The sequence below is a fragment of the Myxine glutinosa genome, chromosome 1, assembly GCF_964187855.1.
Source record: "Myxine glutinosa chromosome 1, kmMyxGlut1.1, whole genome shotgun sequence".
In the NCBI taxonomy this organism is placed as follows: Eukaryota; Metazoa; Chordata; class Myxini; order Myxiniformes; family Myxinidae; genus Myxine; species Myxine glutinosa.
This window is the reverse complement of record NC_136261.1, coordinates 10,865,718-11,154,075: the sequence shown is the minus strand read 5'-3', so window position 1 is coordinate 11,154,075 and position 288,358 is coordinate 10,865,718.

Below are 288,358 nucleotides of genomic sequence, written 5' to 3'. Positions count from 1 at the left end.
ACTATGATATAAAACTGTAGTAATCTCACAAACCCTGACTATGATATGAAACTGTAGTAATCTCACAAACCCTGACTATGATATGAAACTGTAGCAATCCCACAAACCCTGACTATGATATGAAACTGTAGCAATCCCACAAACCCTGACTATGATATAAAACTGCAGCAATCCTACAAACCCTGACTATGATATAAAACTGTAGCAATCCCACAAACCCTGACTATGATATAAAACTGCAGCAATCCCACAAACCCTGACTATGATATAAAACTGTAGCAATCCCACAAACCCTGACTATGATATAAAACTGCAGCAATCCCACAAACCCTGACTATGATATGAAACTCCAGCAATCCCACAAACCCTGACTATGATATGAAACTGTAGTAATGTCACAAACCCTGACTATGATATGAAACTGTAGTAATCTCACAAACCCTGACTATGATATGAAACTGTAGTAATCTCACAAACCCTGACTATGATATGAAACTGTAGTAATCGCAGAAACCCTGAATATGATATGAAACTGTAGTAATCCCACAAACCCTGACTATGATATGAAACTCCAGCAATCCCACAAACCCTGACTATGATATGAAACTGTAGTAATCTCACAAACCCTGACTATGATATGAAACTGTAGTAATCTCACAAACCCTGACTATGATATGAAACTGTAGTAATCGCAGAAACCCTGACTATGATATAAAACTGTAGCAATCCCACAAACCCTGACTATGATATAAAACTGCAGCAATCCCACAAACCCTGACTATGATATAAAACTGCAGCAATCCCACAAACCCTGACTATGATATGAAACTGTAGTAATCTCACAAACCCTGACTATGATATGAAACTGTAGTAATCCCACAAACCCTGACTATGATATAAAACTGCAGCAATCCCACAAACCCTGACTATGATATGAAACTGTAGTAATCTCACAAACCCTGACTATGATATGAAACTGTAGTAATCCCACAAACCCTGACTATGATATAAAACTGCAGCAATCCCACAAACCCTGACTATGATATAAAACTGCAGCAATCCCACAAACCCTGATTATGATATAAAACTGCAGCAATCCCACAAACCCTGACAATGATATAAAACTGTAGCAATCCCACAAACCCTGACTATGATATAAAACTGCAGCAATCCCACAAACCCTGACTATGATATAAAACTGCAGCAATCCCACAAACCCTGACTATGATATAAAACTGCAGCAATCCCACAAACCCTGATTATGATATAAAACTGCAGCAATCCCACAAACCCTGACAATGATATAAAACTGTAGCAATCCCACAAACCCTGACAATGATATAAAACTGCAGCAATCCCACAAACCCTGACTATGATATAAAACTGCAGCAATCCCACAAACCCTGACTATGATATGAAACTGTAGCAATCCCACAAACCCTGATTATGATATAAAACTGCAGCAATCCCACAAACCCTGACTATGATATAAAACTGCAGCAATCCCACAAACCCTGACTATGATATAAAACTGCAGCAATCCCACAAACCCTGACTATGATATGAAACTGTAGCAATCCCACAAACCCTGACTATGATATAAAACTGCAGCAATCCCACAAACCCTGACTATGATATAAAACTGCAGCAATCCCACAAACCCTGATTATGATATAAAACTGCAGCAATCCCACAAACCCTGACTATGATATGAAACTGTAGCAATCCCACAAACCCTGACTATGATATGAAACTGCAGCAATCCCACAAACCCTGACAATGATATAAAACTGTAGCAATCCCACAAACCCTGACTATGATATAAAACTGCAGCAATCCCACAAACCCTGACTATGATATGAAACTGCAGCAATCCCACAAACCCTGACTATGATATGAAACTGTAGCAATCCCACAAACCCTGACTATGATATAAAACTGCAGCAATCCCACAAACCCTGACTATGATATAAAACTGTAGTAATCGCAGCAACCCTGACTATGATATAAAACTGCAGCAATCCCACAAACCCTGACAATGATATAAAACTGCAGCAATCCCACAAACCCTGACTATGATATAAAACTGTAGCAATCCCACAAACCCTGACTATGATATGAAACTGTAGTAATCTCAGAAACCCTGACTATGATATGAAACTGTAGTAATCCCACAAACCCTGACTATGATATAAAACTGCAGCAATCCCACAAACCCTGACTATGATATGAAACTGTAGTAATCTCACAAACCCTGACTATGATATGAAACTGTAGTAATCCCACAAACCCTGACTATGATATAAAACTGCAGCAATCCCACAAACCCTGACTATGATATGAAACTGTAGTAATCTCACAAACCCTGACTATGATATGAAACTGTAGTAATCCCACAAACCCTGACTATGATATAAAACTGCAGCAATCCCACAAACCCTGACTATGATATAAAACTGCAGCAATCCCACAAACCCTGATTATGATATAAAACTGCAGCAATCCCACAAACCCTGACAATGATATAAAACTGTAGCAATCCCACAAACCCTGACTATGATATAAAACTGCAGCAATCCCACAAACCCTGACTATGATATAAAACTGCAGCAATCCCACAAACCCTGACTATGATATGAAACTGTAGCAATCCCACAAACCCTGATTATGATATAAAACTGCAGCAATCCCACAAACCCTGACTATGATATAAAACTGCAGCAATCCCACAAACCCTGACTATGATATAAAACTGCAGCAATCCCACAAACCCTGACTATGATATGAAACTGTAGCAATCCCACAAACCCTGACTATGATATAAAACTGCAGCAATCCCACAAACCCTGACTATGATATAAAACTGCAGCAATCCCACAAACCCTGATTATGATATAAAACTGCAGCAATCCCACAAACCCTGACTATGATATGAAACTGTAGCAATCCCACAAACCCTGACTATGATATGAAACTGCAGCAATCCCACAAACCCTGACAATGATATAAAACTGTAGCAATCCCACAAACCCTGACTATGATATAAAACTGCAGCAATCCCACAAACCCTGACTATGATATGAAACTGCAGCAATCCCACAAACCCTGACTATGATATAAAACTGCAGCAATCCCACAAACCATGACTATGATATAAAACTGCAGCAATCCCACAAACCCTGACTATGATATGAAACTGCAGCAATCCCACAAACCCTGACTATGATATGAAACTGTAGCAATCCCACAAACCCTGACTATGATATAAAACTGCAGCAATCCCACAAACCCTGACTATGATATAAAACTGCAGCAATCCCACAAACCCTGACTATGATATAAAACTGTAGCAATCCCACAAACCCTGACTATGATATAAAACTGCAGCAATCCCACAAACCCTGACTATGATATAAAACTGCAGCAATCCCACAAACCCTGACTATGATATGAAACTGTAATAATCTCACAAACCTTGACTATGATATGAAACTGTAGTAATCGCAGAAACCCTGACTATGATATAAAACTGCAGCAATCCCACAAACCCTGACTATGATATAAAACTGCAGCAATCCCACAAACCCTGACTATGATATAAAACTGTAGTAATCCCACAAACCCTGACTATGATATAAAACTGCAGCAATCCCACAAACCCTGACTATGATATAAAACTGTAGTAATCCCACAAACCCTGACTATGATATAAAACTGCAGCAATCCCACAAACCATGACTATGATATAAAACTGCAGCAATCCCACAAACCCTGACTATGATATAAAACTGCAGCAATCCCACAAACCCTGACTATGATATGAAACTGTAATAATCTCACAAACCTTGACTATGATATAAAAGTGCAGCAATCCCACAAACCCTGACTATGATATGAAACTGTAGTAATCGCAGAAACCCTGACTATGATATAAAACTGCAGCAATCCCACAAACCCTGACTATTATATGAAACTGTAGTAATCCCACAAACCCTGACTATGATATAAAACTGCAGCAATCCCACAAACCCTGACTATGATATGAAACTGTAGTAATCCCACAAACCCTGACTATGATATAAAACTGTAGTAATCTCACAAACCCTGACTATGATATGAAACTGCAGCAATCCCACAAACCCTGACTATTATATGAAACTGTAGTAATCCCACAAACCCTGACTATGATATGAAACTGTAGTAATCTCACAAACCCTGACTATGATATGAAACTGCAGCAATCCCACAAACCCTGACTATGATATAAAACTGCAGCAATCCCACAAACCCTGACTATTATATGAAACTGTAGTAATCCCACAAACCCTGACTATGATATGAAACTGTAGTAATCCCACAAACCCTGACTATGATATGAAACTGCAGCAATCCCACAAACCCTGACTATTATATGAAACTGTAGTAATCCCACAAACCCTGACTATGATATGAAACTGTAGTAATCCCACAAACCCTGACTATGATATGAAACCGTAATAATCTCACAAACCCTGACTATGATATAAAACTGCAGCAATCCCTCAAACCCTGACTATGATATGAAACTGCAGCAATCCCACAAACCCTGACTATTATATGAAACTGTAGTAATCCCACAAACCCTGACTATGATATGAAACTGTAGTAATCCCACAAACCCTGACTATGATATGAAACCGTAATAATCTCACAAACCCTGACTATGATATGAAACTGTAGTAATCCCACAAACCCTGACTATGATATGAAACTGTAGTAATCGCAGAAACCCTGACTATGATATAAAACTGCAGCAATCCCACAAACCCTGACTATGATATGAAACTGTCACAATCCCACAAACCCTGACTATGATATGAAACTGTAGTAATCCCACAAACCCTGACTATGATATGAAACTGTAGTAATCTCACAAACCCTGACTATGATATAAAACTGTAGTAATCTCACAAACCCTGACTATGATATGAAACTGTAGTAATCGCAGAAACCCTGACTATGATATAAAACTGTAGTAATCTCACAAACCCTGACTATGATATGAAACTGTAGTAATCTCACAAACCCTGACTATGATATGAAACTGTAGTAATCGCAGAAACCCTGACTATGATATGAAACTGTAGTAATCTCACAAACCCTGACTATGATATGAAACTGTAGTAATCGCAGAAACCCTGACTATGATATAAAACTGTAGTAATCTCACAAACCCTGACTATGATATGAAACTGTAGTAATCGCAGAAACCCTGACTATGATATGAAACTGTAGTAATCGCAGAAACCCTGACTATGATATGAAACTGTAGTAATCTCACAAACCCTGACTATGATATGAAACTGTAGTAATCGCAGAAACCCTGACTATGATATAAAACTGTAGTAATCTCACAAACCCTGACTATGATATGAAACTGTAGTAATCTCACAAACCCTGACTATGATATGAAACTGTAGTAATCGCAGAAACCCTGACTATGATATGAAACTGTAGTAATCTCACAAACCCTGACTATGATATGAAACTGTAGTAATCGCAGAAACCCTGACTATGATATGAAACTGTAGTAATCGCACAAACCCTGACTATGATATGAAACTGTAGTAATCGCAGAAACCCTGACTATGATATGAAACTGTAGTAATCTCACAAACCCTGACTATGATATGAAACTGTAGTAATCGCAGAAACCCTGACTATGATATAAAACTGTAGCAATCCCACAAACCCTGACTATGATATGAAACTGTAGCAATCCCACAAACCCTGACTATGATATGAAACTGTTGCAATCCCACAAACCCTGACTATGATATGAAACTGTAGTAATCTCACAAACCCTGACTATGATATGAAACTGTAGTAATCGCAGAAACCCTGACTATGATATAAAACTGTAGTAATCTCACAAACCCTGACTATGATATGAAACTGTAGTAATCTCACAAACCCTGACTATGATATGAAACTGTAGCAATCCCACAAACCCTGACTATGATATGAAACTGTAGCAATCCCACAAACCCTGACTATGATATAAAACTGCAGCAATCCTACAAACCCTGACTATGATATAAAACTGTAGCAATCCCACAAACCCTGACTATGATATAAAACTGCAGCAATCCCACAAACCCTGACTATGATATAAAACTGTAGCAATCCCACAAACCCTGACTATGATATAAAACTGTAGTAATCCCACAAACCCTGACTATGATATGAAACTCCAGCAATCCCACAAACCCTGACTATGATATAAAACTGCAGCAATCCCACAAACCCTGACTATGATATGAAACTCCAGCAATCCCACAAACCCTGACTATGATATGAAACTGTAGTAATCTCACAAACCCTGACTATGATATGAAACTGTAGTAATCTCACAAACCCTGACTATGATATGAAACTGTAGTAATCTCACAAACCCTGACTATGATATGAAACTGTAGTAATCGCAGAAACCCTGAATATGATATGAAACTGTAGTAATCCCACAAACCCTGACTATGATATGAAACTCCAGCAATCCCACAAACCCTGACTATGATATGAAACTGTAGTAATCTCACAAACCCTGACTATGATATGAAACTGTAGTAATCTCACAAACCCTGACTATGATATGAAACTGTAGTAATCGCAGAAACCCTGACTATGATATAAAACTGTAGCAATCCCACAAACCCTGACTATGATATAAAACTGCAGCAATCCCACAAACCCTGACTATGATATAAAACTGCAGCAATCCCACAAACCCTGACTATGATATGAAACTGTAGTAATCTCACAAACCCTGACTATGATATGAAACTGTAGTAATCCCACAAACCCTGACTATGATATAAAACTGCAGCAATCCCACAAACCCTGACTATGATATGAAACTGTAGTAATCTCACAAACCCTGACTATGATATGAAACTGTAGTAATCCCACAAACCCTGACTATGATATAAAACTGCAGCAATCCCACAAACCCTGACTATGATATAAAACTGCAGCAATCCCACAAACCCTGATTATGATATAAAACTGCAGCAATCCCACAAACCCTGACAATGATATAAAACTGTAGCAATCCCACAAACCCTGACTATGATATAAAACTGCAGCAATCCCACAAACCCTGACTATGATATAAAACTGCAGCAATCCCACAAACCCTGACTATGATATAAAACTGCAGCAATCCCACAAACCCTGATTATGATATAAAACTGCAGCAATCCCACAAACCCTGACAATGATATAAAACTTTAGCAATCCCACAAACCCTGACAATGATATAAAACTGCAGCAATCCCACAAACCCTGACTATGATATAAAACTGCAGCAATCCCACAAACCCTGACTATGATATGAAACTGTAGCAATCCCACAAACCCTGATTATGATATAAAACTGCAGCAATCCCACAAACCCTGACTATGATATAAAACTGCAGCAATCCCACAAACCCTGACTATGATATAAAACTGCAGCAATCCCACAAACCCTGACTATGATATGAAACTGTAGCAATCCCACAAACCCTGACTATGATATAAAACTGCAGCAATCCCACAAACCCTGACTATGATATAAAACTGCAGCAATCCCACAAACCCTGATTATGATATAAAACTGCAGCAATCCCACAAACCCTGACTATGATATGAAACTGTAGCAATCCCACAAACCCTGACTATGATATGAAACTGCAGCAATCCCACAAACCCTGACAATGATATAAAACTGTAGCAATCCCACAAACCCTGACTATGATATAAAACTGCAGCAATCCCACAAACCCTGACTATGATATGAAACTGCAGCAATCCCACAAACCCTGACTATGATATGAAACTGTAGCAATCCCACAAACCCTGACTATGATATAAAACTGCAGCAATCCCACAAACCCTGACTATGATATAAAACTGTAGTAATCGCAGCAACCCTGACTATGATATAAAACTGCAGCAATCCCACAAACCCTGACTATGATATAAAACTGCAGCAATCCCACAAACCCTGACTATGATATAAAACTGTAGCAATCCCACAAACCCTGACTATGATATGAAACTGTAGTAATCTCAGAAACCCTGACTATGATATGAAACTGTAGTAATCCCACAAACCCTGACTATGATATAAAACTGCAACAAACCCTGACTATGATATAAAACTGCAGCAATCCCACAAACCCTGACTATGATATAAAACTGCAGCAATCCCACAAACCCTGACTATGATATGAAACTGTAGTAATCTCACAAACCCTGACTATGATATGAAACTGTAGTAATCCCACAAACCCTGACTATGATATAAAACTGCAGCAATCCCACAAACCCTGACTATGATATGAAACTGTAGTAATCTCACAAACCCTGACTATGATATGAAACTGTAGTAATCCCACAAACCCTGACTATGATATAAAACTGCAGCAATCCCACAAACCCTGACTATGATATAAAACTGCAGCAATCCCACAAACCCTGATTATGATATAAAACTGCAGCAATCCCACAAACCCTGACAATGATATAAAACTGTAGCAATCCCACAAACCCTGACTATGATATAAAACTGCAGCAATCCCACAAACCCTGACTATGATATAAAACTGCAGCAATCCCACAAACCCTGACTATGATATGAAACTGTAGCAATCCCACAAACCCTGATTATGATATAAAACTGCAGCAATCCCACAAACCCTGACTATGATATAAAACTGCAGCAATCCCACAAACCCTGACTATGATATAAAACTGCAGCAATCCCACAAACCCTGACTATGATATGAAACTGTAGCAATCCCACAAACCCTGACTATGATATAAAACTGCAGCAATCCCACAAACCCTGACTATGATATAAAACTGCAGCAATCCCACAAACCCTGATTATGATATAAAACTGCAGCAATCCCACAAACCCTGACTATGATATGAAACTGTAGCAATCCCACAAACCCTGACTATGATATGAAACTGCAGCAATCCCACAAACCCTGACAATGATATAAAACTGTAGCAATCCCACAAACCCTGACTATGATATAAAACTGCAGCAATCCCACAAACCCTGACTATGATATGAAACTGCAGCAATCCCACAAACCCTGACTATGATATAAAACTGCAGCAATCCCACAAACCATGACTATGATATAAAACTGCAGCAATCCCACAAACCCTGACTATGATATGAAACTGCAGCAATCCCACAAACCCTGACTATGATATGAAACTGTAGCAATCCCACAAACCCTGACTATGATATAAAACTGCAGCAATCCCACAAACCCTGACTATGATATAAAACTGTAGTAATCGCAGCAACCCTGACTATGATATAAAACTGCAGCAATCCCACAAACCCTGACTATGATATAAAACTGCAGCAATCCCACAAACCCTGACTATGATATAAAACTGTAGCAATCCCACAAACCCTGACTATGATATAAAACTGCAGCAATCCCACAAACCCTGACTATGATATAAAACTGCAGCAATCCCACAAACCCTGACTATGATATGAAACTGTAATAATCTCACAAACCTTGACTATGATATGAAACTGTAGTAATCGCAGAAACCCTGACTATGATATAAAACTGCAGCAATCCCACAAACCCTGACTATGATATAAAACTGCAGCAATCCCACAAACCCTGACTATGATATAAAACTGTAGTAATCCCACAAACCCTGACTATGATATAAAACTGCAGCAATCCCACAAACCCTGACTATGATATAAAACTGTAGTAATCCCACAAACCCTGACTATGATATAAAACTGCAGCAATCCCACAAACCCTGACTATGATATAAAACTGCAGCAATCCCCACAAACCCTGACTATGATATAAAACTGCAGCAATCCCACAAACCCTGACTATGATATGAAACTGTAATAATCTCACAAACCTTGACTATGATATAAAACTGCAGCAATCCCACAAACCCTGACTATGATATGAAACTGTAGTAATCGCAGAAACCCTGACTATGATATAAAACTGCAGCAATCCCACAAACCCTGACTATTATATGAAACTGTAGTAATCCCACAAACCCTGACTATGATATAAAACTGCAGCAATCCCACAAACCCTGACTATGATATGAAACTGTAGTAATCCCACAAACCCTGACTATGATATAAAACTGCAGCAATCCCACAAACCCTGACTATGATATAAAACTGTAGTAATCCCACAAACCCTGACTATGATATAAAACTGCAGCAATCCCACAAACCCTGACTATGATATAAAACTGCAGCAATCCCCACAAACCCTGACTATGATATAAAACTGCAGCAATCCCACAAACCCTGACTATGATATGAAACTGTAATAATCTCACAAACCTTGACTATGATATGAAACTGTAGTAATCGCAGAAACCCTGACTATGATATAAAACTGCAGCAATCCCACAAACCCTGACTATTATATGAAACTGTAGTAATCCCACAAACCCTGACTATGATATAAAACTGCAGCAATCCCACAAACCCTGACTATGATATGAAACTGTAGTAATCCCACAAACCCTGACTATGATATAAAACTGCAGCAATCCCACAAACCCTGACTATGATATAAAACTGTAGTAATCTCACAAACCGTGACTATGATATGAAACTGCAGCAATCCCACAAACCCTGACTATTATATGAAACTGTAGTAATCCCACAAACCCTGACTATGATATGAAACTGTAGTAATCTCACAAACCCTGACTATGATATGAAACTGCAGCAATCCCACAAACCCTGACTATGATATAAAACTGCAGCAATCCCACAAACCCTGACTATTATATGAAACTGTAGTAATCCCACAAACCCTGACTATGATATGAAACTGTAGTAATCCCACAAACCCTGACTATGATATGAAACTGCAGCAATCCCACAAACCCTGACTATTATATGAAACTGTAGTAATCCCACAAACCCTGACTATGATATGAAACTGTAGTAATCCCACAAACCCTGACTATGATATGAAACCGTAATAATCTCACAAACCCTGACTATGATATAAAACTGCAGCAATCCCTCAAACCCTGACTATGATATGAAACTGCAGCAATCCCACAAACCCTGACTATGATATGAAACTGTAGTAATCCCACAAACCCTGACTATGATATAAAACTGCAGCAATCCCACAAACCCTGACTATGATATAAAACTGCAGCAATCCCACAAACCCTGACTATGATATGAAACTGTAATAATCTCACAAACCCTGACTATGATATGAAACTGTAGTAATCGCAGAAACCCTGACTATGATATAAAACTGCAGCAATCCCACAAACCCTGACTATGATATGAAACTGTAGTAATCGCAGAAACCCTGACTATGATATGAAACCGTAATAATCTCACAAACCTTGACTATGATATAAAACTGCAGCAATCCCACAAACCCTGACTATGATATAAAACTGTAGTAATCTCACAAACCCTGACTATGATATGAAACTGTAATAATCTCACAAACCCTGACTATGATATAAAACTGTAGTAATCTCACAAACCCTGACTATGATATGAAACTGCAGCAATCCCACAAACCCTGACTATTATATGAAACTGTAGTAATCCCACAAACCCTGACTATGATATGAAACTGTAGTAATCTCACAAACCCTGACTATGATATAAAACTGCAGCAATCCCACAAACCCTGACTATGATATGAAACTGTAATAATCTCACAAACCCTGACTATGATATAAAACTGTAGTAATCTCACAAACCCTGACTATGATATGAAACTGCAGCAATCCCACAAACCCTGACTATGATATAAAACTGCAGCAATCCCACAAACCCTGACTATGATATAAAACTGCAGCAATCCCACAAACCCTGACTATTATATGAAACTGTAGTAATCCCACAAACCCTGACTATGATATAAAACTGCAGCAATCCCACAAACCCTGACTATGATATAAAACTGCAGCAATCCCACAAACCCTGACTATGATATAAAACTGCAGCAATCCCACAAACCCTGACTATGATATAAAACTGCAGCAATCCCACAAACCCTGACTATGATATAAAACTGCAGCAATCCCACAAACCCTGACTATGATATAAAACTGCAGCAATCCCACAAACCCTGACTATGATATAAAACTGCAGCAATCCCACAAACCCTGACTATTATATAAAACTGTAGTAATCCCACAAACCCTGACTATGATATGAAAGTGTAGTAATCTCACAAACCCTGACTATGATATGAAACTGCAGCAATCCCACAAACCCTGACTATGATATAAAACTGCAGCAATCCCACAAACCCTGACTATTATATGAAACTGTAGTAATCCCACAAACCCTGACTATGATATAAAACTGCAGCAATCCCACAAACCCTGACTATGATATAAAACTGCAGCAATCCCACAAACCCTGACTATGATATAAAACTGCAGCAATCCCACAAACCCTGACTATGATATAAAACTGCAGCAATCCCACAAACCCTGACTATGATATAAAACTGCAGCAATCCCACAAACCCTGACTATGATATAAAACTGTAGTAATCCCACAAACCCTGACTATGATATAAAACTGCAGCAATCCCACAAACCCTGACTATGATATAAAACTGTAGTAATCCCACAAACCCTGACTATGATATAAAACTGCAGCAATCCCACAAACCCTGACTATGATATAAAACTGCAGCAATCCCACAAACCCTGACTATGATATAAAACTGCAGCAATCCCACAAACCCTGACGATGATATGAAACTGTAATAATCTCACAAACCTTGACTATGATATAAAACTGCAGCAATCCCACAAACCCTGACTATGATATGAAACTGTAGTAATCGCAGAAACCCTGACTATGATATAAAACTGCAGCAATCCCACAAACCCTGACTATTATATGAAACTGTAGTAATCCCACAAACCCTGACTATGATATAAAACTGCAGCAATCCCACAAACCCTGACTATGATATGAAACTGTAGTAATCCCACAAACCCTGACTATGATATAAAACTGCAGCAATCCCACAAACCCTGACTATGATATGAAACTGTAATAATCTCACAAACCCTGACTATGATATAAAACTGTAGTAATCTCACAAACCCTGACTATGATATGAAACTGCAGCAATCCCACAAACCCTGACTATTATATGAAACTGTAGTAATCCCACAAACCCTGACTATGATATGAAACTGTAGTAATCTCACAAACCCTGACTATGATATGAAACTGCAGCAATCCCACAAACCCTGACTATGATATAAAACTGCAGCAATCCCACAAACCCTGACTATTATATGAAACTGTAGTAATCCCACAAACCCTGACTATGATATGAAACTGTAGTAATCCCACAAACCCTGACTATGATATGAAACTGCAGCAATCCCACAAACCCTGACTATTATATGAAACTGTAGTAATCCCACAAACCCTGACTATGATATGAAACTGTAGTAATCCCACAAACCCTGACTATGATATGAAACCGTAATAATCTCACAAACCCTGACTATGATATAAAACTGCAGCAATCCCTCAAACCCTGACTATGATATGAAACTGCAGCAATCCCACAAACCCTGACTATGATATGAAACTGTAGTAATCCCACAAACCCTGACTATGATATAAAACTGCAGCAATCCCACAAACCCTGACTATGATATAAAACTGCAGCAATCCCACAAACCCTGACTATGATATGAAACTGTAATAATCTCACAAACCCTGACTATGATATGAAACTGTAGTAATCGCAGAAACCCTGACTATGATATAAAACTGCAGCAATCCCACAAACCCTGACTATGATATGAAACTGTAGTAATCGCAGAAACCCTGACTATGATATGAAACCGTAATAATCTCACAAACCCTGACTATGATATAAAACTGCAGCAATCCCACAAACCCTGACTATGATATAAAACTGTAGTAATCTCACAAACCCTGACTATGATATAAAACTGTAGTAATCTCACAAACCCTGACTATGATATAAAACTGTAGTAATCGCAGAAACCCTGACTATGATATGAAACCGTAATAATCTCACAAACCCTGACTATGATATAAAACTGCAGCAATCCCACAAACCCTGACTATGATATGAAACTGTAATAATCTCACAAACCCTGACTATGATATAAAACTGTAGTAATCTCACAAACCCTGACTATGATATGAAACTGCAGCAATCCCACAAACCCTGACTATTATATGAAACTGTAGTAATCCCACAAACCCTGACTATGATATAAAACTGTAGTAATCGCAGAAACCCTGACTATGATATGAAACCGTAATAATCTCACAAACCCTGACTATGATATAAAACTGCAGCAATCCCACAAACCCTGACTATGATATGAAACTGTAATAATCTCACAAACCCTGACTATGATATAAAACTGTAGTAATCTCACAAACCCTGACTATGATATGAAACTGCAGCAATCCCACAAACCCTGACTATTATATGAAACTGTAGTAATCCCACAAACCCTGACTATGATATGAAACTGTAGTAATCTCACAAACCCTGACTATGATATGAAACTGCAGCAATCCCACAAACCCTGACTATGATATGAAACTGTAATAATCTCACAAACCCTGACTATGATATGAAACTGCAGCAATCCCACAAACCCTGACTATGATATAAAACTGCAGCAATCCCACAAACCCTGACTATGATATAAAACTGCAGCAATCCCACAAACCCTGACTATTATATGAAACTGTAGTAATCCCACAAACCCTGACTATGATATAAAACTGCAGCAATCCCACAAACCCTGACTATGATATAAAACTGCAGCAATCCCACAAACCCTGACTATGATATAAAACTGCAGCAATCCCACAAACCCTGACTATGATATAAAACTGCAGCAATCCCACAAACCCTGACTATGATATAAAACTGCAGCAATCCCACAAACCCTGACTATGATATAAAACTGCAGCAATCCCACAAACCCTGACTATTATATAAAACTGTAGTAATCCCACAAACCCTGACTATGATATGAAAGTGTAGTAATCTCACAAACCCTGACTATGATATGAAACTGTAGTAATCCCACAAACCCTGACTATGATATGAAACTGCAGCAATCCCACAAACCCTGACTATGATATAAAACTGCAGCAATCCCACAAACCCTGACTATGATATAAAACTGCAGCAATCCCACAAACCCTGACTATGATATAAAACTGCAGCAATCCCACAAACCCTGACTATGATATAAAACTGCAGCAATCCCACAAACCCTGACTATGATATAAAACTGCAGCAATCCCACAAACCCTGACTATGATATAAAACTGCAGCAATCCCACAAACCCTGACTATGATATAAAACTGCAGCAATCCCACAAACCCTGACTATTATATAAAACTGTAGTAATCCCACAAACCCTGACTATGATATGAAAGTGTAGTAATCTCACAAACCCTGACTATGATATGAAACTGTAGTAATCCCACAAACCCTGACTATGATATGAAACTGTAGTAATCCCACAAACCCTGACTATTATATGAAACTGCAGCAATCCCACAAACCCTGACTATGATATAAAACTGCAGCAATCCCACAAACCCTGACTATGATATAAAACTGCAGCAATCCCACAAACCCTGACTATGATATAAAACTGTAGCAATCCCACAAACCCTGACTATGATATAAAACTGTAGTAATCGCAGCAACCCTGACTATGATATAAAACTGCAGCAATCCCACAAACCCTGACTGTGATATAAAACTGTAGTAATCGCAGAAACCCTGACTATGATATGAAACTGTAGTAATCGCAGAAACCCTGACTATGATATGAAACTGTAGTAATCGCAGAAACCCTGACTATGATATAAAACTGTAGCAATCCCACAAACCCTGACTATGATATAAAACTGTAGTAATCCCACAAACCCTGACTATTATATAAAACTGTAGTAATCCCACAAACCCTGACTATGATATGAAAGTGTAGTAATCTCACAAACCCTGACTATGATATGAAACTGTAGTAATCTCACAAACCCTGACTATGATATAAAACTGTAGTAATCGCAGAAACCCTGACTATGATATGAAAGTGTAGTAATCTCACAAACCCTGACTATGATATAAAACTGCAGCAATCCCACAAACCCTGACTATGATATAAAACTGTAGTAATCGCAGAAACCCTGACTATGATATAAAACTGCAGCAATCCCACAAACCCTGACTATGATATGAAAGTGTAGTAATCTCACAAACCCTGACTATGATATAAAACTGCAGCAATCCCACAAACCCTGACTATGATATAAAACTGCAGCAATCCCACAAACCCTGACTATGATATGAAAGTGTAGTAATCTCACAAACCCTGACTATGATATAAAACTGCAGCAATCCCACAAACCCTGACTATGATATGAAACTGTAATAATCCCACAAACCCTGACTATGATATAAAACTGCAGCAATCCCACAAACCCTGACTGTGATATAAAACTGTAGTAATCTCACAAACCCTGACTATGATATAAAACTGCAGCAATCCCACAAACCCTGACTATGATATGAAAGTGTAGTAATCCCACAAACCCTGACTATGATATGAAACTGTAGTAATCGCAGAAACCCTGACTATGATATGAAACTGTAGTAATCGCACAAACCCTGACTATGATATGAAACTGTAGTAATCGCAGCAACCCTGACTATGATATAAAACTGCAGCAATCCCACAAACCCTGACTATGATATAAAACTGCAGCAATCCCACAAACCCTGACTATGATATGAAACTGTAGTAATCTCACAAACCCTGACTATGATATAAAACTGCAGCAATCCCACAAACCCTGACTATGATATGAAAGTGTAGTAATCTCACAAACCCTGACTATGATATAAAACTGCAGCAATCCCACAAACCCTGACTATGATATAAAACTGTAGTAATCGCAGAAACCCTGACTATGATATAAAACTGCAGCAATCCCACAAACCCTGACTATGATATAAAACTGCAGCAATCCCACAAACCCTGACTATGATATAAAACTGTAGTAATCTCACAAACCCTGACTATGATATAAAACTGCAGCAATCCCACAAACCCTGACTATGATATGAAAGTGTAGTAATCCCACAAACCCTGACTATGATATGAAACTGTAGTAATCTCACAAACCCTGACGATGATATAAAACTGTAGTAATCTCACAAACCCTGACTATGATATGAAACTGTAGTAATCCCACAAACCCTGACTATGATATGAAACTGTAGTAATCTCACAAACCCCGACGATGATATAAAACTGTAGTAATCGCAGAAACCCTGACTATGATATGAAACTGTAGCAATCCCACAAACCCTGACTATGATATGAAACTGTAGTAATCGCAGAAACCCTGACTATGATATAAAACTGTAGCAATCCCACAAACCCTGACTATGATATGAAACTGTAGTAATCTCACAAACCCTGACTATGATATAAAACTGCAGCAATCCCACAAACCCTGACTATGATATAAAACTGTAGTAATCGCAGAAACCCTGACTATGATATAAAACTGCAGCAATCCCACAAACCCTGACTATGATATGAAAGTGTAGTAATCTCACAAACCCTGACTATGATATAAAACTGCAGCAATCCCACAAACCCTGACTATGATATGAAACTGTAGTAATCCCACAAACCCTGACTATGATATGAAAGTGTAGTAATCCCACAAACCCTGACTATGATATGAAAGTGTAGTAATCCCACAAACCCTGACTATGATATGAAACTGTAGTAATCCCACAAACCCTGACTATGATATGAAACTGTAGTAATCCCACAAACCATGACTATGATATGAAAGTGTAGTAATCCCACAAACCCTGACTATGATATGAAACTGTAGTAATCCCACAAACCCTGACTATGATATGAAAGTGTAGTAATCCCACAAACCCTGACTATGATATGAAACTGTAGTAATCCCACAAACCCTGACTATGATATGAAACTGTAGCAATCCCACAAACCCTGACTATGATATGAAACTGTAGTAATCGCAGAAACCCTGACTATGATATGAAACTGTAGTAATCTCACAAACCCTGACTATGATATGAAACTGTAGTAATCTCACAAACCCTGACTATGATATGAAACTGTAGTAATCGCAGAAACCCTGACTATGATATAAAACTGTAGTAATCGCAGAAACCCTGACTATGATATGAAACTGTAGCAATCCCACAAACCCTGACTATGATATGAAACTGTAGTAATCTCACAAACCCTGACTATGATATGAAACTGTAGTAATCGCAGAAACCCTGACTATGATATAAAACTGTAGCAATCCCACAAACCCTGACTATGATATAAAACTGTAGTAATCTCACAAACCCTGACTATGATATAAAACTGTAGTAATCCCACAAACCCTGACTATGATATAAAACTGTAGCAATCCCACAAACCCTGACTATGATATAAAACTGTAGTAATCTCACAAACCCTGACTATGATATAAAACTGTAGCAATCCCACAAACCCTGACTATGATATAAAACTGTAGTAATCTCACAAACCCTGACTATGATATAAAACTGTAGTAATCCCACAAACCCTGACTATGATATGAAACTGTAGCAATCCCACAAACCCTGACTATGATATGAAACTGTAGTAATCTCACAAACCCTGACTATGATATGAAACTGTAGTAATCGCAGAAACCCTGACTATGATATAAAACTGTAGCAATCCCACAAACCCTGACTATGATATGAAACTGTAGTAATCGCAGCAACCCTGACTATGATATAAAACTGCAGCAATCCCACAAACCCTGACTATGATATAAAACTGTAGTAATCGCAGAAACCCTGACTATGATATAAAACTGCAGCAATCCCACAAACCCTGACAATGATATGAAAGTGTAGTAATCTCACAAACCCTGACTATGATATAAAACTGCAGCAATCCCACAAACCCTGACTATGATATGAAACTGTAGTAATCCCACAAACCCTGACTATGATATGAAAGTGTAGTAATCCCACAAACCCTGACTATGATATGAAACTGTAGTAATCCCACAAACCCTGACTATGATATGAAAGTGTAGTAATCCCACAAACCCTGACTATGATATGAAACTGTAGCAATCCCACAAACCCTGACTATGATATGAAACTGTAGTAATCGCAGAAACCCTGACTATGATATGAAACTGTAGTAATCTCACAAACCCTGACTATGATATGAAACTGTAGTAATCTCACAAACCCTGACGATGATATAAAACTGTAGTAATCGCAGAAACCCTGACTATGATATGAAACTGTAGTAATCTCACAAACCCTGACTATGATATGAAACTGTAGTAATCTCACAAACCCTGACTATGATATGAAACTGTAGTAATCGCAGAAACCCTGACTATGATATGAAACTGTAGTAATCGCAGAAACCCTGACTATGATATAAAACTGTAGCAATCCCACAAACCCTGACTATGATATGAAACTGTAGCAATCCCACAAACCCTGACTATGATATGAAACTGTAGCAATCCCACAAACCCTGACTATGATATGAAACTGTAGTAATCTCACAAACCCTGACTATGATATGAAACTGTAGCAATCCCACAAACCCTGACTATGATATGAAACTGTAGTAATCTCACAAACCCTGACTATGATATAAAACTGTAGCAATCCCACAAACCCTGACTATGATATGAAACTGTAGCAATCCCACAAACCCTGACTATGATATGAAACTGTAGCAATCCCACAAACCCTGACTATGATATAAAACTGCAGCAATCCTACAAACCCTGACTATGATATAAAACTGTAGCAATCCCACAAACCCTGACTATGATATAAAACTGCAGCAATCCCACAAACCCTGACTATGATATAAAACTGTAGCAATCCCACAAACCCTGACTATGATATAAAACTGCAGCAATCCCACAAACCCTGACTATGATATGAAACTCCAGCAATCCCACAAACCCTGACTATGATATGAAACTGTAGTAATCTCACAAACCCTGACTATGATATGAAACTGTAGTAATCTCACAAACCCTGACTATGATATGAAACTGTAGTAATCTCACAAACCCTGACTATGATATGAAACTGTAGTAATCCCACAAACCCTGACTATGATATGAAACTGTAGTAATCTCACAAACCCTGACTATGATATGAAACTGTAGTAATCTCACAAACCCTGACTATGATATGAAACTGTAGTAATCTCACAAACCCTGACTATGATATGAAACTGTAGTAATCTCACAAACCCTGACTATGATATGAAACTCCAGCAATCCCACAAACCCTGACTATGATATGAAACTCCAGCAATCTCACAAACCCTGACTATGATATGAAACTGTAGTAATCTCACAAACCCTGACTATGATATAAAACTGTAGTAATCCCACAAACCCTGACTATGATATGAAACTGTAGTAATCTCACAAACCCTGACTATGATATGAAACTGTAGTAATCTCACAAACCCTGACTATGATATGAAACTGTAGTAATCTCACAAACCCTGACTATGATATGAAACTGTAGTAATCCCACAAACCCTGACTATGATATGAAACTGCAGCAATCCCACAAACCCTGACTATGATATGAAACTGTAGTAATCTCACAAACCCTGACTATGATATGAAACTGTAGTAATCCCACAAACCCTGACTATGATATGAAACTCCAGCAATCCCACAAACCCTGACTATGATATGAAACTGTAGTAATCTCACAAACCCTGACTATGATATGAAACTCCAGCAATCCCACAAACCCTGACTATGATATGAAACTGTAGTAATCTCACAAACCCTGACTATGATATGAAACTGTAGTAATCTCACAAACCCTGACTATGATATGAAACTGTAGTAATCTCACAAACCCTGACTATGATATGAAACTGTAGTAATCGCAGAAACCCTGACTATGATATGAAACTGTAGTAATCCCACAAACCCTGACTCTGATATGAAACTGTCACAATCCCACAAACCCTGACTATGATATAAAACTGCAGCAATCCCACAAACCCTGACTATGATATGAAACTGTAGTAATCTCACAAACCCTGACTATGATATGAAACTGTAGTAATCCCACAAACCCTGACTATGATATAAAACTGCAGCAATCCCACAAACCCTGACTATGATATGAAACTGTAGTAATCGCAGAAACCCTGACTATGATATAAAACTGCAGCAATCCCACAAACCCTGACTATGATATGAAACTGTAGTAATCTCACAAACCCTGACTATGATATGAAACTGTAGTAATCGCAGAAACCCTGACTATGATATAAAACTGCAGCAATCCCACAAACCCTGACTATGATATAAAACTGTAGTAATCTCACAAACCCTGACTATGATATGAAACTGTAGTAATCTCACAAACCCTGACTATGATATGAAACTGTAGTAATCGCAGAAACCCTGACTATGATATAAAACTGCAGCAATCCCACAAACCCTGACTATGATATAAAACTGTAGTAATCTCACAAACCCTGACTATGATATGAAACTGTAGTAATCTCACAAACCCTGACTATGATATGAAACTGTAGTAATCCCACAAACCCTGACTATGATATAAAACTGCAGCAATCCCACAAACCGTGACTATGATATGAAACTGTAGTAATCCCACAAACCCTGACTATGATATAAAACTGCAGCAATCCCACAAACCCTGACTATGATATGAAACTGTAGTAATCTCACAAACCCTGACTATGATATGAAACTGTAGTAATCTCACAAACCCTGACTATGATATGAAACTGTAGTAATCGCAGAAACCCTGACTATGATATAAAACTGCAGCAATCCCACAAACCCTGACTATGATATAAAACTGTAGTAATCTCACAAACCCTGACTATGATATGAAACTGTAGTAATCTCACAAACCCTGACTATGATATGAAACTGTAGTAATCCCACAAACCCTGACTATGATATAAAACTGCAGCAATCCCACAAACCGTGACTATGATATGAAACTGTAGTAATCCCACAAACCCCGACTATGATATAAAACTGCAGCAATCCCACAAACCCTGACTATGATATAAAACTGCAGCAATCCCACAAACCCTGATTATGATATAAAACTGCAGCAATCCCACAAACCCTGACTATGATATAAAACTGTAGCAATCCCACAAACCCTGACTATGATATAAAACTGCAGCAATCCCACAAACCCTGACTATGATATAAAACTGCAGCAATCCCACAAACCCTGACTCTGATATGAAACTGTCACAATCCCACAAACCCTGACTATGATATAAAACTGCAGCAATCCCACAAACCCTGACTATGATATGAAACTGTAGTAATCCCACAAACCCTGACTATGATATGAAACTGTAGTAATCTCACAAACCCTGACTATGATATGAAACTGTAGTAATCTCACAAACCCTGACTATGATATGAAACTGTAGTAATCCCACAAACCCTGACTATGATATGAAACTGTAGTAATCTCACAAACCCTGACTATGATATGAAACTGTAGTAATCCCACAAACCCTGACTATGATATGAAACTGTAGCAATCTCACAAACCCTGACTATGATATGAAACTGTAGTAATCCCACAAACCCTGACTATGATATGAAACTGTAGTAATCTCACAAACCCTGACTATGATATGAAACTGTAGTAATCCCACAAACCCTGACTATGATATGAAACTGTAGTAATCTCACAAACCCTGACTATGATATGAAACTGTAGTAATCCCACAAACCCTGACTATGATATGAAACTGTAGCAATCTCACAAACCCTGACTATGATATGAAACTGTAGTAATCGCAGAAACCCTGACTATGATATAAAACTGCAGCAATCCCACAAACCCTGACTATGATATGAAACTGTAGTAATCTCACAAACCCTGACTATGATATGAAACTGTAGTAATCTCACAAACCCTGACTATGATATGAAACTGTAGTAATCGCAGAAACCCTGACTATGATATAAAACTGCAGGAATCCCACAAACCCTGACTATGATATGAAACTGTAGTAATCTCACAAACCCTGACTATGATATGAAACTGTAGTAATCTCACAAACCCTGACGATGATATAAAACTGTAGTAATCGCAGAAACCCTGACTATGATATGAAACTGTAGCAATCCCACAAACCCTGACTATGATATGAAACTGTAGTAATCTCACAAACCCTGACTATGATATGAAACTGTAGTAATCGCAGAAACCCTGACTATGATATGAAACTGTAGTAATCTCACAAACCCTGACTATGATATGAAACTGTAGTAATCTCACAAACCCTGACTATGATATGAAACTGTAGCAATCCCACAAACCCTGACTATGATATGAAACTGTAGTAATCTCACAAACCCTGACTATGATATGAAACTGTAGTAATCTCACAAACCCTGACTATGATATGAAACTGTAGTAATCGCAGAAACCCTGACTATGATATAAAACTGCAGCAATCCCACAAACCCTGACTATGATATGAAACTGTAGTAATCTCACAAACCCTGACTATGATATGAAACTGTAGTAATCGCAGAAACCCTGACTATGATATAAAACTGCAGCAATCCCACAAACCCTGACTATGATATAAAACTGTAGTAATCTCACAAACCCTGACTATGATATGAAACTGTAGTAATCTCACAAACCCTGACGATGATATAAAACTGTAGTAATCGCAGAAACCCTGACTATGATATGAAACTGTAGCAATCCCACAAACCCTGACTATGATATGAAACTGCAGCAATCCCACAAACCCTGACTATGATATGAAACTGTAGTAATCGCAGAAACCCTGACTATGATATAAAACTGTAGCAATCCCACAAACCCTGACTATGATATGAAACTGTAGTAATCTCACAAACCCTGACTATGATATAAAACTGCAGCAATCCCACAAACCCTGACTATGATATAAAACTGTAGTAATCCCACAAACCCTGACTATGATATAAAACTGTAGTAATCGCAGAAACCCTGACTATGATATAAAACTGCAGCAATCCCACAAACCCTGACTATGATATGAAAGTGTAGTAATCTCACAAACCCTGACTATGATATAAAACTGCAGCAATCCCACAAACCCTGACTATGATATGAAACTGTAGTAATCCCACAAACCCTGACTATGATATGAAAGTGTAGTAATCCCACAAACCCTGACTATGATATGAAAGTGTAGTAATCCCACAAACCCTGACTATGATATGAAACTGTAGTAATCCCACAAACCCTGACTATGATATGAAACTGTAGTAATCCCACAAACCCTGACTATGATATGAAACTGTAGCAATCCCACAAACCCTGACTATGATATGAAACTGTAGTAATCGCAGAAACCGTGACTATGATATGAAACTGTAGTAATCCCACAAACCCTGACTATGATATGAAACTGTAGTAATCGCAGAAACCCTGACTATGATATGAAACTGTAGTAATCTCACAAACCCTGACTATGATATGAAACTGTAGCAATCCCACAAACCCTGACTATGATATGAAACTGTAGTAATCGCAGAAACCCTGACTATGATATGAAACTGTAGTAATCTCACAAACCCTGACTATGATATGAAACTGTAGTAATCGCAGAAACCCTGACTATGATATAAAACTGTAGTAATCGCAGAAACCCTGACTATGATATGAAACTGTAGTAATCTCACAAACCCTGACTATGATATGAAACTGTAGTAATCGCAGAAACCCTGACTATGATATGAAACTGTAGTAATCTCACAAACCCTGACTATGATATGAAACTGTAGTAATCGCAGAAACCCTGACTATGATATAAAACTGTAGTAATCGCAGAAACCCTGACTATGATATGAAACTGTAGTAATCTCACAAACCCTGACTATGATATGAAACTGTAGTAATCGCAGAAACCCTGACTATGATATGAAACTGTAGTAATCGCAGAAACCCTGACTATGATATAAAACTGTAGTAATCTCACAAACCCTGACTATGATATAAAACTGTAGCAATCCCACAAACCCTGACTATGATATAAAACTGTAGTAATCTCACAAACCCTGACTATGATATAAAACTGTAGTAATCCCACAAACCCTGACTATGATATAAAACTGTAGCAATCCCACAAACCCTGACTATGATATAAAACTGTAGTAATCTCACAAACCCTGACTATGATATGAAACTGTAGTAATCGCAGCAACCCTGACTATGATATAAAACTGCAGCAATCCCACAAACCCTGACTATGATATAAAACTGTAGTAATCGCAGAAACCCTGACTATGATATAAAACTGCAGCAATCCCACAAACCCTGACTATGATATGAAAGTGTAGTAATCTCACAAACCCTGACTATGATATAAAACTGCAGCAATCCCACAAACCCTGACTATGATATGAAACTGTAGTAATCCCACAAACCCTGACTATGATATGAAAGTGTAGTAATCCCACAAACCCTGACTATGATATGAAACTGTAGTAATCTCACAAACCCTGACGATGATATAAAACTGTAGTAATCGCAGAAACCCTGACTATGATATGAAACTGTAGCAATCCCACAAACCCTGACTATGATATGAAACTGTAGTAATCGCAGAAACCCTGACTATGATATGAAACTGTAGTAATCTCACAAACCCTGACTATGATATGAAACTGTAGTAATCTCACAAACCCTGACGATGATATAAAACTGTAGTAATCGCAGAAACCCTGACTATGATATGAAACTGTAGTAATCTCACAAACCCTGACTATGATATGAAACTGTAGTAATCGCACAAACCCTGACTATGATATAAAACTGTAGTAATCTCACAAACCCTGACTATGATATGAAACTGTAGCAATCCCACAAACCCTGACTATGATATGAAACTGCAGCAATCCCACAAACCCTGACTATGATATGAAACTGTAGTAATCGCACAAACCCTGACTATGATATGAAACTGTAGTAATCTCACAAACCCTGACTATGATATGAAACTGTAGTAATCGCAGAAACCCTGACTATGATATGAAACTGTAGTAATCGCAGAAACCCTGACTATGATATAAAACTGTAGCAATCCCACAAACCCTGACTATGATATAAAACTGCAGCAATCCCACAAACCCTGACTATGATATGAAACTGTAGTAATCTCACAAACCCTGACTATGATATGAAACTGTAATAATCTCACAATCCCTGACTATGATATGAAACTGTAGTAATCTCACAAACCCTGACTATGATATGAAACTGTAGTAATCTCACAAACCCTGACTATGATATGAAACTGTAGTAATCTCACAAACCCTGACTATGATATGAAACTGTAGTAATCTCACAAACCCTGACTATGATATGAAACTGTAATAATCTCACAAACCCTGACTATGATATGAAACTGTAGTAATCTCACAAACCCTGACTATGATATGAAACTGTAGTAATCTCACAAACCCTGACTATGATATGAAACTGTAATAATCTCACAAACCCTGACTATGATATGAAACTGTAGTAATCTCACAAACCCTGACTATGATATGAAACTGTAATAATCTCACAAACCCTGACTATGATATGAAACTGTAGTAATCTCACAAACCCTGACGATGATATAAAACTGTAGTAATCGCAGAAACCCTGACTATGATATGAAACTGTAGTAATCTCACAAACCCTGACTATGATATGAAACTGTAGTAATCTCACAAACCCTGACTATGATATGAAACTGTAGCAATCCCACAAACCCTGACTATGATATGAAACTGTAGCAATCCCACAAACCCTGACTATGATATGAAACTGTAGCAATCCCACAAACCCTGACTATGATATGAAACTGTAGTAATCTCACAAACCCTGACTATGATATGAAACTGTAGTAATCGCAGAAACCCTGACTATGATATGAAACTGGAGCAATCCCACAAACCCTGACTATGATATGAAACTGTAGCAATCCCACAAACCCTGACTATGATATGAAACTGTAGTAATCTCACAAACCCTGACTATGATATAAAACTGTAGCAATCCCACAAACCCTGACTATGATATGAAACTGTAGCAATCCCACAAACCCTGACTATGATATGAAACTGTAGCAATCCCACAAACCCTGACTATGATATAAAACTGCAGCAATCCTACAAACCCTGACTATGATATAAAACTGTAGCAATCCCACAAACCCTGACTATGATATAAAACTGCAGCAATCCCACAAACCCTGACTATGATATAAAACTGTAGCAATCCCACAAACCCTGACTATGATATAAAACTGCAGCAATCCCACAAACCCTGACTATGATATGAAACTCCAGCAATCCCACAAACCCTGACTATGATATGAAACTGTAGTAATCTCACAAACCCTGACTATGATATGAAACTGTAGTAATCTCACAAACCCTGACTATGATATGAAACTGTAGTAATCTCACAAACCCTGACTATGATATGAAACTCCAGCAATCCCACAAACCCTGACTATGATATGAAACTGTAGTAATCTCACAAACCCTGACTATGATATGAAACTGTAGTAATCTCACAAACCCTGACTATGATATGAAACTGTAGTAATCTCACAAACCCTGACTATGATATGAAACTGTAGTAATCGCAGAAACCCTGACTATGATATGAAACTGTAGTAATCCCACAAACCCTGACTCTGATATGAAACTGTAGTAATCTCACAAACCCTGACTATGATATGAAACTGTAGTAATCCCACAAACCCTGACTATGATATGAAACTGTAGTAATCTCACAAACCCTGACTATGATATGAAACTGTAGTAATCCCACAAACCCTGACTATGATATAAAACTGCAGCAATCCCACAAACCCTGACTATGATATGAAACTCCAGCAATCCCACAAACCCTGACTATGATATGAAACTGTAGTAATCTCACAAACCCTGACTATGATATGAAACTGTAGTAATCGCAGAAACCCTGACTATGATATGAAACTGTAGTAATCCCACAAACCCTGACTCTGATATGAAACTGTCACAATCCCACAAACCCTGACTATGATATAAAACTGCAGCAATCCCACAAACCCTGACTATGATATGAAACTGTAGTAATCTCACAAACCCTGACTATGATATGAAACTGTAGTAATCGCAGAAACCCTGACTATGATATAAAACTGCAGCAATCCCACAAACCCTGACTATGATATGAAACTGTAGTAATCTCACAAACCCTGACTATGATATGAAACTGTAGTAATCGCAGAAACCCTGACTATGATATAAAACTGCAGCAATCCCACAAACCCTGACTATGATATAAAACTGTAGTAATCTCACAAACCCTGACTATGATATGAAACTGTAGTAATCTCACAAACCCTGACTATGATATGAAACTGTAGTAATCCCACAAACCCTGACTATGATATAAAACTGCAGCAATCCCACAAACCGTGACTATGATATGAAACTGTAGTAATCCCACAAACCCTGACTATGATATAAAACTGCAGCAATCCCACAAACCCTGATTATGATATAAAACTCCAGCAATCCCACAAACCCTGACAATGATATAAAACTGTAGCAATCCCACAAACCCTGACTATGATATAAAACTGCAGCAATCCCACAAACCCTGACTATGATATAAAACTGCAGCAATCCCACAAACCCTGATTATGATATAAAACTGCAGCAATCCCACAAACCCTGATTATGATATAAAACTGCAGCAATCCCACAAACCCTGACAATGATATAAAACTGTAGCAATCCCACAAACCCTGACTATGATATAAAACTGCAGCAATCCCACAAACCCTGACTATGATATGAAACTGTAGCAATCCCACAAACCCTGACAATGATATAAAACTGTAGCAATCCCACAAACCCTGACTATGATATAAAACTGCAGCAATCCCACAAACCCTGACTATGATATAAAACTGCAGCAATCCCACAAACCCTGACTATGATATAAAACTGCAGCAATCCCACAAACCCTGACTATGATATGAAACTGTAGCAATCCCACAAACCCTGACTATGATATAAAACTGCAGCAATCCCACAAACCCTGACTATGATATAAAACTGTAGTAATCGCAGCAACCCTGACTATGATATAAAACTGCAGCAATCCCACAAACCCTGACTATGATATAAAACTGCAGCAATCCCACAAACCCTGACTATGATATAAAACTGCAGCAATCCCACAAACCCTGACTATGATATAAAACTGTAGTAATCCCACAAACCCTGACTATGATATAAAACTGCAGCAATCCCACAAACCCTGACTATGATATGAAACTGTAGTAATCTCACAAACCCTGACTATGATATGAAACTGTAGTAATCTCACAAACCCTGACTATGATATGAAACTGTAGTAATCCCACAAACCCCGACTATGATATAAAACTGCAGCAATCCCACAAACCCTGATTATGATATAAAACTGCAGCAATCCCACAAACCCCGACTATGATATAAAACTGCAGCAATCCCACAAACCCTGATTATGATATAAAACTGCAGCAATCCCACAAACCCTGATTATGATATAAAACTGCAGCAATCCCACAAACCCTGACTATGATATAAAACTGCAGCAATCCCACAAACCCTGATTATGATATAAAACTGCAGCAATCCCACAAACCCTGACTATGATATAAAACTGTAGTAATCCCACAAACCCTGACTATGATATAAAACTGCAGCAATCCCACAAACCCTGACTATGATATAAAACTGCAGCAATCCCACAAACCCTGACTATGATATGAAACTGTAATAATCTCACAAACCTTGACTATGATATGAAACTGTAGTAATCGCAGAAACCCTGACTATGATATAAAACTGTAGCAATCCCACAAACCCTGACTATGATATAAAACTGCAGCAATCCCACAAACCCTGACTATGATATAAAACTGCAGCAATCCCACAAACCCTGACTCTGATATAAAACTGTAGCAATCCCACAAACCCTGACTATGATATAAAACTGCAGCAATCCCACAAACCCTGACTATGATATAAAACTGCAGCAATCCCACAAACCCTGACTCTGATATAAAACTGCAGCAATCCCACAAACCCCGACTATGATATAAAACTGCAGCAATCCCACAAACCCTGACTATGATATGAAACTGTAATAATCTCACAAACCCTGACTATGATATGAAACTGTAGTAATCGCAGAAACCCTGACTATGATATAAAACTGTAATAATCTCACAAACCCTGACTATGATATAAAACTGCAGCAATCCCACAAACCCTGACTATGATATGAAACTGTAATAATCTCACAAACCCTGACTATGATATGAAACTGTAGTAATCGCAGAAACCCTGACTATGATATAAAACTGTAATAATCTCACAAACCCTGACTATGATATAAAACTGCAGCAATCCCACAAACCCTGACTATGATATAAAACTGTAGCAATCCCACAAACCCTGACTATGATATAAAACTGTAATAAACTCACAAACCCTGACTATGATATGAAACTGTAGTAATCGCAGAAACCCTGACTATGATATGAAACCGTAATAATCTCACAAACCCTGACTATGATATAAAACTGCAGCAATCCCACAAACCCTGACTATGATATAAAACTGTAGCAATCCCACAAACCCTGACTATGATATAAAACTGCAGCAATCCCTCAAACCCTGACTATGATATAAAACTGCAGCAATCCCACAAACCCTGACTATGATATAAAACTGTAATAAACTCACAAACCCTGACTATGATATGAAACTGTAATAATCCCACAAACCCTGACTATGATATGAAACTGTAATAATCCCACAAACCCTGACTATGATATGAAACTGTAGTAATCGCAGAAACCCTGACTATGATATAAAACTGCAGCAATCCCACAAACCCTGACTATGATATAAAACTGTAGCAATCCCACAAACCCTGACTATGATATAAAACTGTAATAATCTCACAAACCCTGACTATGATATGAAACTGTAGTAATCGCAGAAACCCTGACTATGATATGAAACCGTAATAATCTCACAAACCCTGACTATGATATAAAACTGCAGCAATCCCTCAAACCCTGACTATGATATAAAACTGTAGCAATCCCACAAACCCTGACTATGATATAAAACTGCAGCAATCCCACAAACCCTGACTATGATATAAAACTGCAGCAATCCCACAAACCCTGACTGTAATATAAAACTGTAGTAATCGCAGAAACCCTGACTATGATATAAAACTGCAGCAATCCCTCAAACCCTGACTATGATATAAAACTGCAGCAATCCCTCAAACCCTGACTATGATATAAAACTGTAGCAATCCCACAAACCCTGACTATGATATAAAACTGCAGCAATCCCACAAACCCTGACTATGATATAAAACTGTAGCAATCCCACAAACCCTGACTATGATATAAAACTGCAGCAATCCCACAAACCCTGACTATGATATAAAACTGCAGCAATCCCACAAACCCTGACTATGATATAAAACTGTAGCAATCCCACAAACCCTGACTATGATATAAAACTGCAGCCATCCCACAAACCCTGACTATGATATAAAACTGTAGCAATCCCACAAACCCTGACTATGATATAAAACTGCAGCAATCCCACAAACCCTGACTATGATATAAAACTGCAGCAATCCCACAAACCCTGACTATAATATAAAACTGTAGTAATCGCAGAAACCCTGACTATGATATAAAACTGCAGCAATCCCACAAACCCTGACTATGATATAAAACTGCAGCAATCCCACAAACCCTGACTATGATATAAAACTGCAGCAATCCCACAAACCCTGACTATGATATAAAACTGCAGCAATCCCACAAACCCTGACTATGATATAAAACTGCAGCAATCCCACAAACCCTGACTATGATATAAAACTGCAGCAATCCCACAAACCCTGACTATGATATAAAACTGTAGTAATCGCAGCAACCCTGACTATGATATAAAACTGCAGCAATCCCACAAACCCTGACTATGATATAAAACTGCAGCAATCCCACAAACCCTGACTATGATATAAAACTGCAGCAATCCCACAAACCCTGACTATGATATAAAACTGCAGCAATCCCACAAACCCTGACTATGATATAAAACTGCAGCAATCCCACAAACCCTGACTATGATATGAAACTGTAGTAATCTCACAAACCCTGACTATGATATAAAACTGTAGTAATCTCACAAACCCTGACTATGATATGAAACTGTAGTAATCGCAGAAACCCTGACTATGATATAAAACTGTAGCAATCCCACAAACCCTGACTATGATATGAAACTGTAGTAATCCCACAAACCCTGACTATGATATAAAACTGCAGCAATCCCACAAACCCTGACTATGATATAAAACTGCAGCAATCCCACAAACCCTGACTATGATATAAAACTGCAGCAATCCCACAAACCCTGACTATGATATGAAACTGTAGTAATCTCACAAACCCTGACTATGATATAAAACTGTAGTAATCTCACAAACCCTGACTATGATATAAAACTGCAGCAATCCCACAAACCCTGACTATGATATGAAACTGTAGTAATCGCAGAAACCCTGACTATGATATAAAACTGCAGCAATCCCACAAACCCTGACTATTATATGAAACTGTAGCAATCCCACAAACCCTGACTATGATATAAAACTGCAGCAATCCCACAAACCCTGACTATGATATAAAACTGCAGCAATCCCACAAACCCTGACTATGATATAAAACTGTAGCAATCCCACAAACCCTGACTATGATATAAAACTGTAGTAATTCCACAAACCCTGACTATGATATAAAACTGCAGCAATCCCACAAACCCTGACTATGATATGAAACTGCAGCAATCCCACAAACCCTGACTATGATATAAAACTGCAGCAATCCCACAAACCCTGACTATGATATAAAACTGTAGTAATTCCACAAACCCTGACTATGATATAAAACTGCAGCAATCCCACAAACCCTGACTATGATATAAAACTGTAGCAATCCCACAAACCCTGACTATGATATGAAACTGCAGCAATCCCACAAACCCTGACTATGATATGAAACTGCAGCAATCCCACAAACCCTGACTATGATATAAAACTGCAGCAATCCCACAAACCCTGACTATGATATAAAACTGCAGCAATCCCACAAACCCTGACTATGATATAAAACTGCAGCAATCCCACAAACCCTGACTATGATATAAAACTGCAGCAATCCCACAAACCCTGACTATGATATGAAACTGTAGTAATCCCACAAACCCTGACTATGATATGAAACTGTAGTAATCCCACAAACCCTGACTATGATATGAAACTGTAGTAATCTCACAAACCCTGACTATGATATAAAACTGTAGTAATCTCACAAACCCTGACTATGATATAAAACTGTAGTAATCTCACAAACCCTGACTATGATATGAAACTGTAGTAATCTCACAAACCCTGACTATGATATAAAACTGTAGTAATCGCAGAAACCCTGACTATGATATGAAACTGTAGTAATCTCACAAACCCTGACTATGATATAAAACTGCAGCAATCCCACAAACCCTGACAATGATATAAAACTGTAGCAATCCCACAAACCCTGACTATGATATAAAACTGCAGCAATCCCACAAACCCTGACTATGATATAAAACTGCAGCAATCCCACAAACCCTGATTATGATATAAAACTGCAGCAATCCCACAAACCCTGATTATGATATAAAACTGCAGCAATCCCACAAACCCTGACAATGATATAAAACTGTAGCAATCCCACAAACCCTGACTATGATATAAAACTGCAGCAATCCCACAAACCCTGACTATGATATGAAACTGTAGCAATCCCACAAACCCTGACAATGATATAAAACTGTAGCAATCCCACAAACCCTGACTATGATATAAAACTGCAGCAATCCCACAAACCCTGACTATGATATAAAACTGCAGCAATCCCACAAACCCTGACTATGATATAAAACTGCAGCAATCCCACAAACCCTGACTATGATATGAAACTGTAGCAATCCCACAAACCCTGACTATGATATAAAACTGCAGCAATCCCACAAACCCTGACTATGATATAAAACTGTAGTAATCGCAGCAACCCTGACTATGATATAAAACTGCAGCAATCCCACAAACCCTGACTATGATATAAAACTGCAGCAATCCCACAAACCCTGACTATGATATAAAACTGCAGCAATCCCACAAACCCTGACTATGATATAAAACTGTAGTAATCCCACAAACCCTGACTATGATATAAAACTGCAGCAATCCCACAAACCCTGACTATGATATGAAACTGTAGTAATCTCACAAACCCTGACTATGATATGAAACTGTAGTAATCTCACAAACCCTGACTATGATATGAAACTGTAGTAATCCCACAAACCCCGACTATGATATAAAACTGCAGCAATCCCACAAACCCTGATTATGATATAAAACTGCAGCAATCCCACAAACCCCGACTATGATATAAAACTGCAGCAATCCCACAAACCCTGATTATGATATAAAACTGCAGCAATCCCACAAACCCTGATTATGATATAAAACTGCAGCAATCCCACAAACCCTGACTATGATATAAAACTGCAGCAATCCCACAAACCCTGATTATGATATAAAACTGCAGCAATCCCACAAACCCTGACTATGATATAAAACTGTAGTAATCCCACAAACCCTGACTATGATATAAAACTGCAGCAATCCCACAAACCCTGACTATGATATAAAACTGCAGCAATCCCACAAACCCTGACTATGATATGAAACTGTAATAATCTCACAAACCTTGACTATGATATGAAACTGTAGTAATCGCAGAAACCCTGACTATGATACAAAACTGTAGCAATCCCACAAACCCTGACTATGATATAAAACTGCAGCAATCCCACAAACCCTGACTATGATATAAAACTGCAGCAATCCCACAAACCCTGACTCTGATATAAAACTGTAGCAATCCCACAAACCCTGACTATGATATAAAACTGCAGCAATCCCACAAACCCTGACTATGATATAAAACTGCAGCAATCCCACAAACCCTGACTCTGATATAAAACTGCAGCAATCCCACAAACCCCGACTATGATATAAAACTGCAGCAATCCCACAAACCCTGACTATGATATGAAACTGTAATAATCTCACAAACCCTGACTATGATATGAAACTGTAGTAATCGCAGAAACCCTGACTATGATATAAAACTGTAATAATCTCACAAACCCTGACTATGATATAAAACTGCAGCAATCCCACAAACCCTGACTATGATATGAAACTGTAATAATCTCACAAACCCTGACTATGATATGAAACTGTAGTAATCGCAGAAACCCTGACTATGATATAAAACTGTAATAATCTCACAAACCCTGACTATGATATAAAACTGCAGCAATCCCACAAACCCTGACTATGATATAAAACTGTAGCAATCCCACAAACCCTGACTATGATATAAAACTGTAATAAACTCACAAACCCTGACTATGATATGAAACTGTAGTAATCGCAGAAACCCTGACTATGATATGAAACCGTAATAATCTCACAAACCCTGACTATGATATAAAACTGCAGCAATCCCACAAACCCTGACTATGATATAAAACTGTAGCAATCCCACAAACCCTGACTATGATATAAAACTGCAGCAATCCCTCAAACCCTGACTATGATATAAAACTGCAGCAATCCCACAAACCCTGACTATGATATAAAACTGTAATAAACTCACAAACCCTGACTATGATATGAAACTGTAATAATCTCACAAACCCTGACTATGATATGAAACTGTAGTAATCGCAGAAACCCTGACTATGATATAAAACTGCAGCAATCCCACAAACCCTGACTATGATATAAAACTGTAGCAATCCCACAAACCCTGACTATGATATAAAACTGTAATAATCTCACAAACCCTGACTATGATATGAAACTGTAGTAATCGCAGAAACCCTGACTATGATATGAAACCGTAATAATCTCACAAACCCTGACTATGATATAAAACTGCAGCAATCCCTCAAACCCTGACTATGATATAAAACTGTAGCAATCCCACAAACCCTGACTATGATATAAAACTGCAGCAATCCCACAAACCCTGACTATGATATAAAACTGCAGCAATCCCACAAACCCTGACTGTAATATAAAACTGTAGTAATCGCAGAAACCCTGACTATGATATAAAACTGCAGCAATCCCTCAAACCCTGACTATGATATAAAACTGCAGCAATCCCTCAAACCCTGACTATGATATAAAACTGTAGCAATCCCACAAACCCTGACTATGATATAAAACTGCAGCAATCCCACAAACCCTGACTATGATATAAAACTGTAGCAATCCCACAAACCCTGACTATGATATAAAACTGCAGCAATCCCACAAACCCTGACTATGATATAAAACTGCAGCAATCCCACAAACCCTGACTATGATATAAAACTGTAGCAATCCCACAAACCCTGACTATGATATAAAACTGCAGCCATCCCACAAACCCTGACTATGATATAAAACTGTAGCAATCCCACAAACCCTGACTATGATATAAAACTGCAGCAATCCCACAAACCCTGACTATGATATAAAACTGCAGCAATCCCACAAACCCTGACTATAATATAAAACTGTAGTAATCGCAGAAACCCTGACTATGATATAAAACTGCAGCAATCCCACAAACCCTGACTATGATATAAAACTGCAGCAATCCCACAAACCCTGACTATGATATAAAACTGCAGCAATCCCACAAACCCTGACTATGATATAAAACTGCAGCAATCCCACAAACCCTGACTATGATATAAAACTGCAGCAATCCCACAAACCCTGACTATGATATAAAACTGCAGCAATCCCACAAACCCTGACTATGATATAAAACTGTAGTAATCGCAGCAACCCTGACTATGATATAAAACTGCAGCAATCCCACAAACCCTGACTATGATATAAAACTGCAGCAATCCCACAAACCCTGACTATGATATAAAACTGCAGCAATCCCACAAACCCTGACTATGATATAAAACTGCAGCAATCCCACAAACCCTGACTATGATATAAAACTGCAGCAATCCCACAAACCCTGACTATGATATGAAACTGTAGTAATCTCACAAACCCTGACTATGATATAAAACTGTAGTAATCTCACAAACCCTGACTATGATATGAAACTGTAGTAATCGCAGAAACCCTGACTATGATATAAAACTGTAGCAATCCCACAAACCCTGACTATGATATGAAACTGTAGTAATCGCAGCAACCCTGACTATGATATAAAACTGCAGCAATCCCACAAACCCTGACTATGATATGAAACTGTAGTAATCTCACAAACCCTGACTATGATATAAAACTGTAGTAATCTCACAAACCCTGACTATGATATGAAACTGTAGTAATCCCACAAACCCTGACTATGATATAAAACTGCAGCAATCCCACAAACCCTGACTATGATATAAAACTGCAGCAATCCCACAAACCCTGACTATGATATAAAACTGCAGCAATCCCACAAACCCTGACTATGATATGAAACTGTAGTAATCTCACAAACCCTGACTATGATATAAAACTGTAGTAATCTCACAAACCCTGACTATGATATAAAACTGCAGCAATCCCACAAACCCTGACTATGATATGAAACTGTAGTAATCGCAGAAACCCTGACTATGATATAAAACTGCAGCAATCCCACAAACCCTGACTATTATATGAAACTGTAGCAATCCCACAAACCCTGACTATGATATAAAACTGCAGCAATCCCACAAACCCTGACTATGATATAAAACTGCAGCAATCCCACAAACCCTGACTATGATATAAAACTGTAGCAATCCCACAAACCCTGACTATGATATAAAACTGTAGTAATTCCACAAACCCTGACTATGATATAAAACTGCAGCAATCCCACAAACCCTGACTATGATATGAAACTGCAGCAATCCCACAAACCCTGACTATGATATAAAACTGCAGCAATCCCACAAACCCTGACTATGATATAAAACTGTAGTAATTCCACAAACCCTGACTATGATATAAAACTGCAGCAATCCCACAAACCCTGACTATGATATAAAACTGTAGCAATCCCACAAACCCTGACTATGATATGAAACTGCAGCAATCCCACAAACCCTGACTATGATATGAAACTGCAGCAATCCCACAAACCCTGACTATGATATAAAACTGCAGCAATCCCACAAACCCTGACTATGATATAAAACTGCAGCAATCCCACAAACCCTGACTATGATATAAAACTGCAGCAATCCCACAAACCCTGACTATGATATAAAACTGCAGCAATCCCACAAACCCTGACTATGATATGAAACTGTAGTAATCCCACAAACCCTGACTATGATATGAAACTGTAGTAATCCCACAAACCCTGACTATGATATGAAACTGTAGTAATCTCACAAACCCTGACTATGATATAAAACTGTAGTAATCTCACAAACCCTGACTATGATATAAAACTGTAGTAATCTCACAAACCCTGACTATGATATGAAACTGTAGTAATCTCACAAACCCTGACTATGATATAAAACTGTAGTAATCGCAGAAACCCTGACTATGATATGAAACTGTAGTTATCTCACAAACCCTGACTATTATATGAAACTGTAGTAATCCCACAAACCCTGACTATGATATGAAACTGTAGTAATCTCACAAACCCTGACTATGATATAAAACTGTAGTAATCTCACAAACCCTGACTATGATATAAAACTGTAGTAATCTCACAAACCCTGACTATGATATAAAACTGCAGCAATCTCACAAACCCTGACTATGATATGAAACTGTAGTAATCCCACAAACCCTGACTATGATATAAAACTGTAGTAATCTCACAAACCCTGACTATGATATGAAACTGTAGTAATCCCACAAACCCTGACTATGATATAAAACTGCAGCAATCTCACAAACCCTGACTATGATATGAAACTGTAGTAATCCCACAAACCCTGACTATGATATAAAACTGCAGCAATCCCACAAACCCTGACTATGATATAAAACTGCAGCAATCCCACAAACCCTGACTATGATATGAAACTGTAGTAATCCCACAAACCCTGACTATGATATAAAACTGCAGCAATCCCACAAACCCTGACTATGATATAAAACTGCAGCAATCTCACAAACCCTGACTATGATATAAAACTGCAGCAATCCCACAAACCCTGACTATGATATAAAACTGTAGTAATCTCACAAACCCTGACTATGATATAAAACTGCAGCAATCCCACAAACCCTGACTATGATATAAAACTGTAGTAATTCCACAAACCCTGACTATGATATGAAACTGTAGTAATCCCACAAACCCTGACTATGATATAAAACTGTAGTAATCTCACAAACCCTGACTATGATATAAAACTGCAGCAATCCCACAAACCCTGACTATGATATAAAACTGCAGCAATCTCACAAACCCTGACTATGATATAAAACTGCAGCAATCCCACAAACCCTGACTATGATATAAAACTGGAGTAATCTCACAAACCCTGACTATGATATAAAACTGCAGCAATCCCACAAACCCTGACTATGATATAAAACTGTAGTAATCTCACAAACCCTGACTATGATATGAAACTGTAGTAATCTCACAAACCCTGACTATGATATAAAACTGTAGTAATCTCACAAACCCTGACTATGATATAAAACTGTAGTAATCTCACAAACCCTGACTATGATATGAAACTGCAGCAATCCCACAAACCCTGACTATGATATGAAACTGCAGCAATCCCACAAACCCTGACTATGATATAAAACTGTAGTAATCTCACAAACCCTGACTATGATATAAAACTGTAGTAATCTCACAAACCCTGACTATGATATAAAACTGCAGCAATCCCACAAACCCTGACTATGATATAAAACTGTAGTAATCTCACAAACCCTGACTATGATATGAAACTGCAGCAATCCCACAAACCCTGACTATGATATGAAACTGCAGCAATCCCACAAACCCTGACTATGATATAAAACTGCAGCAATCCCACAAACCCTGACTATGATATAAAACTGCAGCAATCCCACAAACCCTGACTATGATATGAAACTGTAGTAATCCCACAAACCCTGACTATGATATGAAACTGTAGTAATCTCACAAACCCTGACTATGATATGAAACTGTAGTAATCTCACAAACCCTGACTATGATATAAAACTGTAGTAATCTCACAAACCCTGACTATGATATGAAACTGTAGTAATCTCACAAACCCTGACTATGATATAAAACTGTAGTAATCGCAGAAACCCTGACTATGATATGAAACTGTAGTAATCTCACAAACCCTGACTATGATATGAAACTGCAGCAATCCCACAAACCCTGACTATGATATAAAACTGTAGCAATCCCACAAACCCTGACTATGATATGAAACTGTAGTAATCTCACAAACCCTGACTATGATATAAAACTGTAGTAATCGCAGAAACCCTGACTATGATATGAAACTGTAGTAATCTCACAAACCCTGACTATGATATGAAACTGTAGTAATCTCACAAACCCTGACTATGATATAAAACTGCAGCAATCCCACAAACCCTGACTATGATATGAAACTGTAGTAATCTCACAAACCCTGACTATGATATGAAACTGTAGTAATCTCACAAACCCTGACTATGATATGAAACTGTAGTAATCGCAGAAACCCTGACTATGATATGAAACTGTAGTAATCTCACAAACCCTGACTATGATATAAAACTGTAGTAATCGCAGAAACCCTGACTATGATATGAAACTGTAGTAATCTCACAAACCCTGACTATGATATAAAACTGCAGCAATCCCACAAACCCTGACTATGATATGAAACTGTAGTAATCCCACAAACCCTGACTATGATATAAAACTGTAGTAATCTCACAAACCCTGACTATGATATAAAACTGTAGTAATCCCACAAACCCTGACTATGATATAAAACTGCAGCAATCCCACAAACCCTGACTATGATATAAAACTGTAGCAATCCCACAAACCCTGACTATGATATAAAACTGCAGCAATCCCACAAACCCTGACTATGATATAAAACTGCAGCAATCCCACAAACCCTGACTATGATATAAAACTGCAGCAATCCCACAAACCCTGATTATGATATAAAACTGTAGTAATCCCACAAACCCTGACTATGATATAAAACTGTAGTAATCTCACAAACCCTGACTATGATATAAAACTGTAGTAATCTCACAAACCCTGACTATGATATAAAACTGTAGTAATCTCACAAACCCTGACTATGATATAAAACTGTAGTAATCTCACAAACCCTGACTATGATATAAAACTGTAGCAATCCCACAAACCCTGTCTATGATATGAAACTGTAGTAATCTCACAAACCCTGACTATGATATGAAACTGTAGTAATCTCACAAACCCTGACTATGATATAAAACTGCAGCAATCCCACAAACCCTGACTATGATATGAAACTGTAGTAATCCCACAAACCCTGACTATGATATAAAACTGTAGTAATCTCACAAACCCTGACTATGATATGAAACTGTAGTAATCTCACAAACCCTGACTATGATATAAAACTGCAGCAATCCCACAAACCCTGACTATGATATAAAACTGCAGCAATCCCACAAACCCTGACTATGATATGAAACTGTAGTAATCTCACAAACCCTGACTATGATATAAAACTGCAGTAATCTCACAAACCCTGACTATGATATAAAACTGTAGTAATCTCACAAACCCTGACTATGATATAAAACTGTAGCAATCCCACAAACCCTGACTATGATATGAAACTGTAGCAATCCCACAAACCCTGACTATTATTTGAAACTGTAGTAATCGCAGAAACCCTGACTATGATATAAAACTGTAGCAATCCCACAAACCCTGACTATGATATAAAACTGCAGCAATCCCACAAACCCTGACAATGATATAAAACTGTAGCAATCCCACAAACCCTGACTATGATATAAAACTGTAGTAATCCCACAAACCCTGACTATGATATAAAACTGTAGTAATCCCACAAACCCTGACTATGATATGAAACTGTAGTAATCCCACAAACCCTGACTATGATATAAAACTGTAGTAATCCCACAAACCCTGACTATAATATAAAACTGCAGCAATCCCACAAACCCTTACAATGATATGAAACTGTAGCAATCCCACAAACCCTGACTATGATATAAAACTGTAGTAATCTCACAAACCCTGACTATGATATGAAACTGTAGCAATCCCACAAACCCTGACTATGATATAAAACTGTAGTAATCTCACAAACCCTGACTATGATATGAAACTGTAGCAATCCCACAAACCCTGACTATAATATAAAACTGCAGCAATCCCACAAACCCTTACAATGATATGAAACTGTAGCAATCCCACAAACCCTGACTATGATATAAAACTGTAGTAATCTCACAAACCCTGACTATGATATGAAACTGCAGGCATCCCACAAACCCTGACTATGATATAAAACTGTAGTAATCTCACAAACCCTGACTATGATATAAAACTGCAGCCATCCCACAAACCCTGACTATGATATGAAACTGCAGCCATCCCACAAACCCTGACTATGATATAAAACTGTAGTAATCCCACAAACCCTGACTATGATATAAAACTGTAGTAATCTCACAAACCCTGACTATGATATGAAACTGCAGCAATCCCACAAACCCTGACTATGATATGAAACTGCAGCAATCCCACAAACCCTGACTATGATATGAAACTGCAGCAATCCCACAAACCCTGACTATGATATGAAACTGCAGCCATCCCACAAACCCTGACTATGATATAAAACTGTAGCAATCCCACAAACCCTGACTATGATATGAAACTGTAGTAATCTCACAAACCCTGACTATGATATAAAACTGTAGTAATCCCACAAACCCTGACTATGATATAAAACTGTAGCAATCCCACAAACCCTGACTATGATATAAAACTGCAGCCATCCCACAAACCCTGACTATGATATGAAACTGTAGTAATCTCACAAACCCTGACTATGATATAAAACTGTAGTAATCCCACAAACCCTGACTATGATATGAAACTGCAGCAATCCCACAAACCCTGACTATGATATAAAACTGTAGTAATCTCACAAACCCTGACTATGATATAAAACTGCAGCAATCCCACAAACCCTGACTATGATATAAAACTGCAGCAATCCCACAAACCCTGACTATGATATGAAACTGTAGTAATCTCACAAACCCTGACTATGATATAAAACTGTAGTAATCTCACAAACCCTGACTATGATATAAAACTGTAGTAATCTCACAAACCCTGACTATGATATAAAACTGTAGCAATCCCACAAACCCTGACTATGATATGAAACTGTAGCAATCCCACAAACCCTGACTATTATTTGAAACTGTAGTAATCGCAGAAACCCTGACTATGATATAAAACTGTAGCAATCCCACAAACCCTGACTATGATATAAAACTGCAGCAATCCCACAAACCCTGACAATGATATAAAACTGTAGCAATCCCACAAACCCTGACTATGATATAAAACTGTAGTAATCTCACAAACCCTGACTATGATATAAAACTGTAGCAATCCCACAAACCCTGACTATGATATAAAACTGTTGTAATCTCACAAACCCTGACTATGATATGAAACTGTAGCAATCCCACAAACCCTGACTATGATATAAAACTGCAGCAATCCCACAAACCCTGACTATGATATAAAACTGCAGCAATCCCACAAACCCTGACTATGATATGAAACTGTAGCAATCCCACAAACCCTGACTATGATATGAAACTGCAGCAATCCCACAAACCCTGACTATGATATAAAACTGTAGCAATCCCACAAACCCTGACTATGATATAAAACTGCAGCAATCCCACAAACCCTGACTATGATATGAAACTGTAGCAATCCCACAAACCCTGACTATGATATGAAACTGCAGCAATCCCACAAACCCTGACTATGATATAAAACTGCAGCAATCCCACAAACCCTGACTATGATATAAAACTGCAGCAATCCCACAAACCCTGACTATGATATAAAACTGTAGCAATCCCACAAACCCTGACTATAATATGAAACTGCAGCAATCCCACAAACCCTGACTATGATATAAAACTGCAGCAATCCCACAAACCCTGACTATGATATAAAACTGCAGCAATCCCACAAACCCTGACTATGATATAAAACTGTAGTAATCTCACAAACCCTGACTATAATATGAAACTGTAGTAATCTCACAAACCCTGACTATGATATAAAACTGCAGCAATCCCGCAAACCCTGACTATGATATAAAACTGTAGCAATCCCACAAACCCTGACTATGATATGAAACTGCAGCAATCCCACAAACCCTGACTATGATATAAAACTGTAGCAATCCCACAAACCCTGACTATGATATAAAACTGCAGCAATCCCACAAACCCTGACTATGATATGAAACTGCAGCAATCCCACAAACCCTGACTATGATATAAAACTGCAGCAATCCCACAAACCCTGACTATGATATAAAACTGTAGCAATCCCACAAACCCTGACTATGATATGAAACTGCAGCAATCCCACAAACCCTGACTATGATATAAAACTGTAGCAATCCCACAAACCCTGACTATGATATGGAACTGCAGCAATCCCACAAACCCTGACTATGATATAAAACTGCAGCAATCCCACAAACCCTGACTATGATATAAAACTGCAGCAATCCCACAAACCCTGACTATGATATAAAACTGTAGCAATCCCACAAACCCTGACTATGATATAAAACTGCAGCAATCCCACAAACCCTGACTATGATATGAAACTGTCACAATCCCACAAACCCTGATGATGATATAAAACTGCAGCAATCCCACAAACCCTGATGATGATATAAAACTGTAGCAATCCCACAAACCCTGACTATTATATGAAACTGTAGTAATCCCACAAACCCTGACTATGATATAAAACTGTAGCAATCCCACAAACCCTGACTATGATATGAAACTGTAGCAATCCCACAAACCCTGACTATGATATGAAACTGCAGCAATCCCACAAACCCTGACTATGATATAAAACTGTAGCAATCCCACAAACCCTGACTATGATATGAAACTGCAGCAATCCCACAAACCCTGACTATGATATAAAACTGCAGCAATCCCACAAACCCTGACTATGATATAAAACTGTAGCAATCCCACAAACCCTGACTATGATATAAAACTGCAGCAATCCCACAAACCCTGACTATGATATGAAACTGTCACAATCCCACAAACCCTGACTATGATATGAAACTGTAGTAATCCCACAAACCCTGATGATGATATAAAACTGCAGCAATCCCACAAACCCTGACTATTATATGAAACTGTAGTAATCCCACAAACCCTGATGATGATATAAAACTGTCACAATCCCACAAACCCTGATGATGATATAAAACTGCAGCAATCCCACAAACCCTGACTATTATATGAAACTGTAGTAATCCCACAAACCCTGATGATGATATAAAACTGTCACAATCCCACAAACCCTGACTATTATATGAAACTGTAGTAATCCCACAAACCCTGACTATGATATGAAACTGTCACATTCCCACAAACCCTGACTATCTATCTATAATTCCAGTAATCTCTGTCTGTCTGTCTGTACGTTTGTTTGTCTGTGACCGCTGTTTCTCGGCAACCACGGGTCCGATATACTTTTAACTTGCCAGGTATATTGCTGGGGACCCGAGGATGTGCCTTTTCAAGGTTTCATATTAATCGGACAATTACTTACCGAGCTATGTCCAAAAAACGATTCAACCAATCAGAGAGCAGCGAACGATCGCGTGTGCCGAACGTGGCGGGCACACTCTGCCTCGGATGGCACATTTGAGAGCGTATTCATTTATTTCACGTTTGCAAACTATGTTGGCGTTAAACTATGTTTTACAACTAATAAAAACGAATTTGCGATTCATTCGCTTTCCTGCGCGTTTGTGCACGCGATGGCGATTTCTTTACCAAACTCCGGAAGCCGTTCGCTTTGGACCAAACCATTGCATGTAAATAGAGGGGGGGGATTGTCACCACTCGCAAGCCGTTCGCTTTGGACCAAACCATTTCATGTAAATAGAGGGGGGGGATATAATTTTAGATATAGATATAGTACGGGCATGCCCTAGTGATATGAAACTGAAGCAATCCCACAAACCCTGACTATGATATAAAACTGTCACAATCCCACAAACCCTGACTATGATATGAAACTGTCACAATCCCACAAACCCTGACTATGATATGAAACTGTAGTAATCCCACAAACCCTGACTATGATATGAAACTGTAGTAATCCCACAAACCCTGACTATGATATGAAACTGTAGCAATCCGACAAACCCTGACTAATATATGAAACTGTAGTAATCCCACAAACCCTGACTATGATATGAAACTGTCACAATCCAACAAACCCTGACTATGACATGAAACTGTAGCAATCCCACAAACTCTGACTATTATATGAAACTGTAGTAATCCCACAAACCCTGACTATGATATAAAACTGCAGCAATCCCACAAACCCTGACGATGATATGAAACTGTAGCAATCCCACAAACCCTGACTATGATATAAAACTGTAGTAATCCCACAAACCCTGTCTATGATATAAAACTGTAGCAATCCCACAAACCCTGACTATGATATAAAACTGTAGTAATCCCACAAACCCTGTCTATGATATAAAACTGTAGCAATCCCACAAACTCTGACTATTATATGAAACTGTAGTAATCCCACAAACCCTGACTATGATATAAAACTGCAGCAATCCCACAAACCCTGACGATGATATGAAACTGTAGCAATCCCACAAACCCTGACTATGATATGAAACTGTAGTAATCCCACAAACCCTGACTATGATATAAAACTGTAGTAATCTCACAAACCCTGTCTATGATATAAAACTGTAGCAATCCCACAAACCCTGACTATGATATAAAACTGCAGCAATCCCACAAACCCTGACTATGATATAAAACTGTAGTAATCTCACAAACCCTGTCTATGATATGAAACTGTAATAATCTCACAAACCCTGACTATGATATGAAACTGTAATAATCTCACAAACCCTGACTATGATATGAAACTCCAGCAATCCCACAAACCCTGACTATGATATGAAACTGTAGCAATCTCACAAACCCTGACTATGATATGAAACTGTAGTAATCGCAGAAACCCTGACTATGATATAAAACTGCAGCAATCCCACAAACCCTGACTATGATATAAAACTGCAGCAATCCCACAAACCCTGACTATAATATAAAACTGCAGCAATCCCACAAACCCTTACAATGATATGAAACTGTAGCAATCCCACAAACCCTGACTATGATATGAAACTGTAGTAATCTCACAAACCCTGACTATGATATGAAACTGTAGTAATCCCACAAACCCTGACTATGATATGAAAGTGTAGTAATCTCACAAACCCTGACTATGATATGAAACTGTAGTAATCTCACAAACCCTGACTATGATATAAAACTGTAGTAATCTCACAAACCCTGACTATGATATAAAACTGTAGTAATCTCACAAACCCTGACTATGATATAAAACTGCAGCAATCCCACAAACCCTGACTATGATATAAAACTGTAGTAATCCCACAAACCCTGACTATGATATGAAACTGCAGCAATCCCACAAACCCTGACTATGATATAAAACTGTAGTAATCTCACAAACCCTGACTATGATATAAAACTGTAGCAATCCCACAAACCCTGACTATGATATAAAACTGTAGTAATCTCACAAACCCTGACTATGATATAAAACTGTAGCAATCCCACAAACCCTGACTATGATATAAAACTGCAGCAATCCCACAAACCCTGACTATGATATAAAACTGCAGCAATCCCACAAACCCTGACTATGAAATAAAACTGTAACAATCCCACAAACCCTGACTATGATATAAAACTGCAGCAATCCCACAAACCCTGACTATGATATGAAACTGTAGTAATCTCACAAACCCTGACTATGATATAAAACTGCAGCAATCCCACAAACCCTGACTATGATATGAAACTGCAGCAATCCCACAAACCCTGACTATGATATGAAACTGCAGCAATCCCACAAACCCTGACTATGATATAAAACTGCAGCAATCCCACAAACCCTGACTATGATATAAAACTGTAGCAATCCCACAAACCCTGACTATGATATAAAACTGCAGCAATCCCACAAACCCTGACTATGATATAAAACTGCAGCAATCCCACAAACCCTGACTATGATATGAAACTGTAGCAATCCCACAAACCCTGACTATGATATAAAACTGCAGCAATCTCACAAACCCTGACTATGATATGAAACTGTCACAATCCCACAAACCCTGACTATGATATAAAACTGTAGCAATCCCACAAACCCTGACTATGATATAAAACTGCAGCAATCCCACAAACCCTGACTATGATATGAAACTGTCACAATCCCACAAACCCTGATGATGATATAAAACTGCAGCAATCCCACAAACCCTGACTATGATATGAAACTGTAGTAATCCCACAAACCCTGACTATGATATAAAACTGCAGCAATCCCACAAACCCTGACTATGATATGAAACTGTAGTAATCCCACAAACCCTGACTATGATATAAAACTGCAGCAATCCCACAAACCCTGACTATGATATAAAACTGTAGCAATCCCACAAACCCTGACTATGATATAAAACTGCAGCAATCCCACAAACCCTGACTATGATATGAAACTGTCACAATCCCACAAACCCTGATGATGATATAAAACTGCAGCAATCCCACAAACCCTGATGATGATATAAAACTGCAGCAATCCCACAAACCCTGACTATGATATGAAACTGTCACAATCCCACAAACCCTGATGATGATATAAAACTGCAGCAATCCCACAAACCCTGACTATGATATGAAACTGTAGTAATCCCACAAACCCTGACTATGATATAAAACTGCAGCAATCCCACAAACCCTGACTATGATATGAAACTGTAGTAATCCCACAAACCCTGACTATGATATAAAACTGCAGCAATCCCACAAACCCTGACTGTGATAAAAAACTGCAGCAATCCCACAAACCCTGACTATTATATGAAACTGTAATAATCCCACAAACCCTGACTATGATATGAAACTGTCACAATCCCACAAACCCTGATGATGATATAAAACTGCAGCAATCCCACAAACCCTGATGATGATATAAAACTGCAGCAATCCCACAAACCCTGACTATGATATGAAACTGTCACAATCCCACAAACCCTGATGATGATATAAAACTGCAGCAATCCCACAAACCCTGACTATGATATGAAACTGTAGTAATCCCACAAACCCTGACTATGATATAAAACTGCAGCAATCCCACAAACCCTGACTATGATATGAAACTGTAGTAATCCCACAAACCCTGACTATGATATAAAACTGCAGCAATCCCACAAACCCTGACTGTGATAAAAAACTGCAGCAATCCCACAAACCCTGACTATTATATGAAACTGTAATAATCCCACAAACCCTGACTGTGATATGAAACTGTCACAATCCCACAAACCCTGATGATGATATAAAACTGCAGCAATCCCACAAACCCTGATGATGATATAAAACTGCAGCAATCCCACAAACCCTGACTATGATATGAAACTGTCACAATCCCACAAACCCTGATGATGATATAAAACTGCAGCAATCCCACAAACCCTGACTATGATATGAAACTGTAGTAATCCCACAAACCCTGACTATGATATAAAACTGCAGCAATCCCACAAACCCTGACTGTGATAAAAAACTGCAGCAATCCCACAAACCCTGACTATTATATGAAACTGTAATAATCCCACAAACCCTGACTATGATATGAAACTGTCACAATCCCACAAACCCTGATGATGATATAAAACTGCAGCAATCCCACAAACCCTGACTATTATATGAAACTGTAGTAATCCCACAAACCCTGACTATGATATGAAACTGTCACATTCCCACAAACCCTGACTATGATATGAAACTGAAGCAATGCCACAAATCCTGACTATGATATAAAACTGTCACAATCCCACAAACCCTGACTATGATATGAAACTGTAGCAATCCCACAAACCCTGACGATGATATGAAACTGTAGCAATCCCACAAACCCTGACTATGATATAAAACTGTCACAATCCCACAAACCCTGACTATGATATGAAACTGTCACAATCCCACAAACCCTGACTATGATATGAAACTGTAGCAATCCGACAAACCCTGACTAATATATGAAACTGTAGTAATCCCACAAACCCTGACTATGATATGAAACTGTCACAATCCAACAAACCCTGACTATGATATGAAACTGTAGCAATCCCACAAACCCTGACTATTATATGAAACTGTAGTAATCCCAAAAACCCTGACTATGATATAAAACTGCAGCAATCCCACAAACCCTGACGATGATATGAAACTGTAGCAATCCCACAAACCCTGACTATGATATGAAACTGTAGCAATCCCACAAACCCTGACTATGATATAAAACTGTAGTAATCCCACAAACCCTGACTATGATATGAAACTCCAGCAATGCCACAAACCCTGACTATGATATAAAACTGCAGCAATCCCACAAACCCTGACTATGATATGAAACTGTAGCAATCCCACAAACCCTGACAATGATATGTAACAATAATTAAATTAAACAAGCGTTACACCTCGGTCCCCCGTCGGTGAAGTGATGTGAGTTGACAAAGTGGAAGACGCAGAAAACATGCTATGATATGATATTTCGCTCACAAGGTTCAGACATACATGGAGGCGGCCATCTTGGATTTTGACATGGCGACCCAATTTTAAACAGCGTTCTTCCGTGTGCGTAGATACACCCACACACCAGATTAGAAGTTGGTACTTCGCTTATTTTTCAAGATATTCCGCTCACAAGATTCAGACATACATGGCGGCGGCCATCTTGGATTTTGACGTGGCGACCCAATTTTAAACAGCGTTCTTCCGTGTGCCGAGATACACCCACACACTAGATTAGCAGTTGGTACTTCGCTTATTTTTCGAGATATTACGCTCACAAGGTTCAGACATATATATGGTGGCGGCCATCTTGGATTTTGACGTGGCGACCCAATTTTCAATGGCTTTCTTCCTTATGCCGAGCTACACCCACACAACAAATTAGAAGTTGGTACTTCGCTTATTTGTCAAGATATTCATCTCACAAGGTTCAGACATACATGGCGGCGGCCATCTTGGATTTTGACGTGGCGACCCAATTTTCAATAGCCTTCTTCCTTTTGCCGAGGTACACCCACACACCAGATTAGAAGTTGGTACTTCACTTATTTTTCAAGATATTCATCTCAGAAGGTTCAGGCATACATGGCGGCGGCCATCTTGGATTTTGACGTGGCGACCCAATTTTAAATTAGAATTACACTTTAGAATTACACTTTAGAATTACCCTTTAGAATTACACTTTAGAATTACACTTTAGAATTACTCTTTAGAATTACACTTTAGAATTACACTTTAGAATTACACTTTAGAATTACACTTTAGAATTACACTTTAGAATTACACTTTAGAATTACACTTTAGAATTACACTTTAGAATTACACTTTAGAATTACACTTTAGAATTACACTTTAGAATTACACTTTAGAATTACACTTTAGAATTACACTTTAGAATTACACTTTAGAATTACACTTTAGATTTACACTTTAGAATTACACTTTAGAATTATACTTTAGAATTACACTTTAGAATTACACTTTAGAATTACACTTTAGAATTACACTTTAGAATTACACTTTAGAATTACACTTTAGAATTACACTTTAGAATTACACTTTAGAATTACACTTTAGAATTACACTTTAGAATTACACTTTAGAATTATACTTTAGAATTACACTTTAGAATTACACTTTAGAATTACACCTTAGAATTACACTTTAGAATTATACTTTAGAATTATACTTTAGAATTACACATTAGAATTACACTTTAGAATTACACTTTGGAATTACACTTTAGAATTACCCTTTAGAATTACTCTTTAGAATTACACTTTAGAATTACACTTTAGAATTACACTTTAGAATTACACATTAGAATTACACTTTAGAATTACACTTTGGAATTACACTTTAGAATTACCCTTTAGAATTACTCTTTAGAATTACACTTTAGAATTACACTTTAGAATTATACTTTAGAATTACACATTAGAATTACACTTTAGAATTACACTTTGGAATTACACTTTAGAATTACACTTTAGAATTACACTTTAGAATTACACTTTAGAATTACACTTTAGAATTACACTTTAGAATTACACTTTAGAATTACACTTTAGAATTACACTTTAGAATTACACTTTAGAATTACACTTCAGAATTACACTTTAGAATTACACTTTAGAATTACACTTTAGAATTACACTTCAGAATTACACTTTAGAATTACACTTTAGAATTACACTTTAGAACTACACTTTAGAACTACACTTTAGAATTACACTTTAGAATTACACTTTAGAATTACACTTTAGAATTGCACTTTAGAATTACACTTTAGAATTACACTTTAGAATTACACTTTAGAATTACACTTTAGAATTACACTTTAGAATTACACTTTAGAATTACACTTTAGAATTACACTTTAGAATTAGACTTTAGAATTACACTTTAGAATTATCCTTTGGAATTACACTTTAGAATTACACTTTAGAATTACACTTTCGAATTACACTTTAGAATTACACTTTAGAATTACCATTCAGAATTACACTTTCGAATTAAACTTTAGAATTACACTTTAGAATTACACTTTAGAATTACACTTTAGAATTACACTTTGGAATTACACTTTGGAATTACACTTTAGAATTACCATTCAGAATTACACTTTAGAATTACACTTTAGAATTACACTTCAGAATTACACTTTAGAATTACACTTTAGAATTACACTTTAGAATTACACTTTAGAATTACACTTTAGAATTACACTTTAGAATTACCATTCAGAATTACACTTTGGAATTACACTTTAGAATTACACTTTAGAATTACACTTTAGAATTACACTTCAGAATTACACTTTAGAACTACACTTTAGAATTAAACTTTAGAATTACACTTCAGAATTACACTTTAGAATTACACTTTAGAATTACACTTTAGAATTACACTTTAGAATTACACTTTAGAATTACCATTCAGAATTACACTTTGGAATTACACTTTAGAATTACACTTTAGAATTACACTTTAGAATTACACTTCAGAATTACACTTCAGAATTACACTTTAGAATTACACTTCAGAATTACACTTTAGAATTGCCCTTTAGAATTACACTTTAGAATTACACTTTAGAATTACACTTCAGAATTACACTTTAGAATTACACTTTAGAATTACACTTTAGAATTACACTTTAGAATTACACTTTAGAATTACACTTCAGAATTACACTTTAGAATTACACTTTAGAATTACATTTCAGAATTACACTTTAGAATTACACTTTAGAATTACACTTTAGAATTACACTTTAGAATTACACTTTAGAATTACACTTTAGAATTACACTTTAGAATTACACTTTAGAATTACACTTTAGAATTACACTTTAGAATTACACTTCAGAATTACACTTTAGAATTACTCTTTAGGATTACACTTTAGGATTACACTTTAGGATTACACTTTAGAATTACACTTTAGAATTACACTTTAGAATTACACTTCAGAATTACACTTTAGAATTACACTTTAGAATTACATTTCAGAATTACACTTTAGAATTACACTTTAGAATTACACTTTAGAATTACACTTCAGAATTACACTTTAGAATTACTCTTTAGGATTACACTTTAGGATTACACTTTAGGATTACACGTTAGAATTACACTTTAGAATTACACTTTAGAATTACACTTCAGAACTACACTTTAGAATTGCACTTTAGAATTACACTTTAGAATTACACTTTAGAATTACACTTTAGAATTACACTTTAGAATTACACTTTAGAATTACACATTAGAATTACACTTTAGAATTACACTTTAGAATTACACTTTAGAATTACACTTTAGAATTACACTTTAGAATTACACTTTAGAATTACACTTTAGAACTACACTTTAGAATTACACTTTAGAATTACACTTTAGAATTACACTTTAGAATTACACTTTAGAATTACATTTTAAAATTACACTTTAGAACTACACTTTAGAATTACACTTTAGAATTACACTTTAGAATTACACTTTAGAATTACACTTTAGAATTACACTTTAGAATTACACTTTAGAATTACACTTTAGAATTACACTTTAGAATTACACTTTAGAACTACACTTTAGAATTACACTTTAGAATTACACTTTAGAATTACACTTTAGAATTACACTTTAGAATTACATTTTAAAATTACACTTTAGAACTACACTTTAGAATTACACTTTAGAATTACACTTTAGAATTACACTTTAGAATTACACTTTAGAATTACACTTTAGAATTACACTTTAGAATTACACTTTAGAATTACACTTTAGAATTACACTTTAGAACTACACTTTAGAATTACACTTTAGAACTACACTTTAGAATTACACTTTAGAATTACACTTTAGAATTACACTTTAGAATTACACTTTAGAATTACACTTTAGAATTACACTTTAGAACTACACTTTAGAATTACACTTTAGAATTACACTTTAGAATTACACTTTAGAACTACACTTTAGAATTACACTTTAGAATTACACTTTAGAATTACACTTTAGAACTACACTTTAGAATTACACTTTAGAACTACACTTTAGAATTACACTTTAGAATTACACTTTAGAATTACACTTTAGAATTACACTTTAGAATTACACTTTAGAATTACACTTTAGAACTACACTTTAGAATTACACTTCAGAATTACACTTTAGAATTACACTTTAGAATTACACTTTAGAATTACACTTTAGAATTACACTTTAGAATTACACTTTAGAATTACACTTTAGAATTACACTTTAGAACTACACTTTAGAATTGCACTTTAGAATTACACTTTAGAATTACACTTTAGAATTACACTTTAGAATTACACTTTAGAATTACCATTCAGAATTACACTTTGGAATTACACTTTAGAATTACACTTTAGAATTACACTTTAGAATTACACTTCAGAATTACACTTTAGAACTACACTTTAGAATTACACTTTAGAATTACACTTTAGAATTACACTTTAGAATTACACTTTAGAATTACACTTTAGAATTACACTTTAGAACTACACTTTAGAATTACACTTTAGAACTACACTTTAGAATTACACTTTAGAATTACACTTTAGAATTACACTTTAGAATTACACTTTAGAATTACACTTTAGAATTACACTTTAGAACTACACTTTAGAATTACACTTTAGAATTACACTTTAGAATTACACTTTAGAACTACACTTTAGAATTACACTTTAGAATTACACTTTAGAATTACACTTTAGAACTACACTTTAGAATTACACTTTAGAACTACACTTTAGAATTACACTTTAGAATTACACTTTAGAATTACACTTTAGAATTACACTTTAGAATTACACTTTAGAATTACACTTTAGAACTACACTTTAGAATTACACTTCAGAATTACACTTTAGAATTACACTTTAGAATTACACTTTAGAATTACACTTTAGAATTACACTTTAGAATTACACTTTAGAATTACACTTTAGAATTACACTTTAGAACTACACTTTAGAATTGCACTTTAGAATTACACTTTAGAATTACACTTTAGAATTACACTTTAGAATTACCATTCAGAATTACACTTTGGAATTACACTTTAGAATTACACTTTAGAATTACACTTTAGAATTACACTTCAGAATTACACTTTAGAACTACACTTTAGAATTACACTTTAGAATTACACTTTAGAATTACACTTTAGAATTACACTTTAGAATTACACTTTAGAATTGCACTTTAGAATTACACTTTAGAATTACACTTTAGAATTACACTTTAGAATTACACTTTAGAATTACACTTTAGAATTACACTTTAGAATTACACTTTAGAATTATACTTTAGAATTACACTTTAGAATTACACTTCAGAATTACACTTTAGAATTACACTTTAGAATTACACTTTAGAATTACACTTTAGAATTAGACTTTAGAATTACACTTCAGAATTACACTTTAGAATTACACTTTAGAATTACACTTTAGAATTACACTTTAGAATTACACTTTAGAATTACACTTTAGAATTACAATTTAGAATTACACTTTAGAATTACACTTTAGAATTACACTTTAGAATTACTCTTTAGAATTACACTTTAGAATTACACTTCAGAATTACACTTTAGAATTACACTTTAGAATTAGACTTTAGAATTACACTTCAGAATTACACTTTAGAACTACACTTTAGAATTACACTTTAGAATTACACTTTAGAATTACACTTTAGAATTACACTTTAGAATTATCCTTTGGAATCACCCTTTAGAATTACCATTCAGAATTACACCGTAGAATTACACTTTAGAATTACACTTTAGAATTACACTTTAGAATTATCCTTTTGAATCACCCTTTAGAATTACCATTCAGAATTACACCGTAGAATTACACTTTAGAATTACACTTTAGAATTACACTTTAGAATTACACTTTAGAATTACACTTTAGAATTACACCTTAGAATTACACCTTAGAATTACACTTTAGAATTACACTTTAGAATTACCATTCAGAATTACACTTTCGAATTAAACTTTAGAATTACCATTCAGAATTACACTTTAGGATTACACTTTGGAATTACACTTTAGAATTACACTTTGGAATTGCACTTTAGAATTACACTTTAGAATTACACTTTAGAATTACACTTCAGAATTACACTTTAGAATTACACTTTAGAATTACACTTCAGAATTATCCTTTGGAATTACACTTTAGAATTACCATTCAGAATTACACTTTCGAATTAAACTTTAGAATTACACTTTAGAATTACACTTTAGAATTATCCTTTGGAATCACCATTCAGAATTTTTTTTTTTTTTTTATACAGAGTCTAGGCTTGTGAAAGAGCTAACATTTAACAAACAAACAAATCAAACAAACAAGCAAACAAAGTATATAAAAAGGGGAGCGGTCGAGAAGATGGGGAGAGAAGGGGAGGAAGTACACAAACACAACATTTGAGAGCAGGGACATCGGGAGATGTGTGGGAGGCAGAGGGCCTGAGGGGAGGCAGGATAGGTATAAAACGTAAGGACACCAAGGACTTCCAGGAAAGAAGTCAAAAGTCACCTCAAAAAAGTGGATTTGGGGTGAAATTAGCGGGGGTAGAAAGATCAAGGTTTTGGATTGGGGAAGATAGGAGATGGTGGTGAACAGCCGTTTTAAAGACCTGGAGGGAGGAGTGGGATTGAAGAGAGTGAGGGAGTTTGTTCCAGGGGCGGGAGAAAAGAGGAATGAAGGAGTGAAGGTGAGCAGAGAGTCTTGATTTTGGCAGTTTAACCATAAGAGGGTTGCAAGCAGATCTTGTGCGACCTGTAGGAATATTTGGGGGACAGAGCCCATAGAGAGCTGGGGGAGCAAGGCTGGAGAGGAGTCGGTAGAAGACGGAAAGACCACCAACCTGCCTGCGGTGAGTAAGTGAAAGGCCCTCGGAGATAGCGTCATCGCGGGAGATTCCAATGATTCTGAACGCTTTGGTTTCAACAGCGTGAAGACGAGCTAGGTGTGAGGCAGGAGCACCAGCCCAGAGGGGAGAGCAGTACTCCATTGAGCTGCGGATGAAAGCCTTGTATGTGGTGAGGAGCTCATGTGTGCCAAGGAAGGACTTCGCACGATGGAGGATGCCCAGTCGGCGACTGGCTTTGAAGGCCAGCTTGGAAATGTGGTTTTCCCAGGAAAGATCATGGCAGATAGTGAGACCCAAAAGCTTGAGTGACAGAACTTCTTGGAGAGGATTATTCAGAAAGTAGATGGGAGGGTTGTCCAGTCGGTCTTTTCGGAGAGACATCGTAAGAGTGTGAGATTTGTCAGGATTGAAAGACATGTTCCACTTGTTTGCCCAGTCTGTGATTTTGTCCAGGTCTGCAGAGAGTGAAAAGGCTGCAAACTGCCGATCTTAGGGATGAGGAATGGAGCGGCAGAGGGTGGAGTCATCAGCAAAGAGATAGAGAGGATTTTCAAGAGAGTCAGAGAGATCATTGATGAAGACCAGAAAAAGCACAGGGCCCAGAACACTGCCTTGGGGAACTCCAGCCTGAACAGGAAGAGGAGATGAGAGAAACCCATTCAGGGCCACACATTGACTACGACTATAGAGGAAGTCCGCCAGCCATGCGTGGAGATTTCCATGGATACCAAAGGAGGAGAGTTTGGTGAGCAGAGCGGGGTGCCAGACCGTATCGAAGGCACGTGATATGTCAAGGGAGACAGCTCTGATTTCCTGTTTGGCATTGAGGACCTCCATCCATTGTTGAGACAGCAGAAGCAGCATGTCCAGAGTAGAGTGACCTGGTCTGAAACCAAATTGATGATCAGAGATCAAGCCATTGGAGAAGAGGAAAGATTTCATATCCGAAGCAATGATGGATTCCATGACTTTGCTGATAATTGGGAGAAGGCTGATTGGTCTGTAGTTGCTAGGATCTGTTTTTGCACCTTTTTTGTGCAAAGTGGTGATGTTGGCTGATTTCCAAGCAGATGGCAGTTGACCTTGAGCAAAAGAGAGGGTGAAGAGAACAGAGAGAGGGAGTGAAAGAGCGGAAGAACAGGATTTTAGGACCCGTGGGCTGATGCCGTCAGGTCCAGTTGCAGAATCAGAGTTGAGGATTATTTTTTTATTTTTTATTTTTTTTGTATACAAGATCGAGGCTCGTGAAAGAGCGAACATTAATCACACAGAAAGACAAACAGACACATAAAACAAATAACATCGGGAGCGGTAGACAAGATGGGGAGAGAGGGGGAAGGACACAAACACAACATTTGAGAGCAGGGACCGAGAGACATGGAGACATCGAGAGATCTGTGGGAGGGAGAGGGCTTTGGGGGGGAGGCATGTGAAGGGGGGGAGGCATGTGAAGGGGGGGAGGCATGTGAAGGGGGGGAGGCATGTGAAGGGGGGGGGGGGGGTGGGAGAGGTATAAACATATGGACACTGCCAGGATTTCCAGGAAATAAGTTGGAATTTCAAACAAGGTGGATCTGGGGTGAATTAGTGGGGGTAGAAAAGATCAAGGTTATGGATGGGGGAAGATAAGAGATGGTGGTGAACAGCTGTTTTAAAGACCTGGAGGGAGGAGAGGGATTGAAGGGAGTGTGGGAGTTTGTTCCACAGGCGGGAGAAAAGAGGAATGAAAGAGTGAAGGTGAGCAGAGAGCCGAGATTTCGGCAGTTTAACCATCAGAGGGTTGCTGGCAGATCTTGTGCGACCTGTAGGAATATTTGGGGGACAGAGCACAGAGAGAGCTGGGGGAGCAAGGCCGGAGAGGAGTCGGTAGAAGACAGAAAGACCACCTACCTGCCTGCGGTGAGTGAGTGAAAGGCCCTCAGAGATAGCTTCATCGCGGGAGATTCCAATGATTTTGAAAGCTTTGGATTCAACAGCGTGAAGCCGAGCCAGGTGTGAGGCAGGAGCACCAGCCCATAGGGGAGAACAGTATTCCATTGAGCTGCGGATGAAAGCCTTGTATGTGGTGAGGAGCTCAGGTGTGCCGAGGAAGGACTTCGCACGACGGAGGATGCCCAGTCGGCGACTGGCTTTGGAGGCCAGCTTGGAAATGTGGTTTTCCCAAGAAAGATCATGGCAGATAGTGAGACCCAAAAGCTTGAGTGACAGAACTTCTTGGAGAGGATTGTTGAGAAAGTAGATGGGAGGGTTGTCCAGTCGATCTTTTCGGAGAGACATAGTAAGAGAGTGAGATTTGGCAGGATTGAAAGACATGTTCCACTTGTTTGACCAGTCTGTGATTTTGTCCAGGTCTTCAGAGAGTGAGGAGGCTGCAGACTGCCGATCTGAGGGAAGAGGAATGGAGCGGCAGAGAGTGGAGTCATCAGCAAAGAGATAGAGAGGATTTTCCAGAGAGTCAGAGAGATCATTGATAAAGACCAGAAAAAGCACAGGGCCCAGCACACTTCCTTGGGGAACTCCAGCCTGAACAGGAAGGGGAGATGAGAGAAATCCATTCAGGGCCACACGTTGACTACGACCAGAGAGGAAGTCCGCAAGCCATGCATGGAGATTTCCATGGATACCATAGGAGGAGAGTTTGGTGAGCAGAGCTGGGTGCCAGACCGTATCAAAGGCCCTTGATATGTCAAGGGAGACAGCTCTGATTTCCTGTTTGGCATTGAGGACCTCCATCCATTGTTGAGACAGCAGAAGCAGCATGTCCAGAGTAGAGTGACCTGGTCTGAAACCAAATTGATGATCAGAGATCAAGCCATTGGAGAAGAGGAAAGATTTCATATCCGAAGCAATGATGGATTCCATGACTTTGCTGATAATTGGGAGCAGGCTGATTGGTCTGTAGTTGCAAGGATCTGTTTTTGCACCTTTTTTGTGTAAAGCGGTAATGTTAGCTGATTTCCAGGATGCTGGCAGATGACCTTGAGCAAAAGATAGGGTGAAAAGAACAGAGAGAGGGTGAGATAGAGCGGCAGAGCAGGATTTTAGGACCCGTGGGCTGATGCCGTCTGGTCCAGTTGCAGAATCAGAGTCGAGGTTTGACAAAAACTCCTCCACCTTGTCAGGAGAGAAGGACACAGAGTCCAGGAGCAGTTGGGTTCGACTGGGAGAGGTGGGAACAGAGAGAGATGGGTTTGGGACTAAGGATTTCGAGGCGAACACAGAGTTGAGGCATTCGGCTTTGTCACGTGCGATGTCAACTGTGTGGCCATTTGAGGTAAGGGAGGGGATGGAGGGGGAACAAACACCAGAAACGGATTTGACCAGACGCCACCAGGAGTTGGAGGAAGGAGACAGGTTTGAGAGTTCATTCTTGAGTGAGGAGAGATAGTGATTCCTGGCACTCCTGAGGGTAGACACACACTTGTTCCGAGCTTGGTGGAAGGAACTGAGATTTCCTTCAGTTGGATTAGCCTTCCAAGAGGCAAAGGCAAGTTGTTTCAGGGCAACTGCCTCACCACAAGATTCAGTGTACCATGGACGGGAGGAAGGGTAAGACAATTGAAGGCGAGATGGGATAAATCTGTGCATGAGAGAGATCAGTTTGCTTTGGAAGAATTCCCAGGAAGAATTGATGTCAGAGGCAGTGGAGATGGGAGACCAATCCAGACGATTGATGGCTGCTTGAAGACCGTCCCAGTCGGCCTGAGTGAAATGCCAGACTCGTCGACGCTGAGGAGGCTCTCTGAGAATGGCCAGAGAGATGTCCACTTTGACAAGCACATGATCAGAAGAACCGATTGGAGCAGAAGAAGAGCAGCAGACATTAGCAGGGAAGTTTGTCATAACCAAGTCTAGAAGAGAAGATACTCCATTGGCTGAGATCCGGGTCGGGAAATTGACAGATTGTGTCAATCCCAGTGAGTCACAGAAGTCCTTTGCTGAGGTGCCATGACTAGTGAGAGAGGAACCCACACCCAACCAGGTGGCATGATGACAGTTGAAGTCACCACATATGAGGAAGAGAGAGTTGGGATGAGTGGATAGAAGTTGGTCCATGTTGTCAGACATTGAAATGTAGATGGAGTCATCACTGTTTGGGGGACAGTACAGAACACATATGAACAAAAGGTGGGAGCGGAGAGGAAGCCGTAACCAGAGGTACTCCTGCGGGTGAGGAGGAAGGAGAGCAGTGCAAGGAGAGTGAGGAAGAGAGTTTTTGACAAAGATAGCCACCCCACCACCAGGCCGAGGCTCAGGTCTATCATACCGGAGGAGGGAGTAACCAGGAAGAGATATTAAGGAATCAGAGACATCTTGAAGGAGGAAAGTCTCTGTTAAGCAGATCAAGTCTGGATTGTCAGAAGCAACCTGTATGGAGAGATCAGTCAGGTTTGAGCGAAGGCCCCGGATGTTTGAGGTCCATACCGTTAATGAAGAGAGAGGGGGAGCATCGGGTACAGGACAGGGGAGGGGAGGAGTAGGGTAAGATGAAGGATGAGAGGGGGAGGTAGGGAGAGCAGTTGATAGTGTTTCAGATGTTGCAGAAGAGTTCCAAGAAAGGGAAGGATGAGGAGGATGAAAGGTTTGCTGGTGAAGGGATGCGGCACAGTGAGGGGTTGTTTGAGGGGGGGCAGAGGAAAGTAGAAGGTTTGGGGGGGTGGAGGTATGAGATAGAAGGGAGACGAAGTGGGGAGGAGGCAGCTTGGAGGAGGAGGGGGGAGGAGAGAGAATTGGAGAGGAATGGTATGGGGGGAGAATTGAATGGGAGGGATTGGGGGGGAGTTTTGAAGGGGAGGAGTGAGGGGGGAGTTTAGGAGGGGAGGGGCAAGGGGGGAGTTTTGGAGGGAAGGGGAAAGGGGGGGAGATCAGGAGTGGAGGGGCAAGGGGGGGGATTAGGAGGGGAGGGGCAAAGGGGAAGTTTAGGAGGGGAAGGGCAAGGGGGGAGTTCAGGAGTGGAGGGGCAAGGGGGGAGTTTAAGAGTGGTGGGGCAAGGGGGAAGTTTCGGAGTGTAGGTGCAAGGGGGGGGATTTGGATGGGAGGGGCAAGAGGGGAGTTTAGAAAGTGGATGATTAATGAAAGACGAACATTGATAACAAATTGGGTTTGTTGTGATTTTCAAGTTAGCAATCCGGTTCAGGATGATGGAGGAGGGATGGAATGAATGTGAATTTAGACCATGTAGTGAGGGAGACGTATAAGATATTGAATTTCTTTTTTTTGAAGTGGAATGAGTTGGAGAGGAAATTGAGAAAAGCCTTTTAAATAGGAAGAAAAACAGCGTGTTGTAATATACCACTGAATAAAAAACAGAAGGGGAAAGGTTAAACATATTTAAAAATATTTAAACAGAACTATGAACAATCTTATATGCACAAAAATACCAACGGGGGGAGAGCCGAGAGGGACCACCACGAGTCACGTGAACAGGGCAAACGGTGGATGGCAAGGAGATAATGGGGGTGGGGCGAACAGCACACCTGGACAGAAAATACAGGATGAGACAACAGTACACGTGGAGAAAATAAAATAAATGTTTTTGTTTTTTTTTGTTTTTTTGGGGGGGGGGGGGTGGGGATTTAGAACGTTAGACAGTATTATGTTCGGGGTAGAAGGGAAAAAACCAAGAGCCAAGCAAAACACACTTAAGTTAACAAAACACCGACGGGGGTACAACTACAAGGCCACACACGATGAGCAGAAAACGATTAATTAATTACGAGTTACAGGAAATTCAAACCAAAACTAACTATAATCAAACAATATCACATGGACGATAAAATAACGAATTGAAATTTGACAATCTATCTGGGGAAATGGGGGAGAAACACGTGGTCGAAGAACGAACGAACGAATAAGAATGAATAAACGAATGAGCACAGAGAAGGTAGTCTTTTTTTTTTGTTTTTTTGAGTTGAGATTTACATAAGGAAGTAGGCTTTGGGGTGGAAAGACTGCGAAAACAGAGAACGAAAGTTATTGGATCACAAACGACAGGCGCTGAGAGAAAAACAAAGCCTCAAGGTTGTACAGTGTACACTGTACAAGACCTCGAGACGACACGAATTAACGCGATTTTCAATACAGGTATGAAAGATTTGCACCGAAAATCTTTGACGGGACAATATACGTACATACACCATAAAAGAAATACAGTTATAACGAAAATACAAATTGGAACAATGACTTAACTTCGATTTCGATGGAGAGCGTGGAGACCTGCGAAAAAACGAACCGTCGCCAGCAAGACCGGAAACGGAAGTCCAATTTGACTGGCATTGACAGAAACTTTTCCACCTTGTCAGGAGGAAAGGACACAGAGTCCAGGAGCAGCTGGGTATGACTGGGTACGGTGGGTACAGAGAGGGATGGATTTGGGACACAAGATTTAGAGGCAAACACAGAGTTGAGGCATTCAGCTTTTTCACGTGCGGAGTCAGCTGTGTAGCCGTTTGAGGTAAGGGAGGGGATGGAGGGGGAATAAACACCAGAAACAGATTTGACCAGACGCCACCAGGATTTGGAAGAGGGAGACAGATAAGAGAGTTCGGTCTTGAGAACAGAGAGATATTTTTTCCTGGCTCTCCTGAGGGTGAACACACACTTGTTTCGGGCTTTGTGAAAGGAAATGAGATTTCCTTCCGTTGGATTTGCTTTCCAGGAGACGAAGGCAAGTTGTTTCTGGGCAACAGCCTCACCACAAGATTCCATGTACCATGGATGGGAGCAAGGGTATGACAACTGAAGACGAGATGGGATAAATCTGTGCATGAGAGAGAGCAATTTACTTTGGAAGAATTCCCAGGATGAGTTGATGACAGAGGTGGTAGAGATGGGAGACCAGTCCAGATGATTGATGGCTGCTTGAAGACCGTGCCAGTTGGCCTGAGTGAAATGCCAGACTCGTCGACGCTGAGGAGGCTCTCTGAGAATGGTCAGAGAGATGCCCACTTTAACAAGCACATGATCAGATGAGCCGATTGGAGCACAAGAAGAGCAGCAGACATTTTCAGGGAAGTTAGTCATAACCAAGTCCAGAAGAGAAGATGCTCCGTTGACTGAGATCCGGGTCGGGAAATTGACAGATTGTGTCATTCCCAGTGAGTCGCAGAACTCCTTTGCTGAGGAGCCATGGCTGGTGAGAGAGGTACCCACACCCAGCCAACTGGCATGGTGACAATTGAAATCACCACATATGAGGAAGAGAGAGTTGGGATGGGTAGATAGAAGTTGGTCCATATTATCAGACAGCGAGATGTAGATGGAGTCATCACTGTTTGGTGGACGGAACAACACACATATGAACAAAAGGTGGGAGCGAAGGGGAAGCCGTAGCCAAAGGTATTCCTGGGGGTGAGTTGGAGAGAGGGCAGTGCAGGGCGAGAGAGGAAGAGAGTTTTTGATAAAGATAGCAACCCCACTTCCAGGACGAGGCTCAGGTCTATCATACCGGAGGAGGGAGTAACCCGGGAGAGATACTAAGGAATCAGAGACATCATGAAGGAGGAAAGTTTCTGTTAAGCAGATCACGTCTGGTTTGACAGAAGCAACCTGTATGGAGAGATCAGTTAAGTTTGAACGAAGGCCCCAGATGTTTGAGGTCCATACCGTTAATGAAGAGGAAGGGGGGGCATCGGATACAGAACACGGGGGAGGAGGGGTAGGGTAAGATGTGGAAGAGGTGGAAGAGATAGGGAGAGCTGTTGAAGGTGTGTCAGACATTTCAGAATAGCTCGGAGAAAGGGAAGGATGGGGCTGACAAAAGGATTGATGGTGATTGGGTGAGGCACAATGAGGTGTTATTTGAGGAGGGGGAGAGAGCGAGGCAGAAGGTTTGGGGAGATGGAGGTGAGAGTTGGAAGGGGGAAGAAGCGGGGAGGACGCTTTCAGGAGGGGGAGTGAGAGGGGGGAAATTGAGAAGAAATGAGGGTGGGGAGATTTGAAGGGGAGGGGTGAGGGGGGAGTTTAGGAGGGAAGGGACAAGGGGAGGGATTTGAAAGGGATGGGATATGGGGGAGATTTGGAGGGGAGGGTGAGGGGGGAGTCTAGGAGGGGAGGGGTGAGGGGGAGTCTTGGAGGGGAGGGGTGTGGGTGGAGTTTAGGAGGGAAGGGGCAAGGGGGGAGATTTGAAAGGGATGGGTGATGGGGAGGATTAGGAGGGGAGGGGAAAGGGGGAAGATTTGAAAGGGATGGGTGATGGGGAAGATTTGGAGGGGAGGGGTGATGGGGAAGATTTGGAGCGGAGGGGTTATGGGGAAGATTTGGAGGGGAGGGGTGAGATTGGATTTTAGAAATTGAACGATTAATGGGAAACGAACATTTATTGCAAAATGAGTTTCTTGTGACCTTCGAGTCAAAAATACGTTTAAGGACGCTGGAGGGAGGATGGAATGCAGGAGAGTTTAGGGAATGTAGAAAAGAGGCACTGTAAGAGATGCAATTTTTTTGGGGATGAATAGATTTGGTGAGCAAGTCGAAAGCAGCCTTTTAAAGAAGAAGAAGAAAAAGGTGTTATAATATACGACGGAAAACAGAACTTGAGGGGAAAGTGTTAACATCTTAAGGTTAATAACAGTGAAAACTATCTGGGGAACTGGGGGAGATACACGTGGTCGAAGAACGAACGAACGAATAAGAACGAATAAACGAATGAGAACAAAGAATAAGAACAGAGAAGGAAATGTTTTTGTTTTTTGTTTTTTTTAGTTGAGATTTTAAACAACGAAGTGGGCTATGGGGTGAAAAGACTGGGAAAAGCAGAAAACGAAAGTTATTGGAGCACAAACGGCGGACCGCTGAGAGAAAAACAAAGCCTCAACTTCAAGGTTGGATACTTACAAGGCCTCAGAAGACACGATACGAATTAACACGATTTTCTATACAGCTATGAAAGATTTGCACTGAAAATCTTCCTCGGGACACAATATACGTACACACACCATAAAATAAATACAGTTATAACGAAAATACAATTGGGAACAATTACTTAACTTCGATTTCGATGGATAGCGTGGAGAGCTGCGAATAAACGAAACCTCGCCGGCAAGACCGGAAGCGATTCTTTGTAATTACACCTTAGAATTCAATTACACTTTAGAATTACACTTTAGAATTACACTTTAGAATTACACCTTAGAATTACACTTTAGAATTACACTTTAGAATTACACTTTAGAACTACACTTTAGAATTACACTTTAGAATTACACTTTAGAATTACACTTTAGAATTACACTTTAGAATTACACTTTAGAACTACACTTTAGAATTACACTTTAGAATTACACTTTAGAATTACACTTTAGAATTATACTTCAGAATTACACTTTAGAATTACACTTTAGAATTACACTTTAGAATTACACTTTAGAATTACACATTAGAATTACACTTTAGAATTACACATTAGAATTACACTTTAGAATTACACTTTAGAATTACACTTTAGAATTACACATTAGAATTACACTTTAGAATTACACTTTAGAATTACACTTTAGAATTACAATTTAGAATTACACTTTAGAACTACACTTTAGAATTACACTTTAGAATTACACTTTAGAATTACACTTTAGAATTACACTTTAGAATTACACTTTAGAACTCCACTTTAGAATTACACTTTAGAATTACACTTCAGAATTACACTTTAGAATTACACTTTAGAATTACACTTTAGAATTACACTTTAGAATTACACTTTAGAATTACACTTCAGAATTACACTTTAGAATTACACTTTAGAATTACACTTTAGAATTACACTTTAGAATTACACTTTAGAATTACACTTTAGAATTGTACTTTAGAATTACACTCCAGAACGACACTCTGCAATTACACTTTAGAACTACACTTTAGAATTACACTTTAGAACTACACTTTAGAATTACACTTTAGAATTACACTTTAGAATTACACTTTAGAATTACACTTTAGAATTACACTTTAGAATTACACTTTAGAACTACACTTTAGAATTACACTTTAGAATTACACTTTAGAATTACACTTTAGAACTACACTTTAGAATTACACTTTAGAATTACACTTTAGAATTACACTTTAGAACTACACTTTAGAATTACACTTTAGAACTACACTTTAGAATTACACTTTAGAATTACACTTTAGAATTACACTTTAGAATTACACTTTAGAATTACACTTTAGAATTACACTTTAGAACTACACTTTAGAATTACACTTCAGAATTACACTTTAGAATTACACTTTAGAATTACACTTTAGAATTACACTTTAGAATTACACTTTAGAATTACACTTTAGAATTACACTTTAGAATTACACTTTAGAACTACACTTTAGAATTGCACTTTAGAATTACACTTTAGAATTACACTTTAGAATTACACTTTAGAATTACACTTTAGAATTACCATTCAGAATTACACTTTGGAATTACACTTTAGAATTACACTTTAGAATTACACTTTAGAATTACACTTCAGAATTACACTTTAGAACTACACTTTAGAATTACACTTTAGAATTACACTTTAGAATTACACTTTAGAATTACACTTTAGAATTACACTTTAGAATTACACTTTAGAACTACACTTTAGAATTACACTTTAGAACTACACTTTAGAATTACACTTTAGAATTACACTTTAGAATTACACTTTAGAATTACACTTTAGAATTACACTTTAGAATTACACTTTAGAACTACACTTTAGAATTACACTTTAGAATTACACTTTAGAATTACACTTTAGAACTACACTTTAGAATTACACTTTAGAATTACACTTTAGAATTACACTTTAGAACTACACTTTAGAATTACACTTTAGAACTACACTTTAGAATTACACTTTAGAATTACACTTTAGAATTACACTTTAGAATTACACTTTAGAATTACACTTTAGAATTACACTTTAGAACTACACTTTAGAATTACACTTCAGAATTACACTTTAGAATTACACTTTAGAATTACACTTTAGAATTACACTTTAGAATTACACTTTAGAATTACACTTTAGAATTACACTTTAGAATTACACTTTAGAACTACACTTTAGAATTGCACTTTAGAATTACACTTTAGAATTACACTTTAGAATTACACTTTAGAATTACCATTCAGAATTACACTTTGGAATTACACTTTAGAATTACACTTTAGAATTACACTTTAGAATTACACTTCAGAATTACACTTTAGAACTACACTTTAGAATTACACTTTAGAATTACACTTTAGAATTACACTTTAGAATTACACTTTAGAATTACACTTTAGAATTGCACTTTAGAATTACACTTTAGAATTACACTTTAGAATTACACTTTAGAATTACACTTTAGAATTACACTTTAGAATTACACTTTAGAATTACACTTTAGAATTATACTTTAGAATTACACTTTAGAATTACACTTCAGAATTACACTTTAGAATTACACTTTAGAATTACACTTTAGAATTACACTTTAGAATTAGACTTTAGAATTACACTTCAGAATTACACTTTAGAATTACACTTTAGAATTACACTTTAGAATTACACTTTAGAATTACACTTTAGAATTACACTTTAGAATTACAATTTAGAATTACACTTTAGAATTACACTTTAGAATTACACTTTAGAATTACTCTTTAGAATTACACTTTAGAATTACACTTCAGAATTACACTTTAGAATTACACTTTAGAATTAGACTTTAGAATTACACTTCAGAATTACACTTTAGAACTACACTTTAGAATTACACTTTAGAATTACACTTTAGAATTACACTTTAGAATTACACTTTAGAATTATCCTTTGGAATCACCCTTTAGAATTACCATTCAGAATTACACCGTAGAATTACACTTTAGAATTACACTTTAGAATTACACTTTAGAATTATCCTTTTGAATCACCCTTTAGAATTACCATTCAGAATTACACCGTAGAATTACACTTTAGAATTACACTTTAGAATTACACTTTAGAATTACACTTTAGAATTACACTTTAGAATTACACCTTAGAATTACACCTTAGAATTACACTTTAGAATTACACTTTAGAATTACCATTCAGAATTACACTTTCGAATTAAACTTTAGAATTACCATTCAGAATTACACTTTAGGATTACACTTTGGAATTACACTTTAGAATTACACTTTGGAATTGCACTTTAGAATTACACTTTAGAATTACACTTTAGAATTACACTTCAGAATTACACTTTAGAATTACACTTTAGAATTACACTTCAGAATTATCCTTTGGAATTACACTTTAGAATTACCATTCAGAATTACACTTTCGAATTAAACTTTAGAATTACACTTTAGAATTACACTTTAGAATTATCCTTTGGAATCACCATTCAGAATTTTTTTTTTTTTTTTTATACAGAGTCTAGGCTTGTGAAAGAGCTAACATTTAACAAACAAACAAATCAAACAAACAAGCAAACAAAGTATATAAAAAGGGGAGCGGTCGAGAAGATGGGGAGAGAAGGGGAGGAAGTACACAAACACAACATTTGAGAGCAGGGACATCGGGAGATGTGTGGGAGGCAGAGGGCCTGAGGGGAGGCAGGATAGGTATAAAACGTAAGGACACCAAGGACTTCCAGGAAAGAAGTCAAAAGTCACCTCAAAAAAGTGGATTTGGGGTGAAATTAGCGGGGGTAGAAAGATCAAGGTTTTGGATTGGGGAAGATAGGAGATGGTGGTGAACAGCCGTTTTAAAGACCTGGAGGGAGGAGTGGGATTGAAGAGAGTGAGGGAGTTTGTTCCAGGGGCGGGAGAAAAGAGGAATGAAGGAGTGAAGGTGAGCAGAGAGTCTTGATTTTGGCAGTTTAACCATAAGAGGGTTGCAAGCAGATCTTGTGCGACCTGTAGGAATATTTGGGGGACAGAGCCCATAGAGAGCTGGGGGAGCAAGGCTGGAGAGGAGTCGGTAGAAGACGGAAAGACCACCAACCTGCCTGCGGTGAGTAAGTGAAAGGCCCTCGGAGATAGCGTCATCGCGGGAGATTCCAATGATTCTGAACGCTTTGGTTTCAACAGCGTGAAGACGAGCTAGGTGTGAGGCAGGAGCACCAGCCCAGAGGGGAGAGCAGTACTCCATTGAGCTGCGGATGAAAGCCTTGTATGTGGTGAGGAGCTCATGTGTGCCAAGGAAGGACTTCGCACGATGGAGGATGCCCAGTCGGCGACTGGCTTTGGAGGCCAGCTTGGAAATGTGGTTTTCCCAGGAAAGATCATGGCAGATAGTGAGACCCAAAAGCTTGAGTGACAGAACTTCTTGGAGAGGATTATTCAGAAAGTAGATGGGAGGGTTGTCCAGTCGGTCTTTTCGGAGAGACATCGTAAGAGTGTGAGATTTGTCAGGATTGAAAGACATGTTCCACTTGTTTGCCCAGTCTGTGATTTTGTCCAGGTCTGCAGAGAGTGAAAAGGCTGCAAACTGCCGATCTTAGGGATGAGGAATGGAGCGGCAGAGGGTGGAGTCATCAGCAAAGAGATAGAGAGGATTTTCAAGAGAGTCAGAGAGATCATTGATGAAGACCAGAAAAAGCACAGGGCCCAGAACACTGCCTTGGGGAACTCCAGCCTGAACAGGAAGAGGAGATGAGAGAAACCCATTCAGGGCCACACATTGACTACGACTATAGAGGAAGTCCGCCAGCCATGCGTGGAGATTTCCATGGATACCAAAGGAGGAGAGTTTGGTGAGCAGAGCGGGGTGCCAGACCGTATCGAAGGCACGTGATATGTCAAGGGAGACAGCTCTGATTTCCTGTTTGGCATTGAGGACCTCCATCCATTGTTGAGACAGCAGAAGCAGCATGTCCAGAGTAGAGTGACCTGGTCTGAAACCAAATTGATGATCAGAGATCAAGCCATTGGAGAAGAGGAAAGATTTCATATCCGAAGCAATGATGGATTCCATGACTTTGCTGATAATTGGGAGAAGGCTGATTGGTCTGTAGTTGCTAGGATCTGTTTTTGCACCTTTTTTGTGCAAAGTGGTGATGTTGGCTGATTTCCAAGCAGATGGCAGTTGACCTTGAGCAAAAGAGAGGGTGAAGAGAACAGAGAGAGGGAGTGAAAGAGCGGAAGAACAGGATTTTAGGACCCGTGGGCTGATGCCGTCAGGTCCAGTTGCAGAATCAGAGTTGAGGATTATTTTTTTTTTTTTTTTTTTTTTTGTATACAAGATCGAGGCTCGTGAAAGAGCGAACATTAATCACACAGAAAGACAAACAGACACATAAAACAAATAACATCGGGAGCGGTAGACAAGATGGGGAGAGAGGGGGAAGGACACAAACACAACATTTGAGAGCAGGGACCGAGAGACATGGAGACATCGAGAGATCTGTGGGAGGGAGAGGGCTTTGGGGGGGAGGCATGTGAAGGGGGGGAGGCATGTGAAGGGGGGGAGGCATGTGAAGGGGGGGGGGGGTGGGAGAGGTATAAACATATGGACACTGCCAGGATTTCCAGGAAATAAGTTGGAATTTCAAACAAGGTGGATCTGGGGTGAATTAGTGGGGGTAGAAAAGATCAAGGTTATGGATGGGGGAAGATAAGAGATGGTGGTGAACAGCTGTCTTAAAGACCTGGAGGGAGGAGAGGGATTGAAGGGAGTGTGGGAGTTTGTTCCACAGGCGGGAGAAAAGAGGAATGAAAGAGTGAAGGTGAGCAGAGAGCCGAGATTTCGGCAGTTTAACCATCAGAGGGTTGCTGGCAGATCTTGTGCGACCTGTAGGAATATTTGGGGGACAGAGCACAGAGAGAGCTGGGGGAGCAAGGCCGGAGAGGAGTCGGTAGAAGACAGAAAGACCACCTACCTGCCTGCGGTGAGTGAGTGAAAGGCCCTCAGAGATAGCTTCATCGCGGGAGATTCCAATGATTTTGAAAGCTTTGGATTCAACAGCGTGAAGCCGAGCCAGGTGTGAGGCAGGAGCACCAGCCCATAGGGGAGAACAGTATTCCATTGAGCTGCGGATGAAAGCCTTGTATGTGGTGAGGAGCTCAGGTGTGCCGAGGAAGGACTTCGCACGACGGAGGATGCCCAGTCGGCGACTGGCTTTGGAGGCCAGCTTGGAAATGTGGTTTTCCCAAGAAAGATCATGGCAGATAGTGAGACCCAAAAGCTTGAGTGACAGAACTTCTTGGAGAGGATTGTTGAGAAAGTAGATGGGAGGGTTGTCCAGTCGATCTTTTCGGAGAGACATAGTAAGAGAGTGAGATTTGGCAGGATTGAAAGACATGTTCCACTTGTTTGACCAGTCTGTGATTTTGTCCAGGTCTTCAGAGAGTGAGGAGGCTGCAGACTGCCGATCTGAGGGAAGAGGAATGGAGCGGCAGAGAGTGGTGTCATCAGCAAAGAGATAGAGAGGATTTTCCAGAGAGTCAGAGAGATCATTGATAAAGACCAGAAAAAGCACAGGGCCCAGCACACTTCCTTGGGGAACTCCAGCCTGAACAGGAAGGGGAGATGAGAGAAATCCATTCAGGGCCACACGTTGACTACGACCAGAGAGGAAGTCCGCAAGCCATGCATGGAGATTTCCATGGATACCATAGGAGGAGAGTTTGGTGAGCAGAGCTGGGTGCCAGACCGTATCAAAGGCCCTTGATATGTCAAGGGAGACAGCTCTGATTTCCTGTTTGGCATTGAGGACCTCCATCCATTGTTGAGACAGCAGAAGCAGCATGTCCAGAGTAGAGTGACCTGGTCTGAAACCAAATTGATGATCAGAGATCAAGCCATTGGAGAAGAGGAAAGATTTCATATCCGAAGCAATGATGGATTCCATGACTTTGCTGATAATTGGGAGCAGGCTGATTGGTCTGTAGTTGCAAGGATCTGTTTTTGCACCTTTTTTGTGTAAAGCGGTAATGTTAGCTGATTTCCAGGATGCTGGCAGATGACCTTGAGCAAAAGATAGGGTGAAAAGAACAGAGAGAGGGTGAGATAGAGCGGCAGAGCAGGATTTTAGGACCCGTGGGCTGATGCCGTCTGGTCCAGTTGCAGAATCAGAGTCGAGGTTTGACAAAAACTCCTCCACCTTGTCAGGAGAGAAGGACACAGAGTCCAGGAGCAGTTGGGTTCGACTGGGAGAGGTGGGAACAGAGAGAGATGGGTTTGGGACTAAGGATTTCGAGGCGAACACAGAGTTGAGGCATTCGGCTTTGTCACGTGCGATGTCAACTGTGTGGCCATTTGAGGTAAGGGAGGGGATGGAGGGGGAACAAACACCAGAAACGGATTTGACCAGACGCCACCAGGAGTTGGAGGAAGGAGACAGGTTTGAGAGTTCATTCTTGAGTGAGGAGAGATAGTGATTCCTGGCACTCCTGAGGGTAGACACACACTTGTTCCGAGCTTGGTGGAAGGAACTGAGATTTCCTTCAGTTGGATTAGCCTTCCAAGAGGCAAAGGCAAGTTGTTTCAGGGCAACTGCCTCACCACAAGATTCAGTGTACCATGGACGGGAGGAAGGGTAAGACAATTGAAGGCGAGATGGGATAAATCTGTGCATGAGAGAGATCAGTTTGCTTTGGAAGAATTCCCAGGAAGAATTGATGTCAGAGGCAGTGGAGATGGGAGACCAATCCAGACGATTGATGGCTGCTTGAAGACCGTCCCAGTCGGCCTGAGTGAAATGCCAGACTCGTCGACGCTGAGGAGGCTCTCTGAGAATGGCCAGAGAGATGTCCACTTTGACAAGCACATGATCAGAAGAACCGATTGGAGCAGAAGAAGAGCAGCAGACATTAGCAGGGAAGTTTGTCATAACCAAGTCTAGAAGAGAAGATACTCCATTGGCTGAGATCCGGGTCGGGAAATTGACAGATTGTGTCAATCCCAGTGAGTCACAGAAGTCCTTTGCTGAGGTGCCATGACTAGTGAGAGAGGAACCCACACCCAACCAGGTGGCATGATGACAGTTGAAGTCACCACATATGAGGAAGAGAGAGTTGGGATGAGTGGATAGAAGTTGGTCCATGTTGTCAGACATTGAAATGTAGATGGAGTCATCACTGTTTGGGGGACAGTACAGAACACATATGAACAAAAGGTGGGAGCGGAGAGGAAGCCGTAACCAGAGGTACTCCTGCGGGTGAGGAGGAAGGAGAGCAGTGCAAGGAGAGTGAGGAAGAGAGTTTTTGACAAAGATAGCCACCCCACCACCAGGCCGAGGCTCAGGTCTATCATACCGGAGGAGGGAGTAACCAGGAAGAGATATTAAGGAATCAGAGACATCTTGAAGGAGGAAAGTCTCTGTTAAGCAGATCAAGTCTGGATTGTCAGAAGCAACCTGTATGGAGAGATCAGTCAGGTTTGAGCGAAGGCCCCGGATGTTTGAGGTCCATACCGTTAATGAAGAGAGAGGGGGAGCATCGGGTACAGGACAGGGGAGGGGAGGAGTAGGGTAAGATGAAGGATGAGAGGGGGAGGTAGGGAGAGCAGTTGATAGTGTTTCAGATGTTGCAGAAGAGTTCCAAGAAAGGGAAGGATGAGGAGGATGAAAGGTTTGCTGGTGAAGGGATGCGGCACAGTGAGGGGTTGTTTGAGGGGGGGCAGAGGAAAGTAGAAGGTTTGGGGGGGTGGAGGTATGAGATAGAAGGGAGACGAAGTGGGGAGGAGGCAGCTTGGAGGAGGAGGGGGGAGGAGAGAGAATTGGAGAGGAATGGTATGGGGGGAGAATTGAATGGGAGGGATTGGGGGGGAGTTTTGAAGGGGAGGAGTGAGGGGGGAGTTTAGGAGGGGAGGGGCAAGGGGGGAGTTTTGGAGGGAAGGGGAAAGGGGGGGAGATCAGGAGTGGAGGGGCAAGGGGGGGGATTAGGAGGGGAGGGGCAAAGGGGAAGTTTAGGAGGGGAAGGGCAAGGGGGGAGTTCAGGAGTGGAGGGGCAAGGGGGGAGTTTAAGAGTGGTGGGGCAAGGGGGAAGTTTCGGAGTGTAGGTGCAAGGGGGGGGATTTGGATGGGAGGGGCAAGAGGGGAGTTTAGAAAGTGGATGATTAATGAAAGACGAACATTGATAACAAATTGGGTTTGTTGTGATTTTCAAGTTTGCAATCCGGTTCAGGATGATGGAGGAGGGATGGAATGAATGTGAATTTAGACCATGTAGTGAGGGAGACGTATAAGATATTGAATTTCTTTTTTTTGAAGTGGAATGAGTTGGAGAGGAAATTGAGAAAAGCCTTTTAAATAGGAAGAAAAACAGCGTGTTGTAATATACCACTGAATAAAAAACAGAAGGGGAAAGGTTAAACATATTTAAAAATATTTAAACAGAACTATGAACAATCTTATATGCACAAAAATACCAACGGGGGGAGAGCCGAGAGGGACCACCACGAGTCACGTGAACAGGGCAAACGGTGGATGGCAAGGAGATAATGGGGGTGGGGCGAACAGCACACCTGGACAGAAAATACAGGATGAGACAACAGTACACGTGGAGAAAATAAAATAAATGTTTTTGTTTTTTTTTGTTTTTTTTTGGGGGGGGGGGGGTGGGGATTTAGAACGTTAGACAGTATTATGTTCGGGGTAGAAGGGAAAAAACCAAGAGCCAAGCAAAACACACTTAAGTTAACAAAACACCGACGGGGGTACAACTACAAGGCCACACACGATGAGCAGAAAACGATTAATTAATTACGAGTTACAGGAAATTCAAACCAAAACTAACTATAATCAAACAATATCACATGGACGATAAAATAACGAATTGAAATTTGACAATCTATCTGGGGAAATGGGGGAGAAACACGTGGTCGAAGAACGAACGAACGAATAAGAATGAATAAACGAATGAGCACAGAGAAGGTAGTCTTTTTTTTTTGTTTTTTTGAGTTGAGATTTACATAAGGAAGTAGGCTTTGGGGTGGAAAGACTGCGAAAACAGAGAACGAAAGTTATTGGATCACAAACGACAGGCGCTGAGAGAAAAACAAAGCCTCAAGGTTGTACAGTGTACACTGTACAAGACCTCGAGACGACACGAATTAACGCGATTTTCAATACAGGTATGAAAGATTTGCACCGAAAATCTTTGACGGGACAATATACGTACATACACCATAAAAGAAATACAGTTATAACGAAAATACAAATTGGAACAATGACTTAACTTCGATTTCGATGGAGAGCGTGGAGACCTGCGAAAAAACGAACCGTCGCCAGCAAGACCGGAAACGGAAGTCCAATTTGACTGGCATTGACAGAAACTTTTCCACCTTGTCAGGAGGAAAGGACACAGAGTCCAGGAGCAGCTGGGTATGACTGGGTACGGTGGGTACAGAGAGGGATGGATTTGGGACACAAGATTTAGAGGCAAACACAGAGTTGAGGCATTCAGCTTTTTCACGTGCGGAGTCAGCTGTGTAGCCGTTTGAGGTAAGGGAGGGGATGGAGGGGGAATAAACACCAGAAACAGATTTGACCAGACGCCACCAGGATTTGGAAGAGGGAGACAGATAAGAGAGTTCGGTCTTGAGAACAGAGAGATATTTTTTCCTGGCTCTCCTGAGGGTGAACACACACTTGTTTCGGGCTTTGTGAAAGGAAATGAGATTTCCTTCCGTTGGATTTGCTTTCCAGGAGACGAAGGCAAGTTGTTTCTGGGCAACAGCCTCACCACAAGATTCCATGTACCATGGATGGGAGCAAGGGTATGACAACTGAAGACGAGATGGGATAAATCTGTGCATGAGAGAGAGCAATTTACTTTGGAAGAATTCCCAGGATGAGTTGATGACAGAGGTGGTAGAGATGGGAGACCAGTCCAGATGATTGATGGCTGCTTGAAGACCGTGCCAGTTGGCCTGAGTGAAATGCCAGACTCGTCGACGCTGAGGAGGCTCTCTGAGAATGGTCAGAGAGATGCCCACTTTAACAAGCACATGATCAGATGAGCCGATTGGAGCACAAGAAGAGCAGCAGACATTTTCAGGGAAGTTAGTCATAACCAAGTCCAGAAGAGAAGATGCTCCGTTGACTGAGATCCGGGTCGGGAAATTGACAGATTGTGTCATTCCCAGTGAGTCGCAGAACTCCTTTGCTGAGGAGCCATGGCTGGTGAGAGAGGTACCCACACCCAGCCAACTGGCATGGTGACAATTGAAATCACCACATATGAGGAAGAGAGAGTTGGGATGGGTAGATAGAAGTTGGTCCATATTATCAGACAGCGAGATGTAGATGGAGTCATCACTGTTTGGTGGACGGAACAACACACATATGAACAAAAGGTGGGAGCGAAGGGGAAGCCGTAGCCAAAGGTATTCCTGGGGGTGAGTTGGAGAGAGGGCAGTGCAGGGCGAGAGAGGAAGAGAGTTTTTGATAAAGATAGCAACCCCACTTCCAGGACGAGGCTCAGGTCTATCATACCGGAGGAGGGAGTAACCCGGGAGAGATACTAAGGAATCAGAGACATCATGAAGGAGGAAAGTTTCTGTTAAGCAGATCACGTCTGGTTTGACAGAAGCAACCTGTATGGAGAGATCAGTTAAGTTTGAACGAAGGCCCCAGATGTTTGAGGTCCATACCGTTAATGAAGAGGAAGGGGGGGCATCGGATACAGAACACGGGGGAGGAGGGGTAGGGTAAGATGTGGAAGAGGTGGAAGAGATAGGGAGAGCTGTTGAAGGTGTGTCAGACATTTCAGAATAGCTCGGAGAAAGGGAAGGATGGGGCTGACAAAAGGATTGATGGTGATTGGGTGAGGCACAATGAGGTGTTATTTGAGGAGGGGGAGAGAGCGAGGCAGAAGGTTTGGGGAGATGGAGGTGAGAGTTGGAAGGGGGAAGAAGCGGGGAGGACGCTTTCAGGAGGGGGAGTGAGAGGGGGGAAATTGAGAAGAAATGAGGGTGGGGAGATTTGAAGGGGAGGGGTGAGGGGGGAGTTTAGGAGGGAAGGGACAAGGGGAGGGATTTGAAAGGGATGGGATATGGGGGAGATTTGGAGGGGAGGGTGAGGGGGGAGTCTAGGAGGGGAGGGGTGAGGGGGAGTCTTGGAGGGGAGGGGTGTGGGTGGAGTTTAGGAGGGAAGGGGCAAGGGGGGAGATTTGAAAGGGATGGGTGATGGGGAGGATTAGGAGGGGAGGGGAAAGGGGGAAGATTTGAAAGGGATGGGTGATGGGGAAGATTTGGAGGGGAGGGGTGATGGGGAAGATTTGGAGCGGAGGGGTTATGGGGAAGATTTGGAGGGGAGGGGTGAGATTGGATTTTAGAAATTGAACGATTAATGGGAAACGAACATTTATTGCAAAATGAGTTTCTTGTGACCTTCGAGTCAAAAATACGTTTAAGGACGCTGGAGGGAGGATGGAATGCAGGAGAGTTTAGGGAATGTAGAAAAGAGGCACTGTAAGAGATGCAATTTTTTTGGGGATGAATAGATTTGGTGAGCAAGTCGAAAGCAGCCTTTTAAAGAAGAAGAAGAAAAAGGTGTTATAATATACGACGGAAAACAGAACTTGAGGGGAAAGTGTTAACATCTTAAGGTTAATAACAGTGAAAACTATCTGGGGAACTGGGGGAGATACACGTGGTCGAAGAACGAACGAACGAATAAGAACGAATAAACGAATGAGAACAAAGAATAAGAACAGAGAAGGAAATGTTTTTGTTTTTTGTTTTTTTTAGTTGAGATTTTAAACAACGAAGTGGGCTATGGGGTGAAAAGACTGGGAAAAGCAGAGAACGAAAGTTATTGGAGCACAAACGGCGGACCGCTGAGAGAAAAACAAAGCCTCAACTTCAAGGTTGGATACTTACAAGGCCTCAGAAGACACGATACGAATTAACACGATTTTCTATACAGCTATGAAAGATTTGCACTGAAAATCTTCCTCGGGACACAATATACGTACACACACCATAAAATAAATACAGTTATAACGAAAATACAATTGGGAACAATTACTTAACTTCGATTTCGATGGATAGCGTGGAGAGCTGCGAATAAACGAAACCTCGCCGGCAAGACCGGAAGCGATTCTTTGTAATTACACCTTAGAATTCAATTACACTTTAGAATTACACTTTAGAATTACACTTTAGAATTACACCTTAGAATTACACTTTAGAATTACACTTTAGAATTACACTTTAGAACTACACTTTAGAATTACACTTTAGAATTACACTTTAGAATTACACTTTAGAATTACACTTTAGAATTACACTTTAGAACTACACTTTAGAATTACACTTTAGAATTACACTTTAGAATTACACTTTAGAATTATACTTTAGAATTACACTTTAGAATTACACTTTAGAATTACACTTTAGAATTACACTTTAGAATTACACATTAGAATTACACTTTAGAATTACACATTAGAATTACACTTTAGAATTACACTTTAGAATTACGCTTTAGAATTACACATTAGAATTACACTTTAGAATTACACTTTAGAATTACACTTTAGAATTACAATTTAGAATTACACTTTAGAACTACACTTTAGAATTACACTTTAGAATTACACTTTAGAATTACACTTTAGAATTACACTTTAGAATTACACTTTAGAACTCCACTTTAGAATTACACTTTAGAATTACACTTCAGAATTACACTTTAGAATTACACTTTAGAATTACACTTTAGAATTACACTTTAGAATTACACTTTAGAATTACACTTCAGAATTACACTTTAGAATTACACTTTAGAATTACACTTTAGAATTACACTTTAGAATTACACTTTAGAATTACACTTTAGAATTGTACTTTAGAATTACACTCCAGAACGACACTCTGCAATTACACTTTAGAATTATCCTTAGGAATCACCCTTTAGAATTACCATTCAGAATTACACTCTAGAATTACACTCTAGAATTACACTTTAGAATTACACTTTAGAATTACACTTTAGAATTACACTTTAGAATTACACTTTAGAATTACACTTTAGAATTACACTTTATAATTACTGTTTAGAATTACACTTTAGAATTACACTTTAGAATTAACCTTTAGAATTACACTTTAGAATTACACTTTAAAATTACACTTTAGAATTACACTTTAGAATTACACTTTAGAATTACACTTTAGAATTTTGGACTTCTGTTTCCGGTCCCTCGAGCAAGGAAGCGACTTCGCCCTCTGCACTTCGACCTCTTTTATTGTGTATGTAGCCTGGTGTTGGCTTCGCGGTTAGGGTGCCGGCTTGGGATCCTCGGATCCTGGGTCCGAATCCCAGTCGACCCCTGAATTATCACCAGGGGCGTTGATTCAGCCTGTCATCTTTCCGAGGTCGGAAAATTGAGTACCAGTTCACTGGTAATTCCCTGTGTGTTGCAAGAGGTGACTAGCAGGGTTGGTGGCAGGAATGGCATCCGGCCATAAAACATTGCTTCAAAAAGGGGACCAAGGTGCCCGAAAAAGGCCAACCCCTGCCCTGCGGGGAAAAATGGCCTCTGAAGGTGGTTTTATTTTATTTTATTTTGTATGTGTTAGTGTGTTTCTCGTTGGTGTTAGTTTGCAATTCGTGCAAACTTGTGTATAATTAATTGTTTTCTGTTCGCGCCGCGTGCGCAGCCAGTTAACTTGAGGCTTCCCTCCCCCCCATCGGTGTTTTGTGAATTTAAGTTACTTCCTTTACTGTATTGCTTATTTCTTAATTTTTCTCTTCTCCCCATAACTTTCCCGAACATCTACCCTTTGTCTAACGTTTTAAATACAAATTAAAAAAAAAAATTATTTCCCTTTCTCCTCACGGGCCCCCACATGTGCTTGTTGTCTCGCCCTGCCCCCTTTATCTCCTTTTCTTCCACCTCTTCCTTCCATCTGCAGCCGAAACTCACCTTTCTAATTTTAGTTTCCTCCATCTCATTTAACCCTTTCTCCTTTCTCTGATCCACGCCCTAACTACAGGGAAATTCCCCAGATTGTTTTTCATGGTTTTATTTTAAACTTTCCTTTTCACGGTTATAAAACATATTTAAACTTTCCCCTGCAGTGTTTTATTCAATGGTTTATTACAACACGCTGTTTTCTTCCGATTTAAAAGGGTTTTTTGAATTACCTCATCAAATCATTCCATTTCAAAAAAAATATTCTATCTCTTACAGTCATTCCTTTCTACATTCGATGAACTCACATTCATTCCACCCCTCCTCTATCGTTTTCAAATGGATCTCTGACTTGAAAATCACAATAAACTGTTTGTTATAAATGTTCGTTTTTCATTTATCATCCACTTTCTAAACTCCCCCCTCACCCCTCCCTTACAAAACTCCCCCTACCCCTCCCTTTCAATTCTCCCCCCTCACCCCTCCCCTCCCCTCCTAAACTCCCCCCTCGCCCCTCCCCTCCTAAACTCGCCCCTCCCCTTTAAATCTCCCCACTCGCCCCTCCCCATCTAAAGTCCCCCCCACCCCTCCCCTTCTAATCCCCGCCCCCCCTACTATTTTTCTTCAATTCTCCCCCATTCCCCCTCCTCCTCAAAGCTGCTTCCTCCCCACTTCCTCTCCCTTCCATCAAATACCTCCACCTACTCCAACCTTCGACTTTGCTCTGCCTCCCTCAAACAACACCTTACTGTGCCTCTTCCAATCACGAGCTATCAATCCTTTTGTCCTCCTCATTCTTCCCTTTCTCCTAGCTCTTCTGAAATCTCCGACACACTATCAACAGCTTTCCCTACCTCCCCCTCTCACCCCTCATCTTAACCTACCCCTCCCTTCCCCTGTCCTGTACCCGATGCTCCCCCTCCCTCTTCCTTAACGGTATGGACCTCAAACATCCGGGGCCTTCGCTCAAACCTGATTGATCTCTCCATACAGGTTGCTTCTGACAAACCAGACATGATCTGCTTAATAGATATTTTCCTCCTTCAAGATGTCTCTGATTTCTTAATATCTCTTCCTGATTACTCCCTCTCCGGTATGATAGAACTGAGCCTCGTCCTGGTGGTGGGGTTGCTGTCTTTATCAAAAACTCTCTTCCTCACTCTCCTTGCACTGCCCTCTCTCCACCCCACCCCCAGCGGTACCTCTGGCTACGGCTTCCTCTCCACTCCCAACTTTTGTTCCTATGTGCTCTGTACCATCCTCCAACCAGTGATGACTCCATTTGCATCTCCCTGTCTGACCACATGGACAAACTTCTATCCACTCATCCCAACTCTCTCTTCCTCATATGTGGCGACTTCAACTGTCATCATGCCAGCTGGCTGGGTGTGGATTCCTCTCACACCAGCCAAGGCACCTCAGCAAAGGACTTTTGCAACTCACTGGGACTGACACAATCTGTCAATTTCCCGACCAGGATCTCAGTCAATGGAGTATCTTCTCTTCTAGACTTGGTTATGACAAACTTCCCTGCAAATGTCTGCTGCTCTTCTTCTGCTCTAATCGGTTCTTCTGATCATTTCCTTCTGGTCATTTCCTTGTTAAAGTGGACATCTGTCTGGCCATTCTCAGAGAGCCTCCTCAGCGCCGACGAGTCTGGCATTTCACTCAGGACAACTGGCACGGTCTTCAAGCAGCCATCAATCTATCCACTCATCCCAACTCATAAAAGGCTTTTTTCAATTTCCTCTTCAATTCATTCCACTTCAAAAAAATATTCAATCTCTTACAATTCTTCCTCACTACATGCTCTAAATTCACATTCATTCCACCCCTCCTCCATCGTTCTTAAACGGATCGCTAACTTGAAAATGACAATAAACCCAATTTGTTATGAATATTCGTATTTCATTAATCATCCACTTTCTAAGTGACATGTCCCCCCTTTCTAAAATGACAATAAACTCCCCCTTGCCCCTCCCCTCCAAATGTCCCCCCTTTCCCCTCCCCTCCTAAACTCCCCCCTTTCCACTCCCATCCGAAGCTCCCCCCTCACCCCTCCACTTCAAAAATCGCCCCTCACCCCTCCCCTTCAAATCTTCCCCACTACCATCCCTCTCCAATTCTCCCCCTCCCCCTCCTCCTTAAAGCTGCCTCCTCCCCACTTCATCTCCCTTCTATCTCATACCTCCTCCTCCCCCAACCTTCAACTTTCCTCTGCGCCCCCCCCCCCCTCAAACAACTCCTCACTGTGCCTCATCCCATCACAATCAAACCTTTCGTCCTCCTCATCCTTCCCTTTCTTGTAACTCTTCTGTAATCTATGACACACTATCAACTGCTCTCGCTACCTCCCCCTCTCATCCTTCATCTGACCCTACCCCTCCCATCCCCTGTCCTGCACCTGATGCTCCCCCTCGCTCCTCATTGACGGTATGGACCTCAAACATCCGGGGCCTTCACTCAAACCTGATAGATCTCTCCATTCAGGGTGCTTCTGACAATCCAGACTTGATCTGCTTCACAGAAACTTTCCTCCTTCAAGATGTCTCTGATTCCTTAATATCTCTTCCTCGTTACTCCCTCCTCCGGTATGATAGACTTGAGCCTCGTCTTGGTGGTGGGGTGGCTATCTTTATCAAAAACTCTTCCTCACTCTCCTTGCACTGTCCTCTCTCCACCCCACCCCCAGGAGTACTTCTGGCTACGGCTTCCTCTCCACTCCCACCTTTTGTTCATATGTGTTCTGTCCCGTCCTCCAAACAGTGATGACTCCATTAACATTTCGTTTTCTGACAATATGGACCAACTTCTATCAACTCATCCAAACTCTCTCTTCCTCATATGTGGCGACTTCAACTGTCATGCCAGCTGGCCGGGTTTGGGTTCCTCTCTTACCAGCCATGGCACCTCAGCAAAGACTTCTGTGACTCATTGGGACTGACACAATCTGTCAATTTCCCGACCCAGATCTCAGTCAATGGAGTATCTTCTCTTCTAGACTTGGTTATGACAAACTTCCCTGCAAATGTCTGCTGCTCTTCTTCTGCTCTAATCGGTTCTTCTGATCATTTCCTTCTGGTCATTTCCTTGTTAAAGTGGACATCTCTCTGGCCATTCTCAGAGAGCCTCCTCAGCACCGATGAGTCTGGCATTTCACTCAGGCTGAGTGGCACGGTCTGCAAGCAGCCATCAATCATCTGGACTGGTCTCCCATCTCTACTGCCTCTGACATAAATTCTTCATGGGAATTCTTCGAAAGCAAACTGCTCTCTCTCATGCACAGATTTATCCCATCTCGTCTTCCGTTGTCTGACCCTTCCTCCTGTCCATGGTGCACTGAAGCTTGTGATGAGGCAGTTGCCCTGAAACAACTTGCATTCATCTCATGGAAGGCTCATCCAACTGAAGGTAATCTCAGTTCCTTCCACCAAGCTCGGTACAAGTGTGTGTCTACCCTCAGGAGTGCCAGGAAGCACTATTTCTCCACATTCAAGAATGAAGTCTCAAACCTGTCTCCTTCCTCCAAGTCCTGGTGGCATCTGGTCAAATCTGTTTCTGGTGATTGTTCCCCTTCCATCCACACACCTGAGCTCCTCACCACACACAAGGCTTTCATCCGCAGCTCAATGGAATACTGCTCTCCCCTCTGGGCGGGTGCTCCTGTCTCACACTTTGTTCGTCTTCACGCTGTTGAAACCAAAGCTTTCAGAATCATTTGGAATCTTCCGCGATGAAGCTAACTCCGAGGGCCTTTCACTTTCACTCTCTCACCGCAGGCAGGTTGGTGGTATTTCTGTCTTCTACCGACACCTCTCTGGCCTTGCTCCCCCAGCTCTCTCTGTGCTCTGTCCCCCAAATATTCCTACAGGTCACACAAGATCTGCCAGCAACCCTCTTATGGTTATATTGCCAAAATCAAGACTCTCTCCTCACCTTCACTCTTTCAATCTGCTTTTCTCCCACCTCTGGAACAAACTCCCTCACTCTCTTCAATCCCACTCCTCCATCCAGGTCTTTAAAATAGCTGTTCACCACTATCTCTTATCTTCCCCCATCCAAAACGTTGATCTTTTCTACCCCCGTTAATTCACCCCAGATCCACTATTTTGAAATACCGACTTCTTTCCTGGAAGTTCCAGCTGTGTCCATGTGTGGTTTTTACCTCTCCCACCTGCCCCCCCCCCTTTCCCATGATTCCTCCCCGCAAGCATTCTCCCTCCCACAGATCTCCCGGTGGCCCTGCTCTCCATCTTGTCTCCCACTCCCTTTATCATATGATTTATATGTCAGTCTTTTAGTGATCAATGTTAGCTCTTACATGAGCCTAGATCTTGTATACAAATACAAAACAAAAAAAAACCCTTTCAAATTCCACTTTAGAATCATATTTTAGAATAACCCTTTAGAATGACCCTTTAGAATGACACTTTATAATTACACTTTAGAATTACACTTTAGAATTACACTTTAGAATTATCCTTTAGAATTACACTTTAGAATCACACTTTAGAATTAACCTTTAGAATTAACCTTTAGAATTACCCTTTAGAATTACCCTTTAGAATTACCCTTTAGAATTGACCTTTAGAATTACACTTTAGAATTACACTTTAGAATTACACTTTAGAATTACACTTCAGAATTACACTTTAGAATTACACTTTAGAATTACACTTTAGAATTACACTTTAGAATTACACTTTAGAATTACACTTTAGAATTACACTTTAGAATTACACTTTAGAATTACCCTTTAGAATGACACTTTAGAATTAGGCTTTCGAATTAACCTTTAGAATTACCCTTTAGAATTACACTTTAAATTAACCGTTAGAATTACCCTTTATAATTACCCTTTAGAATTACCCTTTAGAATTGACCTTTAGAATTACACTTTAGAATTACACTTTAGAATTACACTTTAGAATTACACTTTAGAATTACACTTTAGAATTACACTTTAGAATTACACTTTAGAATTACACTTTAGAATTACCCTTTAGAATTACACTTTAGAATTAGACTTTCGAATTAACCTTTAGAATTACCCTTTAGAATTACACTTTAGAATTATCCTTAAGAATTACCCTTTGGAATTACGCTTTATAATTACACTTTAGAATTACACTTTCGAATTACCCTTTAGAATTACACTTTTGAATTACACTTTAGTTTAGAATTACCCTTTTGTAATTAATGAAAATTAAATTACCCATTTCAAATCTGGCCTCCAATGCCAGTCGCCGACTGGGCATCCTCCATCATGTGAAGTCCTTCCTTGGCACACCTGAGCTCCTCACCACATACAAGGCTTTCATCCGCAGCTCAATGGAATACTGCTCTGCCCTCTGGGCTGGTGCTCCTGCCTCACACCTAGCTCGTCTTCACGCTGTTGAAACCAAAGCGTTCAGAATCATTGGAATCTCCCGCGATGAAGCTAACTCCAAGGGCCTTTCACTCACTCACCGCAGGTAGGTTGGTGGTCTTTCCGTCTTCTACCGACTCCTGTATGGCCTTGCCCCCCCAGCTCTCTCTGTGCTCTGTCCCCCAAATATTCCTACAGGTCGCACAAGATCTGCCGGCAACCCTCTTATGGTTAAACTGCCAAAATCAAGACTCTCTGCTCACCTTCACTCCTTCATTCCTCTTTTCTCCCACCTCTGGAACAAACTCCCTCACTCTCTTCAATCCCACTCCACCCTCCAGGTCTTTAAAACAGCTGTTCACCACCATCTCTTATCTTCCCCCACCCAAAACCTTGATCTTCTCTACCCCCAATAATTTCACCCCAAATCCACTTTTTTGAAATACCAACTTCTGTCCTGGAAGTCCTTGGTGTCCTTGTGTTTTATACTTCTCCCACCCCCCCCCCCTTTTCACGGCTCCTCCCCCCAAGCCCTCTCCCTCCCACACATCTCCCTGCTCTGAAATGTTGTGTTTGTGTGCTTCCCCTTCTCTCCCCATCTTGTCTTCCGCTCCCTCTTTTTACATATTTTGTTTGTCTGGTTGATTTGTTTGTGAAATAAATGTTAGCTCTTTCACGAGCCTCGATTCAGTACACAAAAAACAAAACAAAAAAACCCTTTGGAATTACACTTTAGAATTATCCTTTATAATTACACCTGTTACGTGTTCCTCCCCAAACCCCGGTCACGGTGTACCTCCGAGCCCCGAAAGGAGTCACGGCAGAAAGATGTGTTATTATGTGTGCCAATGCCCAATGGTGAAACCACGTCAATCAATCAATACCAAAACCAAGTATTGTATTAATGTCACACAAGAATAACAACTTGCACAAGTACAATATAAATTCAATTGCACAACAAAATACCATATAATACCTATGATGGTACCACCAGTTTCTTAACTCGATAACTCACGGTGTTCCACGTGAGCGAAATGTAACACCCCCAAAGTCACTGTCCCGAGTGTCCCGGCACCAGGTCAAAGTCGATCCACGCTCCGGTGATCACAAGAAAAAGGTCGTATTGAGACCAGAATCCAGGTCGGCTGACAGTCGACGTTGCCGAAGAGCCGCTGGGTGGGTATCGGGCCGACGTCTGTCAGGCAAAAGTTCACCCAAAAGGCGACTGGGAATTCAGACCTTCGGTTCACCAGACAATGACGCTGATATGAACAAGCAGTGGCTCCCCAAGCGGAAAACCACGAATTCCCAAACGAAATCCATGACACACACGCGAACCAGGTTAACGGCTGGTGCGCGGGGGAATGGCTGCAGCGAGGTGAAATGGCGGAGGGGCCCGTAATGGAGGCGTACCTGCTCTCCAACAACGATTCACTTCGGAACCATAAAACCCGTCACGCAGGTTTATCTGTCACAGCGATAACGACTCTGTCACAGGAATCCCTTTCCCGGGGAAACCAATATTCGCTCGTGACCAACGTTCGCCAGTGTCCGCTCGATACCTCCAAGCAGATCGGCATTTCTCTTCCGATCTCCCTTGTGCCGCTTTAGCCTCCTCCTCTTATTCCTCCGGTTTCTCCCGCTCCATTTCGTTTTTCTTTTAAAACACTAATTTTTCCTTTTGAAGACAGTTATCTCCATTTCACTCAAACTATAACAATAATAGTACATGGAACTAAAAATGCTTCCAGTGGATGAAAACCACAAATATGGAAGTGATGAATCCATAACACTCCCCACCCTCAAGAAAGAAAGTTTGAACATAGTGAAAACTTTCTTTTCATGCAAAAACCCTTTTTAACAAACAAAAGTAAAACTCACACCCACAAAATCAACTCACGTGAGCAACAATAATTAATATTCCCCAGAAGAAAGCAACAACACTTTCAAACAACCTACAGGAATTTTCAAAGTTAGCTCACTCTGGATAAAGCATCGGCAACGACATTGTCCCTGCCCTTTACATGCTCAATTTCCAAGTTGAACTCCTGCAAAGACAAACTCCATCTCATCAACCTCTGATTCATATTTTTCATTTTTTGAATGAAGGTTAAGGGGTTGTGATCAGTGAAGACTTTTAACTCTGGATTCTCTTGCACCCGGGCTATGGGCACGACAGGTGAGACAGGAACCATTTTTTTCACAGGCTTCCTCTCATAACATTTATTCAGTTGGTTGACATGACACAGCTGTCGTTTTTTCTGTCGGTCGGGAGTTGTCACCACGTAATCTGTTTCATTAACCCTCCTTTCGATTGCATAGCGACCAAAATACCTAGCCTGTAGTGGCTGACCTGGAACAGGAAGAAACACTAACACTCGGTCCTCCGGGCTGAAATTTCTTATCTGAGATTTCTTGTCATGTCTCACTTTCATTTTATCCTGTGTCACTTTCAAGTTTCTTCTTGCAACTTCACAAGCCTTTGCCAATCTGTGCCTAACCGTTGACACATACTCTACCACTGTTGACTGCGACTCCTCCAGCAGCCACTGTTCTTTCACCAATTTCAATGGTCCTCGAACAGTGTGTCCAAACACAAGTTCAAAAGGACTGAATCCCAATGACTCCTGAACAGATTCCCTCGTAGCAAACAACAATAAGGGTATTCTCTCATCCCAATCCTTGTCACATTCAAAACAGTACGTTCTGATCATATTCTTCAATGTCTGGTGAAACCTTTCCAAGGCCCCTTGGCTCTCGGGATGGTAAGTACTTGATCTTACTTGCTCCACTCCCAACAGGTGTACCACTTGCTGAAAAAGCGTTGACATGAAATTGGAACCCTCATCAGACTGGATGACCTTAGGTAGGCCAATCAAAGTGAAAAATTTAATCAAGGCCTTCGCAATAACTGCCGCAGTAATTTTTCTAAGAGGCACTGCTTCTGGGAACCTCGTGGAAGCACACATGATGGTCAGCAAATACTGATGTCCAGCCTTAGTTTTAGGTAAAGGGCCTACACAGTCAATAATGACACGGCTGAATGGCTCTTCAAAAGCGGGAATTGGTTTTAAAGGTGCGGATGGGACTTTATGATTAGGTTTTCCCACCAGCTGGCAAGAATGGCAAGATTTACAGAACTCCGCCACATCACGTCGCAATCCCGGCCAGAAGAAATGTACCAAAATTCTGTCACATGACTTGTTCACTCCATGGTGCCCGGCCAAAGGTGTCTCATGCGCCAAACTCAATATCTCCTTCCGGTACGGCGGTGGCACCACAATTTGGTAATGAACTTTCCACTCATCATTTGCTGGCACCTCGGGTGGTCTCCATTTTCTCATGAGTATTTCCCCTTTCATGAAGTAACCAACAGGTATCTTCATAGCCTCTTCCTCTGTAATGGCTTTACCAATCAAACTCCGGAGCTCCGAATCTCTGTGATGTTCTTCAACAAGTCTCTTTCGGACAAGCACCGTTTGTTCAGCCTCGGTCCCAGATGTCTCCGACGGACACTCCATTTTCTCTTTTGGTTCAGATGCCACCTTTTCCTTAGGTTCCTTGATGTCACTCCCTTTCCTATTTCCTCTTCCAGACTTTTCCTCCAATATCTCAAAGGAACCCAAATCCACATCACCTTCCTTCTCCTTCTCTTAAGAGTACTTCCTACCTATAGCACGAGTCACTGCACAGGATGAAAAGATACCCGGAATCTCCTGCTCTAACTGTGCTGTGATATTTTCCATACTGGGCTTTTCAACCAACATCGGATTACCAGAAACTCGACCCCCGGCCAAATCATTCCCGATAATAAAAGAGATTCCCTCTTCAGGAAAAGTGGCTTGTATCTCCACAGTGACTGGTCCTGACACCAATTCAGACTTTAAATGGATGACATGAAGAGGAGCTCTAACATAGCCACCAACCCCCTGTAAGAGAACACGAACCCCCATTGCCGTCTTCTCCGACAATGGCAAAATGCCCTCAAGCATCAAAGATTGGTGTGCTCCTGTGTCCCTCAATACCTTAACAGGTCTCTGGTTAGTTAAGTCCCCATCCAATGACACAAACCCCTCGGAAATTAAAGGTTTGTAACCCTCTTGGACATGGTAGTTCTGTGATGCCGTAACTTCGGCACGGAAACCTTCACAAGGCACTGTCCTCCAAGGACGATTTCTCGCATTGGCCAACGCATTCGGAGTTGCACTCGTCTGACTCCGCTCCTGATTTTTCCTTTTCAGGGCGTAATATTGGGACATCAAATGCGCAGGTTTCTTTAAAAAAGCGCAAGTAGGTCCGGAGGAAAAACTCGTGGTCTGCCTTGGGCCCCCTGGAAGATAGGTATGCCTTGGAACTGCAGTCTTCTGATCCCTAAAAGTCGTGGTATCAGATTTGTCCCCATAGTCCTCTCTAGGCCACCTCCATGAAAATTTGTTCTCCAATCCTGATTTACCGTAACTCCCCTGGCTAACTCTAGGTGGGATGTTAGGTTTGTGGAACCCCTTCCGGTGTGTCAAGGCATAGTCATCTGCCACTGTTGCTGTCTCATATAACTCCGGTACCTTTTTTTCATCCAGATGCACTTTAATGTCCACATGGACACACTGTTTGAATTCCTCCACCAAGATCAATTGTCGTAAAAGGTTGAAGTCTTTCCCAATCTCCTTCGAGTCACACCACCTATCAAACATAGTTTCCTTCATTCTGGCAAACTCCACATGGGTCTCACTCTCCCTCTTCCTGGCATTCATGATTTTTTTGTCGGTAAGCTTCAGGGACCAATTCATAGGCTTTGAGAATGGCTTTCTTCACTATCTCATAATCTGCACATTGGTCAATCGGTAAAGCCGAATAGATATCTTGAGCTTTACCCACCAGAACACTTTGTACTAACATAGTCCAGGACCCCACAGGCCATTTTAACATTTGAGCCACCTTCTCAAAGTGTAAAAAGAACTTTGCTACCTCCTTTTCATTAAAGGGTGGAACCAGCCTCACATGCTTACCAACATCCCGAGAGTTCTGACTGGTTGTCGAACTAGCCGGCATGGATACTACTTCTCTCCATTCCCCCAGTACTTCAAGCTCCTTGTGTTTAAGTTCCCTCTGACACTCCATGTCCCGTTCCTTTAACTCCCTTTCGGCTCTCCTTTCCTCTGCTCTTTCCTCTGCTCTTCTCTCCTCGAGTTCTCGTTCCCGTTCTGCTCTTTCCTTTTCAGCTCTTCTTTCCTCTGCTCTTTCCTCGGCTCTTCTCTCCTCGAGTTCTCGTTCCCGTTCTGCTCTTTCCTTTTCCGCTTTCCATTCCAACTCTTTTAACCTTTCCTGGCTCTGCAGTTGCATCTCCATTTTCCGGAGCTCCATATTTCCTTTTTCCTCTGGTAACCAATCCAAGGCTACCTCTTCCCATGTTCCTTGGCCCACTAGAGATTCGACCACCAATGTCTGAATCTCTGCTTTCTTCATACTAACTCGGACATCCAAGTTACAATATTTGGCCAATATCATGAGTTCCGATTTTTTTAACGTCTGGAACTGTGCCTTGTTAGGGGAGGTAGCAAACTTTTCTACGTCAAACACCATGGTGACTATTAGTTAGCACCTGTTAACCTTCACACAAAAAATTCTAAATTTTAACAAAAATTTGGGAATGTTAGAAAATTCCAAATTTGGGAATTTTGGGAATGTTAGGGAATTCTGTCCCGGACGAGCCCCCAATTTCTGTTACGTGCTCCTCCCCAAACCCCGGTCACGGTGTACCTCCGAGCCCCGAAAGGAGTCATGGCAGAAAGATGTGCTATTATGTGTGCCAATGCCCAATGGTGAAACCACACAAATCAATCAATACCAAAACCAAGTGTTGTATTAATGTCACACAAGAATAACAACTTGCACAAGTACAATATAAATTAAAATGCACAACAAAATACCATATAATACCTATGATGGTACCACCAGTTTCTTAACTCGATAACTCACGGTGCTCCACGTGAGCGAAATGTAACACCCACAAAGTCAATGTCCCGGCACCAGGCCAAAGTCGATCCACGCTCCGGTGATCACAAGAAAAAGGTCGTATTGAGACCAGAATCGAGGTCGGCTGACAGTTGACGCTGCCGAAGGGCCGCTGGGTGGGTGTCGGGCTGACGTCTGTCAGGCTAAAGTTCACCCAAAAGGCGACTGGGAATTCACACCTTCGGTTCACCAGACAATGACGCTGATATGAACAAGCAGCGGCTCCCCAAGCGGAAAACCACGAATTCCCAAACGAAATCCACGACACACACGCGAACCAGGTTAACGGCTGGTGTGCAGGGGAATGGCTGGAGCGAGGTGAAATGGCGGACGGGCCCGTAATGGAAGCGTACCTGCTCTCCAACAACGATTCACTTCGGAACCACATAACCCGTCATGCAGGTTTATCTGTCACAGGAATCCCTTTCCCGGGGAAACCAATATTCGCTTGTGACCAACGTTCGCCAGCGTCCGCTCGATACCTCCAAGCAGATCGGCCTTTCTCTTCCGATCTCCCTTGCTCCAAATTTAGCCTCCTCCTCTTCTTCTTCCGGTTTCTCCCGATCCATTTAGTTTTTCTTTTAAAACACGATTTTTTCCTTTTGAAGACAGTTATCTCCATTTCACTCAAACTATAACAATAATAGTACATGGAACTAAAAATGCTTCCAGTGGCTGAAAACAACAAAGACGGAAGTGACGAATCCGTAACACACTTTAGAGTTACACTTTAGAATTATCCTTTAGAATTACCCTTTAGAATTACACTTTAGAATTACCCTTTAGAATTACATTTTAGAATTATCCTTTAGAATTACCCTTTAGAATTACACTTTAGAATTACCCTTTGGAATTACCCTTTGGAATGACACTTTGGAATGACACTTTAGAATTACACTTTAGAATTACACTTTAGAATTACACTTTAGAATTACACTTTAGGATTACACTTTAGAATTACCCTTTAGAATTACCCTTTAGAATTACACTTTAGAATTACACTTTAGAATTACACTTTCGAATTACACTTTCGAATTACACTTTAGAATTACACTTTAGAATTACACTTTAGAATTACACTTTGGAATTACACTTTAGGATTACCCTTTGGAATTACACTTTAGAATTACACTTTAGAATTACACTTTAGAATTACACTTTAGAATTACACTTTAGAATTACACTTTAGAATTACACCTTAGAATTACACTTTAGAATTACACTTTAGAATTACACTTTAGAATTACACTTTAGAATTACACTTTAGAATTACACTTTAGAATTATCGTTTAGAATTACACTTTAGAATTACACTTTAGAATTACACTTTAGAATTACACTTTAGAATTACACTTTAGAATTACACTTTAGAATTACACTTTAGAATTACACTTTAGAATTACACTTTAGAATTACACTTTAGAATTACACTTTAGAATTATCGTTTAGAATTACACTTTAGAATTACACTTTAGAATTACACTTTAGAATTACACTTTAGAATTACACTTTAGAATTACACTTTAGAATTACACTTTAGAATTACACTTTAGAATTACCCTTTGGAATTACACTTTAGAATTACACTTTAGAATTACACTTTAGAATTACACTTTAGAATTACACTTTAGAATTACACTTTAGAATTACACTTTAGAATTACACCTTAGAATTACACTTTAGAATTACACTTTAGAATTACACTTTAGAATTACACTTTAGAATTACACTTTAGAATTACACTTTAGAATTACACTTTAGAATTACACTTTAGAATTACACTTTAGAATTACACTTTAGAATTACACTTTAGAATTACACTTTAGAATTACACTTTAGAATTACACTTTAGAATTACACTTTAGAATTACACTTTAGAATTACACTTTAGAATTACACCTTAGAATTACACCTTAGAATTACACTTTAGAATTACACTTTAGAATTACACTTTAGAATTACACTTTAGAATTACACTTTAGAATTACACTTTAGAATTATCGTTTAGAATTACACTTTAGAATTACACTTTAGAATTACACTTTAGAATTACACTTTAGAATTACACTTTAGAATTACACTTTAGAATTACACTTTAGAATTACACTTTAGAATTACACTTTAGAATTACACTTTAGAATTACACTTTAGAATTACACTTTAGAATTACACTTTAGAATTACACTTTAGAATTATCGTTTAGAATTACACTTTAGAATTACACTTTAGAATTACACTTTAGAATTACACTTTAGAATTACACTTTAGAATTACACTTTAGAATTACACTTTAGAATTACACTTTAGGATTACACTTTAGAATTACACTTTAGAATTACACTTTAGAATTACACTTTAGAATTACACTTTAGAATTACACTTTAGAATTACACTTTAGAATTACACTTTAGAATTACACTTTAGAATTACACTTTAGAATTACACTTTAGAATTACACTTTAGAATTACACTTTAGAATTACACTTTAGAATTACACATTAGAATTACACTTTAGAATTACACATTAGAATTACACTTTAGAATTACAATTTAGAATTACACTTTAGAACTACACTTTAGAATTACACTTTAGAATTACACTTTAGAATTACACTTTAGAATTACACTTTAGAATTACACTTTAGAATTACACTTTAGAATTACACATTAGAATTACACTTTAGAATTACACTTTAGAATTACACTTTAGAATTACAATTTAGAATTACACTTTAGAACTACACTTTAGAATTACACTTTAGAATTACACCTTAGAATTACACCTTAGAATTACACCTTAGAATTACACTTTAGAATTACACTTTAGAATTACACTTTAGAATTACACTTTAGAATTACACTTTAGAATTATCGTTTAGAATTACACTTTAGAATTACACTTTAGAATTACACTTTAGAATTACACTTTAGAATTACACTTTAGAATTACACTTTAGAATTACACTTTAGAATTACACTTTAGAATTACACTTTATAATTACACTTCAGAATTACACTTTAGAATTACACTTTAGAATTACACTTTAGAATTACACTTTAGAATTACACTTTCGAATTACACTTTAGAATTACACTTTGGAATTACACTATAGAATTACACTTTAGAATTACACTTTAGAATTACACTATAGAATTACACTTTAGAATTACACTTTAGAATTACCATTCAGAATTACACTTTAGAATTACACTTTAGAATTACACTTTCGAATTACACTTTAGAATTACACTTTAGAATTACACTTTAGGATTACCCTTTGGAATTACACTTTAGAATTACACTTTAGAATTACACTTCAGAATTACACTTCAGAATTACACTTTAGAATTACACTTTAGAATTACACTTTAGAATTACACTTTAGAATTAACCTTTAGAATTACACTTTAGAATTACACCTTAGAATTGCCCTTTAGAATTACACTTTAGAATTACACTTTAGAATTACACTTTAGAATTAACCTTTAGAATTACACTTTAGAATTACACCTTAGAATTGCCCTTTAGAATTACACTTTAGAATTACACTTTAGAATTACACTTTAGAATTACCCTTTAGAATTACACTTTAGAATTACACTTTAGAATTACACTTTAGAATTACACTTTAGAATTACACTTTAGAATTACACTTTAGAATTACACTTTAGAATTACACTTTAGAATTACACTTTAGAATTACACTTTAGAATTACACTTTAGAATTACACTTTAGAATTACACTTTAGAATTACACTTTAGAATTATCGTTTAGAATTACACTTTAGAATTACACTTTAGAATTACACTTTAGAATTACACTTTAGAATTACACTTTAGAATTACACTTTAGAATTACACTTTAGAATTACACTTTAGGATTACACTTTAGAATTACACTTTAGAATTACACTTTAGAATTACACTTTAGAATTACACTTTAGAATTACACTTTAGAATTACACTTTAGAATTACACTTTAGAATTACACTTTAGAATTACACTTTAGAATTACACTTTAGAATTACACTTTAGAATTACACTTTAGAATTACACTTTAGAATTACACATTAGAATTACACTTTAGAATTACACATTAGAATTACACTTTAGAATTACAATTTAGAATTACACTTTAGAACTACACTTTAGAATTACACTTTAGAATTACACTTTAGAATTACACTTTAGAATTACACTTTAGAATTACACTTTAGAATTACACTTTAGAATTACACATTAGAATTACACTTTAGAATTACACTTTAGAATTACACTTTAGAATTACAATTTAGAATTACACTTTAGAACTACACTTTAGAATTACACTTTAGAATTACACCTTAGAATTACACCTTAGAATTACACCTTAGAATTACACTTTAGAATTACACTTTAGAATTACACTTTAGAATTACACTTTAGAATTACACTTTAGAATTATCGTTTAGAATTACACTTTAGAATTACACTTTAGAATTACACTTTAGAATTACACTTTAGAATTACACTTTAGAATTACACTTTAGAATTACACTTTAGAATTACACTTTAGAATTACACTTTATAATTACACTTCAGAATTACACTTTAGAATTACACTTTAGAATTACACTTTAGAATTACACTTTAGAATTACACTTTCGAATTACACTTTAGAATTACACTTTGGAATTACACTATAGAATTACACTTTAGAATTACACTTTAGAATTACACTATAGAATTACACTTTAGAATTACACTTTAGAATTACCATTCAGAATTACACTTTAGAATTACACTTTAGAATTACACTTTCGAATTACACTTTAGAATTACACTTTAGAATTACACTTTAGGATTACCCTTTGGAATTACACTTTAGAATTACACTTTAGAATTACACTTCAGAATTACACTTCAGAATTACACTTTAGAATTACACTTTAGAATTACACTTTAGAATTACACTTTAGAATTAACCTTTAGAATTACACTTTAGAATTACACCTTAGAATTGCCCTTTAGAATTACACTTTAGAATTACACTTTAGAATTACACTTTAGAATTACACTTTAGAATTACACTTTAGAATTAACCTTTAGAATTACACTTTAGAATTACACCTTAGAATTGCCCTTTAGAATTACACTTTAGAATTACACTTTAGAATTACACTTTAGAATTACCCTTTAGAATTACACTTTAGAATTACACTTTAGAATTACACTTTAGAATTACACTTTAGAATTATCGTTTAGAATCACACTTTAGAATTATCCTTTATCATTACCCTTTGGAAATACCATTTAAAATTACCCTTTATAACCCTCTGGAATTACCCTTTAGATTTTTGAATAAACATGGTGGGTCAGAAAGGTTATTCTTCATTTTAGTGGGACAGACATAGCCATATATCGAAGTGGCTTCTCTGCTTAAAAATGATCTTGCTCCTCTTTGCGCATGTGGGATGATCTGGACAAATTCAGAGCCGAAATATTGCTAAACTAGAAGTTAGTTTTCCAATTCGTGTTCAAAATGTTACATTCAAATGAAATCAAGTTGTTACTCGATCATAAACTGGCGTTTGTAGACAGACAGGCAGACAGACAGATGTGAATCCATTGCCTAACCCTGCATGCTTTTCTCTTTGTGTCCATGGGGTTGTTCATCGTTTAATGCTCAAAGAAGCCACACGAACGAACAGGAAACCCGTCTCCGCAGTCCCCTGAATGTCCTGGTGGGGCTTACTTGGACATGTCGGGGTGTCCATTGTCCGCCTGTGACTCCGCGTCCCCCATGAGATGGACAAGCACTCGATGATTTGGATCCCGGGACTGACCGTCCAGCTCAGCATCCAAAACTCGAGTGTGGCTGAGGCTGGACCACAAGAGAAAGGATGGGAACACAGGTGGAGGTGGAAAGAGACATTTTGCGAGTAACTCTTTAAAATACGATAAGCCCTATTAATGGAGCATCAGCTTCGCATTGTTGGGTGAACTGGTAGAAAGAGCGGGAAGGAGAAGAGAGACAAACATGTCGTTTATTATATAGAGACTCACTGTAGATAGTTAATGAATTACAAAGGTAAATTAAAAAATCAATATGAAGACGCCATAAGTTAAAGACTATCCGTAAGAGACATTCGGCTGAGCGGCAGACGTGGAAAAACAAAGATGTCAAAAGTGAGCAGAGTTTAGCAATCAGGCCAAAAACAAAATCAGATCAACACATGTTTCAAAATCAGATCGACATCATATCGTTGTTGTTGTTGTTTATGTTGTTGTATAGGGCCGGACAGTTCTCTCAAACAAGCCCACAGCCTCTGATGGATCTCGCAGGAGCGACCCAGAGAATCCCCACCTCCTGTATGGTGTACCACGTCTTCAAGAAGTCAGGGCCGCGACATAGTTAGGGAAAGAGGGTGAGAGAGGGAGGGGGATGAGAAGGGGGAAGAGAGAGAGAGAGAGAGGGAGACAGAAAGAAACAGACAGGGGAAGATAGATAGAGAGGGAGGGAGAGAGAGAGAGAGAGGGAGAAACACAAACATGGGAAGATAGAGAGGGAGGGAGAGAGACAGACAGGGGAAGATAGAGAGGGAGGGAGAGAGGGAGGGAGAGAGACAGACAGGGGAAGAGGGAGAGAGGGAGGCAGAGAGGCAGACAGGGGAAGATAGAGAGGGAGAGAGCGAGACAGACAGGGGAAGATAGAGAGGCGGGGTGGGGAGAGACAGACAGACAGGGGAAGATAGAAAGGGAGAGAGAGAGAGAGACAGACAGAGGGGGAGATAGAGAGGGAGAGAGAGAGAGAGACAGAAAGGGGGAGAGAGGGAGAGAGACAGAAAGGGAGAGAGAGAGAGAGAGAGTTAGAGAGACAGACAGACAGGGAGGGAGAGAGAGATAGATAGAGAGAAAAAGAGAGAGGAGAGAGACAGAGAGAGGGACAGAGAGAGACAGAGAGAGACAGAGAGAGACCGAGAGAGACAGAGAAAATAGGGAAAAGGTCGGTCCATGGGGACCGTTTGGCACTCTGACTGTGACCGCGCTGCTCTGATGACTCTGGGCAGCAGGGAAGAATGGGGAAGAATGGAAAAGATTTCGACCTCGACTTGCGTTGGGGAGTTCAACCACCGCGAAGAGGCATCCCTGATAGTTGTACATCATTTAGTTACATTAACTTCAGAGCAAAATGAAATAACGTCTCTGGGACAACAGTGACAACACTGGTATATTCAGGTATCAATGAGGCTCTACCAGGGAACGTAACCAGAGAATGAACAACATCATTGACTCTAGACAAGGTACAGAACAAGCATCCCCGATGTCATGGAAACGAATTTAATTTATTCTGGGACATGTCCACACTGATGTAGGATGTAGAAAAAGCAATTATTCATTTGTAATGTTCATTTCGTTCGTTCGATCAATCAAGGCAGAGACGGGGTGTTTACCTGGCAGGTAGACAGCTGCCCCTCTGTGATGTGGCGAGAGCACACATGAGCAGGAAAGCATGAAGCCTCATAGTTGTGTCTCTGGGCAGGAGGAATAAGTAGTTATGAGGATACTAAATAAACTCTTGAGTACAAACTCTAAAGATAGGGGCAATACCCCTGGGCGCTCACCTTGTAGAATAAAGCAGGATACTACACCGACTAAAGGTATTTTAAACAGTATCACGATATTTAAAACCAATTTCAATGTTTGATAGGAGACAGGGCAGCATGTACTACGTAGAATCATACTAATGTAATCATAAAACTTTAAACTAAAAATTTAAAGCAACAGAAATATCATTAAATAAAATCATTCGCGGTTCCCGATCAGAAATATTTTTTGCACCTGAGAAAAACCGAAAACATGACCGAAAAGTACATATTTTGTGGGGTAACCCCTCCATGGACCCCGATTTTTGAATGTCGTGAACAAACTTTGGTACACCATAGGTGATGAAGGTTGTGGTCAAGTTTGACCGGAATTGCGTGTGTAGTTTGAGAAGAGAGCAAATATCTATTTTGGGGGGTCAAACCTGGACCCACTTTGACCCCCGTAGACACCCTTAGACCCCGACTTTTTTCATGCCATGAAGAAACTTGAGTTGCAACATAACAAATATCATTTGTGCAAAGTTTGGTCACAATCCCACCAAAAGTTTCTGAGAAGTAGTTGCAAGAAGTTCCCGATGTCCCTGCTCTCAAATGTTGTACTTGTGTGCTTCCCCTTCTCTCCCCATCTTGTCTCCCGCTCAGGGCCGGATTTAGACATGTGGAGGCCTCTAGGCAGCCTTCAGTAGTGGAGGCCCACCCTACCTTAGAATACTAAAAATGTGACAAGACATAGTTACAGTCATCCATAAAGTATATTTTTCAAGTACAAAGAATCTGAATAAAAATGTACATCTATAAACATCATGATCAATCTATATAAGAATCTAGTTCCTATGTTTCAAGCATAAAGAATTTGAATAAGCAAGCAGGCACATCTTTAAACATCATGATCAATCTATAAGAATCCACGAAGTTCCTATGTTTCAAGTAAAAATAATCTGAATAGTGAATAAGCAAGCAGGTCAATCATGATCAATCCGAAGAATCTAGTAAAGTACCTAATACCTATATTTACAGACCAGACACTTTACGAGACTTGACCCTTGCAAAGTCTTGGATCAATTTGTCGAAGTCAATCTCTCTGAGAATGTCACATTCAATACTCATCAAGGCCAGGTGACTGAGCCTATCATGACACATTGTAGTACGGAGTCTGTTCTTGATGAACTTCATGTTACTGAATGAACGTTCTCCAGAACAGTTTGTGACCATGAGCACCAAGTACATCCGTAGCATTATCTTGACATTGGAAATGTATCCGCAACTTTCTTGTCCATCAACAGTTTGTAAAGGAAATGTTCTCTCCCTATCTTATCATCTTCGTATTCCAGTAAATGAGTGAGAATGGCTGGAAAATGCACAAGTTCAACACCAAGTGTTTGATCTAGATCATCCTTGTACTCAGCAACCAATTTTGCTGCAGCTGCTTCGATTTCATCGCAGTCCAGTGATTCCAGTTTACGCAAGAAACCAAAAAGAAAACAGGTGTTCTCATCGGCTTCCAATCGTTGCTCCAATGAACTCAGAAATGATCAATTACTGGAAGAAAATTCTGAACTCGAAATTTTCAGACAGTGAGAGTGCAGCTTCTTCTGATCGTCCATGTGTGGAGGCCCCCTGGTTGTGGAGGCCCCTGTGCAACTGCCCAGCTTGCCCATTCCTAAATCCGGCCCAGCTCCCGCTCCATTTATTTCGTCTTGTGTGTCCGTTTGTTTTTTTTGTGATTGATGTTAACTCTTACACGAGCCTCGATCTTGTATGCAAAAAATAAAAATAAAGTGTTAATGGACTGACGGATGGACGGACGGACGGACGACGCACCATCGCGTAAGCTCGCCTGAACTATGCTCCAGGTGAGCTAAAAATGTAACAAACGTTTGTGAGCAAATGGGTACTTGGATCTCTGGCGAGGACGGTGCAGCACAAGGCCTGTGGCCTAGTGGATGGTTGCCTCTGTTTTTAACTGCCTCTTATCCGGTCTTGCTCCCTCTGCTTTGTCCTACAAACGTCCCCAGCTCCCCCGGTATGCACACACTCTTCCTGCAAGTTTCTGTAAATCCCTCCTCGTTAAACTTCCAAAATGTGTGTGTGCTGCACCCCTCAACTCTTTTACTCCTCACTTCTCCCTCATGTGGAAATACATTCTGAGGCTGTTCTATCCCATTCTTCCGTACAGGGCTTCAAACTAACGATGCACCATCATCTCCATCTCTCCCATGATTTTTTTCTACCCAATTAACCCCGGCTATTTGTAGCTTGGTGTGTTTCCTCATCTCCTCCTCCTCCTCCTCCACCACCCTCCCCACCTCCCCCTCCTGCTCTTCCACCTCCTCCTCTCTATCTCTCCCTCTTTCCTGTTCGTCCGCAAAAAATACAACAAATATTGTGTTAAAAAACACTTTATATAAACAGCAAACTTCATACATTACAAATTAGACAGATCATACAACACCTTACCCCATGCAGTGTTCAGGTATATAATTAAATTGAAATAAAATAATGATTTTAAAACTCGTATAAAAAAATTTCCGGAGGTCTACTCCGTTGTGCATTGTCTTATACACACCATTATATCACATGTCCAAGTACTGCAAAACTGGACTTTTTGGTAGCGATAAGAGGACGATTTGAATTCTACAATGTTCAAGTATATAATTAAATTGAAATAAATAAAGATTTTAAAGTGCGTATTAAATAATTAATTCTGGAAGTTTACCGTTGTTGATGCAGTTTCTATTACACCCCCTTATCTAACATGTTACATTAGTAATTTGTGCCTGTTGTTTGTGTCCTCTATGACATTCTTAAAACAATAAGTTTCCTGGATGGAATGATAATAAAAAAACACCTTGAAAATACCAACATATCATAAACTTTAAACCTAAAAATAAAAACATTCTAAACAACGAAAGCTATATAATTCGGTAAACTTTAGAAATAACAACACAATGTACTTATGCAAAAGAAAAACTATAAATGTTTGATTTACAAACAAACTTTCAAAACAGAAAGCTTTAGTACAATACATCAAACTTCTTAAATCGAACAAACTGTAAACACAAAACAAAATAAAAATTCTTGGCAAAATTTCATCTGAAGTCGAATTTAAGAAATTAAATAAATACATCTTTCTCAATCTCTCAATCTCAAAAATAAATATCAATTTCTTCCCATCTCTCTCTCTAAAATTCCTCTCAACTCTCCAATGTCTTTTGAAAACTCCACAATTACACCATGTGATTCAATATACCTACTAGGTATTACCCAAACATCAAATTTATCCTGGAATCCACACATTACACAAATAGCTAAGTCTGCCACGAAGAAACTAGGAGTCCTGTTCAGATGTCGAAGATTCTTCTCTGATCAGTTTCTTCAACTCTATAAAGGATTGATTCGTCCTTGTATAGAGTGCTGCTCTCACATCTGGGGAGCTTCTAGCTCCACATACTTAATGGACAGAATTGAATCCAAAGCAATCCGACTTATCAACTCTCCCAATCTGACCTCAAAACTCGACCCGCTCAAAACTCGAGTTGGAACAAACCATGCGAATAAACAGACACAAAGAAGGAGTTGGGGAACACGCACACTTATATACAATGATGAGAAAGTCAGGAGCAAGATGACGTGAGCCAGTGACGAAGTGAGTCAAAAGTAGAAGTAAGCCAGAGATAAGCCCAGCCAGCCACGAGCAGCACCAGCCACAATCAGCCATTCAACCAGCTCTTGTGATCGTCTCTGTCTTTTCCGCAGGAGTCCTCCTGGTCTGCTCTCCATCCTCTGCCCAAGCCCTTCTTCGCCCCATTTTGTATTCTCTGCACTCGGTGCACATGGAATTCTTCTGTCTCCTACTTGCCTCCGAGCACGCTGTGTTTTCCCCCTGTCTCTCCAAGGTCATTTCTTCTTTCCTCCTCTTCCTCTTGAGTAAAGTCATCCGCCGGGTCGTCCTATCCACGGGGTGACACCAATAAAAAATACATCCCTGGCCACTTACGGCACTTCAGCACACTCTGCCGCTATGGCTGGCACACACTGGCCAGAGAGATAGTGATGGATTTTGCACACTTGCGACACTTTTCGTGATAGGAATTTCTCACTTGGCCCCACCCACAGACAAGAGGTGTACACATGTATAATATTATCAAAATCTCTTCCTATGGTATCCATGGAAACCTCCACGCATGCCTTGCAGACTTCCTCTCTGGTCACAGTCAACGTGTGGCCCGGAATGGAATTCTCTAATCTCCCCTTCCTGTTCAGGCTGCTGTTCCTCAAGGCAATGTTCTGGGCCCTGTGCTTTTTCTGGTCTTCACCAATGATCTCTCCGACTCTCTGGAAAATCCTCTCTGTCTCTTTGCTGATGACTCCACTATCTGCCGCTCCATATCCCAACCCTCAGATCGGCAGTCTGCAGCCTCTTCACTCTCTGCAGACCTGGACAAAATCACAGACTGGTCAAACAAGTAGAACATGTCTTTCAATTTCACACTCTCACTTTGTCTCGCCGAAAAGACCGTCTGGAGAACCCGCCCATCCACTTTCTGAACAATCCTCTTGAAGAAGTTCTGTCACTCAAGCTTTTGGGTCTCACTATCTGCCGTGATCTTTCCTGGGAAAACCACATTTCCAAGCTGGCCTCCAAAGCCAGTCGCCATCTGGGAATCCTCCATTGTGCAAAGTCCTTTCTGGACACTTCTGAACTCCTAACAACATGCAAGGCTTTCATCCTCAGCTCAATGGAATACTGCTCTCTCCTCTGGGCTGGTGCTCCTGCCTCACACCTAGCTCGGATTCACGCGTTTGATACCAAAGCTTTCAGAATCATTGGTATCTCCCACGATGAAGCTGATTCTGAGAGCCTTTCTCTCTCTCACCGCAGGCTGGTAGGTGGTCATTCTGTCTTCTACCAACTCCTCTCCGGCCTTGCTCCCCCAGCTCTGTCTGTGCTCTGCCCTCATATCTTAATTTAAGGACGCACAAGATCTGCCAGCAACCCTCTTCTGGTGAAACTGCCAAAATCAAGACTCTATATTCACCTTCACTCTTTCATCCTCTTTTCTCCCACCTCTGGAACAAACTCCCTCACTCTCTTCAATCCCGCTCCTCCCTCCAGGACTTTAAAACAGCTGTTCACCACCATCTCTTACATATTCTGCCTCTTCAGCATCACATCAAACAAAACGACTTACTCATGACAGTTGCCAGTTACATGACAATCTTACCGACTCGAAACACAAGGACCATGTTACACTTACCACAGTCTAGCTATGCCCCCTCCCCTTCCACGCAGCAATATACAGCAGTACTAGGAAATAATTATTCCATTCTATCCCCCATTTTACCCCTTAGACCGGATCCGTAACACTGCCACCACCCTCTGGAAGACTTGTCCCCAAGTCTGCGGTATGGACAGCGTCAAGTTGGCCATTTATCAATACACAACTCCCCTCCTCATCTAAACCACATTCATTGTATCAAAAAGGTCATTTCCCCTGTCTAGGTGTTGAGAATCTTTTCTACCCATTCTCCCACGATATACAATACTTGCTCTCTAACGCGATCTGGAAATTCCCAATAAACATATTTACAAGGGGTCATGAGAAGGGGCATAACAAAAATTATTTTATGAAGTTCATCCGTTTCCGGCAGTCCATTGGCCCATATGGCCAAAGCATCCATGATGGCTGGTGGCTCTAATCCCACTCCACCAACCCGACTAACTTTATCTTTTGAATTTCCAATGTCCAATCTCCTCGCAGGAGGTAGCACAGGTACACGACCGGTGAAAAGTTTTAGAACACCTCAATTTTCCCGGTTTTTATTGAAATTTACGCAGTTTAATGTCTCAACAAATAAACAATTGAAGATAAAAAAGAAATCATAGAATCGTTTTGTTTAACAAAATTTAATTTAAATTGTTGACTCGGCAAAGTAGCCACCTTTTGCAGATATAACCGCCGAACACACTCGTGGCATTCTTTCTACAATGGAAATCAAATATTGTTCGGGAAGTTCCTCCCAACACTGTTGCAGAAGTTCCCACAAATGTGTTGCACTTGTAGGTTGCTTTGCTTTCACCTTTCTGTCCAGTTCATCCCAAACCAGCTCGATGGGGTTTAAGTCTGGAGACTGTGCTGGCCATTCCATGATTTGAAGCCTACCGTCTTGTTCTTTTCCTCGAAGGTAGTTTTGACATAGCCTGGAGGTGTGTTTAGGGTCATTATCTTGCTGTAGGTTGAACCCCTGACCAACTAGGCGTATTCCAGAGGGTAGTGCATGGCGCTGCAAAATGCTGTGGTAGCCCTTTTGGTTCAGGGTGCCAGTCAATCTGTGCAAGTCGCCGACTCTGGATCCAGAAAAAGAGCCCCAGACCATCACGCTTCCTCCTCCATGTTTGACAATTGGTGTCACACACTGAGGAACCATCCTTTCGCCTACTCGATGGCATACAAAAACCCTGCGTGATGAACCAAATATTTCAAATTTTTATTCATCGGTCCATAAGACCTTCTTCCAGTCTTCAGTAGTCCACTGGCGGTGCTTCATGGCCCAGGCAAGCCTCTTTTTCTTATTTTGCCATCTCAGCAATGGCTTTCATAATGCCACTCGACCTGTCAAACCTGCAGCTCGAAGTATTCTCTTCACAGTTTAAACTGAGACTTGCTTACTTCGACCAGTGTTAAGCTGTGCTTGAAGCTGTTGTCCTGTGAGCCGCCCATCACGCAAGCTGTTGACTCTCAGAAACTTGTCTTCTGATTCTGTTGTGGCTTTGGGTCTGCTAGACCTCTTCCTGTCAGAGTTTCCTCCAGTTTCCAAGTGCCTTTTGATGGTGTAGGTAACTGTACTCACTGACTTCTTGGCTTTCTTTGCAATTTCTCTAAAGGAAAGACCTACACTTTTAAGGGTTATAACGGTCTATCTTCCTTTGTTAATTGCCTTTTTCTCGCCATTATGATAGCAATATACTACTTCCTGCAGTGCAATATTGTCCAAATTCAGAGGGTGTAATAACAGTCTGTTCCAATACTGCTTTTATACAGACAGGGGGTTTGTAATCAAGTAATCAGCAGCGGTTGGGACACCTGTAGGAATTGTTTGCATCAACTTTCAAGGCTAAATTTACTTACATTGATGCAGAACAGCTGTAAGTTGTTACCCCATTACTTGTTCCCTGAAGAAGGCCTTTTTTTACAATATAACTGCAGTTTACATTATTTTCCCGTTTTTGCTAACCTAAACATATTTTTTAAAACCTCGAGCAGTTTACTGCTTACCTTTGTACCATTTCAGGTTATTCACTGGACTTGAATTGCTTAAATTTCAATAAAAACTGGAAAAACTGATGTGTTTTAAAACTTTTGACCAGTAGTGTACATTCTGTGACTAAAAGGTTGGAGTGGCATGGCCTCACCTGGCTCGCCGGCAGAGTGTGCCGATTGGAGGTATCTCACTAAATTAACAATTTGGAGACTCAATAGGTCCTCACAAAGACCAGTATTTCTATTCCACTTCTTCCCAGTGGATGCAAATCATTGAAAGGTGTGAATCTTTCGAATCACATGCTCAACACGCTTTATTATTTCCGAGAATTACACTTACAGTAGGCTAACCTATTATGAAATAACTATTCTATTATATTCCCCATTTTACCCCGTAGTTATATTCATATTAATGATGCTGTTAGTGCTGTTGTTAAATCTATAATTCCCTGGGTTTCTTGAATTGCCATTTTCTGATGAAGCAACCTCTACATTTGTGGTAAAGTCAACCACCATAATTACCGCATTTGTTTCCTGAACCACAACGATTACGTCTTTCACATATCCCCTTGTACCAGCAAGACGAGGCCTCCTCTCACTATGATTCGGATGTGCGAGGGTTGTTGAATGATCTCTTCCCAGACAAGTGGTTCGGTACACGTGAACCAACTGCTTGGCCACCTCATTCGTCTGACCTGTGCCCATTGGACTACATTTTATGGGGCTATGTAAAAAAAACTCTGGTTTACTCGTTAAACAACTTTCTTTGGATGAACTTTGGGCTGCAATCACAAATTAAATTATCTAAATTACTCAACAGCAACTGGAGAATATTTTCAAGAAGTTTAAAATTCGGAATGAACGATGTCCTGCATTACAAAATATGTCAGTTATGTAGAGGGCTAAAAATTTTAACCGTCATATATATATATATATATATATATATATATAATATATATATATATATATATATAATATATATATATATATATATATATATATATATATATATATATATATATATATATATATCACACACACACACATACACACACACACACATACATGCACGCACACACACACACACACACACACACACACACACTCATACATATACACACACATACATGCACACACATACACAAACACACACAATACATACACACACACACACACACACACACACACACACTAACGATGAAGGTGGATACTTTGAGACCTGGAAGGTCTCCATTCCATCTTCTGAAACCCACTCACGTGTGGAAATAGCAGCCAACATCACCTTACATGCACATATACATAATCGTGCACACACTCATACATACATACATACACACACACACACACACACACACACACACACACACACACACACACACACACACACACACACACACACACACACACACACACACACACACACACACAGTATAAGTGCACACACTCATACATATATACACACACACATATACGTGCACACACTCATACATATGCACACACTCATACATATACACATATATACGTGCACACACTCATACATATAAGTGCACATACTCATACATAAACACACATATACGTGCACACACCCATACATATACACGCACACACACATATACAAACACTCTCCATTAAATGTATTTTTTACAAACACCTGAACCCTTATCGGAAATATTCCTAAATATAAACCTGTATAGAAATCGATTCCAACCGTGTACCACTCACAGTACACTCCGAATCGAAAGTAACGTCTCACTCAAGGTTCCATTAACTGCACCAATGATGGCATCACCTGTTATGATGTTCACGGTAAGTCATCACTTATAATCGCGATCACGTGTCCAACTAAATGTTTTAAAAGTTACCTGTTGGTGGTGAAATAAAATAATTATCACCGAATCGATCGGCATTGCACCTGCACTGGATCGAACGGACACGCCGTATAGCCGGGAAAGCACCTTCGTTACATACCGAATGAGCACCACAATCTGCAGACGATCTCCGCAGCACCACCTGTGCGATGTCGGTATATCGGACTCAGAGGAACACCGTCGTTTTATATAGACCCCGTGGAGCTATTTGGATCGGGGGCTTCTTGGGGGAAATACCTCTACGTTTGACTCTAAATAATAAATCATCTTGAGTGAGCGAGACGACGCATTCATGGGAAAGCAGTTCAAATAGTCTTTGAATTATTCAACACATCTGGACAGCCCATCAGATGAGGAGGTGTTCGGTCACTCCGCTCAAGGAACCCGTTTGCGTTTAATAATTATTCATTAGTTAAAAAAATTATATTTAAAAAATCACAGTTAATAAATCTGTAACTCGAACGCCACTCAGTAGAGCGCATACTCCCGCCGTGGGTTTAGTTGGAATAATACGTTTTGTTCAACATCCCCTCTCCCCAAAACAATAAATGAAAAAGAAAGTAGGCCCTAACTGTCAGAGAATTTATTTTGATATATCTCGGAATTGGAGGAGAAAAACATCATTTAAGAATAAGAATAAAAGCTTTAATGCAGTAAAACAGAAAAAATCTTTCCCAAAAAAATTTTCAAAAATAATTCCTGGATCCGGAATAATATCCTGAGCTTCACCAAAAACTAATCAATTCTTCCTTATCCCAAGGGCAATCATCCCACCAACTTTCATCCAAATCTGTACAGAACTTTTCTAGATATCTTGTTCACAAACACATGAACACACGAACATACGAACACACACACACACGGACGGACAGATCGAATGCGTTACTCCCTTACAGGAGTAATAAACCTGAAAATCGCAGAGCCAGAATTATTTATTTGGTCTGAGAAGCCCATGCGAGGTTTCTTCTTCTCCAGCATCTCACAACCCGTGGTGAATATGCGATCTTTTAAACAAAAGTCAGAATTTTGCCAAATCTGTTTTATTCGTTTGTTAATATACCTCAGCCATTGACAAATCTGGAATTGTAATTTTATTTGAGGTTCAAATTAACCCAGGAGATTGTGTCAAACGATGCCTGCAAGTCTGTACATGTGATAAATTATAATTAATCGTCCACTGTCGAAGACTCTTCTTCTTCACACAATAACAACTTCTAGCTTCCATACCGTACATCCAATCATCTTCAAATTTTGCACACTTGTTAGTCTTCATGACTTCTACTACGGTATAAGTTTCACATCGATCAATGAAGTGGTTCGAGATATAAATGTTTTTATTATTTGTGTTTAATTAACGATATCTGCCAAACCACGTGCCCTATCGCAAATTCCAAAAAGATATTTTAGTAGACTGATATGCTGAACAGATCTGTGAAGTTTCCCCTCGATTGGATCACAAATGAGGGAGGAGCTAGGTTTTAAATGTTTGTGCTTAAAAATGTCATAACTCTGAAACCATGTGATGCATGACGTCATGCTCGCTGACTTCTTTGTTCGCCATGGGTATGCGATTCTGCCTGCAAAGGTTGGCCTCGATCTGTTCAGGCGTTTTGGAGAAAATTGGATTTTAGTGTTTTTCGCTCAAAACAATATGGCGGCCGAACCACGTGACCTGTGTCATCATAATTACCACTAAAATATTCTACAGACCGAGTCCCTCCTATGGTGAAAATTTGCTCTCAATCGGTCCAATTATTGCAGAGAAAATGGTTTTTAAAGGAAAACAGAAAAAGAAATTCCCAGAAAAATTCCCCAAAAAAATTCCTGGATCCGGAATAATATCCTGAGCTTCACCAAAAACTAATCAATTCTTCCTTATCCCAAGGGCCATCATCCCACGAACTTTCATCCAAATCCGTTCAGAACTTTTCCAGATATCTTGTTCACAAACACACGAACACACACACGGACGGACGGACACGATCGAATGCATTACTCCCTGCCGGGAGTAACAATAAAAGAAGGTACGTCTCCATCATCCAGTGTGTGTGTGTGTGTGTGTGTGTGTGTGTGTGTGTGTGTGTGTGTGTGTGTGTGTGTGTGTGTGTGTGTGTGTGTGTGTCCGTCTCTTCTGTAACTCCAAAACCATGAAACCTAGCGGCCCCAACCTTCGCATGTATACGTAACGACCTCCAAGAAAGTGCATGAATGAAAACTTGGTGTTTGGGTGTGTGTAAACACCTTTTTGAAGATCATTTAGGGTATACTCATCTCAAAAACAACAACAAAAGAAGTCTGACCAAAATGGTGGTACACCATCTTGGTCAGCCCTCTGTCACATCGCTGGGTTCTTAAGCCGCCATTTTGTTTCAGCCTATTCAAATGTGCCTTGCCTTGGAACCACAATGACCTCTCATGGACTAATTCAAGTATACAATCAAAATGTGGATTCAGATTTGAGGATCGGATCTCATACACTAACTTTGAAAATGTGGAGTGAAATCTGAAAAATACATCGTGTATACATCTATTGATACAACTATTGGAGATGTCTGTTCGCGGTGGTTGTACTCCCATCTCCCCAACGCAAGTCAGGGGTGAAATCTTCCTCATTCTTCCCTGTTGCCTGGATTTGTCACAGTCAGAGTACCGATCGGTCCCCCTGGACTAGCCCTTTCCCTCTTGTCTTTGTCTCTTCTCTCTTTTTCTAACTCTGCCATGGACCTGACTTCGTGAAGGTGGGGTACACCATCCTGGATGTGCTAGTACGAGAGAACTGTCCAGGACACAACAACAACAACAACAACAACTGAGCATATATCTTATAACTAAGCAGTAAGCAGGGCTCTCTTTCCTCCTGCTCCACACCTGTATTGCCAAACATTAAACTTCACTTTTTATACTGTTCCAAAACTTATATTGAATGAACAAAAGATTAAGGAATGTGCCCAAAATCAACTTTATTGAGAACAACTAAAATAATTAACCAGAGGAATCGACGTAAAGACATTCGCAGTCGTGCCTGGGTACTCGGTGGGGTGGGGGAAATCTCTGGAGTTAGGAAGGCAAAATAAAGCAAATTAAAGATTGAAGTAAACCTTTGGGGTTGTTGTTTTGATGGTGTGTGTGTGTGTGTGTGTTTGTGTGTGTGCGCGCACGCGTGTATGCGGTCATTAAGCAGAACACATCATTCTCTTTGCTAAACCAACCTTCCTTCCCTCACCTTTCTCATTTTCTTTCTTCCATGTCTTTCCCTCACCCCCTCTCTCTCTTCCTCACCCTCTCTCTCTCTTCCTCACCCTCTCTCTCTCTCTCCTTCACCCCTCTCTCTCTCTCTCTCTCTCTCTCTCTCTCTCCTTCACCTCTCTCACCCCCTTCTCCCCCACCCCTCTCTCTCTCTCTTCCGCCCCTCTCTACCTCCTCCGCCCCTCTCTCCCTCCCCCACCCTTCTCTCCTTCCTTCGCCCCTCTCTCCCTCCTTCACCACTCTCTCTCTCTCACCACCCCATTACTCTCTCCTTCACCAGCCCATATCTCTCTCCTTCACCACCCCATATCTATCTCCTTCACCACTCTCTCTCTCTCTCTCTCTCTCTCACCACCCCATATCTCTCTCCTTCACCAGCCCATACTCTCTCCTTCACCACCCCATATCTATCTCCTTCACCACCCTCTCTCCCTTTCACCATCATTTCCCCCTCTCCCCCACCCCATATCTCTCCTTCACCACCCTCTCTTTCTCCTTCACCATCCTCTCTCCCTCTCCCCCACCCCATATCTCTCCTTCACCATCCTCTCTCTCTCTCTCCTTTACCACCCTCTCTCTCTCCTTTACCACCCTCGCTCTCTCCTTCACCACCCTCTCTCTCTCCTTTACCACCCTCTCTCACTCCTTCACCACTCTCTCTGTCCTTCCATTTGCCCCATCCTCACCCTCCCCTCCCCTTTGTTCCTCCCCTCCCATTTGTCCCTCCCCCTCCCCCTCCCTGTCCTTCCTTCTCCGCCCCATTTCCCTCCTTCTCTCACGCTCCCCTTCCATTTACCCCCTTCCCCCTCCACTCCTCACTTACTCGGCCTCTTCCTCATCGGCCTCCTCTCTCTCTCTCTCTCTCTCTCTCTCTCTCTCACACACACACACACACACACACACACACACACACACACACACACACACACACACACACACACACACACACACACACACACACACACACACACACACACACACACACACCGTTGCATGTACACGTACACGAACACATACACAAGCACATACACGCAATCATTTAAACACACATACAACAACAACACTAAACAGACACACCACCAACAACATACAGACACTCACTCACCACCAACAACACCAATACACAGACACACACACACACACACACACACACACACACACATACACACACACCCCTAATAATAATACATACCCACGCAGATGTACTATATTATGAAAATAACAACAGTATTATAAATTAATAGGAATAACACTGACGATGAAAATGATAAAATGATGAGAGCAAGCAGCCCACGCATTGCCCTATGACGTCAAAGCTTCGCTCAGTTAACTGCATTGTTCCTCAAACAATGAAATATTGATGTAATAGGATGGAAGAAGCGAATTTCGAATTGGCTGTTCGTGCAGGACAATCCTGGCTCCCTATGCTAGTCGGTCGACCCTCCATGATGTAAAATCTCATCGTTTCAAATGACAGCCAAAAATGGCGTTTTGAATGGCAGGTTCACACGATAACCTCACCTGGTGTTTGCTTTCATTTACTGGTTTCATTCAATTTCCTGGAGATTCATTCAATTACAAACATCGACATTCAACCATCCACAAATATGATATTATATGAATTCTACATTATATGATTATCTACATTCAACCATCCACAAATATGATATTATATGAATCCTACATTATATGATTATCAACATTTAACCATCCACAAATATGATATTGCATGAATCCTACATTATATTATAATCAACATTCAACCATCCACAAATACAATGTTATATGAATCCTACATTATATGATTAATCAACATTCAACCATCCACAAATATGATATTATATGAATCCTACATTATATGATTATCAACATTCAACCATCCACAAATATGATATTATATGAATCCTACATGATATGATTATCAACATCAACCATGTACAAATATGAGATTATATGAATCCTACATTATATGGTTATCAACATTCAACCATCCACAAATATGATATTATATGAATCCCACATTATATGATTATCAACATTCAACCATCCACAAATATGATATTAAATGAATCCTACATGATATGATTATCAACATCAACCATCCACAAATATGAGATTATATGAATCCTACATTATATGATCATCAGCATCAACCATCCACAAATATGATATTAAATGAATCCTACATGATATGATCATCAGCATCAACCATCCACAAATATGAGATGATATGAATCCTACATTATATGATTATCTACATTCAACCATCCACAAATATGATATTATATGAATCCTACATTATATTATTATCAATATTCAACCATCCACAAATATGATATTATATGAATCCTACATTATATTATTAGCAATATTCAACCATCCACAAATATGATATTATGTGAATCCTACATTATATGATTATCAACATTCAACCATTCACAAATATGATATTATATGAATCCTACATTATATTATTATCAATATTCAACCACCCACAAATATGATATTAAGTGAATCCTACATTATATTATTAATCAACATTCAACCATCCACAAATATGATATTATGTGATCCTACTTTATATGATTATCAACATTCAACCATCCACAAATATGATATTATGTGAATCCTACATTATATGATTATCAACATTCAACCATCCACAAATATGATATTATATGAATCCTACATGATATGATTACAAACATCGACATTCAAATATCCATAAATATGATATTATATGAATCCTACATTATATTATTACCAATATTCAACCATCCACAAATATGATATTATATGAATCCTACATTATATTATTATCAATATTCACCCATCCACAAATATGATATTATGTGAATCCTACATTATATGATTATCAACATTCAACCATCCACAAATATGATATTATATGAATCCTACATTATATGATTACAAACATCGACATTCAAATATCCATAAATATGATATTATATGAATCCTACATTATATTATTACCAATATTCAACCATCCACAAATATGATATTATATGAATCCTACATTATATTATTATCAATATTCACCCATCCACAAATATGATATTATATGAATCCTACATTATATTATTATCAATATTCACCCATCCACAAATATGATATTATGTGATCCTACATTATATGATTATAAACATTCAACCATCCACAAATAAGACATTATGTGAATCCTACATTATATTATTATAAACACTAGCAACGGTACCCGCCATACGGGCGGGGCTTCAATTTGGGAGGCCCAAATGAAAAGGCTAAATATCAGAAATTGAAGGCTTTTTTATTTTAAACGATTTATATAAACATCCGTTAAATCTCGATGGGTGCAGCCGTTTGTGCGGCACCCGGGAAAATAACGTCATGCGGGAGCAAGTATCAGCAGGATGTGGCAGTGTGGGAGTCCACGTTTCTGATCCTCTTTCATGCCGAAGTAGCCCACCACTTCTCCAAGCATTCCGCTCTTCAGATCCGTCATGACATATTTAAGCTTGATACTGAAGACGCGTGCAGTTAGTACTTCCGATGTCATATGTACTCCCGATACGTGTTTCCTTCATTGTAAAAACTACCAAATCAACAGTTAAAAGGATTTTGAGCCGATAGGTGGTATGGCCTTGGCAAGATCGATGGAGACAGCGATGGAGACTTTTAATGATGTTTATATACGAGTGATGTTTAATGATGTTTATATTGGTTTTGGGTCATCCTTTCCGCATAACTCGTGGGATTGTGAGTTGGAGAGACGGCCGTGATGGCGGGGAGGGGGTTGGAATTCTCTCAAGCAGGGATTCAACCCGTGTCCTTATAAAAGGTCTTTGTCCGAGGTCACCGAGTCCGATCGGTGCAGCTGTGCAGCGATCGGTGCAGCCGTTTGTGTGGCACCCGGGAAAACAACATCGTCACAATGGAAACGTCGCAACAATGAATGTTATGCGAATGCGAATGTTATGCGGGAGTCCAAACCTGAGAATGCTGGAGACCAAAGCTGAAATTGGAAAAACAAAATAGCCAATTTTACTCCTGGAGATCCTAGGATTACCCACCCAAAATATCGGTGCGATCGTTTCAGCCGATTTTGCGGTACCTTCGAACGGACGGACAGACAGACAGACAGACAGACAAAAGGACAGACAGACGGACAGACATTTGGTGAATTATAATAAGATTCAACCATCCACAAATATGATATTATATGAATCCTACATTATATTATTATCAATATTCAACCATCCACAAATATGATATTATATGAATCCAACATGATAACAAAGGAAGGCGCAAAGCACCCTTCCCTTTATATAAGGGATCGTTTCTCTGAATGCAACTTTAACATAGGGACTGAAAATACGTTTCTCGGATTCTGCTGGACGAAATCCGCTGCAAATTTTAGAAGTAAATGCTTTGTACATCGAGGTAATATGTTCCAAATTTCAGCAACGTCTGTTTCTGCATTCTTGAGTTTTATTTAGAAAATCCTCTAAATCACGTTGGTGTATTGTTGCGGATATGGGATTTGGCCTCCATCCATATCCGCTTGTAAATATTCCCCTATTTCCCCAATACTCCCCAACTATCCCCAATCCCCCCATTCCCTAGTCCCATTGTCTGTAAACAACACTCTGTAGAACCGACCTTCCCCTTTTTCCCCCATTAAATGTCATGCCCAGGTTCACCGCATCTCACGTAGACAACTATAGGACATCTTGCTAGTTATTCTTAGTCTATGTCAGTTAAGGACTCGTTTCCATTAATTCTGACTCTTCGTTGCACCAGAATGTGATTGTATGGCACCAGTAGTGAGTTTAGGACCTCCCAATACCTCCCCACAACCTCATCTCCGCATCCTCCCATCATCTCATGGAACTACAACAACAACAACAACGACAACCACAGCGGGGGCGGCGCGGCGGCGGTGCGGGGAGTAGGCGTCCTCACTCCGGCTTGGTTAGCCGCCATTGCCCATGTGCTCCGACGGGGTTACCACGAAGGGGCTGACTGTCAGCTCCTCGTCAAGGGCGGAGCCCGGTAACCCCCCCGCACCCAATAAGAAGCGGCGGGCCGATTCCATCTGGGGCGGAGCTAACAAGCCGAGGGCGTGTCACTCCCTGCTGGATATACGCAGCCACTTACCGGAGGTGACGTCAGATGCGCCCCCAGCTTGGAGAGAGAAGTCGCCACCTCCAAGCGCTGGATACCTCCCGCCTCTTTGGACCGGATCGGGTCGATTCTGCCCCTGAGCCAAGGTGCACCTTGAGCCATCGACTACCTGCCCTCCCCTGCCATCAATCCCTGTGTGAGTCAGTCTTGTCCCGTTTATCTGTGGTCTGTCGGGGCTAAGATAAGACCGTGTTTAAGTGCCCACCTTTCTATGCTGTACCTCTTGTCCGTGTAATCTAAACGTTCTGCAAACCAATATTATAACCTCCTCCGGAGGTCTTGAGAACTGTACCCCTGGTGTCGTGTCATTTAACCCAGCCGTTGTGTCCTTTCCTTCATTGATCTAGCGTAGCGCGATTCGGCCAACGTTCGAGTATAATCGGGTAAACTGTGCGAACACGGCGGCCATTCCGCTCGGCCCAGCATAACATCTTAATAAGTCGTGTCCGTAACAATTGGTGTCGGGAAGTGGGATAGGTCCCGGAGCGCGTTTAACGCGCTCGAAATTATAACAGCGAAATTTGATTGTGTTTTACAAAAAAAAAATATAAAAACCCGAATTTTGGAAGTCGCGCTATGGCAGATCAAGACGGCTGGGTTCCGGTAGAGGAGAGTGAGGCAGGGTCGATCCAGGACCAAATTGAGGGACATGAGGAGAGCGAAGCAGTGAGGGTAGCAGACGCACAAAATGGCGCCTCGCACATGGCCACGGCGACCGCGCCCGCGACCGTGGTAGCGCCGCTGGTGGATTCGAACCTTTTCCTCCTGCAAATGAGGGCCCTTATGGAACAAATGGGAGACCAAATTGGAGGTTTGAAAAACAGTATAGAGGCTCAGGGTGAGCGGTTGGGAAACCAAATTGTGGGAATGAGGGCTGATAGTGAGCGATTGGAGGGCCAAATGGGGGTAATGAGGGACGAAGCGAGGGGTACCGGTGAGGGGTTAGACAATAATTTTAAGGGATTAGACAAGAAATTTGGGAAGTTAGACGACAAATTTGAGGGGTTAGACAACGGGATAAAAGAGGTGAAAAATGGGTTAATGGGGGTAGAAAACAGAATGGCCGCTCAAGAGAATCAAATGGAAGGGATGCAAAAGGGGTTAGAGGGGTTAGAAAACAGGATGGAAGGCAAATTGAGGGACATGAGGGACCAAGCGGAAAGGGAAGTTAAACAAATGGGGCAGCAGATAGAGGGGGTCAGAATGGGGGTAGAAACTAAACTGGATGCTCACAGGGAGGAAATGGAGCAGATGAGGGTGGCATCTGGGCAGGAGATGCAAGTGATGGGAGAAGAGATCAGAAGAGGGGTGAGTGAGGAGGTCGGAGGAGTGCGCGAGGAGGTGAGGCACTGTAAGGAGCACATGGAGAAGGAGGTGAGAAAGGGGACTGTAAAGTTACAAGGGGGCATAGAGGACCTGACGCAGGAAGTAGAACAACTGACAGAGGGACAAAAAGAACTAACGGACCAGGTAAAGAAGAACGCAGCGGTAATAGGAGGGTTAAAAGCGACACAAAATGACCTAAAAAATGACTTGGTAGCGACGAAGAGGGAATGTCAGATGGTACGTGAGGGACTGACAACGAGGTTGGACGAGGTGACAGAGGTAATGGAGACGAAGGACCGGCAGGTGAGGACGCACATGGAAACGGTCAAGGTAGCCTTAGAGGACGAGCTTGAGGAGACGTACCGGGAAATAAAAGAGGCGAAGCAGAAATTAGAAGAAGTGGAAGAAGGGGTGAGCGAAATTAAGAAGCGACGGAGAGGGGATAAGAAAGAGATAAAAGAGGAAATAAAAGAATTGGTCCAAAGTCTGTGTTCGGATCGTGATGATGTGCTCATTAACCGGATGAGGGATTCGCAGGTGATGGAGAAGAAGCGAAGAGGAAGAGGACCCGGTGTAAGTGGTGACCAATATGGTCGTGCGTATGATGCGCCAGGTGATTTAATGAGCTTGGGGGTCGAGATGGACCCGGGTGTTCGTGAGAGGCCGTTGGTGAAGTGTGCGACAGGTCTGGTGTGCGAAAAAGGAGGTGTACGAGAAAGTCTGACTCTGGGGTGTGTGAGGAATAAGTGCGTGCCAAGGAGTGAGGGTGCTGGCGAGAGTGAGTCGGTCGTAGCGCGTGTGCGAGGGAGCACGTGGAAGCGCGGTGTGGTAAGTGTTACAGAGGGTGTGACGGGAGAGTGTGCGCAAGAGTGTGCGCGAGAAAGGTGTGTGACGGACAGGTGCATGGGGAAAGAGTGCGCTGTCAAAGGCAAGGAAGAATGCACGCCTGTGGTGAGTGTTACAGAGGGTGTGACGGGAGAGTGTGCGCAAGAGTGTGCGCGAGAAAGGTGTGTAACGGACAGGTGCATGAGGAAAGAGTGCGCTGTCGGGAGTAAGGGTGAATGCGTTGTCAAGAGTGGTGGTGAGAGTAGTAAGAGTGACACGGAGCGTGAGTTGGTTGTGGCAGGTGAGCGAGGATGTACACCTGGAATGGAAGGATGCACACCTGGAATGGTAGAGCGTGAGTGGGAATGCACGCTGGAATTGGTAGTGAGGCACGTGGTTGGGTGTGCGAGTGAGAGCACACCTGTGATTGCACAGAGGTGGTGACCGAGGAGGGGGCGCGAAGAGGTGTGTTGGTGAGGTGTGCGAGCGACGAATGTGTGCCAAGGTGTTCGGTGGTCAGGTGTGTGACCAAGTCGGTAAGTGGAATGAGTGTACCTGGGTGTGTAAGGAAAGGTACGAGGAGCATGGGAACGGCTGCATGTATGAGCAAGAAAGGGGTAGCGTATGCATGTAAGCATCCAGGTGAAGCATCGACGGTAACCGGGTTAGAGGTTAGAGCGACTTTTAGCCGAATCGGGCCCTCGGTGCGTGCTGGGCCTCGCTTTGAACGGCCGCGTCCGTGCTCCACTAGACGGAGCGGGCCGCCCGATAGGAAGGGTCGTCATGGCGACCAGTTTCTATTGAGACGTGCCGGCAGGTCGAGATCGGGACATTGGATGGCCCCACGCCGAGGTGGTGCGTGGGATCTCGGCCCGGGTAAGCCCCCGTCCCTGCCACGAATGCGGGACGTATCCAGCCGCTGGCACAAAAGAACCCGCGTTCATGGCTCGGCTGTACGAAGCCGAGCTGTAGATGTGAATTGGCGCACCGAGAGGACCTAATAAGTAGACGGGTGATGGTGATAGTGATAGTGATTTGATACGAAATTTAGAAAAGTGAGTAGAATTGGCAGTAAATGGAAAATTTTTGAATTGGTTGGAATCTGGACGAACAAAATTGATAGTGAGAGACCCCCGATGTGGTGGGATGGCAAATCCACCATCCCTCACAGATGTGGGGCAAATGCGCACTAGTTTATGGGGTGTATGGCAGTGAAAACTAGCCCGGGTGGGTTAGGATATTGATAGGGATATAGCGAAGATGACATTAGGTAACGTTAAGTTTAGTTAGTGACTGATACCTGTAGTGGGGACGCAGGTAGATTAGTGTGGATGATAATGACGAGGGAGCGCAATAGTTTAAAGGGACGACTGGGAAGCGCAAGTTTCAGAGGGTGAGTAGTTAGCTGAGATAATGCTGTGTGTGTGAGAATTGAACAGGTGTGATTGCACAGGTGTGCAAGTGGACAGGTGTGTGGAGCTGTGTATGAGTAGTGAGTGTGTGGATCAGCGCGAATGCGCTTGGGGAGAGAAGGGTGCAGGTGGCACCAGGTGTGAGAGCACAGGTGTGCAAGTGCAGGTGTGTGGAATATATGGAGCAGAGAATGGGTGGTGTGGAGAGAGTTGGAGTAAGTGGTACGGAGTGGTGTGCATGGTGCGAAGGTGTGAATGGGGGAAGAGTGGACCCCCATCACGGATACCCGGGGCGGGTAGTGTAAGTGTTAGGTAGAGGGTATAGGTGAATTGTGGTTGGATATTGGCATTTGTGGTGCGGTTGCAGAATGGTATTGTGGATGGGTGCATTAGTGTTGTGGAAATGGCTGGGCGTGTAGCCTGTTAGTGTGTGTAGTTGGTTGGGCACTCCACCACTGTGAGGATGTCGGCCAGGTGAGGCCGCAGGTGGGCTCTGGGAGCCGTTAGTGTCAGTGGGGCCCGAGGATCCGGAGGACGGACCCGGGTAGCCCAGTGCCAGAGAGGGCACCGAGTGGGGAGAGCGCCAGAGGGCCTTCCCCAGGTAGTTAGGTTAGGGTAAGGAGCAGGTAAGCTCGGAGGCAACTGCAGTGGTGGAGGTGTGCAGGTGGGTAGACCTGCTGGGAGAGCTACACGTCACGGCCCAGAAATTGTGCGAGGGCACCGGGAGATGAATCGGGGGAGTGAGACCCCAAATTGAAAAGCACCACAGTTTGGACAATGGGAATTGGTTTTTAGAACCCATAGTGTAAGTTGGCCAATGGATTGGCAGGGAGAGACCCCGGGTAATGTAAAGTTGTTAAAGTCATTTAGGAAATAGTTAGGATTGATGAACCTGTCGCACCATACGCAGCCACTTACCTGTGGTGATGATGATGACTCCACACCTGTGTTTTCTTTGTTCTGTGTGCAGGAAATGAGAATTGCTGTGTGGATTGGTGAGACGCATCACGACGTGGATGAGACATTGGGGTGATTCCATCTCTCCCTCCTTAGGAGGGACTGATGATGAATTGGTGATGGCAAATTTTGATGTTGAGTTGGAGATGGCAAATTGTGATGAGAGTTGGAAATGGCAAATTTGATTGGTTAGGAGGGAGAGAAGACGAATTTGGTTTATGGGAGGAACGGGGAAGACAGTAGGGACGTTTGTTGATTTGTAAAGTAGATGTTTATGGGTAGTATTGTGTGTTGTGGATACAGTAAGGCGTAAGGGAGGGGCCATGTAGGTTACCTGGTGGGGGAGGGGGCGTACGGTAGGAACGTACCTGTCTCACCTGGTTCCCATGTGCCCCTAGTGTGCATTACCTAATATTGCATGCACTTTTGCGCCCTTACCACCTTACTCACATGTCTTCTTCTTTTGTCTCCCACCTCCGAGGATCTGGCTTTGGGGCAGAGAGAGAGGAGAGAGAGGTGCTGGCTCCACAGTTGTGGGCCTGTACTTTCGCTGCTTGCTGCCTGGATCAATACACCATATGGACCGCAATGTTTGTGGCCGCCCACCATGGACCGCAGTTCTTTTGCGGGCAAGCACCACCCGTTGATGGACCTATGGGTCAACGTGGCACCTATGCCATACAGGTGAACCACTTTTAGTTGGCCCCCTGACGGCCACAATACAGAAATGGACGCGGTTGGCGCCTTTCTTTATTTTTGAAAGAAGCCAGAAGGCCAAGTGCACCACACGAAGGCAAGACCAGCGGCGGAACATCGGCCGGCTGCGACACCACCGGTGACGTTGAACATTTTATTGGTGCACCGGATGGTGCTGACTGTATGAATATGGGGTGGTGCTTTTGGTGCTTGAACGGGGTGCTCTGCACATTATTAAAGGCCGTAAGGCCACAGAGCACTCGTGGGTTGGTGTATCGATGCTGGCATGCGTGCTCTCTCTATGCATAACATCTGCATGTGTTCCTTCAAAGAACAGGTCCTGGATCGTAGTGTAAATATCAGTGTAGTCTTGTATAAATGACGCTCCCTACCGGCTGTATGTTTAGTTTGAGGATTCTTTCCGCGATTCGGTTATCCTGTGGGTGTGGTTCTGTGAGCAGAAGGGTGCAACGTCGCAGGGGGACATATTTACTCAATTGTGAACATCTGTAAAACTGTCGCACTCAGGGTAGAGTTAATAGTAGAGGGAACTACATCTGAGTGCCACACTAAAGTAGGTAAAGATTTATCGGGTCGGGACGCCCCGAGGTAGAGAAGGGTGCAATGTTGCGGATATGGGATTTGGCCTCCATCCATATCCGCTTGTAAATATTCCCCTATTTCCCCAATACTCCCCAACTATCCCCAATCCCCCATTCCCTAGTCCCATTGTCTGTAAACAACACTCTGTAGAACCGACCTTCCCCTTTTTCCCCCATTAAATGTCGTGCCCAGGTTCACCGCATCTCACGTAGACAACTATAGGACATCTTGCTAGTTATTCTTAGTCTATGTCAGTTAAGGACTCGTTTCCATTAATTCTGACTCTTCGTTGCACCAGAATGTGATTGTATGGCACCAGTAGTGAGTTTAGGACCTCCCAATACCTCCCCACAACCTCATCTCCGCATCCTCCCATCATCTCATGGAACTACAACAACAACAACAACTACAACCACAGCGGGGGCGGCGCGGCGGCGGTGCGGGGAGTGGGCGTCCTCACTCTGGCTTGGTTAGCCGCCATTGCCCATGTGCTCCGACGGGGTTACCACGAAGGGGCTGACTGTCAGCTCCTCGTCAAGGGCGGAGCCCGGTAACCCCCACGCACCCAATAAGAAGCGGCGGGCCGATTCCATCTGGGGCGGAGCTAACGAGCCGAGGGCGTGTCACTCCCCGCTGGATATACGCAGCCACTTACCGGAGGTGACGTCAGATGTGCCCCCAGCTTGGAGAGAGAAGTCGCCACCTCCAAGCGCTGGATACCTCCCGCCTCTTTGGACTGGACCGGGTCGATTCTGCCCCTGAGCCAAGGTGCACCTTGAGCCATCGACTACCTGCCCTCCCCTGCCATCAATCCCTGTGTGAGTCAGTCTTGTCCCGTTTATCTGTGGTCTGTCGGGGCTAAGATAAGACCGTGTTTAAGTGCCCACCTTTCTATGCTGTATCTCTTGTCCGTGTAATCTAAACGTTCTGCAAACCAATATTATAACCTCCTCCGGAGGTCTTGAGAACTGTACCCCTGGTGTCGTGTCATTTAACCCAGCCGTTGTGTCCTTTCCTTCATTGATCTAGCGTAGCGCGATTCGGCCAACGTTCGAGTATAATCGGGTAAACTGTGCGAACACGGCGGCCATTCCGCTCGGCCCAGCATAACATCTTAATAAGTCGTGTCCGTAACAGTATGTTCGTCCATCCGTCCGTCCGCCCAAAATGTGTTGGCGCTCATATCTCAAGGGCTATACATTGTAATTGGCTGAAACTTGGAATGTAGAACGGTCAATAGGTCTAGTTGATGGCTTTTGAAACAAATTCCACCTAAGTGCTATAGTTTTTGCTTAAAAATTAAATATATAAAAATATATATACATAAACAAATATATATATATATATATATATATATATATATATATATATATATATATATATATATATATATATATATATATATATATATATTGTTGCGGAGATGAGGACTGTATTTTTTTGATTGTGTGCTGTATTATTATTATTATTGTTTATTCTGCGCCCCCCTACCTCCGGAGCTGTGTAAAGGTGAAAGGGCATCCCATAATTAGTCCACAAGCATACACGTCAGCCAAATAATAGAATACCCCTGTTTGATAGTTATCTCTTATTCTGTGTTTTAGGGTAAGGCTGTGTCTCCCATTAATTGAAGTACTCCATTGCACCAGTGAAAGAGAATAGATCCCCTTTCATTCCCATCCCCAAAATCTCCATTTCCTTTTACATCCCGTCTCGTGATTGCCAACCCTCGATTGCCAATTACCTCCCCTCCAAAACCGCCATTGACCACGAGGCAGGGTCGGAGAAGAAAGGCGTGTCTCCACCTCGTCATAGAGGGGAGGAGTGAGCCAGAGGGTCGCATGACCAACCAGGGCCGAGGTGAGCACACCGATGGGCGTGTCCTAAAGGCCGGCGGCTTGATCGCTGGAGGCGCTATAAAAGGCGCGCACGCAAGAAGCAAGTGAGTGAGTCGTGAGTTGGTCGTCAGAGGAGGGTCAGGGGTTGCGTTGGTTGCGGTGGTAAGAAGTCGGTGGTGAGAAGTCTTGGCGTCGAGTGGTCAGTGGTTACGTTGGTTGCGTTGAGTTGTTGGTGGTGAGGAGACACCAGGGCCAAGAGAGAGAAGGTTCAAGGTCGATTACCAGCAGTTGCGCCAGAGACGGCAGACGCGCCCTGAGGTGAGCCAGAGAAGCAGCTTTGGCTCCACAAGCAGCGTTGACTCCACCAGGCAGCTCCAACCCGTTACCCCGCGTGGACCAGATAGCGGTGGCATCGGTGGCCGTCGAGGTCCAGCCGACGTCCCATGCGGGATCAAGCCCGAACCATCTGCCCCAGCTGAACCTTCCCATTCCTCCTTCCAGCATTCATTCCTTTCCTCCACCCTTCTTGTGTACGTGAGTTTGTTCTGTGTGTTCTGTCCCTGGGTTAATTAAGTCTGTATAAGCTAATAATTGCACTGTGTCTCTGATTCTTCTGTATATTATTTTATTATCTTTCCTTCTCCTTGGTTACTTTGAGCATGTAAATAGTAGGAATAAATTTAGTAGTATTTCCAACCTTTTTGTCTTCTTCTTCTTCTTCTTCACATCCGTGTCGCCTTTGTCTTTTCCCTATTGAATAGCTGCGGTGCGATCCGGCCAACATTTGGGTGGAATCGGGGAATAACTGTTCGGTCGCGGAGCCTTCGCTCGGCAAAGTAACATCTAAACCGCGATCAGTAACAATATATATATACAGATTTGGCATTTAATATGGAATATTTTTTTTGTGGGGGTGAACTTACTTTTCAAGATGACTTAGAACCAAGAGTTCATTGGAATTATGTTGAAATTATTCTAGATTTTGTTAATGTGACCTTTAAAAGAAACAAAAACCACATTTGACATTTCAAAGCAAATAAATTGATCCTTGAAAGTGATGTAAACTGATATCGAACTCAATTCACAGACAGTACTGTGTTAAACTTCTGTACGTTTTCCAGAAGTATCTCTTTATTTTGCACATTAGCCCAAAAAAAATTTCAACAAAAACAAAAGCTAAATTCTGACTGGGATTACGGACAGTAAAATTACAGTTCAGTACTTCGTGTAACCCCCACGAGCATTCAGGAGAGCAGGTACACATCGAGGCATGCTGTTCACGAGATTTGCCAAGGTTTGGACAGGAATCGCTTGCCATGCAGTGACAATAGCCTGCTGCAATTCATGCACAGAGGTAGGCTGCTGGTCCAAGTTGTCGATTTGACACGTTGATTCTGCCCACAAGTTCTCCATCAGATTCATATCCAGGGACATGGCAGGCCACTCCATATGCTCTACACCATGGTCAGCAAGAAAGTGTTGGATCATGCGAGCACGATGAGGCCGTGCATTGTCATCTTGGAAGACAAAGTTTCCTCGAAAGGCTGCACAAGCAAATGGAAGCAATGTTTCTTCCAGAATGACCCTGTACTTGAACTGGTTCAGGTTTCCATTCAGAACAACCAGGTCAGTTTTTCCCCCTGCATGAAAAGCAGCCCAAATGGTCACCCACCACCTCCAGCTTAGACTCTTGGCACTATACAATCTTCGTTGTGGGCTTCATGCACTTGTCTGCACACTCGGACGCGGCCATCTTGATGATAGACCAGAAATCTAGAATCGTCACTGAAGATCACGTGATTCCAGTGTCCTGGCTGCCATTGACGGTGCTCTCTGGCCCACTGCAATCGACGCTGGCTGTGTTGTCTGGTCAGGCGTGGCTTTCTCAGGGGACGCCTGGCACGATAGCCTGCTTGAACCAGTCGTTGGTTGACTAGCCTTCTGGATACAGGCACATTTGTCAGTTGCTGCCACTCAGCCCTAAGCCGATTAGCTGACTTGGTATGGCCATTGCAGACTAACCGGTGCAGCTGGCGATCATCTCTCCTTGTGGTTCTGCGTGGACGTCCTGGCCTCGGTATTGGAGTAGGGACACCCCTCTGAGCATTTCGTTTCAGGATCTTTGACACCTGACCTTGAGTGATGCCATACTGCCGAGCAATAGCACGCTGTTTCATGCCAGAATTTCGTAAAGCCACCACTCCATGACAAACAGCATTGTAAAGTTGACGGACCATCTCCAGAGGAAGCGGCAATAACTTTTGTAGACGTGCAGCAGTTGTTTTCCACGAATACAGAACGCAACAACCCTTATGTACCCGATTGTGAAGCCAATCGTCAAATGTACCTGTCCTTACATTTTGTCACGCCACCTGTGATATAATCCTGTTATTGACTTCTTGCTGCGAAAGACAATCAGTGACATGGTTCTTTCAACAAAGACATCACCGAAGGGTAAAAGACACTCACCAGATTGATGTACTGAGTTCAGAGAGTAAACCCAAGTCAAGAAAAAACAAAAATTCCATATTAAATGCCAAGTCTGTATATATATATATTGTTACGCAACCGTGATTAACACCACAGTTACGGATGGCCGATTTGCGAGACTTTAACTCCCGAGGCGAAAACTCAATGGCGGATTCAAGCTCAACACAAAGTTAAACGCGCGGAATGGCGGACACAGCAAAGCTCCGCCCGCCGCCTTATCTACTAAAATCAAACACCCAGGAAAACTGCGTTCAGATATATACAGAAAATAATATAAGGATTTATTATTTATAAGTAAAGACAGTGAAAAAGCCCGCGCCGGTAATCTATCTATAATTCCAGTAATCTCTGTCTGTACGTTTGTTTGTCTGTGACCGCTGTTTCTCGACAACCACGGGTCCGATATACTTTTAACTTGCCAGGTATATTGCTGGGGACCCGAGGATGTGCCTTTTCAAGGTTTCATATTAATCGGACAATTACTTACCGAGCTATGTCCAAAAAACGATTCAACCAATCAGAGAGCAGCGAACGATCGCGTGTGCCGGCGTTGCGAATGGACCAAACCATTCCATGTAAATAGAGGGGGGGGTTCTGTGGTCGTTGCGAATGGACGAAACCATTTCATGTAAATAGAGGGGGGGGGATTGTCACTGTACTCGCAAGCCGTTCGCCGTTCGCTTTGGCGTTGCGAATGGACCAAACCATTTCATGTAAATAGAGGGGGGGGATATAATTTTAGATAGATATATAGTACGGGCATATATATAGTACGGGCATGCCCTAGTACTAATAAATCGAATAAGCCTAAATTGGGATCCCAGACACAACAGATATCAAACACGATACGAGGGAGGTGAATACGAAAATAACACGTCTTTTTGGTTTATGCACAGTGTATTCGCGGGTACGGCCTTATCTCGTCCTTGTCGTCTTGGTGACCGCCGTCCAACACCCGGCTCCTTTCGGCCCCGATGTACCCACGAGGCCTCGCTCCAAGTTCCACAAGCCCCGATCGCACACCACGAGGTCCCTCGCTCCAAGTTCCACAAGGCCTCGCTCCAAGCACCACGCGCCCGACGCAGGCCAGCGGCTCCACACGAGGTCGATCTCCACAAGGTCCGTGCACCAAAGGTTCAACGTAAGCTGCACAAAGCAAGCGAACTCCACTTGACTCGACTCTCTTTTGGGAGTGCTGGCAGCCAAGTGCCAACTGTTCGGTGCCAACTGCCAACTCCGACGAACTCTCCTGCTGTGTGCCAACTGCCAACAAACTGCGACGAACGAACCTCGAACTGCAACGAACTGCTGCGAACTGCCGTGTGCTCTGTGTGCCAACTGCCAACGAACTGCGACGAACGAACCTCGAACTGCAACGAACTGGTGCGAACTGCCGTGTGCTCTGTGTGCCATGAAATGGCGTCCGACCGTCGCTAATATTGGTGGCCGATGACGTCACATTGGCGCACTCCTCAGCCAATCATAGCCTCCCAACTCGCCGGCTCGCCCAGGTCACGCCCTCTGCGGCATCGCTCCACTCTTGACATCTCCCGTCCCCGACCCCGTGGTCCTTGTGTTATAACACGTGCCAGGCGAGGTTTGTAGGCCTTGGAGGTGTAAACGGTGGCGGCCAATTGTGGCGGTGTTTTTGGCCTGGTTTCCTGTCCATTTATTCCGAAGTCATTGTCAGGGAAAGGAATTATTTAATGTTGCACTAAGGACCTAACTAATGTTTATGTGGTTTGCAGTGCCATAATGGACAAAGGTTTGACTACTAGGTGAGACTCACAGGGGCGTTACCTTTAATCCCTCACTATTTAACACTCGAACCTCCAGGTAGGTCCACAATCATACATCTTCCCCCGACAAACGCCTAAACATCAAGAACTTATTACATGTAGAGTCCCTGTCACGACAGCCGAATACCTACCTATTCAGATCTACCTAGCTCTAGATGTTGCTCTACCAAATTCATAACACAGCCCCCCCCCCCCTGGAACCGTAGCTCCTGCAAGGTTCACCGCAGGCTCTACCATTCCAGCCTTAACACTTACTGTCACACACTTAATTAACCTATGAAATAAATCAGGAAGGGCTGTGGGAAGTGAGTCGGACTACCTACCTACACTTCCTTAACATGCTGAACCCCTTAACCATCATGCAAGTATGTACATTTTCTTCGTTGTTCCTGTGGAGGGAGGAAACAAACAACACACAACACTAACTTAACCACAAAACTTAACCATCTTTCCAAACTCAAAACTCTAACCTTTGTACATACCCCGGTCTACAGACCGCGTCCCCCGGTGGATGCCACAAGACTCAACCTTACCTGCGGGGCCATCCCCAATGCATCCCCCTAAATTTCCACGGGCCCTGTCCAGATGTTACAGGTGAGTGACACGGCTCGGTGGATTTCGCCCACATTCATGCAACACAGACCCCTTTAACCACTCATTCTCATTCCATAGGTCATCAAGGCATTTAAAAAATCAACAAAACACTTATTTCAATACACCCCCTGCAGGACCATGGCATTGATGTCATTCACGTGTGTGTGCATTCCTCAACTAGGCAGCGGGGAGGTACCGCACAAAAAGATGGTGGGGGCGCATCAGGCTGTGGTGCCCGCAGTCCCAAAAACAAGTCAACCGACTTACAAGTTCATTGCCCCCCCCCCCCTTTACCTCTTGGCCCCGTGACAGCCCAACAGCCCCTTTCCGCCGTTACCTCGCCGGTGAGGGTCTCCACACACACCAGGCTCCTTTGCCTCCTGCTTTCGCGCAGCAACACGGGTCACCGGGGGACTTCCTCACCCCGCGGCGCCCAACCAGACCCTCCACCGACGAGCTCCAATTTCCAGTTACCACCGGCTGCCAGGGGTAATTGCCGCTGAGGGGGGCCCGCAGGCATCGCTCCTCAGAGCTTGCTCTGTACCTGCGGACACACACACCTTCCCCACCCACAAGACCCCAAAACACACTTCCTCCCCCGCTGCCATTCAATTCTCCACACAACTCAGCACAATTCAGTACAATTCAGTACAATTCTTGGTGTAAAAGGTGTTACAAGGCTTGCCATGGCCTGCCACATGTGAAATCCCCCAGTTCACATTTAAACCATCACACATTTCCAAAAGCACATTTCCAAAAGCACAAGTATCGCCCCTCATTATCTCCAATAATCATCACTCACTCTCCAGGTTCCACTCTCACGACCACATCAAAACACCTAACCACAATACAAAAACATACGCCACCCACGAGACACTGTGGCTCCCATTCCATCCCCTCACCGGCCATGTCATCACTCTCACCCGCCTCCCAACTCCAATTTACATGTCCCCAATTTCCAAAGCAAGTCCTGAAGCCTGGGACAGTACTCCTCAAAACACTCACCTCAAGTGCAGGTAGTTGCAGGTTGGTCAGGTTCAAGAGTGTCATCCACCACACCTAATTTCCCCCTCACCCTTCCAATCCACTCCGGAGCCTCCCGACCCATGTAGGAGCTCAATCTATCCCCGTGAACTATCTGTGGAAGGGTATGCGTGCCCATCTGAATTTTGAACACCACATCAGTCACCTGCCGAAGCACCACCCCAGGGCCCTTCCAAGGTGAAGTGAGTTTTGGGCACACCCCCTTCCTTCTCCGGGGCCAGTAGAGCCAAACAAGGTCTCCGGGAAGGAAACGAGGTGTGTGAGCCCGAGCGTCATACCGCGTTTTCATCTGCGAAGAAGCCACCCCAATTTGCTTCCTCGCAAACTCATGAGCCTTTTCCATGCTCGCTTTCAAATTGGTTGCATAGCTCTCCACAGTTGGCTCACCCGGTTCCCCTGGTGACGGTCCCATCAACAAATCTGTGGGGACTCGCATCTCCCTACCGAACATCAACAAGGCGGGGGTGCACCGAGTGGTCGCATGCTGGGCGGTCCGGTATGCCATCAATATAAAGGGAAGGTGCTCGTCCCAATCCTGTTGGTTTTCAGATGTAAAGAGGGCCAATTGTGTCAACAGTGTCTGGTTGAACCTCTCTACCATCCCATCCGATTGAGGCCTAAGGGGAGTCATCCGGGTCTTATGAATTTGGAGGAGCTCGCACACCGACCGCAGGAGGGCAGATTCAAAGTTCCGGCCCTGGTCAGTGTGTAGCTCCCTTGGGACGCCAAATCGGGAGAAGAATCCCTCAACTAGAACTTGAGCTACCAGCCGGGCTTCCTGGTTGGGCAATGGGTAGGCCTCTGGCCACTTGGTGAAGTAATCCATTGCCACCATAATGTACCGATTCCCTCGGCGGGTGGCTGGCAGGGGCCCCACCACATCTACTGCCACCCGCTCGAGCGGTGCCCCGACATTGTACACCTGGAGCGGGGCCTTGCGCGCACGTGGGGGTCCCTTCTTACCGCGGCAGAGGTCGCAGGATCTCACCCAATTTTGAATGTCTCTGCCCGAATTCACCCAGTAGAACCTCTGCCGTAATTTGGACAAAGTCTTGGCCACGCCCAAATGTCCCATTGTCCTAGTCCCATGCACGTGCCCCATAACCACTTCCTTCAATTTGTTGGGTACAATTATCAACCAGGAAGCTACATCACCCATCGGTGTCACCCACTTTCTGAACAAATAGCCCTCTTTCAACCCCAACATCTGCCACTGTGCCCAATAGGCCTTTACCTGGGCTCCGTGTGGAGCAATCTCCTCCCAAGAAGGTCTTTTGTCCTCCTCTAGCCAATGAAAAAGGGGCCCCAAAACAGGATCCTCCCTTTGACTCTCTTGCCAATTCACATCGCCCAATTCCTGTGGGGGTTGTGGCAAAGTTCGCCTGGTCACTTTTGCTGCATATAGGCATGCATCAATTTGGCCCTGCCCAATTGGATCCTTGGCTTCTTGTCTATCACAAAATTTACACTGTGCCTCCCAACAGGGGCGCCGAGAGAGAGCGTCTGCATTGGCATGTGCTTTGCCAGGCCGATGTTGCACAGTGAAATTATACTGCTGCAGCCTCTCAAGCCACCTTGCAATTTGTCCCTCTGGCTCTTTGAACCGAAGGAGCCATTGCAAGGAGGCATGATCCACTCGGATCACAAACTCCCTCCCATAAAGGTAAGGGTGAAAGTGTCCAACTGCAGACAGCAAGGCCAATAGTTCTTTGCGGGTAACGCAATAATTTCGTTCGGGCCTCGAAAGTGCCCGACTGTAATACGCAATAGCCCTCTCGACTCCCTGTTGCATTTGTGACAACACAGCTCCCAATCCCTCCTGGCTCGCATCTGTGTCCAGGATGTAATTGCCAACATCCGTCGGGTATGCCAAAACTGGGGCCTCCACCAGACGTTGTTTTAAGTGACTGAATGCCTCGATGCAGCTCTCTGACCATACAAATTTGGCTCCTTTCTCTGTCAATTTGTGCAAAGGTCTTGCAATTTCCGCGAAATTTGCCACAAATCTCCTGTAGTACGAGCAGAGGCCCAAAAATCCTCGGACCTCCCTTACATTTTTAGGGGCGGGCCACTCTTTTACAGATTTTACCTTTCCAGGGTCAGTGGCCACGCCGCTCTCACTGATCACGTGACCCAGGTAAGTCACTTCCCTCCTGAAAATTTCACACTTGCTCGGATTTAATTTCAACCCGGCACCCCTTAATCTCCCAAATACGTCTGACAAATTTTCGACAGCCTGTTCAAATGTGGGAGGGTGGACCAATACATCATCCAAATAGACGAGGCAAGTCTGCCACGGTAAGCCAATTAAAACACGTTCCATCAGACGCTCAAACGTGGCAGGGGCATTGCACAATCCAAAGGGCATGACGACAAACTGCCAGAGACCCTTTCCTGTGGTGAACGCCGTTTTCTCCCTCGCCTCTTTATCCATTTCCACCTGCCAATAACCACTCTTTAAATCCAACGTGGAGAACCATGTTGAGCCTGAAACGGCATCGAGGGTGTCATCGATCCTTGGCAGGGGATACGAGTCCTTGAGTGTCACATGATTGAGCTGGCGGTAGTCCACACAGAACCGAGTGGTCCCGTCCTTCTTCTTCACCAGCACAATGGGTGACACCCAAGGACTCACCGAGGGCTCGATAAATCCGGCTCTTTCCATTTTGCTCACCTGTTCCTCTGCCTCCTCTTTCTTAGCGAAAGGGAGCCGCCTCGGCGGTTGGCGAACAGGCCGAGCCTCGCCAGTACTAATTTTGTGCCTGACGAGACTCGTGCGTCCAACATCCTCGGGGGAGAGAGAAAAAACACCCATGTTCTTACCAACCAAATTGTGCAACGTCTCTACCTGCTCCGATGTTAGGCCCTCTTCAGAGCGTGTCATCATGTCCCGCACTCCCTCTGACCAATCACATTTCCCCAAATTTTGCCCTCCTTCCGGCTGTACTGGCAAGCATGTGGATCCACCTCCTCTGGTGACCTCTACTACACTACTGCATTTGGCTACGATGGCTCCGCCCCTTATCGTGCGGGGGCTGTCGGACAAGTTGAGCAGCCTGACTGCCAGCATAGGCCCACGGGTGTCTACGAGGGTGCGACCCACCATTAATTCCTCCGTCCCCTGCGAGGACCACGACTCCACTAGCCCCAGCTGGCCAATGGGTTGAGCACCTGCTGCTAACTCTGCCATCACGACTCTCTCGGACCTGGGAGGCACGGTCACAGTGCGCGGCACCTCCAGCCACGTCCCCTGCACCTCCTCGTCATCCCCCAGTCCCATTAACTGCAGCCTCTCGGTGCCCAACCACATATGACCACGCCCAAGGTCTAATTGGCAGTCATGTTCCACCAGGAAACTCAGTCCCAACAGACACTGATCGCACACCCCCGCCACCCACACAACCACGCTGACCTCCAGGCCACCCAACTCCATCCTCACCACTCCGCGTCCCAATATTGGTGCCGTTGCCCCCGTAGCCAGTTGAAGGCTGTGTCCTTCTACCCTATCAATTTTGTCCCAGCCTCCAACACTCTGGTCTAGCACACCCGGATTGATAATGGTGTCACTGGCTCCAGTGTCCACCACAGCCTCACAAAATTCTCCCTCAATTTTGCATCTAACCCTTAGATTACCTGTGCCAATTTGTCCGCAATTCACTACTTCCACCAAAGGAGGGCGCTTCTCCACACACTTGCCAGCCGAGCATGGCCCCGTATGCTCGGCTCGTTCTAGTTTCCCGCACACTCTACCGCTATTGGCCCAGGCGGAGGTGGTGGTCCTCTGTCTGGCACCTGTGGACCTACTGGGGGCCCCCTCCTTTCTGGACTGCGAAGCCTGTCAGGAGGTGGGGGCCCATATGGTTGCCGACAATTCCTCTGACTGTGCCCTCTTCTCCCACATCTAAAACAAGTCCCCAAGAACGGACCCCTCTGGTAGCCAGGCGGAGCCCACCTTTCTCCCGGCCCAGCCCGATAAAAATCAGGCCGTCCCGATGGCCAACCTGGACCACCCTGTCGTGACTCGCTCCCTGCAATTTGTCCCCCCATCAAATTTGTCAGCTGGCGGCTGATTCCCCTTAACATTCGCCCGATGTCATCCTCTGGCTTTTCCTGATCCCGCACCTCGGCCTGCCGTACCGTCACAGGTGCCCTCTCCGATGCGCGGTTCGACCTTCTCAAAAAGGTCAGTCTCGCCGCGCATTCCGCTGCCCGGTGCACCGTGGGTGGGTCCTGTAACTCCACCAACGTCCGGACCTCAGGATCAGGGAGAGCCGCCATAAATTTTTCTATCGCCAGCTTGTCCCACGCCTGTGCTGGTAGGTCCCTGTATGCTATCCTCACAGATTGGTATATATCCTGGGCCAGCTCCTGCAACGTCTCATTAGGCTTTTGCCTGCGATGCAGCAGCTGTGCCCTGACCAGGTCGCACCTTGCGCCTGTCCCGTACCTGTTATTCAAGGCCTCACAAATGGCCTTGCTGGTCAATATTCCCTCTGGGACTATGTTTAACACGTCGGCGGCTGACCCCCGCAGTGTCGCCACCAGATTCCCCATGCGCTCCCGCTCTCCCCAACCATTGAGCTGAGACACGCACTCAAATTGTGTCAGGAAAGCCTCGAGGCTCCCTGATCCGTCAAAATGTACGAGGGGGATTGTTTTTCCAGAGACTCTATTCCCCGATTCCTCTCTGTCCAAATCCAGTCCGGGGCCAAAACACCCCCCCAACTGGGTATTCCGTTTCGGAGCCTCTGGTGTCCAAATGTGGCTCGTGGTGAGGGTCTCCTGGGTCACCTTAATCTGGTCCTGAAGATGTTTAACCGACCTACTCACCTCTTCCTTCAGGCTCTCTTGAACCCGGCCAACCTCCTTCTTGATGGTATTGTCCCAGATCTCCAGTCGCTCCTGCATAAAATCACTCACCCTTTCATTATCCATTAGTGGCCCCCACAGGCCTTTCTCAATTAACCCTTGCTCCTGCTCTTTTATGCGGGTTTCCAACCCCCTCACCTCCTCGGCCAATTTGCCCCCCTGTCGGTTGAGCAGTCCCCATTCCTCACTCTGCTGTAGCATTCTGGCATCCACCCGGCCCCGATAGCCTTCCAGGTCCCCATTTGCTTTATCAATTCGACCCTCCAACGCTTCCCCCCTCCGGACAGCCTGGGTCACGCCCTCCTCTATTTTTGACATTAATTCTGTCCGTATCGATTCACTTGCCACCCCTATGGCTTTTTCCATCTCCCCCCCTCTAGTTTCTACTTTATCCTCCAATTCCCCCAGTCTGCCCGTAATTTGGTTTTGCACACTCCCTTCTATGCCCTCAATTCGTTTCCCCAGCTGTTGTGCCATTTCCCCAATTTTTCCTTCCAATTTTTCATTCCTCTCTTTCATTTGTTCATTCATTCGTTCATTCACTTTTCCCTCCAATCCCTCAATTTTGCTGTCCATCCCTTCGATCTGTTCTTTCAAACCCTCCTTCAATCTATCCATTTGCCCCTCCATGTTTTTTGTTTGGGCATTAATTCTGTTCTCCAATTGCTCGTTCTGAGCATTCATTTACCCTTTCAATCCATTAATTTGGTCACTCATGTCCTTCAGTCCTTCCCTCCATTCCTTCCCCTGCGACTCCATTTTATTTTCCATCCCACTTTTCATTTGTCCCATGTCATTACTCATTTTATTTTCCAGCCCATCAATTTTATTTTTCAATTCCCGACTGGCTCGCTCACTGTTCTTTTCCATCCCTTCCATTTTTCGAAGCAATTGACCCAACATCTGGTCGGTTGTCGGGGCCGTTCCTACTACTCCCGACTCCCCGGTGGGGGAGGGGGATAAGTTGGTGCTCGGGACGAGGGAGGTTCCAAGGCTCACCTCTACATCAAATTCCCCTATTTCCGGCTCACTCCCAACGCTGACGGAGGCCTCGCTGCGTACTTCCATCTCATCAATTTCCGACATCCGCTTTCCGGAAGATTGTTTCCCGCGCGCGTATTTATTTTAATAATTCCTGAAACAATTTAAATTTGACGAAGACGCGATATCGCGCTCCGTTTGCCCGATTGATTATTAAATTTCTCCGCCTCGACTATAAAAATCTTGCGTTCGAACGTCGGGCGCAATGTACGCCCGACCGTGTCGATGTCTCGCCGCGGACAAAAAAATTTGTCCGACGGGTTCAAATCCTACACTCCTGACACCACTTGTTACGCAACCGTGATTAACACCACAGTTACGGATGGCCGATTTGCAAGACTTTAACTCCCGAGGCGAAAACTCAATGGCGGATTCAAGCTCAACACAAAGTTAAATGCGCGGAATGGCGGACACAGCAAAGCTCCGCCCGCCGCCTTATCTACTAAAATCAAACACCCAGGAAAACTGCGTTCAGATATATACAGAAAATAATATAAGGATTTATTATTTATAAGTAAAGACAGTGAAAAAGCCCGCGCCGGTAATACCAATAAATCGAATAAGCCTAAATTGGGATCCCAGACACAACAGATATCAAACACGATACGAGGGAGGTGAATACGAAAATAACACGTCTTTTTGGTTTATGCACAGTGTATTCGCGGGTACGGCCTTATCTCGTCCTTGTCGTCTTGGTGACCGCCGTCCAACACCCGGCTCCTTTCGGCCCCGATGTACCCACGAGGCCTTGCTCCAAGTTCCACAAGCCCCGATCGCACACCACGAGGTCCCTCGCTCCAAGTTCCACAAGGCCTCGCTCCAAGCACCACGCGCCCGACGCAGGCCAGCGGCTCCACACGAGGTCGATCTCCACAAGGTCCGTGCACCAAAGGTTCAACGTAAGCTGCACAAAGCAAGCGAACTCCACTTGACTCGACTCTCTTTTGGGAGTGCTGGCAGCCAAGTGCCAACTGTTCGGTGCCAACTGCCAACTCCGACGAACTCTCCTGCTGTGTGCCAACTGCCAACGAACTGCGACGAACGAACCTCGAACTGCAACGAACTGCTGCGAACTGCCATGTGCTCTGTGTGCCAACTGCCAACGAACTGCGACGAACGAACCTCGAACTGCAACGAACTGGTGCGAACTGCCGTGTGCTCTGTGTGCCACGAAATGGCGTCCGACCGTCGCTAATATTGGTGGCCGATGACGTCACATTGGCGCACTCCTCAGCCAATCATAGCCTCCCAACTCGCCGGCTCGCCCAGGTCACGCCCTCTGCGGCATCGCTCCACTCTTGACATCTCCCGTCCCCGACCCCGCGGTCCTTGTGTTATAACACGTGCCAGGCGAGGTTTGTAGGCCTTGGAGGTGTAAACGGTGGCGGCCAATTGTGGCGGTGTTTTTGGCCTGGTTTCCTGTCCATTTATTCCGAAGTCATTGTCAGGGAAAGGAATTATTTAATGTTGCGCTAAGGACCTAACTAATGTTTATGTGGTTTGCAGTGCCATAATGGACAAAGGTTTGACTACTAGGTGAGACTCACAGGGGCGTTACCTTTAATCCCTCACTATTTAACACTCGAACCTCCAGGTAGGTCCACAATCATACATCTTCCCCCGACAAACGCCTAAACATCAAGAACTTATTACATGTAGAGTCCCTGTCACGACAGCCGAATACCTACCTATTCAGATCTACCTAGCTCTAGATGTTGCTCTACCAAATTCATAACAATATATATATATATATATATATATATATATATATATATATATATATATACATATATATATACATATGATGGGTTGTCCCCCCCCCCCCCCCCCCTTTGGAACTCAAGAAGAGGCACCTTCGAAGCAGCAAGTGAGGTTTAATAATCGAGCAAACACAATATTGCGGAGCACGCCTTGAAATCGCAGGGCCTTGTCACACAAGACCTGCAAGTCCAAGCCGCCCTGAAATCATTCTGACACAAGATCCTTTATATAATCGAACAAAGCCTAAAAAAGCCTCTGCTGAAGTAATGACCTCAGACAGGAGGGCCGAGTTTGAAGACACAGATGTGTGAAAGTAACATATTTCTCAAGCTCTAATTCCCAACAACCTGGGCTTTCAAGGCCCAGCGATGCGTTCCCATAATAAAGTTCAATGGTATTTAACTTGGCACCAAGAGCCCGGCACATACAAAATCAAAGGATACATATTACATCATACTCTGTTCGAGGTTAACTGGCAACTATTCCCATAACTTTTCTCCCTTTGGAAGATGCTGAAAAAACGTCTCCCAGGCTGGATCTGACCGAGTCGTAAAAGCAACAACATGTTTTGCATTGAATCTAGCGTTTTTGAAGCAAGCAAAAGAAAGACAATTATATATATATATTTCTCAGGTGCCCTGTGTCACGTGGTGTGCCCCCCCCCCCCCCCATGCCCTGCTCGACATATTTATTGTTACGGTTTTTAGATCCTTCACTTGTAAATAATAATAAGCCTTGTAAATATCCCCCATTGTAAAGGTTGCACCATAGTTAGGCCATGTACAACACGTCGGACACCGTAGAAACCTCTCTGGTTATTTCATTAGTCTATGTTTCAGTTAAGGATCTGTTTCCAATAGTTGAATCTGCGTTGTATTAATTAAATAAGAGTAGGCCCCAAAGTTCCTTTCAAAAGCGGTGCAAGTGGTTTTCTATCCCGCAAGCCGCCATAAGCCACGCGGCTGAGTTGGAGAAGAAGGGGGAGGAGCGCCAGGAACGAAGGCGTGGCCCATCAACGCACCATCAAGGGGCGGAGTCCGGGAGCCCTCGCGACCAATCAGGGCCGAGGCGAGCTCACCGGTGGGTGTGTCCTAAAAGCGGCGGCTTGATACGTAAAAGCCCGGTATAAGCACCGCCGCGGACTACTTCCAGAGATGAGCAAGGGAGAGAGAAGGAGTCGAACATCAAAAGATGTGCCCGGGAGAACGAGAGAGCCAGATGAGCCCAGTGGATGGTAAGAGCAGATGAGCAAGAGCAAAGAGAGAGAGAGAGGGTCGGTCCGCTACCACGACGATATAATAATCGCGCTGCTTGCCGGGCTTCGCCGCGAACCCAAGACGTGGACCGGAGTGGAGCGTGCACCTGGAGTGGGACCCCGACGCCTGTGCCATCTGCCGGACCTTCCTTCCCTGCAATCTGCATGAACCTTCTCTCCCTTCCCACCACTACCCTTTCGTGTAAGTCTGTTCATATTGTCTTGGGAGTGTTATATAAGAGTGTCTAAGCTTTCCCTGTGTCCTTTTATTTCCTCTACTTGTATATTCTTGCCCTTTCGTTTCCTCTTTAATCATTAATGTATAAATAAACCATATTTGTTCTTTCTTTACCCCTTGGTTTCTTCTCATCCGATCGCTTTCGTCCTGTCCCCAATTGATATACGTGGCACGATTTGGCCAACGCTCAGGATCGGGTTGGTGTTTGCTAATGGCTTGGATTTCGGACTGCTAACTGCTCGGCAAACTCCATCTTGTCCGGGTCCAAGCAGGGAATGATATCCCTGCTTTGCGGAGAGATTGGCAAAGGTATCTGGGAACCCATTGACCAATCACCCTGGCCAATCTCACCCCGCAAAGGAGCGTGTAATTTACAGGACTGGGGGAATCGGCCAGTGTAAAAGACAAGGGGATTAACGCCCCACACCCCTTGGTAAGGGGAGCGCCGACCCCCGGATCTGCAACAATTGGTGTCTGGGAGTGGGATTTGGGACCCGAACCAAATTTTCTACCATCTTAAGAGAAAAAAAAAATTGGTCAAAATTACGAGTGGCCAAAATCTAGTATTAACATCCAAATTGAGTCATGCCATCGATACTCAAGGCGATCGGATGCCGGTGGGGGAGAATGGGGAGGTAGAGGAGGAGTTAGCGTCAATCCAGGACCCCAGGGAGGCAGTGGGAGTAATGGAAGAGGAGGTTGAAGAGGGTGTAACAGTGGGGGTTGCAGGCGCACAAAATGGCGGCGCCTCGCACGTGGCGACGAGTGCCGAGCCCGCTGCGCAAATGGAGGTGATAGATGTAGAGGCCTTCATGATGCAATTCTTGGCGATCGTGGGAGTGTCCAGACAGGAACTGAACAAAGAGATGGATCGAAGGGCCAGATTGAAAAAGGCAGGGGAGGACATTGACCGCGAGTTGGGTGGGAAAGGCACAATGGTACGCGACAAAGTAACGGCTTGAGAAGCGCGGAGAAAGCGAGGCTGAGCAAGGCAAAGTCACGTGGACCGGGGTAGAGATCGCGACCCGGGGTATGGGGAAGCCGGCGACCGCCGAGGTAGAAGAGAAAATTTTATTAGAGCCGGCGGTCGTCGAGGGAAAAGAAAATAAAGAAAAGAATATTGTTACGGGTCGCGGACAAGATGTTACTTTGGGCCGAGCGGAGGGTCAACCGCGACCGTTACAGAATCCCCGATTGGCCCGACTCCCCCAACGTTGACCAGATCGCACCACAGATATTCAATTTGGAAACCTCTAAAGCGACCGAAAGAGAAGGAAGAGAGAAGAAGACAGAGTACGGAGGAATAACAGGATTTATTATACACACAAGCAAAAAGAAAGAGCGATCAAAGTTATTTACAAGCAATGGATGGAAGAAGAAGTCACACAGTGAATCGTTAGCTTATACTAGTCAATTTACTTAACCCCAGGACAACGATTAGGACAGACGACGTTCACACTTACACGGGGGATATTGCAGGCAGGTATGGCTTGAGGATGGATGGTTGTTTTTGGGAGGCAATGGAGGGTCCAGCGTGGATTGCTGCCTGGCGCGTCCTTTTCGTGGCCTGCGGCCCCTTAGCTGCCCCCTTAGCTGCAGCGCAGCTGGTCGCACGATGGCTCGCACACACCTGCTCGTTCAGGCGTCTTCCTTCTCCCCAGCAACAACGAGCGACAGCAAGCAAGAGGACGGGGTCAGAGCAAGAGAACGGGGTCAGAGCAAGAGAACAGGGTCAGAGCAAGAGAGTGGAGTGCGTCCCGCGGCGGCTTATATTGGTTTCCTCACCGAACCTTCGCGCACTTTCTCGGGGGTTCCCGCTCCGCCCTCTCTTAGCCAAACCCCTTGTTCTGGGTTGGATGAGCGGGGCCGACTTACTCCTCCCCCCTATGACGAGGGGGGCGACCCGTCTTCTCTAGCCACTCCCCTTGTTCGTAATGGCCGCAAATGGCGAAAACCGGTCAGCAGCTGCAGGTAAGGCGCCGTCACGTTGCACAGCAGTTCAGTACTGCAATAACCGGTTGCTGTCAAAGCTCAAGTGGGGGAATCCCTGGCACTTGAGCTGCCATGGATCATCGGAGGGGCCTACGCTTTATTTCGTTTGATGCAATGCAGAGTCAATCTAGTGGGAAACACATATTTAGCCTACATAGAATAAGGAAATAAACTATTTAAAAAGATATATCGTGGCCTGTGTGTAAGTTTCATGGAATTAACTAGGAGGACGGCTGCGACCATTATTTACATTACGAGGGTGTTACACACAACAAAACCATACTTTTCACATTCGTTACACTTTCTCCAAAATTGTTACACTTCTCAAAACCGTTACACTTCTCAAATTCGTTACATCTAGTATTAACTAGTAAAATTACTCAGTAAAAGTAACTAGTAAACTAGTAAAATCTAGTATTAACATCCAAATTGAGTCATGCCATCGATACTCAAGGCGATCGGATGCCGGTGGGGGAGAATGGGGAGGTAGAGGAGGAGTTAGCGTCAATCCAGGACCCCAGGGAGGCAGTGGGAGTAATGGAAGAGGAGGTTGAAGAGGGTGTAGCAGTGGGGGTTGCAGGCGCACAAAATGGCGGCGCCTCGCACGTGGCGACGAGTGCCGAGCCCGCTGCGCAAATGGAGGTGATAGATGTGGAGGCCTTCATGATGCAATTCTTGGCGATCGTGGGAGTGTCCAGACAGGAACTGAACAAAGAAATGGATCGAAGGGCCAGATTGAAAAAGGCGGGGGAGGACATTGACTGCGAGTTGGGTGGGAAAGGCACAATGGTACGCGACAAAGTAACGGCTTGAGAAGCGCGGAGAAAGCGAGGCTGAGCAAGGCAAAGTCACGTGGACCGGGGTAGAGATCGCGACCCGGGGTATGGGGAAGCCGGCGACCGCCGAGGTAGAAGAGAAAATTTTATTAGAGCCGGCGGTCGTCGAGGGAAAAGAAAATAAAGAAAAGAATATATTCAAATTGGAAAAGAAACCGAACCAATAGTGGAAATGGAAATTGGAGAGACAGCGGACGTAGAAAAGCACTCGCGGGAGAAAGGAACTGGAATATGCCCAAAGTCTGTATTCGCATCATGATGCCGTGCTTGCTAATCCTTATAAAGATTTGCAGGTGCGTGTGGAGAGGAGGATCCCAAAGGTGAGCCGGGTGATATATGGGGCTAAGCGATTTTGCGGGAAAGTGTTTAGCGCAAAAAGAATTTTCGCGCTGTTGGGATCCCAGCGTACCGCGGGGATTCGTAGGAGGTCCGTGGTGCACTGTGTGAATGGCAATGGCGCGTGTGTGCGAATGGCGCCGGAGCGAGAGTGTGATACCGAGTGCGAGAGCAAATGCACATCGGAGTGTATGTGTGATGAATGCGACACAGAGAGTGAGAGCGATACAGACTGTGGAAGTAGGAGTGAGTGTGACCAGAAGTGTGAGTCAGATGAGGACCGTGTGCGAGGAGGCACACCTGAGTTGGTGGTGAAGCGCGTGATTGGGTGTGCGACGAGGGAGTGCACACCCGTGGTAAGTGTTACAGAGGATGTAACCGAGGAGTGGGCGTGAGGAGGTGTGTTAATGAAGTGTGCGAACGACGAGTGTGCATCAAGGTGTGCGAGGAGGTGTGCGCTAGTCAGGTGTGTAATGAAGTCTGTGAGCGCAATGAGTGTGCCTGGGTGGTGTGCATGGAGAGAGAGTGCGGTGACGAAATGTGCGGAGTGTATGGAGACACTTGGATGTATGAGTGAGAGAAGAAACGTATGGTGTGAGCATGCGAGTAAAGCATCGACGTTGACCGGGTTAGCGTCTAGCCCGATGTTTAGCTGACGCTAGCTCTCGGTGCGTGGTGTTCGTTGTGTGCAGCGGGAGCCGGCGGGGATCGGTGTCGCGTCGCTCCTGCTCGAAGCGCCGTGCACGATTCAGGCCGGGCCCCGCCCTGCACGGTCGAATCCGTGCTTTGCCAGGCAAAGCGACCGGCCCGGTTTGAGGGGTGGTAGGAGGGGTCGGAGCAGCGCCCTCTTGTGGTGGCGGCATTCAGCCGGGAAAGGCTGGGCCACCGCGCATGGGAGCGCAAGGCCCTGCGCCGATGGTGCTTGGAGCCTTGGCCCGACAAAACCTCCTCCCCTGAATCCGAATACCGGACGGACCCAACCTGCCGGAGACCAAACCACCCAAATTCATTGCTCGGCTTTGCGAAGCTGAGCTTTGAAAATGTAATGATGCACCGAGAGGTTTAAGCATAGTGGACGATTAATGGTAGCAGTAATGATGGCAAATGGAATATGATGTAGTGATGGATGATAGTTTTACCATTCACATTACTCAACATTGGGGCACATGAGCAATAGGATTTATGGGGATTGGCTGTGTAAACTAGCCCGGGAGGGTTAGGTTATAATGGATAGGGAATTAGAAATGACCATAGGGACAATATTTAAGTAGCGACATTGAAACCTGTAGAGGGGACGTAGAGAGATTAGTATGGATGATAACGACGAGGGAGTGCTTAGTATAAGGGAAGACGGGGAGCACGAGTTATAGAAGGGCAGTAGTTAGATCAGATGATGCAGTGGGTGATTGTGCATTGTATTGAGTGAATGTTCCTGGAGGAAAGGAGGGTGCAAGTGCCACCAGGTGTGTGGGCACCAGGTGTGCAAGTGCAATACAGGTGTGTGGAGAATGGTTGTATGGAATAGATGGTCTGGAATGAATGGAGTATGGAATGGATGGTGTGGAGTGAGTGGAGTGTGGAATACGTGGAGTGGAGTGGTTGGTGTGAAAGGAGTGGATGGGGAAGGATGGACCCTTCACGAATACCCGGGCAGGGTAGTTTAAGAGTAGGTAGAGGGAGTACGTAAATTGTGGTTGGATATTGGCATCTGTGGTGCGAGTAGTTGCACAGAAGTGTTGTGTTGGGGGCATTAGTGGAGTAAATTGGCTGGGTGTGTGGTCTGTTAGTGTGTGTGATTAAATGGGCACTCCGCCACTGTCAGTCTGTCGGCCAGGTGAGGCCGCAGCTAGGCTCTGGGAGCCAGTAGTGTTCAATGGGGCCCGAGGATCCGGAGGACGGACCAGGGTAGCCCGATGCCAGAGAAGACCGTAGGGGGTGAGAGCGCCAGAGGGCCTTCCCCAGGTAGGTTAGGGTAAGGAGCAGGTAAGCTCGGGAGGCAACTACAGTGGCGGAGGTGTGCAGGTGAGCGAACCTGCTGGGAGCGCCACACGACCCAGCCTGGAAATTGTGCGAGGGCACACGGAGTAGAATCGGGGGAGTGAGACCCCAAATTGGTGAGCACCACAGTTTGGGCAATGGGAATTGGTTTTTAGAACCACATAGTGTAAAATGGCCAATGGTTTGGCAGGGAAAGACCCCGGGTAGTGTAAAGTGTGTTGAAGTCATTTAGAAGGTAGATAGGAGAAAATCTCATCGCACCATCCGCATCCACTCACCAAGGTGACAGGACTCCACACCACAGTTTTTTGCAAATGTCTGGGATGTAAGATGCATCACGACGTGGGGTGACATTGTTTATATTCCATCTCTTCCTCCTTAGGAGGGATTGATGAGGAATTGGGATTGGTGGCAAATTTGGTTTAGAGGGATTGATGACGAATTTGGATTAGGGGAGATATGGGGAAGACAGGACGTAGAGACGAATTTGTAAATTGTGTAAATACGGGGTAGGAGCAAGGGTAGATTAGGTGACAGGGGGGGAACATACGGTAGGGCCGAGCTTTCCCGGCTCGCTCTCACCAAACTCGCACCTCATTCTGCATTGCCTTGTTTTGATGTGTACCCTTGCGATCTTGCCCCACTGCTTGCTTGTCCTCCGTTGCCCCACTCACGGATTTGTTTATTTTGGGCCCGGGGGGAGTGCGCAGGTGTCCGCAGTTGTGTGCCTGCACCCTCGCTGCTTGCCTGCCTGGACCGGTACAACACTTATGGACCACACGTTGTTGTGGCCGAGCACCACTGCATGGACCACAGGTCTGTGGCCGAGCACCACATTTATGGACCCCGCCTTTTGGGGCTGGCACCTCTGCTGGGGACCGGCCATTGTGGCCAGTGGAAATCTTGCTTGCGGACCACGGTTGAGGTGGCACTTAAGCCATGCAGGTGGACCACCCTTAGTTGGCCCCTGCTGGCCATAATTAAAAAAGAAGTGGACGCGTTTTGTGCCCTTTTTGTTTTATTATTAAATAGGCAGCAAGCAAGGAAAACGACCAGAACCAGCGGCCCAGCGGAGAAGACGTCGCAAGGCATCATTTTATTATTGAAATGTATGACTGTGCACCGGACGGTGCTTTTTGTGCATAGTGGTGCTTTTCGTGCTTTGGTGTTTTGGTGCTTATTGGTGCTTATTTTGTTGATTGGTGCTGGTGGTATTGGTACAGTGCAATGCATGGCATGACCTTTCCTCTTTGCAAAACTTCTGCTTTTGTTTCCCAAAAGACAGGTCCTGGGTGTAGTTTGTAAATACCAAATAGTCGTCTTTGTAAATAATGCTCCCCACCGTAAATGTGTAGTTTGAAAATTAATTCCGCAATTCGATTATTCTGTGGGCGTGAATCTGTTAGGTAGAATGCAACGCAGCAGGCGGGACATACTTAATTGTTAAAACTGTCGCACTCAGGGTAAGGTTAAAAGTAGAGGGTTACTACACCTGAGTGTCACACTAAGTTAAAGTTTTGTCGGCACGGGACGTGCCTGGAGGAGAGAAGGGTGCCATGTTACGGTTTTTAGAACCTTCACTTGTAAATAATAATAAGCCTTGTAAATATCCCCCTTTGTAAAGGTTGCACCCTAGTTAGGCCATGTACAACACGTAGGACACCGTAGAAACCTCTCTAGTTATTTCATTAGTCTATGTTTCAGTTAAGGATCTGTTTCCAATAGTTGAATCTGCGTTGTATTAATTAAATAAGAGTAGGCCCCAAAGTTCCTTTCAAAAGCGGTGCGAGTGGTTTTCTATCCCGCAAGCCGCCATAAGCCACGCGGCCAAATTGGAGAAGAAGGGGGAGGAGCGCCAGGAACGAAGGCGTGGCCCATCAACGCACCATCAAGGGGCGGAATCCGGGAGCCCTCGCGACCAATCAGGGCTGAGGCGAGCTCAATCAGAGCTCACCGGTGGGTGTGTCCTAAAAGCGGCGGCTTGATACATAAAAGCCCGATATAAGCGCCGCTGCGGACTACTTCTAGAGATGAGCCAGGGAGAGAGAAGGAGTCGAACATCAAAAGATGTGCCCGGGAGAACGAGTGAGCCAGATGAGCCCAGTGGATGGTGTGGTAGAATAAATCTTTATACTATGTAACTAGTTATGAGATTGGTAGATCTCAAATGTGGTAGAATAAATGTTAGGAATGTATCTCACTCTGTTAAACCTGGGAGTTCCTTTGTCCACCTGTATCAAGGCCCCGGGCTAACACACATTCCCAAGCCTTCACTATTGACTTGGGACATCGGGATGCAAAGAGGGTGAAGGAACTCCCCAGCAGGGGGGCGAGCATGCATGACCTCGGGGCATTTGCGGAGAAGGGATTAGCGCGACGAGGCCCATATAAACCAGAGCAAACTTTGAGTCATGATCACTTGCCATCAGAAGCCCTGCCCGATGGAATGAAAGAGTACGGCGCTGCGGAGGAACATCGGCTGAGAAAGAGGGACTATGCGGATAGAGTTATCTGGTCCATTGAGTTAACGGTAGTTATCAGTATTTGATACAAGTGAATTAGGAATTAATAAAGTCATGACCTTTTGTAAAACCTGTTTCCGATTATTGGAGTCTTGAGTCCCAAACCACTTCCACGACAATATGGAGGCACCGCTGGCATCAATTGGACACAAACAAGATCTTTAAAAGGTAAGTGTGTCTTGTTTTTGTCCAGTATGATTTCCGAACCTGGGAATAGTTTTTGTACATACATGGTGGAGGACGTGGTGTGGGGCTTCCTTGAGCACCGATGCCGCGATATAGGTGGCGTAACGAAGTCATGGATGGAACATCGACAAACGATTGTAGCTATTATTCGTGTTTTTCTAAATGATTTCTGTAAATGCGTATTTTTTGCGCTGTCTAAATAAAATGCGCCAGGTCGACGCTGGTCATTAAGGGTCTTACTGTGACCTGGGAGCAAACGGGGCATGAGTGCACCATGCGGCCATTTGCTCCCAAGTCTTGTAAGGCCGGTACATTTGTTTAGCACTTGGAATACAGATATTTTTTCTCTCTCATTCAAATTGGATGAAAATCGCACTTTATATTTTCCCCTATTCCAATGTGCTCATATCTGTGGTACGGCTAGTGGGATTTAGATAAATTAAACGAAATTGTGTAGGACCAAAGCCGTGGGTACAAGGTTTCCCGCCATTTTCTAAAACACCTAAAACTCGTTCGATCAACATATAAATTAATGACAGACAACGCCATCTCATGCCGGTCCAGAATTATTATGAAAGATGGCGATTGGATGAAAATTGCATACCGACACTCCCTCACTTGTCCTCATTGTCCCTCATGTCCATTCCGGCTACCTGTCTCTTGCTCCCGCTCCTTCTCCCTCCCTTTAGTTCCCATTGGCGGATGCTTTGCGAGAAGCAAAGCGTTTGTGTGAACCCTCAACCTCAACCTAAGTTGAGGTTGTTACTGCAGGGTTATTGTTTTTTTGTGTATTTTCTCTGCGCCCCATGCTCGCAGATTTGGTTGGTACAAATATTTTATTGAAAGGTGAAAATTTTTTTATCTGCGATTAAGCTTCAAAATATAAAAAATTGATACTTATTGATTCAGCACGCTTACAACAGAAATTAATGGCGAGGGTTGTGGTTGGGTCGATGGGTTGTTGTTGGGTTGTTGTGGTTGGGTCGATTTTGCGAAATGAACGTTCTTTGAACAAATTAAATGGAGAATCGGATGGAAAATTGAGGATTTTGGAACTTGTTGGCTTTGAACAAATTAAATGGTGAATCGGATGAAAATTGAGGATTTTGGAACTTGTTGTTGGAACTTGTTGGAACTTGTTGTTGGAACTTGTTGTTGGAACTTGTTGGAACTTGCTGTTGGAACTTGTTGGAACTTGTTGTTGGAACTTGTTGGAACTTGCTGTTGGAACTTGTTGGAACTTGTTGTTGGAACTTGCTGTTGGAACTTGTTGTTGGAACTTGTTGTTGGAACTTGTTGTTGGAACTTGTTGTTGGAACTTGTTGAAACTTGTTGTTGGAACTTGTTGTTGGAACTTGTTGGAACTTGTTGTTGGAACTTGTTGTTGGAACTTGTTGTTGGAACTTGTTGTTGGAACTTGTTGTTGGAACTTGTTGGAACTTGCTGTTGGAACTTGTTGGAACTTGTTGTTGGAACTTGTTGTTGGAACTTGTTGTTGGAACTTGTTGGAACTTGCTGTTGGAACTTGTTGGAACTTGTTGTTGGAACTTGTTGTTGGAACTTGCTGTTGGAACTTGTTGTTGGAACTTGTTGTTGGAACTTGTTGTTGGAACCTGCTGTTGGAACTTGTTGTTGGAACTTGTTGTTGGAACTTGTTGTTGGAACTTGTTGTTGGAACTTGTTGGAACTTGCTGTTGGAACTTGTTGGAACTTGCTGTTGGAACTTGTTGGAACTTGTTGTTGGAACTTGTTGTTGGAACTTGCTGTTGGAACTTGGTGTTGGAACTTGCTGTTGGAACTTGTTGTTGGAACTTGTTGTTGGAACTTGTTGTTGGAACTTGTTGGAACTTGTTGTTGGAACTTGTTGGAACTTGTTGGAACTTGCTGTTGGAACTTGTTGTTGGAACTTGTTGTTGGAACGTTTTGGGAACATTCAAATGTTGGGTTTTGCTAACGTTTCCACAACGTCGCTACAACGTTTCACTTTGGTTGTTGCAACGTTTTGCTCCAACGTTTTGGGAACATTCAAATGTTGGGTTTTGCTAACGTTTCCACAACGTCGCTACAACGTTTCACTTTCGTTGTTGCAACGTTTTGCTCCAACGTTTTGGGAACATTCAAATGTTGGGTTTTGCTAACGTTTCCACAACGTCGCTACAACGTTTCACTTTCGTTGTTGCAACATTTTGCTCCAACGTTTTGGGAACATTCAAATGTTGGGTTTTGCTAACGTTTCCACAACGTCGCTACAACGTTTCACTTTCGTTGTTGCAACGTTTTGCTCCAACGTTTTGGGAACATTCAAATGTTGGGTTTTGCTAACGTTTCCACAACGTCGCTACAACGTTTCACTTTCGTTGTTGCAACGTTTTGCTCCAACGTTTTGGGAACATTCAAATGTTGGGTTTTGCTAACGTTTCCACAACGTCGTTACAACGTTTCACTTTCGTTGTTGCAACGTTTTGCTTCAACGTTTTGGGAACACTCAAATGTTAAGTGAATCGGATGAGAATTCACGAGTTATTTAATTATTAGAAATTAATGAAGTACTTATTTAATTAATTACATTTCTTTCTCTTCTGACCATGAACTTGGTGTCGACCTGCAGGCCAAACCGTTGGTCAGATGAGCTCGATACCTTGACCAATCATCGTAAGTCACTTGATTGGATGCATATATTAATTATGACATCATAAGTCACGTGACATGGCGGCCATGGTGGATTTCTTGAAAACCTTTAAAATGCATCCCTGCGTTCATTTTCCGATCGATTGAGTTGAAATTTTGAACAATCGGATCTGGACTGTCGTTGTTAACGACTCTGGCATGCACCCGTCCAATCAGGATGGAGCGGTATGGTCCCTGGATCATCACTGCCCGCAGTTTTAATTAGTTTTACTTTTACCTTTCACTCTTTCTGTTCATTGTTCTCGTGGTCATACAATTTTTTGAAGACATGCACATGTCATGATATAGGAAATGTTTGTTCTGTTGAACGGAAGAAATGTTTATGGTTAATAAATTCAATGTGGGAGAGGGCAACACCACAAAGCATACCTCTTTAAGGTGTGTATAAACCCTGGAACATTTCAGCAATCAATACGATGCTGAAATGGTATTTTTGAAGACATGCATGTCATGATATAGGAAATGTTTGTTTTGTTGAATGGAAGAAATGTTTATGGTTAATTTAATTAAACGTGGGAGAGGGCAACACCACAAAGCATACCTCTTTAAGGTGTGTATAAACCCCGGAACATTTCAGCAATCATGACGATTTTCTCATGTCACCTGAAATGGTGTAATATTATGTAATATGGTCGACCTTGGGTTTGTTTGGGTTTGTTGTTTATTTTTGTGGATGTATATTTTTGTGTATTTTGCATATATTTTCACGACTAATTCCAGTTAACACCCTGCAAAATTTGCTCGTTTTCTGGCCGAGTCGAAATTGCGTTGAGTTCCTATGGCATGCGCCATTAAAAGCGCCGTGTGATGGTTGAGCTCCCTTTATTCCGTTTTGGTCATGCGAATGAGCAGACAAAATGACGAATGCTGCGGCTGGAGCAGTAGAAGCGATTTTTCTTTTACTTGTTTAATGATTATTCGATATTGTTATGACTTATTGTCAATAGGAATACTAAGTGGTCAGGAGGTAGCCTTTTACTATGTACAGTTTATTTTATTGTTGATTATACCACATAGCTGTGGTGATAAAGGAAATGTTTGTTTTTTCAAATAGATGATTAAGTGGTCAGGAGGTAGCCTTTTGCTATGTACAGTTTATTTTATTGTTGATTATACCACATAGCTGTGGTGATAAAGGAAATGTTTGTTTTTCAAACAGATGATTATGATATGACCATGATTATAAAATCATGATGATTATTATGAATGATATCATAGGGTTCCAATGCAGAATGATTGCACGAACTTGGAAAAGAACTTTCAAGCCCTATGGGATAAATTGGGTATTACAAGCGATGGAGTTTCAAAATTTAGCATGATTGAAGGAATTTGACAGTCCCATTTCAGGACTTTTACGAAATTTATATTGCCAAGAGATTTTGGGTACTATTAAAAGAAAAATGATGAGATATTTTTCCCAAAGAATTATAATATCTGCCATCCATTTTGGCTGTCTCACGAATGAAGGATGAGTTGCCTTTAGGGGTTGCAAAGAAAATTTGTGGAGACCAGGCAAAATGGGAAAATATGTCAGATATGACCCTAGGACAGAACAGTGATTCGTCAATTGACATGAGGTATGAACCAGAGGTGACGACCGATGATCTTCAATCTCAGTCAATAGATGGACCTGTCCTGACATCATTGGGGAAAGGGCTTATGCAAGGAGTCATCCAAAATGATTAATTTGATTTATTGATGAATATTGATAAATTAATTGAAATTGAATAATTGAATTGATTAAATTGAATAAATTTAATTGAATAAATGCGGTCTCAAGAATAAATCTCAAGATTCGAACAAAATTCAAGAATAAATCAAAAAAAATAAATGCGGTCTCAAAAAAGAAGCTTTGATATCTTTGTGAGATATTATCAATGTGAAGACAACCTTGGAAAATTGAGCAAGGTGGTGAGTTTATATATAGATATATATGTGCGGTTACCATTGTGTGATTTCCCCTTCAACAGAGCGGACACCTGAGGATTCACCCATTTCATACTGACCCTCTGGCTCATCTGCAAATACTGATCTGTGAGATTGGATTGTGCAAAAGCCACAGGTGAGAGAGATTCTCTGCAAATCACCGTTTGAACAGGTGGAGAGATCCTTCCTGGAGGTACGAGTGAAGCTTTAGAGGAACAAGCTACAACACATCCAACGCTACTTTGATAAAAGGCAGAATGGGAAATGGAGCCTGCAAGAATACACAAGGACAACCAGAGATTCCACAAAAAGGTACTTGTACATATCATATGTACGACCGTTATGGTGCCGAAGCTATAAGGCAGGTCGAGAATTGGTATTTGTGGACAAAGGGAAATGCTGAGGAGTTTCCAAGAGATGGTACATTTGAGCGAAGTCGATTGGAAAGATTGAGACAAAGATTGAATGCCAGGGAGAGACAGAATCTAACGGTAGACTGGCTTGCATTCCATCTTTGGGATGGTGAATCCAGACAACGGGAACAGCAAGAACGGATAACGGATCTAGAACTTAAAATAAAAAGGACACAAGATACAGTGGAGGAGACAAATGCACAACTGCCCTCGAAATTTGGAATGAAAGTGACAGTTGTCCCATCTGATTCCCATTTGTCTCCCCAAAAAGGACGGTACAGAGAATTTTTTCGTGTTTCAGGAGATAACGAGAGATTGCAGTGGCAACTCAGGGATGTAGAGATGCAGCCCAGCAATACAAGTGCACAGGTGCACAGACCAGGCAATGACAGAAACCGGTGTTTCAAGTGTGGACAGATGGGACATTGGAAAAGAAGATGTCCGTATACCAACAGGAAGACAAGGTCATAGAGTAAACCAAGATCAAGGGTACCAGTGCTTACCGATACCTCAGACAATGATTAGGCCTTCATTGCGACAAATCCCAAATGACGATTGGCCTCAACAAATTAGATTACTGGACAAACATGAATAACTGTCGATGATTCTTGTGTCTGAAAAGTTTTTGGAGCAAGAATTATTCATTTTTCTTTTGCTTGTAAGCAAATTGATAATTAATTGATCAAATGCCGAAATTGGATCTTTTATGTTGGGCACAAAATTTTAAATTTACAAAGTTTGGAACAATTGCTTTGCAATTTTTTGGCAAACCAAGTGACAAGAGTCAGATGATGATCAGGTGGGAATTTCGGACTATTGTTCCGCACGATTGATAGGTCAGTGGTCGACTGACATGCAAATGGGTGTGTAGTCAAATTTGGATAAATTATTGTGGAAACTGAAAGGGTAATTTCAATGTGACATCATAGGGGTTTTCTAAGAATAGACTTTGAGTCTATTTGTGTATTAGCATTTTAAATTTGATGGACAAATTTTATGAAATTGAAATAAAATTGACACCCATTTTGATCTGTAAATAATGGTTCCAACGCAAACAAATATGCATAATGCATGTGTGTGTGTGTTTTTGTGTATCAATCTTACAAGATTGTTGACACCGACAGTGTGCCTTGTCTGAAAATAGATAGTTCCATGTGGATGGGATTGCATATCGAGAGAATTCGTAAAATAAAATAGAAATATAATTTGATTATGAACATTATCCTTTTTGTCAAGGGAGATGGAATATAAAGATTTGATTTGCTGAGTTATGAGCAGCCATTCATTGATAGTAAATTCATTGATAGTAAAAATTGGGAGTAATCTTGAGATTCCATTTTGATAGAATTTATATGAGAATCAAAGCTATTTATGGATATGAGCTTCATAAAAATGTGGGAGTACAAAATTAGCCAAATTTGGGAGAGGTCTTACACTGACTTCCCAGAGTACTCTGCTCACGGATTTTTATATATATAAACTTGAATTTTATCAGCATATAAATTGTGCTGTATGTATGGATGTGTATTAGGCATAGATGATATGGGAAAATAGTAAAGAAAATTTTGCTGGTTTGAACTATTGTGAGTTTTGAGTTCTGGAGTTCAAACAAAGTCACTGGTTAACAGATGAGAAAGGATAGTAAATAAATTATTCGATGCTGGGTAAATTAAGTACGATATTACTAAGACTTATGATAATAATAATAATAATAATGCATTTATTTTATATAGCGCTTTTCAGGAAGCCCAAAGACGCTTTGACAGAGTGCAAAACATAATGCATAGCAAAACATAAAAACAATTTCAAAAAAAGAAGAATCAATAGGGAAATATTCAAAGCACAAAGGAGGGAGAAGGAGAGGAGATAGTCAGGGGTTAGATGCTGTGGGTTAAATGTTGAATGCAGTGTTGAACAGGTGGGTCTTGAGTGATGTTTTGAATGTGGTGAGGGAGGAGGAGTCTCTGATGGTGTGAGGTAGCGAGTTCCAGAGGGTGGGAGCAGCGATGGAGAAGGCCCTGTCCCCCCAGGATCTAAATTTGGTCCGGATGGGGGGGGGGGGGTCAGGAGGTTGGGACCAGCAGTGCGGAGGTTGCGGGTGGGAGTGTGTCTGGAGAGGAGGTCAGCCAGGTAGGATGGGGCCAGGTTATGGAGGGCTTTGTAGGTCAAGAGGAGGATTTTGTACTGGATTCTCTGGGAGATGGGGAGCCAGTGGAGCTTGTAAAGGACGGGGGTGATGTGGTCACGGGTCCAGGAATGGGTGAGTAGACGGGCAGCGGAGTTCTGAATGTATTGGAGTTTATTGGGGATTGTTGAGGGTGAACCATAAAGGAGGCTATTGCAGTAGTCCAGACGGGAAGTAATGAAGGCGTGGATGAGGGTTTCTGCAGCCGTGGAGGAGAGGGATGGACGGAGACGGGCGATGTTTTTCAGGTGAAAGAAGGCTGTCTTTGTGATCTGTTTAGTGTATTTGTCGAAGGAGAGGGTTTGGTCAAAGATGATGCCAAGATTCCGGATGTGAGGGGAGGTGGATACTGGGAAACCGTCGATGTTGAGGGCAAAGTTATGGGTGGACTTGGTGAGCGTTTTTGGGCCAATGATGATTATTTCAGATTTATCACAGTTAAGTTTGAGGAAGTTGATTTGAAGCCAGGATTTTATTTCAGTGATGCAGTTTGTCAGGATAGAGTGGGTGGCGGTGGAGATGGACTTGGTGGAGATGAAAAGCTGGATGTCATCGGCGAAGCAGTGGAATTGGAGACCATGACGGCGGATTAAGTGACCGAGGGGGGACAGGTAAAGGATGAAGAGGAGGGGGCCAAGAACTGAACCTTGGGGGACACCTTGGGGGAGGGGAGCAGTGGGGGATTTGCAGTTATTGATGGAGATGAACTGACGTCTGTCAGAGAGGTATGATTTAATCCAAGAGAGGGCAGTGCCGGTAATGTTAAAGGTGGTTTCAAGTCGGGTGAGGAGGATGGTGTGATCGATGGTGTCAAAGGCGGCACTGAGGTCGAGGAGGACGAGAATGTTGAGGTTGCCAGCGTCAGAGGAGAGGAGAATGTCGTTGGTGATTTTGAGGAGAGCAGTTTCAGTAATGTGGTTGGAGCGGAATCCGGATTGGAATGTTTTATACAGGTTATTGGCAGAGAGGTGATGTTTGAGTTGAGTGGCTACAGCGCGTTCCAAAACCTTTGACAGAAAGGGTAGGTTGGAGATGGGTCTGATGTTGTTTAGGGTGTCAGGGTTGAGTCCAGGTTTTTTCAGAATGGGGGTAACAGCAGCAATTTTGAGGGATGGTGGGACGATGCCTGTAGACAGGGAGGAGTTTATTGTTGCAATGATAAGTGGAGAGAGAGCAGGAAGGGAGGCCTTGACAAAGCTGGAGGGGATGGGGTCAAGAGTGCAGGTGGCAGTTTTCATTCCGATGAGGAGTTCAGAGAGGTCAGTAGGGGAGACTGGGGAGAATTGAGACAGGGGATGGCAGGATAAGGGGGGGCAGGTGGTTTGAGGGGGAGCGGGTGCGGCGGTGGTCAAGCTGTTGTAGATGTTTTCAATTTTGCGTTGGAAGAATGAAAGGAAGGAGATGCAGTTGTCTATTGTGAATGACTGGGTGGTGGTGTTCAGGGGGCTGAGGAGTTTGTTTATTGTAGAGAAGAGTGCTTTTGGGTTTCCGGAGCCAGAGTGGATAATTTGAGAGTAGTAGGCGGAGTGGGCGTGGGAGAGGGCATCTTTATAGTGTTGTATGTGGTCCTTGTAGGCCTGGGAGTGAACTGTGAGACCTGTTTTATTGCGGAGTCTTTCAAGTTGGCGAGCACGAGTTTTCATCAGGCGGAGTTCAGGGGTAAACCAGGGAGCAGAATGGGTGAAAGAAACTGTTTTGGTTTTTATAGGCGCAAGTTGGTCAAGGCAGGAGGAGGGAGTGTGGTTGTAGTAGTCAGTGAGGTCAGAAGGGGTGTGGAGGTCAACGAAGGGAGAAGTGGACATTTTTTCAGAGAGGGTCGATGAGAATGAGGTAGGTGAAAGAGCGTTTAGCTTACGGAAGTTGATAGTGCGATAATGCCTTGGTGCTGGGGTGGGGATGTTGATGGTTAGAGTGATGGCTAGGTGGTCAGAGAGAGTGAGGTCGGAGCCAGAGAGATGGTGCAAAATTAGTCCAGTAGAGCAGACAAGGTCCAAAATGTGACCATGGTTATGGGTAGGAAAGTTGACATGTTGAGTGAGGTTAAAGCAGGTGAGTAAATCAGTGAAGTCAGTGGTTAGCGTGGAGTCAGTGGAGTACGTTTGGAACGTTGGATTGGCTCAAGTTGGTTGAACGTTGGTTTGTACTTATGAGAGCTATTGTTCTTCCTTACAGCAGTGGAAAATTATTGAAAAAATTAGATCCAACATAATGAATCTATAAATGAATGTGATAGGGATAATATCCTCAATTTGTACTAATTATTTGATTGTGGGTAAAGGAATTAATTTATCGTAGTGGATTGTTAACAGCAGCCTGAAAATGTCCTGAGAGTGTGCATCCATGTAATCAGAAATCCCAGATTTGTTTTTACAAACAACATTTTGGTAGAGGTCTTGTGTGGACGAGCACTTCCTTGGTAGATAAAAAACGGTACTGCATGCTGGCAGCCACTTTTGCGGCCAGGTAGGCCAAACAAATTGAGAGGAAATTGTAGTTAAATACGTAAGTTACACATGGCTATTTGTAAAAAGGAAATTTGTTGAGATGGGAAACATTTTTCGAAGGTTTATTAAAGTGTTATAATATGACATGTGGCAAGGCAAACTATTGGATGGGAAAATTAGATCTGGTTATAGAATAAATTTATTGACCCCTTGAAGTTAATTCTTCGAATCATTGTTTCACTGGCATTTTTTGTTCACATTGGAAATAGTTTGGTAGAGCTTTGGTTAAAACCTTTGGTTGCGGTATCTTGGAACGAATTGATAAACCATAGGAGATTGATAAGAATAGAAACAAATATGGACCCAAAATAGAAAGTTGGATTCATGCCTCTCATTGCAAGCAAGCACATGGGGCTAAGGTGGACGATCCCACAGAAAATGAGGCTGCACCTAGCAGCCCAGCAGAACATTCAGTGGCAGATAAATGATAGTCGTGATTTACATTCATTTGAATTACATTTTAACACCCCTTGCATTGATAAACATTACAATTTCAACATTTAATATTCCTACTTGAATTAGGGAAGATAGTGACATTTATTTGCCTACATGACATACCATTATCTACTGATATTAGCGCAACATGAGTGATAATGTATCACAACTACACTCATGATTAGGGGATTTAGTTCGACCCCGGGAGATAGGGGGATCAGGGTAAGACAAATAATCTGATTTATGTTACATATTAAGGGATTTTCTTTATTTACCTTTTAGGAAGCTTGTTAGTTTGGTATATAATGTTGAATGTCATTGACATGTAATTATGTTATAGGTATGAACATATACAAGGGGTAGCTCACATGTTTTACAGATGGCTACAGGTGGGACAAGAGGGAGCAAGATACCACAATTATATAAAAGGGGGTGCCTTTGCATGGTTGGGAAACACATTTGGAGGAGTAGCAGCTAAGATACTCAAATACTTGTTTGTTGGTTTAGTAGTTACATTGACAATTGTTTTAGTGGTGGCTTGCTTGAAAGCCTTAGTGACGGTGTGTTTGAATAAGGTAACCAACAACACGATGATAACGAATGAAGTGACAAATGAGGAAAGAAATGTGGAACCACAAGAGGAAGACTTTTATGGCGACATAAATACTGAGATTAAAAGAATGAATCAAGTGATGTTGCAAATGAATACAGTAGAGTTAAGATAAGGGCATAACAAAAATGTTGTGAGTTGTGTCAATTACAAGATCAGTGAACTCATATCACCATGAGTGACACACTGTTAGTAAAAAAAAAAAAAAAAAAAAAAAAAGAAGTGGGGAGAAATTATGATAATAATACATTATGCTTAATTTGTTGGTTTGCAAATTTGTTGGGAATTAGATATTCCTGTTTGTGATTGTAATCATATACAATTTATTTTCTTTGAGGAGTGCTAAAATATCTGCACGAGTTAATTTTTGAACTATATTAACCTGAAAACAATTGTGGATGCTATTCTTAGTTTAATAGTAAATACATACCTGATTGAATATTATTTGTGTGGTGCATATAAATGAATATAACTTTTTGAATGTGTTAAGGAAAAACAACAAATTGTTGAATGTGAAACTGTTGGAAGATATACATGATTATGCTGATTTCATGGTAAGATGTACCCTATCTGATTCAGTGTGTGCGGAAAGCAGATTCAGATGTGACTGAGCATAAGGATAAGACGAGATCACATTTTGAAGGGGGTGCTAACGGAATTGGGAAGAAGTTCGAAAAAGAAAATTTGTGGCTAAAAATGAAGTTAATCGTGGCATACACCCTCTTTCTCAAAGAATGATGAAGACATTCTCCCGTGTAACTTGGAGATGGATGCTTACCTTCACCAAGAAAATTTATGTGACCATTTGCCTGGATCACACTGCAGCATATGAAAGAAAGGCGATCACTTACTCTTGTTTGAAGGCTTCGAACATTCATCACATCAGAAGTTGCAGGACAACGACATTTTACCTGCAACCTCTGTGAAATGCGGGGACATATGTTATTACTTCACCAACTTCCGGGGAACCAGCATGGAGCTGCAAACAAACGGCTGTGCCCTTGTCACAACAGCTGTGCGCGATTCTGCTGGTTGCTCCTGGTATGGACCATGAATGACCTGAACACCATGGTCCCAACATCATTGTGGATGCATCCGGCATCCCTGTTCCACATCTTGCTGGCCAATCAACGTCACACCCATACTTGCTGCCCACTCACAAGGAGGGAGGAGGCAAGTCGACTACAACTGGGCAAAGGCCTTGTTCATGAATTACTATGCTACAGCAAGAGTGGCAAGAATGCTACATGGAGAGCAGGGTCAGTCTATGACTCCGTGCAGTTATTACAACAGCAAGACCCTACACGAAGTAGTGCAGGTGCTATGAAGACATTAGGAGAAAATGTTTCATACCTGGATTCAAACACAAGTGATCAGCCCTTCCTTTCAAACAAAGAGTCAACATTTGGGTAGAGGCAAACGTTTTTGCCAGATGTTGCAGATGCTTTACAAAACTTGAAATGAAGTGAAATTGTTGTGTCTTGGTGATGATGAAGTGTTGTTTTGCAAAGGTATTTGTGATGCAAGTGAAATAGATTGAATTAATAATATGGAATGAGTCAATGACCAATGAAATGTTTTGTGAATCTTGCAGGAGGACGGTGTATGCCTAAGGAAATTGGATTACCAAAGTTATGGTTTGAATACTTGTATTGATGTTTACTTGTAGTGATTGATTGTTTACTTATACTTGTATTGATGTTTACTTGTAGTGATTGATTGTTTACTTATACTTGTATTGATGTTTACTTGTAGTGATTGATTGTTTACTTATACGTGTATTGATGTTTACTTGTAGTGATTGATTGTTTACTTAAATTGATGTTTAGATTAATGGTTAATATAAACATAAAACAAAAAGATGCGGGATTGTGGTAGAATAAATCTTTATACTATGTAACTAGTTATGAGATTGGTAGATCTCAAATGTGGTAGAATAAATGTTAGGAATGTATCTCACTCTGTTAAACCTGGGAGTTCCTTTGTCCACCTGTATCAAGGCCCCGGGCTAACACACATTCCCAAGCCTTCACTATTGACTTGGGACATCGGGATGCAAAGAGGGTGAAGGAACTCCCCAGCAGGGGGGGCGAGCATGCATGACCTCGGGGCATTTGCGGAGAAGGGATTAGCGCGACGAGGCCCATATAAACCAGAGCAAACTTTGAGTCATGATCACTTGCCATCAGAAGCCCTGCCCGATGGAATGAAAGAGTACGGCGCTGTGGAGGAACATCGGCTGAGAAAGAGGGACTATGCGGATAGAGTTATCTGGTCCATTGAGTTAACGGTAGTTATCAGTATTTGATACAAGTGAATTAGGAATTAATAAAGTCATGACCTTTTGTAAAACCTGTTTCCGATTATTGGAGTCTTGAGTCCCAAACCACTTCCACGACAATGGTAAGAGCAGAGGAGCAAGAGCAAAGAGAGAGAGAGAGAGAGGGTCGGTCCGCTACCACGATGATAATAATCGCGCTGCTTGCTGGGTTTCGCCGCGAACCCAAGACGTGGACCGGAGTGGAGCGTGCACCTGGAGCGGGACCCCGACGCCTGTGCCATCTGCCAGACCTTCCTTCCCTGCCATCTGCATGAACCTTCTCTTCCTTCCCACCACTACCCTTTCATGTAAGTCTGTTTGTATTGTCTTGGGAGTGTTATATAAGAGTGTCTAAGCTTGCCCTGTGTCATTTTATTTCCTCTACTTGTATATTCTTGCCCTTTCGTTTCCTCTTTAATCATTACTGCATAAATAAACCATATTTGTTCTTTCTTTACCCCTTGGTTTCTTCTCATCCGATCGCTTTCGTCCTGTCCCCAATTGATATATGTGGCACGATTTGGCCAACGCTCAGGATCGGGTTAGTGTTTGCTAACGGCTCGGATTTCAGACTGCTAACCACTCGGCAAACTCCATCTTGTCCGGGTCCAAGCAGGGAATTATATTCCTGCTTTGCGGAGGGATTGGCAAAGGTATCTGGGAAACCATTGACCAATCACCCTGGCCAATCTCACCCCGCAAAGGAGCGTGTAATTTCCAGGACTGGGGGAATTGGCCAGTGTAAAAGACAAGGGGATTAACCCCCCCCCCCCCCTGGTAAGGGGAGCGCCGACACCCGGATCCGCAATAATATATATATATATACATACAAATATATACACACTTTATAACTCTTCAAAATATTATTACACAAATCAAATGTGCTGGCCCAATAGCCAAATGGATAAGGCTTCAGACTTCCAAGTTGGGGGTTGTCAGTTCGAATTCTGCCTGGGTTGAATTTTTTTTTCCCCTTACTCTTTCAAGTCTTTTATATCGTCTTGAATGATGAACAAATGAACATCTTGTACAATGAGCAAATGCATTTTGTTCGTACTTAAAACGTAATTATTGTTAAACGTGATTTTCAGTGTCATTATGAGTATTGTACCAGATCAAATTGCTTATTGTATGGAAATCAAGGGAGGCACAAAGGGCCCATTCCTTTTTTTGGGATGGTTTCTCTGTATGCAACTTTAACTTGGGGACTGAAAATTCGTTTCTCGGCCTCTACTGGTATATTGTATACACTAGCGTGACTCTGTGCGCTCCGTGTGCCTCACCACATGTTGTTTCAGAGGGATAGGCACATTTGACCATTTCGGTGTCATTTGGGTCTTCAGGGTCTTTTGGGTCTTCATGGTGTTTGGGTCTTCATGGCCATTTGGGTCTTCAGGGTCTTTTGGATTTTCTGGGCCTTTAAGGGTATTTTGGGTCTTTGGGGGTGTTTGGGGTCTTTTGGGTCTTCGGGGTCTTCAGGGTCTTTTGGGTTTTTGAGGCCATTTGGGTATTCAGGGTCTTTTGGATCCTCTGGGCCTTTAATGGTATTTTGGGTATTCGGGGTGTTTTGGGTCTTCGGGGTGTTTTGGGTCTTTGGATTATTTGGGGTCTTTGGGGTCTTTGGAGCCATTTGGGTATTTGGGGTCTTTTGGATCCTCTGGGCCTTTAGAGGTATTTTGGGTCTTTTGGGTATTTTGGGTCTTAGGGGTCTTTGGGGTCTTCAGGTGCTTTTGGGTCTTAAGGGTCTTTTGGTTCCTCTGAGTCTTTATGAATCCTTTTGGTCTTTGAGGTGTTTTGAGTTTTTGGTGTCTTTGGGGTCTTCAGGGTATTCTGGGTCTTCAGTGTATTTAAGGGTCGTTGTGGTCTTCGGGGTGTTTTGGGTCTTCAGGATGTTTTGGGTATTTGGGGTCTTTTGGGTCTTTGTGGTCTTTTGGGTCTTTGGGGTATTTAGGGTTGTCTGGGTATTTTGGGTCTTCATGGTGTTTTGGGTCTTCGGGATCTTTTTGGTCTTCTGGGTCTTCTCGATCTTTTTGGTCTTTGGGGTTTTTTGGGTCTTCTTGGTCTTTAAGGCTCTTTTGGATATGTTGGGTCTTGGGGTCTTTTGGGGTCTTTTCGGTCTTCTGGGTCTTTTTGATCCTTTCAGTAACTGGGATCTTTTGGGTCTTCAGGCTCTTTTTGGTATCAGGGTCTTTTCGATCTTTTCAGTCTTCGTGGTATTTGAATGTCTTTGGGGTATTTTGGGTCTGTGAAATATTTTGGGTCTTCGGGGCATTTGGGTCTTAAGGGCCTTTTGGTTCCTCTGGGTCTTTAAGGGCATTTTGGGTCTTTGGGGTGTTTTGGGTCTTTGGGGTCTTTGGGGTCTTTTTGGTGTTTGGGGATTGGCAACCCAAAAGACCGCAAACACCCCAAAGACCCAAAATACCCTTAAAGGGGCTTTTGGGTCTTAAGGGTCTTTTGGTTCCTCTGAGTCTTTCTGAATCTTTTGGGTCTTCGGGATCCTTTGGGTCTTCAGGGTCTTCGGGATGTTTGGTTCTTCAGGGTCTTTTGGTTTTTTGGGGCCATTTGGGTCTTCAGGGTCTTTTGGATCCTCTGGGCCTTTAAGGGTATTTGGGGTATTTGGGGTGTTTTGGGTCTTTGGGATCTTTGAGGTCTTTTGGGTTTTCGGGGTGTTTTGGGTGTTTTGGGTCTTTGGAGCCATTTGGGTATTTGGGGTATTTTGGGTCCTCTGGGCCTTTAAAGGTATTTTAGGTCTTTTGGGTGTTTTGGGTCTTTGGGGTCTTTGGGGGCTTTGGGGTCTTAAGGATCTTTTGGTTCCTCTGAATCTTTATGAATCGTTTTGGTCTTTGGGGTATTTTGAGTTTTTGGGGTCTTTGGAGTCTTCGGGGTATTTTAGGTCTTCAGTGTATTTAAGGGTCTTTGTGGTCTTCAGTGTGTTTTGGGTCTTCAGGGTCTTTTGGATCCTCTGGACCTTTAAGGGTGGTTTGGGTATTCGGGGTGTTTTGGGTCTTTGGAGCTATTTGGGTATTTGGGGTATTTTGGATCCTCTGGGTCTTTAAAGGTATTTTGGGTCTTTTGGGTGTTTTGGGTCTTTGGGGTCTTCCAGGGCTTTTGGGTCTTAAGGGTCTTTTGGTTCCTCTGAGTCTTTATGAATCTTTTTGGTCTTTGGGGTGTTTTGAGTTTTTGCGGTATTTGGGGTCTTCGTGGTATTTTGGTCTTCAGTGTATTTAAGGGTCTTTGTGGTCTTCAGCGTGTTTTGGATCGTTGGGGTCTTTTGGGTCGCCTGGGTCTTTTGGGTCTTTGGGGTGTTTTGGGTCTTCGGGTGATTTGGGTCTTCGGGGTCTTTTGGTCTTCTGGGTCTTTTCGATCTTTTCAGTCTTCGGGTTTTTTGGGTCTTCTTGGTCTTTAAGCGTCTTTTGGATATTTTGGGTCTTGGGGTCTTTTCGGTGTTTGGGGTGTTTTGGATCATCTGGGTGTTTTGGGTCTTTGGGGTGTTTTGGGTCTTTGGGTTTTTTGGGGTCTTCTTGGTCTTTAAGGGTCTTTTGGATATTTTGGGTCTTGGGGTCCATTGGGTCTTCAGGGTCTTTTCAGTATTTTGGGTCTTTGAGGTCCTCAGGGTATTTTGGTTTTTTGGGGTCTTTTGGGTCTTCAACAGTCTTCAGGGAGTTTTGGATATTTTAGGTCTTCGGGGTATTCTGGGTGTTTGGGGTCCATTGAGTCTTCAGGATATTTTCAGTCTTTAGGTTCTTTGGAGTATTGAGGGTCATCAGGGTATTTTGGGTCTTCAGAGTCCTTGGTGTATTCTGGGTCCTTGGGGTCTTCTGGGTCTTCATTGTCTTTTGTGTCTTTAATTGTCTCAAGGGTATTTTGGGTGTTTGGGGTCCATTGGATCTTTGGGGTCATCTGGGTCTGACACACACACACACACACACACACACACACACACACACACACACACACACACACACACACACACACACACACACACACACACACACACACACACACACACACACACACACACACACACACACACACACACACACACACACACACACACACACTGTGTTTTATATGGCAGATACACACTTTATACCCCTTTAAAATATTTTTAATAACAACTTTAACGTGTTTGTTCAATGGCCTAATGGATAAAGCATCAGTATCAGTGTGGGTTCAAATCCCATCTGGGGTGAATATTTGTTTTCCCCTGACTTTTTCAAGTCTTTTATAGCGTCTTGAATAAAGTCTTGGACGATGAACAAATGCATTTTCTTCGTATTCAATATGTATCTTGGGTAAAATGACGGGCATAGAAAAGGCCCCTTTATATAAGGGTATGTGCCATGTGGAAAAGTATAGAAAAGAAGGGACATTCCACAACTTGTAGAAAATGCTGAACAATAGAAAAGAAGGGACATTCAAAAAATCCTCGTTTGTATGCTGGACTACCCTTGTGTTCTGAGGAGGAACCAAGTAATGCTCCAGAAAAGTTCATAAAAAGGGGTGCCCGACAACTGGCAAATAAAATACATTTACTTCTTCATGCAGCTGTATGAATTAAATTGGCGCCCCTTTATATGAACTTTTCTGGAGCATTACTTGGTTCCTCCTTCATCACTCGGCATATTCTTCATTGCAATGACTATTCTTCACACGGTATATTCTTCATTGCAATGACTATTCGTCACTCGGTATATTCTTCATTGTGAGGACCATTCGTCATTCGGTATATTCTTCATTGTGAGGACTATTCGTCACTCGGTATATTCTTCACTGCGCGGACCATTCGTCACTCGGTATATTCTTCATTGAAATGACTATTCGTCACTCGGTATATTCTTCATTGTGAGGACTATTTCGTCACTCGGTATATTCTTCATTGTGAGGACTATTCGTCACTCGGTATATTCTTCATTGTGAGGACTATTCGTCACTCGGTATATTCTTCATTTTGAGGACCATTCTTCACTCGGTATATTCTTCATTACAATGACTATTCGTCACTCGGTATATTCTTCATTGCAATGACTATTCGTCATTCGGTTTATTCTTCATTGTGAGGACTATTCGTCACTCGGTATATTCTTCATTGCAATGACTATTCGTCACTCGGTATATTCTTCATTGTGAGGACTATTCGTCACTCGGTATATTCTTCATTGCGAGGACTATTCGTCACTCGGTATATTCTTCATTGTGAGGACTATTCGTCACTCGGTATATTCTTCATTGCGAGGACCATTCGTCACTCAGTATATTCTTCTTTGCGAGGATGATTCGTCACTCGGTATATTCTTCATTGCGAGGACCATTCATCACTCGGTATATTCTTCTTTGCGAGGACCATTCGTCACTCGGTATATTCTTCTTTGTGAGGACTATTCGTCCATCGGTATATTCTTCTTTGCGAGGACTATTAGTCACTCGGTATATTCTTCTTTGCGAGGACTATCACTGATCACTTTGCGAGAAAAAAAACCAAAAACAATATTTCCTTCTCTGCTCTAATTCGTTTATTCGTTCTTATTTGTTCATTCGTTCTTCGACCACGTTGTTCGTGATCACGTGATAAAGTTGTTAAAAATGTTTAAACTTTCCCCTGAAGAATTGTATTCTGTCGTATATTATAACACCTTTTTCTTCTTCTTCTATAAAAGGATGCTTTCGACTTGCTCACCAAATCTATTCATTCCAAAAAAAAATTCCATCTTTTACAGTTCCTCTTTTCGACCTTCCCGAAACTCTCCAGCACTCCACCCCTCCTTCAGCATCCTCAAACGTATTTTGGACTCGAAGGTCTCAAGAAACTCATTTTGCAATAAATGTTCGTTTCCCATTAATCATACACTTTTCAAAATCGAATCTCACCCCTCCCCTCCAAATCTTCCCCATCACCCCTCCCCTCCAAATCTACCACCTTGCCCCTCCCCTCCAAATCTTCCCCATCACCCATCTCTTTCAAATATTCCCCCTTGCCCCTCCCCTCCAAATCTTCCCCATCACCCATCCCTTTCAAATCTTCCCCCTTGCCCCTCCCCTCCAAATCTTCCCCATCACCCCTTCCCTCTAAAACACTTCCCCATCACCCATCCCTTTCAAATCTACCCCCTTGCCCCTCCCCTCCAAATCTTCCCCATCATCCATCTCTTTCAAATATTCCCCTTTGCCCCTCCCCTCCAAATCTTCCCCATCACCCATCCCTTTCAAATCTTCCCCATTGCCCCTCCCCTCCAAATCTTCCCCATCACCCCTTCCCTCCAAAACTTCCCCATCACCCCTCCCCTCCAAAACTTCCCCATCACCCCTCCCCTCCAAATCTACCCCCTTGCCCCTCCCCTCCAAATCTTCCCCATCACCCATCTCTTTCAAATCTTCCCCCTTGCCCCTCCACTCCAAATCTTCCCCATCACCCATCCCTTTCAAATCTCCCCCCTTGCCCCTTCCCTCCTAAACTCCCCCCACACCCCTCCCCTCCGAGACTCTCCCTCGCTCCTCCCATCCTAGACTCCCCTCTCACTCCTCCTCCTCAAAGCATCCTCCCCGCTTCTTCCCCCTTCCAACTTTCACCTTCATCTCCCCCAACCTTCTGCCTCGCTCTTCCCCCTCCTCAAATAACACCTCACTGTGCCTCACCCAATCACCATCAAACCTTTTGTCCGCCCCATTCTTCCCTTTCTCCAAGCTATTCTGAAATCTCTGACACACCTTCAACAGCTCTCCCTACCTCTTCCTCCTCCTACACATTTTACCCTACCCCTCCCCCCCCCCCCCCCATGTTCTGTATCCGATGCTCCCCCTTCCTCTTCATTAACGGTATGGACCTCAAACATCCGGGGCCTTCGCTCAAACCTGACTGATCTCTCCATACAGGTTGCTTCTGACAAACCAGATGTGATCTGCTTAACAGAAACTTTCCTCCTTCATGATGTCTCTGATTCCTTGGTATCTCTCCCAGGTTACTCCCTCCTCCGGTATGATAGACCTGAGCCTCGTCCTGGAGATGGGGTTGCTATCTTCATAAAAAAAACTCTCTTCCTCACTCGCCCTGCACTGCTCTCTCTCCACCTCACCCCCAGGAATACCTTTGAATACGGCTGCCCCTTCGCTCCCACCTTTTGTTCATATGTGTGTTGTACCGTCCACCAAACAGTGATGACTCCATCTACATCTCGCTGTCTGATAATATGGACCAACTTCTATCTTCCCATCCCAACTCTCTCTTCCTCATATGTGGTGATTTCAATTGTCACCATGCCAGTTGGCTGGGTGTGGGTACCTCTCTCACCAGCCATGGCTCTTCAGCAAACTGAATGCTTCAACTCTGTGTTTGCCTCTAAATCTTGTGTCCCAAACCCATCTCCCTCTGTATCCACCGTACCCAGCCGTACCCAGCTGCTTCTGGACTCTGTGTCCTTTCCTCCTGACAAGGTGGAAAGTTTCTGTCAACCCTCGACTCTGATTCTGCAACTGGACCTGACAGCATCAGCCCACGGGTCCTAAAATCCTGTTCTTCCACTCTTTCACTCCCTCTCTCTGTTCTCTTCACCCTCTCTTTTGCTCAAGGTCATCTGCCATCTGCTTGGAAACCAGCAAACATCACCGCTTTGCACAAAAAAGGTGCAAAAACAGATCCTAGCAACTACAGACCAATCAGCCTTCTCCCAATTATCAGCAAAGTCATGGAATCCATCATTGCTTCAGATATGAAATCTTTCCTCTTCTCCAATGGCTTGATCTCTGATCATCAATTTGGTTTCAGACCTGCTCACTCTACTCTGGACATGCTGCTTCTGCTTTCTCAACAATGGATGGAGGTCCTCAATGCCAAACAGGAAATTAGAGCTGTCTCCCTTGACATATCACGTGCCTTCGATACGGTCTGGCACACCGCTCTGCTCACCAAACTCTCCTCCTTTGGTATCCATGGAAAACTCCATGCATGGCTCGCGGACTTCCTCTCTAGTCGTAGTCAACGTGTGGCCCTGAATAGGTTTCTCTCATCTCCTCTTCCTGTTCAAGCTGGAGTTCCCCAAGGCAGTGTTCTGGGCCCTGTGCTTTTTCTGGTCTTCATCAATGATCTCTCTGACTCTCTTGAAAATCCTCTCTATCTCTTTGCTGATGACTCTACTCTCTGTCGCTCCATTCCTCATCCCTCAGATCGGCAGTCTGCCGCCTCCTCACTCTCTGCAGACCTGGACAAAATCACAGAGTGGGCAAACAAGTGGAACATGTCTTTCAATCCTGACAAATCTCACACTCTTACGATGGCCCTGAATGGGTTTCTCTCATCTCCTCTTCCTGTTCAGGCTGGAGTTCCCCAAGGTAGTGTTCTGGGCCCTGTGCTTTTTCTGGTCTTCATCAATGATCTCTCTGACTCTCTTGAAAATCCTCTCTATCTCTTTGCTGACGACTCTACTCTCTGTCGCCCCATTCCGCATCCCTCAGATCGGCAGTCTGCAGCCTCCTCACTCTCTGCAGACCTGGACAAAATCACAGACTGGGCAAACAAATGGAACATGTCTTTCAATCTTGATAAATCTCACACTCTTACGATGTCTCTCCGAAAAGACCGACTGGAAAACCCTCCCATCCACTTTCTGAATAATCCTCTCCAAGAAGTTCTGTCACTCAAGCTTTTGGGTCTCAGTATTTGCCATGATCTTTCCTGGGAAAACCACATTTCAAATCTGGCCTCCAAAGCCAGTCGCCGACTGGGCATCCTACGTCGTGTGAAGTCCTTCCTTGGCACACCTGAGCTCCTCACCACATACAAGGCTTTCATCCGCAGCTCTATGGAATACTGCTCTCCCCTCTGGTCTGGTGCTCCTGCCTCACACCTAGCCCGTCTTCACGCTGTTGAAACCAAAGCGTTCAGAATCATTGGAATCTCCCGCGATGAAGCTAACTCCAAGGGCCTTTCACTCACTCACCGCAGGCAGGTTGGTGGTCTTTCCGTCTTCTACCGACTCCTCTCTGGCCTTGCCCCCCCAGCCCTCTCTGGGCTCTGTCCCCCAAATATTCCTAAAGGTCGCACAAGATCTGCCTGCAACCCTCTTATGGTTAAACTGCCAAAATCAAGACTTTCTGCTCACCTTCACTCCTTCATTCCTCTTTTCGCCCGCCTCTGGAACAAACTCCCTCACTCTCTTCAATCCCACTGCACCCTCCAGGTCTTTAAAACAGCTGTTCACCACCATCTCTTATCCTCCCCCATCCAAAACCTTGATCTTTTCTACCCCCGCTAATTTCGGTCCCCTTGTGTTTTATACCTCTCCCCCCCCCCGCCCTCCCCCTCCCACGCCTCCTGCCCCCAAGCCCTCTCCCTCCCACACTTCTCCCTGCTCTCAAATGTTGTGGTTGTGTGCTTCCCCTTCTCTCCCCATCTTGTCTTCCGCTCCCTCCTTTTGTGTGTTTTGTTTGTCTGGTTGATTTGTTTGTGAAATAAATGTTAGCTCTTTCACGAGCCTCGATTCAGTATACAAAAAAAAAAAAAATGTCTCTCCGAAAAGACCGACTGGAAAACCCTCCCATCCACTTTCTGAATAATCCTCTCCAAGAAGTTCTGTCACTCAAGCTTTTGGGTCTCACTATCTGCCATGATCTTTCCTGGGAAAACCACATTTCAAATCTGGCCTCCAAAGCCAGTCGCCGACTGGGCATCCTCCGTCATGCGAAGTCCTTCCTTGGCACACCTGAGCTCCTCACCACATACAAAGCTTTCTTCCACAACTCAATGGAATACTGCTCTCCCCTCTTGGCTGGTGCTCCTGCCTCACACCTAGCTCGTCTTCACGCTGTTGAAACCAAAGCGTTCAGAATCATTGGAATCTCCCGCGATGAAGCTAACTCCAAGGGCCTTTCACTCACTCACCGCAGGCAGGTTGGTGGTCTTTCCGTCTTCTACCGACTCCTCTCTGGCCTTGCCCCCCCAAACCCCCCATCTCTCTCTGGGCTCTGTCCCCCAAATATTCCTACAGGTCGCACAAGATCTGCCTGCAACCCTCTGATGGTTAAACTGCCGAAATCTCGGCTCTCTGCTCACCTTCACTCTTTCATTCCTCTTTTCTCCCACCTGGGAAACAAACTCCCTCACTCTCTTCAATCCCACTCCACCCTCCAGGTCTTTAAAACAGCTGTTCACCACCATCTCTTATCTTCCCCCATCCAAAACCTTGATCTTTTCTACCCCCGCTAATTTCACCCCAAATCCACTTTTTTGAAATACCAACTTCTGTCCGGGATGTCCTTGGTGTTTTTTACTTCTCCCCCCCCCCCCCCTTCCCACGCCTCCTCCCCCCAAGCCCTCTAACCTCCCACACATCTCCCTGCTCTCAAATGTTATGTTTGTGTGCTTCCCCTTCTCTCCCCATCTTGTCTTCCGCTCCCTCTTTTTATATATCTTGTTTGTCTGGTTGATTTGTTTGTGAAATAAATGTTAGCTCTTTCACGAGCCTCGATTCAGTACACAAAAAATAAGAATAAAATAAAAATAAAAATAAATAACTCACACCCAAATTATCAATTCACGTGAGCAACAATAATTAATATTCCCCAAAATAAAGCAACAAAACTTCCAAACAACCTACAGAAATTTCCAAAGTTAATTCACTCTGGACAAAGCATCAGCAACGACATTGTCCCTGCCCTTTACATGCTTAATTTCCAAGTTGAACTCGTGCAAAGCCAAACTCCATCTCATCAACCTCTGATTTTTATTTTTCATTTTTTGAATGAAGGTTAAGGGGTTGTGATCAAAAATCCAAAGCAAAGCAAATCTATAGCACTTTTTGAAGGAGGCCGAGCTGAGAGCCAGGTTTCATGGTGGTTGGGTGGTGAGGCCTGGAAGTATTCACTGCCTGGACGCATTTAGGAACGTGAAGTTCACGGGTTAATTCGTGCAGGAATCTTGGCTCGGCTGCTCCTGAGCACTCAGTGCTTCCAACCCTTCTCTTGATCATAAAAATCATAATCACGGTTGTAAAGTCGGGTGCTGTAGTCACGTGAGTAGCGGTCCCCATCTCGGCGACCACCGTAAGTAATAGTCATCCCGTCGAGAGTTGCCAAAACTGCGCGGCTGCTGCTGGGAGCCTCTGTAGTAATCACGACTGCGGCCGCCACCAAAACTACTACTCCCACCCCGGGAGCCATAGCCACCCCTGAAACTACCTCCACGTTTTCCTCCTCTGTAGCCCCCTCGACGCCCATGGCCTGCCTTCTCTACTGTTATGGTCCGACCATCCAAATCCTTGCCATTCAAATCCTATTCTGCATCTTTGGCGTCCTTTGTGTTTTCAAACGTGACAAAGCCAAACCCTCTCGACTTTTGCGTCTCCGTCTTTTATCAGCAGCACTTTCAAGAGTGGTCCATATTTGCCAAAGATAGAGTCCAGAACATCTTCACTTGTGTCAAAGTTCAGTCCACCTACAAAGAGCTTGCCAACATTGCCTCCATCCATGACTTGTGTGTGCTGACACTTAGTTTCAGGGTACTCAACAAGAAGTGCCTGTGCAAAGCGTGAGGTCAGTACCTTCTCCTTCTCTTCAGAGCACTTCCTACCCATCGCACGAGTCGCGGCACAGGATGGAAAGATACCCGGAATCTCCTGCTCTAACTGTGCGGTGTTATTTTCCATACTAGGCTTTTCAACAAACATCGGATTACCAGAAACTCGACCACCGGCCAAATCATTCCCGATAACAAAGGAGATTCCCTCTACAGGAAGAGTGGCTTGTAAACCTACGGTGACCGGTCCTGACACCAAATCACACTTCAAATGGATGACATGAAGTGGAGCTTTAACATAGCCACCAACCCCCTGTAAAAGAACACTAACATTCGTTGCCGTCTTCTCTGACAATGGCAAAATGCCTTCAAGCATCAAAGATTGATGTGCTCCTGTGTCCCTCAATACCCTAACAGGTCTCTGGTTAGTCAAGTCCCCATCCAGTGACACAAACCCCTCTGAAATAAAAGGTTTGTAACCCTCTTGAACAAGGTCGTTCTGTGATGCTGTAACTTTGGCATGGGAACCTTCACAAGGCACTGCCCTCCAAGGACGATTTCTCTCATTTGCCAATGCATTCGGAGTTGCACTAGTTTGACTCCGCTCCTGATTTTTCCTTTTCAGGGCATAACATTGGGACATCAAATGCCCAGGTTTCTTGCAAAAAGCGCAAGTAGGCCCGGAGGAAAAACTCGTGGTCTGCCTCGGGCCCCCCGGAAGATTAGTCTGTCTTGGAACTGTAGTCTTCTGATCCCTAAAAGTCGTGGTATCAGATTTGTCGCCATAGTCATCTCTAGGCCGCCTCCATGAATATTTGTTCTCCGCACCTGATTTACCATAACTCCCCTGGCTAACTCTAGGCGGGAGGTTAGGTTTGTGGAACCCCATCCTGTGTGTCAAGGCAGAGTCATCTGCCACGGTTGCTGCCTCATACAACTCTGGTACTTTCTTTTCATCCAGATGTACTTTAATGTCCGCGTGGACACACTGTTTGAATTCCTCCACCAAGATCAATTGTCGCAACAGGTTGAAGTCTTTCCCAATCCCCTTCGAGTCACACCACCGATCAAACATGGTTTCCTTCATTCTGGCAAACTCCACAAGGGTCTCACTCTCCCTCTTCCTGGCATTCCTGAATTTTTGCCGGTAATTTGAAATCAGCCAACATCACCGCTTTGCACAAAAAAAGGTGCAAAAACAGATCCTAGCAACTACAGACCAATCAGCCTTCTCCCAATTATCAGCAAAGTCATGGATTCCATCATTGCTTCGGATATGAAATCTTTCCTCTTCTCCAATGGCTTGATCTCTGATCATCAATTTGGTTTCAGACCAGGTCACTCTACTCTGGACATGCTGCTTCTGCTGTCTCAACAATGGATGGACGTCCTCAATGCCAAACAGGAAATTAGAGCTGTCTCCCTCGACATATCACATGCCTTCGATACGGTCTGGCACCCTGCTCTGCTCACCAAACTCCCCTCCTTTGGTATCCATGGAAATCTCCATGCATGGCTGGCGGGCTTCCTCTCTAGTCTTAGTCAATGTGTGGCCCTGAATGGGTTTCTCTCATCTCCTCTGCCTGTTCAGGCTGGAGTTCCCCAAGGCAGTGTTCTGGGCCCTGTGCTTTTTCTGGTCTTCATCAATGATCTCTCTGACTCTCTTGAAAATCCTCTCTATCTCTTTGCTGATGACTCCACTCTCTGCGCTCCATTCCTCATCCCTCAGATCGGCAGTCTGCAGCCTCCTCACTCTCTGCAGACCTGGACAAAATCACAGACTGGGCAAACAAGTGGAACATGTCTTTCAATCCTGACAAATCTCACACTCTTACGATGTCTCTCCGAAAAGACCGACTGGACAACCCTCCCATCTGCTTTCTGAATAATCCTCTCCAAGAAGTTCTGTCACTCAAGCTTTTGGGTCTCACTATCTGCCATGATCTTTCCTGGGAAAACCACATTTCCAAGCTGGCCTCCAAAGCCAGTCGCCGACTGGGCATCCTCCGTCGTGCGAAGTCCTTCCTTGGCACACCTGAGCTCCTCACCACATACAAGGCTTTCATCCGCAGCTCAATGGAGTACTGCTCTCCCCTCTGGGATGGTGCTCCTGCCTCACACCTAGCTCGTCTTCACGCTGTTGAAACCAAAGCGTTCAGAATCATTGGAATCTCCCGCGATGACGCTATCTCCGAGGGCCTTTCACTTAATCACCGCAGGCAGGTTGGTGGTCTTTCCGTCTTCTACCGAATCCTCTCCGGCCTTGCTCCTCCAGCTCTCTCTGGGCTCTGTCCCCCAAATATTCCTGCAGGTCGCACAAGATCTGCCTGCAACCCTCTTATGGTTAAACTGCCAAAATCAAGACTCTCTGCTCACCTTCACTCCTTCATTCCTCTTTTCTCCCGCCTCTGGAACAAACTCCCTCACTCTCTTCAATCCCACTCCTCCCTCCAGGTCTTTAAAACGGCTGTTCACCATCATCTCTTATCTTCCCCAATCCAAAACCTTGATCTTTTCTACGCCCGCTAATTTCACCCCAAATCCACTTTTTTGAGGTGCCAACTTCTTTCCTGGAATTCCTTGGTGTCCTTGCGTTTTGTACCTATCCTGCCTCCCCCCAGGCCCTCTCCCTCCAAAAACATCTCCCGATGTCCCTGCTCTCAAATGTTGGGTTTGTGTGCTTCCTCCCCGTCTCTCCCCATCTTGTCGACCGCTCCCCTTTTTATATACTTTGTTTGCTTGTTTGTATGATTTGTTTGTTTGATAAATGTTAGCTCTTTCACGAGCTTCGACTCTGTATACAACAAAAAAAAAAAGCTTCAGGGACCAATTCAAAGGGTTTGAGAATGGTTTTCTTCACTATCTCATAATCTGCACATTGGTCAATCGGTAAAGCTGAATAGATATCTTGAGCTTTACCCACCAGAACACTTTGCACTAACATAGTCCAGGACCCACACGCCATTTTAGCATTTGAGCCACTTTCTCAAAGCGTAAAAAAAACTTGGCTACCTCCTTTTCATTGAAGGGTGGAACCAGCCTTACATGCCTACCAACATCCCAAGGCTCTGACTAGTTGTCGAACTAGCCGGCATGGATACTACTCTTCAATCCCACTCCGTTCTCCCATTAATTCCAGCTCCTTGAGTTTAAGTTCCTTCTGATACTCCATGTCACGTTCCTTTAACTCCCTTTCGGCTCTCCTTTCCTCTGCTCTTTCCTTTGCTCTTCTTTATTCTTCAGCTTTCCTTTCCTCTGCTCTTCTCTCCTCGAGTTCTTTTTCAGCTCTCCTTTCCTCTGCTTTTAACCTTTCCTGGCTCTGCAGTTGCATCTCCATTTTCCGGAGCTCCACATTTTCTTTTTCCTCGGGTAACCAATCCAAGGCTACCTCTTTCCATGTTCCTTGTCCCACCAGAGATTCTACCACCAATGTCTGCATCTCTGCTTTCTTCATATTAACTCGAACCTCCAAGTTAAAATATTTGGCAAATATCAAGTGTTCCAATTTTTTTAACGCTTGGAACTGTGCATCATTAGGGGATCCCGCAAACTTTTCTGCATCAAACACCATGGTGACTATCAGTTAACACCTGTTAACCTTCACACAAAAAATTTCAATTTTTTTTTTTTTTAAATTTGGGAATGTGAGAAAAATTCCAAATTTGGGAATTTTGGGAATGTTAGGGAATTCTATCCCGGACGAGCCCCCAATTTCTGTTACGTGCTCCTCCCCAAACCCCAGTCACGGTGTACCTCCGAGCCTCGAGAGGATTCACGGCAGAAAGATGTGTTATTCTGTATGTCAAAGATCAATGGTGAAACCACACCAATGGTTACCAACAAATTAGTATTGTATTAAGATCACACAAGAATAACAGTACAACAACAATAGTAATCAATTATACAACCAATATATATTTCCTATGATGGTACCATCAGGTTCGTACAATATAACCCACTGTGCTCCAAGTGAGCGAAAAGAAGAACATTCCTCAATGTCTCTATTCCGGCGTCAAGCCAAAGTCGATCCACTCCAGTAATTGTCAGAACGATGTCTAATCGAGACCAGAATCCCGTTCGGATGACAGTCACAGTCCCGCTGCCAAAGCTGCGCAAAGGTGCCCTCAAGGTGACGGGAAATCACACCCTCGGGTATGGACGTTCCACGGCTCCAAATCGGCAAACCGCAGATTTCCCACTCAAAAGCCACGTTACACACGCACACCAGATTAACGTCTGAATGCGGTGAAAATAGTTGAAGCGAAGTGAAAAACCTTGAGCGATGAGCAAATCCTGCGCGAGGTAAAATGGCCGACGGCCCGTTCTCGTGGCGTAACGGCACTCTGATGATTCTCTCTGGAATCAACCGCAAAACCTGTCATGCAGGTTTATCTGTCACAGCGATGACAACTTTGTCGCAGGAATCCCTTTCACGGGAAACCCAAAGTTCACTCGTGACCCTCGTTCGCCAATCGTTCGCTCCAGACCTCGAAGCAGCTCGGCTTCTTGTCCGACTCACTCGCTCCGCCTTCTCTTCCTCCTCTTCCTCTTCGTCGTCGTCCAGTTCCGGTTTCATTTAAAACATTAACTTTTTTACCTTTTGAAAATAGTAGGAGGACTATTCGTCATTCGGTATATTCTTCATTGTGAGGGCTATTCATCACTCGGTACATTCTTCATTGCGAGGATTATTCATCACTTGGTATATTCTTCATTTCGAGGACCATTCGTCACTCGGTATATTCTTCTTTGCGAGGACTATTCGTCACTCGGTATATTCGTCTTTGCGCGGACTATTCGTCACTCGGTATATTCTTCTTTGCGAGGACTATTCGTCACTCGGTATATTCTTCATTGCGAGGACCATTCGTCACTCGGTATATTCTTCTTTGCGAGGACTATTCGTCACTCGGTATATTCGTCTTTGCGCGGACTATTCGTCACTCGGTATATTCTTCTTTGCGAGGACTATTCGTCACTCGGTTTATTCTTCATTGTGAGGGCTATTCGTCACTCGGTATATTCTTCATTGCAAGGACTATTCATCACTTGGTATATTCTTCATTGTGAGGACTATTTGTCACTCGGTATATTCCTTCTTTGCGAGGACTATTCGTCACTCAGTATATTATTCATTGCGAGGACTATTCATCACTTGGTATATTCTTCATTGCGAGGACCATTCGTCACTCGTTATATTCTTCATTGTGAGGACGATTCATCACTCGGTATATTATTCATTGTGAGGACTATTCGTCACTCGTTATATTCTTCATTGTGAGGACTATTCATCACTCAGTATATTCTTCATTGTGAGGACCATTCGTCACTCGTTATATTCTTCATTGTGAGGACTATTCATCACTTGGTATATTATTCATTGTGAGGACCATTCGTCACTCGTTATATTCTTCATTGTGAGGACTATTCATCACTTGGTATATTATTCATTGCGAGGACTATTCGTCAATCGGTATATTCTTCATTGTGAGGACCATTCGTCACTCGTTATATTCTTCATTGTGAGGACCATTCGTCACTCGTTATATTCTTCATTGTGAGGACTATTCATCACTTGGTATATTATTCATTGTGAGGACTATTCGTCACTCGTTATATTCTTCATTGTGAGGACTATTCGTCACTCGTTATATTCTTCATTGTGAGGACTATTCGTCACTCGTTATATTCTTCATTGTGAGGACTATTCGTCACTCGGTTTATTCTTCATTATGAGGACCATTCGTCACTCGTTATATTCTTCATTGTGAGGACTATTCATCACTTGGTATATTATTCATTGTGAGGACTATTCGTCACTCGTTATATTCTTCATTGTGAGGACCATTCGTCACTCGTTATATTCTTCATTGTGAGGACTATTCATCACTTGGTATATTATTCATTGTGAGGACCATTCGTAACTCGGTATATTCTTCATTGTGAGGACTATTCGTCACTCGTTATATTCTTCATTGTGAGGACTATTCGTCACTCTGTATATTCTTCATTGCGGGGACTATTCGTCACTCTGTATATTCTTCATTGCGGGGACTATTCGTCACTCTGTATATTCTTCATTGTGAGGACTATTCGTCACTCGTTATATTCTTCATTGTGAGGACCATTCGTAACTCGGTATATTCTTCATTGTGAGGACCATTCGTCACTCGGTATATTCTTCATTGTGAGGACCATTCGTCACTCGGTATATTCTTCATTGTGAGGACTATTCGTCACTCAGTATATTCTTCATTGTGAGGACCATTCGTCACTCGTTATATTCTTCATTGTGAGGACTATTCATCACTCAGTATATTCTTCATTGTGAGGACCATTCGTCACTCGTTATATTCTTCATTGTGAGGACTATTCATCACTTGGTATATTATTCATTGTGAGGACCATTCGTCACTCGTTATATTCTTCATTGTGAGGACTATTCATCACTTGCTATATTATTCATTGCGAGGACTATTCGTCACTCGGTATATTCTTCATTGTGAGGACCATTCGTCACTCGTTATATTCTTCATTGTGAGGACCATTCGTCACTCGGTATATTCTTCATTGTGAGGACTATTCGTCACTCGTTATATTCTTCATTGTGAGGACCATTCGTCACTCGTTATATTCTTCATTGTGAGGACTATTCATCACTCGGTATATTATTCATTGTGAGGACTATTCGTCACTCTGTATATTCTTCATTGCGGGGACTATTCGTCACTCTGTATATTCTTCATTGTGAGGACTATTCGTCACTCGTTCTATTCTTCATTGTGAGGACTATTCGTCACTCTGTATATTCTTCATTGTGGGGACTATTCGTCACTCTGTATATTCTTCATTGTGAGGACTATTCGTCACTCGTTATATTCTTCATTGTGAGGACTATTCATCACTTGGTATATTATTCATTGTGAGGACCATTCGTAACTCGGTATATTCTTCATTGTGAGGACCATTCGTCACTCGGTATATTCTTCATTGTGAGGACTATTCGTCACTCGTTATATTCTTCATTGTGAGGACCATTCGTCACTCGTTATATTCTTCATTGTGAGGACTATTCGTCACTCTGTATATTCTTCATTGTGGGGACTATTCGTCACTCTGTATATTCTTCATTGCGGGGACTATTCATCACTTGGTATATTATTCATTGTGAGGACCATTCGAAACTCGGTATATTCTTCATTGTGAGGACCATTCGTAACTCGGTATATTCTTCATTGTGAGGACTATTCGTCACTCGTTATATTCTTCATTGTGAGGACCATTCGTCACTCGTTATATTCTTCATTGTGAGGACTATTCGTAACTCGGTATATTCTTCATTGTGAGGACTATTCGTCACTCGTTATATTCTTCATTGTGAGGACTATTCGTCACTCTGTATATTCTTCATTGTGAGGACTATTCGTAACTCGGTATATTCTTCATTGTGAGGACTATTCGTCACTCGTTATATTCTTCATTGTGAGGACCATTCGTCACTCGTTATATTCTTCATTGTGAGGACTATTCGTAACTCGGTATATTCTTCATTGTGAGGACTATTCGTCACTCGTTATATTCTTCATTGTGAGGACCATTCGTCACTCGTTATATTCTTCATTGTGAGGACCATTCGTAACTCGGTATATTCTTCATTGTGAGGACTATTCCTCACTCGTTATATTCTTCATTGTGAGGACTATTCGTCACTCTGTATATTCTTCATTGCGGGGACTATTCGTCACTCTGTATATTCTTCATTGTGAGGACTATTCGTCACTCGTTATATTCTTCATTGTGAGGACTATTCATCACTTGGTATATTATTCATTGTGAGGACCATTCGTAACTCGGTATATTCTTCATTGTGAGGACCATTCGTCACTCGGTATATTCTTCATTGTGAGGACTATTCGTCACTCGTTATATTCTTCATTGTGAGGACCATTCGTCACTCGTTATATTCTTCATTGTGAGGACTATTCGTCACTCTGTATATTCTTCATTGCGGGGACTATTCGTCACTCTGTATATTCTTCATTGCGGGGACTATTCATCACTTGGTATATTATTCATTGTGAGGACCATTCGTAACTCGGTATATTCTTCATTGTGAGGACCATTCGTAACTCGGTATATTCTTCGTTGTGAGGACTATTCGTCACTCGTTATATTCTTCATTGTGAGGACCATTCGTCACTCGTTATATTCTTCATTGTGAGGACTATTCGTCACTCTGTATATTCTTCATTGCGGGGACTATTCGTCACTCGTTATATTCTTCATTGTGAGGACTATTCGTCACTCTGTATATTCTTCATTGTGAGGACCATTCGTCACTCGTTATATTCTTCATTGTGAGGACTATTCATCACTTGGTATATTCTTCATTGCGAGGACTATTCGTCACTCAGTATATTCTTCATTGTGAGGACTATTCGTCACTCGGTATATTCTTCATTGTAAGAACTATTCGTCACTCAGTATATTCTTCATTGTGAGGACTATTCGTCACTCTGTATATTCTTCATTTGAGGACTATTCGTCACTCGTTATATTCTTCATTGCGAGGACTATTCGTCACTCAGTATATTCTTCATTGTGAGGACTATTCGTCACTCGGTATATTCTTCATTGTGAGGACTATTCGTCACTCGTTATATTCTTCATTGCGAGGACTATTCGTCACTCTGTATTTTCTTCATTATGAGGACTATTCGTCACTCGGTATATTCTTCATTGTAAGGACTATTCGTCACTCAGTATATTCTTCATTGTGAGGACTATTCGTCACTCTGTATATTCGTCATTGTGAGGACTATTCGTCACTCGTTATATTCTTCATTGCGAGGACTATTCGTCACTCAGTATATTCTTCATTGTAAGGACTATTCGTCACTCAGTATATTCTTCATTGTAAGGACTATTCGTCACTCTGTATATTCTTCATTGTGAGGACTATTCGTCACTCTGTATATTCTTCATTGTGAGGACTATTCGTCACGTATATTCTTCATTGTGAGGACTATTCATCACTCGGTATATTCTTCATTTTGAGGACCATTCGTCACTCGTTATATTCTTCATTGTGAGGACTATTCGTCACTCTGTATATTCTTCATTGCGAGGACTATTCGTCACTCTGTATATTCTTCATTGTGAGGACCATTCGTCACTCGGTATGTTCTTCATTGTGAGGACTATTCGTCACTCGTTATATTCTGCATTGTGAAGACTTTTCGTCACTCGGTATATTCTTCATTGTAAGGACTATTCGTCACTCTGTATATTCTTCATTGTGAGGACTATTCGTCACTCGTTATATTCTTCATTGTGAGGACTATTCGTCACTCGTTATATTCTTCATTGTGAGGACTATTCATCACTTGGTATATTATTCATTGTGAGGACTATTCGTCACTCGTTATATTCTTCATTGTGAGGACTATTCATCACTCAGTATATTCTTCATTGTGAGGACCATTCGTCACTCGTTATATTCTTCATTGTGAGGACTATTCATCACTTGGTATATTCTTCATTTGAGGACTATTCGTCACTCGTTATATTCTTCATTGCGAGGACTATTCGTCACTCAGTATATTCTTCATTGTGAGGACTATTCGTCACTCGGTATATTCTTCATTGTGAGGACTATTCGTCACTCGTTATATTCTTCATTGCGAGGACTATTCGTCACTCTGTATTTTCTTCATTGTGAGGACTATTCGTCACTCGGTATATTCTTCATTGTAAGGACTATTCGTCACTCAGTATATTCTTCATTGTGAGGACTATTCGTCACTCTGTATATTCGTCATTGTGAGGACTATTCGTCACTCGTTATATTCTTCATTGCGAGGACTATTCGTCACTTAGTATATTCTTCATTGTAAGGACTATTCGTCACTCAGTATATTCTTCATTGTAAGGACTATTCGTCACTCTGTATATTCTTCATTGTGAGGACTATTCGTCACTCTGTATATTCTTCATTGTGAGGACTATTCGTCACGTATATTCTTCATTGTGAGGACTATTCATCACTCGGTATATTCTTCATTGTGAGGACCATTCGTCACTCGTTATATTCTTCATTGCAAGGACTATTCGTCACTCGTTATATTCTTCATTGTGAGGACTATTCGTCACTCTGTATATTCTTCATTGCGAGGACTATTCGTCACTCTGTATATTCTTCATTGTGAGGACCATTCGTCACTCGGTATGTTCTTCATTGTGAGGACTATTCGTCACTCGTTATATTCTGCATTGTGAGGACTATTCGTCACTCGGTATATTCTTCATTGTAAGGACTATTCGTCACTCTGTATATTCTTCATTGTAAGGACTATTCGTCACTCGTTATATTCTTCATTGTGAGGACTATTCGTCACTCGGTATATTCTTCATTGCGAGGATCATTCGTCACTCGGTATATTCTTCATTGCGAGGACCATTCGTCACTCGCTATATTCTTCATTGTGAGGACCATTCGTCACTCGATATATTCTTCATTGTGAGGACCATTCGTCACTCAGTATATTCTTCATTGTGAGGACTATTCGTCACTCGTTATATTCTTCATTGTGAGGACTATTCGTCACTCGGTATATTCTTCATTGCGAGGATCATTCGTCACTCGGTATATTCTTCATTGCGAGGACCATTCGTCACTCGGTATATTCTTCATTGCGAGGACCATTCGTCACTCGGTATATTCTTCATTGTGAGGACTATTCGTCACTCGGTATATTCTTCATTGTGAGGACCATTCGTCACTCGGTATATTCTTCATTGTGAGGACCATTCGTCACTCGGTATATTCTTCATTGCGAGGACCATTCGTCACTCGGTATATTCTTCATTGTGAGGACTATTCGTCACTCGGTATATTCTTCATTGTGAGGACTATTCGTCACTCGGTATATTCTTCATTGTGAGGACCATTCGTCACTCGGTATATTCTTCATTGTGAGGACCATTCGTCACTCGGTATATTCTTCATTGTGAGGACCATTCGTCACTCGGTATATTCTTCATTGTGAGGACCATTCGTCACTCGGTATATTCTTCATTGTGAGGACCATTCGTCACTCGGTATATTATTCATTGTGAGGACCATTCGACACTCGGTATATTCTTCATTGTGAGGACCATTCGTCACTCGGTATATTCTTCATTGTGAGGACCATTCGTCACTCGGTATATTATTCATTGTGAGGACTATTCATCACTCAGTATATTATTCATTGTGAGGACTATTCGTCACTCGGTATATTCTTCATTGTGAGGACCATTCGACACTCGTTATAATCTTCATTGTGAGGACTGTTCATCACTTGGTATATTATTCATTGTGAGGACTATTCATCACTCGGTATATTCTTCATTGTGAGGACCATTCGTCACTCGTTATATTCTTCATTGTGAGGACTATTCATCACTTGGTATATTATTCATTGTGAGGACTATTCGTCACTCGTTATATTCTTCATTGTGAGGACTATTCATCACTCAGTATATTATTCATTGTGAGGACTATTCGTCACTCGGTATATTCTTCATTGTGAGGACCATTCGTCACTCGTTATATTCTTCATTGTGAGGACTATTCATCACTTGGTATATTATTCATTGTGAGGACTATTCATCACTCGGTATATTATTCATTGTGAGGACCATTCGTCACTCGGTATATTCTTCATTGTGAGGACTATTCGTCACTCTGTATATTCTTCATTGTGAGGACTATTCGTCACTCGTTATATTCTTCATTGCGAGGACTATTCGTCACTCGTTATATTCTTCATTGTGAGGACTATTCGTCACTCTGTATATTCTTCATTGTGAGGACTATTCGTCACTCGTTATATTCTTAATTGCGAGGACTATTCGTCACTCGTTATATTCTTCATTGTGAGGACTATTCGTCACTCGGTATATTCTTCATTGTGAGGACCATTCGACACTCGTTATATTCTTCATTGTGAGGACTGTTCATCACTTGGTATATTATTCATTGTGAGGACTATTCATCACTCGGTATATTCTTCATTGTGAGGACTATTCGTCACTCAGTATATTCTTCATTGTGACGACCATTCATCACTCGGTATATTCTTCATTGTGAGGACCATTCGTCACTCGTTATATTCTTCATTGTGAGGACTATTCGTCACTCGGTATATTCTTCATTGTGAGGACTATTCATCACTCAGTATATTATTCATTGTGAGGACTATTCGTCACTCGGTATATTCTTCATTGTGAGGACCATTCGTCACTCGTTATATTCTTCATTGTGAGGACTATTCATCACTTGGTATATTATTCATTGTGAGGACGATTCATCACTCGGTATATTATTCATTGTGAGGACTATTCGTCACTCGTTATATTCTTCATTGTGAGGACCATTCGTCACTCGTTATATTCTTCATTGTGAGGACTATTCATCACTCGGTATATTCTTCATTGTGAGGACTATTCATCACTTGGTATATTCTTCATTGTGAGGACTATTCGTCACTCGTTATATTCTTCATTGTGAGGACTATTCATCACTCGGTATATTCTTCATTGTGAGGACTATTCATCACTTGGTATATTATTCATTGTGAGGACTATTCATCACTCAGTATATTATTCATTGTGAGGACTATTCATCACTCGGTATATTCTTCATTGTGAGGACTATTCATCACTCGGTATATTCTTCATTGTGAGGACTATTCATCACTCGGTATATTCTTCATTGTGAGGACTATTCATCACTCAGTATATTATTCATTGTGAGGACTATTCATCACTTGGTATATTCTTCATTGTGAGGACTATTCGTCACTCGTTATATTCTTCATTGTGAGGACTATTCATCACTCGGTATATTCTTCATTGTGAGGACTATTCATCACTTGGTATATTATTCATTGTGAGGACTATTCATCACTCGGTATATTATTCATTGTGAGGACTATTCGTCACTCGTTATATTCTTCATTGTGAGGACTATTCATCACTCAGTATATTATTCATTGTGAGGACTATTCGTCACTCGTTATATTCTTCATTGTGAGGACCATTCGTCACTCGTTATATTCTTCATTGTGAGGACTATTCATCACTTGGTATATTATTCATTGTGAGGACCATTCGTAACTCGGTATGTTCTTCATTGCGAGGACCATTCGTCACTCGTTATATTCTTCATTGTGAGGACTATTCATCACTCGGTATATTATTCATTGTGAGGACTATTCGTCACTCGTTATATTCTTCATTGTGAGGACTATTCATCACTTGGTATATTATTCATTGTGAGGACCATTCGTAACTCGGTATGTTCTTCATTGTGAGGACTATTCATCACTCGGTATATTATTCATTGTGAGGACCATTCGTAACTCGGTATATTATTCATTGTGAGGACTATTCATCACTCGGTATATTATTCATTGTGAGGACTATTCGTCACTCGTTATATTCTTCATTGTGAGGACTATTCATCACTTGGTATATTATTCATTGTGAGGACTATTCATCACTCGTTATATTCTTCATTGTGAGGACTATTCATCACTCGGTATATTATTCATTGTGAGGACCATTCGTAACTCGGTATGTTCTTCATTGCGAGGACCATTCGTCACTCGTTATATTCTTCATTGTGAGGACTATTCATCACTTGGTATATTATTCATTGTGAGGACCATTCGTAACTCGGTATGTTCTTCATTGCGAGGACCATTCGTCACTCGTTATATTCTTCATTGTGAGGACTATTCATCACTCGGTATATTATTCATTGTGAGGACTATTCGTCACTCGTTATATTCTTCATTGTGAGGACTATTCATCACTCGGTATATTATTCATTGTGAGGACTATTCGTCACTCGTTATATTCTTCATTGTGAGGACTATTCATCACTCGGTATATTATTCATTGTGAGGACTATTCGTCACTCGTTATATTCTTCATTGTGAGGACTATTCATCACTCGGTATATTATTCATTGTGAGGACTATTCGTCACTCGTTATATTCTTCATTGTGAGGACCATTCGTCACTCGTTATATTCTTCATTGTGAGGACTATTCATCACTTGGTATATTATTCATTGTGAGGACCATTCGTAACTCGGTATGTTCTTCATTGTGAGGACTATTCATCACTTGGTATATTATTCATTGTGAGGACTATTCATAACTCGGTATGTTCTTCATTGTGAGGACCATTCGTCACTCGGTATATTCTTCATTGTGAGGACCATTCGTCACTCGTTATATTCTTCATTGTGAGGACTATTCATCACTTGGTATATTATTCATTGTGAGGACTATTCATAACTCGGTATGTTCTTCATTGTGAGGACTATTCGTAACTCGGTATGTTCTTCATTGTGAGGACCATTCGTCACTCGTTATATTCTTCATTGTGAGGACTATTCATCACTTGGTATATTATTCATTGTGAGGACCATTCGTAACTCGGTATGTTCTTCATTGCGAGGACCATTCGTCACTCGTTATATTCTTCATTGTGAGGACTATTCATCACTTGGTATATTATTCATTGTGAGGACCATTCGTAACTCGGTATGTTCTTCATTGCGAGGACCATTCGTCACTCGTTATATTCTTCATTGTGAGGACTATTCGTCACTCGTTATATTCTTCATTGTGAGGACTATTCGTCACTCTGTATATTCTTCATTGCGGGGACTATTCATCACTCAGTATATTATTCATTGTGAGGACTATTCGTCACTCGGTATATTATTCGTTGTGAGGACTATTCGTCACTCGGTATATTACTCATTGTGAGGACCATTCGTCACTCGGTATATTATTCACTGTGAGGACTATTCGTCACTCGGTATATTATTCATTGTGAGGACTATTCGTCACTCGTTATATTCTTCATTGTGAGGACTATCCGTCACTCTGTATATTCTTCATTTGAGGACTATTTGTTACTCGTTATATTCTTCATTGCGAGGACTATTCGTCACTCAGTATATTCTTCATTGTGAGGACTATTCGTCACTCGGTATATTCTTCATTGTGAGGACTATTCATCACTTGGTATATTATTCATTGTGAGGACTATTCGTCACTCGATATATTCTTCATTGTGAGGACCATTCGTCACTCGTTATATTCTTCATTGTGAGGACGATTCATCACTTGGTATATTATTCATTGTGAGGACTATTCATCACTCGGTATATTATTCATTGTGAGGACTATTCGTCACTCGTTATATTCTTCATTGTGAGGACTATTCATCACTCAGTATATTATTCATTGTGAGGACTATTCATCACTCAGTATATTCTTCATTGTGAGGACCATTCGTCACTCGTTATATTCTTCATTGTGAGGACTATTCATCACTTGGTATATTATTCATATTGAGGACTATTCGTCACTCGTTATATTCTTCATTGTGAGGACCATTCGTCACTCGTTATATTCTTCATTGTGAGGACTATTCATCACTTGGTATATTATTCATTGTGAGGACCATTCGTAACTCGGTATATTCTTCATTGTGAGGACTATTCGTCACTCGTTATATTCTTCATTGTGAGGACTATTCGTCACTCTGTATATTATTCATTGCGGGGACTACTCGTCACTCTGTATATTCTTCATTGTGAGGACTATTCGTCACTCGTTATATTCTTCATTGTGAGGACTATTCATCACTTGGTATATTATTCATTGTGAGGACCATTCGTAACTCGGTATATTCTTCATTGTGAGGACCATTCGTCACTCGGTATATTCTTCATTGTGAGGACTATTCTTCACTCGTTATATTCTTCATTGTGAGGACCATTCGTAACTCGGTATATTCTTCATTGTGAGGACCATTCGTAACTCGGTGTATTCTTCATTGTGAGGACTATTCGTCACTCGTTATATTCTTCATTGCGAGGACCATTCGTCACTCGCTATATTCTTCATTGTGAGGAACATTCGTCACTCGGTATATTCTTCATTGTGAGGACCATTCGTCACTCAGTATATTCTTCATTGTGAGGACTATTCGTCACTCGTTATATTCTTCATTGTGAGGACTATTCGTCACTCGGTATATTCTTCATTGCGAGGATCATTCGTCACTCGGTATATTCTTCATTGCGAGGACCATTCGTCACTCGGTATATTCTTCATTGCGAGGACCATTCGTCACTCGGTATATTCTTCATTGTGAGGACTATTCGTCACTCGGTATATTCTTCATTGTGAGGACCATTCGTCACTCGGTATATTCTTCATTGTGAGGACCATTCGTCACTCGGTATATTCTTCATTGCGAGGACCATTCGTCACTCGGTATATTCTTCATTGCGAGGACCATTCGTCACTCGGTATATTCTTCATTGTGAGGACTATTCGTCACTCGGTATATTCTTCATTGTGAGGACTATTCGTCACTCGGTATATTCTTCATTGTGAGGACCATTCGTCACTCGGTATATTCTTCATTGTGAGGTCCATTCGTCACTCGGTATATTCTTCATTGTGAGGACCATTCGTCACTCGGTATATTCTTCATTGTGAGGACCATTCGTCACTCGGTATATTCTTCATTGTGAGGACCATTCGTCACTCGGTATATTATTCATTGTGAGGACCATTCGACACTCGGTATATTCTTCATTGTGAGGACCATTCGTCACTCGGTATATTCTTCATTGTGAGGACCATTCGTCACTCGGTATATTATTCATTGTGAGGACTATTCATCACTCAGTATATTATTCGTTGTGAGGACTATTCGTCACTCGGTATATTCTTCATTGTGAGGACCATTCGACACTCGTTATATTCTTCATTGTGAGGACTGTTCATCACTTGGTATATTATTCATTGTGAGGACTATTCATCACTCGGTATATTCTTCATTGTGAGGACCATTCGTCACTCGTTATATTCTTCATTGTGAGGACTATTCATCACTTGGTATATTATTCATTGTGAGGACTATTCGTCACTCGTTATATTCTTCATTGTGAGGACTATTCATCACTCAGTATATTATTCATTGTGAGGACTATTCGTCACTCGTGTTACGTGGTCCCCTCAGTGCATACCAGGTCTCGGTGACCCCCGGACCGTGAGAGGACCTTCGCCAGCAAATAGTATTATATAGGCGCATTCGCCACGCAATCCATTGGAATTTCACCCAGGAGACAACTGATGTGCAAGTATATATTTCCAATGGTAATGATACCAAACACTTTCAAAGACACAACCACGGAGATTTTCCCCGAGCAATCAACAATACACAACCAGGCACAATCAATATTACAACCATGTGAACTCATCTACACAAACTCTAAGATGGCCATCTTATACTAATACATTCCTCACGTGAGCCCCACTCCTGACTCCCTCCGTGGTCAATGTCTCTCCTCTCCGCACACGGGCGGTTGAACGAGCCCCGGGCGGACGTGCTCTAAACGTGCCGTCTCGGACTGGGGCCGCGGCTGCAGCGCACCTCCTTGCCAAGCCACGGGGCAAACCCAGCGCGGCGTCCAACGTGCGCGAGGCCCCAAGTGCGACCCTTACGCGTCCTTGTAGATGGGCAAAAACCCAGCGCGGCTTCCGACGCGAGCGAGGCCCAACGTGCGGACCCGTACGCGTCTTTGTAGACGGGGCAAAACCCAGCGCGGCTTCCGACGCGAGCGAGGCCCAACGTGCGGACCCGTACGCGTCTTTGTAGACGGGGCAAACTGTCCCGGACGCTTGGTTTCGTGCACGAACTCACGGTGACTGGACGTGTCAAAAGGTATTTACCGCCCAGGTAACTCCTCTCGCCAGACGTTTCGAAACGGCGCGTTTTCCACGCAGCGCAAGGTCGCTTCCACCTTTTGTCGGAGCGGTGCGAGGAAGAAGAATCCCCGTCCCTTTTCTCCTCGTGTCTTTTCTTCTCCCGTTTTCGGCCACTTCCGTTTCCGGCCACTGGTTCCGAAGGGTTCCTGACCCTCCCATCACAACAACCCTTAATATAATACACACGGATAAGCAACCTGAATGGTACTTCACATACATTCCCATAAATATGTAACACTCCCCCCCTTCAAGAAAGAAAGTTTGAACCCAGCGAAAACTTTCTTTGCCGGCCAATTTGGAGAAACAAACCAGATAACTCAACCCCCCCCACATTATCCGTTCCCCCCGGGCACAGTTATCACTTAAAAATAAAGCAACCACAATTTCACCCCAACCCCTCCAGATTACTCCCTCTGGACTAAGTACCAACAACGACCTTGTCCCTGCCAAATCAAACTCCATCTCAGGACCCTCTGACTTTGCCCGTCCGTATCTTGGGAATGAAGGTTAAGGGGTTGATCACAGATCCAAAGTTACGCAACTCGATAGCACTTTTTCCGGGAGGCCAAGCCGAGTATTCACTACATGGATGCCTTTAGGAACGCGGAGTTCACGGTTAGTCCGTGCAGGAAAGTTCTCTACATGGGCGCCTTGAGGAACGTGGAGTTCACGGTTAGTCCGTGCATGAAAGTTCCCTGCCTGGACGCCTTTAGGAACGGCGTTCACGGTTAATTCGTGTAGGAATCTTGGCTCGGCGGCTCCGCCGCCTTCAGTGCTTCAACTTTTCAGAACTTCCCTAATAATTATGGTGGGACCACTGGTCCCTGTAGTCCCATGAATAGCGGTCTCCTTCTCGGCCACCACCAAAACTACCGCCCAGTTGTCCTCTCCTGTAGACCTCTCGACGCCTACGAAATGCCTTCCCTACTGTTATGGTCCGACCCTCCAAATCCTTGCCATTCCAATTCTTCTCTGCCTCTCTGGCGTCTTTTGTGCTGGCAAACGTGACAAAGCCGAACCCTCTTGACTGTTGCGTTTCCCAGTCTCTTACCAACCGCACTTCCACCAGCGGCCCATATCTGTTGAAGACAGAGGTCAGAACTTCTTCCTCTGTTTTGAAGTTCAGTCCCCCTACAAATAACTTGGCACTTTTGTCGCCATCCCGAGCTGGTGTGGCGTTATTTTCCCTGCTGGGCTCTTTACCAACCCTCAGGTTACCATAAACTTGACCCCCGGCCAAATCATTCCCAATAACCACAGATACACCCTCTACAGGAAGCGTGGCTTGTAAACCGACGGTGACCGGTCCTGACACCAAATCGGACTCCAAATGGATGACATGAAGGGGAGCACTAACACCGCCCCCGATCCCCTGTAAACGAACACTATCCCCCGTTGCCGTCTCCTCGGACCATGGCAAAATGCCTTCAAGCATTAAAGATTGATGTGCCCCTGTGTCCCTCAATATCCTAACCGGTTTCCGGTTAGTCGAGGCTCCATCCCGTGACACAAACCCCTCTGAAATAAAGGGTTGGTAACCCTTTTGATGGCGATTTCTCACAATGGCCATTGCGTTTGGAGTCGTAGTAGTCGGACTCCGCTCTGGGTCTTCGCTTTTCCTGCGGTAACAACTGGACATCAAGTGTCCAGGTTTCTTGCAAAAAGCGCAAGTAGGCCCGGAGGAAAAACTCGTGGTCTGCCTCGGGCCCCCCGAACTATAAGTTTGTCTTGGGCCCTCATCCCTCCGATTTCGAACCGGTGGGGTATCATAGTTGTCCCCATAATCCTCTCGAGGCCGCCGCCATGTATGGTCGTTCTCCGCACCTGCTGTTCCCCACCTCCCCTGCGGAGATCTAGGCGAGGAGTTAGGTTCCTGGACCCCTATTCGGTGGGTTAAGGCATAATCATCTGCCCTGGTGGCTGCGTCCCACAACTTTGGTACCTTCTTTTCCTGCAGGTACACTTTGATGTCCTCGTGGACACACTGCTGGAATTCCTCCACCAGGATCAAGTCCCGCAATTTCTCGAAGTCTTTCCCGACTCCTTTTGACTCACACCACCGATCAAACATGTTTTCTTTCACTCTGGCAAACTCCACATGGGTCTCACTCTCCCTCTTCCTGGCATTCCTGAATTTTTGCCTGTAAGCTTCCGGAACCAACTCATAGGCTTTGAGGATGTGCTTCTTCAGTACCTCATAATCTGCACATTGGTCCATTGGTAATGCCGAATAAATTTCCTGAGCTTTCCCCACCAGCACACTTTGTACGAGTATGGTCCAGGCCTCCTCCGGCCAGTTTAATTGTCGAGCCACTTTCTCAAAGTGTGGGAAGAATTTCGCGACTTCCTTTTCACTGAACGGTGGAACCAGCCTCACATGTCTGCCCACATCCCAGGTTTTCTGGTTAGGTGTCGACCCCGTCAGCAAGGGTGGTGCCTCTCCCCGTTCTCTCATTAACTCCAGCTCCTTGCATTTGATTTCTTGCTGAAGCTCCATGTCACGTTCCTTTAATTCCCTTTCCGCTTTTCTCTCCTCTGCTTCGAGTTCCCTTGTTTTCATCCTTTCTTCTGCTTGTTTCTCTTCTCTCCTCTCCTCTGCTTTCCTTTCTTCTTCTGCTCTTTCCTTTTCTGCTTTCCTTTCTTCTTCTGCTAACCTTTCCTGGAGTTCTCGTTCCACTCTCCTTTCCTCTGCTTGTTTCTCTTCTCTCCTCTCTTCTGCTTTCCTTTCTTCTTCTTTTAACCTTTCCTGGAGTTCTCGTTCCACTCTCCTTTCCTCTGCTTGCTTCTCTTCTCTCCTCGCTTCTGCTTTCCTTTCTTCTTCTTTTAACCTTTCCTGGAGTTCTCGTTCCACTCTCCTTTCCTCTGCTTGCTTCTCTTCTCTTCTCTCTTCTGCTTTCCTTTCTTCTTCTTTGATCCGTTCCTGGCTCCGTAATTGCAACTCCAGTTTCCGGAGCTCCACGTCTTCTGGTTCTTCGGGTAGCCACTCCCAGGCTAACTCGTCCCATGTTCCTAATCCCACCATAGATTGTATCACCGTGGCCTGCAACTCTGCCTTCCTCAAATTAGTTCGGACCTCCAAGTTAAAATGTTTGGCCAATTTCAAGAGATCCGACTTTAGCAACGCTCGGAACTGTGCCTCACTCGGGGTTACCCCAAAGTTCTGTGCCACAAACGCCATGGTGCCTATCGTTAACACCTGTTAACCTTCACCCCAAGACTTTCCCCAATTTCTCAAAAAAAAATATTACCAATTAATAATTAATTAATAAATTTTAATTACCAAAAATATTATTATTTTATTATTTTATACACTTTTAGATCCCGGACGTAGACCCAATTGCGAAACCGCAAATCGTAATTTGGACGAGCCCCCAATTCTGTTACGTGGTCCCCTCAGTGCATACCAGGTCTCGGTGACCCCCGGACCGTGAGAGGACCTTCGCCAGCAAATAGTATTATATAGGCGCATTCGCCACGCAATCCATTGGAATTTCACCCAGGAGACAACTGATGTGCAAGTATATATTTCCAATGGTAATGATACCAAACACTTTCAAAGACACAACCACGGAGATTTTCCCCGAGCAATCAACAATACACAACCAGGCACAATCAATATTACAACCATGTGAACTCATCTACACAAACTCTAAGATGGCCATCTTATACTAATACATTCCTCACGTGAGCCCCACTCCTGACTCCCTCCGTGGTCAATGTCTCTCCTCTCCGCACACGGGCGGTTGAACGAGCCCCGGGCGGACGTGCTCTAAACGTGCCGTCTCGGACTGGGGCCGCGGCTGCAGCGCACCTCCTTGCCAAGCCACGGGGCAAACCCAGCGCGGCGTCCAACGTGCGCGAGGCCCCAAGTGCGACCCTTACGCGTCCTTGTAGATGGGCAAAAACCCAGCGCGGCTTCCGACGCGAGCGAGGCCCAACGTGCGGACCCGTACGCGTCTTTGTAGACGGGGCAAAACCCAGCGCGGCTTCCGACGCGAGCGAGGCCCAACGTGCGGACCCGTACGCGTCTTTGTAGACGGGGCAAACTGTCCCGGACGCTTGGTTTCGTGCACGAACTCACGGTGACTGGACGTGTCAAAAGGTATTTACCGCCCAGGTAACTCCTCTCGCCAGACGTTTCGAAACGGCGCGTTTTCCACGCAGCGCAAGGTCGCTTCCACCTTTTGTCGGAGCGGTGCGAGGAAGAAGAATCCCCGTCCCTTTTCTCCTCGTGTCTTTTCTTCTCCCGTTTTCGGCCACTTCCGTTTCCGGCCACTGGTTCCGAAGGGTTCCTGACCCTCCCATCACAACAACCCTTAATATAATACACACGGATAAGCAACCTGAATGGTACTTCACATACATTCCCATAAATATGTAACACTCGGTATATTCTTCATTGTGAGGACCATTCGTCACTCGTTATATTCTTCATTGTGAGGACTATTCATCACTTGGGATATTATTCATTGTGAGGACTATTCATCACTCGGTATATTATTCATTGTGAGGACGATTCGTCCGTCACACGTTATATTCTTCATTGTGAGGACTATTCGTCACTCTGTATATTCTTCATTGTGAGGACTATTCGTCACTCGTTATATTCTTAATTGCGAGGACTATTCGTCACTCGTTATATTCTTCATTGTGAGGACTATTCGTCACTCGGTATATTCTTCATTGTGAGGACCATTCGGCACTCGTTATATTCTTCATTGTGAGGACTGTTCATCACTTGGTATATTATTCATTGTGAGGACTATTCATCACTCGGTATATTCTTCATTGTGAGGACTATTCGTCACTCAGTATATTCTTCATTGTGACGACCATTCGTCACTCGGTATATTCTTCATTGTGAGGACCATTCGTCACTCGTTATATTCTTCATTGTGAGGACTATTCGTCACTCGGTATATTCTTCATTGTGAGGACTATTCATCACTCAGTATATTATTCATTGTGAGGACTATTCGTCACTCGGTATATTCTTCATTGTGAGGACCATTCGTCACTCGTTATATTCTTCATTGTGAGGACTATTCATCACTTGGTATATTATTCATTGTGAGGACTATTCATCACTCGGTATATTATTCATTGTGAGGACTATTCGTCACTCGTTATATTCTTCATTGTGAGGACTATTCATCACTCAGTATATTATTCATTGTGAGGACTATTCATCACTTGGTATATTCTTCATTGTGAGGACTATTCGTCACTCGTTATATTCTTCATTGTGAGGACTATTCATCACTCGGTATATTCTTCATTGTGAGGACTATTCATCACTTGGTATATTATTCATTGTGAGGACTATTCATCACTCAGTATATTATTCATTGTGAGGACTATTCATCACTCGGTATATTCTTCATTGTGAGGACTATTCATCACTCGGTATATTCTTCATTGTGAGGACTATTCATCACTCGGTATATTCTTCATTGTGAGGACTATTCATCACTCAGTATATTATTCATTGTGAGGACTATTCATCACTTGGTATATTCTTCATTGTGAGGACTATTCGTCACTCGTTATATTCTTCATTGTGAGGACTATTCATCACTCGGTATATTCTTCATTGTGAGGACTATTCATCACTTGGTATATTATTCATTGTGAGGACTATTCATCACTCGGTATATTATTCATTGTGAGGACTATTCGTCACTCGTTATATTCTTCATTGTGAGGACTATTCATCACTCAGTATATTATTCATTGTGAGGACTATTCGTCACTCGTTATATTCTTCATTGTGAGGACCATTCGTCACTCGTTATATTCTTCATTGTGAGGACTATTCATCACTTGGTATATTATTCATTGTGAGGACCATTCGTAACTCGGTATGTTCTTCATTGCGAGGACCATTCGTCACTCGTTATATTCTTCATTGTGAGGACTATTCATCACTCGGTATATTATTCATTGTGAGGACTATTCGTCACTCGTTATATTCTTCATTGTGAGGACTATTCATCACTCGGTATATTATTCATTGTGAGGACTATTCGTCACTCGTTATATTCTTCATTGTGAGGACTATTCATCACTCGGTATATTATTCATTGTGAGGACTATTCGTCACTCGTTATATTCTTCATTGTGAGGACTATTCATCACTCGGTATATTATTCATTGTGAGGACTATTCGTCACTCGTTATATTCTTCATTGTGAGGCCATTCGTCACTCGTTATATTCTTCATTGTGAGGACTATTCATCACTTGGTATATTATTCATTGTGAGGACCATTCGTCACTCAGTATATTCTTCAGTGTGAGGACTATTCGTCACTCGTTATATTCTTCATTGTGAGGACTATTCGTCACTCGGTATATTCTTCATTGCGAGGATCATTCGTCACTCGGTATATTCTTCATTGCGAGGACCATTCGTCACTCGGTATATTCTTCATTGCGAGGACCATTCGTCACTCGGTATATTCTTCATTGCGAGGACCATTCGTCACTCGGTATATTCTTCATTGTGAGGACTATTCGTCACTCGGTATATTCTTCATTGTGAGGACCATTCGTCACTCGGTATATTCTTCATTGTGAGGACCATTCGTCACTCGGTATATTCTTCATTGCGAGGACCATTCGTCACTCGGTATATTCTTCATTGTGAGGACTATTCGTCACTCGGTATATTCTTCATTGTGAGGACTATTCGTCACTCGGTATATTCTTCATTGTGAGGACCATTCGTCACTCGGTATATTCTTCATTGTGAGGACCATTCGTCACTCGGTATATTCTTCATTGTGAGGACCATTCGTCACTCGGTATATTCTTCATTGTGAGGACCATTCGTCACTCGGTATATTCTTCATTGTGAGGACCATTCGTCACTCGGTATATTATTCATTGTGAGGACCATTCGACACTCGGTATATTCTTCATTGTGAGGACCATTCGTCACTCGGTATATTCTTCATTGTGAGGACCATTCGTCACTCGGTATATTATTCATTGTGAGGACTATTCATCACTCAGTATATTATTCATTGTGAGGACTATTCGTCACTCGGTATATTCTTCATTGTGAGGACCATTCGACACTCGTTATATTCTTCATTGTGAGGACTGTTCATCACTCGGTATATTATTCATTGTGAGGACTATTCATCACTCGGTATATTCTTCATTGTGAGGACCATTCGTCACTCGTTATATTCTTCATTGTGAGGACTATTCATCACTTGGTATATTATTCATTGTGAGGACTATTCGTCACTCGTTATATTCTTCATTGTGAGGACTATTCATCACTCAGTATATTATTCATTGTGAGGACTATTCGTCACTCGGTATATTCTTCATTGTGAGGACCATTCGTCACTCGTTATATTCTTCATTGTGAGGACTATTCATCACTTGGTATATTATTCATTGTGAGGACTATTCATCACTCGGTATATTATTCATTGTGAGGACGATTCGTCACACGTTATATTCTTCATTGTGAGGACTATTCGTCACTCTGTATATTCTTCATTGTGAGGACTATTCGTCACTCGTTATATTCTTAATTGCGAGGACTATTCGTCACTCGTTATATTCTTCATTGTGAGGACTATTCGTCACTCGGTATATTCTTCATTGTGAGGACCATTCGACACTCGTTATATTCTTCATTGTGAGGACTGTTCATCACTTGGTATATTATTCATTGTGAGGACTATTCATCACTCGGTATATTCTTCATTGTGAGGACTATTCGTCACTCAGTATATTCTTCATTGTGACGACCATTCGTCACTCGGTATATTCTTCATTGTGAGGACCATTCGTCACTCGTTATATTCTTCATTGTGAGGACTATTCGTCACTCGGTATATTCTTCATTGTGAGGACTATTCATCACTCAGTATATTATTCATTGTGAGGACTATTCGTCACTCGGTATATTCTTCATTGTGAGGACCATTCGTCACTCGTTATATTCTTCATTGTGAGGACTATTCATCACTTGGTATATTATTCATTGTGAGGACTATTCATCACTCGGTATATTATTCATTGTGAGGACTATTCGTCACTCGTTATATTCTTCATTGTGAGGACTATTCATCACTCAGTATATTATTCATTGTGAGGACTATTCATCACTTGGTATATTCTTCATTGTGAGGACTATTCGTCACTCGTTATATTCTTCATTGTGAGGACTATTCATCACTCGGTATATTCTTCATTGTGAGGACTATTCATCACTTGGTATATTATTCATTGTGAGGACTATTCATCACTCAGTATATTATTCATTGTGAGGACTATTCATCACTCGGTATATTCTTCATTGTGAGGACTATTCATCACTCGGTATATTCTTCATTGTGAGGACTATTCATCACTCGGTATATTCTTCATTGTGAGGACTATTCATCACTCAGTATATTATTCATTGTGAGGACTATTCATCACTTGGTATATTCTTCATTGTGAGGACTATTCGTCACTCGTTATATTCTTCATTGTGAGGACTATTCATCACTCGGTATATTCTTCATTGTGAGGACTATTCATCACTTGGTATATTATTCATTGTGAGGACTATTCATCACTCGGTATATTATTCATTGTGAGGACTATTCGTCACTCGTTATATTCTTCATTGTGAGGACTATTCATCACTCAGTATATTATTCATTGTGAGGACTATTCGTCACTCGTTATATTCTTCATTGTGAGGACCATTCGTCACTCGTTATATTCTTCATTGTGAGGACTATTCATCACTTGGTATATTATTCATTGTGAGGACCATTCGTAACTCGGTATGTTCTTCATTGCGAGGACCATTCGTCACTCGTTATATTCTTCATTGTGAGGACTATTCATCACTCGGTATATTATTCATTGTGAGGACTATTCGTCACTCGTTATATTCTTCATTGTGAGGACTATTCATCACTCGGTATATTATTCATTGTGAGGACTATTCGTCACTCGTTATATTCTTCATTGTGAGGACTATTCATCACTCGGTATATTATTCATTGTGAGGACTATTCGTCACTCGTTATATTCTTCATTGTGAGGACTAATCATCACTCGGTATATTATTCATTGTGAGGACTATTCGTCACTCGTTATATTCTTCATTGTGAGGCCATTCGTCACTCGTTATATTCTTCATTGTGAGGACTATTCATCACTTGGTATATTATTCATTGTGAGGACCATTCGTAACTCGGTATGTTCTTCATTGTGAGGACTATTCATCACTTGGTATGTTATTCATTGTGAGGACTATTCATAACTCGGTATGTTCTTCATTGTGAGGACCATTCGTCACTCGGTATATTCTTCATTGTGAGGACCATTCGTCACTCGTTATATTCTTCATTGTGAGGACTATTCATCACTTGGTATATTATTCATTGTGAGGACTATTCATAACTCGGTATGTTCTTCATTGTGAGGACTATTCGTAACTCGGTATGTTCTTCATTGTGAGGACCATTCGTCACTCGTTATATTCTTCATTGTGAGGACTATTCATCACTTGGTATATTATTCATTGTGAGGACCATTCGTAACTCGGTATGTTCTTCATTGCGAGGACCATTCGTCACTCGTTATATTCTTCATTGTGAGGACTATTCATCACTTGGTATATTATTCATTGTGAGGACCATTCGTAACTCGGTATGTTCTTCATTGCGAGGACCATTCGTCACTCGTTATATTCTTCATTGTGAGGACTATTCGTCACTCGTTATATTCTTCATTGTGAGGACTATTCGTCACTCTGTATATTCTTCATTGCGGGGACTATTCATCACTCAGTATATTATTCATTGTGAGGACTATTCGTCACTCGGTATATTATTCGTTGTGAGGACTATTCGTCACTCGGTATATTACTCATTGTGAGGACCATTCGTCACTCGGTATATTATTCACTGTGAGGACTATTCGTCACTCGGTATATTATTCATTGTGAGGACTATTCGTCACTCGTTATATTCTTCATTGTGAGGACTATCCGTCACTCTGTATATTCTTCATTTGAGGACTATTCGTCACTCGTTATATTCTTCATTGTGAGGACTATTCATCACTTGGTATATTCTTCATTGTGAGGACTATCCGTCACTCTGTATATTCTTCATTTGAGGACTATTCGTCACTCGTTATATTCTTCATTGCGAGGACTATTCGTCACTCAGTATATTCTTCATTGTGAGGACTATTCGTCACTCGGTATATTCTTCATTGTGAGGACTATTCATCACTTGGTATATTATTCATTGTGAGGACTATTCGTCACTCGATATATTCTTCATTGTGAGGACCATTCGTCACTCGTTATATTCTTCATTGTGAGGACGATTCATCACTTGGTATATTATTCATTGTGAGGACTATTCGTCACTCGTTATATTATTCATTGTGAGGACTATTCGTCACTCGTTATATTCTTCATTGTGAGGACTATTCATCACTCAGTATATTATTCATTGTGAGGACTATTCATCACTCAGTATATTCTTCATTGTGAGGACCATTCGTCACTCGTTATATTCTTCATTGTGAGGACTATTCGTCACTCGTTATATTCTTCATTGTGAGGACTATTCATCACTCAGTATATTATTCATTGTGAGGACTATTCATCACTCAGTATATTCTTCATTGTGAGGACCATTCGTCACTCGTTATATTCTTCATTGTGAGGACTATTCATCACTTGGTATATTATTCATATTGAGGACTATTCGTCACTCGTTATATTCTTCATTGTGAGGACCATTCGTCACTCGTTATATTCTTCATTGTGAGGACTATTCATCACTTGGTATATTATTCATTGTGAGGACCATTCGTAACTCGGTATATTCTTCATTGTGAGGACTATTCGTCACTCGTTATATTCTTCATTGTGAGGACTATTCGTCACTCTGTATATTCTTCATTGCGGGGACTATTCGTCACTCTGTATATTCTTCATTGTGAGGACTATTCGTCACTCGTTATATTCTTCATTGTGAGGACTATTCATCACTTGGTATATTATTCATTGTGAGGACCATTCGTAACTCGGTATATTCTTCATTGTGAGGACCATTCGTCACTCAGTATATTATTCATTGTGAGGACTATTCATCACTCGGTATATTCTTCATTGTGAGGACTATTCATCACTCGGTATATTCTTCATTGTGAGGACTATTCATCACTCGGTATATTCTTCATTGTGAGGACTATTCATCACTCAGTATATTATTCATTGTGAGGACTATTCATCACTTGGTATATTCTTCATTGTGAGGACTATTCATCACTCGGTATATTCTTCATTGTGAGGACTATTCGTCACTCAGTATATTCTTCATTGTGACGACCATTCGTCACTCGGTATATTCTTCATTGTGAGGACCATTCGTCACTCGTTATATTCTTAATTGCGAGGACTATTCGTCACTCGTTATATTCTTCATTGTGAGGACTATTCGTCACTCGGTATATTCTTCATTGTGAGGACCATTCGACACTCGTTATATTCTTCATTGTGAGGACTGTTCATCACTTGGTATATTATTCATTGTGAGGACTATTCATCACTCGGTATATTCTTCATTGTGAGGACTATTCGTCACTCAGTATATTCTTCATTGTGACGACCATTCGTCACTCGGTATATTCTTCATTGTGAGGACCATTCGTCACTCGTTATATTCTTCATTGTGAGGACTATTCGTCACTCGGTATATTCTTCATTGTGAGGACTATTCATCACTCAGTATATTATTCATTGTGAGGACTATTCGTCACTCGGTATATTCTTCATTGTGAGGACCATTCGTCACTCGTTATATTCTTCATTGTGAGGACTATTCATCACTTGGTATATTATTCATTGTGAGGACTATTCATCACTCGGTATATTATTCATTGTGAGGACTATTCGTCACTCGTTATATTCTTCATTGTGAGGACTATTCATCACTCAGTATATTATTCATTGTGAGGACTATTCATCACTTGGTATATTCTTCATTGTGAGGACTATTCGTCACTCGTTATATTCTTCATTGTGAGGACTATTCATCACTCGGTATATTCTTCATTGTGAGGACTATTCATCACTTGGTATATTATTCATTGTGAGGACTATTCATCACTCAGTATATTATTCATTGTGAGGACTATTCATCACTCGGTATATTCTTCATTGTGAGGACTATTCATCACTCGGTATATTCTTCATTGTGAGGACTATTCATCACTCGGTATATTCTTCATTGTGAGGACTATTCATCACTCAGTATATTATTCATTGTGAGGACTATTCATCACTTGGTATATTCTTCATTGTGAGGACTATTCGTCACTCGTTATATTCTTCATTGTGAGGACTATTCATCACTCGGTATATTCTTCATTGTGAGGACTATTCATCACTTGGTATATTATTCATTGTGAGGACTATTCATCACTCGGTATATTATTCATTGTGAGGACTATTCGTCACTCGTTATATTCTTCATTGTGAGGACTATTCATCACTCAGTATATTATTCATTGTGAGGACCATTCGTCACTCGTTATATTCTTCATTGTGAGGACTATTCATCACTCAGTATATTATTCATTGTGAGGACTATTCATCACTCAGTATATTCTTCATTGTGAGGACCATTCGTCACTCGTTATATTCTTCATTGTGAGGACTATTCATCACTTGGTATATTATTCATATTGAGGACTATTCGTCACTCGTTATATTCTTCATTGTGAGGACCATTCGTCACTCGTTATATTCTTCATTGTGAGGACTATTCATCACTTGGTATATTATTCATTGTGAGGACCATTCGTAACTCGGTATATTCTTCATTGTGAGGACTATTCGTCACTCGTTATATTCTTCATTGTGAGGACTATTCGTCACTCTGTATATTCTTCATTGCGGGGACTATTCGTCACTCTGTATATTCTTCATTGTGAGGACTATTCGTCACTCGTTATATTCTTCATTGTGAGGACTATTCATCACTTGGTATATTATTCATTGTGAGGACCATTCGTAACTCGGTATATTCTTCATTGTGAGGACCATTCGTCACTCAGTATATTCTTCATTGTGAGGACTATTCATCACTCGGTATATTCTTCATTGTGAGGACTATTCATCACTCAGTATATTCTTCATTGTGAGGACTGTTCATCACTTGGTATATTATTCATTGTGAGGACTATTCATCACTCGGTATATTCTTCATTGTGAGGACTATTCGTCACTCAGTATATTCTTCATTGTGACGACCATTCGTCACTCGGTATATTCTTCATTGTGAGGACCATTCGTCACTCGTTATATTCTTCATTGTGAGGACTATTCGTCACTCGGTATATTCTTCATTGTGAGGACTATTCATCACTCAGTATATTATTCATTGTGAGGACTATTCGTCACTCGGTATATTCTTCATTGTGAGGACCATTCGTCACTCGTTATATTCTTCATTGTGAGGACTATTCATCACTTGGTATATTATTCATTGTGAGGACTATTCATCACTCGGTATATTATTCATTGTGAGGACTATTCGTCACTCGTTATATTCTTCATTGTGAGGACTATTCATCACTCAGTATATTATTCATTGTGAGGACTATTCATCACTTGGTATATTCTTCATTGTGAGGACTATTCGTCACTCGTTATATTCTTCATTGTGAGGACTATTCATCACTCGGTATATTCTTCATTGTGAGGACTATTCATCACTTGGTATATTATTCATTGTGAGGACTATTCATCACTCAGTATATTATTCATTGTGAGGACTATTCATCACTCGGTATATTCTTCATTGTGAGGACTATTCATCACTCGGTATATTCTTCATTGTGAGGACTATTCATCACTCGGTATATTCTTCATTGTGAGGACTATTCATCACTCAGTATATTATTCATTGTGAGGACTATTCATCACTTGGTATATTCTTCATTGTGAGGACTATTCGTCACTCGTTATATTCTTCATTGTGAGGACTATTCATCACTCGGTATATTCTTCATTGTGAGGACTATTCATCACTTGGTATATTATTCATTGTGAGGACTATTCATCACTCGGTATATTATTCATTGTGAGGACTATTCGTCACTCGTTATATTCTTCATTGTGAGGACTATTCATCACTCAGTATATTATTCATTGTGAGGACTATTCGTCACTCGTTATATTCTTCATTGTGAGGACCATTCGTCACTCGTTATATTCTTCATTGTGAGGACTATTCATCACTTGGTATATTATTCATTGTGAGGACCATTCGTAACTCGGTATGTTCTTCATTGCGAGGACCATTCGTCACTCGTTATATTCTTCATTGTGAGGACTATTCATCACTCGGTATATTATTCATTGTGAGGACTATTCGTCACTCGTTATATTCTTCATTGTGAGGACTATTCATCACTCGGTATATTATTCATTGTGAGGACTATTCGTCACTCGTTATATTCTTCATTGTGAGGACTATTCATCACTCGGTATATTATTCATTGTGAGGACTATTCGTCACTCGTTATATTCTTCATTGTGAGGACTAATCATCACTCGGTATATTATTCATTGTGAGGACTATTCGTCACTCGTTATATTCTTCATTGTGAGGCCATTCGTCACTCGTTATATTCTTCATTGTGAGGACTATTCATCACTTGGTATATTATTCATTGTGAGGACCATTCGTAACTCGGTATGTTCTTCATTGTGAGGACTATTCATCACTTGGTATGTTATTCATTGTGAGGACTATTCATAACTCGGTATGTTCTTCATTGTGAGGACCATTCGTCACTCGGTATATTCTTCATTGTGAGGACCATTCGTCACTCGTTATATTCTTCATTGTGAGGACTATTCATCACTTGGTATATTATTCATTGTGAGGACTATTCATAACTCGGTATGTTCTTCATTGTGAGGACTATTCGTAACTCGGTATGTTCTTCATTGTGAGGACCATTCGTCACTCGTTATATTCTTCATTGTGAGGACTATTCATCACTTGGTATATTATTCATTGTGAGGACCATTCGTAACTCGGTATGTTCTTCATTGCGAGGACCATTCGTCACTCGTTATATTCTTCATTGTGAGGACTATTCATCACTTGGTATATTATTCATTGTGAGGACCATTCGTAACTCGGTATGTTCTTCATTGCGAGGACCATTCGTCACTCGTTATATTCTTCATTGTGAGGACTATTCGTCACTCGTTATATTCTTCATTGTGAGGACTATTCGTCACTCTGTATATTCTTCATTGCGGGGACTATTCATCACTCAGTATATTATTCATTGTGAGGACTATTCGTCACTCGGTATATTATTCGTTGTGAGGACTATTCGTCACTCGGTATATTACTCATTGTGAGGACCATTCGTCACTCGGTATATTATTCACTGTGAGGACTATTCGTCACTCGGTATATTATTCATTGTGAGGACTATTCGTCACTCGTTATATTCTTCATTGTGAGGACTATCCGTCACTCTGTATATTCTTCATTTGAGGACTATTCGTCACTCGTTATATTCTTCATTGTGAGGACTATTCATCACTTGGTATATTCTTCATTGTGAGGACTATCCGTCACTCTGTATATTCTTCATTTGAGGACTATTCGTCACTCGTTATATTCTTCATTGCGAGGACTATTCGTCACTCAGTATATTCTTCATTGTGAGGACTATTCGTCACTCGGTATATTCTTCATTGTGAGGACTATTCATCACTTGGTATATTATTCATTGTGAGGACTATTCGTCACTCGATATATTCTTCATTGTGAGGACCATTCGTCACTCGTTATATTCTTCATTGTGAGGACGATTCATCACTTGGTATATTATTCATTGTGAGGACTATTCGTCACTCGTTATATTATTCATTGTGAGGACTATTCGTCACTCGTTATATTCTTCATTGTGAGGACTATTCATCACTCAGTATATTATTCATTGTGAGGACTATTCATCACTCAGTATATTCTTCATTGTGAGGACCATTCGTCACTCGTTATATTCTTCATTGTGAGGACTATTCGTCACTCGTTATATTCTTCATTGTGAGGACTATTCATCACTCAGTATATTATTCATTGTGAGGACTATTCATCACTCAGTATATTCTTCATTGTGAGGACCATTCGTCACTCGTTATATTCTTCATTGTGAGGACTATTCATCACTTGGTATATTATTCATATTGAGGACTATTCGTCACTCGTTATATTCTTCATTGTGAGGACCATTCGTCACTCGTTATATTCTTCATTGTGAGGACTATTCATCACTTGGTATATTATTCATTGTGAGGACCATTCGTAACTCGGTATATTCTTCATTGTGAGGACTATTCGTCACTCGTTATATTCTTCATTGTGAGGACTATTCGTCACTCTGTATATTCTTCATTGCGGGGACTATTCGTCACTCTGTATATTCTTCATTGTGAGGACTATTCGTCACTCGTTATATTCTTCATTGTGAGGACTATTCATCACTTGGTATATTATTCATTGTGAGGACCATTCGTAACTCGGTATATTCTTCATTGTGAGGACCATTCGTCACTCAGTATATTATTCATTGTGAGGACTATTCATCACTCGGTATATTCTTCATTGTGAGGACTATTCATCACTCGGTATATTCTTCATTGTGAGGACTATTCATCACTCGGTATATTCTTCATTGTGAGGACTATTCATCACTCAGTATATTATTCATTGTGAGGACTATTCATCACTTGGTATATTCTTCATTGTGAGGACTATTCGTCACTCGTTATATTCTTCATTGTGAGGACTATTCATCACTCGGTATATTCTTCATTGTGAGGACTATTCATAACTTGGTATATTATTCATTGTGAGGACTATTCATCACTCGGTATATTATTCATTGTGAGGACTATTCGTCACTCGTTATATTCTTCATTGTGAGGACTATTCATCACTCAGTATATTATTCATTGTGAGGACTATTCGTCACTCGTTATATTCTTCATTGTGAGGACCATTCGTCACTCGTTATATTCTTCATTGTGAGGACTATTCATCACTTGGTATATTATTCATTGTGAGGACCATTCGTAACTCGGTATGTTCTTCATTGCGAGGACCATTCGTCACTCGTTATATTCTTCATTGTGAGGACTATTCATCACTCGGTATATTATTCATTGTGAGGACTATTCGTCACTCGTTATATTCTTCATTGTGAGGACTATTCATCACTCGGTATATTATTCATTGTGAGGACTATTCGTCACTCGTTATATTCTTCATTGTGAGGACTATTCATCACTCGGTATATTATTCATTGTGAGGACTATTCGTCACTCGTTATATTCTTCATTGTGAGGACTAATCATCACTCGGTATATTATTCATTGTGAGGACTATTCGTCACTCGTTATATTCTTCATTGTGAGGCCATTCGTCACTCGTTATATTCTTCATTGTGAGGACTATTCATCACTTGGTATATTATTCATTGTGAGGACCATTCGTAACTCGGTATGTTCTTCATTGTGAGGACTATTCATCACTTGGTATATTATTCATTGTGAGGACTATTCATAACTCGGTATGTTCTTCATTGTGAGGACCATTCGTCACTCGGTATATTCTTCATTGTGAGGACCATTCGTCACTCGTTATATTCTTCATTGTGAGGACTATTCATCACTTGGTATATTATTCATTGTGAGGACTATTCATAACTCGGTATGTTCTTCATTGTGAGGACTATTCGTAACTCGGTATGTTCTTCATTGTGAGGACCATTCGTCACTCGTTATATTCTTCATTGTGAGGACTATTCATCACTTGGTATATTATTCATTGTGAGGACCATTCGTAACTCGGTATGTTCTTCATTGCGAGGACCATTCGTCACTCGTTATATTCTTCATTGTGAGGACTATTCATCACTTGGTATATTATTCATTCTGAGGACCATTCGTAACTCGGTATGTTCTTCATTGCGAGGACCATTCGTCACTCGTTATATTCTTCATTGTGAGGACTATTCGTCACTCGTTATATTCTTCATTGTGAGGACTATTCGTCACTCTGTATATTCTTCATTGCGGGGACTATTCATCACTCAGTATATTATTCATTGTGAGGACTATTCGTCACTCGGTATATTATTCGTTGTGAGGACTATTCGTCACTCGGTATATTACTCATTGTGAGGACCATTCGTCCCTCGGTATATTATTCACTGTGAGGACTATTCGTCACTCGGTATATTATTCATTGTGAGGACTATTCGTCACTCGTTATATTCTTCATTGTGAGGACTATTCATCACTCAGTATATTATTCATTGTGAGGATTATTCATCACTCAGTATATTCTTCATTGTGAGGACCATTCGTCACTCGTTATATTCTTCATTGTGAGGACTATTCATCACTTGGTATATTATTCATATTGAGGACTATTCGTCACTCGTTATATTCTTCATTGTGAGGACCATTCGTCACTCGTTATATTCTTCATTGTGAGGACTATTCATCACTTGGTATATTATTCATTGTGAGGACCATTCGTAACTCGGTATATTCTTCATTGTGAGGACTATTCGTCACTCGTTATATTCTTCATTGTGAGGACTATTCGTCACTCTGTATATTCTTCATTGCGGGGACTATTCGTCACTCTGTATATTCTTCATTGTGAGGACTATTCGTCACTCGTTATATTCTTCATTGTGAGGACTATTCATCACTTGGTATATTATTCATTGTGAGGACCATTCGTAACTCGGTATATTCTTCATTGTGAGGACCATTCGTCACTCGGTATATTCTTCATTGTGAGGACTATTCTTCACTCGTTATATTCTTCATTGTGAGGACCATTCGTAACTCGGTATATTCTTCATTGTGAGGACCATTCGTAACTCGGTATATTCTTCATTGTGAGGACTATTCGTCACTCGTTATATTCTTCATTGTGAGGACCATTCGTCACTCGTTATATTCTTCATTGTGAGGACTATTCGTCACTCTGTATATTCTTCATTGCGGGGACTATTCGTCACTCTGTATATTCTTCATTGCGGGGACTATTCGTCACTCGTTATATTCTTCATTGTGAGGACTATTCGTCACTCTGTATATTCTTCATTGTAAGGACCATTCGTCACTCGTTATATTCTTCATTGTGAGGACTATTCATCACTTGGTATATTATTCATTGTGAGGACTATTCGTAACTCGGTATATTCTTCATTGTGAGGACCATTCGTCACTCGTTATATTCTTCATTGTGAGGACTATTCATCACTTGGTATATTATTCATTGTGAGGACCATTCGTAACTCGGTATATTCTTCATTGTGAGGACTATTCATCACTCAGTATATTATTCATTGTGAGGACCATTCGTAACGGTATATTATTCATTGTGAGGACTATTCGTCACTCGTTATATTCTTCATTGTGAGGACTATTCGTCACTCGTTATATTATTCATTGTGAGGACTATTCATCACTCAGTATATTATTCATTGTGAGGACCATTCGTCAGTCGTTATATTATTCATTGTGAGGACCATTCGTCACTCGTTATATTATTCATTGTGAGGACTATTCATCACTCAGTATATTATTCATTGTGAGGACCATTCGTCACTCGTTATATTATTCATTGTGAGGACTATTCATCACTCAGTATATTATTCATTGTGAGGACTATTCGTCACTCGTTATATTATTCATTGTGAGGACTATTCGTCACTCGTTATATTCTTCATTGCAATGACTATTCGTCACTCGGTATATTCTTCTTTGCGAGGATCATTCGTCACTCGGTATATTATTCATTGTGAGGACTATTCATCACTTGGTATATTCTTCATTGCAATGACTATTCGTCACTCGGTATATTCTTCTTTGCGAGGATCATTCGTCACTCGGTATATTCTTCTTTGCGAGGACTATTCGGAGATTTTTGCATCTCTGGATCATCCCAAACCCGCAATGGCGGCGGTTAATCATTGGTGCTGGTGCTGGTGCTGGTCGTGAGTGCGGTGGAAGGGAGTTGAGTGGTTGTTTGACTACTTGTCCGGTAAAGAGTGCAGTCTTTGCCAATTACAAAAAGTTCTTTGACAGGCACCTGTGGAATTCCAGGCAGGGCAGCGAACGAACGCCATGACACTCCCAGACGGTTTAGTTCATTTTGTTCGTTCTTCCCTCGGACTGTTCGCCTTGTCTGTCTGACGTGTCCGTCCACACTGTTCGACAAAAACAACAGTTGTCCCAGGATGCCTTTGCGGAGCATTTCGAGTTTTGTGAAGAGCCGTTGTGACCGTTCTGCCGACCTGTGGTCCACCTTTGTGTTGGGCACCGAGGCTCGCGGGCCGTTCCTCCGCCGAGTGCGTTGGCGCCATTTGCTGTGCCTCTTCCTCATCAGCCTCCTCGAGCGGCTCACCTTTTTCGCCGTCCTCTGCAACCTTTTGGTGTTCTGCACACTCACGCACGGCTACCCTTACCGTGAAGGCGCCACCGTCACCTTGTGCTTCACTGGACTCGGGGTCGCCATGCCCGTGGTGCTGGGACACCTCATGGCCGGTCTCATGAAGAGGTCATGCATGATATATGTCAGCTGTGCTCTGCACCTTGCAGGTTCGAGTTCGGTTCGTTACCTCTGAATGTATCACTAACAACACTCGGTTAACACTCGTTTGGCGTCTCAGTCTCATGATTCTCGAAGCTCACGATGTTACCTCAGGTTCGAATCTTGCATAATGTCCTTTTTTCCATTGTCTCCAAATGTCCGTGGAATTTACGTAAAAGTGCACTCATGTCGTGATATGTCCCACGTCGATCCCATGGAAATTGCTGCTCTGACATGCCAGGGGCTGTTACCCATGAGGCAGTGCAGGAGACCATATCGTATAATTTTCGATATATATATAAAGTCTGTATAAATTTTATTGAGGCACACTGTAGTTTACAATTTGTGACTTTCAAAATGACGTAATACGCCCCAGAATGCTCAGTGCACATGCGCAGAAACCCCAGGAGACGGCGTTGTTCGGGGCACCAAGATATTGTACGGGCGAGATGAGGATTGTTACATAAAATGGTTCACAAAGCCTCTAAAATAATCCAAAAATACTTGGAAAAGTAGATCGACAGAGCTGTACCCATGGGTCACTTTGCGGCCTATCTTATAGATAGAGATGGATTTACGTATGCACCGAAGAGGAATTTGTGAGGACACCTGGTCCATCCCCTCCGTGAAGCACCATGTCACATTGGTCCGCCACTCCTCACATATGGAGAATACGGTGCAGAGGGGGGAGACATAAATTCTTTCAACCTTTAAAAATCACGTGAGAAAATTAATGAAATATCAACCGTTTTTTTGTCCGTATCCTTTTATCACCTGTTGCAAGTAGAGAGACCTGCTTTATGATGCTTTAACCCTTGGATGCAGTGATTGGGCCTCGGAGGCCCACAAGATTGTTTTTGTTGCAAAAACTATGCTGTACAATTTTTTTTAGGAATAAGCCTCATTTTCACCGACTTTCATGTTGTTACACAAAATTCAGTGACATAAATAAATAAATAAATCATTCAGGCTCGTGGGAGAAATCTTCATTCTTCACTGAAACCCGAAAATCCGACAGATTGCAGGCCTGGGGCCTTCGAGGCCCTGCATAAATGTTGTTGTACTACTATGTTATATCATTATTTTCTTGATATGAGCCTCATTATATGCTCCTCTAACTTGGTTACAAATAATTCAGTGACAAAAATATGGAAATTAAAAAACTTTACACTAATACATTTGTGGGGCCTCCGAGGGCCATAGGTGCATAGGTGTAGGATTTTTGAGTTGTGGACATATACATTCTAAATAAAAGGATTAGTGAATCATATTCTTTGAGCAAATACTCCTCCACGAGCCTCAACATTTTAGAGAAAAAAAAGTTGAAAAACCAAGAACAAATCTTTTTTTTGCAAAAAAAGAAGAAAATATTCATTACTTGTATGGGATTCTTCCAACTAATAGGATCAATGATTCACATTTTCTGAGCAAATACACATCCATGAGCATCGCCTTGGATTGAAAAGGGATATGAAAAAAAAATTCGATACAAAAAAACAAAGAAAAAAACTTTACACGAATACATCCGTTGGGCCCAATGGCTACGTTTATGTAGGATTTTTGACGCATACATCTTAAGAGTTAAAAGGCGGTGTATAATCAGAAATACTGTTTGATAGGGCAATATATGTTGTATGAAAAAAAATGGAGATGTTGAAAAAGAGTGTTGAATATAGCAAGTGTTTTCTGAATCTAATGGAAATGAGAAATGGGATTTAATGCGACTCACTATTATTATCGGTGAAGAAGAAGATGGAGGAGGAAGAGTTTTTGTTTTAATGTAAACTAGCCGAAACCCGTGGAACATCCACAGAAGGGAGGATGTGGTGTATGGATAGAGTGTACCATTATGGGTGGCATAGGGGATTTGCTCGGAAACACAACAACTGGATAGGTAGGGCCTAGGCCTACGCCTACTTTTCGTCACTCGGCGAAGTACACTTTGTTTTAAGCTTTCAGAAGCTGACGCCTTGGTATTTATTGCTTTATATGATACTGATGGGCTGCTGATCGGTTTCACTTTGTTGTAATCACAGTATATGGAAGAAATTATGGTAAACCCACCTGATGAGGTTAGCGAACACCGCGATCGACGACACCGGCACAAATGCATGCTCTGGATTGTCCACTCAGTGGACGGCTTGCTGTCGCCTTCGACTGTCCAATCAGCGGACGGCTTGCTTCACCTTCACCCAGCAGACGCCAATAAGATGGCATCGTATCGGCAGTTAATAGGTTGCTTTTGGGCCCCAAAGTCGACGAATTCAGATTTTTCGAGTATGGCTGTACGTGATAAACAAAGAGCGCGGTTGGAAGAAATTATGGTAAACCCACCTGATGAGGTTAGCGTACACCGCGATCGATGACACCGGCACAATTAATGCATGCTCAGGATTGTCCACTCAGTGGACGGCTTGCTGTCGCCTTCGACTGTCCAATCAGCGGACGGCTTGCTTCGCCTTCACCCAGCAGACGCCAATAAGATGGCGTCGTATCGGCAGTTAATCGGATGCTTTTGGGCCCCAACGTCGGCTAATTCAGATTTTTCGAGTATGGCTGTACGTGATAAACAAAGAGCGCGGTTCGTAGATCGTAAATCCATTAGTGCCATGGGCATCGGGTCACTGGGTGCGGCGTAAAAGGGATAACAAAGTCGAGTCGTTACGCTATTATTATATAGATTAAAACCGGCCCATCTACCTCACCTTACTCAATTGATAAAATTCTCTGATTACGGGTCTCTGATTGATAAAAAGATGGCGATAAGAATTGATGGTGAGCATACTTACGACGTATAAATCGATATAAAGTATATATAATTGCCAAAACAAGGATGGCTGTCCATTTGTCCGTTACCTGTTATGCTGATTGGCTGGTGTGAGGCTAGGTGCACTGTGATTGGCTCCTGGCATAATTATCTTATAGGCTTATTAATAGCTGCAATTCGAAATCTGATTCAATATTTTTACGATCGGAACTCATGGCCTAAATATTTATGTCGAAATCTAGAGTAAAATGGAAATGGGAAAATGATACAGAAAAAAACAACTTTTAAAACACAATGTATAATTAAATAATACGCTCTGTAGGACGTGAGGTAAAACTGTTCCAAACAGAAATGTTATATTCACAATCGCCATGAATTCCCTCTAACTTTCTCATCAATGTGAAAAAGACGAACAGCGACTACTAAAAGCATCATCAAATGTCTAACAAGTGCAACCCATCGGTGTCACAGGTTTTCTGAGCCACACAGTTTGTGTAGGCCCCAGGCTTCAAGCCTTCTGGTCTATAGGAGAATTCCTTTGTGGCCCAGTGGAATTGGAATCGATCTAAGATATATAAACATGATGTATTACAGTCGTGGCCAGATTATGTATTACAGTATTACATAGAGATGATGTGCTTTACCAAAAACCTCTAATTTGGTCTCATCTGCCCACAGGACATTGTCCCACAAGGATTTTGGCTTGTTCATGTGTGTTTTGGCAAACTCCAGTCGGGCTTTCTCAGCAGTGGGGTCCTCCAGGGTCTCCGACCATAGAACTCCCTTTCTTTGAGTTGGCGACGGATGGTGCGAGTTGAAACTGTCGTACCGTGGGTCTAAAGCTCAGCTTGAATCTGTTTGGCAATTCATCGAGGTGCTTTCTCCACCATTCGAACAATCCTTCGCTGTAATCTTTGATCAATATTTCTCTTGCGGCCACGTCCAGGGAGGTTGGCTACAGTACCATGGGCCTTAAACTTCCTGATGCCATTGCGTACGTTGGACACAGAAACGTCAAGGTCTCTGGAGATGGACTTGTAGCCTTGAGATTGTCCATGACTGGCTACAATCTTGTGTCTGACCTCTTTAGACAATTCTCTGGTTTTCCTTCTTTTCTCCATGCTCATTGTGGTACACACAGTGACACGAAACAGCAGAATGACTGCTTTTCTCAATTCAAACTGGATGAAGGAGTGATTTTTATATTGCAAGCACCTGTAACTCAACACAGGTGAGTTCAATTCCAAAGTAAAGTAGCATCACCTGCTTAATACGGTTGATGAAGGCTCATCGTCGCTCATTGTGTGTCACAAAACCTCCTTGGAATTGATGAAGGCTCACCGTTGCTCATTGTGTGTTACAAAACCTCCTTGCGGTTGATGAAGGTTCATCATCACTCATTGTGTGTTACAAAACCTCCTTACAGTTGATGAAGGCTCATCGTCGCTCATTGTGTGTTACAATACCTCCTTGGGGTTGATGAAGGCTCATCGTCACTCATTGTGTGTTACAAAACCTCCTTGTGGTTGATGAAGGCTCATCGTCACTCAATGTGTGTTACAAAACCTCCTTGCAGTTGATGAGGGCTCATCGTCACTCTTTGTGTGTTACAAAACCTCCTTGTGGTTGATGAAGGTTCATCGTTGCTAATTGCATGTTACAAAACCTCCCTGCAGTTGATGAAGGCTCATCGTCACTCATTGTGTGTTACAAAACCTCCTTGCGGTTGATGAAAGCTCATCGTCACTCATTGTGTGTTGAAAAACCTCCTTGCGGTTGATGAAGGCTCATCGTCACTCATTGTGTGTTGAAAAACCTCCTTGCGGTTGATGAAGGCTCATCGTCACTCAATGTGTGTTACAAAACCTCCTTGCAGTTGATGAAGGCTCATCGTCACTCAATGTGTGTTGAAAAACCTCCTTGCGGTTGATGAAGGCTCATCGTCACTCAATGTGTGTTGAAAAACCTCCTTGCGGTTGATGAAGGCTCATCGTCACTCAATGTGTGTTGAAAAACCTCCTTGCGGTTGATGAAGGCTCATCGTCACTCAATGTGTGTTGCAAAACCTCCTTGCGGTTGATGAAGGCTCATCGTCACTCAATGTGTGTTGCAAAACCTCCTTGCGGTTGATGAAGGCTCATCGTCACTCAATGTGTATTGCAAAACCTCCTTACGGTTGATGAAGGCTCATCGTCACTCATTGTGTGTTGAAAAACCTCCTTGCGGTTGATGAAGGCTCATCGTCACTCAATGTGTATTGCAAAACCTCCTTGCGGTTGATGAAGGCTCATCGTCACTCAATGTGTGTTGCAAAACCTCCTTGCGGTTGATGAAGGCTCATCGTCACTCATTGTGTGTTGAAAAACCTCCTTGCGGTTGATGAAGGCTCATTGTGTGTAACAAAACCTCCTTACAGTTGATGAAGGCTCATCGTCACTCATTGTGTGTTGCAAATCTCCTTGCGGTTGATGAAGGCTCATCGTCACTCATTATGTGTTACAAAACCTCCTTGCGGTTGATGAAGGCTCATGGTCACTCATTGTGTGTTGCAAAACCTCGTTGCAGTTGATGATGTCTCATCGTCATTCATTGTGTGTTACAAAACCTCCTTGTGGTTGATGAAGGCTCATCGTTGCTGATTGCGTGTTACAAAACCTCCTTGCAGTTAATGAAGGCTCAACGTCACTCATTGTGTGTCACAAAGCTTCCTTGCGTTTGATGAATGCTCATCGTCGCTGATTGTGTGTTAAAAACCTTCTTGCAGTTGATGAAGGCTCATCGTCACTCAATGTGTGTTACAAAACCTCCTTGCAGTTGATGAAGGCTCATCGTCACTCAATGTGTGTTACAAAACCTCCTTTCGGATGATGGAGGTTTGTCGTTGCTCATTGTGTGTTACAAAGCGTCCTTGCCTTTGATGAAGGCTCATCGTCACTCGTTGTGTGTTACAAAACCTCCTTGCAGTTGATGAAGGCTCATCGTCACTCATTGTGTGTTACAAAACCTCCTTGCGGATGATGAAGGTTCGTCGTTGCTCATTGTGTGTTACAAAACCTCCTTGTGGACGATGAAGGTTCGACGTTGCTCATTGTGTGTTAGAAAACGTCCTTGCGGTTGATGAAGGCTCATCGTCACTCATTGTGTGTTACAACACCTCCTTGTGGATGATGAAGGTTCGACGTTGCTCATTGTGTGTTACACAACCTCCTTGCGGTTGATGAAGGCTCATCGTCACTCATTGTGTGTTACAACACCTCCTTGCGGATGATGAACGTTCATCGTTGCTCATTGTGTGTAACAAAACCTCCTTGCGGATGATGAAGGTTCGTCGTCGCTGATTGTGTGTTACAAAACCTCCTTGCGGATGATGAAAGCTCATCGTCGCTGATTGTGTGTCACAAAACCTCCTTGCGATTGATGAAGGCTCATTGTGTGTTACAAAACCTCCTTGTGGTTGATGAAAGCTCATCGTCACTCAATGTTTGTTGCAAAACCTCCTTGCAGTTGATGAAGGCTCATCGTCGCTCATTGTGTGTTACAAAACCTCCTTGCAGTTGATGAAGGCTCATCGTCGCTCATTGTGTGTTACAAAACCTCCTTGCGGTTGATGAAGGCTCATCGTCGCTCATTGTGTGTTACAAAACCTCCTTGCGGTTGATGAAGGCTCATCGTCGCTCATTGTGTGTTACAAAACCTCCTTGCGGTTGATGAAGGCTCATCGTCGCTCATTGTGTGTTACAAAACCTCCTTGCGGTTTATGAAGGCTCATCGTCGCTCATTGTGTGTTACAAAACCTCCTTGCGGTTGATGAAGGCTCATCGTCGCTCATTGTGTGTTACAAAACCTCCTTGCGGTTGATGAAGGCTCATCGTCACTCATTGTGTGTTACAAAACCTCCTTGCAGTTGATGAAGGCTCATCGTCACTCATTGTGTGTTACAAAACCTCCTTGCGGTTGATGAAGGCTCATCGTCACTCATTGTGTGTTACAAAACCTCCTTGCGGTTGATGAAGGCTCATCGTCGCTCATTGTGTGTTACAAAACCTCTTTGCGGTTGATGAAGGCTCATCGTCGCTCATTGTGTGTTACAAAACCTCCTTGCGGTTGATGAAGGCTCATCGTCGCTCATTGTGTGTTACAAAACCTCCTTGCGGTTGATGAAGGCTCATCGTCGCTCATTGTGTGTTACAAAACCTCCTTGCGGTTGATGAAGGCTCATCGTCGCTCATTGTGTGTTACAAAACCTCCTTGCGGTTGATGAAGGCTCATCGTCACTCATTGTGTGTTACAAAACCTCCTCAAGAGCATCCGACGGGGATACTTTGGAACATTTGCCTAAGTGTGTAAATTGTACATTAGGCATTGTTGCTTTCAATAGGAGAAGCTTTCTTTGGGTTCACACGAATTGCTTGTGAGCAAACAGCTCTTGAGATTATGTGATTGGACAAGAGGTTCTATTTGCAGTGGAGTTTCAATCTTTGTCACATTATCTGATGAACTTCCATTGATCAGGTGTTGATAATTTTAATCGTGCATTGTGATCCATCTCCGGGGACAAGTCTCATTTAATAGAGAAAATAATGGCTTTTATTATCCAGTAAATAATCCAACCAGCATGAGCATCACCAGTATAAATACTATTGGAGAAAGCTGTACGCCCAGTTTACATCAATTTGTGTAAAGTTAGTCATATTGTTTATTAACGTGACAGGTTTCCATGGTAACACGACTATCGGTGTGGTTCTGATGTCCTCGTAGGTACCATCATGCTTCCTGTAGCAGCGTTTCCCTTTGAAGATTTTTTTAGTGATGGCAAAAGAGTCATTCACCTCCTTGGACCCCGAGATCAACAAATCGTGGTCTACGGGTCCCTCCTGTTGGTCCTGCTCGGCAGTAGTGGAGTCCGAGCTAACTTCAGCCCCATTGGTGCTTTTCAGCTTAAGGAAATGCACACCGAAAACGCATTGACATTCTTTGAGTGGTAAGTTATCCATAATAATAAAAGAGAATGTGTGTGTTTGTGTGTGTGTGTGTGTGTGTGTGTGTGTGTGTGTGTGTGTGTGTGTGTGTGTGTGTGTGTGTGTGTGTGTCAGTCAGTGTGTGCATGTGTCAGTTAGTATGTGCATGTGTCAGTTAGTGTGTGCATGTGTCAGTCAGTGTGCGTGTGTCAGTCAGTGCGTGCATGTGTCAGTGTGTGTGTGTGTGTGTGTGTGTGTGTGTGTGTGTGTGTGTGTGTGTGTGTGTGTCAGTCAGAGTGTGTGTCAGTCAGTGTGTGTGTGTCAGTGTGTGCATGTGTCAGTTAGTGTGTGCATGTGTCAGTTAGTGTGTGCATGTGTCAGTCAGTGTGCGTGTGTCAGTCAGTGTGTGTGTGTCAGTCAGTGTGTGTGTGTCAGTCAGTGTGTGTCTGTCAGTCAGTGCGTGCATGTGTCAGTCAGTGTGTGTGTGTGTGTGTGTGTGTGTTTGTGTCAGTCAGAGTGTGTGTCAGTCAGTGTGTGTGTGTGTCAGTGCGTATCAGTCAGTTTGTGTCAGTGTGTGTGTGTGTGTGTGTCAGTGTGTATCAGTCAGTGTGTGTCAGTGTTGGACGGTCAGTGTGTGTGTCTCCTCCATAACTCCAAAACAATGAAATATTGCAGCTCGAACCTTTGCATGCATACTACGGGAACGCCAAGCGAGTGCATGAGTAAAAACTGGGTGTTTAGGTAAGTTTAAACACACCTTTTGAAAATAATTTATGGGTTGCTCATCACAAAAAAAAGCTTTAAAAAGATGACGGCATGCAATCTTGATGAGCCTTCTTTGTCACCTCGCTGGGGTTTTAAGCTGCCATTTTGGTTTGGCCTGTTCAACAATGCCTTGATTTGGAACAGGCCTCAACTGTTTCTTAACAATAAAGCACTCAAAATGTATTTTTTCATTTCCTCACTCATATCATCAAATGCCTGATCTTCATATCTACAAATCTCTATAATATGTTTACTTCACCCCTGATGATTATGTTTATTTGATCCTATAGTAATTGTTCTTTTCCATTATCCTCTTTGACCCAGGTTCCATGGTCTACTTGCTCTGGGTTCAGCATCTGCGTTCCTGTGCATCGCAAACATGCAACGCTCTGTGGCTCATTTCCTCGGCTTCCTCATTCCCTGCTTCTCGCTGCTCCTCACCTTTGCTGCTTGCTTCCTGGCTCACAGCAAGCACCTGAGGCAGCGAAGCAAAGGTGTGTGTGAGTATAGGATAGTGTGTCTGGCCATTGTGAAGTGTTCTCACAAAATGGCGGAACGTCCCGACACAATGTTTAGTGGATTTCACAATGACAATCGTTTGGTGAGCTGGTGGCCCAATGACGTTGCAGCAAATATTGGTTTCCTTCAACGAGGTCACATCTGATGATGATGATGAAGATAGTAAAGATTATTGGAATTTCCATCAATGAGCTGACTCTATGGGCCTATCACTTTCATATTGCAGACAGGTCCGTAGTCTCTGTCTTGGACAGGAGTTAGGCCTAGGAGTTTTGGGCTAGGAGTCTGGGATCGGCATTAGGGCTAGGCATTAGGGCTAGGCATTAGGGCTAGGCATTAGGGTTAGGAGTTAGGGCTAGGAGTTAGGGCTAGGATTTAGGGCTAGGCGTTAGGGCTAGGCATTCGGGCTAGGCATTAGGGCTAGGAGTTAGGGCTAAGAGTTAGGGCTAGGAGTTAGGGCTAGGAGTTTAGGGCTAGGAGTTAGGGCTAGGCGTTAGGGCTAGGCATTCGGGCTAGGCATTAGGGCTAGGAGTTAGGGCTAAGAGTTAGGGTGAGGAGTTAGGGCTAGGAGTTAGGGCTAGGAGTTAGGGCTAGGAGTTAGGGCTAGGAGTTAGGGCTTGGTGTTAGGGCTAGGCATTAGGGCTAGGAGTTAGGGCTAAGCATTATGGCTAGGAGTTAGGTCTAAGAGTTAGGGCTGGGAGTTAAGGAAGGAGCTAGGGCTAGGAGTCGGGGATCTTTGTTTCTTTCAATTTCTTTCTACTTTTTCACATTTCTCCTTATTCATTCTAATTCTTGCTTGTTCTTTCTTTCTCTCTTTCCTCATATACAGTCACGTGGAAAAGTGAGTACACCCCATGTAAAGTTTTGACTTTTTCAACATATTTCAACATACAGCTATTTGATCTTCATTTCAACAATATTGATAGATAAAGGTGATATAATATAACAAATATCATGAAACATTTACATTTTGTAGTCCATTGTATAATTTAAATAAACATAAATGCAAATTTCACATGTGGAAAAAGTAAGTACACCCCTACATTTATCACTACTTCAAATACCTAAAATTAGAAACCAGCTCAGGTGCAAATGATTAGAACATCGTTCGAGAGGATCTTGGAGGAACCTGTCTTATTTAAACCTGAGACATTTAGTTTGGTTTGCTCTTTGTTGTTGAAGTGTGCGGCGTCACCATGCCGAGATCAAAAGAGCTCTCTGAGGCCTTCAGAAAGAAGGTTATAGATGCCTAAGAGTCTGGGAAGGGATTTAAAAAGATCTCCAAACAATTTGAAATCAATCATTCGACTGTCCGGAAGATCATCTGCAAGTGGAGAAGATTCCAAACAACTGCCAACTTGTTCAGGCCAGGCCGCCCCAGCAAGTTCAGCCCGAGAGCAGACCGCAAGATGCTGAAATAAGTCTCTAAGAACCCCAGAATGTCATCACGGGACCTACAGGTAGCTCTTGCCACTGTTGATGTGAAAGTGCACGAGTCTAACATTAGAAAGAGGCTGCACAAATTTGATCTACATGGGAGGTGTGCCAGGAGGAAACCTTTGCTGTCCAGAAAGAACATCAGGGCAAGACTAAAGTTTGCCAATTAACACCTAGGCAAAGACCAGCACTTCTGGAACAATGTGCTCTGGACAGATGAGTCAAAGGTATTTGGCCACAGTTTTTTTTTTTTTTTTTTTTTTTTTTTTTTGTATACAAAATCGAGTATACCAGAAGACATGTTTGGCGAAAACCAAAGACAGCATTTGACCACAAGAACCTGATACCAACTGTAAAGCATGGTGGTGGAAATATTATGGTTTGGGGCAGCTTTGCTGCATCAAGGCCTGGGCAGCTCACCATCATATAATCCACTATGAATTCTTCATTGTACCACAGGATGCTTGAGGATAATGTGAGGCCATCTGTCGGAAAGTTGAAGCTCAACCGAAGGTGGACCTTGCAACATGACAATGACCCTAAACATACCAGTAAATCCACCAAGGAATGGCTGAAAAGAAAGAAATGGAGGGTTCTGGAATGGTCAAGTCAAAGCCCGGATCTAATTCCCATCGAGATGTTGTGGGGGGATTTGAAACGAGCTGTGCATGCAAGAAACCGCTCAAACATCGCACAGCTGAAAGAATTCTGCATGGAGGAGTGGGCAAAAATTCCCACAGTCGATGTCAGAGACTGGTAGACAGTTATAAGAAACGCCTACTTGAGGTTGTTTCTGCCAAAGGGGGCAATACCACCGATTGGAGCCAAGGGTGTACTTACTTTTTCCACATGCGAAATTTGCATTTATGTTTATTTAAATTATACAATGGACTACAAAATTTAAATGTTTCATGATATTTGTTATATTATATCACCTTTATCTATCAATATTGTTGAAATGAAGATCAAATGGCTGTATGTTGAAATATGTTGAAAAAGTCAAAACTTTACATGGGGTGTACTTACTTTTTCACATGACTGTATCTGTCCAAGGAGAAGTGAATCTTGCAGAGATTTTTCTGGAAGGTTCACGTGGCTGCGTCTGGATGGGTTTGAGGGTTATGTAGTTGCGACTGAAACCCGAATCCTATCCAGGTTCCTCCTGATGACTCCATCTGTGCTCTTTGCTTATTCGGGTTATTTTTGATGACTCCAATGTAGTATTTGGTTTTCCATTTCTACAGCCTTCTTTCTGCTTTTGCACCCTCTGCACTTTCCATGCTTTGTCCCTCCACCCTTTCCAAATATCCAGTTTTTCCTTCCTCAGAGTTTGCTTCCGTGTCCATCTTGTCCACCCCGTATGTCCTCCATTATCCCTCATTTCTCCCCACCTATTATTTGTCCAACTCTCCCTTTATTTTGTCCTTCAACTCCACTGTTAGTGTTTCCCACCTCTCTTTACTTTTCCATTTTTTCTGCTGCCCCCTGATCTGCTCGGCGTTCTAGATCTTCCACGAGCGTTGACCTTGTGTACAAAAAAGATTGTTGAGGTGGTAAAACTTTATTGCTTTACTTCACTGGTGTGGCTTTCATTTTCAGGGTAGCTTTCCTTTTGAGATCTCAGGTTATGAGCCGTGCCTTTGTCAAAAGACGATGCTCTTGCCAATTGAGGTTCCAGTGACTACGTGCCATTGTGGATAATGCCATTGAGGCCTGCTCCTTTGATGAAAATAATCATACTTACAATTTTATTATTGCTGTTGTTCCATGATTCTCAGGTGCTTCAGTATGGGAGTGCTGCGGTGTGGTGCTGAGAGCGTCGCGTAGAGCTTGCGGTGAACGCTGGGCTGGCAGTGCTTGGCCTGGTAACTGGGCATCCTGGATGGACAGAGCTCGGGCGAGTTGTGGAGGGTTTTACTCTAACGAGCAAGTGGATGGAACACTGCATGTGCTACGTCTGACTCCTCTTTTTTGCATCCAGATCCTGCTCTGGATCTGCTTCTACCAGGTGTGGATGCATTGCAGGCTGCCAATCAGCGGGTGGTTTATTGAGTCGATGAGGAGGAGGATGTGGTGGTGGAATTTTAGTTGAAGCGAGAGTCAAAGCAATATAAGTTGTGGTGGTAATGATGATTTTTTTTGTTTGGAGACATTCATGAAGATTGAGGAGGTTCCTGAGGAGGTTGTGGATATTTCCAGATTCCTTCAGCATATTACATCCAGGCAATGAATTCAAACCTTCACGTTGATGGGTTCCTGTTGCCAATTGCTGCCCTCAGTGCGGCTGCACAGATTCCCACAGTGCTGCTGCCCTTCATCTTGCTCATCGCGAAACCCATCTTGTCAATGTTCCACATCCCATTCTCTCCAACCACTCGTATGGGTGAGTTTTATTTTGTTACTCGAGGGGTTACACATTGTAAGCAATAACTAACCATGGACCATGGTTCGTACGCAGGTACATAATAAATAGAAGCTTATCATTATAGGCAAGCATCACCACCCTGATGCTACATATCAATTTTTTTTTATTTCACAGACACATTTACGTGTTTTAACGTTAATTTTCTGAGGTTTTATTTTACAGTTTACAGTGATAGAAATTTAAATTTTCAAATGTTAGATATCGATTGAGGTTTTTTCCCAGAAGCGTTTACGTTTCATTAATGTAAATTTTCATTTACGGAAGCTTTCCGATGGTTCTGTAATTTTTCCCGGTGTATCGACTTCGATGTCCGTTGGCACGTCAAATTTCAGCTTTCTACGTCACCCGGTAGGTACCGAACAACAATATTAGTCAGTGAGTGCGTCAGTGAGTGGTTCGCATGAGCTTTATATATTAGATTCACATATTGTGGCCTGTAATTGTACTTCAGAAAGTTTATATTCTTATCTTCAGAATGCTTTTGTAACATTTAAGTGGTTGTTGGGTCCCTTGTGAAAACTCAGGCATATAGTGTACTCAACCTTGAGCTGTCTATTTGGCGGCTGGCTTTGAAGGCCAACTTTGACATGTGTTTTGGCCAAGAATGATCATGGCTGATAGTGACACCAGGAAGTTTGAATGACTGAACTTTCGCAAGAGGATTTTTAAGAAAGTAGATTGAGCGTTTGTCAGACGGTCTTTTTGGAGAGAGATGGTGAGAGTGTGAGAATTGTCAGAATTGAAAGACATGTTCCAAGTGTGTTGACCATCTTGTGATTTTGTCACGGTCTGAAGAGAGTGAAGAGGTTGAGCCAGCCTGTTTGAAGGATGAGGGATGTTTAACGGCATTAGGGTAGAGTCATCATTGGTGAAAAAAAAATCAGGAATGGGACTGGGCCCAGAACACTGTCTTGGGGCACACCAGCCTTGACAGGGAGAGGAGATTAAAGGATTCGGTTGAGAGACACACGTTGGCTATGAGAGTGGAGGATGTCAGCAATCCAAGAGTGGAGTTGGCCTTGGATTACATAGGCAGAGAGTTTGGAGAGCAAGCTAGACTGTATCGAAAGCTCGAGATATGTCAAGAGAGAGACGGCCCTGATCTCATATCTGATATTGAGGGCCTCCATCCATTGTTGGGAGAGCAGAAGCAGCATGTCCAAGGTAAAGTAACCAGGTCTGAATCTGAATTGACGATCTGCGATGAGGCTGTTGGAGAAAAGGAAGAATTACGTATCAACTGTGATCATGGATTCCATGACCTTCTGATGATTGGAAGTAAGGCGATTGGTCTGTAGTTGAGAGGATCAGTTTTTCCCCTTTTTATCTAATGCTGTGATGTTGGTGGATTTCCAAGCAGATGGATGTTGGCCGAGCACAAATGACAGGGTGAAAAGGGCAGAGAGGATGTGCATGAGCAGCAGAGCAGGTTTTCAGGACAGGTGAGCTGATTCCGTCCGGTCCAGTAGCAGAGTCAGAGTCGAGGGTTGAAAGAACCTTCTCCACCTTCTCAGGTTTGATTCCTAACCACATTTTAAACTGTCTACCCAGTGATTCACGGTCAAGGTGTTGTGTCGGTATGTTGTTGGACTTTGGAGTGAGCGTTAAGCTGGATGTCCCATCTACTATCATTTATTAAATGGGCATTGAAGATCACGTGGTAGCTTTAAAAGTAATATTCCAATGTGCGCCGACAACAGGGCAAAATCAAAATTAAATTCCCTAATTGTAGGCTGCTTATGGAGCACCCTGCAATAATTACCAGCTAGGGAAACACTCACCACCGGTTGTGGTTACCTTGATGTTCATTAGAACATTTGCTGCTACAAGCAGAGGTGAAGTTAAGGGCAGGAGGGTGAGAGGAGTGCAGAGGAGGTATTGGGGAGCAGGTGGGCAGATCTCCCAGCTAAGAAAATCATGCAAGGCAGCTGCAACCACCTCACTGAAGCGAGATCCTTGACTGGTTAGTTGCGTTTTACAAAAGTTTCAAATAGGAATGACGAGTCTGTTGATCCTGCCACCTGCACCTTTGGCACCCAATGGTTTTGGCGGACTGCAATAGTTTTGGCGCACCCTCAATGGTTTTTGCACCCCTACAATGGTTTCCGTCCCACAACAGTTGGCACTTTCAAAATGATTTTGGCACTCCCGCAATGATTTTGGCACTTCCGCAATGGTTTTGGCTATCCCGTAACGGTTTTGGCGCTCCTGCAATGGTTTTGATGCTCCCGCAATGGGTTTGATGCTCCACTAATGGTTTTGGCTCTCCCACAATGGTTTTGATGCTCATGCAATGCTTTAAGCTCTCCCGCAATGGTTTTGATGCTCCTGCAATGCTTTGGCTCTCCAATAATGGTTTTGATGCTCCTGCAATGTTTTAAGCTCTCCCGCAATGGTTTTGATGCTCCTGCAATGCTTTGGCTCTCCCGCAATGGTTGTAATGCTCCTACAATACTTTAAGCTCGCCCGCAATGGTTTTGATGCTCCTGCAATGCTTTGGCACTCCCACAATGGTTTTCATCTTCCTGCAATGGTTTTGATACTCCCACAATGGTTTTGATGCTCCTGCAATGGTTTTGATGCTCTCGTAACAGTTTCGGCGCTCCAACAACGGTTTTGATGCTACCGCAATGCTTTGGCCTTCCTGCAATGGTTTTGAAGCTCCTGCAATGGTTTTGGCTCTCCCGCAATGGTTTTGGTGCTCCCACAACGGTTTTGGCGCTCCTGTAATTGTATTGATGATCCTGCAACGGTTTTGGCGCTTCCACAATGGTTTTGGTGCTCCCACAATAGTGTTAGTACTCCTGCAATGGTTTTGGGTCTCCCGCAATGGTTTTGATGCTCCCACAATGGTTTTGGCGCTCCCACAACCGTCTTGGCACTCCTGCAATGGTTTTGGCTCTCTCGCAATAGTTTTGATGCTCCCACAATGGTGTTGGCGCGCCCACAACGGTGTTGGCACTCCTGCAATGGTTTTGGGTCTCCCGCAATGGTTTTGATGCTCCCACAATGGTTTTGGCACTCCCACAACAGTGTTGGCACTCCTGCAATGGTGTTGGCACTCCTGCAATGGTTTTGGCTCTCCCGCAATGGTTTTGATGCTCCTGCAATGGTTTTGATGCTCTCGTAACAGTTTCGGCGCTCCAACAACGGTTTTGATGCTAGCGCAATGGTTTCGCTCTCCTGCAATGGTTTTGATGCTGCAACAACGGTTTTGGCACTCCCACAACGGTTTTGGTGCTCTGCTCTCGCAACGGTTTTGGCACTTTTGCGACGGATTTGCCACTCCCGCAATGGTTTTGGTCCTCCTGAAACGGTTTTTGCGTTTTGCCACTCCCGCAACGGTTTTGGTGCTTGCGCAATGGTTTTGGCACTCCGGCAATGGTTTTGGTGCTCTCGCAATGGTTTTTCTACCCCCACAATGGTTTTTGTGCTTCTGCAACGGTTTTTGGGTTTTGCCACTCCCGCAATGGTTTTGGTGGTCCCGCAATGGTTTTGGTGCTCCTGCAATGGTTGTGATGCCCCTGCAACGGTTTTGGCACTCATGTAATTGTTTTGATGCCCCTGCAACGGTTTTGGCGCTTCCGCAATGGTTTTGGTGCTCCCACAACGGTGTTGGCACTCCTGCAATGGTTTTGGGTCTTCCGCAATGGTTTTGATGCTCCCACAATGGTGTTGGCACACCCAAAACGGTGTTGGCACTCCTGCAATGGTTGTGGGTCTCCCGCAATGGTTTTGATGCTCCCACAATGGTTTTGGCGCTCCCACAACGATGTTGGCACTCCTGCAATGGTTTTGTCTCTCTCGCAATGGCTTTGATGTTCCTGCAATGGGTTTGATGCTTCCGCAATGGTTTTGATGCTCCTGCAATGGTTTTGATGCTCTTGCAACAGTTTCGGCGCTCCAACAACGGTTTTGACGCTACCGCCATGGTGTGGCTCTCCCGCAATGGTTTTGATGCTCCAACAACGGTTTTGGCACTCCCACAACGGTTTTGGTGCTCTGCTCTCGCAACGGTTTTGGCACTTCTGTGACGGATTTGCCACTCCCGCAATGGTTTTATTCCTCTTGAAACGGTTTTTGCGTTTTGCCACTCCCACAACGGTTTTGGTGCTTGCGCAATGGTTTTGGCGCTCCTGCAATGGTTTTTCTACCCCCACAATGGTTTTGGTGCTCCTGCAACGGTTTTTGGGTTTTGCAACTCCTGCAATGGTTTTGGCGCTCCCGCAATGGTTTTGGTGCTCCTGCAATGGTTTTGATGCTCTGCAACGGTTTTGGCGCTCCCGCAACGGTTTTGGTGCTCTGCTCTCGCAACGGTTTTGGCACTTTTGCGACGTATTTGCCACTCCCGCAATGGTTTTGGTCCTCCTTAAACGGTTTTTTGCGTTTTGCCACTCCCGCAACGGTTTTGGTGCTTGCGCAATGGTTTTGGCACTCCTGCAATGGTTTTCGTGCTCTCGCAATGGTTTTTCTACCCCCACAATGGTTTTGGTGCTTCTGCAACGGTTTTTGGGTTTTGCAACTCTCGCAATGGTTTTGGTGGTCCCGCAATGGTTTGGGTGCTCCTGCAATGGTTTTGATGCCCCTGCAACGGTTTTGGCGCTCATGTAATTGTTTTGATGCCCCTGCAACGGTTTTGGTGCTTCCGCAATGGTTTTGGTGCTCCCACAACGGTGTTGGCACTCCTGCAATGGCTTTGGGTCTTCCGCAATGGTTTTGATGCTCCAACAATGGCGTTGGGCACTCCAACAACGGTGTTGGCACTCCTGCAATGGTTGTGGGTCCCCCGCAATGGTTTTGATGCTCCCACAATGGTTTTGGCGCTCCCACAACGGTGTTGGCACTCCTGCAATGGTTTTGTGTCTCTCGCAATGGCTTTGATGTTCCCGCAATGGGTTTGATGCTTCTGCAATGGTTTTGATGCTCCTGCAATGGTTTTGATGCTCTCGTAACAGTTTCGGCGCTTCAACAACGGTTTTGATGCTACCGCCATGGTTTGGCTCTCCCGCAATGGCTTTGATGCTCCAACAACGGTTTGGCACTCCACAACGGTTTTGGTGCTCTGCTCTCGCAACGGTTTTGGCACTTCTGTGACGGATTTGCCACTCCCGCAATGGTTTTGTTCCTCCTGAAACGGTTTTTGTGTTTTACCACTCCCGCAACGGTTTTGGTGCTTGCACAATGGTTTTGGCGCTCCTGCAATGGTTTTTCCACCCCCACAATGGTTTTGGTGCTCCTGCAACGGTTTTTGGGTTTTGCAACTCCCGCAATGGTTTTGGCGCTCCCGCAATTGTTTTAGCGCTCCTGCAATGGTTTTGGCGCTCCTGCGATGGTTTTGGCGCTCCTGCAATGGTTTTGGCGCTCCTGCAATAGTTTTGATGCTCCTGCAATAGTTTTGATGCTCTTGCAACGGTTTTGGCACTCCTGCAATGGTTTTGATGCCCCTGCAACGGTTTTGGCACTCCCGCAATGGTTTTGGTGCTCCTGCAACGGTTTTTTGGTTTTGGCATGCCCGCAACGGTTTCAGCTCCCAACCCCCCACAAAGGTCCCTCTGCTGGTTAGGGCAGGAATATGTAATTTGTCCATGGTGCCGGTGATAGCTCCCCTTCTCTACGCGATTTACACAGTGGCATATTTAAGTCCACCAACGAATGGCGGCAGATGAGACACCAAGTTTGAAGTCCATCCGAGGGACGGCACACACCTTGATGTGTCACCCGTACATGCAGCACACACACCAGTGTGTCAGTTTATAGCTGTGTTGAGATTGGTTCCCAGGACAGACAGGTCAGAGGTGATTGTGAAAACCTCTGCGATATCTTGCCTGCCCTTCCTTGCGATTCATGTAAAAGTACATTGATTGGATTACATCATTACTACATGCATAAAATGGTGGAATCTTTGAGCCTACATTTCCCCATACATTCCACATGCCCCACCTTTCCTTTCCCTTCCCTTTCCTCCCCTCCCCCCCCCCCCCATTACTTCTATCTCCTCCCAAACGTTTTTTTAGATCCCTTCCCAATTCCCCTCCTCTTCCCAGTTCTCTCCGCACTCTTCTCCCCACCCGTCTTGCTCCCCTTTTCTGCAACCCCTCCCACCACCCTTGTTCCCACCCCTCCCACCACCCTTGTTCCCACCCCTCCAACCACCCTTGTTCCCACCCCTCCCACCACCCTTATTCCCTCCCCGCCCACCACCCATGTTCCCACCCCTCCCACCACCATTGTTGCCACCCCACCCACCACCCTTGTTGCCACACCACCCACCACCCTTGTTGCCACCCCTCCCACCACCCTTGTTCCCACCCCTCCCACCACCCTTGTTCCCACCCCTCCCACCACCCTTGTTCCCACCCCTCCCACCACCCTTATTCCCTCCCCGCCCACCACCCATGTTCCCACCCCTCCCACCACCCTTGTTCCCACCCCTCCCACCACCCTTGTTGCCACCCCACCCACCACCCTTGTTCCCACCCCTCACACCACCCTTGCTGCCACCCCTCACACCACCCTTGTTGCCACCCCACCCACCACCCTTGTTCCCACCCCACCCACCCCCCTCGTTCCCACCCCTCCCACCGCCCTTGTCCCCACCCATCCCACCACCCTTGTTTCCACCCATCTCCCCACCCTTGCCCCACCTATCCCACCACCCTTGTCCCCACCTATCCCACCACCCTTGTCCCCACCCATCCCACCACCCTTGTCCCCACCCATCCCACCACCCTTGTCCCCACCCATCCCACCACCCTTGTCCCCATCCATCCCACCACCCTTGTCCCCACCCATCCCACCACCCTTGTCCCCACCCATCCCACCACCCTTGTCCCCACCCATCCCACCACCCTTGTCCCCACCCATCCCACCACCCTTGTCCCCATCCATCCCACCACCCTTGTCCCCACCCATCCCACCACCCTTGTCCCCACCCATCCCACCACCCTTGTCCCCACCCATCCCACCACCCATGTCCCCACGCTTTATCATTTGATCCGGTCCCTGTGCATATGTACTAAACAGATGGCTCCTTATCTTTGAGGTTTATTTGTGGTTTATTGTATTTTTGTGGTTGTGTATTTTTGTGGTGGAATGGTGCATTCTTGTGACTCAGAGCCAATGACAGCTGCGCCCCCAGACCACACATGTACTCGCTTGGTGGAATGTTCTGCGGTATGCGCACTCTACCGGTAGATGGTGCTCGATGGCAGATCGAGTGTGTTTGTGATGTCTTCACTTGATACATCTGTTCACAAACTCAGTGTCCCAATTTTCTTTTTTCCCAAACAAACGACCTTGATATACAGGCTGACAGTACACTACAATACCAAAAGTATTGGGACGGTGTAGGACTTGTGCGAAGTTTTAATCTCAAATCACAACCTTTTATACCTTTTGTATATAATAGTCTAGCAAGGTGCGTTGTTGTCCGTTCTATATTTTAGTGAGGGCCTAAACACTCCTCTACAGCCACTGAGGATCTTCTAAGGTCGGGGATCATTAGCCAGCCCACTGTATAGCAGGAGACGGGGTTTTGCAATCACGTGTGTGTGTGTGTGTGTGTGTGTGTGTGTTTCTGTCTGTCTGTCTGTCTGTGTGTGTATATGTGTGTGTGTGTGTGTTTGCGTGTGTTTGTGTGTCTGTGTGTCTGTCTTTCTCTCTGTGTGTGTGTATCTGTGTGCGTCTGTATATATATATATATATATATATATATATATATATATATATATATATATATATATATATATGTGTGTGTGTGTGTGCGTGTTTGCGTGTGTTTGTGTGTCTGTGTGTTTACGTGTCTGTCTCTGTGTGTGTGTGTGTGTGTGTGTGTGTGTCTGTCTGTGCGTGTGTCTGTGTGTGTCTGTATATATATATATATATATATATGTGTGTGTGTGTGTGTGTGTGTGTGTGTGTGTGTGTGTGTGTGTGTGTGTGTGTGTGTGTGTGTGTGGCTGTCTGTCTGGGCCATACCGTTTTTACCATTTTAGTTTTCTCATCAAATTTTGAACAAGGTTTTATTATGAGAAATAGCGTGACTCGGCGCGCTCTGCGCGCCTCACCACACGTCCTTTCAGATGGGTGGGTATCTTTGACCATTTCGGTGTCTTTTGGGTCTTCGGGGTCATCAGGGGCATTTGGGTCTAAAGGGTCTTTTGGTTCTTCTTGGTCTTTAAGGGTCTTTGGGTCTTTTGGGGTCTTCAGGGTATTTTTGGTCTTCGGGGTCTTCAGGGCCTTTGGGGTCTTTTTTGGTGTTCAGGGTCTTTTGGGTCTTTGGGGTGTTTTGGGTCTTCGGGGTGTTTTGGGGCTTCGGGGTGTTTGGGGTCTTTGGGGTGTTTTGTGTCTTCCGGGTGTTTTGGGTCTTCGTTGTGTTTTGGGTCTTCGGGGTGTTTTGGGTCTTCGGGGTGTTTTGGGTCTTCGGGGTGTTTTGGGTCTTCGGGGTGTTTTGGGTCTTCGGGATGTTTTGGGTGTTCAGGGTGTTTTGGGTGTTCAGGGTGTTTTGGGTATTCGGGGTGTTTTGGGTATTCGGGTGTGTTTTGGGTATTCGGGGTGTTTTGGGTATTCGGGGTGTTTTGGGTATTCGGGGTGTTTTGGGTCTTCAGGGTGTTTTGGGTCTTGGGGGTGTTTAGGGTCTTCGGGGTGTTTTGGGTCTTTGGGGTGTTATGTGTCTTCCGGGTGTTTTGGGTCTGAAGGGTCTTCGTTGTGTTTTGGGTCTTCGGGGTGTTTTGGGTCTTCGGGGTGTTTTGGGTCTTTGGGGTGTTTTGGGTATTCGGGGTGTTTTGGGTATTCGGGGTGTTTTGGGTATTCGGGGTGTTTTGGGTATTCGGGGTGTTTTGGGTATTCGGGGTGTTTTGGGTATTGCGGGGTGTTTTGGGTCTTCGGGATGTTTTGGGTCTTCGGGGTGTTTTGGGTCTTGGGGGTGTTTAGGGTCTTCGGGGTGTTTTGGGTCTTCAGAGGATTTTGGGTCTTTAAGGTCTTCAGGGTGTTTTGGGTCCGAAGGGTCTTCGGGGTGTTTTGGGCCTTCGGGGTGTTTTGGGTCTTTGGGATGTTTTGGGTCTTTGGGGTGTTTTGGGTCTTCCATGTCTTCAGGGGATTTTGGGTCTTAAGGGTCTTCGGGGTGTTTTGGGTATTCGATGTCTTCAGGGGATTTGGGGTCTTAAAGGTCTTTGGGGTGTTTTGGGTCCTAAGGGTCTTCGGGGTGTTTTGGGTATTCGGGGTGTTTTGGGTCTTTGGGGTGTTTTGGGTCTTCGGGGTGTTTTTGGTCTTTGGGGTGTTTTGGGTCTTCTGGGTGTTTTGGGTCTTCTGGGTGTTTTCGGTCTTCTGGGTGTTTTCGGTCTTCTGGGTGTTTTGGGTCTTCGGGGTGTTTTGGGTCTTCGGGGTGTTTTGGTTCTTCAGGGTGTTTTGGGTCTTCGGGGTGTTTTGGGTCTTCGGGGTGTTTTGGGTCTTCGGGGTGTTTTGGTTCTTCGGGGTGTTTTGGGTCTTTGGGGTGTTTTGGGTCTTTGGGGTGTTTTGGGTCTTCGGGGTGTTTTGGGTCTTTGGGGTGTTTTGGATCTTTGGGGTGTTTTGAGTCTTTGGGGTGTTTTTGGTCTTCGGGGTGTTTTGGGTTTTTGGGTATTCGTGGTCTTTTTGAGCCTCATGGCCTTGAAGGGTATTTTGGGTCTTTGGGGTGTTTTGGGTCTTTGGGGTCTTCAGGGTATTTTGGATCTTCAGGGGTCTTGGTGTTGTGAAGGATCTTGGGGAATTAAAGGGTCGTCAAAGTCTTCAGCAGTCTTCTTTACGCAATTAAGAGGGTTAATTACGAGGGAGGTAATTTTATTTGAAGAAGAAGAAGACGTTTTCATCGCATATAAACATAGCGACAAACATAGCGACATAATGACATAACCATATACGTTTGCTCTATTATAATAAGAAGATATGGAGGAGGCAAATTAATAATTTGGTCAAAAGGTCAATGGTCAGCGTCGCATGAAATCGTCAATTTTTATCCAATTGACCTGAAATTTTAAGACTTTACATATTGGGTCACTGAATTGGTTCACCAATCAAAGCTAGACACTGACTGGTTTTGTTTTAGATCAGATGGTCAAAGGTCAAGGTTGAATAAAATCACCAATTACCACCTGATTGATCTGAAATTTAAAGAATTTGCATTATTAGTTGACTGAAATGGTTAACGAATGAAAAGCTACAAGCTAATTGTTTTTTTTAGATCAGAAGGTCAAAGGTCAAGGTTGAATAAAATCACCAATTACCACCTGATTGATCTGAAATTTAAAGAATTTGCATTATTAGTTGACTGAAATGGTTAACGAATGAAAAGCTACAAGCCAATTGTTTTTTTTAGATCCAAAGCTCACAGGTCAAGGTTGCATTAAATCATAATTTTGAAGTGCGGTGCTATGCGCAAGACTTGTTTGCCAAGAAGAGAAGCAACAATGCGGGTAACCAAAAAGAGTCTTTATTCCAAGCTCAACTTTTGCACTGAAGTGCTCGGGGCTACGCGCCCCGTGTATATCCCGAGGCCACGCCTACCCCTCGGGCGTGGCGGACACCCTCTTGGTGCGCGGAATGATGTCACCGCGCCAGCGAGCCATCGTGTCCACCACACGCGCCCCCACAGAATTCCCGCGCACCTGAAGGGTCAGTTTGCGAGGCAAACGGATGACCCGGCCGAAGCGCCCTCTGGCGGCTGGCGGCGTCTGGGATGCCGGGATGTCATCTGGGATGCCTCCGGCGGCACCTGGGATGGGTGCAGGACCGGGGGGGGGGGGCGTGCCGGCAGGGCCGGGCGGTGCAGGAGGTCCGCCCGCCGAGGGGCGACCCTGCCGCGGGGGCCGAGCCACTGGCGGGGGGTGGTCGACGTCGAGGTGGGCCGGCTTGAGGCGGTCCACGGAAACGCGGTCAGGAGTACCGCCGATGTCGAGGGTGAAGTGTTTCGCCCTGGTCTCCAGCACGTGGAAGGGCCCGTCGTACGGGGGCCGCAGCGGTGTCCGGTGGGCATCGTGGCTGACGAACACGTACTCTGCCGTGCGAAGCTCCGGGGCGACGTGCGTTGGCGGGCAGCTGTGGTGCGCCGTCGGCACCGGGGCGAACCTCCGGGCGGTCTCCTGCAGTGCGGAGCGCTGCTGCACCGCGGACCATGGTGCCGTGGAGTCGGGGAGGAACCCGCCCGGCATCCGCAGCGGTTGTCCGAAGACAAACTCCGCCACGGATGCGCGCAGGTCGTCCTTGGGCGCTGTCCGGAGGCCCAGCAGGACCCAGGGGAGCCCGTCGACCCAGCCGCCGTTGCGGAGGGTGGCTCAGAGCGCGGCCTTCAAGGAGCAGTGGAAGCGCTCGCACAGGCCGTTGGCCTGGGGGTGGTAGGCCGTGGTGCGGTGCAGCTGGACGCCGAGCCCCCGCGTGACTGCCCCCCAGAGCTCCGAGGTGAACTGGGGGCCGCGGTCGGACGAGATGTCTGAGGGGGCGCCGAACCGGGCAACCCAGGTGGCGATGAACGCCTGCGCGACGTCCACCACCGTCGTCGCCGCCAAAGGCACGACCTCCGGCCACCGGGTGGTGCGGTCCACCATGGTGAGGACGTGGGTGAAACCCCGCGAGGGGGGCAGAGGTCCCACCAAGTCCATGTGAACGTGGTCGAACCGACGTTCGGGCACCGTGAACGGGGCCAACAGGGCCAACGGGGCCTGGGTGTGGCGGTGCACCTGCGCGCGCTGGCACGCGAGGCACATCCTGGTCCAATCGCGGACGGCCTTCCGGAGGCCATGCCAGATGAACTTGTCGGCGACCAGCCTCTGGGAGGCCTTCGTGCCCGGGTGGGACAGGCCATGGATGGCGTCAAAAACCCGGCCCGCCCGCGGGCACGATGGGGTGAGGTCGCCCGAGGGAGACGTCGCACAAGAGGGCCATGCCTGCGCCGTTGAACGGCACCTCGGTGATGCGGAGGCCCGTGACGGCGGTCCGCAAGGCCTGGACATCGGGGTCGGCGGTCTGGTCCACCGCCATCCGGGCATAGTCGATCCTGAGGTGGACCGCGTGGGCGACGGACCGGGAAAGGCAATCCGCCACCGGGTTGTCCTTTCCCGCGACGTGCCGGATGTCCGTCGTGTACTCGGACACGGCCGAGAGGTGACGCTGCTGCCGGGCCGACCATGGCTCGGCGAACATGGCCATCGCGAAGACCAGGGGCTTGTGGTCGACGAAGGCCGTGAATGAACGGCCCTCGAGCAGATGGCGGAAGTGCCGGACCGCCAGGTGGAGCCCGAGCAACTCGCGGTCGAAGGTGCTGTACCGGCGTTCGTGCGGGTGAAGCTGCCGGCTGAAAAACGCCAGCGGTTGCCAAGCGCCACGCACCCATTGCTCGTGCACCGCACCCACCGCATAGTCTGATGCGTCGGTGGTGAGGGCGATCGGTGCATCGACTGCCGGGTACGCGAGCATGGTGGCGTTAGCCAAGGCGAGCTTTGCGCCCGCGAACGTTCGCGAACGCCGCGAACGCGAACGTCCATCTGCTCAGTCCAAACAATGTCACCTTTGCCCGGCTTCCCCCGGAGGGCCTCGTGCAGGGGGCGCAGGAGCTGGGCGACGCGGGGCAGGAAATGGTGGTAAAAGTTCACCATGCCCAGGAACTCCTGGAGCCCCCTGATCGTGCGGGGGCGCGGAAACCCCTTGACTGCCTCCACCTTTGCCGGTAAGGGGGTGGCCCCGTGCCTGGTGACGCGGTGCCCCAAAAAGTCGATTTCGGCGACGCCGAACCGGCACTTGGCGGGGTTTACGATCAGGCCATGCTGGCCCAGGCGTTCGAAGAGCGTGCGGAGGTGGCGGAGGTGCTCTTCGCGGGACGCGCTTGCGACGAGGATGTCGTCCAGGTAGACGTAAACGCAATCCAAGTCGCGCAAGACGCTGTCCATCAACCGTTGGAACGCCTGAGCCGCATTCTTCAACCCGAAGGGCATCCGAAGAAACTCGAAGAGGCCGAATGGTGTAATGACCGCCGTCTTCGGTATGTCCTCCTGCCTGATGGGGACCTGGTGGTACCCGCGGATGAGGTCCACCTTAGAAAAGAAGGACATTTTCGCCAACCGGGCGGAAAAGTCCTGAATGTGAGGGACCGGGTAGCGGTCGGGGGTGGTGGCATTGTTGAGGCAGCGGTAGTTTCTGCACGGCCACCATCCCCCGCCGGGCTTCGGCACGATGTGCAGTGGCGACGCCCAAGCGCTCTTGGAGCGCCATATGATGCCCAGACGCTCCAGCGTAGCGAACTCCGCCTTTGCCACCGCGAGCTTCGTCAGCTCGAGGTGGCATGCCCGGGCGTAGACCGGTGGCCCGACGGTGGGGATGTGATGTTCCACCCTGTGCTTGACGGCCACCACGGAGAAGGTGGGCCACGTGAGGGCCGGGAAGCTGGCGAGGAGGCGGGTGAACTCATCCGCTGCCGGAAGCGTACAGACCAACCTCGCCGGGACCGAACCGCTCAGCAAGCCGTTTGGCGAGTCGCTCGGTGAGCCGCTCAGGGAGCTGCCCAATGAACTGCTCAGTGCGCAAGCAAGCGAGTTGAACGTTTCAGCCTGGACGAGGCGTCTATGCTTCACGTCCACCAACAACTGAACCCGTTTGCACATAGGAAATCCGCACCGAGCAATGCCATGAGCATGCTGGCGGTTACGAACGTCCATTGAAAGCGTTGCCCTCCGAACCGCAGGGAGAGGCAGCGCTTCCCGAATGTGCGTATGGGTGTACCGTTGGCTGCAAGCAACGCGGGGCCCCGGCCCGCGGTTCGCTTGTCGGATGTGGAGGCGGGGATAACGCTCACCTGTGCGCCTGTGTCGCAGAGGAAGCGACGCCCGGACAAGGTGTCCATGACAAAAAGGAGGCTGACGGAAAGGCTGACACTCAAAGCCGCTACCGAGCGCCGGCCCGGGAGTTTCCCGACTTGCCAAACGAGCACGGCGGGCAACAATTCCTAGCCTTGTGGCCAAACCTGGCGTGGAAACGGCACCAGGTTTGCGGCGGAGGCGGAGGCTGCGGCTTTCGCGGTGGTGGTGGGCGGGGCGTGGCGGCGGCCACGAGGTGTGCATCGGCATCAGCCTCGGGATCCACGAGGTGTGCATCAGCATCAGCCTCGGGATCCGCGACGGCTGCACCGACTCTCGCCCGCGTGTCACAAGCCGCGAAAAACTTGTCGGCCTCGACGGCCAGAGCGCGAGGTTCCTTTATTTTGGAACCGGCCAACGCGAGGCGTACCTGTGCCGGTAGCTGGCGAAGAAAGAGCGCCCGGAATAAAAAATCCGGGGCTTTGTCACCCAGCAGCGACATCATGTCTTCCATCCGGACCGATGGTCGTGTGTCGCCGAGTTCAGGAAGGTCCAGGAGGCGGTCGGCCCGTTCGCACTCCGTGAGGCCGAACGTGGCGATGAGGAGACGCTTGAACGCCTCGTACCTGTGGTCGGTCGGTGGGTTCCGCAGGACGGACATGACTCGGGCGGCTGTGCCGGGCCCGAGGGCGGTGATGACGTGGTAATAACGTGTCTCATCCGCCGTTACGCCTCGAAGTTGGAAATGTGCCTCGGCCTGCACGAACCATACCTCGGCCTGAGCTTCCCAAAACTCAGGGAGCTCCACCGCTACCGCGTTGTTTGACATGGCGCGTTCTGTTGGTCAGCGGCGGCTGAACCAGCGTCGAGGTCACCAGTGAAGTGCAGTGCTATGTGCACGACTTGTTTGCCAAGAAGATAAGCAACAACGCGGGTAATCAAAAAGAGTCTTTATTCCAAAGCTCAACTATAGCACTGAAGTGCTCGGGGCTGCGTGCCCCGTGTATATCCCGAGGCCACGCCTACCCCTCGGGCGTGGCCGACACCCTCTTGGTGCGCGGAATGATGTCACTGCGCCAGCGAGCCACCGTGTCCGCCACAATTTTCATTTATTATTTATTTTTAACTGCCTTCGTTATTTTGAGTTTGTGATGAAGAAGAAGACAGGCGGCTGAATACAAACGGAGGTGGATGGGATTTGCATTTTCAGATGCTTACGACTTTTTGGAAAAAAACAATATATATATACATATATATAACTTTTTGGAAAATTTTGCCTAAAATATTACCCGGCACTCATCCTGGAAGTTTGACGAAGATCTATTCAGCCATCTTTGAGAAAAATGGTGACACACACAGAAACACAAACGGCTCTCTTCCAGTTATAGATTAATAGGGTGTAACTCATTAAGTCTTTGTCCCAAATGTTGGTGAAATTACAACAGGTGTGATATTGTACCAATTCCTCCTGTGCAGTTCGGTGCTCATGGTGCTCAGGTGGGTCAAAGATGATCCAGAGTTGTTCGATTCGAATTAAGAGGTCTACACCCACTGGCAGAGTCTTAACCCACCGGCAGTTTACACCCACCAGCAGTGTACACCCACCGGCAGTGAACACTCAACGGCAGTGTACACCCACTGGCAGTGTACACCCACCGGCAGTCGAGACCCACCGGCAGTCTACACCCACCAGCAGTCTACACCCACCGGCAGTCTACACCCACCAGCAGTCTACACCCACCGGCAGTCTACAACCACCAGCAGTCTACACCCACCGGCAGTCTACACCCACTGGCAGTCTACACCCACCGGCAGTCTACACCAACCAGCAGTCTACACCCATTTGGCAGTCTACACCCACCAGCAGTCCACACCCACCGGCAGTCTACACCCACCAGCAGTCTACACCCACGGGCAGTCTACACCCACCGGCAGTCTACACCCACCGGCAGTCTACACCCACCGGCAATCTACACCCACCGGCAGTCTACACCCACCGGCAGTCTACACCCACCGGCAGTCTACACCCACCGGCAGTCTACACCCACCAGCAGTCTACACCCACCAGCAGTCTACACCCACCAGCAGTTTACACCCACCAGCAGTCTACACCCACTGGCAGTCTACACCCACCGGCAGTCTACACCACCTGGCGGTGTACACCCACCGGCAGTCTACACCCACCGGCAGTCTACACCCACCGGCAGTCTACACCCACCGGCAGTCTACACCCAACGGCAGTCTACACCCACCGACAGTCTACACCCACTGGCAGTGTACACCGACCGGCAGTCTACACCCACCGGCAGTCATCACCCACCGGCAGTCTACACCCACCGGCAGTCTACACCCACCGGCAGTGTACACCCACCGGAAGTCTACACCCACCGGCAGTGTACACCCACCGGCAGTCTACACCCACCGGCAGTCTACACCCACCGGCAGTGTACACCCACCGGCAGTCTACACCCACCGGCTGTCTACACCCACCGGCAGTGTACACCCACCGGCAGTCTGCACCCACCAGCAGTCTGGACCCACCGGCAGTCTACACCCACCGGCAGTCTGCACCCACCAGCAGTCTGCACCCACCAGCAGTCTGCACCCACCAGCAGTCTGCACCCACCAGCAGTCTACACCCACCGGCAGTCTGCACCCACCAGCAGTCTGCACCCACCAGCAGTGTCCACCCACCGGCAGTCTACACCCACCTGCAGTGTACACCCACCGGCAGTCTACACCCACCGGCAGTGTACACCCACCGGCAGTGTACACCCACCAGCAGTCTGCACCCACCACCAGTCTGCACCCACCAGCAGTGTACACCCACCAGCAGTCTACACCCACTAGCAGTCTACACCCACCGGCAGTGTACACCCACCGGCAGTCTACACCCACCAGCAGTCTGCACCCACCAGCAGTCTGCACCCACCAGCAGTCTGCACCCACCAGCAGTCTACACCCACCGGCAGTGTACACCCACCGGCAGTCTGCATCCACCAGCAGTCTGCACCCACCGGCAGTCTACACCCACCGGCAGTCTGCACCCACCAGCAGTCTGCACCCACCGGCAGTCTACACCCACCAGCAGTCTGCACCCACCAGCAGTCTGCACCCACCAGCAGTCTACACCCACCAGCAGTCTGCACCCACCAGCAGTCTGCACCCACCGGCAGTCTACACCCACCGGCAGTGTACACCCACCGGCAGTCTACACCCACCGGCAGTCTGCACCCACCGGCAGTGTACACCCACCGGCAGTGTACACCCACCGGCACAGTCTGAACCCACCGGCAGAGTCTGAACCCACCGGCAGAGTCTGAACCCATTGGCAAGCAGAGTCTGAACCCATTGGCAGGCAGAGTCTGAACCCATTAGCAGGCAGAGTCTGATCCCATTGGCAGGCAGAGTCTGATCCCATTGGCAGGCAGAGTCTGATCCCATTGGCAGGCAGAGTCTGATCCCATTGGCAGGCAGAGTCTGATCCCATTGGCAGGCAGAGTCTGATCCCATTGGCAGGCAGAGTCTGATCCCATTGGCAGAGTCTGAACCCATTGGCAGAGTCTGAACCCATTGGCAGAGTCTGAACCCATTGGCAGAGTCTGAACCCATTGGCAGAGTCTGAACCCATTGGCAGAGTCTGAACCCACACCACACCTGGAAGCGGTGAAAACGGACTTTCAGCGCAGGTGAAGCCTGCTCGCGGAAAACTATAAAGTCTGTGCTGCGAGAGAAACATTGTGACGTCAATGCCGTTATGATGTCATGGTTCGGGCTCGGTTTTAGGTTCAAGTGTTGCGTTTTGGGGTTAGGGTTGGAATCTAGAGCTAATGAAAGTGACAAACCGGTCCTGAACCTGAGAGCATCACGTGACCAGATTGCGTACTGATCAGTCGTGGAAAACGATCCAATGCTAAAGCTAAAGGTGCTCGAGCTTCCACATTGTCACTGGGGGCCTGGACTTGGGCCCGAGTCACCTCGTTTCTCTTAGTCCTTGAGGTCACTGGTAACGGAGTAATGTGAGTGCGTCCGTGTGCGATCGCTGTCAATTCCTCAGTGAGTTCAATGTGAGCCCGAGGTTCCTGATACTCCCATGGACACTCGATGAGCATTGAGGGTTCCTGCCTCTGGATTTCCTTTTCATCAATTTAATCCTTTCCGTGGAATCTTGAAAATCCATCAAAGAGCATCACAGTACGCAAAGCTGCAGCGAAGTCTCCTCCAAAGTTGTATTTCCATCATGAGTCACCAAAATGAGACAGGTAATGTGTGTGCCCAGGTATGACGTCACCATAAGCCGTTATCTACTCCAAGAGGACGCCATTTCAATAACAAAAGCAAATATAGCGTCTGTAAGATCTGGGTCACCTTAACCCTCGAAAAGATTGCCATTTTTCTCCTCCGAAATTGCGGAGCGTTTTCATTCGAGTTGAGGTAAACATTGGATTGTGGAATTGAAGGTCCCGACGTGTATTAAACATTGTTATCCATTTTAAATTACCCGTTTCGTTTTGAAAATGATTGCGTACCTTGACCAATGGCAGTTGACAATTTGCACCGCGATTTGTCAGCCACGGTGGTTGATATTGCGTTGTTGCTCCATTGTGAATGGGAACACCTGCGAAGTGCCACCTTTCAGTCGAAACAGAATTTTAATTGTGGACGTACCTGGAGGAGGGTGTGTCTTTACGTTACCTGTGATTGTGATGAAGCAAGTTAAATTAATCGATAAACTAATTGCCTTGACACCATAAACACCTCGCTCTTTAACACCTCCTTTCCCCACCCATTAATTTTTGTAAAAATCCAACGTAATACTGCCACACCTGGGAGGAACTAGGAAGATCATTCAGTTGGTTTGCCAACGTTCCTGTGCAAACTAGGTGAAAGACACACATCCATCGTGCAGTTTCCAGTAGGGTCCAGTGGGTTGATTGTGGGTCCAGCCACCTGCACTGGACCCTTCCATCCCCAGCACATCGGGCAGCTCATCAAGGTGTGAAAAGTGCTAAATCGATGTTGGTCGTCGGGACCATGATGTCTCTACCTGTCAGGTTGAGAGTCCAAAGGAGAGTCTGAAGAATGAGAATGTTCCCCTGTTTCTTGCCCCCATAAGCTATACCTTTAACAAAAAAAAAAAAAAAAAAAACATTCCGGTGCAGTGCGACATGGGTGCCGCATCTCGGAGTATGCCATTATTCGGATGAGGATAGAAAGACGGCTGTCCAACCTGCATTCAGTTGTGTAGATAAAAAGTAAATCCCATGGAGGCTTTTAAAAAGAGTAGACCAATGTGTGTTGGTGCCCTGCCCAAATTCCCTACCTGTGCTGAGATGTGATGTCTAATTAGCATATCTAGTCACTGGTAGGATGACAGGATGCCCTAGACCCGAGACGTACCCACACTCGCCTCGAAGCTGTCTAGCCTGGGTTTGAATCCCGACACAGCTATAAACTTTCGTGCTGGTGGTTCATCAATGAGTGTGCCGTCCCTCGGATGGACGTTAAATTGGGTGTCCCATTTGCCAGCATTAGTTGGTGGACGTTAAGGATCCCACAATGTCCTGTGGGAAGAGCAGGCGAGCTATCGCCGGCACCGCAAACAAATTACAAATTTCCGCCCTAACCTACAGAGGGCATTGTATCCGTGACACAGCCGCACCCTCATCCAATGATGCTGCCCTCAACCTTGTGCTGCATACGAAAAAATAAGATAGGTGGAAGTGCTGGAGTGTGGATGTGACCATAGAAATATAAGTACGTACAGTAGACTGGCTGTTCCTGTGTTTAACACAAAATTTCGCACTCTATATAATAACTAGATGTTATTTATAGAATAATTACCCATGCTGTCAACTTGGTGCGAGCAAATTCTTCTGTTTTTGAATTTTTTAAAAATTTGATCCAAAATGGCTCCCAGACCACGTGAGCGATTACATCATAAATTTACATTCTCTAATATAATTGTGGCGTAGATTGCGATCAAGAAATTTCAAACTGGTCAGACTAAGCGTTGTCTTTGTCAAATTATGACATCATAATTGAGGCACCAATGACGTCGTTAACAGCACTTGTTCCCCATGCGGAGTTCTTTACAATGAGCCACGTTTCAATTTTTTCCATGGAGTGGTTTTGGAGATATAAAAGTGCAACGTTTTTCGGTTTTTCCAAGATGGCGCCTGTACCACGTGACATATGACATCATAATTATCATTAAAACATTCTACAATGCAAGGCGCTCCTATGGTGAAATTTTTGTGTCCATCGGACCAACAGTTGCAGAGAAAAACTAGAACGCCACTCAGTAGAGCGCATACTCCCGCCGTGGATGGCCGATGGTAAAAAAAATCCTTCAAAAAATTCCTGGATCCGGAATAATATCCTGAGCTTCACCAAAAATTAATCATTTCTTCCTTACCCCAAGGGCAATCATCCCACCAACTTTCATCCAAATCCGTTCAGAACTTTTCCAAATATCTTGTTCACGGACACACATACGCACACACACGGACACCCATGGACGGACACGATCGAATGCATTACTCCCTGTCGGGAGTAATAAATTCATACTGGTCGGATGAAGCGTCACTTACAATCCTCAAATGAAAATATATTCAAATTATGACGTCATAATGAAGGCACCGATGACATCATCGTTACCATATCTTATTCTCCGTGGGGAGTACTTGCCAATGAGCCATGTTTCAATTTTTTGCCTGGAGCAGTTTCGGAGATATAGAGGTGCAAAGTTTTTCCAATATGGCACCCATACCACATCACCAATGACCTCATAATTTTCAATAAATTATACTGGAGGAGGCGCACCTAAGGTTCAAGTTTCGTGTCAATCGGACCAACAATTGCAGAGAAAAAAAATTCATACTGATCAGATGAAGTGTTGCACTTGTCGAATTATGACATCATAATGAAGGTACTGATGACATCATCATTAGCATACTTGTTCTCCATGGAGAGTACTTTACAATGCACTGTGTTTCAAATTTTTCCATGGAGCGGTTTCGGAGATAGTGAGGTGCAACGTTCTTTGTTTTTTTTCCAAGATGGCGCCTGTACCACGTGAGCTATCACATCATAATTATCATTAATAAATTCGACAGGTGGAGGCACTGCTATGGTGAAAGGTTTCGTGTCAATAGGACCTACGGTTGCCGAGAAAATGACTTTTTAAAATGCAGACATGCATATTCGTACATGCGGCAACCGATCGTTCAACCCTGCTTTTATATATCTATGTATATTTATATATTTATATATATGTATATATATATATATATATGTGTGTGTGAGTATATATATATATCCGTGGTTCGAGCCCCACATTGAGTCAGAATTTTTTCACACTTAGCCCCTCGGAGGAATTTGATTCCTGTTTATAAAATTGTATTTGAATTAATCTTCAATGCATTTCTACCTATTCACACAATAAATCACACATACATACGCATGCATATACTTACACTAACATTCGGGGTCTGCCGAGCAGGCATGTAAGACATCGGCCATGATAAAGCTCGCAGTGTTAAGTGTGGAAGGATTCTGAGGAGATGGCAGCTGGCTCAATAGCGCAGTGGGCTGTTGACGTGTTATCAACGGGGGTCCGTGGTTCGAGCCCCGCATTGAGTCAGAATTTTTTCACACTTAGCCCCTCGCAGGAATTTGATTCCTGTTTATAAAGTTGTATATATATATATTGTTGCGGTTTTGAATAAAGGTTAATTTCCCCTCTTAGTTAGTTACACCACAACATGTAGCCTTGCGATAGCTCAGTTATTTCTTAGTAAAGGTAAGCGTAGTCCTTTTCCTGTGTTTAGTTTTGCGTTGAGTAGGCCAGTGAAAATTAGGTGTCCTTATGGTGCTTTGGTTTGGTTTTAGCGCCGAAATACCACGCGGCAGGCCTGAACAAGTCGACCGAGGCTGAAGGAAGGCGGGGCAGGAGAAGGAGGAGGAGTTGACGGTAAGCACGAGCTGCCAATCAGGGCTCGAGGGGAGTGGCTTACCACTGCGGCAGAGGCGGGGTTTGGAACATTCGAGTGAGACTCTGGGGAGGGGGAATATAACCCTGCCCAAAGGCCACCCGCCTCAGATGAGTTGCGCAGCAGTTGAGTTGAGCTCGAGTGGAGTTCTGAGATGAGTGGAGGAGACGCCGATGAGTACAGATGAGTTGAGAACGCGCATGAGTATTGCCTCATATTGAGCCGCATCGCCTATGAACTGAATTACCTCGTGGTACACGAACTTTGCCCTGCTCCCCATGCTCCGCGCAGTATTAATCGCGACTGTAAAGAATGACCCGCGCCGGGCCACAGACGCGCGATTTCCCTCCTGCCTGCCTTCACCTGATACGTGCCGTGAACATTGGAGAGCCACGCCAGCAAGCTGTTCCAGGAGCAAATGAAGCAGGCGCGTTTGGGCGCGAACATCATTCCTCCATCTCCCCGTGTATGTGAGTGGGCCCATTGTCTGGAAATAAGTATAAGATTGACTAAGTTCTGCCCTGTGTCCCTTTCCTTCTACCAATCCCTGTACATAATGTAAATAAACCCTGTTATTTCTTCTGATTCGACCATCCTGTCTTTTCCATCATTGGCTTCGCACGGTACGAATAAGATCGCTCTAATCGGGTTCCAATAGAAAAGTAACAGCACGAGTCACGTGATACGCATTCCGCTCGAGCGTACTCAATTAAGCGAGGCTCGTGCGAGACTCGATCCCCGCTTCCGCTGCGGCATGGGTACCAAAGGTACGTGCGAAGTTGTCCCGAAACCCTTTTCCACGTTTGCCCGGAAGTGGCGACTCGGTCTCGCGGTTTCGAAGACCCAGGGGGAAAAAGGCGTTTAATCTCCCCTTTGTAACGGGAACGGGCTTCAAAGATCCGCAACAATATATATATATATATATATATATATATATATATATATATATATATATATATATACATATATATATATATATATATATATATATATATATATATATATATATATATATATATATATATACAGACTTGGCATTTAATATGGAATATTTCTTTTTTTCTTGACTTGGGTTTCCTTTCTGAACTCAGTATATCAATCTGGTGAGTTTCTTTTACACTTCGGTGATTTCTTTGTTAAAAGAACCCTGGCTCTGATTGTCTGTCGCAGCAAGAAGTCAATAACAGGATTATATCACAGGTGGCGTGACAAAATGTACGGACAGGAACATTTGACAATTGGCTTCACAATCGGGTATATAAGGGTTGTTGCGTTCTGTATTAGTGGAAAACAACTGCTGCATGTCTTCAAAAGTTATTGCTGCTTCCTCTGGAGATGGTCCGTCAACTCGACAATGCTGTTTGTCATGGAGTGGTGGCTTTACGAAATTCCGGCATGAACCAGTGTGCTATTGCTTGGCAGTATGGCATCACTCAAGGTCAGGTGTCAAAGATCCCAAAACGAAATGCTCAGAGGGGTGTCCCTACTCCAATATCGAGGCCAGGACGTCCCCACAGAACCACAAGGAGGGATGATCGCCAGCTGCACCGGTTAGTCCACAATGACCGTACCAAGTCAGCTAATCGGCTTAGGGCTGAGTGGCAGCAACTGACAAATGTGCCTGTATCCAGAAGGCTAGTCAGCCAACGACTGGTTCAAGCAGGCTATTGTGCCAGGCGTCCCCTGAGAAAGCCATGCCTGACAAGACAACACCGCCAGCGCCGATTGCAGTGGGCCAGAGAGCACCGTCAATGGCAGCCAGGACACTGGAATCACGTTATCTTCAGTGACGAGTCTTGATTTCTGGTTTATCGTCAAGATGGCCATGTCCGAGTGCACAGACAAGTGCATGAAGCCTACAACGAAGATTGTATAGTGCCAAGAGCCCAAGCTGGAGGTGGTGGGGTGACCGTTTGGGCTGCTTTTCATGCAGGGGGCAAAACTGACCTGGTTGTTCTGAATGGAAACCTGAACCAGTTCAAGTACAGGGCCATTCTGGAAGAAACATTGCCTCCATTTGCTCGTGCAGCCTTTCGAGGAAACTTTGTCTTCCAAGATGACAATGCACGGCCTCATCATGCTCGCATGATCCAACACTTTCTTGCTGACCATGGTGTAGAGCATATGGAGTGGTCTGCCATGTCCCCGGATATGAATCCGACAGAGAACTTTTGGGCAGAATTAACGTGTCAAATCGACAACTTGGACCAGCAGCCGGCCAATTGCAGCAGGCTATTGTCACTGCATGGCAAGCGATTCCTGTCCAAACCTTGACAAATCTCAAGAACAGCATGCCTCAACGTGTACGTGCTCTCCTGAATGCTCGTGGGGGTTACACGACGTACTGAACTGTAATTTTACTGTCCTTAATCCCAGTCGTAATTTAACATTTGTTTTAGTTAAAAAAATTTTTTGGCTAATGTGCAAAATAAAGAAATACTTCTGGAAAACGTATAGAAGTTTAACACAGTACTGTCCGTGAATTGAGTTCGATATCAGTTTACATCACTTTCGAGGATCAATTTATTTGCTTCGAAATGTCAAATGTGGTTTTTGTTTCTTTTGAAGGTCACATTAACAAAATCTAGAATAATTTCAACATAATTCCAATGAACTTTTGGTTCTAAGTCATCTTGAAAAGTAAGTTCACCCCCACAAAAAAAAAATTCCATACTAAATGCCAAGTTTGTATATATATATATACAGTATATATATATATATATATATATATATATATATATATATATATATATATATATATATATATATATATATATATATATATATATATAATAATACCGTAAGGACTCGACTTTGTTATCCCTTTTACGCCGCACCCAGTGACCCGATGCCCACGGCACTAATGGATTTACGATCTACGAACTGCACTCTTTCTTTATCATGTACAGCCTTCGCGAAAAATCTGAATTAGCCAACGTTGGGGCCCAAAAGCATCCGATTAACTGCCGATGCGACGCCATCTTACGACGCCATCGTGCAGGCCGAGGCACAGTTCCGACTTCGAGGCATAACGGCAGATGAGACGCGGTATTAACACGTCATCGCCGCCCTCGGGCCCGGCACAGCCGCCTGAGTCGTGTCCGTCCTGCGGAATCGACCGGCCGACCACAGGTACGAGGCGCTCAAGCGTCTCCTCATCGCCACGTTCGGCCTTACGGAGTGCGAGCGGGCCGACCGCCTCCTGGACCTTCCCGAACTCGGTGACACACGACCATCAGTCCGGATGGACTATATGCTTTCGCTACTGGGTGACAAAGCCCCGGATTTTTTATTCCGGGTGCTCTTTCTATGCTACCTGCCGGCACAGGTACGCCTCGCGTTGGCCGGTTCCAAAATAAAGGAACCCCGCGCGCTGGCCGTCGAGGCCGACAAGTTTTTCGCAGCTTGTGAGACGCGGGCGAGCTTCGTTGCGACAGTCGCGGATCCCGAGGCTGATGCGCATGCACACCTCGTGGTTCCCGAGGCTGATGCCGATGCACACCGCGTGGCCGCCGCCACGCCCTGCCCACCACCACCGCGAAACCCGCGGCCTCCGCCTCTGCCGCAAACCTGGTGCCGTTTCCACACCAGGTTTGGCCACAAGGCTAGGAATTGTTGCCCGCCGTGCTCGTTTGGCAAGTCGGGAAACTACCAAGCCGGCGCTCGGTAGCGGCCCTGAGCGTCGGCCATTCCAGCAGCCTCCTTTTTGTCATGGTCACCTTGTCCGGGCATCGCTTCCTCTGCGACACAGGCACACAGGTGAGCGTTATCCCCACCTCCACGCCTGACAAGCGAACCGCTGGCCGGGGCCCCGCATTGCTTGCAGCCAACGGTACACCCATATGCACATTTGGGAAGCGCTGCCTCTCCCTGTGGTTCTGAGGGCAACGCTTTCAATGGACGTTCGTAACCGCCAGCGTGCCCATGGCATTGCTCGGTGCGGATTTCCTATGTGCAAATGGGCTGTTGGTGGACGTGAAGAACAGACGCCTCGTCCAGGCCGAAACGTTCAGCTCGCTTGCTTGCACGCTTAGCAGTTCATTGGGCAGCTCCCTGAGCGGCTCACCGAGCGGCTCGCCAAGCGGCTTGCTGAGCGGTTCGATCCCGGCGAGGTTGGTCTGTATGCTTCCGGCAGCGGACGAGTTCACCCGCCGCCTCGCCAGCTTCCCGGCCCTCACGCAGCCCACCTTCTTGGCGGTGGCCGTCAAGCACGGGGTGGAACATCACATCCCCACCGTCGGGCCATCAGTCTACGCCCGGGCACGCCGCCTCGAGCCGGCGAAGCTCGCAGTGGCAAAGGCGGAGTTCGCTACGCTGCAGCGGCTGGGCATCATACGGCGCTCCAAGAGCGCTTGGGCGTCACCACTGCACATCGTGCCGAAGCCCGGCGGGGGATGGCGGCCGTGCGGGGACTACCGCCGCCTCAACGATGCCACCACCCCCGACCGCTACCCGGTCCCTCACATTCAGGACTTTTCTGCCCGGTTGGCGAAAATGTCCTTCTTTTCTAATGTGGACCTCATCCGCGGGTACCACCAGGTCCCCGTCAGGCCGGAGGACATACCGAAGACGGCCGTCATTACACCATTCGGCCTCTTCGAGTTTCTTCGGATGCCCTTCGGTTTGAAGAATGCAGCTCAGGCATTGATGGACAGCATCTTGCGCGACTTGGATTGCGTTTACGTCTACCTGGATGACATCCTGTTCACAAGCGTGTCCCGCGAAGAGCACCTCCGCCACCTCCGCACGCTCTTCGAACGCCTGGGCCAGAATGGCCTGATCGTAAACCCCGCCAAGTGCCGGTTCGGCGTCGCCGAACTCGACTTTTTGGGGCACCGCGTCACCAGGCACGGGGCCACCCCCTTGCTGGCAAAGGTGGAGGCGGTCAAGGGGTTTCCGCGCCCCCGCACGATCAGGGGGCTCCAGGAGTTCCTGGGCATGGTAAACATTTACCACCGTTTCCTGTCCCGCGTCGCCCAGCTCCTGCGCCCCCTGCACGAGGCCCTCCGGGGGAAGCTGGGCAAAGGTGACATTGTTTGGACCGAGCAGATGGACGCGGCGTTCGCGGGCGCGAAGCTCGCCTTGGCTAATGCCACCATGCTCGCGCACCCGGCGCTCGATGCACCGATCGCCCTCACCACCGACGTGTCGGACTACGCGGTGGGCGCGGTGCACGAGCAATGGGTGCATGGTGCTTGGCAACCGCTGGCGTTTTTCAGCCGGCAGCTTCGCCCGCACGAACGCCGGTACAGCACCTTTGACCGCGAGTTGCTCGGGCTCCACCTGGCGGTCCGGCACTTCCGCCATCTGCTCGAGGGCCGTTCGTTCACGGCCTTCGTCGACCACAAGCCCCTGGTCTTCGCGATGGCCAAGGTCGCCGAGCCATGGTCGGCCCGGCAGCAGCATCACCTCTCGGCCGTGTCCGAGTACACGACGGACATCCGGCACGTTATGGGAAAGGACAACCCGGTGGCGGATTGCCTTTCCCGGTCCATCGCCCATGCGGTCCACCTCGGGATCGTCTATGCCCGGATGGCGGCGGACCCGACCGCCGACCCCGACGTCCAGGCCTTGCGGACCGCCGTCACGGGCCTCCGCGTCACCGAGGTGCCGTTCAACGGTGCGGGTACGGCCCTCTTGTGCGACGTCTCCCTCGGGCGGCCTCGCCCCATCGTGCCCGCGGGCTGGCAGCGCCGGGTTTTTGACGCCATCCACGGCCTGTCCCACCTGGGCATGAAGGCCTCCCAGAGGTTGGTCGCCGACAAGTTCGTCTGGCATGGCCTCCGGAAGGCCGTCCGCGATTGGACCAGGACGTGCCTCGCGTGCCAGCGCGCGAAGGTGCACCGCCACACCCAGGCCCCGTTGGCCCCGTTCACGGTGCCCGAACGTCGGTTCGACCATGTTCACGTGGACTTGGTGGGACCTCTGCCCCCCTCGCGGGGTTTCACCCACGTCCTCACCATGGTGGACTGCACCACCCGGTGGCCGGAGGTCGTGCCTTTGGCGGCGATGACGGCGGCGGACATCGCGCAGGCGTTCATCGCCACCTGGGTTGCCCGGTTCGGCGCCCCCTCGGACATCTCGTTCGATCGCGGCCCCCAGTTCACCTCGGAGCTCTGGGGGGCGGTCGCGCGGGGGCTCGGCGTCCAGCTGCACCACACCACGGCCTACCACCCCCAGGCCAATGGCCTGTGCGAGCACTTCCACCACTCCTTGAAGGCCGCGCTCCGCGCCACCCTCCGCGACGGCGGCTGGGTCGACAGGCTCCCCTGGGTCCTGCTGGGCCTCCGGACGGCGCCCAAGGACGACCTGCGCGCATCCGCGGCGGAGTTGGTCTTCGGACAACCGCTGCGGGTGCCGGGCGTGTTCCTCCCCGACTCCAAGGCACCATGGTCCGTGGCGCAGCAGCGCTCCGCACTACAGTAGACCGCCCGGAGGTTCGCCCCGGTGCCGACGGCGCACCACGGGTGCCCGCCAACGCACGTCGCCCCGGAGCTTCGCACGGCGGAGTATGTGTTCGTCCGCCATGACACCCACCGGACACCGCTGCGGCCCCCGTATGACGGGCTCTTCCGCGTGCTGGAGCCCCGCGTGCTGGAGCTGGAAACACTTCACCCTCGACATCGGCGATACTCCTGACCGCGTTTCCGTGGACCGCCTCAAGCCGGCCCACCTCGACATGGACCACCCCCCGCCAGTGGCTCGGCCCCCGCGGCAGGGTCGCCCCTCGGCGGGCGGACCTCCTGCACCGCACGGCCCTGCCGGCACGCCCCCCCCCCCCGGTCCTGCACCCATCCCAGGTGCCGCCGGAGGCATCCCAGATGACATCCCGGCATCCCAGACGCCGCCAGCCGCCAGAGGGCGCTTCGGCCGGGTCATGCGTTTGCCTCGCAAACTGACCCTTCAGGTGCGCGGGAATTCTGTGGGGGCGCGTGTGGTGGACACGATGGCTCGCTGGCGCGGTGACATCATTCCGCGCACCAAGAGGGTGTCCGCCACGCCCGAGGGGTAGACGTGGCCTCGGGATATACACGGGGCGCGCAGCCCCGAGCACCTCAGTGCTATAGTTGAGCTTTGTAATAAAGACTCTTTTTGGTTACCTGCGTTGTTGCTTCTCTTCTTGGCAAACAAGTCGTGCGCATAGCACCGCACTTCAGTAGTAAATAAGTAGGGATTGCCGGGTCGGATCAGCTGAACATTTTCGGTCATTTAAACCAGAAGCATTCAGTTTGCTATCGCTTGCCAAGCCAGCCATTCCTTGTCAACCGTTTCGTTGGAGTGCTTGCTTGAGTGCTTAAGCTGCTAGGCGAGAACTTTATGCTTCGTAATGGGACACACTATTTCTCACTACGGTATCTCACTATTTCACATGTTTGTCCCCCGTCGCACAGCGTAGCGAAAGGGGGACTATGGCTTTCCCCTCCGTCCGTGTGTACGTGCGTGCGTGCGTGTGTGCGTGCGGGCGTGCGGGCGTGCATGCATGCGTGCGTGCGTAAGTGAAGGACCCGCATTCCAATTTGGTGTGTGGGTGCAACCCACGTCAAAATCCAAGATGGCCGCCGCCATGTATGTCTGATGCCATGTGTGTCTGAACATTGTGAGATGAATATCTTGAAAAATAAGCGAAGTACCAACTTCGAATCGGGTGTGTGAGTGTATCCAGGCATAAGGACGAACGCTGTTTAAAATTGGGTCGCCACGTCAAAATCCAAGATGGCCGCCGCCATGTATGTCTGAACCTTGAGATGAATATCTTGAAAAATAAGCGAAGTACCAACTTCTAATTTGGTGTGTGGGTGTACCTCGCCATAAGGACGAAAGCTATTGAAAATTGGGTCGCCACGTCAAAATCCAAGATGGCCGCCACCATATATATGTCTGAAATTTGTGAGATGAATATCTTGAAAAATAAGCGAAGTACCAACTTCTAATTTGGTGTGTCGGTGTATCTCGCCATAAGGACGAACGCTGTTGAAAATTGGGTCGCCACATCAAAATCCAAGATGGCCGCCGCCATGTATGTCTGAACATTGTGAGATGAATATCTTGAAAAATAAGCGAAGTACCAACTTCTAATTTGGTGTGTGGATGTATCTCGCCATAAGGAAGAACGCTATTGAAAATTGGGTCGCCACGTCAAAATCCAAGATGGCCGCCACCATATATATGTCTGAAAATTGTGAGATGAATATCTTGAAAAATAAGCGAAGTACCAACTTCTAATTTGGTGTGTGGGTGTACCTCGCCATAAGGACGAACACTATTGAAAATTGGGTCGCCACGTCAAAATCCAAGATGGCCGCCGCCATGTATGTCTGAACCTTGTGAGATGAATATCTTGAAAAATAAGCGAAGTACCAACTTCTAATTTGGTGTGTGGATGTATCTCGGCAAAAGGACGAACGCTATTGAAAATTGGGTCGCCACGTCAAAATCCAAGATGGCCGCCACCATATATATGTCTGAAAATTGTGATTGAAATATCTTGAAAAATAAGCGAAGTACCAACGTCTAATTTGGTGTGTGGGTGTATCTCGCCATAAGGACGAACTCTATTGAAAATTGGGTCGCCACGTCAAAATCCAAGATGGCCGCCACCATATATATGTCTGAAACTTGAGTGAAATATCTCGAAAAATAAGCGAAGTACCAACTTCTAGTCTGGTGTGTGGGTGTATCTCGGCACAAGCAAGAACGCTGTTTAAAATTGTGTCGCCACGTCAAAATCCAAGATGGCCGCCGCCATGTATGTCTGAACCTTGTGAGATGAATATGTTGAAAAATAAGCGAAGTACCAACTTCTAATCTGGTGTTTGGGTGTATCTCGGCACAAGGAAGAACGCTATTGAAAATTGGGTCGCCACGTCAAAATCCAAGATGGCCGCCGCCATGTATGTCTGAACCTAGTGAGCGGAATATCTTGAAAAATAAGCGAAGTACCAACTTCTAATCAGGTGTGTGGGTGTATCTCGGCATAAGGAAGAGCGCTATTGAAAATTGGGTCGCCACTTCAAAATCCAAGATGGCCGCCTCCATGTATGTCTGAACCTAGTGAGCGAAATATCATATCATGGCATGTTTTCTGCGTCTTCCACTTTGTCAACTCACATCACTTCCCCGACGGGGGAACTAGGCGTAACGCTGGTTTCCTTTCCATTTGCTTCATTTGTAGTTTTGCATAAATATTTGCAATGAATGTTGCTAAATTTAGAGTGACATTCTTCGACGTTTGTTCGTCTGTGTGGGAAAGGATGGCTTGGGTGTCCGGGAGGAGGCATGTGAGTGGGTAGGATGAGGCGTGGGAGTCATGGTGGCAACTTCAGGTCGAGTGGACTCAAGTCGCATCCCTGAGGGGAAGCCCATGATTTTGTTGGATGGTTTGGTTTTGCTGGATGGTTTGGTTTTACTGGATGGTTGGCTTTACTGGATGGTTGGCTTTGCTGGATGGTTTGGTTTTACTGGATGGTTTGGTTTTGCTGGATGGTTTGGTTTTACTGGATGGTTTGGTTTTGCTGGATGGTTGGTTTTGCTGGATGGTTTGGTTTTGCTGGATGGTTGGTTTTGCTGGATGGTTTGGTTTTACTGGATGGTTTGGTTTTGCTGGATGGTTTGGTTTTGCTGGATGGTTGGTTTTGCTGGATGGTTTGGTTTTACTGGATGGTTTGGTTTTGCTGGATGGTTTGGTTTTACTGGATGGTTTGGTTTTGCTGGATGGTTGGTTTTGCTGGATGGTTTGGTTTTACTGGATGGTTTGGTTTTGCTGGATGGTTTGGTTTTGCAGGATGGTTGATTTTGCTGGATGGTTTGGTTTTGCTGGATGGTTTGGTTTTGCTGGATGGTTTGGTTTTGCTGGATGGTTGGTTTTGCTGGATGGTTTGGTTTTGCTGGATGGTTGGTTTTGCTGGATGGTTGGTTTTGCTGGATGGTTGGTTTTGCTGGATGGTTTGGTTTTGCTGGATGGTTTGGTTTTGCTGGATGGTTGGTTTTGCTGGATGGTTTAGTTTTGCTGGATGGTTGGTTTTGCTGGATGGTTTGGTTTTGCTGGATGGCTGGTTTTGCTGGATGGTTTGGTTTTACTGGATGGTTTGGTTTTACTGGATGGTTTGGTTTTGCTGGATGGTTGGTTTTGCTGGATAGTTGGTTTTACTGGATGGTTTGGTTTTACTGGATGGTTTGGTTTTGCTGGATGGTTTGGTTTTACTGGATGGTTTGGTTTTGCTGGATGGTTTGGTTTTGCTGGATGGTTTGGTTTTGCTGGATGGTTGGTTTTGCTGGATGGTTTGGTTTGCTGGATGGTTTGGTTTTGCTGGATGGTTTGGTTTTGCTGGATGGTTTGGTTTTACTGGATGGTTTGGTTTTGCTGGATGGTTGGTTTTACTGGATGGTTTGGTTTTACTGGATGGTTTGGTTTTGCTGGATGGTTTGGTTTTACTGGATGGTTTGGTTTTGCTGGATGGTTTGGTTTTACTGGATGGTTTGGTTTTGCTGGATGGTTTGGTTTTACTGGATGGTTGGTTTTGCTGGATGGTTTGGTTTTACTGGATGGTTTGGTTTTGCTGGATGGTTTGGTTTTACTGGATGGTTGGTTTTGCTGGATGGTTTGGTTTTGCTGGATGGTTTGGTTTTGCTGGATGGTTTGGTTTTACTGGATGGTTGGTTTTGCTGGATGGTTTGGTTTTGCTGGATTGTTTGGTTTTGCTGGATGGTTTGGTTTTACTGGATGGTTTGCTTTTGCTGGATGGTTTGGTTTTACTGGATGGTTTGGTTTTGCTGGATGGTTTGGTTTTGCTGGATGGTTTGGTTTTGCTGGATGGTTTGGTTTTACTGGATGGTTTGGTTTTGCTGGATGGTTTGGTTTTGCTGGATTGTTTGGTTTTGCTGGATGGTTTGGTTTTACTGGATGGTTTGGTTTTGCTGGATGGTTTGGTTCTACTGGATGGTTTGGTTTTGCTGGATTGTTTGGTTTTGCTGGATGGTTTGGTTCTACTGGATGGTTTGGTTTTGCTGGATTGTTTGGTGTTGCTGCATTGTTTTATTTTGCTGCATTGTTTGGTTTTGCTGGATGGTTTGGTTTTGCTGGATGGTTTGGTTTTGCTGGATGGTTTGGTGCTTCTGGATGGTTTGGATTTGCTGGATTGTTTGGTTTTACTGGATGGTTTGGTTTTGCTGGATTGTTTGGTGTTGCTGCATTGTTTTATTTTGCTGCATTGTTTGGTTTTGCTGGATGGTTTGGTTTTGCTGGATGGTTTGTTTTTTCTGGATGGTTTGGTTTTGCTGGATTGTTTGGTGTTGCTGCATTGTTTTATTTTGCTGCATTGTTTGGTTTTGCTGGATGGTTTGGTTTTGCTGGATGGTTTGGTTTTACAGGATGGTTTGGTTTTGCTGGATGGTTTGGTTTTTCTGGATGGTTTGGTTTTGCTGGATGGTTGGTTTGGTTTTGCTGGATTCTTTGGTTTTGCTGCATTGTTTTATTTTGCTGCATTGTTTGGTTTTGCTGGATGGTTTGGTTTTGCTGCATTGTTTTATTTTGCTGGATGGTTTGGTTTTGCTGGATTGTTTGGTTTTGCTGGATGGTTTGGTTTTGCTGAATGGTTTGGTTTTGCTGGATGGTTTGGTTTTGCTGGATGGTTTGGTTTTGCTGGATTGTTTGGTTTTGCTGGATTGTTTGGTTTTGCTGGATTGTTTGGTTTTGCTGGATGGTTTTATTTTGCTGGATTGTTTGGTTTTCCTGGTTTGCTGGATTGTTTGGTTTTCCTGGTTTGCTGGATTGTTTGGTTTTGCTGGATTGTTTGGTTTTGCTGGATTCTTTGGTTTTGCTGGATGGTTTGGTTTTGCTGGATTGTTTGGTTTTGCTGGATGGTTTTGTTTTGCTGGATGGTTTGGTTTTGCTGGATTGTTTGGTTTTGCTGGATTGTTTGGTTTTGCTGGATTGTTTGGTTTTGCTGGATGGTTTTATTTTGCTGGATTGTTTGGTTTTCCTGGTTTGCTGGATTGTTTGGTTTTCCTGGTTTGCTGGATTGTTTGGTTTTGCTGGATTGTTTGGTTTTGCTGGATGGTTTGGTTTTGCTGGATTGTTTGGTTTTGCTGGATGGTTTGGTTTTGCTGGATTGTTTGGTTTTGCTGGATTGTTTGGTTTTGCTGGATGGTTGGTTTTGCTGGATGGTTTGGTTTTGCTGGATTGTTTGGTTTTGCTGGATTGTTTGGTTTTACTGGATTGTTTGGTTTTGCTGCATTGTTTTATTTTGCTGGATGGTTTGGTTTTGCTGGATGGTTTGGTTTTGCTGGATTGTTTGGTTTTGCTGGATTGTTTTATTTTGCTGGATTGTTTGGTTTTGCTGGATTGTTTGGTTTTGCTGCATTGTTTGGTTTTGCTGGATTGTTTGGTTTTGCTGGATTGTTTTATTTTGCTGGATTGTTTGGTTTTGCTGGATTGTTTGGTTTTGCTGGATTGTTTTATTTTGCTGGATTGTTTTATTTTGCTGGATGGTTTGGTTTTGCTGGATTGTTTGGTTTTGCTGGATTGTTTGGTTTTGCTGGATTGTTTGGTTTTACTGGATTGTTTGGTTTTGCTGCATTGTTTGGTTTTGCTGGATTGTTTGGTTTTGCTGGATTGTTTGGTTTTACTGGATTGTTTGGTTTTGCTGGATTGTTTTATTTTGCTGGATTGTTTTATTTTGCTGGATGGTTTGGTTTTGCTGGATTGTTTGGTTTTTCTGGATTGTTTGGTTTTGCTGGATTGTTTGGTTTTGCTGGATTGTTTGGTTTTGCTGCATTGTTTGGTTTTGCTGGATTGTTTTATTTTGCTGGATGGTTGGTTTTGCTGGATGGTTGGTTTTGCTGGATTGTTTGGTTTTGCTGGATTGTTTGGTTTTGCTGGATTGTTTGGTTTTGCTGGATTGTTTGGTTTTGCTGCATTGTTTGGTTTTACTGGATTGTTTGGTTTTGCTGGATTGTTTGGTTTTGCTGGATTGTTTGGTTTTACTGGATTGTTTGGTTTTGCTGGATTGTTTTATTTTGCTGGATTGTTTTATTTTGCTGGATGGTTTGGTTTTGCTGGATTGTTTGGTTTTGCTGGATTGTTTGGTTTTGCTGGATTGTTTGGTTTTGCTGGATTGTTTGGTTTTGCTGCATTGTTTGGTTTTGCTGGATTGTTTTATTTTGCTGGATGGTTTGGTTTTGCTGGATTGTTTTATTTTGCTGGATTGTTTGGTTTTGCTGGATTGTTTGGTTTTGCTGGATGGTTTGGTTTTGCTGGATTGTTTGGTTTTGCTGGATTGTTTGGTTTTGCTGGATTGTTTGGTTTTGCTGGATTGTTTGGTTTTGCTGCATTGTTTGGTTTTGCTGGATTGTTTTATTTTGCTGGATTGTTTGGTTTTGCTGGATTGTTTGGTTTTGCTGGATTGTTTGGTTTTGCTGCATTGTTTGGTTTTGCTGGATTGTTTGGTTTTGCTGCATTGTTTGGTTTTGCTGGATGGTTGGTTTTACTGGATAGTTTGGTTTTGCTGGATTGTTTGGTTTTACTGGATTGTTTGGTTTTGCTGCATTGTTTTATTTTGCTGGATTGTTTTATTTTGCTGCATTGTTTTATTTTGCTGGATTGTTTTATTTTGCTGGATTGTTTGGTTTTGCTGGATTGTTTGGTTTTCCTGGATTGTTTGGTTTTGCTGGATTGTTTGGTTTTGCTGGATTGTTTGGTTTTACTGGATTGTTTTATTTTGCTGCATTGTTTTATTTTGCTGGATTGTTTGGTTTTGCTGGATTGTTTGGTTTTTCTGGATTGTTTTATTTTGCTGGATTGTTTGGTTTTGCTGGATTGTTTGGTTTTCCTGGATTGTTTGGTTTTGCTGGATTGTTTGGTTTTGCTGGATTGTTTGGTTTTACTGGATTGTTTTATTTTGCTGCATTGTTTTATTTTGCTGGATTGTTTGGTTTTGCTGGATTGTTTGGTTTTTCTGGATTGTTTGGTTTTGCTGGATTGTTTGGTTTTGCTGGATTGTTTGGTTTTACTGGATTGTTTTATTTTGCTGCATTGTTTTATTTTGCTGGATTGTTTGGTTTTACTGGATTGTTTGGTTTTACTGGATTGTTTTATTTTGCTGGATTGTTTGGTTTTGCTGCATTGTTTGGTTTTGCTGGATTGTTTGGTTTTGCTGGATTGTTTTATTTTGCTGGATTGTTTGGTTTTACTGGATTGTTTTATTTTGCTGCATTGTTTGGTTTTGCTGGATTGTTTTATTTTGCTGGATTGTTTTATTTTGCTGGATTGTTTGGTTTTGCTGGATGGTTGGTTTTACTGGATGGTTTGGTTTTACTGGATGGTTTGGTTTTACTGGATGATTTGGTTTGCTGGATGGTTTGGTTTTGCTGGATGGTTTGGTTTTGCTGGATGGTTTGGTTTTAACTGGATGGTTGGTTTTACTGGATGGTTTGGTTTTAACTGGATGGTTGGTTTTACTGGATGGTTTGGTTTTACTGGATGGTTTGGTTTTACTGGATGGTTTGGTTTTACTGGATGGTTTGGTTTTACTGGATGGTTTGGTGTTACTGGATGGTTTGGTTTTAACTGGATGGTTGGTTTTACTGGATGGTTTGGTTTTGCTGGATGGTTTGGTTTTACTGGATGGTTGGTTTTACTGGATGGTTTGGTTTTGCTGGATGATTTGGTTTTGCTGGATTGTTTGGTTTTGCTGCATTGTTTGGTTTTGCTGGATTGTTTGGTTTTGCTGCATTGTTTTATTTTGCTGGATTGTTTGGTTTTACTGGATGGTTGGTTTTGCTGGATGGTTTGGTTTTGCTGGATTGTTTGGTTTTGCTGGATGGTTTGGTTTTGCTGGATTGTTTGGTTTTGCTGGATTGTTTGGTTTTGCTGGATGGTTTGGTTTTGCTGGATGGTTTGGTTTTTCTGGATTGTTTGGTTTTGCTGGATGGTTTGGTTTTGCTGGATTGTTTGGTTTTGCTGCATTGTTTTATTTTGCTGGATTGTTTGGTTTTACTGGATGGTTGGTTTTACTGGATTGTTTGGTTTTACTGGATGGTTGGTTTTACTGGATGGTTTGGTTTTGCTGGATGGTTTGGTTTTGCTGGATGGTTTGGTTTTGCTGGATTGTTTGGTTTTGCTGCATTGTTTTATTTTGCTGGATTGTTTGGTTTTACTGGATGGTTGGTTTTACTGGATTGTTTGGTTTTACTGGATGGTTGGTTTTACTGGATGGTTTGGTTTTGCTGGATGGTTTGGTTTTGCTGGATTGTTTGGTTTTGCTGCATTGTTTGGTTTTCCTGGATTGTTTTATTTTGCTGGATGGTTTGGTTTTGCTGCATTGTTTTATTTTGCTGGATTGTTTGGTTTTGCTGCATTGTTTTATTTTGCTGGATTGTTTGGTTTTGCTGCATTGTTTTATTTTGCTGGATGGTTTGGTTTTGCTGGATTGTTTGGTTTTTCTGGATGGTTTGGTTTTGCTGGATGGTTTGGTTTTGCTGGATTGTTTGGTTTTACTGGATTGTTTTATTTTTCTGGATGGTTTGGTTTTGCTGGATTGTTTGGTTTTGCTGGATGGTTTGGTTTTGCTGGATTGTTTGGTTTTGCTGCATTGTGTGGTTTTGCTGGATTGTTTCGTTTTGCTGGATTGTTTGGTTTTGCTGCATTGTGTGGTTTTGCTGGATTGTTTGGTTTTGCTGGATTGTTTGGTTTTGCTGGATTGTTTGGTTTGCTGGATTGTTTGGTTTTGCTGGATGGTTTGATTTTGCTGCATTGTTTGGTTTTGCTGCATTGTTTGGTTTTGCTGGATTGTTTGGTTTTGCTGCATTGTTTGGTTTTGCTGCATTGTTTGGTTTTGCTGCATTGTTTGGTTTTGCTGCATTGTTTGGTTTTGCTGCATTGTTTGGTTTTGCTGGATTGTTTCGTTTTGCTGCATTGTTTGGTTTTGCTGGATTGTTTGGTTTTGCTGGATGGTTTGGTTTTGCTGGATTGTTTGGTTTTGCTGGATTGTTTGGTTTTGCTGGATTGTTTGGTTTTGCTGGATGGTTTGGTTTTGCTGGATTGTTTGGTTTTGCTGCATTGTTTGGTTTTGCTGGATTGTTTCGTTTTGCTGCATTGTTTGGTTTTGCTGGATGGTTTGGTTTTGCTGGATTGTTTGGTTTTGCTGCATTGTTTGGTTTTGCTGGATTGTTTGGTTTTGCTGGATGGTTGGTTTTGCTGGATGGTTTGGTTTTGCTGGATGGTTTGGTTTTGCTGGATGGTTTGGTTTTACTGGATGGTTGGTTTTACTGGATGGTTTGGTTTTACTGGATGGGTTGGTTTTGTTGGATGGTTTGGTTTTGCTGGATGGTTTGGTTTTACTGGATGGTTTGGTTTTGCTGGATTGTTTGGTTTTGCTGGATTGTTTTATTTTGCTGCATTGTTTGGTTTTGCTGCATTGTTTTATTTTGCTGGATTGTTTGGTTTTGCTGCATTGTTTTATTTTGCTGGATTGTTTGGTTTTGCTGCATTGTTTTATTTTGCTGGATGGTTTGGTTTTGCTGGATGGTTTGGTTTTACTGGATTGTTTTATTTTGCTGGATGGTTTGGTTTTGCTGGATTGTTTGGTTTTTCTGGATGGTTTGGTTTTGCTGGATGGTTTGGTTTTGCTGGATTGTTTGGTTTTACTGGATTGTTTTATTTTGCTGGATGGTTTGGTTTTGCTGGATTGTTTGGTTTTGCTGGATGGTTTGGTTTTGCTGGATTGTTTGGTTTTGCTGCATTGTGTGGTTTTGCTGGATTGTTTCGTTTTGCTGGATTGTTTGGTTTTGCTGCATTGTGTGGTTTTGCTGGATTGTTTGGTTTTGCTGGATTGTTTGGTTTTGCTGGATTGTTTGGTTTTGCAGGATGGTTTGGTTTTGCTGCATTGTTTGGTTTTGCTGCATTGTTTGGTTTTGCTGGATTGTTTGGTTTTGCTGCATTGTTTGGTTTTGCTGCATTGTTTGGTTTTGCTGCATTGTTTGGTTTTGCTGCATTGTTTGGTTTTGCTGGATTGTTTGGTTTTGCTGCATTGTTTGGTTTTGCTGGATTGTTTGGTTTTGCTGCATTGTGTGGTTTTGCTGGATTGTTTCGTTTTGCTGGATTGTTTGGTTTTGCTGCATTGTGTGGTTTTGCTGGATTGTTTGGTTTTGCTGGATTGTTTGGTTTTGCTGGATTGTTTGGTTTTGCAGGATGGTTTGGTTTTGCTGCATTGTTTGGTTTTGCTGCATTGTTTGGTTTTGCTGGATTGTTTGGTTTTGCTGCATTGTTTGGTTTTGCTGGATTGTTTCGTTTTGCTGCATTGTTTGGTTTTGCTGGATTGTTTGGTTTTGCTGGATGGTTTGGTTTTGCTGGATTGTTTGGTTTTGCTGGATTGTTTGGTTTTGCTGGATTGTTTGGTTTTGCTGGATGGTTTGGTTTTGCTGGATTGTTTGGTTTTGCTGCATTGTTTGGTTTTGCTGGATTGTTTCGTTTTGCTGCATTGTTTGGTTTTGCTGCATTGTTTTATTTTGCTGGATGGTTTGGTTTTGCTGGATGGTTTGGTTTTGCTGGATGGTTTGGTTTTGCTGGATTGTTTGGTTTTGCTGCATTGTTTTATTTTGCTGGATGGTTTGGTTTTGCTGGATGGTTTGGTTTTGCTGGATTGTTTGGTTTTGCTGCATTGTTTGGTTTTGCTGGATGGTTTGGTTTTGCTGCATTGTTTGGTTTTGCTGGATGGTTTGGTTTTGCTGCATTGTTTGGTTTTGCTGGATTGTTTGATTTTGCTGGATTGTTTGGTTTTGCTGGATTGTTTGGTTTTGCTGGATTGTTTGGTTTTGCTGGATGGTTTGGTTTTGCTGGATTGTTTGGTTTTGCTGGATTGTTTGGTTTTGCTGCATTGTTTTATTTTGCTGGATTGTTTTATTTTGCTGCATTGTTTGGTTTTGCTGCATTGTTTGGTTTTGCTGGATTGTTTCGTTTTGCTGGATTGTTTGGTTTTGCAGCATTGTTTGGTTTTGCTGGATTGCTTGGTTTTGCTGGATTGTTTGGTTTTGCTGCATTGTTTTATTTTGCTGCATTGTTTGGTTTTGCTGGATGGTTTGGTTTTGCTGGATTGTTTGGTTTTGCTGCATTGTTTTATTTTGCTGGGTGGTTTGGTTTTGCTGGATGGTTTGGTTTTGCTGCATTGTTTGGTTTTGCTGGATTGTTTCGTTTTGCTGCATTGTTTGGTTTTGCTGCATTGTTTTATTTTGCTGGATGGTTTGGTTTTGCTGGATTGTTTGGTTTTGCTGCATTGTTTGGTTTTGCTGGATGGTTTGGTTTTGCTGCATTGTTTGGTTTTGCTGGATGGTTTGGTTTTGCTGCATTGTTTGGTTTTGCTGGATTGTTTGGTTTTGCTGGATTGTTTGATTTTGCTGGATTGTTTGGTTTTGCTGGATTGTTTGGTTTTGCTGGATTGTTTGGTTTTGCTGGATGGTTTGGTTTTGCTGGATTGTTTGGTTTTGCTGGATTGTTTGGTTTTGCTGCATTGTTTTATTTTGCTGGATTGTTTTATTTTGCTGCATTGTTTGGTTTTGCTGCATTGTTTGGTTTTGCTGGATTGTTTGGTTTTGCTGCATTGTTTGGTTTTGCTGCATTGTTTGGTTTTGCTGCATTGTTTGGTTTTGCTGGATTGTTTGGTTTTGCTGCATTGTTTGGTTTTGCTGCATTGTTTGGTTTTGCTGCATTGTTTGGTTTTGCTGCATTGTTTGGTTTTGCTGGATTGTTTGGTTTTGCTGCATTGTTTGGTTTTGCTGGATTGTTTGGTTTTGCTGCATTGTGTGGTTTTGCTGGATTGTTTCGTTTTGCTGGATTGTTTGGTTTTGCTGCATTGTGTGGTTTTGCTGGATTGTTTGGTTTTGCTGGATTGTTTGGTTTTGCTGGATTGTTTGGTTTTGCAGGATGGTTTGGTTTTGCTGCATTGTTTGGTTTTGCTGCATTGTTTGGTTTTGCTGGATTGTTTGGTTTTGCTGCATTGTTTGGTTTTGCTGGATTGTTTCGTTTTGCTGCATTGTTTGGTTTTGCTGGATTGTTTGGTTTTGCTGGATGGTTTGGTTTTGCTGGATTGTTTGGTTTTGCTGGATTGTTTGGTTTTGCTGGATTGTTTGGTTTTGCTGGATGGTTTGGTTTTGCTGGATTGTTTGGTTTTGCTGCATTGTTTGGTTTTGCTGGATTGTTTCGTTTTGCTGCATTGTTTGGTTTTGCTGCATTGTTTTATTTTGCTGGATGGTTTGGTTTTGCTGGATGGTTTGGTTTTGCTGGATGGTTTGGTTTTGCTGGATTGTTTGGTTTTGCTGCATTGTTTTATTTTGCTGGATGGTTTGGTTTTGCTGGATGGTTTGGTTTTGCTGGATTGTTTGGTTTTGCTGCATTGTTTGGTTTTGCTGGATGGTTTGGTTTTGCTGCATTGTTTGGTTTTGCTGGATGGTTTGGTTTTGCTGCATTGTTTGGTTTTGCTGGATTGTTTGATTTTGCTGGATTGTTTGGTTTTGCTGGATTGTTTGGTTTTGCTGGATTGTTTGGTTTTGCTGGATGGTTTGGTTTTGCTGGATTGTTTGGTTTTGCTGGATTGTTTGGTTTTGCTGCATTGTTTTATTTTGCTGGATTGTTTTATTTTGCTGCATTGTTTGGTTTTGCTGCATTGTTTGGTTTTGCTGGATTGTTTCGTTTTGCTGGATTGTTTGGTTTTGCAGCATTGTTTGGTTTTGCTGGATTGCTTGGTTTTGCTGGATTGTTTGGTTTTGCTGCATTGTTTTATTTTGCTGCATTGTTTGGTTTTGCTGGATGGTTTGGTTTTGCTGGATTGTTTGGTTTTGCTGCATTGTTTTATTTTGCTGGGTGGTTTGGTTTTGCTGGATGGTTTGGTTTTGCTGCATTGTTTGGTTTTGCTGGATTGTTTCGTTTTGCTGCATTGTTTGGTTTTGCTGCATTGTTTTATTTTGCTGGATGGTTTGGTTTTGCTGGATTGTTTGGTTTTGCTGCATTGTTTGGTTTTGCTGGATGGTTTGGTTTTGCTGCATTGTTTGGTTTTGCTGGATGGTTTGGTTTTGCTGCATTGTTTGGTTTTGCTGGATTGTTTGGTTTTGCTGGATTGTTTGATTTTGCTGGATTGTTTGGTTTTGCTGGATTGTTTGGTTTTGCTGGATTGTTTGGTTTTGCTGGATGGTTTGGTTTTGCTGGATTGTTTGGTTTTGCTGGATTGTTTGGTTTTGCTGCATTGTTTTATTTTGCTGGATTGTTTTATTTTGCTGCATTGTTTGGTTTTGCTGCATTGTTTGGTTTTGCTGGATTGTTTCGTTTTGCTGGATTGTTTGGTTTTGCAGCATTGTTTGGTTTTGCTGGATTGCTTGGTTTTGCTGGATTGTTTGGTTTTGCTGCATTGTTTTATTTTGCTGCATTGTTTGGTTTTGCTGGATGGTTTGGTTTTGCTGGATTGTTTGGTTTTGCTGCATTGTTTTATTTTGCTGGGTGGTTTGGTTTTGCTGGATGGTTTGGTTTTGCTGCATTGTTTGGTTTTGCTGGATTGTTTCGTTTTGCTGCATTGTTTGGTTTTGCTGGATGGTTTGGTTTTGCTGCATTGTTTTATTTTGCTGGATGGTTTGGTTTTGCTGGATGGTTTGGTTTTGCTGGATGGTTTGGTTTTGCTGCATTGTTTTATTTTGCTGGATGGTTGGTTTTGCTGGATGGTTTGGTTTTGCTGCATTGTTTTATTTTGCTGGATGGTTTGGTTTTGCTGGATGGTTTGGTTTTGCTGGATGGTTTGGTTTTGCTGGATGGTTTGGTTTTGCTGGATGGTTTGGTTTTGCTGGATGGTTTGGTTTTGCTGCATTGTTTTATTTTGCTGGATGGTTGGTTTTGCTGGATGGTTTGGTTTTGCTGCATTGTTTTATTTTGCTGGATGGTTTGGTTTTGCTGGATGGTTTGGTTTTGCTGGATGGTTTGGTTTTGCTGCATTGTTTTATTTTGCTGGATGGTTGGTTTTGCTGGATGGTTTGGTTTTGCTGCATTGTTTTATTTTGCTGGATGGTTTGGTTTTGCTGGATGGTTTGGTTTTGCTGGATTGTTTGGTTTTGCTGCATTGTTTTATTTTGCTGGATGGTTTGGTTTTGCTGGATTGTTTGGTTTTGCTGCATTGTTTGGTTTTGCTGGATTGTTTCGTTTTGCTGCATTGTTTGGTTTTGCTGCATTGTTTGGTTTTGCTGCATTGTTTGGTTTTGCTGGATTGTTTCGTTTTGCTGCATTGTTTGGTTTTGCTGGATTGTTTGGTTTTGCTGGATGGTTTGGTTTTGCTGGATTGTTTGGTTTTGCTGGATTGTTTGCTTTTGCTGGATTGTTTGGTTTTGCTGGATGGTTTGGTTTTGCTGGATTGTTTGGTTTTGCTGCATTGTTTGGTTTTGCTGGATTGTTTCGTCTTGCTGCATTGTTTGGTTTTGCTGGATGGTTTGGTTTTGCTGGATTGTTTGGTTTTGCTGGATTGTTTGGTTTTGCTGGATTGTTTGGTTTTGCTGGATTGTTTGTTTTGCTGGATTGTTTGGTTTTGCTGGATTGTTTCGTTTTGCTGCATTGTTTGGTTTTGCTGGATGGTTTGGTTTTGCTGGATTGTTTGGTTTTGCTGGATGGTTTGGTTTTGCTGGATTGTTTGGTTTTGCTGGATTGTTTGATTTTGCTGGATTGTTTCGTTTTGCTGCATTGTTTGGTTTTGCTGCATTGTTTTATTTTGCTGGATGGTTTGGTTTTGCTGCATTGTTTGGTTTTGCTGGATGGTTTCGTTTTGCTGCATTGTTTGGTTTTGCTGGATGGTTTGGTTTTGCTGGATTGTTTGGTTTTGCTGGATTGTTTGATTTTGCTGGATTGTTTGGTTTTGCTGGATTGTTTGGTTTTGCTGGATTGTTTGGTTTTGCTGGATGGTTTGGTTTTGCTGCATTGTTTGGTTTTGCTGGATTGTTTGGTTTTGCTGCATTGTTTTATTTTGCTGGATTGTTTTATTTTGCTGCATTGTTTGGTTTTGCTGCATTGTTTGGTTTTGCTGGATTGTTTCGTTTTGCTGGATTGTTTGGTTTTGCAGCATTGTTTGATTTTGCTGGATTGTTTGGTTTTGCTGGATTGTTTTATTTTGCTGGATTGTTTTATTTTGCTGCATTGTTTGGTTTTGCTGGATTGTTTTATTTTGCTGGATTGTTTTATTTTGCTGCATTGTTTGGTTTTGCTGGATTGTTTGGTTTTGCTGGATTGTTTTATTTTGCTGCATTGTTTGGTTTTGCTGCATTGTTTGGTTTTGCTGCATTGTTTGGTTTTGCTGGATTGTTTCGTTTTGCTGGATTGTTTGGTTTTGCTGCATTGTTTTATTTTGCTGGATGGTTTGGTTTTGCTGGATGGTTGGTTTTACTGGATTGTTTTATTTTGCTGGATTGTTTTATTTTGCTGCATTGTTTGGTTTTGCTGGATTGTTTTATTTTGCTGGATTGTTTTATTTTGCTGGATGGTTTGGTTTTGCTGGATTGTTTGGTTTTGCTGGATTGTTTGGTTTTGCTGGATTGTTTGGTTTTGCTGGATTGTTTGGTTTTGCTGCATTGTTTGGTTTTGCTGGATTGTTTTATTTTGCTGGATGGTTTGGTTTTGCTGGATTGTTTTATTTTGCTGGATGGTTTGGTTTTGCTGGATGGTTTGGTTTTGCTGGATTGTTTGGTTTTGCTGCATTGTTTTATTTTGCTGGATGGTTTGGTTTTGCTGGATTGTTTGGTTTTGCTGCATTGTTTGGTTTTGCTGGATTGTTTCGTTTTGCTGCATTGTTTGGTTTTGCTGCATTGTTTGGTTTTGCTGCATTGTTTGGTTTTGCTGGATTGTTTCGTTTTGCTGCATTGTTTGGTTTTGCTGGATTGTTTGGTTTTGCTGGATGGTTTGGTTTTGCTGGATTGTTTGGTTTTGCTGGATTGTTTGCTTTTGCTGGATTGTTTGGTTTTGCTGGATGGTTTGGTTTTGCTGGATTGTTTGGTTTTGCTGCATTGTTTGGTTTTGCTGGATTGTTTCGTTTTGCTGCATTGTTTGGTTTTGCTGGATGGTTTGGTTTTGCTGGATTGTTTGGTTTTGCTGGATTGTTTGGTTTTGCTGGATTGTTTGGTTTTGCTGGATTGTTTGATTTTGCTGGATTGTTTGGTTTTGCTGGATTGTTTCGTTTTGCTGCATTGTTTGGTTTTGCTGGATTGTTTGATTTTGCTGGATTGTTTGGTTTTGCTGCATTGTTTGGTTTTGCTGGATTGTTTGGTTTTGCTGGATTGTTTGGTTTTGCTGGATGGTTTGGTTTTGCTGGATGGTTTGGTTTTTCTGGATTGTTTGGTTTTGCTGGATGGTTTGGTTTTGCTGGATTGTTTGGTTTTGCTGCATTGTTTTATTTTGCTGGATTGTTTGGTTTTACTGGATGGTTGGTTTTACTGGATTGTTTGGTTTTACTGGATGGTTGGTTTTACTGGATGGTTTGGTTTTGCTGGATGGTTTGGTTTTGCTGGATGGTTTGGTTTTGCTGGATTGTTTGGTTTTGCTGCATTGTTTTATTTTGCTGGATTGTTTGGTTTTACTGGATGGTTGGTTTTACTGGATTGTTTGGTTTTACTGGATGGTTGGTTTTACTGGATGGTTTGGTTTTGCTGGATGGTTTGGTTTTGCTGGATTGTTTGGTTTTGCTGCATTGTTTGGTTTTCCTGGATTGTTTTATTTTGCTGGATGGTTTGGTTTTGCTGCATTGTTTGGTTTTCCTGGATTGTTTTATTTTGCTGGATTGTTTGGTTTTGCTGCATTGTTTTATTTTGCTGGATTGTTTGGTTTTGCTGCATTGTTTTATTTTGCTGGATGGTTTGGTTTTGCTGGATTGTTTGGTTTTTCTGGATGGTTTGGTTTTGCTGGATGGTTTGGTTTTGCTGGATTGTTTGGTTTTACTGGATTGTTTTATTTTTCTGGATGGTTTGGTTTTGCTGGATTGTTTGGTTTTGCTGGATGGTTTGGTTTTGCTGGATTGTTTGGTTTTGCTGCATCGTGTGGTTTTGCTGGATTGTTTCGTTTTGCTGGATTGTTTGGTTTTGCTGCATTGTTTGGTTTTGCTGGATTGTTTGGTTTGCTGGATTGTTTGGTTTTGCTGGATGGTTTGATTTTGCTGCATTGTTTGGTTTTGCTGCATTGTTTGGTTTTGCTGGATTGTTTGGTTTTGCTGCATTGTTTGGTTTTGCTGCATTGTTTGGTTTTGCTGCATTGTTTGGTTTTGCTGCATTGTTTGGTTTTGCTGCATTGTTTGGTTTTGCTGGATTGTTTCGTTTTGCTGCATTGTTTGGTTTTGCTGGATTGTTTGGTTTTGCTGGATGGTTTGGTTTTGCTGGATTGTTTGGTTTTGCTGGATTGTTTGGTTTTGCTGGATTGTTTGGTTTTGCTGGATGGTTTGGTTTTGCTGGATTGTTTGGTTTTGCTGCATTGTTTGGTTTTGCTGGATTGTTTCGTTTTGCTGCATTGTTTGGTTTTGCTGGATGGTTTGGTTTTGCTGGATTGTTTGGTTTTGCTGCATTGTTTTATTTTGCTGGATGGTTTGGTTTTGCTGGATGGTTTGGTTTTGCTGGATTGTTTGGTTTTGCTGGATGGTTGGTTTTGCTGGATGGTTTGGTTTTGCTGGATGGTTTGGTTTTGCTGGATGGTTTGGTTTTACTGGATGGTTGGTTTTACTGGATGGTTTGGTTTTACTGGATGGGTTGGTTTTGTTGGATGGTTTGGTTTTGCTGGATGGTTTGGTTTTACTGGATGGTTTGGTTTTGCTGGATTGTTTGGTTTTGCTGGATTGTTTTATTTTGCTGCATTGTTTGGTTTTGCTGCATTGTTTTATTTTGCTGGATTGTTTGGTTTTGCTGCATTGTTTTATTTTGCTGGATTGTTTGGTTTTGCTGCATTGTTTTATTTTGCTGGATGGTTTGGTTTTGCTGGATGGTTGGTTTTACTGGATTGTTTTATTTTGCTGGATGGTTTGGTTTTGCTGGATTGTTTGGTTTTTCTGGATGGTTTGGTTTTGCTGGATGGTTTGGTTTTGCTGGATTGTTTGGTTTTACTGGATTGTTTTATTTTGCTGGATGGTTTGGTTTTGCTGGATTGTTTGGTTTTGCTGGATGGTTTGGTTTTGCTGGATTGTTTGGTTTTGCTGCATTGTGTGGTTTTGCTGGATTGTTTCGTTTTGCTGGATTGTTTGGTTTTGCTGCATTGTGTGGTTTTGCTGGATTGTTTGGTTTTGCTGGATTGTTTGGTTTTGCTGGATTGTTTGGTTTTGCAGGATGGTTTGGTTTTGCTGCATTGTTTGGTTTTGCTGCATTGTTTGGTTTTGCTGGATTGTTTGGTTTTACTGGATTGTTTGATTTTGCTGGATTGTTTGGTTTTGCTGGATTGTTTTATTTTGCTGGATTGTTTTATTTTGCTGCATTGTTTGGTTTTGCTGGATGGTTTGGTTTTGCTGCATTGTTTTATTTTGCTGGATGGTTTGGTTTTGCTGGATGGTTGGTTTTACTGGATTGTTTTATTTTGCTGGATTGTTTTATTTTGCTGCATTGTTTGGTTTTGCTGGATGGTTTGGTTTTGCTGCATTGTTTGGTTTTGCTGGATTGTTTCGTTTTGCTGCATTGTTTGGTTTTGCTGCATTGTTTTATTTTGCTGGATGGTTTGGTTTTGCTGGATGGTTGGTTTTACTGGATTGTTTTATTTTGCTGGATTGTTTTATTTTGCTGCATTGTTTGGTTTTGCTGGATGGTTTGGTTTTGCTGCATTGTTTGGTTTTGCTGGATTGTTTGGTTTTGCTGCATTGTTTTATTTTGCTGGATTGTTTGGTTTTGCTGGATGGTTTGGTTTTGCTGCATTGTTTGGTTTTGCTGCATTGTTTGGTTTTGCTGCATTGTTTTATTTTGCTGGATGGTTTGGTTTTGCTGGATGGTTGGTTTTACTGGATTGTTTTATTTTGCTGGATTGTTTTATTTTGCTGCATTGTTTGGTTTTGCTGGATGGTTTGGTTTTGCTGCATTGTTTGGTTTTGCTGGATTGTTTGGTTTTGCTGCATTGTTTTATTTTGCTGGATTGTTTGGTTTTGCTGGATGGTTTGGTTTTGCTGGATTGTTTCGTTTTGCTGCATTGTTTGGTTTTGCTGCATTGTTTGGTTTTGCTGGATGGTTTGGTTTTGCTGGATGGTTTGGTTTTGCTGGATTGTTTTATTTTGCTGCATTGTTTGGTTTTGCTGGATGGTTTGGTTTTGCTGGATTGTTTGGTTTTGCTGGATTGTTTGATTTTGCTGGATTGTTTGGTTTTGCTGGATTGTTTGGTTTTGCTGGATTGTTTGTTTTGCTGGATGGTTTGGTTTTGCTGGATGGTTTGGTTTTGCTGGATGGTTTGGTTTTGCTGCATTGTTTGGTTTTGCTGGATTGTTTTATTTTGCTGGATGGTTGGTTTTGCTGGATGGTTGGTTTTACTGGATAGTTTGGTTTTGCTGGATTGTTTGGTTTTACTGGATTGTTTGGTTTTGCTGCATTGTTTTATTTTGCTGGATTGTTTGGTTTTGCTGGATTGTTTGGTTTTCCTGGATTGTTTGGTTTTGCTGGATTGTTTGGTTTTGCTGGATTGTTTGGTTTTACTGGATTGTTTGATTTTGCTGGATGGTTTGGTTTTACTGGATGGTTGGTTTGACTGGATGGTTTGGTTTTGCTGGATGGTTTGGTTTTGCTGCATGGTTGGTTTTACTGGATGGTTTAGTTTTACTGGATGGTTTGGTTTTGCTGGATGGTTTGGTTTTGCTGCATTGTTTTATTTTACTGGATGGTTTGGTTTTACTGGATGGTTGGTTTTGCTGGATGGTTTGGTTTTACTGGATGGTTGGTTTTGCTGGATGGTTTGGTTTTGATGGATGGTTGGTTTTGCTGGATGGTTGGTTTTGCTGGATGTTTGGTTTTACTGGATGGTTGGTTTTACTGGATGGTTGGTTTTGCTGGATGGTTGGTTTTGCTGGATGGTTTGGTTTTGCTGGATGGTTTGGTTTTAACTGGATTTTTGGTTTTACTGGATGGTTTGGTTTTAACTGGATGGTTTGGTTTTGCTGGATGGTTTGGTTTTACTGGATGGTTTGGTTTTGCTGGATGGTTTGGTTTTACTGGATGGTTGGTTTTACTGGATGGTTTGGTTTTGCTGGATGGTTTGCTTTGCTGGATGGTTTGGTTTTACTGGATAGTTTGCTTTGCTGGATGGTTTGGTTTTACTGGATGGTTTGGTTTTGCTGGATGGTTTGGTTTTACTGGATGGTTGGTTTTGCTGGATGGTTGGTTTTACTGGATGGTTGGTTTTACTGGATGGTTTGTTTTTGCTGGATGGTTGGTTTTGCTGGATGGTTTGGTTTTGCTGGATGGTTTGGTTTTGCTGGGTGGTTTGGTTTTACTGGATGGTTGGTTTTACTGGATGGTTTGGTTTTACTGGATGGGTTGGTTTTGTTGGATGGTTTGGTTTTGCTGGATGGTTTGGTTTTACTGGATGGTTTGGTTTTGCTGGATGGTTTGGTTTTTGCTGGATTGTTTTATTTTGCTGCATTGTTTTATTTTGCTGGATTGTTTGGTTTTGCTGGATTGTTTGGTTTTTCTGGATTGTTTTATTTTGCTGGATTGTTTGGTTTTGCTGCATTGTTTGGTTTTGCTGGATTGTTTGGTTTTGCTGGATTGTTTTATTTTGCTGGATTGTTTGGTTTTACTGGATTGTTTTATTTTGCTGCATTGTTTGGTTTTGCTGGATTGTTTTATTTTGCTGGATTGTTTTATTTTGCTGGATTGTTTGGTTTTGCTGGATGGTTGGTTTTACTGGATGGTTTGGTTTTACTGGATGGTTTGGTTTTACTGGATGATTTGGTTTGCTGGATGGTTTGGTTTTGCTGGATGGTTTGGTTTTGCTGGATGGTTTGGTTTTAACTGGATGGTTGGTTTTACTGGATGGTTTGGTTTTAACTGGATGGTTGGTTTTACTGGATGGTTTGGTTTTACTGGATGGTTTGGTTTTACTGGATGGTTTGGTTTTACTGGATGGTTTGGTTTTACTGGATGGTTTGGTGTTACTGGATGGTTTGGTTTTAACTGGATGGTTGGTTTTACTGGATGGTTTGGTTTTGCTGGATGGTTTGGTTTTACTGGATGGTTGGTTTTACTGGATGGTTTGGTTTTGCTGGATGGTTGGTTTTGCTGGATGGTTTGGATTTACTGGATGGTTTGGTTTTGCTGGATGGTTTGGTTTTGCTGGATGGTTTGGTTTTAACTGGATTTTTGGTTTTACTGGATGGTTTGGTTTTAACTGGATGGTTTGGTTTTGCTGGATGGTTTGGTTTTACTGGATGGTTTGGTTTTAACTGGATGGTTTGGTTTTGCTGGATGGTTTGGTTTTACTGGATGGTTTGGTTTTGCTGGATGGTTTGGTTTTACTGGATGGTTTGGTTTTAACTGGATGGTTGGTTTTAATGGATGGTTGGTTTTGCTGGATGGTTTGGTTTTACTGGATGGTTGGTTTTACTGGATGGTTTGGTTTTGCTGGATGGTTTGCTTTGCTGGATGGTTTGGTTTTGCTGGATTGTTTGGTTTTGCTGGATTGTTTGGTTTTCCTGGATTGTTTGGTTTTGCTGGATTGTTTGGTTTTGCTGGATTGTTTGGTTTTACTGGATTGTTTGATTTTGCTGGATGGTTTGGTTTTGCTGGATTGTTTGGTTTTCCTGGATTGTTTGGTTTTGCTGGATTGTTTGGTTTTGCTGCATTGTTTGGTTTTGCTGGATTGTTTGGTTTTCCTGGATTGTTTGGTTTTGCTGGATTGTTTGGTTTTGCTGCATTGTTTGGTTTTGCTGGATTGTTTTATTTTGCTGGATGGTTGGTTTTGCTGGATGGTTTGGTTTTGCTGCATTGTTTTATTTTGCTGCATTGTTTGGTTTTGCTGGATGGTTTGGTTTTGCTGGATTGTTTGGTTTTGCTGGATTGTTTGATTTTGCTGGATTGTTTGGTTTTGCTGGATTGTTTGGTTTTGCTGGATTGTTTGTTTTGCTGGATGGTTTGGTTTTGCTGGATGGTTTGGTTTTGCTGGATGGTTTGGTTTTGCTGCATTGTTTGGTTTTGCTGGATTGTTTTATTTTGCTGGATGGTTGGTTTTGCTGGATGGTTGGTTTTACTGGATAGTTTGGTTTTGCTGGATTGTTTGGTTTTACTGGATTGTTTGGTTTTGCTGCATTGTTTTATTTTGCTGGATTGTTTGGTTTTGCTGGATTGTTTGGTTTTCCTGGATTGTTTGGTTTTGCTGGATTGTTTGTTTTGCTGGATTGTTTGGTTTTACTGGATTGTTTGATTTTGCTGGATGGTTTGGTTTTACTGGATGGTTGGTTTGACTGGATGGTTTGGTTTTGCTGGATGGTTTGGTTTTGCTGCATGGTTGGTTTTACTGGATGGTTTAGTTTTACTGGATGGTTTGGTTTTGCTGGATGGTTTGGTTTTGCTGCATTGTTTTATTTTACTGGATGGTTTGGTTTTACTGGATGGTTGGTTTTGCTGGATGGTTTGGTTTTACTGGATGGTTGGTTTTGCTGGATGGTTTGGTTTTGCTGGATGGTTGGTTTTGCTGGATGGTTGGTTTTGCTGGATGTTTGGTTTTACTGGATGGTTGGTTTTACTGGATGGTTGGTTTTGCTGGATGGTTGGTTTTGCTGGATGGTTTGGTTTTGCTGGATGGTTTGGTTTTAACTGGATTTTTGGTTTTACTGGATGGTTTGGTTTTAACTGGATGGTTTGGTTTTGCTGGATGGTTTGGTTTTACTGGATGGTTTGGTTTTGCTGGATGGTTTGGTTTTACTGGATGGTTGGTTTTACTGGATGGTTTGGTTTTGCTGGATGGTTTGGTTTTGCTGGATGGTTTGGTTTTGCTGGATGGTTGGTTTTACTGGATGGTTGGTTTTGCTGGATGGTTGGTTTTGCTGGATGGTTTGGTTTTGCTGGATGGTTTGGTTTTAACTGGATTTTTGGTTTTACTGGATGGTTTGGTTTTAACTGGATGGTTTGGTTTTGCTGGATGGTTTGGTTTTACTGGATGGTTTGGTTTTGCTGGATGGTTTGCTTTGCTGGATGGTTTGGTTTTACTGGATAGTTTGCTTTGCTGGATGGTTTGGTTTTACTGGATGGTTTGGTTTTGCTGGATGGTTTGGTTTTACTGGATGGTTGGTTTTGCTGGATGGTTGGTTTTACTGGATGGTTGGTTTTACTGGATGGTTTGTTTTTGCTGGATGGTTGGTTTTGCTGGATGGTTTGGTTTTGCTGGATGGTTTGGTTTTGCTGGATGGTTTGGTTTTACTGGATGGTTGGTTTTACTGGATGGTTTGGTTTTACTGGATGGGTTGGTTTTGTTGGATGGTTTGGTTTTGCTGGATGGTTTGGTTTTACTGGATGGTTTGGTTTTGCTGGATGGTTTGGTTTTTGCTGGATTGTTTTATTTTGCTGCATTGTTTTATTTTTCTGGATTGTTTTATTTTGCTGGATTGTTTGGTTTTGCTGCATTGTTTGGTTTTGCTGGATTGTTTGGTTTTGCTGGATTGTTTTATTTTGCTGGATTGTTTGGTTTTACTGGATTGTTTTATTTTGCTGCATTGTTTGGTTTTGCTGGATTGTTTTATTTTGCTGGATTGTTTTATTTTGCTGGATTGTTTGGTTTTGCTGGATGGTTGGTTTTACTGGATGGTTTGGTTTTACTGGATGGTTTGGTTTTACTGGATGATTTGGTTTGCTGGATGGTTTGGTTTTGCTGGATGGTTTGGTTTTGCTGGATGGTTTGGTTTTAACTGGATGGTTGGTTTTACTGGATGGTTTGGTTTTAACTGGATGGTTGGTTTTACTGGATGGTTTGGTTTTACTGGATGGTTTGGTTTTACTGGATGGTTTGGTTTTACTGGATGGTTTGGTTTTACTGGATGGTTTGGTGTTACTGGATGGTTTGGTTTTAACTGGATGGTTGGTTTTACTGGATGGTTTGGTTTTGCTGGATGGTTTGGTTTTACTGGATGGTTGGTTTTACTGGATGGTTTGGTTTTGCTGGATGGTTGGTTTTGCTGGATGGTTTGGATTTACTGGATGGTTTGGTTTTGCTGGATGGTTTGGTTTTGCTGGATGGTTTGGTTTTAACTGGATTTTTGGTTTTACTGGATGGTTTGGTTTTAACTGGATGGTTTGGTTTTGCTGGATGGTTTGGTTTTACTGGATGGTTTGGTTTTGCTGGATGGTTTGGTTTTACTGGATGGTTTGGTTTTAACTGGATGGTTGGTTTTAATGGATGGTTGGTTTTGCTGGATGGTTTGGTTTTACTGGATGGTTGGTTTTACTGGATGGTTTGGTTTTGCTGGATGGTTTGCTTTGCTGGATGGTTTGGTTTTACTGGATAGTTTGCTTTGCTGGATGGTTTGGTTTTACTGGATGGTTTGGTTTTGCTGGATGGTTTGGTTTTACTGGATGGTTGGTTTTGCTGGATGGTTGGTTTTACTGGATGGTTGGTTTTACTGGATGGTTTGTTTTTGCTGGATGGTTGGTTTTGCTGGATGGTTTGGTTTTGCTGGATGGTTTGGTTTTGCTGGATGGTTTGGTTTTACTGGATGGTTGGTTTTACTGGATGGTTTGGTTTTACTGGATGGGTTGGTTTTGTTGGATGGTTTGGTTTTGCTGGATGGTTTGGTTTTACTGGATGGTTTGGTTTTGCTGGATGGTTTGGTTTTTGCTGGATTGTTTTATTTTGCTGCATTGTTTTATTTTGCTGCATTGTTTGGTTTTACTGGATTGTTTGGTTTTGCTGCATTGTTTTATTTTGCTGCATTGTTTGGTTTTGCTGGTTTGTTTTATTTTGCTGGATTGTTTGGTTTTGCTGGATTGTTTGGTTTTGCTGGATTGTTTGGTTTTGCTGGATTGTTTGGTTTTGCTGGATTGTTTTATTTTGCTGGATTGTTTGGTTTTGCTGGATTGTTTGGTTTTGCTGGATGGTTTGGTTTTGCTGGATGGTTTGGTTTTACTGGATGGTTGGTTTTACTGGATGGTTTGGTTTTACTGGATGGGTTGGTTTTGTTGGATGGTTTGGTTTTGCTGGATGGTTTGGTTTTACTGGATGGTTTGGTTTTGCTGGATTGTTTGGTTTTGCTGGATTGTTTTATTTTGCTGCATTGTTTGGTTTTGCTGCATTGTTTTATTTTGCTGGATTGTTTGGTTTTGCTGCATTGTTTTATTTTGCTGGATTGTTTGGTTTTGCTGCATTGTTTTATTTTGCTGGATGGTTTGGTTTTGCTGGATGGTTGGTTTTACTGGATTGTTTTATTTTGCTGGATGGTTTGGTTTTGCTGGATTGTTTGGTTTTTCTGGATGGTTTGGTTTTGCTGGATGGTTTGGTTTTGCTGGATTGTTTGGTTTTACTGGATTGTTTTATTTTGCTGGATGGTTTGGTTTTGCTGGATTGTTTGGTTTTGCTGGATGGTTTGGTTTTGCTGGATTGTTTGGTTTTGCTGCATTGTGTGGTTTTGCTGGATTGTTTCGTTTTGCTGGATTGTTTGGTTTTGCTGCATTGTGTGGTTTTGCTGGATTGTTTGGTTTTGCTGGATTGTTTGGTTTTGCTGGATTGTTTGGTTTTGCAGGATGGTTTGGTTTTGCTGCATTGTTTGGTTTTGCTGCATTGTTTGGTTTTGCTGGATTGTTTGGTTTTGCTGCATTGTTTGGTTTTGCTGCATTGTTTGGTTTTGCTGCATTGTTTGGTTTTGCTGCATTGTTTGGTTTTGCTGCATTGTTTGGTTTTGCTGGATTGTTTCGTTTTGCTGCATTGTTTGGTTTTGCTGGATTGTTTGGTTTTGCTGGATGGTTTGGTTTTGCTGGATTGTTTGGTTTTGCTGGATTGTTTGGTTTTGCTGGATTGTTTGGTTTTGCTGGATGGTTTGGTTTTGCTGGATTGTTTGGTTTTGCTGCATTGTTTGGTTTTGCTGGATTGTTTCGTTTTGCTGCATTGTTTGGTTTTGCTGGATGGTTTGGTTTTGCTGGATTGTTTGGTTTTGCTGCATTGTTTTATTTTGCTGGATGGTTTGGTTTTGCTGGATGGTTTGGTTTTGCTGGATTGTTTGGTTTTGCTGCATTGTTTGGTTTTGCTGGATGGTTTGGTTTTGCTGCATTGTTTGGTTTTGCTGGATGGTTTGGTTTTGCTGCATTGTTTGGTTTTGCTGGATTGTTTGATTTTGCTGGATTGTTTGGTTTTGCTGGATTGTTTGGTTTTGCTGGATTGTTTGGTTTTGCTGGATGGTTTGGTTTTGCTGGATTGTTTGGTTTTGCTGGATTGTTTGGTTTTGCTGCATTGTTTTATTTTGCTGGATTGTTTTATTTTGCTGCATTGTTTGGTTTTGCTGCATTGTTTGGTTTTGCTGGATTGTTTCGTTTTGCTGGATTGTTTGGTTTTGCAGCATTGTTTGGTTTTGCTGGATTGCTTGGTTTTGCTGGATTGTTTGGTTTTGCTGCATTGTTTTATTTTGCTGCATTGTTTGGTTTTGCTGGATGGTTTGGTTTTGCTGGATTGTTTTATTTTGCTGCATTGTTTGGTTTTGCTGCATTGTTTTATTTTGCTGCATTGTTTGGTTTTGCTGCATTGTTTTATTTTGCTGGGTGGTTTGGTTTTGCTGGATGGTTTGGTTTTGCTGCATTGTTTGGTTTTGCTGGATTGTTTCGTTTTGCTGCATTGTTTGGTTTTGCTGCATTGTTTTATTTTGCTGGATGGTTTGGTTTTGCTGGATGGTTTGGTTTTGCTGGATTGTTTGGTTTTGCTGCATTGTTTTATTTTGCTGGATGGTTTGGTTTTGCTGGATTGTTTGGTTTTGCTGCATTGTTTGGTTTTGCTGGATTGTTTCGTTTTGCTGCATTGTTTGGTTTTGCTGCATTGTTTGGTTTTGCTGCATTGTTTGGTTTTGCTGGATTGTTTCGTTTTGCTGCATTGTTTGGTTTTGCTGGATTGTTTGGTTTTGCTGGATGGTTTGGTTTTGCTGGATTGTTTGGTTTTGCTGGATTGTTTGCTTTTGCTGGATTGTTTGGTTTTGCTGGATGGTTTGGTTTTGCTGGATTGTTTGGTTTTGCTGCATTGTTTGGTTTTGCTGGATTGTTTCGTTTTGCTGCATTGTTTGGTTTTGCTGGATGGTTTGGTTTTGCTGGATTGTTTGGTTTTGCTGGATTGTTTGGTTTTGCTGGATTGTTTGGTTTTGCTGGATTGTTTGATTTTGCTGGATTGTTTGGTTTTGCTGGATTGTTTCGTTTTGCTGCATTGTTTGGTTTTGCTGGATGGTTTGGTTTTGCTGGATTGTTTGGTTTTTCTGGATGGTTTGGTTTTGCTGGATTGTTTGGTTTTGCTGGATTGTTTGATTTTGCTGGATTGTTTCGTTTTGCTGCATTGTTTGGTTTTGCTGGATGGTTTGGTTTTGCTGCATTGTTTGGTTTTGCTGGATGGTTTCGTTTTGCTGCATTGTTTGGTTTTGCTGGATGGTTTGGTTTTGCTGGATTGTTTGGTTTTGCTGGATTGTTTGATTTTGCTGGATTGTTTGGTTTTGCTGGATTGTTTGGTTTTGCTGGATTGTTTGGTTTTGCTGGATGGTTTGGTTTTGCTGCATTGTTTGGTTTTGCTGGATTGTTTGGTTTTGCTGCATTGTTTTATTTTGCTGGATTGTTTTATTTTGCTGCATTGTTTGGTTTTGCTGCATTGTTTGGTTTTGCTGGATTGTTTCGTTTTGCTGGATTGTTTGGTTTTGCAGCATTGTTTGATTTTGCTGGATTGTTTGGTTTTGCTGGATTGTTTTATTTTGCTGGATTGTTTTATTTTGCTGCATTGTTTGGTTTTGCTGGATGGTTTGGTTTTGCTGCATTGTTTTATTTTGCTGGATGGTTTGGTTTTGCTGGATGGTTGGTTTTACTGGATTGTTTTATTTTGCTGGATTGTTTTATTTTGCTGCATTGTTTGGTTTTGCTGGATGGTTTGGTTTTGCTGCATTGTTTGGTTTTGCTGGATTGTTTCGTTTTGCTGCATTGTTTGGTTTTGCTGCATTGTTTTATTTTGCTGGATGGTTTGGTTTTGCTGGATGGTTGGTTTTACTGGATTGTTTTATTTTGCTGGATTGTTTTATTTTGCTGCATTGTTTGGTTTTGCTGGATGGTTTGGTTTTGCTGCATTGTTTGGTTTTGCTGGATTGTTTGGTTTTGCTGCATTGTTTTATTTTGCTGGATTGTTTGGTTTTGCTGGATGGTTTGGTTTTGCTGCATTGTTTGGTTTTGCTGCATTGTTTGGTTTTGCTGCATTGTTTTATTTTGCTGGATGGTTTGGTTTTGCTGGATGGTTGGTTTTACTGGATTGTTTTATTTTGCTGGATTGTTTTATTTTGCTGCATTGTTTGGTTTTGCTGGATGGTTTGGTTTTGCTGCATTGTTTGGTTTTGCTGGATTGTTTGGTTTTGCTGCATTGTTTTATTTTGCTGGATTGTTTGGTTTTGCTGGATTGTTTGGTTTTCCTGGATTGTTTGGTTTTGCTGGATTGTTTCGTTTTGCTGCATTGTTTGGTTTTGCTGGATTGTTTTATTTTGCTGGATTGTTTGGTTTTGCTGGATGGTTTGGTTTTGCTGGATTGTTTCGTTTTGCTGCATTGTTTGGTTTTGCTGCATTGTTTGGTTTTGCTGGATGGTTTGGTTTTGCTGGATGGTTTGGTTTTGCTGGATTGTTTTATTTTGCTGCATTGTTTGGTTTTGCTGGATGGTTTGGTTTTGCTGGATTGTTTGGTTTTGCTGGATTGTTTGATTTTGCTGGATTGTTTGGTTTTGCTGGATTGTTTGGTTTTGCTGGATTGTTTGTTTTGCTGGATGGTTTGGTTTTGCTGGATGGTTTGGTTTTGCTGGATGGTTTGGTTTTGCTGCATTGTTTGGTTTTGCTGGATTGTTTTATTTTGCTGGATGGTTGGTTTTGCTGGATGGTTGGTTTTACTGGATAGTTTGGTTTTGCTGGATTGTTTGGTTTTACTGGATTGTTTGGTTTTGCTGCATTGTTTTATTTTGCTGGATTGTTTGGTTTTGCTGGATTGTTTGGTTTTCCTGGATTGTTTGGTTTTGCTGGATTGTTTGGTTTTGCTGGATTGTTTGGTTTTACTGGATTGTTTGATTTTGCTGGATGGTTTGGTTTTACTGGATGGTTGGTTTGACTGGATGGTTTGGTTTTGCTGGATGGTTTGGTTTTGCTGCATGGTTGGTTTTACTGGATGGTTTAGTTTTACTGGATGGTTTGGTTTTGCTGGATGGTTTGGTTTTGCTGCATTGTTTTATTTTACTGGATGGTTTGGTTTTACTGGATGGTTGGTTTTGCTGGATGGTTTGGTTTTACTGGATGGTTGGTTTTGCTGGATGGTTTGGTTTTGATGGATGGTTGGTTTTGCTGGATGGTTGGTTTTGCTGGATGTTTGGTTTTACTGGATGGTTGGTTTTACTGGATGGTTGGTTTTGCTGGATGGTTGGTTTTGCTGGATGGTTTGGTTTTGCTGGATGGTTTGGTTTTAACTGGATTTTTGGTTTTACTGGATGGTTTGGTTTTAACTGGATGGTTTGGTTTTGCTGGATGGTTTGGTTTTACTGGATGGTTTGGTTTTGCTGGATGGTTTGGTTTTACTGGATGGTTGGTTTTACTGGATGGTTTGGTTTTGCTGGATGGTTTGCTTTGCTGGATGGTTTGGTTTTACTGGATAGTTTGCTTTGCTGGATGGTTTGGTTTTACTGGATGGTTTGGTTTTGCTGGATGGTTTGGTTTTACTGGATGGTTGGTTTTGCTGGATGGTTGGTTTTACTGGATGGTTGGTTTTACTGGATGGTTTGTTTTTGCTGGATGGTTGGTTTTGCTGGATGGTTTGGTTTTGCTGGATGGTTTGGTTTTGCTGGGTGGTTTGGTTTTACTGGATGGTTGGTTTTACTGGATGGTTTGGTTTTACTGGATGGGTTGGTTTTGTTGGATGGTTTGGTTTTGCTGGATGGTTTGGTTTTACTGGATGGTTTGGTTTTGCTGGATGGTTTGGTTTTTGCTGGATTGTTTTATTTTGCTGCATTGTTTTATTTTGCTGGATTGTTTGGTTTTGCTGGATTGTTTGGTTTTTCTGGATTGTTTTATTTTGCTGGATTGTTTGGTTTTGCTGCATTGTTTGGTTTTGCTGGATTGTTTGGTTTTGCTGGATTGTTTTATTTTGCTGGATTGTTTGGTTTTACTGGATTGTTTTATTTTGCTGCATTGTTTGGTTTTGCTGGATTGTTTTATTTTGCTGGATTGTTTTATTTTGCTGGATTGTTTGGTTTTGCTGGATGGTTGGTTTTACTGGATGGTTTGGTTTTACTGGATGGTTTGGTTTTACTGGATGATTTGGTTTGCTGGATGGTTTGGTTTTGCTGGATGGTTTGGTTTTGCTGGATGGTTTGGTTTTAACTGGATGGTTGGTTTTACTGGATGGTTTGGTTTTAACTGGATGGTTGGTTTTACTGGATGGTTTGGTTTTACTGGATGGTTTGGTTTTACTGGATGGTTTGGTTTTACTGGATGGTTTGGTTTTACTGGATGGTTTGGTGTTACTGGATGGTTTGGTTTTAACTGGATGGTTGGTTTTACTGGATGGTTTGGTTTTGCTGGATGGTTTGGTTTTACTGGATGGTTGGTTTTACTGGATGGTTTGGTTTTGCTGGATGGTTGGTTTTGCTGGATGGTTTGGATTTACTGGATGGTTTGGTTTTGCTGGATGGTTTGGTTTTGCTGGATGGTTTGGTTTTAACTGGATTTTTGGTTTTACTGGATGGTTTGGTTTTAACTGGATGGTTTGGTTTTGCTGGATGGTTTGGTTTTACTGGATGGTTTGGTTTTAACTGGATGGTTTGGTTTTGCTGGATGGTTTGGTTTTACTGGATGGTTTGGTTTTGCTGGATGGTTTGGTTTTACTGGATGGTTTGGTTTTAACTGGATGGTTGGTTTTAATGGATGGTTGGTTTTGCTGGATGGTTTGGTTTTACTGGATGGTTGGTTTTACTGGATGGTTTGGTTTTGCTGGATGGTTTGCTTTGCTGGATGGTTTGGTTTTGCTGGATTGTTTGGTTTTGCTGGATTGTTTGGTTTTCCTGGATTGTTTGGTTTTGCTGGATTGTTTGGTTTTGCTGGATTGTTTGGTTTTACTGGATTGTTTGATTTTGCTGGATGGTTTGGTTTTGCTGGATTGTTTGGTTTTCCTGGATTGTTTGGTTTTGCTGGATTGTTTGGTTTTGCTGCATTGTTTGGTTTTGCTGGATTGTTTGGTTTTCCTGGATTGTTTGGTTTTGCTGGATTGTTTGGTTTTGCTGCATTGTTTGGTTTTGCTGGATTGTTTTATTTTGCTGGATGGTTGGTTTTGCTGGATGGTTTGGTTTTGCTGCATTGTTTTATTTTGCTGCATTGTTTGGTTTTGCTGGATGGTTTGGTTTTGCTGGATTGTTTGGTTTTGCTGGATTGTTTGATTTTGCTGGATTGTTTGGTTTTGCTGGATTGTTTGGTTTTGCTGGATTGTTTGTTTTGCTGGATGGTTTGGTTTTGCTGGATGGTTTGGTTTTGCTGGATGGTTTGGTTTTGCTGCATTGTTTGGTTTTGCTGGATTGTTTTATTTTGCTGGATGGTTGGTTTTGCTGGATGGTTGGTTTTACTGGATAGTTTGGTTTTGCTGGATTGTTTGGTTTTACTGGATTGTTTGGTTTTGCTGCATTGTTTTATTTTGCTGGATTGTTTGGTTTTGCTGGATTGTTTGGTTTTCCTGGATTGTTTGGTTTTGCTGGATTGTTTGTTTTGCTGGATTGTTTGGTTTTACTGGATTGTTTGATTTTGCTGGATGGTTTGGTTTTACTGGATGGTTGGTTTGACTGGATGGTTTGGTTTTGCTGGATGGTTTGGTTTTGCTGCATGGTTGGTTTTACTGGATGGTTTAGTTTTACTGGATGGTTTGGTTTTGCTGGATGGTTTGGTTTTGCTGCATTGTTTTATTTTACTGGATGGTTTGGTTTTACTGGATGGTTGGTTTTGCTGGATGGTTTGGTTTTACTGGATGGTTGGTTTTGCTGGATGGTTTGGTTTTGCTGGATGGTTGGTTTTGCTGGATGGTTGGTTTTGCTGGATGTTTGGTTTTACTGGATGGTTGGTTTTACTGGATGGTTGGTTTTGCTGGATGGTTGGTTTTGCTGGATGGTTTGGTTTTGCTGGATGGTTTGGTTTTAACTGGATTTTTGGTTTTACTGGATGGTTTGGTTTTAACTGGATGGTTTGGTTTTGCTGGATGGTTTGGTTTTACTGGATGGTTTGGTTTTGCTGGATGGTTTGGTTTTACTGGATGGTTGGTTTTACTGGATGGTTTGGTTTTGCTGGATGGTTTGGTTTTGCTGGATGGTTTGGTTTTGCTGGATGGTTGGTTTTACTGGATGGTTGGTTTTGCTGGATGGTTGGTTTTGCTGGATGGTTTGGTTTTGCTGGATGGTTTGGTTTTAACTGGATTTTTGGTTTTACTGGATGGTTTGGTTTTAACTGGATGGTTTGGTTTTGCTGGATGGTTTGGTTTTACTGGATGGTTTGGTTTTGCTGGATGGTTTGCTTTGCTGGATGGTTTGGTTTTACTGGATAGTTTGCTTTGCTGGATGGTTTGGTTTTACTGGATGGTTTGGTTTTGCTGGATGGTTTGGTTTTACTGGATGGTTGGTTTTGCTGGATGGTTGGTTTTACTGGATGGTTGGTTTTACTGGATGGTTTGTTTTTGCTGGATGGTTGGTTTTGCTGGATGGTTTGGTTTTGCTGGATGGTTTGGTTTTGCTGGATGGTTTGGTTTTACTGGATGGTTGGTTTTACTGGATGGTTTGGTTTTACTGGATGGGTTGGTTTTGTTGGATGGTTTGGTTTTGCTGGATGGTTTGGTTTTACTGGATGGTTTGGTTTTGCTGGATGGTTTGGTTTTTGCTGGATTGTTTTATTTTGCTGCATTGTTTTATTTTTCTGGATTGTTTTATTTTGCTGGATTGTTTGGTTTTGCTGCATTGTTTGGTTTTGCTGGATTGTTTGGTTTTGCTGGATTGTTTTATTTTGCTGGATTGTTTGGTTTTACTGGATTGTTTTATTTTGCTGCATTGTTTGGTTTTGCTGGATTGTTTTATTTTGCTGGATTGTTTTATTTTGCTGGATTGTTTGGTTTTGCTGGATGGTTGGTTTTACTGGATGGTTTGGTTTTACTGGATGGTTTGGTTTTACTGGATGATTTGGTTTGCTGGATGGTTTGGTTTTGCTGGATGGTTTGGTTTTGCTGGATGGTTTGGTTTTAACTGGATGGTTGGTTTTACTGGATGGTTTGGTTTTAACTGGATGGTTGGTTTTACTGGATGGTTTGGTTTTACTGGATGGTTTGGTTTTACTGGATGGTTTGGTTTTACTGGATGGTTTGGTTTTACTGGATGGTTTGGTGTTACTGGATGGTTTGGTTTTAACTGGATGGTTGGTTTTACTGGATGGTTTGGTTTTGCTGGATGGTTTGGTTTTACTGGATGGTTGGTTTTACTGGATGGTTTGGTTTTGCTGGATGGTTGGTTTTGCTGGATGGTTTGGATTTACTGGATGGTTTGGTTTTGCTGGATGGTTTGGTTTTGCTGGATGGTTTGGTTTTAACTGGATTTTTGGTTTTACTGGATGGTTTGGTTTTAACTGGATGGTTTGGTTTTGCTGGATGGTTTGGTTTTACTGGATGGTTTGGTTTTGCTGGATGGTTTGGTTTTACTGGATGGTTTGGTTTTAACTGGATGGTTGGTTTTAATGGATGGTTGGTTTTGCTGGATGGTTTGGTTTTACTGGATGGTTGGTTTTACTGGATGGTTTGGTTTTGCTGGATGGTTTGCTTTGCTGGATGGTTTGGTTTTACTGGATAGTTTGCTTTGCTGGATGGTTTGGTTTTACTGGATGGTTTGGTTTTGCTGGATGGTTTGGTTTTACTGGATGGTTGGTTTTGCTGGATGGTTGGTTTTACTGGATGGTTGGTTTTACTGGATGGTTTGTTTTTGCTGGATGGTTGGTTTTGCTGGATGGTTTGGTTTTGCTGGATGGTTTGGTTTTGCTGGATGGTTTGGTTTTACTGGATGGTTGGTTTTACTGGATGGTTTGGTTTTACTGGATGGGTTGGTTTTGTTGGATGGTT